Source organism: Podarcis filfolensis, assembly GCF_964270895.1.
Source record: "Podarcis filfolensis genome assembly, chromosome: 6".
Taxonomy (NCBI): Eukaryota; Metazoa; Chordata; class Lepidosauria; order Squamata; family Lacertidae; genus Podarcis; species Podarcis filfolensis.
Genome location: NC_139609.1, coordinates 77,073,039 through 77,343,824, shown reverse-complemented (window position 1 = coordinate 77,343,824; position 270,786 = coordinate 77,073,039). Strand labels below are relative to the sequence as shown.

The 270,786-nt window shown below is 43.8% G+C and overlaps 5 protein-coding genes and 1 long non-coding RNA gene across 12 annotated transcripts; 3 read left to right on the top strand and 3 right to left on the bottom strand.

Annotated features, from left to right (window-relative positions):
- Positions 1–34,079: 34,079 nt before the first annotated feature.
- Positions 34,080–47,687, top strand: YWHAB (tyrosine 3-monooxygenase/tryptophan 5-monooxygenase activation protein beta). The gene is made up of 6 exons (XM_083619172.1): positions 34,080–34,612; positions 42,027–42,328; positions 42,868–42,991; positions 44,804–44,967; positions 45,342–45,437; positions 45,859–47,687. The coding sequence occupies exons 2-6, from the start codon at positions 42,035–42,037 to the stop codon at positions 45,913–45,915; spliced, it is 735 nt and encodes a 244-aa protein (XP_083475298.1). The 5' UTR covers positions 34,080–34,612; positions 42,027–42,034; the 3' UTR covers positions 45,916–47,687.
- Positions 47,688–52,388: 4,701 nt separating this feature from the next.
- Positions 52,389–83,587, top strand: PABPC1L (poly(A) binding protein cytoplasmic 1 like). The gene is made up of 17 exons (XM_083618683.1): positions 52,389–52,870; positions 54,580–54,690; positions 58,746–58,957; positions 60,408–60,601; positions 61,182–61,297; positions 62,349–62,488; positions 63,148–63,242; positions 64,395–64,532; positions 66,301–66,396; positions 68,261–68,524; positions 69,740–69,830; positions 70,926–71,054; positions 72,027–72,163; positions 73,200–73,293; positions 77,350–77,480; positions 80,478–80,566; positions 80,821–83,587. The coding sequence occupies exons 3-16, from the start codon at positions 58,765–58,767 to the stop codon at positions 80,559–80,561; spliced, it is 1,902 nt and encodes a 633-aa protein (XP_083474809.1). The 5' UTR covers positions 52,389–52,870; positions 54,580–54,690; positions 58,746–58,764; the 3' UTR covers positions 80,562–80,566; positions 80,821–83,587.
- On the bottom strand, positions 82,039–96,552 carry TOMM34 (translocase of outer mitochondrial membrane 34). 2 transcript variants are annotated; one of them, XM_083619111.1, is made up of 7 exons: positions 94,381–96,552; positions 90,174–90,273; positions 87,862–88,014; positions 87,376–87,539; positions 86,438–86,585; positions 84,737–84,863; positions 82,039–83,758 (listed from the first exon to the last, which is right to left on the bottom strand). In XM_083619111.1, exons 1-7 carry the CDS (start codon positions 94,499–94,501, stop codon positions 83,666–83,668), a joined length of 906 nt encoding a protein of 301 aa, XP_083475237.1. In that variant the 5' UTR covers positions 94,502–96,552; the 3' UTR covers positions 82,039–83,665. The 2 variants fall into 2 exon arrangements, with proteins under 2 accessions (XP_083475237.1, XP_083475238.1); XM_083619112.1 differs by having other exon boundaries at positions 95,627–95,743.
- On the top strand, positions 93,144–160,103 carry STK4 (serine/threonine kinase 4). Of its 2 annotated transcripts, none has more exons than XM_083618854.1 (11): positions 93,144–93,442; positions 102,692–102,772; positions 103,225–103,353; positions 104,353–104,467; positions 105,428–105,592; positions 106,230–106,397; positions 107,710–107,847; positions 108,653–108,781; positions 110,712–110,898; positions 129,830–129,981; positions 159,885–160,103. In XM_083618854.1, the coding sequence occupies exons 1-11, from the start codon at positions 93,417–93,419 to the stop codon at positions 160,041–160,043; spliced, it is 1,449 nt and encodes a 482-aa protein (XP_083474980.1). In that variant the 5' UTR covers positions 93,144–93,416; the 3' UTR covers positions 160,044–160,103. The 2 variants fall into 2 exon arrangements, with proteins under 2 accessions (XP_083474980.1, XP_083474979.1); XM_083618853.1 differs by lacking the exon at positions 93,144–93,442 and adding an exon at positions 96,590–96,811.
- Positions 147,833–219,373, bottom strand: KCNS1 (potassium voltage-gated channel modifier subfamily S member 1). Of its 5 annotated transcripts, none has more exons than XR_014549187.1 (5): positions 211,153–211,253; positions 205,898–205,979; positions 192,299–193,291; positions 181,896–182,649; positions 147,833–149,199 (listed from the first exon to the last, which is right to left on the bottom strand). XR_014549187.1 is itself a non-coding variant. In XM_083618871.1 (4 exons), exons 3-4 carry the CDS (start codon positions 193,262–193,264, stop codon positions 182,215–182,217), a joined length of 1,401 nt encoding a protein of 466 aa, XP_083474997.1. In that variant the 5' UTR covers positions 193,265–193,291; positions 205,898–205,979; positions 219,023–219,373; the 3' UTR covers positions 181,070–182,214. The 5 variants fall into 5 exon arrangements, 3 of the variants coding, with proteins under 3 accessions (XP_083474997.1, XP_083474995.1, XP_083474996.1); XR_014549188.1 differs by lacking the exon at positions 147,833–149,199 and adding an exon at positions 170,176–173,247; XM_083618871.1 differs by lacking the exons at positions 147,833–149,199; positions 211,153–211,253 and adding an exon at positions 219,023–219,373 and having other exon boundaries at positions 181,070–182,649.
- Positions 219,374–257,036: 37,663 nt separating this feature from the next.
- On the bottom strand, positions 257,037–261,283 carry LOC310764969. Its single transcript, XR_014549391.1, has 3 exons — positions 261,146–261,283; positions 259,167–259,304; positions 257,037–257,195 (listed from the first exon to the last, which is right to left on the bottom strand). It is a non-coding gene; the product is annotated as an uncharacterized lncRNA (long non-coding RNA).
- Between the last annotated feature and the right edge of the window lie 9,503 nt (positions 261,284–270,786).

Genomic DNA, 270,786 nt, shown 5'->3' with positions numbered 1-270,786 from the left:
TTGTTAGTTAAAAGTATATTTGTAAATTGGCTTGAAATGCCTCCTAAAATCTCCTGCTAGCCAACTGGATGAATCCAGGGGCAGGGGATGCTCATATCTTCTCCCTTCCTAGCCACCTGGTCTCTGACATCTGGTCTTGATATCCTTGGAGTCAGACTTTGCTTCATTCTTCAGTAATCAGTTACTAATTCCTAGCTCTTTGTCTGAGCACTGCAAGAAACAAAGTGTGGATTCATCTATTTAAAACCTTTTAGAAATTTGTATGTGTGGTTTGCTGCCCCTACCTCCCCACCCTCCCACAATAAAGAGTGCAAACTGGAAATTCCCGGTTCATTTCACCAAACACACTAATATTATGCATAGGTAAAGGTAAAGGTACCCCTGACCATTAGATCCAGTAGTGACCGACTCTGGGGTTGCACGCTCATCTCGCTCTATGGGCCAAGGGAGCCAGAGTTTGTCCTCAGACTAAGCCACTTCTGAAACCAGAGCAGCACACAGAAATGCCGTTTAGCTTCCCGCCAGACCGGTATCTATTTATCTACTTGCACTTTGATGTGCTTTCGAACTGCTAGGTTGGCAGGAGCAGGGACTGAACAATGGGAGCTCACCCCGTCACGGGGATTTGAACCGCCGACCTTCTGATCGGCAAGTCCAAGAGACTCAGTGGTTTAGACCACAGCGCCACCCGCATCCCCTAATATTATGCATAGTTGTATAGTAATGCACTGTGAAAGGCTAGAGATCACCATGGTGGCTAGGAAAGCCACTTATCATCTTTTTGCTAAAAGAAGAGGAAATCCATCACCAAAAAGAGAAGAATGGAGGCCACAAATCTGCATGGCATTTGCATATGTTAATTTATAGGGTATATATGCAAATCTAGAAAAAAATACTATATTTTTAAATAGAAATATAATACATCTCAGCATAATGAGGAAGACTGACCAGGTGACTTGAGTCCCTGCTCAGTCTTTGGTCTGGGTGCTAAGCACCAACTTCAAGGTCACTGCCAGTGGAACCAATATTTGCTAGTACTAGTCATGCAAATTATGAAGCCAGAAACATTCCACAGATGAAGACCCCCACTATGACCTCGTTTTATGTGATGTCTCTCTTCTTCTCCCAAGGAGGGGAGAATGTAGATTTTCTTCTTCAGCCTTTCATTTTGAAGATGCCAAATTAGACAGCGAGTGCTTTAGAAAACAGGAATACAAACTGTACAATTATCCTTGGGATGATACACTCCAATCACATATCACTACAGTTGTACCTTGTTTTGCGGCCGGGTTCTGTTGCGGAGCCCGGGCCACTTGCCGAAAAGGATGCAGGGCAAAGCACTGTGTCTGCACACACACGCGGAGCGGTTTGCGCTTCTGCGCATGCACGGAGCATGATTTAGTGCTTCTGCGCATGTGCGAGCAGCAAACGCAGAAGTAACCCATTCCAATACTTCTGGGTTTGCCACGGATGTTCGCTGGAATGGATGCTAGACAAGGCGGACATTCGCGGAGGTATTACTGTAGTTCTAATAACATCCTTCTAGTCTCTGAAATTTTGAAATGCAGATGAATATGCTGCTTAGTCTAGTCTTGCTTCTACCACTCTAAGAACATGTGCAGTTGCCTTATTATACATTTCCCGAATTGTTCTGTAACTTTTCCATTTTCCATATCTTTCTTCAATGAATTCAAAAAAAATTATTTTTTTTTTAAAAAAGGAATGTGATGGGAGCTGTAGTTCTGGAGGGCTGCAGACTCTAGAAGAATTAGGTTGTACATCTACTTATACACGCATTTTGTAGTGAAATGATTTTACTCCAATTCATTGGAAGAAGGGGAAGATTTATATGATTCCATAAAGAGAGAAGATGGTGGAATCAAAACAAAAGATGTCTGCCATGTTCTGGGGGGTGGGGTGAGGAATCTCACTTTCTATTTTTCTGGCCGGCAGGACACTGATCTCATCAAGATGCCACACCAAACAACCATCAGGTGCAAACTGATATGGCATTCATAGAGTAACCTAGAACCTCCCCATCTCCCACCCTAAGGCTTCAAGGCACAGCCTCAAGGAGCCAAGAGACAAAGTTGAACTACATGTTGGCCTTAAACAGCTGGTGACCCTTACGGGGTTTTAGCATCTTCAGCAAAATGTTTCACAACCCAGCTATATTTAATCCTTCCTCACCTCCAGCACTATTCTAACTTCCAGTGCTATCTGCCTGCGCCGAGTAATAATGAATGGTGCCCTTGCTCAGCGCACAAATGGAACATGTGATAGCTCAGCCAGTTATAAATTTCAGCAAAGTTTCCATCTGGACCAAAGTCTATTTATATCACAGCAGCCCCAATTAACTTTGAAAAGCAGGGATTGGTGGTAAGTCTGATTCTCCACTGACCTTAAGAGTGTGTGTCCAGTTTAAAAGAGATAAAGACATATTCCATCCCAAAAGCACGGAAGCAGGCACAAGCTTGGTGTTTTTCAGCAAAGAGGAAAGCAGGAAACTTTGAAGCGCAGGAGCTTGTTACGACAAGTGCCACCCCGCAGCCACACCCCTAAGGAGAGTATTCTACCCACATATATGGAAAAGAGCAATGGTACAGAGCATAATACCCAATTGATTATGATCAGCATGACTGCAGCCCTATGGAGTTAAGGTCCACTGAACTCTGTGGTGCTTACACCTGACTCCAGAAGTTTGACTTGTATAACCCACTGAGTTTTAATAAAAGACCTTTAGGCAGCTGAAACACAACCTTGTTTTTTGCTCTTGATTAGAAATGCAATCAATCTGGCAAAGAAGTTTGTTCATTTAAACTGCTAGCCTGAAGTACGGAAGCCATCAAATCAAAGGAAAGAAGAATCTGGCCCATTTTTGGTTATAGTAATTTGTCCGAAACAAACATGGAAATGGCATCATTACCTCCTTCGCTTGCCAGATCACAGAGGCTCCATCAATTACCCTGGCACTCCACAAGCGGATGTCATCACTGCCCCTCTGGGGAAAAAGGTCCCATTACAACAAGAGGTGTGTTAGGGCTGCTATTGTCAATCTGGTGCCCTCTAGACGTTTTGGGATTACAATTTCCAGCAGCCCTAGCCACTACAGAAACTGGGTGTGACCCAGGGGATCCTGAGTCTTTGGGGCTGAGCCCTGATCTCCTGCCTTTTCCCTAATATTGTTTTAAACTTTCAATATATAAAGCCTTAAACGACTCAGGACCGCAATACCTCAAGGACTGCCTCTTTCCGTATGAACCTGCCTGGACTATGAAATAAACTTCTGAGGCCCTTCTTCGTGTGCCTCCTCCTCGAGAGGTCAGGAGGGTGGCAACGCAAGAATGGGCCTTCTCTGTGGTGGCTCCCCATCTGTGGAATGCTGTCCCCAGGAAAGTTCGCTTGGTGCTTTTATTATATACCTTTAGACACCAGGCAAAAATTGATTTGATTGAAATCCGTTTAAAATGTGTTGGGGGGGATTATTGAGTTGTTGTTGTTTTTATTTTGATTATGTATTTTGTGGATTTATATTCTGATTTTATTCTGTGAACCGCCCTGAGACCTGTGGGTATAGGGCCATATATAAATTCAATATAATAATAATAATAATAATAATAATAATAATAATAATAATAATAATATTTCCTGAAAGTTTGCATGAGTCACACAGCTAGGAATTATTTCCTTTTCCTACAACATCCAAGCACAAAAGATACGTTCACACTTTAAATAACAGAGCGGAATTCAACTTTAAGATTCAAAATTAAGATTCAAAAACTTTAAGATTAAGCAAAATTACTTAAGCCGGAGTTCTTGGATATAAACCAGTACTCTTTCATTTAAGTAGTCATCCGACATTTAAAAGGAAATTCTTCCTCTTATGATAGATTGGGTCTAATGAATCAAAAAGTTCTAAAATACTTTAGCACTCTGTTTGTACTGTCTTGTTCCCTCTCTCAATCACAGGCATGAACCTCACAAGGCACGGCTTAATATAGAAATGGTTCGGTCTGGCAATAGGTGGATTATTTTTAAATTGGATTCTGAACTATTTAAGAGTCTGGCAAGGCAAAATTAATTCAGCATGTAAAATTAATTCCCAAGATGTAATTGAATGTACATATATATTTAAAATCCTTATTCTTATTCTTATTCTTATTCTATTTATTTTTAAGTGTCAGATTTAATAAAGAAAAAAACAAAAACAAATATATCTTTTTAAAAAGATAGAAAAATGCACAATAGCAATGGACACTGTCAGCTGACATTCAGAATGAGATAGACACCAGTGCTTCTCTGAAAATTAAACAAATAAGTTGATAAGAGCCCTCCAGATACCCAAATAGGTGTCTACACAAAACTGGAGTTTATAAATGTATGTTCAAATGTCACCTCTGCCCTATAGCAGAGAATAAATCATTCAATTCATATTTTGTACATTTCAGATATATAGATCCGGGGAGGGAGATGCTGCAGTTTGATGTAGTAGAGGCTTCACCGTTTCCTTCAGTTTCTCTTCCTGCAATGTTTGAATCCGTTTCTTGTGGGAGACATAACACTTTGATCCTACCTTGAATACAGGCATCACATGCTTCCCATTCAATGTCACATGAAGAAGTTGTACCCTCGTGATTTTCAAAATATTCCCAAAGTTCAGCCACCATCTGCCTTTTAAAATTTTCATAATTCACAAGCAAAATATTTAACCCCCATACCCGAGATACTGGAGCATGATCTGAAAGAGCAATTATAAATACGTAAGGGTGGAGAAACAAATAATAATCATCTTGCCAAAAGCAATTTTGGGGTACTGATGAGAAAAATGCATTCTCACACTCTTTGGGATGTTGTACGTCTCAAACATTGTTCAATCCAAATGGAACCATATATGCCTTTAGCACTGACCTCACTGAAAACTAATTTTTTGGGCTGCAGTGTACCTATCTAAATTCAGGGTCTCATTAGAATCTCCTCAAGTTACCAGATGATCACAAGCCGTATCAGCCAAATGACTCAGACATAAACATCGTGTTGTAGGAGAGTCCAAATTAGGACCATATACTGTACTGGCCTAAATATAAGCCGCACTCCCCCACCACCCCCAAAAAATTTGACTGTGAAAAGTTAAAGTGCAGCTTAAATTCGCGACCTTTCAAAAATTGCTGCAGTCAAACCACAGCAGCATATGAGGTAGAGGGTGGCAGGGAAGTAGCTAAGGGATGAGTGGGGCTTTGCTTCACCTAAATCAATTGTTGGTGACTTGTGGAAGTCTGTAGTTAGATCACCACACCTCAACCAATGTGTTGTATCAGCAGAGTATGTGGAGCCCCAGCAGAGTCTTCAGAGATTTCCTGCTCCCGGCAGAACAGTTTCTTCCGGAGTCCTTGGTTAAGGGATAAATTCCTCTCCCACAAAGTTCAAAAAGCGTCCATTGTCTCCAGACACAAGACAAAGTTAAATAGTACTATCTACTATATACAGTTCTTCTGATCTTTGGAGTAAAGATACATATATACAGAGGTCCACCAGCACTATCACCACGCTAGCTAATGCTGCTATGTAAAACCCTTCCCTCTGACTCTCACAGATTCAGAGTCAGACCCTGATACACCAAGCAGGACAGGACACAACATGCAGCAGGATTTGATGAAAGCAATGCCCTGGAGTCTACTGTACCCATCTCTACATTCCTGAATCAATGGGAGATTGAATGACTCAGCAAATCATACTCACTGGTGTTGCTATGGTAACCCAGTGCACCTGGTACTCTTATCTCAGAACATCCAGCAGCAGGGTGGGACATGCTAACTCAAGCTAACTCAACTCCCTCATTCAAGTCTCTCCCACAATCATTTTGAGACCTGAGGTGCAACAATAGCAACAATAAAATTAAATCCAAGTCAAACCCCAGACCAGAGGATGCAATGCAAAAAACATCACAGTGATTCTAATCCTTGAGCAAATACTTGAGAGAAGGAATCAGAAATTTAAGAATATTCTGCCTCAGAGCCCCACTGATGCTCCAGAAAGGAGTGGAACAGCAGAGCCAGCTATATCCCTTTCCACTTGTCTAGTGTTGCTGGTGCAACACCTTCTCCTTCTACCCAGTTTCTGTTCCCCTACAATTAGTTCTTAGGTTGGACAGCTCCCTTGCCTCTTCAGAAATTTTGCTATGCATCTGCTGGACAGCTCCCCAACTTTCACAGGAAGATAGGAAATTCCAAACCAAAGAGTTCCATATTGCTGGGAATAGGGCAATAACTGACCAGGTAAACCTGCCCTAGGTATTTATTGATTGCAGATTTCTAGGTTGCCTTTAGGGCAACCATCTCTCAGGGCAATTTACCTTAAAAGAAGAAAACCTAATTCCAGTGGAACACAATGAAAGCTGAAACAGCTGTCTGTTAAAATGTTTCAAAAACCAGCAACGTACTCATAGTAACTTATACAGCTAAACAAGAGCAACTTAAAAACAGCAGCAATATAATATACTGATAGGTTCAGCTTCTTCTTTTTTTAAATGATATTTATTAGAAGTTTAAAAATTACAGAGAAAAAAAGAAAACAACAAAAAAATTAACAAAACATACATTACAATACATAAAAGAAAAAAAGAAGAAAAACATAAGAACCAATACAACAATAACAATAAAAAACATACGTCCAGTATTCCATATCTTTATCTTTCATTTACTTGTTTCATCGACCTCCTCACACCTCCCTTTTTGTATTCTAGTTTAGTTATTTGCTTCAGCAAATTCTTTTCATCTTTCTCAATTTTTATTGGGTAATTTATCTTAACAGTCTAACCTATTAATTAACTCAGCAAATCCTTTCCATCTTTCACTATATTCTGTTGTTCAATTTACCTTAATTTATTTTAACCTTATCTTACCATAAAATACCTTAAAGCTTAAAACTTAATACTTATTTATACATAACTCCTTATATCATTTCTACTAAAGCCAAATAGTTTCATTCCAACATTTTTCGTAATACTCGTTAATTTTACACTAATTCCCAAAATAAATTTTTAAAAACTTTCTTCCAATCTTCATCCAACGTCTCTTCTTCCTGGTCTCGAGTTATGTCAGTCCTTACTGTCCATTCCATCTAGTCCATCAACCTGGTAATCTTATGTCCGAGGCTCTTAAGTCTTTTCCATGTCCCTTCTGCAGATCTTCTTCTTGTTTATACCTGCACTTTACCTTGTCTTTTGTTGATCTCTTTCTTAATTTCTTTCCTTTCTCATTGAGGAGTAGGTCTCGGGGAGACTCCAACCCAAAAATATCTCCATCTCCCCTCAGCAGATCAGCCCATTCCCCACAGTCCCATTCCCCACAGTCAGCAGTGTAGTCCAGAAAGTATTTAAAAGCATGTTTCAAAGTCCCTCCAAAATTAAGAGCCCCCACAACTCCAGACCTCCCCTGGCCCACTCCAGATTCAATCTTCAAGAACAGCGGCTTATGCTCCTGCAGGGCCTCGGGTCTCTCCATTTCTGTTACTTGAGGTTCAGCAGCAACCTCCTCCATTGTCTTCTGCATTTGCACTTGCCCTGTCAAAACAGGTTCCTGGGTTGGTTCCTGAATGGTTTCTATATGAGTATTCACTGTTTGTCCAAAGTTTTTGACTGCAACAGTCATCAAATCCATCTTCTCATGCATCTGCTCCAACAAAGCGCTTGTCTTGCAAAAAGCAAGCACCAAAACTTCTTCTAAACACATTTTTATTCAAGGTCAGAGTCTGGTCCCACAATCCTAATCTCCACAGCTGTGAAATCCCCAGATCGACTCCAGCAACAATTTAACAAGCTCCCTCTAGAGGAGACAATTTCTATTTGTATCCATCTTTTGAAAGCAGGTCCAACAAAAGAAAATTACTTTCATTTTTCATTTTTTTTGTTTCTTTTAAATGCAAAAGGCAACATTGGAATCAATTTGTTTCTCTTCTTTAACTATCTGTCAAAAAACGTTCCATTCACAGTCAATGAACTTCCCCAAAAATTTCTGTCTCTGACACCCCGTTCCCAGGTTTGAGACGGTGGAAATTTATCTTTCTTTACTCTCTCTCCTGCAGGCTTGAACAATCAAAATTCCCCCTCTTTTCTCCTGCTTCCAAAAGGGGTTTTGGTGGTTAAAACTGAAGGAAATTTAGACCTTTATATACGACTTTCCAGACTTTAGCTTCAGTCTATTTACAAAAGCGGAAGGTGGACTTCCTGTTTAGAACCTTCCCGCTTCAGTGCCAAATTAAAATGTTTCTTAATCCAATTTTCCGTTCTACTCACGGGTACTTGTTTAGAGTCCAATTGTCCACAGGAAAAAGTCAGCGCTCTCTGGCACCGGCTGTGCGGCTTCACTCCGTAAAAATAGCGGTCGATTCAAAACACCGCGCCACTCACCCCACGTCGCTTCGGATCCCCGAAAAAGGGTTTCCCTGCGAGTAGGGGAGGCGCTCCTGGTGTCAGCCGAATCCCACGTTCCCAGGCTTCCTGCGCCTGGGATTTTTGAAGGGTCTCCGCCTTCGCCGCAGCGGCAAGACCCGATTTTCGCGGAGCGGGTTCCTCTCAGTCAGAGGAACTCCGCCATTGCTGATGGCGCTAACCCGGAAGTTCCTGATAGGTTCAGCTTCTTAATCAAATGGGGTTTGGGGGACTGTTTAAAAGCCAGCGCCGAAGGGGCAATGGGCATCTCAGATATGGAACCAGCACTGACAAGGCCCTGTCTCTACCTCCAGCAATCCTATGACTTGAAAAGTTGGTTCTGCAAGTGACTGAACATATAACAAGAGAACAAGAAGAACATCCGTCTAAAGAAGATTGGAAAACGTTTATTGAATATATGGAAAATAATTGTGTGCAGCTGAAAACGCTGGCAGCATTAAAATAAATTCAACAGGATAAACAAGTTTTGATGAATACAATAATGGAAAAGCAATTGGTATAGTTTTTGTAAAATTTGCAGGGATTTAAGATATAGTGGTACCTCGGGTTACATACGCTTCAGGTTACATACGCTTCAGGTTACAGACTCTGCTAACCCAGAAATAATGCTTCAGGTTAAGAACTTTGCTTCAGGACGAGAACAGAAATTGTGCTCCGGGGGTGTGGCGGCAGCAGGAGGCCCCATTAGCTAATGTGGTGCTTCAGGTTAAGAACAGTTTCAGGTTAAGTACGGACCTCCGGAACAAATTAAGTACTTAACCCGAGGTACCACTGTATTTAAAATGAACCATGGAAAAAGAAGAAGAGAAGTCACTGATACCTTAAGGATGTAAAATGAATATTTGAAATTGTAAAACAGAAAATTTAATAAAAATTATATTAAAAACAAGTTGGTTTTGCAAGTGGGTCCTCAAGGCTGTGGGATTTGCTGGCACCACCAGCACCCCCGTTAATAATCAGAAAATGTAGAGTACATGAATCACATAGTTTCAGAAGGCTATTTCACACGTTTCCCACCCTAATATAGGGAGATCACCTCCACTTAAGGAACATAGGAAGCTGCCTTATTTCAAGTCAAACTAGTGTCAACACTGACCAGCAGCTGTTCTGCAAGGTTTCAGACTGAGAGACATTCCCCCACCACCATCACAACCACATGGAGATGCCTGGGATTGAACCTAGGACCTTCTCTATGCAAAGCAGATGTTCTGCCACTGAGCTATGGCTCTTCCCACACCATTACTTGCCAAGTGCGGCATGAAAGTATTGATGTTCCTTGACTGCATGGATAAGAGAGCAGTTCCTATGATGAATTCAGCTTAGAACGCTTGATATTAGAAGCAGCCCCAGAGGACAAGGCAAATGATAAGGTCAAGCAGGTATGGGCTTAAGTTAAATGATCCTGGTGCTCTCTCCAGGGTGCTTATATTTATAAGATTTATATTAACATCTTTATAGAACAGCAGCTGTTCTGCTTCTGTGACCCCCACCCAATGGGTTTGATTTTTCCATTACTTTGCACTGTGTTCCTCTCTCTCAGCAAATGTAAAAATGTTACTGGATCAGCAGACTCTTATTTTATTCTGCAGGAAAATGTTAGGACCTTGGAATATATGGTATGAGGTAGCAAATGGAGGCTCTGGTGTATATTATTATATTATTATATTATATTATATTATATTATATTATATTATATTATATTATATTATTATGGGACTCGGGTGGCGCTGTGGGTTAAACCACAGAGCCTAGGACTTGCCGATCAGAAGGTCGGCGGTTTGAATCCCTGCGATGGGGTGAGCTCCCGTTGCTCACTCCCTGCTCCTGCCAACCTAGCAGTTCGAAAGCACATCAAAGTGCAAGTAGATAAATAGGAACCGCTCTGGCGGGAAGGTAAACGGCGTTTCCATGCGCTGCTCTGGTTTGCCAGAAGCAGCTTAGTCATGCTGGCCACCTGACCCAGAAGCTGTACGCCGGCTCCCTCGGCCAATAAAGCAAGATGAGCGTCGCAACCCCAGAGTCGGTCACGACTGGGCCTAATGGGCCCTTTACCTTTATATTATATTATTGAAAGTTGGTGTACTTTTAAGTATGGCATCTTAGAAGAACTATTCCCTGATGTGATGTGTATTCCTGTATGTTAATAAATACAAATCCCAGGGATGTAGCTATGTTTGTCGGTTGCAGCAAAAACAACAAAGCATCCTGCTATACCTTAGAGATGAAGCAGGGTTATTGCAATGTTATTTTGCTTCATAAGCTAGAGAATCCACTTTATCAGACGCATGAATTGTGTGTGTGTTTAATGCAGCACTCACTCAGATAAAACTCTCTCTAGACATTCTGTGATAATTTTGCACATGTGGTTGGAAAGACGCCCTGTGCCTCCAATTAAATCCAAACTGACCACAATTTAATTTGCTGGTGAATTTTAGTTCAGCGATTTCAGCGTCCCCAATTAAGTCCAAGCTGAGCACAATTGAATTTGCTGATGAATCAAGGTTCAGCGATTTCCACATCCTCCATCTTCTCTTTGAAGTTTTGGAGAACTGCAGTGTGTCCTGGGAGACTGCAGTGTTCTCTCATTGGCTTCTGAATGTTGTTATTTTTATACCAGATTCGTGTTCCCTTGCATCGAGATAGGTCTGTTCTTATGTAGATAGCAGGAGGGCATTGTTAGCAGGTAATACATATGTATCACATTAGAGGATGAACAGGTAAATGAGTCCCTGGTGGTATTGCTGACATAATTAGATCCTATAATAGTGCTTCCTGAACAGATCAGGAAACAAGAGTTGCCATCTGGGTTTATTGCAGGGTTTAATCCTGTGGCTCTTGCACTGTTTTCTCTAGGCCACACTTTCAGAATAAACATTTGCTCTCACCACACCAAAACATTTTGTTGATAAGGAAACCTTTGGAAAACAAAAAGAAACAACTCCTAGCAGTGTTTGATTTATAATATAGAACACAGCTACTTTATAATATGTTCATGGGACATCCAGAAAAAAACCAATGCAGCTACATAAGAGCAGGAATCATTCTCAGAATATAATCCTGATTGTCCTTGAATCTCCCTGCCACACTTGTCACCCTCCCCTGCCACACCAGTGTTGCACACCACACACTTGGAGAAACACTGGCTTAAATCCATGGATTTATATCTCTGTGTTAGATGGCCAGCTTTAGTTTTAGTTTTAGGTGGTCAATCTTAGATTAGGGAACTGTCTGTAAGTGAAAGCAGATATATCACCCAAGATCTGTGAAAGGGACTAACTGTTGCCCAAGATGAGCAGTACAGATGAAATGATGATACAGTTTCAGCTGGAAGCTCTCAGTGAAGACAACTGATGTTGTTTTTCTTTGGAGCTTGTCCTGTAGCAGGCAACTAGTCTGGCCTTGTCAGTGTCAGGCTTTCTCTCTTCTTTGGCTGGGTTGTGTTCTTAAATGCCTGATAAATTCTTCATGTGTGTGTCCCTATCTGTCAGGGACCGTGCTAAGGAGGGCTATAATGAGGAGGCATGGTGGGAGACCCCTCCTCCCCCTGATCTTGAATCTCCCCAGGAGCAGGAGGACAGTATAGATTTAGAACAGTTGTATGCAGAGGGGCATAGTTCAGAAGGGAAAAGCTGGGAAATACTGGATGAAGAGCAGCTAGGAGAAGGAACACTGGAAGAGAGAGGGTTAACAGATTCACAGTCATTGGAAGGATCCTCCTTCCCTCCCCCCCCCCCCACATTCTAGGAGAGCTGAAAAAGTTGCAGAACAGAAGGCACAGTGAGTACAAGCTCAGGTTACCAGAGGTAGGGGTGATGTGGATTGAGAGGGATGTGGGGGTGTAGCCTTAATTGGAAGCATCGTCATTATCCCTCGCTGTGATTATTAAAGACTTTGAACTGGTAAGAAGGCTCCTTTCACTTTGTTCTGCTTATCTACTGCCAAGTGGGGAGGAAGCCAATTCCTTGAAGCCTGGCACTATCAAATGAAATGGAATGAATGTGATTGTATTGCAGGTCCTGGCTGTAGATGATGGAGTCTGTTGCATGCTGTAGCTGGAAACAGGTAGATATAGGCCATTGCCCATGAAGCTGTTAGGCTAAGGTGGACTTTATATGGCCATCCTATAGGCACACTGTCGTGTCCAGAAACTTAACCTGTTGCATGGACTGGTCCAAGTCTCCGACTGACAGTGAGATAGAAATAATACCTAGTGGAATTTCTCAGTGGTCCTTTCCTACTCCTTGAGTCCAAATGATGAAGATGTCATTAATGTATTTCAGGGAAAGGAGAGGACTCAGGGAAAGGAGGCAGGAGCTAAGGGGTCTCTAAGTCAGCCTGAAGTTTGCCCATCCCTGCTATACTCCTTTATCTGGGAGTATGTTGCACTGAAATAATAGGACTTTCTATTGCATAGACATGTTTTGAGTAGTGCAGTAAATAATGTAAGCAAAAGGCCCCTGTCTTCATCCACCCGCCCACCCACCACATGTGTTTGAGTTAGCAGGCGCTTCTTCCAATAAAACTCTGTGAATTAAGAATTATGGATGTGTTTGAATGCTTTTAGCTGTGGTATGATTTGTTATTGGAGTAAATAAAACCTGTGCTTCTCCAAACAGGAAAAGCTGAAAGCTGATGCTGGTTTTGGCTGTGTGTTGATTTTTGTGTGTCGCTAAACAGTCCTGGCTTCTTCAGTGTCAATGTACGTCTGGCTCCCAGGCTTAGAATGGCAGGGATCTGGTGGACAACATTTATAGACGTAACCGCATGACATTGAGCATGGCAAAGTTGCTAATTATTTACCAGCCTAGCATGTGCTCTCTAACAAAGGGCAAGTTGAAGTGCAGAGCCCCCTGTGGCTGTTTAAAAAGCAATAAAATGCAGCCCATGGGAAGTTTGAATGGTTCACACACACACACACACACACACACACACCACAAAAAGCTGGATCCTGTTTGGGAAATGCACAGCAGGAGAAAGGTGAGAAAGTTGTATGTCTCCACAAACGTAGCATGGGGTGAAAGATATGGCTCAGTAGGGAGACCCCATTTTCCATTCCTTAGTATGCTGTAACTTTCAAGGTCCTTCCAAGACTTGTTGGATTTGGACTGGTGTACAGTGGTACCTCGGGTTACAGACGCTTCAGGTTACAGACGCTCCAGGTTACAGACTCCGCTAACCCAGAAATAGTACCTCAGGTTAAGAACTTTGCTTCAGGATGAGAACAAAAATCGTGGTCCGGCGGTGCAGCGGCAGCAGGAGGCCCCATTAGCTAAAGTGGTGCTTCAGGTTAAGAACAGTTTCAGGTTAAGAATGGACCTCCGGAATGAGTTAATTTCTTAACCCGAGATACCACTGTATATGCAATAGGATTGGGGCGGGCGGGTCTGAGACCCTTTAATTAGCCCTCCACATTTCTGAAGCCTTGTGTTTGGACACCTGCTGATAAGGTGCCTACTTTCTTATCTATTGTGTGGCCATGGGCAGCTCTTGGCAGAGCTTCAAGCTCAGCCACCCATAAGAGGAGCACCATGTCACATAGTCTCCAAGATGGGTTTATATTTGTAAGAGATAAAAGGGGCTTGGAATCTCTCCTCCACAAACCTCAGCATAAACCAAGACCAGAGAAGAGCAACATACTGTATTGACCACTATAGGTTTCTGTACTGAGGGGTTCCCAGAAGGGGCATAAGAATTGCTTATTCTGCCTGTTCTCAAGCCATAGAAAACATGATGGCTGTGCGCTGACTCTGTGGTTGGAGACAGTGATGCTTCTGAAGACCAGTAGTTGTAAACTACAAGAGCAGAGAGCGTTCTTGTGCTCGGGTTCTGCTTGCAAGTTTCCTGCAGGCATCTGGGTGGCCACTGTGAGAGCAGGATTCTGGACTTGATGGGCCATTAACCTGAGCCAGCAGGCTATTATTGTGATCTTAATTGTTATTCTTCACTCATTGATTTGGTCATTGCATGTGGATCCAGTGAAAGAACTGTTGCTGTTGGCAACACACTCCCCAGTGCTCCCATTCTGCCCCCCTTGCATGAATAATGTGTTATGGGAGCTTTAAAGTCACATGTCCTTTGGCCATCCATTTCACTTCCTGCTTCAGACCTCACCAATGATTTTTTTAAAAAATTTAAAAATCCCATAGTAGGGCACTCCTATTTCTGTCTATCTCCATTCTCCTATTCTGCAGCAACTGTGGCTATCATGCTGTGAAGGACTTGCGCACAAAGGAAACAGATGCCGTTCGGATGTGCAGTGCGCATGACAGCATTGGGCAGGCTTCTGCTCATCTCACTGCATGCTCATGAAATGGAGCAAGTAGACAACAGTTTAACATTTGACATACTGATCTGAAGGCCTGATGTTTCACTCGGATGTAAATTACCTCCTGAAAATGTAGAATTCAGTAATGAAATGGAAATTGCTGTGATAATGGGGAACATTTCTCACATTGCAACACACTCATTCAGCAGTGGCAAAGTGCTCTTCACTCTAAAAAGCCCATAATTTTCTCCATAACACTTGAAGGGATCTCGCCAAATGAGAGCAAGCAATCTTGGAACATGCTATCGGTTCTGATTGTTTTAGGCCCTTTTGTTTTTTGAAGTAGTTTTTTACTTCTGAATATCGAAAGAGGTGCCCACCAGTTCAGTCATTAGCTCAGGAATTCAAACAGACAGAAACAATGGATACATTCACCTGGGCAAAAAATAGACCTCCGGATGGTTCTGTATGGTGCACACTTTGTAATAATGTAGGGTAATCAAAGTATGACGGGGTGGAAGGTGAGCTGTCACAGTGAGGGGCCAAATCTACGAGGAGCATTGCCACCTACCGTTACATAATAGACAAAAGAGGTAATGTATGAGACAGAAACAGCCAAGTACCACTCGTTTAGGTCTAGGTACTGTAATTTGGAAGAGTAAAACCTCTCTACTGTTACAGTGACTAGAATGCTACCTTTCAAACCTATGGGTGGCACCTAAAAGTGGAAATGCAGCCTATAGAACATCTCAAGGAATGGATGGGTATTTTAGAGGAACATATTGCTGCCACCTTCCTGGAGCTATGCAGGTCTAGGGCTGGTCAGTGCATCAATAGGAGACCACGTGTAAAATGCTTTGGGTTCCATTCCACGAACCCATGTGGGATGTAAGTGTTGTTGTTTTGAAAGAGTTAAGCAGAGGACCAATCTGGAGACTGTCAAGTTGAGATCTGTGAGTCAACCCAAAGAACAACATTTCAGAAAAAGACCAATGATAGAAGTGGGAGGGACACAACTCATACAACCATTTGTGGTTTCAGCACCATCTGGTTTGTCTTACCCCAGTGGATTTCAGCTTTTTGTTTGTGTATTACATTTATAGACCATATTTTCCTCTAAGGAGCTAAGGCAGTGCACATGATTCTCCCCTCAACAACCTTCAGCAAGTATCCAAGTTACGATTTTAATGCCCTAGTTCAGAGTCCAGCTTGGCAACGTTCTACACATGAAATGGCAAACGGGTTGCCTACTTGGAAGGCCAAGTGAAAAGACCACATTTCTGACATCCTGTCACAGCTTCCGTATATCTTTAAATGTGGCTGTCTGGACAATTTTAAATGATAAACTTCCCTTTCAAGCAGAAAAGAATGTCAGTACAGTGGTACCTCAGATTACATACGCTTCAGGTTACATACGCTTCAGGTTACAGACTCCACTAACCCAGAAATAGTACCTCGGGTTAAGAACTTTGCCTCAGGATGAGAACAGAAATCGCGCGGCGGCAGCGGGAGGCCCCAATAGCTAAAGTGGTGCTTCAGGTAAAGAACAGTTTCAGGTTGAGAACGGACCTCCGGAACAAATTAAGTACGTAACCAGAGGTACCACTGTATACTGAACATTAAAATGTCCTTGAAAGAACTTGAATCTCCACTTGAATCTCAAAGTTGTGCTTTCAAGTTTTTCTTGAGTGATACTGATATTCAAGAAAGCCAGCCCAAGCTGCTAGGTGAAACCAATGTGTTGCCCTCCAGATGTTTTGGATGTAAACTCCATGCTGGACCATTGGACATGCTGACTGAGGCTGATGGGAGTTGTAGTCCTGGGAGACATCCTATTGGTTATCCCTGGCTTTGAGTGTATACAGAAGCTGTACATGTTGGAAGGAGCAAGTCCATGGGGAAAACACTCACTCTGCCGCTTTGAACAGATGCACAAGCTCCCCCCCCCCCCCCAGGATCTAGCTTGGTAGAAATCCATTCTTCCTCTTGCCATCAGCAGTCACCTCTGAAGTGTGTTCACTGGTTGGTCCATTTGCTGTTTTGAGGTCACTTCACTCTAATTCCCAGTGAAGTGTTTCAATGCTTTAAAAGTCTCTCTCTGTGTGTGTGTTAAATAAGGTTATGTGAATGAATGTTCATGCTGCACTTAAAACCAAAACCAAAAATACATTATTTACAACCTGTGTGAACACCAGTTGAATTGCAAGTGGTGAGAGCGCTGTTGCACTCAAGTCCTGATTGCAAGCTTATTTGTTTTATTTACTCAACAAAATTTATATACCACTTAATTGTAATAAAACCTCTAAGTGGTTTACAAGAAACGCAATTCTTACAAGCTTCTCATAGGCATCTGGCTGGGCACTGGGAGAACAGAATGCTACACTAGATGGGCTTTTGGCTTAATCCTGCAGGGCTCTTCTTGGGCACATTCACAATATACCATATTTTTCGCACCATATGACGCACCTAGTTTTTAGAGGAGGAAAACAAGAAAAAAAAATTCTGAACGAAACAGTGGATGTATGATTTTTGTGGTTCATGCTGTGGCCACAGACATGATATGTGATTTGACAGTGAGTTTGGGGTAGCCCAATGCAAAAATCCTGAGAATCCATGTGGATCCGTGCTTTGTAACCACGTTTGTGCACCATTGCGGCCCCACGAAACAATGGATGTGTGATTTTTTGGTGCAGGCTATAGCCATGGACATGTTATGTGATCTGATGGAGAATTTGGGGTGACCCAATGCAAAAATCCTAAGGATCCATGTGCTTTTACCTCCCCCCTCCCAGGCAGCCTCCTTTATCTCTAGAGTTCCTTATCTCCCTCCCAATCCCTTGCGGATCAGCTGCTCTTTCTAAAAAAAGAAAAAAGGCACGGTCTGCTTTTTGCCCCTGGGCAATTTGGCTCCAGGGACCACACATGCACTCCATAAGACGCATAGACATTTCCCCTTACTTTTTAGGAGGAAAAAAGTGTGTCTTGTGGAGCAAAAAACAAGGCACTTTTAAAGTGCTATGGTACCACATTATACAGCCATGGCTTCCTCTGAAAGACTTCTGGGATGTGTGGTTTGTGAAGGCTGCTGAGAGTTGTTAAGAGGTCCCGAAGTCCCGCACAGGGCTACAATTCTCAGAGTTCCCTGGGAAGAGGAGCTGATTGATAAACCACTCTGGGAATTGTAGCTCTGTGAGGGGAATATGGGTCTCCTAACAACTCCCATCACCTTTAAAAAACTACAGCTCTCAGCATGGGTGTAACCAGGATTTTTGTTAGGGGGAACAGGATTTCTGTTGAAGGGGGCAGGGTTTTAGTTAGAGGAGGGCAGACCCAATGTGATTGGGCAGTTTGCTAAGTATTTCTATTGTTTTACTTGATGGGGGGGGCAGCTTTCCCCCTGCCCCCCTTGGCTATGCCCATGGCTCTCAGAATTATTTGGGGGGAAAGCAAACAACTGTTATGGAAGTGTGATCTTTTGCTACCTTATACAGATCTAGCCTCAAAACTCCATTGTAACAACTGAAATTGCTGGGAGAGAGAGAGAGAGAGAGAGAGAGAGAGAGAGAGAGAGAGAGAGAGAGAAATTGACATTTCCATTAGGAAGGCAGGGATAGGAGATGGGAGGGCGGACTCCCTTTTTGAGAGGAGGGGTTTACTATGACTCCTAATTTCAACTATGTCTGCAAAACTCTCTTCCTTTCAAAAGATGCTCTGGCAGCCAGCTTTGGGGTTTGTCACGTTGTTGCATAAAGGTCACGTTTTGCATTGATCTGCGTGTGACATTGGTCAACAACTTGCTGCCCACTGCGAAAAGCAGTACGCCTTGAACTGATGCAGTGTGGCATATGGACTCTAATTAAGTCTCAGCCAAGCCCCTTTCTCCAAATGAATTCGACACCCTTGTCTTCTGGGATCAGAGAAATTAGAAATGGAATCGTCTCCAAATGTGTGAGATCCGCGTCCGTCTGCTTGGGCTGGATGTATTAGCTCCCGCCAGTAGGCATACAGTTCTGTCTATTCCTATTAAAGGGCCGTGCAATTAATATTTAATTAGCCCTGAAGCTGTTATTAATGTTGCTTTGCTCACCCGCATCCTGGGGGCGCGGATTTATTTCTCGGGCCTAGCAAAAAAAATGAAAAGAAAAGATTAAGCTAGAAAATTGTTGCTAAGTGTGATTGAACGGTAGATAAGGTGGAAACAACGCAGATTTGAAGGAGTGATCTATGTTCCTGCCAAGGAAAGCAGTAATAAATGGTTCCTCACTGATGGGCTTACTGCTGTTCTAATCGCTCATATTCAGGTCATGCTCTGCTTAAAGGATGCTTAAAGTGTTCCTCTTCTGCAACAGCATGCATGGTTTTGAATGCTACAGTGTTCTCCACATTACCCCCTCACATATTCCCAATGATTGGAACCACTCTCCTTTGAATGAAACTAATTATTAAAAGTGCATCACACCACTCATGCGCAGTCCCTAATTTTCACCATTTATTCTTCTGAAGTTGCCTGATCTATTTCTGCCATGGGATCTGCATTTTCCAGATTCAGATTTTGGGCTGCCATTCTTGCAGATTTCTATCTCCCTTGGCTAGGAGAAGATATAAAAGCCCCAGAAATCTGTGAAGATAACAATGGATCAGGTTTTGTAATCATGGGAAAACGTTTTCCAGAGTCTAGAATGGAATTATGGCATGAAGAAACAAGTGGCCTTGGAGTCTGGACCAGGCGTGGGGAACATTGTTGGACTCTCAGTTTCCATCAGCCCCAACCAGCATGGTCAAAGTCAGGAAGAATGAGAGTTGTAGTCCAGCAACCTCTGGAGAGCAGCATGTTCCCCATCCATGTTGTAAAGGCAGCAGTGACATGACTTGGCCATAGATTGTACCCAGTCCGAGTTAAGGCCCAAACTCTGTGCTTGGTCAACAGATCAGAGGCAGAAGATGTGATGGCCTCCAGAAGTTGTTGGACTACAGCTCCCATCAGCCCCAGCCAGTCATGGACAATGGTAAGAGATGATTGGAATTGCAGTTTAACTATCTTCAAAGGGCACCGAGTATCTCTAGGGTAGATGGTGACATTGTCGATAGGGGTGGAAGACATTCAAGAAGAGGAAAAGCTGATAATGTCAGACTTGGACAGAGTTTGTGAATCAATGGAACATCCATGCAAAAAGGGATGAAGTAGGAATGGTCTGGATGCAGAGGTCTAGCTGGCATCATAAGCATATACCATATTTTTCGCTCTATAAAATGCTCCAGACCACAAGACGCACCTAGTTTTTGGAGGAGGAAAACAAGAAAAAAATATTCTGCATCTCAGAAGCCAGAACAGCAAGAGGGATCACTGCACAGTGAAAGCAGCCCCTCTTGCTGTTCTGGCTTGTGGGATAGCTGCGCAGCCTGCATTCGCTCCATAAGGCGCACACACATTTCCCCTTACTTTTTAGGAGGGAAAAAGTGAGTCTTATAGAGCAAAGAATATGGTAGTTGGTACTGAAAGTCATGGGATTGGACAAGGTCAGCCAAGAGCAGTATAAAAGGGAGAATATTAGAAAAGCAGGAATAGATCCCATCAGAGGATAACAGGCAGGTTGTTTTAACTCATTCTACGTGCCTAGCTTATAGTTTTGTTTCCGTCTCTTAATTTTTGTCTGTTGTTATAATTGTTCTCTCTGCTTCATATGCATTATGAAATGAAATAAAGAAAAAACTTTGCAAAAAGAAAAAGAAAGGAAGGAGAGGAAGAGCCTCCTCCTTTGAAAATGTTGAATGGGTGATTTGACAGGTAGAAAGAAAAAGACTCAGATGAAAACAGAGTCAAACGGTGCTCAGGTTATCCGTATGAGTTTATTAGCAACATTCATATTTTCCATAGCATATATTACCTTCCAAAAGATTTTACATGCGTTGATTCATTTCTGCTGCAAATCTCTTTCTAGTATTGCTGATAGTTTTGAAGTTTAAATACAGTTTTGGGACATCTGGTGGAGGTTGCAAGCACTGCATGCACTTACGTTTTAATTATTATTTATGTTCCCTGTCCACTTTATCACCAAGGTTTAGTGCAGATTAAACACAGTGTTATCTCATTTTGGCTTGGCGATAGCCCTGTGAGGAAGGTTAGGCTAAAAGATAGCCTTCTGTGTGCTGGGTCCTCACATGTGGTACTCAGTCCCAGGGGAAGATAGGCAGGTACTATCTCTTGTCTATTTTAAATGAGCTTTGGATGCCCTTCTTCATCTTTTAAAAAGACTTTTGGAGTTTAAAGTGTGCTGCTGGACATCGAAGCTATTTTCCAGTGCTGGTTTTTGTCATATTTCATTGTTTAAATGTAATGCCTCTTGATGTATTTCATTAATTGTGCATTGCTTTGTGATTGCCCTAAAAGGTGATATTTAAAAAAACAACAACTTAAATAAATTAAATAGAACTATCCCTTGCACAATCACATTCTACCCGGCAAGCAGGACAGAAATTAATGTGCTAGCTACATGAAAAAGTATATCTACCTTTGGGGCAAAACATCACGCTTTGGAGTACTAGGAAAATATAGTGCCCCATGACAAAAGAAAGGATATGCCGAGTGTGCAAAACAAAAAGAAACCGAAGCCAATTTACTGCACAAGTAAAAATAGCATTAAAGGGTCCTGGGTCTGTGCTGCCAAAGATAGCCAGCATTTTCCTGCAATTATTTTTATTTCTGGTCTTCTGCCTGAAACTGTTTCTAGTGCAGAGCTTTACTGACCCAGTTAGAATACAGAGGCTCAGCCTGGCCTTTTCTTTTAAGTGATCAGCATTTAAATACTCCACATTCTAGCTGAATAAAATTAAGTGTGTATTTGTATCACCAATTCATTTTTGCATGATGTCTGTCATGGGATGTACCATGGGCAGCTGACACAGCCTGCACTTCATGATTTAGTTCTGAGATGAATTTATACCAGAGTTAAGACAGTGTGAGAATTCAGCACTTGGGATAGCTCCTGGAGCAGTACAGACATAGGGTTATATTCAATGCCAGTCCTGCTCAGAGTAGCCAAAGTTAGTCATGTCCATTAACTTCAATGGGTCTACTCTGAGTAGGACTAGCGTTATGTACAAGGGCAAACATGTGAACTATTGTGTGCTTCTTGTTTGTGGATGCATGCAAATCACAGGCAAATCACAACTGCGCAGGCTGATTCATACTGAAAGGATTAAAATACAGTGGTACCTTGGGTTAAGTACTTAATTCGTTCCAAAGGTCCGTTCTTAATCTGAAATTGTTCTTAACCTGAAGCACCATTTTAGCTAATGGGGCCTACTGCTGCTGCCGTGCCGCCGGAGCACGATTTCTGTTCTCATCCTGAAGCAAAGTTCTTAACCTGAGGTAATATTTCTGGGTTAGCAGAGTCTGTAACCTGAAGCGTATGTAACCTGAAGCATATGTAACCCGAGGTACCACTGTATTCCAAGAATGCTGGTGGCTTCACCCAAGGAAAAGACGAAGGATGGGATGCAACTAAGTTATTGTGCAATGAGGTCCATTTGCAATGTTGAGGAATGAGGTCCACTTGCAAAATGGGACTTTCCCCTTAACTCCTCCCCCTGCACTTACCCCCTAAATATACTCTGAAGGGTTGGGGAACCCCCAGAACATATTATGGAGCTGCACAGGAGCAGGAGAGGCGGAACAGTCCTGTTGGCACGTGGGCTTCATTCTGCTTGTGTGTATACCCCACTTAATGCTAAATTGAATTTTACTATTCCAAGAATGCAGTGATCATAGGAATACAGTGGTACCTCAGGTTACATACGCTTCAGGTTACAGACTCCACTAACCCAGAAATAGTGCTTCAGGTTAAGAACTTTGCTTCAGGATGAGAACAGAAATCGTGCTTCAGCGGCGTGGCAGCAGCAGGAGGCCCCATTAGCTAAAGTGGTGCTTCAGGTTAAGAACAGTTTCAGGTTAAGAACAGACCTCCGGAATGAATTAAGTACTTAACCCGAGGTACCACTGTACATCGTTCTGATTCATTTTGCCTTATGTAAGCAGAATTGTTCAAAGCATGGCAGATGGGAGAATGCTAGCATGCTCATGTTTTGCCTGTGGATTTACAACAGGTATCTTGGTCACCTACTGTGGAAACAGGATACTGGGCTAAAAGGATGGGTTTTGGTCTGATCCATCTGGGTTCTTGTACAGTCATACCTTGGTCATCGAACGCCCAGGAACTCAGACATTTTGGCTCCCAAACGTCGCAAACCCGGAAGTGATTGTTCCAGTTTGTGAAAGTTCTTTTGGAACCTGAATGTCCAACAGGGCTTCCAGGGCTTCTGATTGGCTACAGGAGCTTCCTGCAGCCAATGAGAAGCTGCGATTTGGTTTTGGAAGTTGAACGGACTTCCTGAACAGATTCCGTTCGACTTCCAAGGTACGCCTGTATTCTTATACCTGGCAAGACAATTCCTGCATGTTTCTGTAAACCAGTGCCAGCACAACCTTCCTAAATGTTAGCCTAACTTCTGCCTGCAGCCTGGATAAATGAGTTTGCCCTGTGCAATAACCGGCAAGATGGGATCAGCTGCTGCTGACTGTTCCTGTCTAGCCAAAGTTCAAACACACCCATTCACCCATCCTTTTTGGACAGACCCATTCTCCTATTATGTTCTGAGCTATCCTTTTTATGTGGCTCCTGGCACCTTGAAACTAATTTCCAATCGGAGATCATTAGCTGCTTTCTTTCTCTTCTTTTTATCTCATTTCCATCTGTACCAATAGGACCTTCTGGCGACCACAATAGACTTGTTTTGCCTGGCTTTTGGCGAGCACCTGATAATAGGCTGGTATTTGTGCAAGGGGGAAAGTGAAGACTTTCATGTGTAATTATATCAGTGTCAGGCTGCAAGCTGTTTCCGGGTGGTTTGGGGCCGCATTAATAACTGTGGCAAGCATAATTGATCATGTTCCTTTTTTTCTTTTTGGGTCTTGCAGCATCTGTTGGACCAGAGGAAGCCCCCCCCCCCCCAGCAGCTTGTGAAGACTTATTTGGAAATGAATTAACTCTTTCCCCCTCTCCATCTTCACTTGGCAGTCCTCCTTGCCGAGGAGCCCAGGCTGTCAGAGGAGCCAAGATAAAGCTCTTCTCTCCTGGCTTCTATGCAATTCACTATACTTGACTCTGAAAGGCTGAGTGGCTCTTATTTGGGACCAAATTGAGCACCTGTCCTCCAAATCTCATTACGTCTTAATAGCTTTAAGATGCAACTTGGGTCTACAGGCTCTGCTCTGAATAATTTAGTTTGACAGATCATATAATATTGAGCAGATAGCAGAGCTGAGTCTTCAGGGCCCTTGTCAGTAGGAAATGCTCACACATTCCCTTCCTTCAATAAGTTATCCATGCAGGCTGTTGGTTAACATGATAAGGTATCATGGTGGGGAGGGTATCAGACCACAAGCAAAATTTGCAAAGCACATAGTTTTCTTTCCTAATCATTTGCATGCAGCATATCACCCAGCCCTAGAATAAAAGAGACAATATGGTCTCAGTTTGGAATCCCAGACTGGTTCATTGTGAATGATGAATGAGTACATCCTTTCAAAGGCTGGCAAAAGGGGTAAAGGGTAAAGGTAAAGGGACCCCTGACCATTAGGTCCACTCGTGACTAACTCTAGGGATGCGGCACTCATTTCGCTTTATTGGCCAAGGGAGTTGGCATACAGTCATGTGGCCAACATGACTAAGCCGCTTCTGGCGAACCAGAGCAGCGCACGGAAATGCTGTTTACCTTCCCACTGGAGCGGTACCTATTTATCTACTTGCACTTTGACATGCTTTCGAACTGCTAAATTGGCAGGAGCAGGGACCAAGCAATGGGAGCTCACCCCGTTGCGGGGATTCAAACTGCCGACTTTCTGATCGGCAAGTCCTTGGCTCTGTGGTTTAACCCACAGCGCCATGGCAAAAGGGGAGGAGACTGCAAAATTGCTTTTTGTCACTAGGGACCCAGCTCACAGGTCACCTGTACTTTAAGAATATAAGAACAGGCAGCATGATGCAGTGGTTAGAATGTCAGAGTAGGACTGAGGAGTCCAAAGCTCAAATCCCCATGCAGTATCCACAGTCAGATCCACATACCAGAGCCTGAACCATGTGAGACCGAGGCAAGGGTATAACAGATACAACTATGGCCTCTTGCCTTGTGAAATCAACCTCACAACTGAAGTAGGTCCAGTCAGGATCAAGACCGGTCAATGGATTTATGGCTTTAGAAACAGAGCTGCCCAAGAAACTATTTTAACAGCAAAGGTCAGGCATCAGGGGTGCCAACTTGAATAAAATATTGGGGGCCCCAGGTAAGCCCCGTGTTGCATAATTGATCACCTGACATGGCTCTCACACACCATTTTAATTACAATGCCCATCAACTTTGGGAGGAGCAGCCCCCTCAAATATTTTAGAGGGGGCAAAGGGACCTCAGCCCCTAGGAATTGGCTCCTATGTCAGGCATTGACTGAGAGGTTTTATGCTAGTACACCCAGACATAATCCTTCCTTTCCTTCCTTAGCATATGGATTATAAAAAAACAACAACACTGGTGCCTCCTCCTGTTGAGTAGGTTCCTGTAGATTTCAGCTGAGCCCTGCATCTCTTGGAAGAGACCAAATAAGTCTGTCTCTGCTTGCCTAGCTTTCAACGATAGCATCTGTGAAAAAAGTGGCATTGGACTTGATCACTATGGGATACATCTCAGGAACACTGCTGGTTTGCTGTTCTTGGCCCCCGATTTCCACACATGCACAAATTTGCGTGGTGGCTTCCTATGTGCAGAATCCAGTGGGATTAATAGCAGCAGTAAATTCAAATATGTAGAGAAGCTTTTGCAAGGATTGGGCAGCTTCAGAATGCAAATACCCTTGTTAAGTTGTTGACGAAAGGGTGCACAGAATTATCTAGCCAACTAGGCTTCTGTGCCATCTGCTGGAAGAAACCTAGAGCTGCAGTGATTCTACCATGAGCAAACACCGTATATACTTCCCATTTTTTTTTCAGTAGAAGAAGAAGAGAAGAAGAGTTTGGATTTGATATCCCGCTTTATCACTACCCGAAGGAGTCTCAAAGCGGCTAACATTCTCCTTTCCCTTCCTCCCCCACAACAAACACTCTGTGAGGTGAGTGGGGCTGAGAGACTTCAAAGAAGTATGACTAGCCCAAGGTCACCCAGCAGCTGCATGTGGAGGAACAGGAACAGGAACCCGGTTCACCAGAGTACGAGTCTACCGCTCTTAACCACTTAGATACGTAGTCCTTTTTCACAAGCAAAAAAAATTAAAAATGTACATTTGCTCCATTCCAGTCTTTTGCAACTAATTGCATAGTAATTTCACACTAATCAGATGTTGATGTTATGGTGCAGACATTAAATATGAGTCACCTTTGAAACTCCATGGACCGCAAGGCACTGCTTTCTAACCATTTTATATGAGTGGACCTGAAATATCTGACATAGCTGAAGATATTAGCCCTGAAAATACGTTGATCCATGTTTCCTTCTGCTCAATTTAAGGCACCAGCTGTCTCTGCAGAAGGCATTTTCTGTGGGCCACTGATTGTCTGAGAGCATATTATACCTGGAGAAGTAGCATTAAAATGTGACTGTGGTCTGCATAGCCCTTGCAACATTCACACTGTTTTGGGATGTGATCCTTGATCAAGGAAGAACAAATTTCCCTAGAAGCAAAGACGGGCCATCTCTCGGTTCGCTGTAGCATATGCCGTACTTATGCAATGAGAACTCACAATCAGAAAGTTGCCACCTAGTTATAGAACCATTGTTTTATTGTAACAAACTGTTCAATAAGATGCCACAAAACTAAATGAGAAGTGCACACAAATGGAGGCCTGATGCCAGTTGCTGGACAAGTATATCAATCCATTATAATCTTCAGCTTCTGAACCTGGACTGCGGGGGCAGAGAGAGAAATCTTTCCCTGTGCTGTAAAACTGCTCAATGTAATACAGTATAAGTTTCTGAATCGAGTTATCCTGTTCCTCTTCTGTTGTGAAGACTTTGGGGTCATAAAGATGCAAATTCCACAGCCAATTGCAGTCTCCTGTCCTTAGATCTGGGAGAAAAAACAACTGCATGCAGGGAAGTTTTGTATGCATATTATTTGCAGTTAATGATCACCACAATATTACTACTGTAATGGAGTCTGGGGACTCTGAACTGTGGATTACCTCCATCAAATCATTATTGCCCAGGCACAGGTACACGGTTGTCATTTTGGACCCCTTTACTACAGTTCTGTGTGGATACAAAGGCCCAGCAGTCAACTGTCAGGTGGGCACACCTACTCATTGGTTTGTATAAAATTTAGACTGGAGTGAGGAGCCTGTGGCTTTCCAGATGCTGTTGGACTCCAATTCCAAGCAGTCTCAGCAGGCATGACCAATAAGCAGGGGTGATGGAAATTGCATTATAACAACATCTCAAGGCCCTACAGCTCTGATTTACACTAATGGCAGAAGTGAATCCTGTTTACTAATGTATGGGCCTTGCCCTTTGCTACTGATTGACAAGAGCAGCCCTGGGCCACTTCCAGTTTTTGAGACCCCTAGCCAGCGGCAGCTGGTGACCACTGTGCTTGGTACAGCTGCTAGGAGATCACAAGGTGTGGCCACATTGGTCTGTTTTTTCCCCCAACCTCCTCCCTTGTAAACAGACTGCGGACTTTTAAGCACTGCAGGTTTACAAAATCATTTGCACACAAATAAACTGAAGTCTGTCTAACTTACGTTCAAAATGGATCCCTGTGGGTCACATTTTCTAGTGTGCATTCATGCCAAAGAAGCTGTACATTACTCAGAAGTAAACCCCACTGAAATGGACTATGCTGAATCAGCAAACAGCTAAAATAAGAGGACTTAATGATGACTGTTTTATGGAAGAATGGGAGTCTTTTTCAGACTATTTAAAGAAATATTATAATAGGATGAATTCACGATAAGGATTTGAACAATGAGCAAGAGAAATTATTAGAGATTATTGTTTTATGGTTATGATATAAAAGAGTGAAAATAGAGTGCCACAATTATATACGGGGGGGGGGGGGGACAAAACACCACGGAAAACAGGATGGGGAGTCGATAAAACTCTTTTGTCCAAGGATAGCCCTTCTGAGTATGCTTGTTATATAAGTTAAGTCAAGGAGACACAGACGTGTTTATAGCTGGATAAAGATCATGCCTGAAAGAACGCACTGAAAATGTCATGCCTCCACATCTACATTTCCTGCTACTGCAGGGGGAAGAGATGTCAAAAGTGTTGTTCACAAAGTGAGCAACAATACTATGAGAGAAGAACAGAAAAACTAACAGTGATCATTTCCAATATCATTGCACTAACAATACATACATGGACACATACAACAAAAACTTCACCAGGAGTGCCTATCCTATACTTCAAAGAATTTGCTGTGGTTGTGGTTCTGCACCTCCAACCCTGCAGACCTTTGGATTTGACAGATCCATTGTTTGAATCAGCCCCTCAACAGATTTCTGCAGCCTCCAGCTAAAAAAAAAAAAAAAAAAGGCCCCTCTCCCACTCCATATAAACTCACTTGCTTCAATGGGATTATACTAGAATAAAGTATTTTTCAGGTTTAAATTTCACATCTTGACCCACAATCCAGTTATGTCAAAGCTACTGCTGACAGCTAAATCTCTAAAGGTGACTTGAAATCACAGAAAAATCAACTGTGTTAAAAGAGACTTCAACAAAATCTTATCAGCTGTCAGACAAGTATTTCGTGTTAACTAGCCTGAAGCTAAAGTGCCTGTCATCTTTGTAGAATACCATTTTGAGAGAGTTCCTTTTTTATGAGAAGAGTAAAGGGCAGTATATTTTATTTTATTTAGCTTTTATTTCCTGCTTCTTAGACACCAAAGCAGCATTCAAAGTTGTATACACTGAACAAAACAAAATGTACAATTATTAACAATTTATATATTAAAAAGTCATTTAAAATATCATCATAACATCAAATCAAGAAGCTTTCCATATATATCTTAAAAGGATATGAAGAAAAATCTTTCCGGTGGAGATTAAATGAAACTCTCTTCGACGATCAAAAAGTTACAGAAGAGGCACAAAAGTGTCTGAAAGACTATTTTCTAAATAATATGAATCAAGGAACAAAAATAAGTACAGTGTGGGACGCTGGTAAAGCGGTAATGAGAGGCTTTTTCATCCAACAGAACTCAATTAAAAATAAACTTAGAGAAAAAGGGAAAAAAGAAATCCTAAAGCAAATAATGGCGAATGAGAAGAGATTGGTTACTAGACCTGAAGATAAAATACTCAAATTGAACATCAAAGCGTTACAAGCACAATTTGCAATGATAATAAACAGAGAAGTAGAATGGAACATTAAAAGAATGAGACAAAGGAATTTTGAATTTGCAAACAAATCTGGAAAACTGCTTGCTTGGCAGATAAAAAAAAAAGGAAAGAGCAAAGTACTATACATAAAATAATTGTGGAAGATAGAGAGATTGAAGATCCGAAAGAGATAAGAAAAGGATTTGTGGACTTTTATAGACAATTATATAAGAGAAAAGAAAAGGGAATATTTAAAAAATAGAAGAATCCTTAAAAGAGAAAGGGGTGCAGAAGATTCCGACAAAAGAGCTAATACACAAAGATCAGGCGGGTTTTCTTCCAGGCAGACAAATGAAAGATAATATCAGAAATATAATTAATGTTATGGAATATCTGACTGCCAGGAATGATAAACAAGCTATGTTAATTTTTGTGGATGCGGAGAAGGCCTTTGATAATATTTCTTGGGACTTTATGTTAAAAAACTTTGAAATGATGGAGGTGGGACAAATGTTTTTAAATGGTATTAAGGCAATATATATGGATCAAAGAGCTAAATTAATAGTTAATAATGTGACAACGGAAAACATAAAAATAACTAAGGGTACAAGACAAGGATGTCCTTTATCACCATGGTCCTTCATCGTGGTCCTTGAAGTGTTTCTAAGGGCAATTAGAAGTAATGATCAGATAAAAGGGGTAACGGTGGGTGGGAAAGAATACAAGGTTAATGCTTTTGCGGATGATATAGTACTAACTTTGGAAGATCCTACGAATGCGGCAACAGAAATGTTGAAAGAAATTGATCAGTTTGGTCAGTTGGCAGGATTTATTTTGAACAAGAAAAAAACTAAAGCAATTACCAAAAATATAGATCAGGAGACAGTTAATAGATTACAGCAACAAATAGAGATAGAAGTGGTTAAGAAAGTCAAATATTTAGGAGTATGGTTAACCCCCAGGAGTATTGATTTGTTTCAGAATAATTACATTCCAATATGGAATGAGATTAAAAAGGATTTAGAGGTGTGGGGAAGAATGAAGTTGTCATTTTGGGGAAGAATTGCAACGATCAAAATGAATGTGCTACCGAAGATGTTATTTTTATTTCAAACAGTTCCAGTAATCAAAGGGGCAGCAATTTTTAAAAATTGGCAAAGAGAAATTTCAAGGTATATCTGGCAGGGTAAGAAGCCAAGGATAAAATTTAAGATATTGACAGATGCGAAAGCAAGAGGAGGCTTCGCCCTGCCAGACTTGAAATTGTATTATGAAGCATCTTGCCTCTGTTGGTTGAAGGAATGGATGAAATTAGAAGACCCTGATGAGTTAGACTTGGAAGGTTTTGATAACAGATTCGGGTGGCATGCGTATTTGTGGTATGACAAGAAACGTGTACATAAAGGTTTTGAAAATCACATCATAAGAAGGTCTCTGATTGAAGTGTGGGAAAGATAAAAATTTGTTGGAACAAAAAACTCCATATTGGTTATCGCCGTTGGAGGCGATGAGCGTGAAGAAAGTCAATATGACAGGGGGATGGGTGACATATGAGAAGTTAATAAGTTAATTTCAGACAGAAATATTGAATAATGATTTTAAGATCCTAGCAAAAATGTATAAGATATTATTAGAATGGTGCACGAAGGATGAAGAGGTAAAATCAGTTATGATTGATTGGGCCAAAGATATAGGACACAATATACAAATGGAGGAGTGGGAAAGATTATGGAAAGAAGGTTTAAGATTCACTGCATGTACAACTATAAAAGAAAATGTTATGAAAATGATGTATCGATGGTATGTAACACCGGTGAAATTAGCAAAAATGTATAAGACAAGTAATAAATGTTGGAAATGTAAAGAAAAAGAAGGTACATTTTTTCATATGTGGTGGGAATGTAAGAAGGTAAAGTGCTTTTGGGAAATGATATATAATGAATTGAAGAAAATGTTGAAATATACATTTGCTAAGAAACCAGAAGCATTCTTACTAGGCATTACAGGTTATGAGATAAATAAGAAAGAAAAGAAGTTATTTTTATATGCAGTGACAGCAGCAAGAATATTGATGGCCCACAAATGGAAACAGGAGGAATTACCTACGATAGAAGAATGGAGAACTAAAATGATGGACTATGCAGAACTGAACAGAATGACAGGAAGGATCCGGAATCGACGAGATCAAAGATTTACAGAAGATTGGGAAAAGTTTATTCAATATTTGCAAAAACTGAGCGATAACCAGATTACGTTTGTAAGTTTTAATGAAGCTCTGTGATGGGAAAATGTCAAAATAAGTATGAAAAATGCAATGAAGTTTACAGTAATAACATAAACAACGGGTAGAAATGTGTAAAAAGTAAAAATATGAAGGATTTGCAGACAAATTAGGGGAAGTCAAAAAAGAGAAGTAAGATGTAATTAAGATGTATGGAGTGTATAATTTTGTCTTGTATTTGAAAGCTTATGTGTGTGTGTGTGTGTGTGTGTATATATATATATATATATATATATATATATATATATATATATATATGCTTTCCATATAAACTAAAAGTCTGTCTCTAAAGAAAACACCAGTGAGCCTCCCACCCCCAGCAGAAGCTCTCATTGAGATGGAAATAACCTAGTTGCTTTTCTCTCCATCCTCTAGTCCAGGGATGCAGAACTTGTGGCCATCCGGATGTTGTTGACTACCTCCCATTACCCCTGAGCACTGGCTAATGGCATGAATCCCATAGAGACTTTCTGGCAGGACTGGTCAGACGCTAGGTAGAATGGGATGGGGCTATGATGTTCGATGCTGAGGAAGGGCCAAGTGGTCTGGGAAGTGCATACCTTGATTATTATTATTAATTAAATTTGTATACGGCCCAATACCAGTAGATCTCATTATACATAAAGGTGTATAATGAACAGGCAGCCAAACCTACCTGGGGAGAGCATTCCACAAATGAGAAACTGCAGCAGAAAAGGTCCATTGTTGTGATACCACCCTCCAGACCTCTTGCGGGTCATGTGGTTTACTTACTCAGGCCTGTCCTGCCTAACCCAGGGAGGCCTGACCTGAGCTTGGGTGAGACAGTTTGCTCCCTGTTTCCAAGAACATGTAGTCAAGAGCACCAGCTGAGCAGTTATCAGCTACTTACAAGAGTGCTCAATTGCTTTCTCACTCCAGCTTGGGACAGGACCTGTGTGATTGTGTCCTCCTCGCTCTTCAAAAGGAGAGCCAAGGAGGCGTATCAAGTGTTGAGGCAATGTCTTAGCTCCTGCCAGGTACCTTAGAGCTCCACTTTGAACTTCTGAACTGTGTAACCAGTAACCCTGATTGATGTTTAAGCTGTGCAATGGTTTTTGGAAGAAAACCTTTGGCAATAATCGAGTGCAGAGTCTGAACAGTGTGTTTACAAGTGGAGGTTAGGACATCCATGCTGACTGGGGCTGATGGGAGCTTAAGTCCAACAACATCAGGCGAGCCAGAAGGTCCTCACGCCTGCTCAAATTATATAAAAAAAACAACCTATTATTCTAGCTAGCATGTCTAGGGAAGGGAGTTAGGTCACCTACTAAAGCCTCTGCTAGGTGACCCGAACCAGGCTTATCTCTCATCCTCTAGCCACAGAGGCATGGTAGTTAAAATGCTGTCCTACTGGAGGAAGTGAAAGAGGCATTCCTGCTACAGTGAAGATACGTTTGGAGGATGTTACGTCCTAACTGGTACAAATCCACTCCATTGACTGAGGTACACACACTGAAGAAATGAATACAGCTGGAGGCAGCATTGCCATCTCCCCCTGCCCCCGCTCCTGTCCTAGCAGCAGCTCTGTATTTTTAACAAAAATACAAAAAATACAATGCTGCCACTATTTCTAGTACAGCATACCCCATACCAAAAAAAAGGCTTCATCATTTGAATTTCTATTTGTCATGCACTTGGTGACAGGGGTCCTGCTACCATCTAAGAGCAGTGACTGGTGTAGCTGATGCATTATTCCCAGAAGGCTAAGCCATGTTTGCCTGTTGCAGCAGAAACAATAAAAAAAAGACTCACATTGCGGCATAAGCTTCCGTGTATCCGATGAAAGTGCACTCTAGTCAACAAAAGCTGATGCCATAATAAAATACATTGGTCTTCAAGGTGCCGCAAGACTTTTTTATTGTTTTAGATTTATAAGCTGTTCAGGTACATGGGAAGAGGAAGCAAGTCACCTGCCACTTACTCCCTGAGTAGTAAGTAAAACAAATGGGAACATAGGAAGCTGCCATAGCAGATCAAGCTTCGTCCAGGCTGGCAGAGACTCTTCAAGGGGTCAGGCAAGCAGGGCGCTCTTGGCCACCGCTGCCCCAAATGCATTTACAGTGGTACCTCGGGTTAAGTACTTAATTCGTTCCGGAGGTCCGTTCTTAACCTGAAACTGTTCTTAACCTGAAGCACCACTTTAGCTAATGGGGCCTCCTGCTGCTGCCGTGCCGCCAGAGCACGATTTCAGTTCTCATCCTGAAGCAAAGTTCTTAACCTGAGGTACTATTTCTGGGTTAGTAGAGTCTGTAACCTGAAGTGTATGTAACCCGAGGTACCACTGTAGTTGGAGATGCCAGGGATTGAAGCAGAAGCCTTCTGCATGCAAGACACACACTCTGCTTTGGAAATGAGTCGGTCCATCGAGCTCTCTGTTGTCTCCTCTGGTTGTCAGCAGCTCTCCAGGGCATCACGCAAGGGAGGCTCCCAGCCCTACCTCCCAGCGGTGCCAAGATTGAACCTGCAACACTTCTGCTCCCTACCACCGAGCTGCAGCCCTTCCCCTGAGGGCGATCGCTGAAGGGACGCGCACACGACCTTCTGTCCGCCCCACGGAAGCCGCTGCGAGGTTCAGAACAGAACACGCCAAAGCGGAAGCTACCATTAGGAGAGGAGGCGGGGGGTGGGTTGGATGAGCGCCATGTGCGGAGAAGAGGGAGAGAATACATTCCCTATGCAATGACCCCTTTCCTTGCCCACCTCCTGCCTCTGAGCGGACCCCGCACCTGGCTGACACGGCACCAGGAAGACAGGGCAGAACGGGGGGGGGGGGCGGACTCTGGAGGGGAGGGGAAGCATCGCCGTAGGAGGAAGCAGAGTGTGTCCGTGCGCGTGCGTGTACGGGTGGCGGGGAGCGTCGCTTCCCTCTCTGCCTCCCCAAACTGGGCCTGGAAGCCGTTGGCCTGTTGCCATGGCTACGGAACGGCATCCTCCCAACCCACTCCCCTCCGCGGCCCTGGCAGTCCAATAGGGGAAGCGGGAGACGCCGCGGGGAGTTGGGCGGGGGAGAGAGAGAAGACGGGGGGGGGGAGGGAAGGAGGAAGGCGTGTCCGTGGCGGAAAGGGCGTGGCCCCGGCGCCGGAAGTGCCTGCAGGAGCCGCAGGGTGTGTATCTCTGTGGTGAAAAGAGCGGAGCGGGCTGCCGCGCGCCGAGAGACGCCTCATTCCTCCCGGGGGACGACGACTCTTTTCGGAGGCCTGTGAGCCGCCTTCTACTCCGCCTTAGCCGTCAGGTGAGCGGGTTTTCCCGCCGGAATCCCCTCCCCCACCCGGGCCCGAGTCGCGCGTGCAGCTGCCCTTCCCCGCCCCCACGCGCAGCGGAGCGGGGGGGGGGAGAAAGAGGGCAGAGCCGAGGTCTCCCCCGCCCCTCCCTCCGTCCCCTCTTCCTTCCCTTCCCCGGCTGCTTTCGGAAGCGAGGACGGGGCTGCCTCCGGCTCGGCTCTTCCGGAGAGAGGCCTGAGGAAGGCCGCGGAACCGCCGCCGCCGCCGCCTTTCGGTCCTGAGGCGACACCCCACCTACGCGGCGGACTGAGGGCACGGGCAGCAGCCCCTCCTTGGCAGCGGGGCTCTCGCCTCTCCCCCCCCCCACTCGCCCCCTTTTCTGCTCCAGGGTCTCCGCCCGGTGGCGTCACCTCGCCTGCCAGCGGCCCCGCCCTGGCTGAGTCACCACCTTCTGCCCGGGGCTGGGCGGGCTCACCTGTCCGGAACGAGCCAGAGGTGGGGCTGCTCGCTTTTTTAGCCGCGCTTCTGGCGAAAGGGCCTCCACCACCACCTCGGCTCCCGCAGGGTTCAGGTCGCCCTTGCGGCCAGGGGAGTGGGCGGGATGCACCCTCCCCTTTTTAAAAAAAAAAACCAAACCACACACTTGCACAATCCAGCCTCTGGGGCTTTTCCCACCTGAAAAGACAGGATTTTTAGTGCCAAAGCAGCTTTAAGTAAGCTCACCTGGAAGCAAACCTCATGGGCTTCCATGGCTTATGACTACAGGCTTGGTCCCTTTTCTACATGAATGTTCGTCCACCCCTTCCAACTACACACGATTTCTCCTTGCTAAAATAGTCTTGATTTCTTCCTTTCATTCCTTGTATTTTATTTTTAAAAGGCTTGAGATCAATAGCATTTGCATTTTCAGAATACCTGTTCAAGTGGTGAGGTGCCAAATGGCCGGCTGGCTAACACTAGTAGTTTGATGGCGCTTTTAGGGAATAGTAGTTCTTACTGGTTAGCTATACCAGAACTTCAGTGGCAGCTCTGTTGGGGAAATGGTAACTGACCATTGTTTGGTTGCAGCATCTTTACCCTGCCACTTACCGTATTGAAGAAAGCTTTTAAGAGTGGCTTACAAAAATCCCTGTTACTCCCTCTTTTGCTGCTGCCCAACTTACCTGATGCACCAAATTTGAATCTCAGCTCTAAAACCCTTTATGTCAAAAAAATAGTTATGTTTGTAATTTAGATAATATGTGTGTGACCAACATAAAAATCTTAATAAAAAAAATTGTGTATCATACTTTGAATATAATGAATGTGTGGGTGGGTCTTGCACATACAGTGGTACCTCCGGTTGTGAACAGGATCCGTTCCGAAGGTCTGGCCAGATCCCAAGGTTTTTGCAACCCGAGAAGCGGTAGACCACTTCTGCACATACGCGCGCAGCGGTAGACCTCTTTTGCACATGCGTGTGTGGCAAAACACTTCCGGGGTTCCCGCTTTCACATCCTGAAGTTTACGTTACGGGAGGCTAACGTATCCCAAGGTGCTACTATAATTCTTTATATCACTTTAATTGCATTCTAGTTTGAACTTAACTGCCTAGAGACACATCACTAATCCATTAAAAACAAAAAACAAAAACCCTGCTCCCTGCTAGCTTTCACCAACCCATCAATTCCATAGTAGAGATCCTTGAATGCAGTTGCTTACATGCAGCTTGGTCTCTGTGTGAACAGGGTTATTAATCCAAGACTTCCTTTTAGGAAGATGTAGAGAACACAACAGAATCTGAGAACATGGACGAAAGGCAGGATATAAATGTACTTGAATCTATTGACTCCTAGAACTGGACACACATATTATCAGCAGCTCTTTCCAACACAATCCATGATGATAGAGCATGAGGAAGAGCGGTCACCATCACAAATCCAATGGGGAACCACCCTTAGAGGGTGTTCAATTCTCTCTCCTCAGTGTCTTGACTAGTGAGAGGAAGTAGGCTTTTAACTTCTTCAGAATTCAGTTCCTCCCTTGAACTTCACACACCTTTCCAGGGTTTCTGTGTGCCCCTACTCCCTGCACAAGGAGCCTAGAATTTGATAATAACTTATTTAACCTAAATGGAAAGACAGTGTTACCTAGGGTGCCTCTGCTGTGAGAGTCCCTTGGAGTTACTAGGGTGAATATAGTGAAGATTATAAAGTCCATTACAAAATAGTCATTCTGCACAATTAATAGTATGAGAGCTGGACCATAAAGAAGGCTGATCGCTGAAGACTTGATGCTTTTGAATTATGGTGCTGGAGGAGACTCTTGAGAGTCTCATGGAATGCAAGAAGATCCAACCTATCAATTCTGAAGGAAATCAGCCCTGAGTGCTCACTGGAAGGACGGATCGTTAAGCTGAGGTTCCAATACTTTGGCCACCTCATGAGAAGAGAAGACTTCCTGTAAAAGACCCTGATGCTGGGAAAGATTGAGGGCACAAGGAGAAGGGGACGACAAGATGGTTGGACAGTGTTCTCGAAGCTACCAACATGAGTCTGACCAAACTGCGGGAGGCAGTGGAAGACAGGAGTGCCTGGCATGCTCTGGTCCATGGGGTCATGAAGAGCTGGAAATTATTAAACAACAACAACAAGCACGTTCTAAAATTAGTTAAGGCAGCTCATTTTTAAAAACATTCTAAACGACAAATAAAATGATTGATGCTTAAAACAATATAAAAGATGCAATATTTAATTAAAAGTATGCTGGTAGAAAACAGTGTTCCATGCCTCCTAAAGGACAGGCATTGATTGACCCAGGTGTGCCTCTCTGGAAAGGCTTTTTCACAATCTTGGTGCCACTAGTGAAAAGGCTCTCTCTTATGCACATACATCACACATCAGTACAGCAAGGTGACACAGAGGAGGCCACCAAAGTTAAACAGATTTCTCAGAAATTTGAATGGGAGCAGGTGATTCTGTAGATACCATAGTCCTAGGCCACTTCAGATTGCATTGATAGAAGTATACTGACATTTTTTAGTATGCTTAATAAAGCCTATAAGTCAGCTTACTGTTGTGAGTGACCTTGCTGTAGCTGCTTGTGGTAAAGATGAATTAATATCAGCATGGTTGGGAGCTCTTTAAAAAATGAACAGGAAATGAAATATTGGGAAGTTAAAAATTACATAGTAAAATCTCCCAATATGAAGATTATTACATTATATTTTTTTATTATTATAAAAATATGACATTTCATTTGTGGTCTTAGGGTAGTAATCCAACTAAGTCATACTCAGAGTAGTAGATCCATTGAAATAAATGTATTTAAATTACTCATGCCTAACTTAAGATAATTGATTTCATTGGGTGGTAACTTTCAGCTTTAATGGACATGTATCCAAATAATGGTCACAATGACCTGAACATTCTTTTCATTAAGATGGTTTTGCATGCATGGAAAGAAGGTGATCAATTGTTCCTAATGTCCAGTACAACATAGTCTTCTTACAGTCCATATTGGCAAATGTCATTGAGTAATCGGTATAATAGTGGCCAGTGTTCTTCACCAGGCTGTAGTCAACATAAAAGACCACACATCAGCTATGTGCAAGAAACCTATTGCAAATCGATAAGCTGAGTTTTTGCTTTGATATTGGAAGGGGCTTCAGGGACATAGTGTTCTGTACCCTCTGAAAAGTAACCACCAGCTGTGCTGCCTGCTGGGAGAGCATTCACATAATCCACAATATCTGTCAATACTGTAGTTGCTGTTGCGTCAGCATGTCTGTGACTGAATTATAAAGGAAGTTCCCCCCACCCAAACTGCCTTCAGAAAGCTACTGGTTTCCTGAATTTTAAGATGAAAGTTTTAGAACTGGAGTGTTGCTGTGGAAGCTTTCTCTCTCTTTTTCCTTCTTTGGTTGTAGCAGATAACAATTTTCTCAAAACAAATCTATTCCAATGTTAGTTTAACACCCATTTTGGTCATCTGCAGCTCTTGTTTAAAGTGTAAATATGGTGGAGAGAGATTGCCACCCTTATTATTTAAGATGGATTGAAGATGGCTTTTTTAAGACAAGAGAATTCGAAGCATCCCCCCCTCCTTTGGTGGTGTGGAAAGCTAGTAATGAGAACTTCATTTTATGAATGTCTCTTAAGTGGTTTAATTAGAGCTAGTTAAAAATTAACCAAAAAATCTCTGTCATTTTTTTGCATTAAAAACAATACCCAGGTCATTTGAAACACTTCATGTTAGTGTGTTTCCATTTTACTATATATTAAGCTAGTCAGATACTTCTCTGCCAATTTCCCTTTTCTACAGTATTTAACTGTCATTATTTTGCATCTGTTTTGATGTCTTGTGTAGCTCATAGAAATTAGAAGCAACAGACAACAAGCAGCCGTGAGTGGTGTCTTTATAATTGCAATTCCAAACTGTGACTTACCTCAAAGATCCTTCAGTACCAATTGAGTAACCTTGGAACATCTTCTGTTGTTACTTGCACTTTCCAGTGGTTTTCACTGATTTTTCTCAGATGGAAACATCTGAGAATCAGAAGTCTCCTTCAAAGTGCTAAAATCTTACATGTATTCTGTGTTCTCCATACATAATCAGTACCCAGGATTGTCTGGAGAATCATGCCAAATTTGGTAGATTTTCCTATGAGATACTGCTTCTGTCATGGCATTGAATCTTTTGTTCAGAGATCCCTCTATAACTTCCCCCTTTTCCAAGCTCCCTCATAGTGACCACAGAGCATTCATCTCTTGTCTGAACAAGGTAAGCAATGAAGAAAATTCAAACTGTTCCTTTGTTCATGTAGACCCAGACAGATTGCTCACATACTTGAGAGAACATGTCTCCTGAAAAAGGAATGAATTCAAACATAAAGAACTTTAACATGCCCTATTAGACAGTTCTAAATACTTTGAGCAAGATAACTTCTTCATGCAATGGGACTTCATTTTCCTTTGCATACCCCCAAAACCTGCTCCGGAAGATCCCCCACCCCCTGGAGCTTGGAAGGTGTGTAGGTGCTGCATGAGGTGGTGGATGAAAGTTAAGTATTGTTGCATTTCTGTTTGTGCACAGAAATGCTTGATGCAACCGTATGGTAGCAAATTTTCCATCAAGGCAAGTTAGCAAGTGTGAGTAAAAGTTTTAAAGCTTTATGTTGAATTTTTAAAAAGTTGGAATGTTTTTATAGTCTTAAGAATGAAATCTGCTTGAGCTGACACATCAGAGTCCAGGTATTTATTGCACTTGTGAAGATAGTGTATAAGAGCAGTAGTCATCTTATTGCATATTTTGTTAAACTGGTGGCTATCCGTAATTGAGAGTTTGACTCTCAGGAGTCTTAAACAGGTGTAAGTTCTTTGTGCCCCAGTCACCAGCTTTGAAAATGAGTATCCAGGTATTCAGTTCCCTCCAGATAAAAAGACATGCTGTACCTGTCAGGCAAGAATGAGGGTTTTTACCACATGACAAAGTTCAAAAACTAGAAATAACGTTAATTGCTTGTAAGCAATTAACATGCAGATAAAAAAAAAAATAGCTGCAGCAGGGCCTTCTGAGTAAGGATCAGGACTGTGTGTGTTTAATCCTTCCTCACTGTTGTGATCCCACTATAAATCTATCCTCATCCAAGCTGCTATTAGCCCTGCTATTGACACCATTGGTGTCAATGAGAGCTTTCCTCTGGGAGCTAACAACAATGTATGTTTTGTGTTTGGGGGGAAGTGTTGGGGTTGTGTCCAAAAAGGGTTAATCCCTATTCATTTTTGTTTCAATCCTGCTCATCAAACGCTCCAGTAACTGTTTAAATCAGTCTTTCCTAACCTTGGGTCCATGGATGTTGTTGGACTACAACTCCCCTCTTCCTTGACCACTGGTCCTGCTAGCTAGGGATCATTGGAGCTGTAGCCCATCAACATTCAGGGACCCAAGGTTGAGAAAGGCTGGTTTAAATGTTTAAAACATTGCATTAATTGCTTACATGAAATTGATGCTGCATGTAGTCCAGCGTTAGTTCATTCAGCCCATCACTCTTGTCTTGCACATCTGACATCCATCAGATGTCAAAGTGATAAATAACTACCTGACATTCAGAAGACATCTTAAGGCAGCCCTGTTCAGGGAAGTTTTTAATCTGTGATATTTTTAGTGATTTTTTTGTTTCTATGGAAGCCGCCCAGAGTGGCTGGGGAAACCCAGCCAGATGGGCGGGGTACAAATAATAAATTATTATTATTATTGCACTACAGTGATATTTCCATTCCCCATAATCCTGTACTTTTCTCCTAGGGCATGTTATTTCTCTTTAATTCTGAAGTGCCATTATACTTGCACATATTCCCTTCAATAAATTGATTTACCTTCTGAAGGGCTTTTTTTTCTTTGGGGGGAAGAGGTAATGCATACTCCTAAGGAAACAGTTCTTGTTTCTAATGAAAAGAAACCTAATAACAATGCTGGTGTTGCAAATTCAGCAGGGAATCCTGTAAGCGGGAAATTGCTGAGAAGGGCAGAGACTTGCAAAGTGTTAGATAATGATTTATAAGAAGTGTAGTATTGTACTTTGTAATGGTCTTGGATAAAATTCTGCAGTGGTGGTGTGTGAAATGGTCTTCAACTATGACAACTTCTAAGCCTTCCAAATTTGGTCCAGCGCAGAGCTCCTGAGAACCAGTTGATCGTCATTCCATTTCATTGCTCTAGTGCTGGAAAATGACCTTGTTGCTTGCTGCAAAGGAGCAAGGAGCACTGTCTTTAGAACTGAGAGACAGGTGTTCTCTGCAGAGGTTGCCTTTAGGTTGAAGGGGGAAGTGAGCCTGCTCACAGTTACTTGTATCCCATTTGAAGGGCTGCCTTGTTAGTTTATTCTCATACAAATGTAGCCATTGGTTAGCAAGGAGATTAATCTGTTCTGTTTAGTGGCAGTTGGGTAAAGCTATCCGAGCTCAGTATCATTTGCCTCAAGAAGGATACATCTAATTATATTGTGGCACAATCTTCTGTAGAGATTAAAATAGAAATAGTTGTGTACTTTGCGCTATTAGATGTAATCAGAGATGGCTATCCCAGAATAATATGGTATATATACAATCATTCCCAAAGTTGCTGTTGAACAGGTCAAATTTCACAGAGGATCAGTGACAGGCAGGAGAACAGTTCATAACAAACCACTCATAGATGCTACATCCCAGCACAAGACTCTTCCTTTTGTTACTTTGAAAGGGCCACACTCTACTACCCTGTTATATTGGTGGATTTTTAAACTCACTCCTATGTCAAGAATACTGGAGTCTTCCCTTGTTGTCACTTTGGAATAACCCATATCCTGATAGTTGACTTTCAGATTTACTGTATTTTATGCCTATCGAATCATAGTCTGCTGCAGGAAATAAACACTCCTTTTTTACTCTTGCCCCCCCCCCTTTTTAGGAACAAACATGGATAAAAGTGAGTTGGTACAGAAGGCCAAACTTGCTGAGCAGGCAGAGCGCTATGATGATATGGCTGCTGCCATGAAGGCTGTCACTGAGCAGGGACATGAGCTGTCCAATGAAGAAAGGAATCTACTCTCTGTTGCCTACAAGAACGTGGTTGGTGCCCGTCGCTCTTCGTGGCGTGTCATCTCCAGCATTGAACAGAAGACGGAAAGAAATGAGAAGAAACAGCAGATGGGAAGAGAATATCGTGAGAAGATTGAGGCTGAACTGAAGGACATCTGCAATGATGTTCTGGTAATAGTCTAGTAGGAATGGATATAGCAGCATATGTTAAGGGGCTCCATCTGCTGGGAAGCTTGTGAGCTCAAGGCAGGAGCACAGTTTCATCGCTTAAGGATCTACTTTGGTCCAACAGCCAAAGATCCTTGCTTTGTAATTAGTTGTTTATATGCTAGCTGTAGAAAATTATTTTTATTTGATACTTGATAGACGATGTGTACACTTGTATGGACCAAACCTATAAACAACACAAAACATATATAAACCTATAATCTAGCCAATGAATTAAAGAAATGTGACCTTGTATAAAGCCACCATAGTCTCATCTCCAAAGTTTTTTTAAAAAGAGCTTGGTGCCTCCTGGTCTTCTAAATGTTGCTCAACCACAACTTTCATCATTCCTGGTCATTGGCCATGCTGGGTGGGGCTATGCTAGAGCATGTAATTCAGCAACAACTGGAAGGCTTTAGGTTAGGCCTACATATTGTAGATGTACACATAAAGTGGATCAGTTGAGGAAAATGTGTGTAACCTTGTCATTATATGTCTTTCAGGAACTGCTGGATAAGTACCTTATTGCTAATGCCACACAGCCAGAAAGCAAAGTCTTCTATTTGAAAATGAAAGGAGATTACTATAGATACCTTTCAGAAGTGGCATCTGGAGAAAGCAAGCAAAGTAGGTGGTTACCTTAAAATCAGAAGCCTGCCTTAATGATTCTCTACAAGAACTGTGTGTGGTATTATTAAACTGCTCCTTGATCTCACAATAAATTTGTCTCAGTATTCTGAGAAAATCAGATGTTCTGAATGCAAAGGAATAGGGAAAAGAACCATTGGCTTCCTGTTGTATTCAACCATAAGGTGGCTGACTACCGTGGAAGGGTCAGGTTGAAAGGATTGCTGCTGCAGGATACTTGTTTTTAGTATCGCCAACTTGACTAGAGGTTACTGAAAGGAGGTAACAGCAAATCACAAGGAATGGGTGTTCTGCATTCTTCCATTAAGACAGCAGTTCCCTCTAGTGAGGACACATATATTGGATTTAGGAGTTGAATATGTCTACAATATACACAGAAATTAAAATTTTCTAGTGTTGTAAATTATTTCATGAAAATCTTCCTACTACACATTTTGAGTAAGTAAAGCTTTTAAAAAAGCATTTCACTCATTCCAAGAAAGAAAACATTCCATAGGAGTCCCCCCCCCAATGTTCCCTAAATTTCCCATTGAAAAGAAATCTTTGAGGGGGTGTACTCTTTCTTCCATTTACTTTTTTCCAGGCCTTTACATCTCTGCTGCAACTGAATGCAAAGGCTCCTAATGGAACCTCTGACCACAAGGAAAGATGTGGGAAGTTCCTTTTCAGAACTTAGAAGTGTGGGAAGCAGAAAGTATAAGTTGCTTGTACTTATCTTGACTATAAAGTCACAGTTTGTACCTGCATCTTATTTAATTAATCTGTAGTCACAGATGCTGGATCTGTGTGCCTTAAAACCTTAGATGGTCTATGAATTGGTTGTTAAACAAATATGTCTGTACCTGATACAAGGCTAGTGGCATTTCACCGTTTAGCCTACTCTTGCTATAGATTTTTTGGTTTTTGCTTCCCCCCAATAATCTTTGTAGTGTTCTTGGAAGATCACCAAATATAGAACCTTGTAAAGTTTTTAGATATAGGGATCGTGTTCAAATGTTACTATACAGTATTAACTAATATGTGACACAACTTATAGCCACGATAGAATTTCTAGATCCAATAGAATTTGGTTCTGGATCAAATAGCTAAGATAGAATAGGAAATGTTTTACAGCTAGGTTCATGTGATATTCACATATAAGCGGTTAGGCCATACTCTTTGTAGAATGTCATATTTGTAATTACCCCCCCCACACACACAAATATTAAATGTGTGTGTGTTTAATCTAAGGTTTTATTGTTTAGGATGCACTGAAATGGAGCGATACTTGCAAAATGTATTCCTCTACTACAAAGAAGACTCTGGTAGTTCTATGCCCCTGCCCTCATGGCCTTGACAGGCTGCTATTTTGACAACATTTTTTCTTCATGTATTTTCCCATCATATCAACACTGACAAACTAGTCAATGTAATGACCCTGAGGACAAACTAGCTAATTCTAAGGAAAGACAATATTTCCTGAGTTGGAGTTGCTCTCACTCTGAGCTTTGGTTGTTGTCAGTGACTATGCATAGCCAAATCTTGCCACACAGTGTCCCTGCTGCTAGGTAGAAGATGGCCAGTCTTAAAGCAAACTGGTGCTGAAGCTATGAACAAGTACAAAAAAGGTAACATTTCAGCAGTCTTTTGGGAAACATTTCAGGCTCCTAAAAAAACTGTTTTTGCGTGTAACAAAATGTTCACTACAGATCACTGTTCAGCCCTATTCTATGCAGGCACCTGTGTAAATGTTTCTGACTTGGAGTTGGCCATGTCAGGAAATATTAAAATTATCACCATCTTTTCTTACAGCAACAGTAGCAAATTCTCAGCAAGCATATCAGGAAGCATTTGAAATCAGCAAGAAAGAGATGCAACCAACACATCCTATTCGACTTGGTCTGGCACTTAATTTCTCTGTGTTCTACTATGAGATACTAAACTCACCAGAGAAAGCCTGCAGTCTGGCAAAGACGGTAAATAGACTTAATATTGTCAAGAATGGTTATGGGGAAACAAATTTGAGATACACGTTGAACAGTTGTGAATGCAACTAGAAACGTATGGCTTAATAAATCATGTCAGAGAGCTCTAGGAGCTCTTTTATATTATTCAGAAGAAAGATTAATTATTAAGTTAAAATAACACACTTGAAATTAGAGGTGGCACTTTTATATTCTAAGGAAGTCTGTCTTGGGTCTTAACCTGGATGAACACAAGTGTAATGTTATGCGTTTTTCGTCACTTAGCTAGCCCTATCTGTGCTTGGAAATTGAATGGGTTAAACATTCTTAAGGCAGGAAGGATCAGAAGCAGAATAAAGCGAATTAATTATTTGAATTTGGTTTAGGCATTTGATGAAGCAATAGCTGAACTGGACACACTGAATGAAGAATCTTACAAAGATAGTACTCTGATTATGCAGCTACTTAGAGATAACCTTACTGTAAGTATTCCTTCAAAAAACTGGCTACACTTTAAATGATGCAGTGTTTTATAATTTTAAGTCTTGCCATCCCACAAATGGTTGATAATTGCACCCTTACAAACTATTTTGGATGTAGCACAAAGTTAGTTCCATATGAAAGAATGACTGCTGTCAGCATTGTGTGTGTGGAGCAGTCATACCTGTAATGGAAAACTAGCCAAATGCCCTTATCAGGCAGCTAACAAATTTGTGTGTTACCTGCAGGCTTCATGTACTCATTGTTTAACTTCATCTAATCTCCAGTCTTTAGTTCATCATTCATTAACTCTTCTACTCAAATAATACTGCTCTACTGAAACAAATTACCCCACTACCTTTTTCCAGACCAATGTAATTAACTGCATGCTTTCAGCATAAACATGTTTGTATTTTCTTACAGCTATGGACATCGGAAAACCAGGGAGATGAAGGGGAAGCTGGGGAGGGCGAGAACTAATGGCTGTCACGCTTCACTATATGTTCAATGTCACTCTGTATCCTACACGTTATATCCCTTTGTGCGACAAGCAAAAAGAATAGTACATCGACTTCACAACCTCAACGTAGCAAACTGTCTGTGGGGTAAAAACAATTGGTTGGTGTTCTGTGTACATAAAATGGAGATCAATTGAGCAATGGCATTTTGAACCTTTCCTATTATGAACACTTACAATTATGATTACTGTGTTTATATTTTTTTTTAACTGAACACTGTGATTATGGGTTTTGCGATTGCAGTTGACTTTACAAAACTCGAAATGATGGAAGAGTAGATATGAATCATGTAATTCATTGGAAAGATTATAATCTGGGATCAAAGTAGTCGAAGTACAATTCTGTTGTAAAGTTGTACAGAAAATTATAGAGATTATATTGTGACACTGCAACATGGAAGGGAAACAATCTATTGTGCGGCATTCCAGTTCAGTAGTTCACTTCTGTGAATTTAATAGGCACATTCATTCAGACATTTTTGTTTTTGAAATAATAATGCTGGACACGCTGCTTTTTAGCCAAATGCTCATGTCAAATGTAAACATTTTCTGAGGCCTCAATTTAAAGCAGAGAAAAACGGCAGCCTAAGTTCCAGACTCCTTAACGGTGGCAGAATACTGGGGCTTTGTCTATGGAGAAACAGCCCAGTCCTCTTTCTGTGGACATCGTCAAGCCCCTTCCCACAGCAATAAGTTAACATATTTACAATATGGACTATTCTTGGTAGTGAATTTTTAGAGCACTACCATGGAATTTCAACAGGATGTTTCTGTTTTTATGGCCTTATTAGTTGCTGGGTAGGCATGCTAAATAGAACTGTTTTCCCATTTTAAAATGCTAAACTCTTAATCTCCCTCCTCACTTCAGGGAGGAGGCCTGCCCCTTTGAAAAATCCGAAAGAGCTCTTCTTTGCATGGATTGTGTGCTCCCACCCAGTCCCATTCCGGCTTCAGTTTAAAGCCTGAGGTCCTTTGTGTATGCTGTTAAGTCCTTGATGATGGGAGCGGCTTAAATATGTTGGAATACAGGTCTCACTTAGATGCTGAAGGCTTGCCAGTGCTGCTGTAGTTCTCAGCTCTTGGCATCTACCCACTCCTGGGTCACAATCAAGATCCTGTTAAACATTTTCCCATAGCTGCCTTAGGAATACAGACCATAAACATGCATATTAATTGTTAGCTTGAGATACTGAAATTCCAAATGTTCAATTGTTTATAAACCTGTCCAGTCAAATACCAGAATTCAATAGGAGTTGCATGAATAATGCAGAGGAAAGATTTGAATACTCACCCTTTTCAATCTTTTTAGTATCGTTCCTCTGCCTATAGCATTCCGCTTAGATCATAGAATCCATCTGTTCGTCTTTTCATCTGTCGCTGAAGAGAGAAATTCATGCACTGACTTCAAAATTCCCCTCTTACTAGCTGAACAAATTGTGCAGTTATACTTGGCGCTTGATAAATGCGGTAGTGAATGTGGAACCGAGCCTGTCTGTATATCTGGTAGCTCTTTTTGCGTTGTTTCTACTGACCAGTATTTTGCCTAAAGTTTGCTTCTGTGACGGTTGTATTGCCTAGCACACACACACGTGGTTGTGAGAATAGTATAGCAAAAAGAAATACCTGGTTATTGATGTACTAGATTTGTGTATGTCTTTTAAAACAGTTCTAGTTTCACCTTACACAATCGGGAAAGTGTAAAAGAATTCAAAGACAATAAAAAGTTTTATCAGTTGTGGTCTGTTGTTTTTTTTACACTTTTGTTTGTTACTGCCATGGCTGAATACTGTGGCGGTAGAATGACTGTGCTGTTTTATGTCTCGTAGCTTGCTTAACTGCTAGAGCAGCCTGTAAGGTCTGCACCCCCACACACACCAAAAAAACCCCACCACCTCGTCACAACTGTATAGAGTTGGTCATTTCTGTTTCACAGGAAGAGTGAAAGAAGACACCTTGTGCAAGGCTTTACAGCATCCAAGCCTATCTACTGGACATCTGCCTTCTTATAGACAATAGTGAATGATTTTGAATATCATAAAACATGCTGCATTATTCCTTATTAAAGTAGCATTGGGTTATAGAAATAGTTTAGCTTCTAGAAAGGTTTTGACGTAACATTGAACAGAAATGGCTTCAAGTGGCCCTTGATTTCTCAGCTTTCTGACATGAAGCATGAATTCATATTATTCAAAAGCTACCTTCGTTATGAAATCCTTTAGGAATAAGGTTTGTCCTATAAGTACAAGTAGCTATGACCGGCGGCTGGTGCAAATAAAGCTTCATTCAGCTTGTAGGTGCAAGTGATTGAAGTGTCTAAATGGCACTATGTGAGTTGTAATTGTATTTAGAATAGTTCTGCTGCAGAAGTCTAAATTGTACTTCCTTTAGACTTTTGATTCTTTTCCATTATTAGAATAATATCTTATTCTGCCAGGTATTATTAGTACCACCAGCTCCAAGGTTCCTATTAGAAATACAGTGTGAGGTTCTAGTTTTCTGATGCACTTCGTAATATCTTTAAAGGGATCTTTCCGATCTCTTTTATGAAAAGATGCTTGAACTCCCCCTGCAGAAAAAGTGCACAGGTTCTTTCAAATGGTAAGAAATGTAGCCAAAAGCAAGGACCCCTGTTCCTACAAAGACTAAGAAGGGCTCATCTAGGCTTCATTTTGTGTCGTGTTTCTAGGCACAGATTCAGGCTTTAAAGCTCTCTGTCCAAGCAGAGTTTTTTTTTTGTCCCCACCCTTTCCCTGGGAAAACCTGTGTTTTACCGCTGAATTGGAGCAAACAGGTTTTCTGCAGATTGCTGTTCACTTTATTCAGTGGAAAAACACAGGTGTTCCTGGGCAAAATGCCAAAATCAAAACTCTCAGATACGGCGCTTTAAAGCATGAACCTGTGCCTGGAAAGCACAGCACAAAATGAAGTCTGGATGGGCCCTTAATGTTGAATCTACACTTATTGATGATTTCAGAAGGGGTAGGTTACTTTTGTACTCTCCCAATGTGTTGAGTGCATGAAATTGGCACCAAACAGTAACACACTTCCTGCGCTACCATTTCAGAGTGCAGATAATGAGCTGTGTGTTTCAGTACTTCCTCATGAAGGAGACTCCATCTGTTTGGTTTAAAAGGCCAGGCTGAATCCTTCACTCTAATGTACTTGTTTTGCATGCATAAAGGGTTGTTTTTAATTGAGCATTCAAAGATGCAGCCCTCCCAACTTGCAGCCTGAAATTGCACTGCTTACAAAAAGTGTGCTTTCAATTTCTGCAGAATGTAAGCTAGCCTTCCAGATACGTTCCACAATTCGTTTGCTTGTCTCTGTATGTTGGCTCATGCCCAAGTGTAGAGTACTTGTCTTAGAGCAGAAAGGGAAGAACGTGATAACTGCCTAAAACAGCTTTTCGTCTAGACAATGTGGAAAAGCAACTTGCTGCGATACCTAACAGCTGCCAGTCAGCTGTGTTTTTTCCGTTTGAGGACTTTACCCTTCATAGGAAAATGAGAGCGATGTTATGGCCAGACTTTGAAAGACTTGTTCTAGTTCCTGAGCTGATTTTGCTGTTACAGAAAAGCCACAACTTAAACCGCCTTTGATAGCCTATGGCTATCTGAACAGCCCATGTGCAGAGAGGAAAATGGAAAGGTATCTTGAGTAGCTATGAAGTAGTATGACTTGATGTAGCGGTGGAAATATGCTGAAAGAAGAGATGCATGGAGGCAATGCTTTAAAGTGTGCTTGGTGTTTCAGCTCCAGCAACAAGATTTGTGGCGTAACAAAATTATTGTGGCATGAGCCTTTTTCATCAGATGCAGGAGCTATGGAGATGATGGATGCAAGCAGGGACCAAAGGACTGGTCCTTTTTATTTCCCGTGCAATGGTTGCTCAAGTTCTTTCTCACCCATCCACAATGACATGGCGAGCCCTCTTTGCTGTTGACACTTGTTTTTGTCCCACACAGCATCTTTTGCCATTGTGTTCAGGATTGAAATGTGCGGGGATATAAACATTTGGGCCATTGGGGTGGGGTGAGAGGAGCATCCGTCCTGGGTGAAACAGATATGCATTCCAGAAGGGTGTAAAAGATCATGGGTTGTATCCAAGTAAGTCGTAAGTACGTTTATTGAAATTAACGAGCTTAAGGGCATTGGTTTCAATGGATCCTACTCCCGAGTGTGACTTGATTAGATAAAACCCTACGTAATATTTTAATAAATGTTAATAAAAGTTATTTAGATGCTAGATTTAAAAAATGTCAGGTTCAGAGGCTTAGTGAGAGCAGCATGGCAGGCAAATTGATAGCAATTTTTCATTGGCTCTGTGTCTAGTGGCATCCAGGCACTGAATCTGGTTAACTGAGCCTGAGACTTAACCCCAGCCAGTTGATGCAGATTGGACAACAGTTATGGGAAGAGAAGTTCCCCAACAGCTTCTTAGAAGCACAGTCTCATCTGAGTAGTGGGAATGACATGTTATCAGTAATGCATTAAATTTAGAAAGCGCTGCATCTGTAAGAAATCACTATTTTAGTGTGCCAGCTCCTACACTTTGAAACTCCCTGCCTATTGACTTCAGCCAGGTGCCTTCACTGTACTGTTTTTTTTTTAACTACTATATTTTTCAGATAATCTTTGAAAACCTCCCATTTTGAAACAAATTCCTGTTTTGATTTATTCTTTATTTTTTCTGATAAACCATCTAATTCGGCATATTCTGTCAGCTTTTGGATCCAATCTTGTATAGAGGGGATTTCATTACTCTTCCATTTTGCTGCGATCAAAACTCTTGCTGCCGCCGTCGCATATAAAAAGATACCCTTCCTCTTTTGTGGAATATCCAAATCTGTTATTCCCAGGAGATAGGCCTCTGGTTTTTTATTGAAAGATATCTTTAGCATTTTTTGCAGTTCTACATGGATACTCTCCCAGAATACCTGTATTTTCCTACATATCCACCACATATGGTAGAATGTTCCTGATTCACCGCATCTCCAACAATTACTTGACACATTTTTATACATTTTTGAAAGTTTCCATGGTGTTAGATACCATTTTTTGAAAGTTTAATCGTGTAACAATTTGTGAATTTCCAATTGATCTTCCATAAATTTTCCCATTGGGCCATGGTTATTGAATGGCCAAAATCCTGGGACCACCTCACCATTGCCACTGTTACCTCCTCCTCCTTGACTGTCCAGTCAAGAAGGAGTCGATAAGTTTTGGAAAGAGTTTTTCTTTTAGAATTTACAAGATCAGATTCGAATCGGGAAATTTCTGTTGAGAACCCCTTTTGTTTGTCAGATTTAAATTTTTCAAATAACTGATGGTATTGGAACCAGTCTGAGATGTGTTCTCTTATTTGCTCAAAGTTTTTAAATTTTATTTGGTTATCTTCATTTCTGTTTTACTGCTACAGCTTCTATTGGAGAAGTCCACCACGGGACTTTAGGTTCCATCAGGTCTTTATATTTTTCCCATACAGCAAAGAGTGATTTTCTTATTATATGGTTGGTAAATTTTTTATGAATTTTCGCTTTTCCATATATCAGGTAGGCGTGCCATCCCCAACGGTTGTCAAAACCTTCCAGGTCCAAGAGGTCCGGATCCTGCAATGTGCACCAATCTTTTAGCTAGGTGAAACAGGCTGCCTCGTAGTACAGTTTTAAGTCGGGTAGGGAAAAGCCTCCTCTCTCTTTTATGTCTATTAAGATCAGGTGTTTAATCCTAGGTTTCTTCCCTTCCCACAGGAATTTGGAAATTTCTCTTTGCCATATCCTAAGACAACCTGCTTCGCCCAGTATTGGAATCATTTGAAATAAAAAGATTAATTTTGGAAGCACATTAATCTTTATAATGGAAATCCTACCCAGAAATGTTAATTTTAGTTTACTCCAGGTTACAAAGTTTTTTCTAATCTCTAACCAAGTTTTGGTGTAATTATCCTGAAATAAGTTTATGTTCTTGGGGGTGATCCAAATACCTAAGTATTTCGCTTTTGAGGAGATTTTCAGGCCCAATATTTTTTCTAAGTCATCCTTTTCTTCTGTGGTTACATTTTTAACAAGCATTTTTGTTTTTGTTATATTCAGCTTAAAGCCTGCCACTTCTCCAAATTCTTTAATCAATTCCAGCACTCTTTTCAGACTTTCTTTAGGGTTTTCAGTCATAACAAGTAAATCGTCCACAAACAGTATGATTCACTGTACTTTTTTCAGTGCCTGCTTCAAAACATTTTTGTTTAGGCAAGGTATGTAGAACACCGACATGTGTTTTAATCTGGTTTTTAGTTTATTGCTTTATTTTTGTAAACCGCTTTGCTGTTTGGTTTGGTTTTACAATCAAATAGTATGTAAATTTTGTGAAATAAATAAACATACAAACATTTTTGGTGTCTGATTTACCTCTTCACTCTTCCTAGGGAAGTCCCAAGGGTTACGCTTACTTTAACTTTCCTTGCACGTGTATGCGTATGTAAATTGCTTAAAGGTTCTACTTACAATCAAGTTGAATTTAAATTTTGTTCAAATGAAAAAAAGAGAGACTGAAATCTGTGTCTTCCCATCTTTTAATACTTGTTTTGTGCACGTCCTGGAGAACAATATATTTGTTTGCTATTGTGGCAACTAAAGAACGTATTGTAAATGTTTTAAAATGTCAATGCAGCAACGTACAGAACACACAGTTCATTGTTATGCATGTTACTCAGAAGTAAGTCCCAAGGCTTTCAATGGAGCTCTTACTCCCATCCAGGTGCCTTCCAGTTGTTTTGGACTACAACTCCTATCATCTGGCTGGCCAGCCACACCCCTTTCAAGAAACTCCATTTCTTTCCTTCTGTTTTGTCTCTACCCCACCCTTCCTGCACCCCACTATTTTAGCAAGCTCAGTCTTATTTGAGTTGTCTTTGACTTGGGGGTGAGTGTGTTACTTTTCCTGAATCATTTTTTGCATTCCTGCACATATTGTGGTTCCTCTAAGCTTGTTGCTACCTCCCTCTTGTTCATAGATGGTGTTATTCCGGCTACATAAGAACAGGCATTTTAAAAAAAACCACTTTCAATACATAGGATTCAACATAGTTTAATTGTTTGTTAGGAAGCAGGTCAAGTGACTGTTTCCAATGGGCTGTAATGAACAGTCATACTCCAGAGTAGACCTTTTGAAAAAAGCAGGATTATATTATTTAGTTTCTTTTCATTTTTAATATTTTACTTCCTTATGCTTAGAGGACAATTTTGCCATGAACTTTCCTTCTATTTATGCAGCTGGTTTTTATGCAGAAAGTTTATTTTGATTCTTAAGAGGATGCTCTCTTTAGTTGTTAACTGTGCTTTACAGAATGTATTGATTCTCTCATATTTGTTGCTTATTAAGGATGTTTTAACCTATGGATGGAGCCAATGCTAGTCCTACTCATACTTGACCCATTGAAGCGAATGGGCATGGATCACTTCATTTCAATGGGTGTACTCTTGAGTAGAACTTGACCGGCTACAACTTTCTCTTGTAACCTATGTACTACATCTAACGCTGGAGGCAATGTGCCCCCAGTCACCATTCCTGGAAATCACAGGTGGGAATGTCCCAGATCCTACCAGTGGTGTAGTATCTGGGGGGCACAGGGGTGGTTGCCCCGGGTGCTAAATTGTTAGGGGCACAAAATTTCAACACCCTGTTGTGCCCGAATACAGCTGTGCACTTCTATTGTTGGGCTGTGCTCACTTCTCCATGTGAACCAGGAAGTGGCCTATCCCAAAAACAGAATGACTTGAATGTACATATGTACATGAAGGACCAGGTGCGCAGCCTGGGAGTCATTTTGGACTCACAGCTGTCTATGGAGGCACAGGTCAAATCTGTGTCCAGGGCAGCTGTTTACCAGCTTCATCTGGTACACAGGCTGAGACCCTATCTGCGGACTGCCTCGCCAGAGTGGTGCATGCTCTGGTTATCTCCCGCTTGGACTACTGCAATGCGCTCTACGTGGGGCTACCTTTGAAGGTGACCCGGAAACTACAACTAATCCAGAATGCGGCAGCTAAACTGGTGACTGGGAGCGGCCGCCGAGACCATATAACACCGGTCTTGAAAGACCTACATTGGCTCCCAGTACGTTTCCGGGCACAATTCAAAGTGTTGGTGCTGACCTTTAAAGCCCTAAACGGCCTTGGTCCAGTATATATGAAGGAGCGTCTCCATCCACATCCTTCTACCCAGACACTGAGGTCCAGCACCGAGGGCCTTCTGGCGGTTCTCTCACTGCGAGAAGCCAAGTTACAGGGAACCAGGCAGAGGGCCTTCTCGGTAGTTGCGCCCTCCCTGTGGAATGCCCTCCCACCAGATGTCAAAGAGGACAACAACTACCAGACTTTTAGAAGACATCTGAAGGCAGCCCTGTTTAGGGAAGCTTTTAATGTTTGATGTATTACAGTATTTTAATATTTTTTTGGAAGCCGCCCAGAGTGGCTGGGGAAGCCCAGCCAGATGGGCGGGGTATAAATAATAAATTATTATTATAATAAATTATTATTACTCTGCCTGTTTCCCTCCTGTTCTCTTTGTGTGGCGCCGAGCATTGGCAACCCATGATATGCCACTGTATCCTGCTTTTGGTCTTCCCATAGGCACCTGCTTGGCCACTGTGAGATGGGCCTGATCCCGCAAGCTCTTCTTAGGTCCTTAAACCACACAGAGGGAGGAATTCAGCATAGGGCCAAGAAGATTGCTCTGTCAGTGTAAGCATTTCTCCTTGCCTGATTCAACCATCTGCTCTCTCCTCCCCCTGCATACTGTTCTGGGGTGGGAGAGCTCTGTTGTACTAGTGATGGTCTTTGTACAAGTTTCTACTAGTGGGGCTTGTTATAGATGAATCCCACCCCCTCCATTTTGTTTAAATGGTACATAAATGGTCCAAATAACTAAACAAAACTAACTTGGGTCCATTAATTTCATTGGCTCTGCTCGTGAGTAGAACTAGGTAAGCACAGATTAGTATTAAACAAAAGTCTATACAGACTAGGTTTATATTTTTTAAAAAAACCCAAAAAATCTACAGCCGACCCCTCTCCTCACCCACCCCTAGTTTTTAGAAGGGAAGTGCATAGCTTTCATCCCAGAGTTGAATTCCAGTACCACTTTCTTTGAAAACAAACCTGCAGAGTAGGCAAGAGGGTGGAGTCTCTTTTGTAGTATTTTGAATCCACAAAGTGTCTTATAAATGAGTGGGTGACAACCTTCACTGCTGATGTTGGCATCGAAACTCACAGGAGCACAAGACCCAGCTCCCCACCCTGAACGCTTTCCAAAAGAGCTGGTTTTATTGCCTTGCCCTGTACTTCTAACTCTGGAGGGACTGGCAGCCTGGTGTGGGGTCTCAGGAAAAGCCACAGAGGCCTGTTCTTCTCCTGTTTCTTGGTTAGCCTAACTGATGCCATTTTGCATCTGTAAAAAACTACCTGCTTTAGAATTTAAGAGGGTGAGCCACAAATACGTGAAGACCAGATAACGTTGCTAGGTGATTTTCAGAAAATCCTCCCTCTGCCAGGCTACTCTCCCCTTCAAGGTCTCCAGGCAGGGTGTCCTGTTTCAATCAGCGGGAGCAGCTGAATAAACGAGTGATTATGGGAATCTCCTCTGTCTATGGCATTTATTGGCTTTTCAGTGACCAAGGCAGCTTGGACCCGATTAGCGGACCCCCAACAATGGCTGGAATGGTTGGAGCAGGTGGTGGTGCTACAGGAAGAGGCTGGCCACACCTATGAGTGAAGGGGGCGGGGCAATGTATTTCTGAGAGCTGCTCCCACATTAGGGAGGACCAGCACTGAAGGTGAATGTTTGCTGGCGGCCTTGCGTAGCGTCGCATGTGAGTGCTTTATGGGTTGGAGGGGAAAGCTGGCTGGTGGGAGGGGTTGGGAAATCAGGAAAAGGCAGTATATTGTTACATGTATAGCCAGGTTCTATGCATGTTTACTCTTAGTCAAGATTTCAGGTGAACATGTTCCCAAATGTGCAAAGAACTGCAGCTTGAAGTTGAGCCGGTTAAATGCTCCACTAGTGCTTTAACTAAGAGACATACTGAATTTGGAGTTGGCTTTCTGGATTTGTTTCCTACCTCATCTCCCCCACCTTTCAGCCGAGACAAAAGTGAAGTTGTGGATTTAAGCAGACACACTAAAAGCACAGCAAATACCTGCCTTGGCAGTTTGTGAGAAGGATCTCAAGCATGAGTCAGCAGTGTGATGGGGCTGCAGAAAAGGCAAATGTGGTTATTAGGCTTCATGAGTAGAACCAGAGTTTCCAAGTCACACAGTGTAACCCTGCAGTTTTCTGGTTGTAACCTAGGCTGTGACTCAGGCCTAATTTCTGGTTTTCCCAATGTGTGCCGTTCAGTGTGAGACCATTTCTGGACAGAAAAATCAACTAAGCAACCAGTTAAAAACAAGTCTAGTTACTTTCCACAATTAGTTTCCAATTGCTTAGTTAGTTCTTTATACAGCAACCAGTTAAAAGGTTTCCCCTTAATTGTCCAGCAGGAAGGAAAATCTAAAGGTCAGAAACAAGACTAGGAGGAGGGACCCTCAAGGGGGAGTTAACAAACACACCCTAAACTTTTCTCTCTGCCCCTAAATTTGTTTTGCAATGCATATTTTTCTCAGCAGCACTCTCCCCAAGTGCTTGACTATGGTTGCAATCTAAGTGGGTCTTCGTTTGTAAACTTGTTTTATGGTATTGTGATACAAGATTAAAACTGGGTTGTTGTTTTTTTGAGAGGGAAAACAAGCTCCACACCAGTTTTCAACTTTTTAGTTATAACTTAAACTGCTTCCTTTCTTTTACACTTGTTGGTATCCCCCTGTTCACTGTATCCTTGTCATCCTTTCCCCCCTATGAAACAAAAAATATGCCAGTCATTTAATTCCTGGTGTAAATTTTCTCTTAACTTACCTAATGGGCTATGTGAACATCAAATTAACACACACTTCCTGCGTGGAGGAACGAGGGGGAAGGTTGCTGCCTTTCCCTGGCCCTCAAATCCTCTACCAATGAGTTGGCAGTGAATTGACTGACACCTCTCTCCACCCAAAAAATGCCCCCACCTAGAAATGTGGCTGCCCCACCTAACAAGGAAGGCTGGCTATAGGAATATGACACAGCACATCTTTTGGGAATCATCCTTAAATTTATGCAATGCCATGCCCAGATCCTCTGTTGAGTCTTACCCCACTTGGCTCCTGTAATCTGCTGGTGAGCATTGGACCCTATATGGCACCATTGGGTCCCAAAGTGGGAGATACCCCCTATTGTGGGTGGGGGTGGGTGGGTTACCTAGAGGGGCCCCTCTGAGAGTTAAGGGAGCGACAGGGGAACTTTGAAAATCTGGCATCACTGGATCAAGTTCATCAGTTTGGTTGAATTGGTTAATTAAAACCAAATCGTTCTAATTGGTGTGTGAATAAATGTTCAGTTGTTACCGTTTTGAATTGTATTGTGCCCTTATCTTCCTTAAGTAGATTGTGCCAACCACTGTTCTGAATAATAATTTTTATAGAGTAGGGGGAACTGGAGATGAGTTTATGGAACCGAGGCAGCATGAAAAAGTTTGGGAACCTCTGTATTACACCCTTCCACTCAACCTGTTGTGTTCCAGAATTTGTTGGCTTGCAGTTCCCATCATCTCGGACTAGTGGCCCTACTGGGTGGGGCTGATGGGAGTTGCAGGTCAAAACAACTTGAGGATGTTGGGACCATAAAATCATAGAGTTAGAAGGGACCCTGAGGGTCATCTAGCTCAACCCCCTGCAATGCTGAAGTCTCAGCACGTGGGTTATGGATCTCTAATGCACCATAATTTCTCATGTTCTCTCTCTCTCTCTCTATATATATATATACACACACACCCTCTTCTGTTTATTATTACCTATGGCGTATTATGGTGTGGAGGTGCTATTCAAGGGGGCAAAGAGGTTGTAATAGTGCCTGCATAGTGGAGTATGGGTTGAATTGTTGCATGAGCGGACTTCCCCCTTCCTTCTCCAGAGAGTCTCCAGAGTCCCAACCCTCCAGACAATATTATAGAAGCAAGGGGTGCAAGTGCCTCTGCATGAGCGGAATTCTGTTCTGCTAAGCATGAAACTTGTCGGGTACAGCTTTGCATGTCAGATACCTTGTACAGGGGACGCGGGTGGCGCTGTGGGTTAAACCACAGAGCCTAGGACTTGACAATCAGAAGGTCGGCGGTTCGAATCCCCACAACGGGGTGAGCTCCCGTTGCTCGGTCCCTGCTCCTGCCAACCTCGCAGTTCGAAAGCACGTCAAAGTGCAAATAGATAAATAAGTACCGCTTCGGTGGGAAGCTAAACAGCGTTTCCGTGCGCTGCTCTTGTTCACCAGAAACGGCTTAGTCATGCTGGCCACATGACCCAGAAGCTGTACACCGGCTCCCTCGGCCAATAAAGCGAGATGAGCGCCGCAACCCCAGAGTTGGCCACGACTGGACCTAATGGTCAGGGGTTCCTTTACCTTTACCTTTATACCTTGTATAAAATCTATGCAGACGTACTAATATACATTAGTAAATACATGTGTTACTCCTATTTACATTGCACGGGCAGGGAGGGGAGGAACTTGGTGAAAATGACTCTGGATATAGTGGGTTTCATTTGCAGGCAACTTCAAGAGCTCAGTCAGAGGTTTACATGGAATCTACCCTATAGAGTCCTGCTATTTTTGCATCTCTAAAGATCCCTGTTATGCTGCCTGGGAGTAACTAGGTTTTGCTTCACTTCCCAAGTTAAACTGCATGATTGACCATGAATGCTAGTGGCCCAGGATATCCGCTAGCCTCCCTCTATGTGGGCGACTTGCACCCGGATGTAACCGAAGCCATGTTGTACGAGAAATTCTCGCCTGCTGGACCAATTCTGTCCATCAGAGTTTGCCGAGATGTCTCCACACGCCGATCACTAGGTTATGCCTACATAAATTTTCAACAGCCTGCTGATGGTAAGTGAGTGAGAACTTCTTCTAAACTCTCAAATGTTGTATTTTGTTTGCATCAAATATCTTTGCTCCATTCTTCAGCTGAAAAGACTCCCAGGGTAGATTACAGATCAATAAAAAGTAATACTGTGTTGCCTGAGGTCAGAGGCTATCTCAAAGGCAGGACACGAAAGGAAAAGGAGCAGAGAAAGAAAAGGGAGGAAACTCTGGTGCTAGTTAATAAAGTTCTTATAATAGTGGAGAGGGAAAGGGTTTGGTGCACAGCTGGGGAGACTGCTATCCTCTGGGTGTTGTTGGACTCCAACTCCCATCAGCCCTGGCCAGCATGGCCAGGGGTTGCTGGGAACTGTAGTTCACCGTCATCTGGAGGTCCTCAGGTGCCCCATTGCTGGTCTGGAGAGAGAGGGGGATCTAAATGTTTTTGGTTTCAGCTGAGCCCATGAAGTGGCCCTGCTTCTCATCTCTCCCTCAGCTGCAGCCTGATAAATCCATGTTGTATGGAGGGCCTTCTCGGTAGTGGCGCCCGCCCTGTGGGAACGCCCTCCCATCAGATGTCAAAGAGATAAACAACTACCTGACATTCAGAAGATATCTTAAGGCAGCCCTGTTCAGGGAAATTTTTAATGTGTGACATTTTAGTGTATTTTTGGTCTCTGTGGAAGCCATCCAGAGTGGCTGGGGAAACCCAGCCAGATGGATGGGGTACAAATAATAAATTATTATTATTATTGTATGATGTGCCCATATCTACTAAGTCTTCCTCTGGAAAACAAAGCAAGTTTTGCCAAGCAAAAAGGCAACTCAAGCTCTGCTTTCAAGCAGAGTTTGGGGCTCTACAGTACTCATTTTGATCCCCATTTAGGGGATCTGAACATTTAGAAATTAGCTGGCAAGTAACCTTTTGTGTTCCAAATAATTTCTGGTAGCTGTAAGATAAGTGTTGAGCTAAACCAAAGTGAAAGGAAGCTTTAGCCTTGCCCTGTTCACTCGGCCACAGTGATTAAGATTAGCCGTTGCAAATGTCCCACAGGAGGAATAAAATATCTGTGGATTTATTTCCCATCAACCCCAGCAAGTGGGGCTGGTGGTCAGTGGGAGTTGCAGCACAACAATATCTGAAGAGTCGTATCTTCCCCAGTCCTGCATCTAATGGCCTTTACCACTTGACCCATGATGCAGCTATGGTCTTGTTTACAGATGGTTGACTTAGAAACCATGGCAAGTTATTTGTACCTACAGCTTCCAGTCATGTTTTCCAGAAGCCAGAGCTTCTCTTCTTAACACCAATTTCTTAAGCCCCACTCCTGTCGAAAGACTTTGCGATCTTCCCTGTTGGTAGTAAAATGAATGTGCTCACACACAGCTGTTTGCAAGGTGAGAGACTGGGCTTCTTTGCTTCCAGCTTTTGGTTTTTGTTTCTGTGTAAACAAATGAGCTTTCCCTCCCCTGCTAGCTGAGCGGGCCTTGGATACCATGAATTTTGAAGTGATAAAAGGCCGACCCATTCGCATCATGTGGTCCCAACGGGACCCAGGACTCAGGAAATCAGGCGTTGGGAACATCTTCATCAAGAACCTGGACGATTCCATTGATAACAAAGCTTTGTATGATACATTCTCAGCCTTTGGAAATATCCTTTCTTGCAAGGTAGCTATGTCACCGGCAGAAATAACATCACCTGATCTGCTTTGAGCATTCTAGTATATGTGTTGTCTATCATTCCTTTTATCCTGATCTATTCAATTTTTGACCAGTGGTTTCTAAGCAGTCTGGCTTCACTTTTGTGTAATAACATTTGGTGGGTGGTAATTTAAAATTCAAAACAATCTTGAGGTAGCCTCTAGGCAAAACACTTTGGGCAATTTCCCACCCCCTCTAGCATCACAATGGTTCCTTGAATCTCAGAACTTCTCTGCTGATCCAAAGAAACAGCACTTCAGTACTGAGAGAGACCTCATTGAATTAGACACCTACCCCATTCCGATTTTCTTCAAGTTCTTTTCTCTCTCTATTTGAAACCAAGGTTTTTACTCATTGCTGATGGGCCCCATTGATTAGGGTTACACCAAAATGTGTCTGTGACTCAGGGTCACTGTTTAGGGGGGCTTTGTAACCACTGAGCAGATATACATGTAAACGGGGGGGAAATCAAGGGCCCATCTTTTTCGTTTTCAGTTGTATGACTTCCTTTTTTTCTCTTCCCTCATACCCACCCATGTCTTAACAGGTTGTTTGTGATGAGAATGGATCCCGAGGTTACGGCTTTGTCCATTTTGAGACCCACGAGGCAGCAAACAGAGCAATTGACACGATGAATGGAATGCTCCTCAATGACCGGAAGGTGTAAGTGGAAGCTGGGGTTGGGAGCTAGGGTGCAGGTATGGGTGAAGTGGGTGACTGCGAGATCAAATGCTGTTGACTCTCTTAATATGTTAGATGCATTGCACACATAAATAAATAACAGAGCCCCTCCTATGCAGAACACAATTTAGAATAAGGGTTTAAGCACAAAGGAAAACCAAGGTTAGTAAAAGGTGCAACCAACTTCCTTGGAAACATGTATCAAATGATAGAATAACAAGAATATTTGTAAGTAAATGCAAGTATCCAATATTTTAGGGCAGGTTTAGCATGCAAAACAGTCCATAAGGTCACTAATTTGTTTCCCCTGTGAGTATAGAAAATGTGCATTTCCAGCAGCAACACAGTTGGCCGGAAGAGCAACAGCTCATCCAGACTTCTACTTGTTCCACCGCTTCTCCTCCCAGGAAAACCCACTCTTTCACATTGAATTGGAGCATGCGTCAACTGGGTTTTCCTTGGATTGATGTTTGCTCCAATTCAGCACTAAAGAGCTGGTTTTCCTGGGGCAAGTCATGGGGCAGAGAGAAAACCACTCAGACCTGTATTTGGAAAGGACAAGTAGGAAACCACTTGGAACCATGCTTTCTAGGCATGGGACGAGCGAAGGGGGGACGAGCCCTCACTGTTTCATGTGCTCTATAAATCCTTTGTCTAGAAGATGCCTTGCCAATTCAGTTTTCTCTACACTGCCTTAAGAAGAGCAGTGGTTACAGCTGAAATCCACCCTGCGAGGTTGATGCAAAATACAGGCATGAGCAATGTTATCACTGCTCAAGCATCAGGCTCTCCTAGCTTAAAGGTCTCTAGAGCTACACCAAACAGAGATAATCCTGCCTCTCTCCTCATGACGGCATCTCCTGAGCACTGACAAGGCAAAACTTGGCACTTGTGGCTTTTTTAGAGCATGGTGATCGATAAAGCTGTCTCAGTTCTTGGCTACTTAATATAGCTTGGGAGGTTTCCCTGACCTTGTTGCATGGCACACACAATGCATTTTTAAAAGTGGCTTCACTGTTTGCCCTGTTTACAGGTTCGTTGGCCATTTTAAATCTCGACGAGAGCGGGAAGCAGAATATGGTGCCAAGGCAATGGAATTCACCAATGTCTACATCAAGAACTTTGGGGATGACATGCATGATGAGCGACTACAGGAAATATTCTCAAAATTTGGTAAATGCGACACTTTGAAGTATAGTGATTGGCAGGGAAGTTTCAGCCTGTGGGCCTAATTAGGCCTACCAGACCTCAGAGACTGGGCTGCCACACTATTTTGGGTGAACAACACCCCTGTTTCCTGAGCCTGGTGTCATATACGATGCAAAGTGCACCTTTTGCAAATCTGCTCCAGAAGATCGGGGGAATGCTTTGAACGGGGTTGTGCAAGCAGGGGAGAGGAGAGGAGAGGGAGAGGGAGAGGGAGAGGGAGAGAATGTTCTGTTGCACAAGGAAAAATCCTTGCCCTGATGGAACATTCGCCTTTATGTCGGATTCTACCCATACATAATAAGAGATTGCGGGTAAGATCCATTTTTTTGTGAGTGGACGTCTCCTTCATCTTCCCACTACATTTCCTGCATCCTCCCAAATCTGCTCCCGAGAATCCCTCAACCCTCCAGGCCAGATTTTGGAGGCATGGATGAGGGGGAATCCATTCTGTCAACTGGATCTGTTCTGCTGGCAGACAGGCAAAACTGTTCTGTTGCGCTGGTGGACAGGCACCACTGGATTTCACCCAATAGCCCCAACTGCATGGCACCAACGTAAGTCTATTGTAACTTGTGGCTCCAGCAATGTGACACTGTCTTAAACTTTCTTGTTCTACTTTCCAGGAAAGACGTTGAGTGTCAAGGTGATGATGGATAATGCAGGCCATTCGAAAGGGTTTGGGTTTGTCAACTTTGAGAAGCATGAAGATGCTCAGAAGGCAAGATAGACTTTGATCTGTTTGTCTGTGCCCAATGCTTGCTTGTTCCTGTTCCAGGGAATGTAGCTGTCAAGATGGAGCTGAAGACTTGTTGGTGGGAGAAAGACCTGACTTGGATGTGTGTGCACCTAAAGGAGTAAATGGGCTTTCTCCACCAGGGACCTCCCTGTTTTGTGATCATAAAGTTGGAGGAGGCCGTCTAGTGTGGGAAGTCCCAGAGCTAGAGCAGCCCCAACAGATGGCTGCATATAGCTTCTGCTTAAAGACCTCTCACAAGGGAGAGTCTATCCAGTTGCTTTGATCATTGGTTCCATTGCCAAACTGATTTTACCAGCAAGAACTGTCTCCTAACATTCAAGTGAGATGCAGCCGCTGGTGCAGCAGAGGAAATGAAATCTTGTCACATTCATATCATACATTTAAAGGCTTTCCTGCAAAGAATATTGGGAACTGTAATTTGTTAAGGGTGCTGGGAATTGTAGCTCTGTGATAGATAAACTACAGTTTCCAAGATTTTTAGGGAAACCATGCCTGTTAAAGTGGTGTAATTGTGCTTTAAATATATGGTGGGGGCTGCTGAATCTGTCCTCTTTTGGGTGACAGCTCTTCAGGCATTTGATGAGTGTTGCTGTTGTGTGTTCTTTCAGTCTTCTCTGGACCAAACACACCCCAGTTGATTCAACCTCTCATTATAAGACGTGATTAATAACAACAACATCAACAACAACAACAACAACAATTTATTATTTATACCCCACCCATCTGGCTAGGTTTCCCCAGCCACTCTGGGCGGCTCCCAACAAAATATTAAAAACAGAATAAAACATCATTTCTACACTCCTGACCATCTTGGTTTCCATCCTCCGAGCAGTTCTACTTTGTCTATGTCCTTTTTGCATATGAATCTCTCTCGTGTTTGCTATGAATGCATGATGGCTACAGTACCAACTAAATTGCTCTTGTTGGGGGTAGGGGGATTTCATTGCTTTGGATAGCTCAGAAGCGAAGGCTTTGCAAAGTTCATTACAAAATTAAAACAGAGCAAAGGGCATCTTTCTGCAAGACGGATGTGTGGTCCATTGAGGGGTGGAGTTAGTCGTGGGACTTCTTCCTATGCACAACCCTCTATGTTAACACCTGGTCTCCTGGCAGGCTGTTGAAGACATGAATGGGACGGAGATCAATGGGCGAATGGTGTATGTTGGCCGAGCTCAGAAGAGGATGGAACGTCAGAGTGAGCTGAAGCGCAAATTTGAGCAGATCAAGCAGGAGAGAGTAAACAGATACCAGGTAACGCTAAGTGACAACGAGGTCATCAGGTGTGGCAAGGTACACTTTTTTTAAAAAAGCAACACGCTTGCAGACTTTCGAAATCTCAAATGCTGCGGTTGCTCTCCAATATAAATATTTATTTATTTGTTTGCAGGCATCGTTTCTATTACTGCTACTAATAACTTTATTACCCACCGTTCACCAGCAGAAGGATTACAGCAATTTAAATTCCAGTACCCAAAACAGTGGTAACAAATTTCAACCTGTAATTGTATGTCCCCCTTGGTCTACAATAAAATAATGTAAGGGTAAAATAGGAAAGATCCCAAACTCAGTAAACTAAAAGCAGTAAAACAATTTCCAGGATTGAGCCATTATTATTCTGTAAAGTAACTGGCCATGTAGAGGAAATCCACATTTCTCAGTCCTGCTTCACTGAGAGCTAGTGAAGGATAAGCAGCTTACCAGGTCAGGTCATTTGTTAGGCCATTTCATATCTATTCTTGACTGGCAATGGTTCTCTACGGTTTCAAGGGTCTCAGGCTTTTGCCGTCGCCTGCTACTCCCTGATTCCTCTAATGACAGATGCCAGGAATTGAACCTGAAGGCCCCTTCACGGGAAGTATGTGCTGTGTTGATGAGCTGTGGTCCCTTCTTGAGGCACAGGTCACCTGCAATGACAGTGCATGGTAATGGTTCCTGTTTGTGGCAAGGGATGAAATTCGTTGGGTTTTATCTTGATGCCTCCAGACAATCTCTATATTGTTTGTGGGATTCAAGCACATACAGTGATACCTCGGGTTACTTACGCTTCAGGTTACATACGCTTCAGGTTACAGACTCCACTAACCCAGAAATAGTACCTCGGGTTAAGAACTTTGCTTCAGGATGAGAACAGAAATTGTGCTCAGGCAGCACGGCAGCAGCAGGAGGCCCCATTAGCTAAAGTGGTGCTTCAGGTTAAGAACAGTTTCAGGTTAAGAATGGACCTTTGGAACGAATTAAGTACTTAACCCAAGGTACCACTGTAATGGGAATTTAGGATTGTGCAATTAAAGCAGATTAAAGGGCTCTGTCGCCTGAGCACAGCAAATTCGGATGACGTTCCTTGAGAGAAAGCGCACTAACATTATAAAACACTACACAGGTGATGGGTAGTAACAATTTAGCACTATTCCCTCTTACAGGAATCTAATCTTTACATAAACTGGAGTGTATGTTATATTGAGGTGTTGGCAGTGTTAGAAATTGAGATATGAAAGCTAGGAGCTAAAGGGCACTTTAAACCTAGGTTATGGGTGCAACAACGGAATGTCTGGGCACGCTTTTTAATAACAAGAATACAAAGCTGAAAATGAATGAACTGCAGCTAAAATATTATGTCCATTTTTCACATGGTATAGTCCTACCCCTGCCCACCCCCCTAATATTCTTAAGGGGGTCTCTTCTCCAGTCTTCAGAGTAGCTGGAAGTGGGGAGGCAGAAAAAGCTCCTCCTTTCCTCCCACTCTGCAGTTTTAATCTGAAATCTTAGGTGCAGTGCAGCACCCAGAGCTCAGAAACTGCTCGCGCTAATGAAATTCCATGTCGCAAAATGCACCCAGAACAATGGGAGTTTTGAATGCTGGGTGTTGGTTTGGATGGCATTTGGTTCCCTTCCAGCCTTATGATTGAGTATTGGAAACATTATTTTTTGTGCATATTTTAAAATGGAAAGCTGCGGCATAAATGTTGCTTAAAAAAAATTAATGAACACATGGGAAAGTGTCTGTGCTCTTTGCTCCTAGGGTGTGAACTTGTATGTAAAGAATCTGGATGATGGGATTGATGATGAACGGCTGAGGAATGAATTTTCTCCTTATGGAACTATCACTAGTGCCAAGGTAAGATCTATGGTGGGTATTCAATGTTGATCTATGTTGAACGTTCCATCCGCTCAAGCATGTCAGCTTCTCAGATGGAACAACACCCCCCCCGCAATGTTTTAGGGCGTTCTCCCTGCCCCAAGCCAATTTCAGGGGGCACAGGGGAAAGGGAAAAGCCCCACTGCACAAGTGGAAGACCTTGTGCAAGTCTGTCACTGATGGGACTCATTAGGTGAATCCTGCCCCTTATGTTTGTAACCAAATATCTTTTGTCTGTGAAACTTTCATTCAGACCATTGGCAAAGACTCATGTGATTGATTGCTCCTTCCATATGCCTCCTTAAAAAATCAAAACACAAAAACACTAGGCTGTTGTTGATTTTTAACATGCAGGGATTTGGGGGTGGGGATATGGAAGGAGAAATTGCATGAGCCTCCCACCTATAGTCTGAAAACAAGGCAGTCCAGAAAGCAGTCCAGTTTTGCTGCCTGTCTGCTGTTTTGAGGCTGAAATTGCCACTGGGATAATCCAGTGATCTGCCCCATCCACTCCTTGCCTTCTCTGCAATGATTCCATCTGGAATTCTGGCTACTGGACTACTTTCGTCTAGTCCTTCAAAAAACTATAGCTCTCACAGAAGGAAGGCAACCAAGGCAGTGAGGCATGGTTGTGGGCATAGCTATCAACCTTCCCTTTTTTTGCGGGAAATTCCCTTATTCCAGCGCCATTTCCCACTGCTATCCAGGATTGTTAGATATCCTGTAGACTGTCCCCGGGACAGGTGAGGCTGCTGATCCCTTATTTTCAAATCTGAAAGTTGACAGCTATGGCTGTGGGACTGCTGACAGAGTTATTAGGAACTCTGCAAGCCCCCAGTCTGGGAGGTGCGGAGGCCACTGTGTGCGAAATCCAACTACCATATTTTGCGCCCCATAGGACGCACTGGCCCATAGGACGCACCTAGTTTTTTGGGGGGGAAATAAAGAAAAAAAATTTATTCCCCCCCCCAGGTGCGGGGCTGGAAGAACCAAGTCGGGGAACAGCAGGAAGGCGCGCTCCGCCTCCCCACTGTCCCCCGAGTTTGTGGGGCTGGCGATGGGGAGAAGTGCGCTGAGCCTGGGACTGGAGGCAGCTCTGCGCAGCCATCGGGAGCCGGGCGGGACTTCGCGCCCCGCTTCCGATGGCCGCGCAGAGCTGCGCTGAGCCCGGGACTGCAGGCGGCTCTGCGCAACCCTCGGAGCCGGTCTCCCGAGGGTTGCGCAGAGCTTCCTGAAGCCTGGAGAGCGAAAGCCTGCATTTGCCCCATAGGACGCACACACATTTCCCCTTCATTTTTGGAGGGGGAAAAGTGCGTCCTATAGGGCGAAAAATACAGTAAATAGATCCACCAGCACATTGATGTTTGGCTGCCCAGAGGTACTTCTCCACCCTTTCTTCTCCCTAAGTCTATTTCTGGGCGTGGGGATCCCCAAACTCTCTACAGCAGATTTGGTACAGATGCATCTACAAGCCTATTTAGTTGGGGACCATCCATGAAGTTTTGAAATTATCAGTCAACAGTGCATTTAGTTATGATGGTTTGCTTGAAGGTGTGTGCCACCATGTCTCCCCTGCTGCTATGTCAGGGTACAATGAATGTTTATTGTAATAATGGCTCAGTGCCTCCCCATTTAGTGAAAACAAGGACTTTGAGTTGACCTTTGTTCCTATTGAGTTTGGTGGGACTCAAGAGCAGTTCACCCCAATGAGTATATTTGTGTGTGTTAGGAAAAGTTGTCAATTATTCCGCTCATCTCGATGTCCGTGTCTCTCTGCCTGTGCTCTTCAGACTGCCGTTTGCCATCCACTCAGTGGACTCAGTGTTTTAATTTTCAATTTTAGGTGATGACAGAGGGTGGACACAGCAAAGGTTTTGGGTTTGTATGTTTTTCATCCCCAGAAGAGGCCACAAAGGCTGTGACTGAAATGAACGGGAGGATTGTCAGTGCCAAGCCTTTGTATGTGGCCCTTGCTCAAAGGAAAGAGGAGAGGAAAGCTATTCTCACCAACCAATACATGCAGAGACTAGCTACCATGAGGGCCTTGCCTGGTCCAATCCTCTGCTCCTTCCCTCCGACAGGTTATTTCCTGCCCTCCCTTCCACAGGTAAGGTTTGTAAAGAGGCTGCTATTACAGCTTACTTCTATGAAACCCATTGACTAGCACCAATGGCAGACAAGATGCTATTGCACTGCAACTTAATGCACTTTGCAAATCCATTGCATTCCAATCTAACCGCCATATTGGGAGATGACAGGATGCATGTATAAAAATGTCTTCACAGATCAAACACCATAAGAACTTTTTATATCTCTGCCTACATCACCACAAAATAAATAAATAAATCTTGCAATAGAGTCCACCCGTTCAGCTGTGAGTTGTTCAAGCCAAAGCGGTCCTGGCTTTCCCCATAGAATCCTGGGAGCTGCAGTTTGTTAAGGATGCGTAGAATTGTTAAAAGAGCCTTATTCCTCTCCCAGAGCTACAATTCCCAGAGTGGCTTAGCAACCAATCCCTCTTCACGGGGAACTCTGCAGGTCCCAGAATCCTTAGGGGAAAGGATGTGCAAAGGAGAAACAGGGTCTGTAGCTCAAGTTTCCCTTGGGTGGCCTGGAGGAAAGGTCAACCTGGAAGACCTTGTAGGTTTCAGCCCAGCAAAGTCTGGGCCTTCTTTCTTCTCAGACGCACGTTCAAGAGGTGTTTTCCTTGTCATTTCCTCCCTCAGGCATTGACGGAGAACATGAGCCGGAGACTTCCTGTGAGTTTATTACATATAGTGCCAAACTATGGTTTAGTGTGGCGCTGTGGGTTAAACCACAGAGCCTAGGACTTGCCGATCAGAAGGTCGGCGGTTCGAATCCCCACGACGGGGTGAGCTCCCATTGCTCGGTCCCTGCTCCTGCCAACCTAGCAGTTTGAAAGCACGTCAAAGTGCAAGTAGATAAATAGGTAGCACTCCAGAGGGAAGGTAAACGGCATTTCCGTGCGCTGCTCTAGTTCACCAGAAGCAGCTTAGTCATGCTGGCCACATGACCCGCAAGCTGTACGCCGGCTCCCTTGGCCAATAAAGTGAGATGAGCGCTGCAACCCCAGTCAGTCATGACTGGACCTAATGGTCAGGTCTCTTTACCTTTACCTAGCTGTTCTCCTAATCTGCCTCAAGTCATTCTCAGGTGATGGTTCCTTCAAAGCTACACAAAAAGAACGGCCACATACCTTTTCAAATTCCAGGCTTGGTGCTTTCAGTAGTCCAAGCTGCCCCAGGGCTGATGTGAGGACAGTAATGTATCTTCTTCCTTTGTTTCGTGGCCTTTTTTCTAGCCTCAAACCAGAACTACTTTCTACAGTCCTAGCCCTGTTGCCCAAGTCCGCCCTGTCTCCCGTTGGAATATGCAGCCCTCCAGGCCTTCCTGTAAGTTTGCTTGCTTGTTTTTTCAAAAAGGACTTGGTCATCTGCAGAGCATGTGGGTGTAGGTTGCACTTGGTATGGAACTCCTACCATGCTATTGGTTGGTGCTGGGACCCCAGTATTTTCGTGAAGTCAGCATGCAAATTCAGTAGAGCACGGGGCTGGGGACCTGATGATGCTGGACTCCAGCTCATGGTCAGGGATCATGAGAGTTGGAGTCCAACAATAGGTCGCAGGTCCCCATCTCTATGTTAGAGGAATGTGTGGTGGTCTTAGTTCTCCTTACTGAAAGTAGACCCACAGACTAAGCAGAACTCTCTGCTAAGACACTAGGGGTGGTGTTCAATTAAGTTCTGCTCAGAATAGACCCATTGGAATTAATGGACCTAACTTAGCCATGTTCACTAATTTATTTATTTATTTATATTATTTATTTTTAAAAAATATTTCAGGTTTATACATTTCACTAATTTTACAATCATTTTAACATTTCAAAACTTGTCTTCCTTCCCCTTCTTTCTGCGGTTCTTTAAATTTATTTTTAATATCTTCTGCATATCCAAATTACCGTATTTTTCGCCCTATAGGACACACCGTCCCATAAGGCGCACCTAGTTTTTGGGGGGGAAATAAAGGGGAAAAAATTATTTCCCCCCCAGGCGCGGGGCTGGGGCGGGGGAGGCCCGAGCTTCCCCTGACCCCAGCCCCCAAACAGGCAGCTCTCTGCAAGCCGTGGGAGCCCAGTGCTGGCTCCCGCTGCTTGCGGAGAGGTCCGCGAAGCCTGGAGAGCGAGAGGGGTCAGTGCCCACCGACCCCTCTCGCTCTCCAGGCTTCAGCGAAAGCCTGCATTCGCCCCATAGGACGCACACACATTTCCCCTTCATTTTTGGAGGGGAAAAAGTGCGTCCTATAGGGCGAAAAATACGGTAACTTAAATTTGCTCATTTATTCAATAAACCATTTCCATTCTTTAATAAAAAGTTGGTTATCTTGATTTCTTATTCTTCCATGTTCACTAATTTATGTGGATAAAACGTCTCTGAATGCCCCCCGCTTCTTATGCCTCCAAATTCTGATGAAAGTATTCAATGTTTTTAGCATCCTATCACCCAGCCAGCCCGGTCCTGAGGACTAGTGCACCTCCCAGGCGCCCGCTGTCCAACATCAGCACCATGAGACAAGCGTCCACTCAGGCTCCCAGGGTATCTCCCAATGCCCAGAGAGTGGGTAAGTTAGGAAATGCGGATGGTTCATCATCAAACGGAACGGTGCGTGCCTGTGTGCTTAGATGCAGGTGGCAATTATTTTATGCATAATCTGGTTTGGGGGAACCTGTCACAGTGTAGCATTACCAGGAAATGGAACCTGTGGCAGGGTGATGGCAATAAGGGTAGGCTGTGTGGGAGCCATTCAGTTCTATGGGCTCCCATAGCAATTGAGAGATTAGGTACACAAGTTGCTCTTACCATGCCTCCTCCAGACCTTGGTCCTGAGGTCCAGCACCGATGGCCTTCTGGCGGTTCCCTCACTGCGAGAAGCCAAGTTACAGGGAACCAGGCAGAGAGCCTTCTCGGTAGTGGCACCCTCCTTGTGGAACGCCCTCCCACCAGATGTGAAAGAGAACAACAACTACCAGACTTTTAGAAGACATCTGAAGGCAGCCCTGTTTAGGGAAGCTTTTAATGTTTGATGTATTACAGTATTTTAATGTTTTTTTGGAAGCCGCCCAGAGTGGCTGGGGAAGCCCAGCCAGATGGGCAGGGTATAAATAATAAATAATAAATTATTATTATTATTATTATTATTATTATTATTATTATTATTATTATTACTTTTATCATTATTAAATAAAAGGATTATCAGGAGCTGGTGTGGGGTTTAGCCTTTGCTTCAATGGCATCTGTGGGTTTATCCTTTTGCTTGCTTTGTATACATGAATGGAGTGTTTTATTATCGTAAGATTTGGACCACCCATTTGTGCTGACGTTGCAGTGGAGATTTTGAGAGGACTTCTCAGATTTATTTGTTGCGGGCTGTAGATGCAGCTCAGAACTGCCATCTTCCTCTCCCTGCCTTCTGCACCATTTTGGGAAGCCTGCTTCTAAAAAGGCTTCTGCAAAGGGTGCATGGCATTAACGATGGGATACGTCATCTCTCCTCTCTCTGTACCCTTCCAAATTGTTCCTGTTCTCATTTCAGCCAACATAGGAACCCAGACTATCAGCACTCGGGCATCCTCAACAGCCCTACCACGTGGCGTTTCCCAGTACAAGTACTCTTCAGCCGTGAGGAATGCCCAGCCACTGGGCACCATGGCACCTCTGCCAATGCACCAGGTAACTCACCTTCAGTTGTGGGACAAAGGATATTGTATAGACCATGTTTTCCTCCCTCCACTTCTTAATATGGAAGATTTTTCTGATCATGCCATTAACATAGCCTGCGTACACACCATACATTTAAAGCTCTCCCCCACCCCACAGAAATCCTGGGAACTGTAGAATAAGGGTGCTGGGAATTGTAGCTCTGTAAAGGGATAAACTGCAGTTCCCTGGATTCTCTGTGTGTGCGTCATGTGTTTTTTTAAGTGTGCTTTCAATGTATGTTGTGCATGCAGCCTTTAGAGTTTGGGCTTGTAGCGTATTCTAGTTTTGGCGTTTGATTGGTCTGGATTAGTGGTTCCAAAAGTGGAACAGACCAACCAAAGGTCACACAGGTCCCCATCTTTGATTTAGAGGAATGTGTGGTGGCCTAAGTCTGTGGGTCTACTCTCAGTAAAAAGAACTAAGCAGAACTCCCTGCTAAGACACTTGGGGGGGGGGGTTCAATTAAGTTTTGCTCACAGTAGACCCATTGGAATTAATGGACCTAACTTAGTCACGTGTGTTAATTTCAGAGGGTAAAATTTAGCTGAACGCCACCCTCTTCTCATTTCTCCAGCTTCTTCTGATGAAAGTGTTCCTTGTGGGGTGAGGTCCAATCACTGGAGGGTTGCAGCGCCTGCTGTGGCTATAGAGACTGATGTGGGAGAGACATGTTTTGTTGCAGCTGGGGCAGATGAAGGCATCCGGCTGTGCTGCAGCTGATGCACTGTGGTGTTCCTTCTCTCTGAGCTCCTCCCAGTGGTCATTCTTCCTCTGGTCACAGCTGTGGATATGTGACCTGTCTCCAGACACTGTTGACCAGCAGTTAGGGAAGATGGGAGTTGCAGCCCCAAGAGCAGCTGGTTCCTTTTCCCTACTTTAGGGAGCTTCAGATGGTGCAGGAAGAGGAGTTGCTGCCATCAGAATCCGCCTCCCCCTCCAGAGTTTCATTCAGGAACTCACACGAGGACCATGCTATTATTGTTGTCTTCTGTTTATTGGCCTGCAGGTTGTAGAACCGGCTGTCCGTGTCCACGGACAGGAGCCCCTGACAGCATCCATGTTGGCTGCAGCCCCTCCTCAGGAGCAGAAGCAAATGCTTGGTGAGTTGTGGTGCGTCGTCCTCCTCCATCGGCAGCTTGCCCTTCTGAGGTGCCCTATTCAGCTAGCTAGCTAGCTATGTCTCTGGGCAAGAGTTTTAACCTTAAACTTAAAGGTGCCGCTCTGTAGCTTGGAAACTGTTTTTGGCTTCCCCCGAATATGCAGGATCCGGCCGTAGTTATTCAGTGCTGCTGGCAATGCATTCTGCTCAGCTGGTAGAGCATGAGACTCTTAATTTCAGGGTTGTGGGTAGGAGTCCCACATTAGGAAAACACTACCCAAAACTGTGATGAACAAAATGGGAGACGGTTTTCTTTTCACTGCCTTTTGTGGTTCTATTGGCTATTTCATTGTGGGCCTTGTTTAGTTTCATAGGCTTTTAGCACAGATCAACACCATATATTTAAAGCACATTAAATGCACATTTAAAGCAGATGATTTCCCTCCCCCAAAGATTCCTGGGAGTGGTAGTTTAAGGGTGCTGTGAATTGTAGCTCTGGGAACAGTAGTTCTATTAGTTTGTATAGTTTGATTTGATTTTGTTTCTGTATTTCTGCCCTGAGACCTTTGCTTTAAATAAAGAAACATGCAGAACCTTCAAATGGGAGACTAGAACGAATACAGTGGTACCTCGGGTTAAGTACTTAATTCGTTCTGGAGGTCCGTACTTAACCTGAAACTGTTCTTAACCTGAAGCACCACTTTAGCTAATGGGGCCTCCCACTGCTGCTGTGCCGCTGGAGCACGATTTCTTTTCTCATTCTGAAGCAAAGTTCTTAACCTGAAGCACTATTTCTGGGTTAGCGGAGTCTGTAACCTGAAGCATATGTAACCTGAAGCATATGTAACCCGAGGTACCACTGTACTGGAAATGACGTTTGCTGATTGGTATAATTTCAACCTAACATTGCAGAAGGGTCTTGGCTAGGGGAGGGGATGCTGCAGGATAGTACAGTGGTACCTCAGGTTACATATGCTTCAGGTTACATACGCTTCAGGTTACAGACTCCGCTTACCCAGAAATAGTACCTCAGGTTAAGAACTTTGCTTCAGGATGAGAACAGAAATCATGCTCTGGCGGCGTGGCGGCAGCAGGAGGCCCCATTAGCTAAAGTGGTGCTTCAGGTTAAGAACAGTTTCAGGTTAAGAATGGACCTACGGAACGAATTAAGTACTTAACCCGAGGTGCCACTGTATATTCAGTATCCTTTCCATTCTGCTTCTGAAAAGCAATTACCTCAGCAGTGCTAGCAGACTATAGTATGAAAGCAACCTTGGCTGGTTGTATGGTTCTAGCAACCATGATGACACTTCAGCTGGAGCCCTGCTTTAAGGGACTGGCTACCCAGCCCGAGCCCTGTCAATCACAGCTTTTCTCCCTAGCAACTGTTGTGGGTCTGGCAGTAGGGATCTCCGGACATGATCAGGTATCATGAGTAGCAGCTCTTTTCCTGCTGACTGAGCAGCTGCTGCTCTCCTCCACATGATCTGATGAGGCTGAGCTGCGTGCCAACTGCATTTGAACCGAGAGTTTCTTAGATTACTAACAGCCGGACTGCACAGGCTCTTCCTGTGCTGCCACCTGCTTTGGGTATTTGGGTATGCTTTGGGCATACTCTTCCTTTCCTGACCCCATAAGTGTACTTAAGGAAAATGACACTACTTTTCCTGGAGGGATTTTCCTTTTCAAGCACACAGCACCTCACTGTGCAAGCAGAAAATATATACTTTCCTCACAAAGAATGGTTACAGTGGTGATGGATTGAAGGAGTTTATTTCCGTGTTCCCTCCCTCCCTCCCTCTCCCTCTCCCTCCCTCCCTCCCTCTCTCTCTCTCTCTCTCTCTCTCTCTCTCTCTCTCTCTCTCTCTCGTTCCTGAAAGGTAAATCTTCCTCCTTGCTCACTTGCAACAAAAAAGTCCAAACTAACCAGTGTGAAGCATGGCGTGAGTAAAGAGTGCTGGAATTAGGGATGGGTCATTCTGTTTTGGGTCTCTCTCACTTTCTTCCGTGTTCACAAAATCCATCATTTCCCATTTCAATCTGCAGTTTTAAAAAACAATGCTGTGGACTGGGAATTTAACTGTACGCAGTTCCCTGTTTAGGGAAGTTTTTAATATTTAATGCTGCATTGTTTTTAACACTCGATTGGAAGCCGCCCAGAATGGCTGGGGAAACTCAGACAGATGGGCGGGGTATAAATAATAAATTATTATATTATTATTATTAAATGCATCACTGCCAATCTTATTCGGCATATGTTCTGTTTCGTTTAAATAATAAGCAGCAGAAATCCTGGTTCTCAACAGGTCCACATTACGTGGGCAAATAATTTATCCAGCTCTGCAAAAATCATACCCTTTGCAATACAATTAAGAGATTTTTTGGGGGGGTGGGGTGTGACAACTCCCATTGGTGCCAAGCTGCTATTTCTCCACAATGACACATTGCTGTTTCTCCAAGCGGCGGTTTGTGCAGTGACCTTACACAAGCTGAGCATTCCCTGTTGCATGAAGATGCCCTCCTCTCTGCATTTTGTTTGCACAGCCAAATTACTGACGTGTGTATAGGGCTGTGGAGTTGCCTATGCAAATGTGTAGCGCTTAAAAGAAAAATAATGCATGAGGTCTGACTTCAACGGGCAGTCAAAACTCAGCGTCAACAATGGCTGCATCGTCCACCGCACCTGAGGGCAGCAGATTAGCTTAAGGGGGGAACAGCAGGCTATGTGCCTGAAATATACTCAGAGTCGCAAAGTGATTTCATGCTCTTTATTCAGCTCATAGTGGTGAGGAGGAATGAATGAATGAAAGTCCCCTCAAAGTATCTGCTTTATATACATTATTTATACAATGGGCTGCACATGATTGGCTAATTCCGGAATTCTACTGTAAGCCAATCAAGTTGTGGATTCACTTCTATCTGGAGCATGATTGGGTGGTTCCTGCCAACCAATCATACTGCTGCATTGTTCTAGGACCAATCAGACTGCTGCATTCTGAATCCTGTTGTTCTAGGACCAATCAGACTGCTGCCTTTTGGATCCTATTGTTCTAGGACCAATCAGACTGCTGCAGTTTGGATCCTATTCAACTCAGTATATAACAGTGCCCCACAGAGCTCTGTCTTTCACTACCTTGTTGCTACTCCATGCCCCTCCAGTGTTTGCTGCCTGAGGCAGAAGCCGCACACTGCTTAATGGTAGGGCCAGGCCTGCATGCAGTCATTTAAGGAGAAAGTCTTTTACAATGCCTGCAGCAGCAGCTTGAAAACAGGGAGGATAATAAAGAGGTGTATCTGAATTTGCTTTCCCTTAAGACAGTCCTTCCTGGTAAACATTTCCTTTTGGGCTGGGGGGGAGGTACCTGCCAGATGGCAATGGATGTTAGTATCCTTATACATGCAGTTAAATTGCTGTGATCTTTTCAAGTGCTTTATTCTTTGTATAAGGTAAAGGTAAAGGGACCCCTGACCATTTAGGTCCAGTCGTGGCCGACTCTGGGGTTGCAGTGCTCATCTCACTTTATTGACCGAGGGAACCGGTGTACAGCTTCCGGGTCATGTGGCCAGCTTGACTAAGCTGCTTCTGGTGAAACTGAGCAGCGCACAGAAATGCCGTTTATCTTCCTGCCAGAGTGGTACCTATTGATCTACTTGCACTTTGATGTGCTTTCGAACTGCTAGGTTGGCAGGAGCAGGGACCGAGCAACAGGAGCTCACCCCGTTGCAGGGATTCGAACCGCTGACCTTCTGATCAGCAAGTGCTAGGCTCTGTGGTTTAACCCACAGTGCCACCCGTGTCCCTATTCTTTGGATATCCATGTACAATTTGTTTACCTCTTCTGCCTGCTCTCTCTTGCAACTCTGGGCCTCACCAGAACTTTTAAAAAATGGTTTTTCATGTGAGAACTGAAGCATTCCCACTCCCCAGTGTTCTTCCTGGGTCACTATTACCCCTAAGCTTAAAAAATGGAATAGGGCCAGCTCCATGGGGTTTTCTCTCCATGGGGTTTTCCCACTCTGAATGATGCATGCTTCTGTCCCTTTTGCCTGTGCACAGGTGAACGCCTCTACCCTCTGATTCACTCATTACACCCCTCCATGGCTGGGAAGATCACAGGTATGCTGCTGGAGATAGATAACTCTGAGTTGCTGCTGATGCTGGAGTCTCCTGAATCCCTCCACTCTAAGGTACTGGAATTTCATGCTATAAAATAAAAACCACTAACTCTGCCATTGCAAATCCCCAAATTTTGCAATTAAAATATATTGTGCTGATTTGAGTTTTGTTTATCTGTAATGTTTATGATATGCATACCTTCGGAATATGAAGGGTTTCTCTTTTACAGAGAATTTTTCATCTCAGCCTTCACCCCCCCCCCCCGTTCTGTTTTTAATGCCAACATTATCCAAGCATACTCTCCAAGTCTTTTTACAGAGTGGGGCTGTTTTCCCCCCCAGAAGTAGGTGATGGAGCAGGAGACTATTGGGGAACTGAAATGGTCCCTAAGGGCCGGGAGATTTTGAAACCCTGGTGGGATAATTGATAGTAAAAAGACTCCATCTCTGACTACAAGTCTTTCCACTGTTGCTTTTTCCCGTTCTGCCATCCCCAGCTAAGTCCATTTCTCACCTGCTTTGTACATGTGTGTGTGTTCTAATTATTCCTGGTGCATTTGCGCCTTGGGCACATGTGGTGTATGTTTGTGTATGTATCCCACATGGAAGCACATTTCCTCGCTGAGATTAAAAACTATTTTTTTACATATAAAGTGGCAATTCACTGTAATGGTATGTCCTGACTAGTTAGAGAAAACAGAAAAGATCATATGACACATCCTTAATGTCTCTTTTGACACAATGTGCTCTGTGTGTGTGTGCGCACGCGTGTGCGTGCGTGTATGCAGCGGTTTCTCCTAGTTTTGGCTGGTTTGCAAAGACTGCATGTGCAGCCCTTTGAATGACCACCATGTTATGAGACATTCCATTCTCAATGCTAGAGGAGCTATTTTTAAGCAGTTAGTGTTTCAGCTGCATAGGCTTTCGATGCATGAATAATAACTTTAATAACTTAAGGAGATCCTTCCTGGATCAGGCAAATGGTCCATCTGGTCCAAAATACTCTTTTCCCATAGTGATGGCCACCCAGAAGGGCCCCAGCCGCGGGCAGGCTGTTCCTCAACAGCTGATACTTATACTGCCTCTGAAATGTGGAGGCTAAAATGAATGTAGCCTTCCTACTAGTAAATCCAGTGGCAGATGGGACTTGTCAGCCTGGGAAGGTAGTCCATCTAGGAGAAGCAAAACTCTTTATCCTTAACCTTCATTGCTATGTGGGGTATCTTCAGGAGAAGAAAAGTCTAAGGAATAAACTACACAAATCTGGAGTGGGGTCCCTAAGCCTGTTGGATGGTGCCTTGTAAGCCTGTTGGATGGTGCCTTCTCTGCATTACTTTGGACCACATCAGCGAGGACGAGAGGGGGGTCTTGTCGTCTGGGCAGCCCAGGACCTCCATTCGCCCTACCCAGGTTTAGCGACCCTGGAAAATCACTTCTGTGCTGCTAACGCAGCAGTGTGACTTCACCCCAAAGGCACACTCCATTGGCTCTTGAGACAGACCTGATGCCAACAACTGCTAGTAAGTCCTCCATGCATGTGTCTAATGCTCTTTTGATAAGAACATTATGCGTTACAACAAACTGAAGACTTGGAGAGTATGCTTGGATAATGTTGGCATTAAAAACAGAACGGGGGGCGGGGGTGAAGGCTGAGATGAAAAATTAAATCACCCTTTGAGAGTGTGTATAACTGGAGGGTTGGGAGGGTGTTATTAACTGCTTTCAGAATCAGTAGGAAGTTTTCAAGAAACCATTTAATGCACATTAAGGCAGTTGAGAAAACTGTTTTTTTAAAAAGCGTAACTGCATTAATGTATCTGTGTCAGAGAGTGGGTCTGGCAAGCCATTTGCTTGAGGGGGAGGGTGGGTTATTGGTTTGTTTTTGCTCGTTTTTATTATGTATTTTGGTTTTTTCTCTCTTGTATTTTTATTTTGTGAACTGCCCTGAGATCTACAGCTGAAGGGTGGCAAAAAAGTTTAAGAATAAGAATAAGAACTACTGTAGCTCACAGGTTGGCCTTAGCCTTATTGTTTGCAAGAACACTTTTCCTTCTGTGCAATTTTTCACACTCGGGAAAAGAAACTGAGCTTCATAGTCCTCAGATGGCTACCTTAGACTGGTTTTGGGGATGTCATGAAAAGACAGCAAATTGCTAATTGCCAAATTTGTTATTTTTTATTTTTTACTATCAGGAGGTGCTTCTGATGCTGAAAATCCCGTGACAGGCCATGGTATTATGCATCTGAAGTTGGGGTGGGTGGGACGCCACTTGCTTTTCTGTCTCAGGCTGCAAAACATCTTTGGTCAGCCCTGGCTCAGAGTTAACTATTTCTCTTCTCTCCCCTACCTTCCACATTGGTGTGAGGAAGAGCTCTCTGTATTTCCAAAGCCTGCATACTGCAATTTTGGGTGCCAACTAGTTCCAATGAAAGAGGGCATTTTCAGTGGCTCTGCATGAAATTTGTTACTATTCCTTGACTCAAGGAACTTCTACAGTAAGATTGTTGAGAAAAATGAGCTTGCAAAGTCAGCCTTGGAACCACACGAAGATGGAGCCAATGGGCAATGAAGAATCAGAAATGTAAAGAATCCAAGTCTTGCTGCACGAATCTCCCTCGATCTGTTAAGACAAAGCCCAGAAAGACTTTGGCACTCCAAAATGGCAATCTTAATTATCTGAATGTACCTACAGAGAAAAAAATGAGTGAAGTTTCCTTCAGAGGCTTGGACCTCTGTGTGTGCGATTCTTTAGATCCTAAAGCAGCCAAGTCGCTTTAACACACCATCCACATCAGTCTCTAAATTGCTTTGGATGGAGAGCCTATGGCTGTCCAAATTTTGCTGAGCTCCAGTTCTCCAGCTGACTCAGCCAGCATGGCCAGGGGCCAAGGATGATGGGAGTTGTAGTCCTGCAACATCTGGCAGGCCACAGGCATTCCACTTCTGCTTTTCAGGGAAGAGTAATGCACCTAGTATTGTTAAAGGGGCTCCATGTTGATTTGCCGAGTCCATCTCAGTACAACTGGCTGTAATAAATGACTGTCTGATCCTGGGCTTTGCTTTTGTAGATTGAGGAGGCTGTTGCCGTACTGCAAGTGCACCAAATCTCTGAAGCATCCCACAAGAGCAACTCGGCAGCATTTCTTCAGTGACCAAGGTGGGTTGGTAAGGAGTGCACAGCGATCAAGTGAGAAACTTGGTTTTGGCCAAAATATGTAAGAGGGAGGGAAGGAGAGCAGGCCCAAGCATTGCATTGGGGACCTGATGCAAAGACATGGTTCCATGTTGAGAACTGCTAACACAGAAGGACCTATTCATACAAGGTCATCTGCTTGGCAAGGTGAGGGACAAGTAGGAAAGTGTTGCAGCTGCATGTGTGAAGCTGACACTTTCTGCTTCACTCCTTTTTAGGATCCAATTGGTACTGATCAAATGACTACTTCGACTTTGCCTGTTTCTGCAACCGTCATGTCTACACTGCTTCTGCAGCAGCTTCATTGTTACCATAAATTTGCTGCACGTGGTCTGGATCTCACTCAGACTCAGTGCCCAGCCGTGGTCCCAAACTACTCTAGGCACAACTAGTGGATTATCAATGGGCAAATTGAGCTCCTCTTCCCATTACAGTCAGGATGGCTACAAGAAACTTCTCGGTGCATTCTAATTTAGAGTTTCTCCATTTAACATATGCGTTTGCAGTCCCAAGGCACAGGTGGTTAATATATATTCTGTCCAACTATTTACTGGTATTTGGGGGGGGTATATGTATATAAATATTCGTGCAAAAATCTAGCCTTTTTTGAATCACTTTCTTTTGTGCACTTAAGAGTCGTTGCAGCTTCTTTTCCCACTAACAATTGTATTCACACTTTAAAGAGTATTTTCACAGGTGCTTTTCTAGTAACTGCTTGTATGGGAAGGATATGTTGTGAGAATGATGTGGAACAAATTGGTCCCCACATTGTGTTAATTTATCGAAGCTGGTCATTTTTAAGTAGCCTTAAGCTTCAACCACCACTGGGGCCTGTGGCACTATTTTATTTGTTCGTGCTGCTGTTGACATGATAAAGGAAATGAAGCGTCACTTCCTTTATCACCAAGTCTTGTGTCAGTGTTCACTGTCCAACATGGCACGAACAACTACTCTGCTCAGTTGCATAGATCCATGGGCTGCCAAAATTACTGGGACAAACCATTGTGAGCTCGTTTGTTTTAAAGAAAACCAACTGGTTCTCATACTTGACACATGTAGGAGGGGTTTTTGAATTGCATTTTTAAATAACTCTTATAGAGATGCGAGAAATGAATTCCTGCTCTCCTTAAAAACACTTTTCTTCTGCACTGTGTCATGCGCATATCCTTTTTTCAACAGCCACGTGTGCATTCTGTAGAAATTGAAATATTTATATGTACTGTTACCTTTGAGCTGGGAAAGAAACTTTGACTTGTTCAACACATGCCTTATAAACTTCATATCCTGGTAGCACATTAATATATGACTGTTCTCCTTTATAACTTGGATGTAGTTAAATTGTCCCAGGAGCCCAGAGAGGGGGTCACAAGCAGGCACCTGCAGTTGGCCCTGCGCTGCAAAGTGGACACAATTAATTTCCGTTTGACAACTACAAGTTGCGCAACCAAACATTTATTTAAAAGTTCAAAACACCAGAAGCATAGGCTGATTTTAGTTTTCTTCCCTCAATATTTCCAGATGGATGCGAGAGGCGGCTGTTACTAGACTCTGCTGAACAGTGCAACATTAACAGTAATGGGTTAATGGGTATTTGGTGCCTAGCCTGCTCTGTGCATGGCTATGTTAAAGAGACTATATGCAAAACTCTCCCCCTCCAACTTTAAAAAGGCATGAGCTCTAAGGCAAAAGAAAATGGGGATTGTCTATCTTCTCACTAATACAAGGTTGAGGGACTGACTGCAAAGCTTGCTCTGGAGGGCAGGCTCAAAAGAGGCTACAGACATTTCTTGGCTATGGAATTTTGAGCCTAGTTTTCACAAAGAGCAGAAGAACAAGTAAACCGCTGCCTGGACACTATCAGAATGCAGGTGAAGCCTCTTGCAATAAATGCCCTTCTATTTAAAAAAAAAGTAGAAAAGCAGGTGATGGAGAAGGCACCTGCCATTTCATTATCAGCTACAGAGCTGGGGAAGTGGTGGTACTCAAATGTTGCACTCTCAACTCCCGTCTGCCCTGGTCAGGGATAACAGGGGGGCACAGGTCACTCTGCAGAGGGATTCTTCGTAGTAAGAAACATTCTACCAGATGGGTACCTTACCTGTAGTCTGGAGTGCTAGAAGCAACATCAATTTTATCAGCCGCTATTCATAAGAAGGTCTATGAGCAGGAAGGTAGGCAAAAAGTTTTTGTACATGCAGATCGCTCTACTCTTGAGGGCATGTTCTTTCTATATGAAGCAGGAAAATTGGCTATGCTGGTCTACTTTCTGGGCTTTCTGCCCTCACCCTCAGCTGAAAGTTTAGCCTATAACTACTTTCAAACATATATCAGAGGAGGGAGTGTCATCCTAAAGTAATAGACGTGTAAAAAACATAACAGGCAATCAAGCTAAGCATAAACGAAACAGCCTAATCTAAAAAAGAACGCAAGTCTGCAAAAGGTACACACAGCATAAGAGCAGCACAACGTACCAGACTCTTTGGTAAAGGATAAAAGCAGCATTAGAACATTTTGAAGACCAGAACGCTCAACTGGAGCCTAGTGCACAAAAGTTAAGGCAAAGCAGAGACTACTTTTGAAAAACATACATCCGTCAGCCATTGTGTCAGTCCAAGCCTTTAGCTTGCAATTGTGCTGCTATCTACATGGATAAGCAGCTACAACCAGAGGCTTGCAGTTCTTCGCTCTGCAAAACACACCCACCTACCAAAAAATATCAGTTAAGTGCCGCCCTGTCTGCTATAATCTCTTTCTCAGTGAGTTAAGGTAAATTTTGCTAGACTAAGGGGCTTGCAGTACAGCTACCACTCTGGAAATTCTATTAGGAAGTTGTGACTCTCAGAAGGTCACAATGAACTTTTGGAAGCCTTTGTAGGAAGAACAAATAACTCTGATTTAGCAAGGAACCAGAAAGATGCCAACAGGTCTGAAAGGTGAATTTTGCATCTGGCTCTGCATTCAGGCTGGTCCCTGTGATCATTTTTTTTTTTAAAAACAAAACAAAACAGGAAACGTATCTTCAGAAGAGTATGGTGTTGCCTTTAGCCTCTCTTATTTTAAGAGTTATTTTAATTCTTGCAGTAGTTTCTGAGCAGCACTGTTCTTTGGTTCAATTTTCAAGAGGCTGTTGATATCCGCTTTACTAGATCTGTAGTCCTGGAAGTAAAGAAAACATGCAGATATTTGGCAGGAGACAAATAAAGGTGCTCCCGAGAAAGCAAAAAGTGGCACCTCTACATTTAATAAAAATATTTGGAATTTAGTGCATTCGGGAGCACTGCCACTTCTACAGCCCCATCCTCTATCTCATGGTCCATAGCACTACTTGGTATCCTTTGCAGCATATGGGCACCAACAACTCCTTGAATTTAGTGTTGACTTTAGTAAACAAATGCTTCTGATTACTTTTTGGGATGCTCTCAATTCCCCCACCCCCTTGATGATCTCAATTTCCTGAGGAGCCTGCCTTCAGCTGTTGCCCCAAAGCAGCCACCTTCCAGATGTCAACTCCCTTACAAACCTCTGGAATGGGAAGACAGAAACTTCTAACCTGCCAGCAAATTTGGCCCACCTGGGGGTCCACTTTAGCCCACAAGGCCATTTTCATTGGTGACGTCAGCTGATGGGAAAAGTTTAATCCTGCATTGGCTGCAAACCCTGTTCTTGGCAGTGAACAGGATCACAAAGCCAAGGCAGCAGGATTTAATCCCTGTTCATCAAGAGAAGAATTTGCAAAACATTATCTGAAGCAGCTCTGTGCTGCTTCTCTAAGCAAGTGGGAAAAAGGAGCCTGTCCCACCACCCATTTGCTTAAAGGAAAGTTTGCAAAGGGCTTTAAACCAATGTGGGTTCCCAAGCAGCCAACATCCAGGTGGCTGTAAAGCACTTGGAAACCAGATGCAAGGGATTTTGAAAGGTAGATGGAGCTGCCCGCCTATCATGTGATGTCACAATGACATGGTGTGATTGAGAGGTGTATGATTGATAAAGATCTAGCCACTGGAGCCAGAAAGATTTCCCAGTCTTGCTCCGGAACAAATGGGGTGGAACTGGAGTAAAAGCCACATATCTACTTGAAAATAAGCACTTCCCATACTGTAACTCAGTGACCCAAAATTATAGGAAGTTCCTTACCTTGAGCTCTTTATATGCTTGTGCTCGTCTGTAAAATGCTTTGACATTCTTTGGGTCCATCTTAAGTGCTTCTGAGCAATCCTGAATTGCTTCCTTGTACTGCTTCATATTCAGGTAGCAAAGAGCCCTACAATGTATGCAAGGAAATATAACAGTCTTTGGAAACAACTGCTATAGAAATCCTGCATTTGGAATGATCTCATACACCTAATAAAGGGTGCTAGGGGTAGGTGTTCAAATGCTCAATTTTTATTCTGAGACCCATTGGCTTCTCTCATAGAATGATTGCTCTTGGCAACTGATATGTAGAATGAATGAATATTGCCAATACAATTGTCAAGTCCAACATCATTAACTCAACCATGATTAAGTTGTAACAATGCACTTCTAAAAAGCTTGTGTTTCACACCCCACCCAAAAACTGTCATGACTGCAGTTTTCCTGAATGAGCTAGACTGCCAACATCATCAGCATCAACATCATCATCATCTTCTTCTCCTGCTTCTAAATGCAGCTGCTTTCTGCTCATCTGTAATAAACCAATGTGACTGCAGCCATTTGCACCTTGATCAATTAGGATCATCATCTTGCATATCCACATTTTTAGCTTCTGTCAACAGGTCCCCCCCCCCCAAAAAAAACCCCTTTCAAGTAGACCTTTAAAGAGGCTGGAGCTAAAAAGATGTGGAAGCTGGTATTTTCAGGAAGCTGAATGCTGCACATAATAAAACAATATGTAGCAGTATATACAGAGCATAATTTGCATATACTATCATTACAGAACATAACTAAACCATTTGGGAGGAAAGGACTCTACCCAGGTACCCTTAACTCCTTTAATGAAAACAGAGCCCACAGGAACATATCAGCCAAAAGAACTAGGCTTCATGAGGATGACCTGTACTTGTGCATCCAGGCTGTTAGCAAACACTGGGTCCTGGAGTGTCCAGTACCTTTCCATCTATCTATTGTCTCCCCCAATGGCCCCTTTGCAAACTCTCTCATGGCCCCTACAAGTATGACTCCCAACCTACTGTTGGCTTATTGAAACCTAGTCTTCATGAGCTGCATGAATCAGGTATCGGCCTCTTTAGGAGCACAGAGAGACTGATAATTCCAGAATTAGTAGTAAGGGAGAGCTCTTCCTGTTTCTGTTCTCAGAGACTCTGACTGGCCCCATCAAAGCAGGTTATGTTGTGAACTGCCCTGAGATCTACGGGTATAGGGCAGTATGGGAGTATAGGAGGGAAGCAGGGCATGCAAGTGTATGTTACACTTGAGTAAAAATGTCACAACCCCAAAGCATCCCTATTGACCATATTTGCATACAACCGTAAACCAAAATCCTGGCTTAATAACCTAAGATATATGAGAGTGATGAGCACCTGCAGGCAGTCCCTTTTCTGCCACTTTTTTCCCTTCCCTTTGCATGAAACGCAGCAGAAGTCAGGATTCAGCACTAAGCTTTAGCTCCGTGTTTCTTGCAACCCAGAAACTATTGTTAACGGCTCCAAAACAAGCCAGAATATGAAGCCAACTTTAAATTGTGCATTTTTGGCATTTTATGTGCAAATGCAGCCATTATCTTCCACCCACATTACAGTTTTAGGATTGGCAGTCAAAATAGTTTCTGATACAATGTGCTACAGTGTAATTTGAGGGTGTATACCTGGACCTGTCAGACGGTTACATTAGCTTTACCTGTTAGTGTACGTTGCACCTTCCAGCTTATGGAGTTTTAAGCTTTCTGTGTACTTCTCAACAGCTTTTTTATAGTTTCCCTTCTTTACAAGCTCATTTCCTTCCAGCTTCAACACATTTGCTCGATCCATTGTGGCAGCAGTAGGCACTGAAATTCATTTCAAGAAAAAACACAGTGTAACCCTGAAAGCGGCTACGACAGAGGGCCATACCACAAATAAAAATTCAGTCCTTGATGTTTCAGAGGGTGGAACTATAACAACTGAAAGTCAAATTATTATGTTAGGATATACTTGTTAAAAGCTCCTTTTGAAGACGGCTCATCAAGGACACAAATTTAATAGCTACTCAATGCCAACACAAACAGCTAGCCTTTTGTGTTAGGTAGTAGTTCCAGCAAATCTCAGTGGGTCCGTGAAAAAAAGTGCTGGAGAAAAAGACTGTGCTGCAGTACCAGCTCTACGGAGCTAACAATGGGAACAGGAAACATATAATAGAAGCATATTCTTCTCTAATACATGGAAATTGAGGTATATACACAAATGAAACTGTACTTTGATCAGGTCTGGGCTGCTTGTGATGCAGCAAGCTAAATGTAGCACAGCAGCGAAGTTATGGAGAGCATCTGATAAGTTTTGAAAAGTCTGTTTTTTATTGCTGAGACAAGAGAACTAGAAAGGGTGGCTGGGTGGGTATGAAGCACATGGCAAGCCACAATGCTTGACTGATGGGCTGTGTTCAGTTTGGTGGTCACAAGTTCTGCAGATGAAGTTGTTAAAGTGTCCCTAAGCCCCTATTCCCACCTCAGATTCCAGGTGGTTTCTCTAAACTGCCTAGAGTTATCAGAAAGATAATGCCAGTTGGAATTTGGATGAGTTAGTTGAGGCTCTGTGTGCTCTGTCCCTCATTCTCATCCCTAAAGCAAAAGAACTACTCACCTTGCTTTGTTCCTGCGGTAGCGTTTTCATTGCTTCTTGTAGTAGCTTCTTGGCTTCCAGGTGGGGGCTCCCACCGTCTCTGAGCAGAAACTGGAACAGATGGGATGGGTGGGAGCTTCTGCCGCCACTGAAGACCATCTTTTTCCAGTAAGGCTTTGGTCATTCTGGAAGAGGACAGTTATTAGTTTAGCCATTGTTTGACACAGTCACCTTCCCATAAACAGATAGCTAGCTATTATGATTTATACACCTCTAAAGCACAGAAGTTCCATTCCTAGATCTGGTTGCCTGGAATATAGACAAGATCTATGCTTATTTTAACAAAGGTGGGCTGCATCTTAAACGATATCAAACTGTTCTGGAACAACATAGAACCCACTATCCAGAGGTAAATAAACAAACCCAGTTTGAAAGGAGCAAGAATGATCTAAAATATACATTAGAAATTTTTTGTACATTCGTTTTGAACACAGAGCATGGGATTACCGATTGACTCCATCATGTGCAGCTTGTACAGTGATATCAACCTGTAACACAGTTTTGTAGTCCACGTAGGCTAAATGATATCTCTCAAGAGCTTCATAGGCTGCTGCGCGCCTCAACAGGGGCTTGATTCCAAAAGGGACCAGATCCAGGGCCCTAAAATCAGCAGAAAAGGCAACAAAAGATTACTGGATAAATAAAAGTTAAACAGCAGAATTTACAATGTTCAAACTCAGTTGGCGGAAGAGGGTTCACATGCACAGCACATATTTATCAAAATTTCAAGTATCTGAAGAGTTTGGGTATCTCTTGGGCTCTGCAGATAAAATGTACAATACTATAGAAGCAGGGATGTGAAACTTGGCTCACTAGCTGTTGCTGGATTTCAGCTCTAATCTGTCCCAGGAAACCTGGCCAATGGGAGTTGTAGAGAAGCAACACTTGTAGGCCACAGGTTCTCCATCATATAAAAGTTATTTGAGCAAGCCACACCATTTCGCAATGAAATTTTCCATATGCAAGAATTGTTCAATCAATCCATCAACCTTTGATGGATGGTTTAGAACGACTGGGTCCAGCCATCACATTCACTGTGTGTGTGTGTGTGTGTGTGTGTGTGTGTGTGTGTGTGTGTGTGCCAGTATCTATACTCAGCAGAGTTACATCTCAACGCAGCTCCTTCCTTAGAAACCTCTTTGGGGTTGAAGGTACACACAGTAGGCAATAAACATTCATAAAGATTCATTCAAGTGTAGAAATTTACTTGACAGGCATAAATGCATATTGGTAGCAAATATATACAGACATTTCACCACTGCCGTAGTCAAGGCATGCTTAGAGTCCAAGACTAACTCTCCGCTTCTCTCACCACAAGGCGCAAGCAAGAGACTCACAACAAGTTACACAGAACCAAAGAACAGTTCCCACAGAAAACTTCCTTGCATAGACAAAACAATTTTAGCCTTCTGCTTCTTCTCTGTTTCTGGAACAAATAATTCTCACACACAGAGAATACTCAACAAGATTAATGTTATCTTGGACAGACTCCCCCCTTCTTTATCTATGTCTAGCTGTCTATAGCAGCGGCATCACACATGGGGGTTCTATTCCCAGAAGTAGCTTGTATAGTAAGTGCAAAATTGTGTCCCACCAAAAATTCGTGGCTGCTGTCTGGCAAGCTTGGGAGTGGAGGAGCCCCATGCAGAAGCCTTCCCCATGTCTCTGTGGTCTTGCCTCAATCTTGCACATATGGTGGCAGCATTGAGAGGATGCATGTAGTCTTTCTGTGTCTCCACTGCCTTCCCTCACATCTGCAGCTGCAGAGGAGCATTGAGATGGTGGTAGCAGCAACCCGGTTCCCTCGGCTGTGCTTACCAGAGGGGAAGGTGGAAGGAAGGCAGACAGAGACATGCAGGCAGAAGCTGCAGCTCCATTCCAGCCTTTTTCTTCTGCCCAAGCGTCTGTCTGTCTGTCTGCCTTCCTCCTTCATCTCTCCCCTCCACTTGCAGCCATCCCTGGAAGGCTCCTGCCGTCGCTTGAGGCAATGCCCTTGCCACCACTTCCTTTCTAGTGGTCACAGCTGTGTGTCATTGAATTTGTGCAAGTTAAATGTGCATGTGATGCTACTACATTGTTTTAAAATATATATTGAAAAGTATCCATATGCTGCTGCTTTGCTTGACAATGGTTTGCAAAGAGGAGATGAAAGAAAATGAAAACACAGCAAGATAAATACCACAAGAAATGGCTTATAGGCCAGCTACTGCATCCAAAGATTGCAGAATGTGATATTTCCCCCACAGCAGCAACTTTTTGCTGAAAGCAGTAGAAAGGGCTTTTGTTTATTTGAATCATTTATCTTAACAATTTATTTATCCAAAAATAAGTTTGAAATTCAAAACCTACAACATGGGGAACACAACTAAATTGAAATGAGTAAAATTATTTAACCAGCTTAAAATACAATGATTTGAAATGCCTGGTTACTGCTGCTGGTTTGGAAGAGTCACATTAACAGTCTTCTGTCCTCCACCTATATTTTGGGCAGTTTAGGAATGAACACTGGAAGATAATCCTACTTCCAGCCAGCAGGGACAACAGAACAAGTCCCCCTCCCCAGCAACTTTGTGGGCAAAGTGTGTTGTGTTTCAACCCTGTCTAATATTCCCTACCTGTAGAGAGTGGGTTCTGACTAGGCAGAGTTGGCCCTGTCTGTAGCCAGGGTCTGAAAGGCATCTAGCGGTAAGAGGAAGCAATCTATAGGAATATGTAAACTAGACTTCCATTCTCTTGTCCTCAGGACAGAAACTACTTACTCAGAACAATCCTTAATGCAGAGACTACAGTTCCCATCTTTCAAATAGCAGGCAGCACGATTGGACAAAAGAACACTCCTCTCTTCTGCATTTGCATCCCCTAGATATAAAAGGGAACATTAAGTCAGATTTCTAAGCATAAGTACCTCTGGTGCAAAGCAAGGTATAGTGGGATTTGGAGATGCCTCATCTTCTGCAACAGAGATGAGGAACATGTGGTCCTCCAGAACGTATTGGAATGCAACTTGTATCAACTTAGCCAATGGTCACAGGTGATGGAAGTTGTAGTACAACATCCGGAGGACCCCCACCTCTGCAAGATGCTTCTTGTTACCTTGTGTAAAGCTTCAAGACCAGTAACTAGGATGGAGGTGGGGGCAGAGGTCACAACTGGAAAAAAATGTTAATGAATGGGGCGGCTTCTTAGTAACATCACTAAACCATCATTAACCAGCACTCTTACCATTTTTTACTGCACTATAAAGAGAATATTGATTCCTGATTGTCTGCAGTGTCCCTTATTTGAACATGATCTTTGTGCTGTCCCCTCCCTATCCTCATTTACTACATTTCTAAGCTCACCTTCAAAGAGCTCAAAGCAGTATATATTGTCTCCCATTCCCTATGCATATGGTCTCACACTCCAATTGCATATTTTATCCTCACAGGAGACCTATGAGGCATGTTTGGCTGACAATGTGTGACCGATGCAAATTTACCCAATGCTCTTGGTGGGTTTGAAGTTGGGGATGAGCGTAACTCAGTGACACACATGCTTTGGCTCCAGAAGGTCCTGGCATCTCAAGGTAGGGCTGGGAAGACTCTTGTCTAAAACCCTGGAGCCAGTCAGCACAAAGAATACTAAGCTAGATGAACCAATGGCACTGCCAAAGAAAGCAGTTGCATTGCCAAAAGAGAGGGTAGGAGGTGGCATAAGATTAATTCACAGCTACAGGCGCAAATTTAGAAAAATAATTACTGTAATTTAAATCCAAATATAATACATCTAACTTATTGTTGAAAAACTGACAGGCAACCTGTGTGCCTTATTCAGTCTGCTGTCTAGATGCTGATGGACAACTTCAAGGCTCCTGCTCTCCAATCATTATTTAGCAAGATTTTTACTTATTTGTTAAGCAGCGTATCAAATTGGTTTACACAAAATGGTATAAAACAGTCATTAGGTAGTCATAAAACACTTCAAAAACAGTAAATATATTATCAGTATATACACACTTTTAAGAACAAGGAGACATAAATGAAAATAATGTCTTGCCTAAACAAAAAAAGTTTAGGTGTTATGAGCAGTACAACTAAAGCACCTGCCTAATATTCATAGGATTCTTTAAACTGGACTTAGATTGCATAGCCCTTTAAACAGAAGACACCATACAGAGGACTGTACTTTTTAAAGTATCACTATCATAAGGTCGGTGGTTCGAATCCCCGCGACGGGGTGAGCTCCCGTTGTTCGGTCCCTGCTCCTGCCAATCTAGCAGTTCGAAAGCACATCAAAGTGCAAGTAGATAAATAGGTACCGCTCCGGTGGGAAGGTAAACGGCGTTTCCGTGCACTGCTCTGGTTCGCCAGAAGCAGCTTAGTCATGCTGGCCACATGACCCGGAAGCTGTACGCCGGCTCCCTCGGCCAATAAAGCGAGATGAGCGCTGCAACCTCAGAGTCGGTCACGACCGGACCTAATGGTGAGGGGTCCCTTTACCTTTACCTTTATCATTATACAAGTTTATAAACCACTTCACAGCATCAATGTGGCTTACATAGTGAAACCAGAACACAGACACACAAACTCTAACAATAAATCAATTCAACAAACTCTAAAACAATAAAACCACCCTAAAAACTCTGAACACAAACTGTTTATCAGATATAAAATTGATCTTTCATAAATCGCTGGGTTACACCCCAGGGAAAGCCTATTAAACAGGAATGTCTTCAGCAGATGATGTCTAAACACCATCATGCTAGGCACCCATCTGATTTCAACTGGAAACTGACTCCTGAGAGCTGGAGCTGCAGCACTAAAAGTAGGACAGTTAGCCATTTTAACCAAGGTTAGCTCCCTATAATCTTACACTGCTTACTAGTGTCAAACTATGGCCCACAAACCTCTTTCTGGGTGTTCCTGTAGGCATTTCCAATGCAGATTTCTTTGTAATTGGGTATGGAAGTGGAATAATACAATGTATGCTGTCTATAACTAGAATAAGGATAGATGCGTATGCAACTTTAAAGTTACTTTAAAATACAAGAGAGTAGGGATCCAGTTGCTGCCCATATATATATCATGTAGATTTTTTGAAGTGGAAAGCTGCCAAAAAAATAAAAAAGCACACATGTGCTTTGTATTCTTGATAGACATCACATGTATGTTTGTAACTATAATTGGTACCTCAATAGCGGGGGAAAGCCTGTAAGATACAGCTCTCAGAGGCCATGTGATGTCCACACTAATGGAGAAAACACTATAGAAGGTACAGTGAGTTTAAAAACAAAAACATTCCTATTCCATTCTCTGTGGCACCCACCAATCCAGAGAGCCCCACTTCCTTTCATTTCTTCAGCAAGTGTATGGCTCTTCAGGGTGTCCCCATTTCAGAATGTTTTTTGCCCCCCATCTAGAAGTCCTTCCCTTTCTCATGTTCAAGAAAGCCCTGACAGAGATTGTTAAAAACTACAGTATATATGCAGGAGGGGGGGGGCAGACAAGGCCAAAGCCAGAACTCAGTTAAATCAACTTCTGTCCCTCACCTTAACTCCATTAGGAATGCAAGGGAAAGAAAGGAAACAGAAAGCAAAGTCTACAGCTCAGAGGCTCAGAAAGAGAGAGCCTAGAGAGAAGAAAGGAAACAGAAAGTGTATCCCACGAGCTGTCCAACTGCTGGCTCTGTTTTTCTGTTAGTAACCAAACTTACTCATTGTGACACAATTACTGCAGCAGACAGCCTGCTGACCTAATAAGTCTAAGGCTGTGGAGGAGCTTCAGAGGCTACCAGTAACAAAAAGACCGGGCAATTATGAAGACTTAAACATCTTCCACTCATCTGCCCGCTGCAACCTACAACGTTGGGTGCCTTGTACTCCATGGGCTGCCAATTCCAGGAATATGTAGAGTGACAAAGAATGCTGTTCCATATTAATCCAGAGGACCATAAAGCACCGCTACTCTACCTAAAGAGCTGGTTTAAGAAAAAGAAGCCCAGAGCTCCCAAAGCCAGCTAATGGGATGGAGTTTTTATATTCTGCCATCAGGTATGGTTTGAAAACTATTCCCGGTCTCCAAACGTACATAGTGGTATCCTTACTTTTGCATCAAACGCTTCAGGGTTCTCAATCTGGGACCTGGCGACACAACACAAAATGTTCCTCAGCACGGGATGGTTTTATGGGAAAAATCCAAACCACCATTACTATTAATTTCTGTATATACAAGACTTCACCTGGGTTAGAATATACAATGTTACCTATTAGTCAGGCCACCCCACCATCTAGAACTAGATACTACAATTGAGTAAAATCTCTCAGGGTTGTATCCATCCCTAGTAAAATCCCTTGAGCTTCAGACACTGAGAAATAAACCTAAGACTTATCTCTCACACACAACCATACAGAGCTATTTAGGTCCCATCTCTCCTAGTGGCGGCTTCCTCCGGGCCTCCATTTAACCCACTGTAAAATGGGTGCAGTCCTATTTCGCAGGGATGTTTTAAGGGCAAGCCCCATAAAGGCCCTTAATGACTCTGCAAATCAGGAAGTGATTCACACATGAGCAGGAGAAAAGCACAGGGTTGTTGTCATCAGTGCATGGGGGGGGGGGGAGGAACATTTTTTTGCAAGTTAAACATTCGCCGATGGAATATGGCTTTGAATCCTAATACTCGGCATATACGATTCTGGATCTAGTCTCACCCCATAGAAGTAATTTGGGGCAGCCGATATTTGAGACTTAAAAGACTGCACAGAACTAAGGGATGGGTTGGGCTGGCGAGGGTGGTTGGGTGGGAAGACACATAACTTGCCTAAAGACAAACCGGGGGGGGGGTACACCCCTTTATGGGGCAAGGCAGGAGGGCACTATAGCCCTGTAGATCCCCAGCCCAGGATCCCCAGCCCAGGATCCCCAGCCTTCTCTGACTGCCTTCCCTGGAAACTGAGGCCTTGCCAGGGCTTTCGCCGCCCGCCGCCAGTACCTGCTGCTTCCAGTAACTCCAGCGCCCGGCCGTAGAGGGCGGCCGCCTGGCTGTATTGCCCGTTGCGGAACTGCTCGTTGCCCGCCTGCCGCAGGTCAGCGATCCGCGACGCAGGAGCCATGAAGCCGGCCGCGGGGTGCGAGGAAGCCGGCGCCGGCTCTCGTAAAGGAAAGCAGCCGGGGCTGCAGCCTCCTCCTCCTCCCTCTGCGCTCGATTAAGCAAGGGGGCGGGCGCCGTCCGCCAGAGGCTCCTCCTTTTCCCTCCAGGGGCGCCTGGGCAGGGCGAGAAGCCTCTCCGTGCGCGAAACTTAGGCGAGGGGGCGGGACGCAGCCCCCTTTAGCACATGTTCGCTTCCTCGGGAGGAAGCCCCGACTGAGTTCGCTGCGAATTGCTTCTAAGTTGGCGTGGGAGGAAGCTGCGTCAAACTCAGTGGGACTTACTTCAGAGTAAGTGCGCCTCGGAGGCTCCGGCTGCAAGCGCCTTCCTTCGCCCGGTAATGGCATAGGACCGGTCTGCTTTCGTTCCCTGCGCCCCCCCCCCCAACCTTCCAAGATGAAGATCGGTCAAATTACTTTTCAGTTTGGAAGCGGCAAAGGGCTTGATCCAACAAGCCCAGTTGCGCTATGGGGCTACAATCTTGCGCACGTTCACTAGTTGGGAGCAAGTCCCTAAAAGTCCTTGGGCAGCAGATTCCTACGAGGCAAAGCCTTGCAGTCCCGTCCGCGTTTGGGAGCAAATTCTATTTAACGCAGGGGACCTTTTTATGGCTGCTAGTTAATAGAAGTTTATGCCGCGATCAATTTTGTTCTCTTGAGTAAAGGCAGCCCCAGTCCTTCGCATGTTCACTGAGGTATCAATCCCCAAGTCAACGGGCCTTCCTAGAAAGTGGCTTTAGGATGGCAGTCGTGCTGTACAATCTTAAAGTTAAGTCCTACTGTGTAGTGATTTGAGAGCAGGACCCGGGAGACTCCAAATCCCTCCAGCCCTTAAGTTCATTTTATTACATTTCTGTACTGCCCTTCATCTGAGGATCACTGGGCAGTTTACAATATAAAAACACAAAAATGTGTAACAGTAACAAACAAAAACAAAAGCACAAACACCAGTTTAAAAGGCCATAGGTTGCTCAAATAGTCTGGGAGAAGAGGAATGTTTTTTGCCTGACATATGAGCGATGCTGTGCCTGTCCCCATTTCTCTAGTTCAACCTATGCTGTTGCAAAAATACAATGGAACCAGATACTGACCTGGTGGCTCCTTTGAGTAAATGCAAGGAGCAAGTGTAACGATCATAAATATGACCTGCATCCAGGTGAAGATAGGATAAGTGTATTAAGACACAATCCTTTAAAAAAAAGTATACAAGCATCTACTCAGAACTGAGCAGATTGGATTGCTGTGGATTGCAGTGTGGAAAGGATAAAGCATAGAATGTCTTTAATATAAAGCACATTTAGAAATTACAGGGGAAATCATGGAGGCAAAGTCAAATGTGAAATTAATGTGTATCTGGAAAATAAGTATTAATTTGTAAACTTTTGAAACTCAGAAAAAATACATAAAAAATGAGTGAGTGGAGCTCCAGAAGCCCTACCCCCAGGTAAGGGTGCAAAAGAATTGTATCCTGTCTTTACAGCATTACAGGACTATTTTAGGCAGGTGCTGAAGATGTACCCTTTAGCACCTGAGATATAGTATGACAAGCCCTATTCCCCTGCATGTAATGTTTTAACTGTTTTTAATGGCTGTATATTTAAATTGGCTTTTGACCTTCCCCACACAGTGGCAGGTAAGGAAACAAATTACAACAACATGATGATTATGTTGGGCCTGAAACGCTGCTAATTTTCTCTCATTTTGGGCAGCCATTTTGCAGCATCAGCTTATTTACAGAAGCCCCGCTTTGTTCAGCGGGGCTTGCGTACTCCTTAGCTAGATTTAACTTCTGAAAGCACCTCAACGTTTTATTTATTGTGGCCTAACCCTTCGTTCAGAGGCATAAAGAAAAACGCATCATGATTCTTTTGCGGCTTGTGAGGAAACGCGGGATGGGGGGGCGAGGAGCGACATAGCCACGCCCACCGTGAATTTTTTTTTAAAAAAACAAACCCCCTGGGGGCAACTGCCGCCAAGACCACCGAAACCACGTGGCCTGGTGTCGCGCGGCCCCCTTTCTCCCTGCCCCGCCCCCTGCTGGTTTCCGGCTGGTGCTTGCCTGCGGGGAGGGCGGGGTTCTGAGAGGAGGCGGCGGCGGCAGCTGCGAGGCGGAAGTGCCTTTGGCGCTGGGGAGGCGGGGCTGAGGGACTCAGCGCGAGCAGGCAGAGCAGGAGGAAGGCGGCGGAGATGGAACGGCCGTGAGGAGGGGGAAAGCGCGCGCTCGCCCACCCCGGTCAGGCGGCCATGGAGACTGTGCAGATGCGCCACCCGCGCCGGTGAGAAGCCAGAGGGGAGGAGATGCGCGGTGATGGTCAGGGTGGTGAAAGAGCTCTTGCGCTGTCCGAGGGGGTGGGAGGAGGCGACCTGGGTGCATGTAGGTTACGGAGGCGGGTCGGTGCACTTCTCTTCCTCTTAGGCCCTTTCCCACCCACCCTTCTCCTCCTCCGCTTCCTCCCGGGAAATGCGCTCCTTCTTCGTCTTAAACTGCCCTCCTCGCATCTTCCGTCGGAGTTCGCGCGCATGACCCGGAGTTGGTTAAATGCAACGGGAGTTGTGCAAAAAGCAATGAAATAAATAGCCGCCCAAAGCCTTTTTGGGGAACTACCTGTGTCGTAAAGTTCTCTGCTTAAACTGGGATTCCATAGTGATGTAGGTGGTTGGGACTCACTCCGCTTCCTTTTTTAAGGATGCTTTTACATTTCTTTTGCAATTGCTCGCCTGCTGTAGCAACTGGAAACGTGGCCCCTGAAGAAATGAAGAGTTTGGAAATGAATGTTTTGGTTTGAGGTCTTCAGCTGTTGACTTAAGACCAGGACTCGCCTTTAACCCCAACCTTCAAAATGCAACCGCTTTATAATCTCATTTATTTATGCTGCTATATGGGTGACTGCACCCCTTTTCTTCTGTTATTGTGCTCTGTTTCTTTCTCTTAAAGCCCAAACATAAAACAAAGTGGTTTATATTAACAGTGTGACAAACCTCAGATCTGGGCAGGTAAACATGTGAAGATGTCATCCTGAGTCAGATGCTGATATGTCTTTTCCAAGTATTTTCTACTCTGGTAGCAGCTTTCAAAGCTCTTGGGGGGGGTGTTCCCAGCTGTCTGAGATGCCAGGGATTCATCCTGGGACCTTGTGCATGCATGCAGAGTCTGCAGTCTTCCATGAACCTAAAGACCATCCTTGAGTAGTGGAGCTTTGCATTATTTTTACTGAATTATTTCATGTTACATACAACCTGCATGAAAATAAGGTGTAAGCCAACTCAAACATGCAAACATCTGACCGCACGTAGGAAGTGTGTGTTCAACAGCCCCAAATAGGAAGTGCTGGCCTCTTTTTGCAAATGCTTATTTCTCATTTGATGAGCATGGCGAACAAAAGTGAACAAGGAAGTCTGGTGCATAATGAGAAGTTCTAGATGACAAAACTCTTAAGATCCTTGATTAACCATGACCATAGAGCAGAATTGAAACAAGGATGAATATGGTTAGAGACTAATACTTCGAGAATAACCTCCTGTCATTTATTAGTCAAAGATGGCTGAGCTGTTAACATAATGCTCCCAAACTGTTGTTAGGCTTTGGTCGCAGTACTGACTGAAAATACAGCTCACTATCTTTTATGTTCTATCAGCTGGCAGAAAGCTGTCACCACAGAAAGCAGAATAGCATGTTGATCTGTGGAAATGTAATTACCGTATTTTTCGCACGATTGGACGCACCGGACCATAGGACGCACCTAGTTTTCAGGGGGGGAAATCAAGGAAAAAATATGACCCCCCCCCGCAGCTCTGGGAGCAGTGGACAGGCTGCACGCAGCCTGTGTGCTACTCCAAGACCTTCTCCCTGCTTTTGCGGGAGGTGGAGGAATTCCCCCACCTCCCGCAAAAGCCCACAGGAGCCCCGCGTGACTCCTGCGGGCTTTTCGACCAGGAGGGAGAAGGGACTGAAACGGCCAGTCAGTCCCTTCTCCCTCCTTGGGGAAAAGCCCCCAAGAGCCTCTCGCTCTTTAAAGGCTGCGAGGCTCCTGCGGGCTTTTCTGCGAGGTGGGGGAATTCCCCCACCTCCTAGAAAAGCCAGCAAAGCCGCGCAGCCCATTTAAAGAGCGCACGGCTTTTGCCTGCTTTTGCGGGAGGTGGGGGAATTCCCCCATCTCCCGCAAAAGCCCGCAGGAGGGAGAAGGGACTGACTCGGCCAGTCAGTCCCTTCTCCCTCCTTGGGGAAAAGCCCCCAAGAGCTGCGCGCTCTTTAAAGGCTGCGCGGCTCTTGCAGGCTTTTCTGGAGGTGGGGGAATCCTCTGGGGCTGGCGATGGGGGAAGGGCTGCTTTCCCCACCGCCAGCCTCGAAGCCGGGTTGGAGAGTAGCGGGAAGGCGTTGCGCGCCTTCCTGCTGCCCCCCATCCTCTGGGGCTGGCGATGGGGGAAGGGCTGCTTTCCCCACCGCCAGCCTCGAAGCCGGGTTGGAGAGTAGCGGGAAGGCGTTGCGCGCCTTCCTGCTGCCCCCCATCCTCTGGGGCTGGCGATGGGGGAAGCGCTGCTTTCCCCACCGCCAGCCTCGAAGCCGGGTTGGAGAGTAGCGGGAAGGCGTTGCGCGCCTTCCTGCTGCCCCCCATCCTCTGGGGCTGGCGATGGGGGAAGCGCTGCTTTCCCCACCGCCAGCCTCGAAGCCGGGTTGGAGAGTAGCGGGAAGGCGTTGCGCGCCTTCCTGCTGCCCCCCATCCTCTGGGGCTGGCGATGGGGGAAGCGCTGCTTTCCCCACCGCCAGCCTCGAAGCCGGGTTGGAGAGTAGCAGGAAGGCGTTGCGCGCCTTCCTGCTGCCCCCCATCCTCTGGGGCGGGCGATGGGGGAAGCGCTGCTTTCCCCACCGCCAGCCTCAAAGAGCAGACTCTCCTGGCTTCAGCGGAAGCAACGCGAAGCCTCCGGAGCGCAGGCTTCGGAGGCTTTGCCTTGCTATTGCTGAAGCCAGGGAGCCTGCATTCGCTCCATAGGACGCACACACATTTCCCCTTCATTTTTGGAGGGGAAAAAGTGCGTCCTATAGAGCGAAAAATACGGTAAAGAAAGACAGACAAATATTCTCTCACTTCCTTAGGCTGTTTTGGATTAAACATAGTTCTGTGAATTTCATCACAGGGTTCATAAGCAGTACGTTCCGGAATGATGTCTTAATACACTATTTGGTTTTTAAATGTCTTTCTGGGTTAAGGAATTTGAGGAAGTTAGACCAGATCATTTAGAGAACAAATGACTCGACTCCTCACACCCCACAGGCCTAGAAAGGCATGCGTGTTGCCTGTCAGTTTTTAAAAGTAAAACTCCTGTTATTTATAACATAATGTCTGCAATTTTATCTGTTTCTCACAGTTATGATGTTGCTGGTAGAAATGGATTGTTGTTAAAGAAGTACATTTTACTTCATTTAATTGTGATGTTTCCTAGGGTGAGTCCACATGTGTATTCAATGTGATAATGTCAGTGGCCTTATCATAACTTCCCCCACTCTCCCCAGGCTCATGCTTATTCAAACAGTAATGCCTGATAACATGCTTTGTGGTTGCTTTTCGGTTGTATGTGTTGGGCTGTAATCATTTAGCATTAGGAAAAGAGTCTCTCTCTCTCCCCTCACCCTCCTGGACTCAAATGTTGCCTTCTTCCCTCTCCAACATAGTCCCAAGGAGATTAGAAACTCCTGTTTCCATTTTTTGTTAACTGCCATTCAGTGTTATGTCTGAACCCTAAACTTTGGCTAATTTTAACTATGGTTCGTGAAAACAAGCCATATTCTTGAACTGTGGATTGAAGTTTACTTGTTCCCACTAATCATTACAGTGGTACCTCGGTTTATGAACAGTCCTGTTTACGAACTATTCCGGTTTGCGAACTTTACCTTGGTCTACAAACGGAAGCCGAACTGTGGAAGGGCACTGGCGGTGGGAGGTCTCATTAGGGAAAGCACGCCTTGGTTTAAATACGGACTTCAGGAATGGATTAAGTTCGTAAACCGAGGTACCACTGTATTACACATGGGTTTAGCCAGAAGTTTGAGAAGCAGTCCTCAGAATGTAGCTAAAAGATGGCACAAGACAAAACAGCAAGCTGTGATTAATCTAAAACAAGAGGGAAAGCCTCTGAAGTTGTCCTCGTAGCTCCACTAGAAAGGGGACCATGCAGATCTGGGGAAAACAAGGCACATTGTCATAAACTATCATTTATGGTTGCATCTGGACCAGCTCTGTGTTTCTCCTTTGACACAAGTATGTTAATAAAGGAGATACTAACATTTTGGCTAAGAGGCTAGTTACAATTTGGGATTTTGGTTTCAGCACAGGCTGTAAGTGAACTGTCTCAGGTTAAGAAAACCCCACAGAGCAGCTTACAGAAGTATCTGGTTCACGCAGGCATGCAGCTGCCTTTTTCTTTTTTGGATGGCCCATTTACATGATGAGCAAAAGAGGCTGTTTCCTTTGTTTTGTGGTGTAGAGAGCACTTTTTTCCCTTTCTAACTTCTCTCCACTTCCCACACATTATTCTTCTGCTGATGGTAATATGTAGGTTTCCTTTATTCTTAACTAGAACTTTTTTGTAGTGACCAAATTAAAGAAATCCACACCAAAAAATTTTTCTTGTACCAATATAGGTTGCTAATAACATAACTGAAATAGTGAGTATCGGTACAGTTAATCAACTTGCTGCTTCTGGCTTCATTTTTATATATGCTTTTCAAAGTTCAGATGTTGCTAACAGGTTATAATGATTAAATGGAAGTGCAACCACTTTAAGTAAGGGTCAGTTTTTTACAGCAAGGTTGGTTGTTCCATGAAGGTGGTGCGTATGAATGGGAGAGAGTGGCTTACTCGTGTCCAGTATTAAAAAACTTAAAAACGGTGTCTGTCTATTAAAGTTGCTAATATGGATTTTTGCTTAAATAGTTGGATTTCGAAGTTAGTATGTCACTTCCCTCTCTCTTCTTACTTATGTCTCAGTATTCCACCAGTATTTTAACCATGTAAATAACCAACCCTACTTCTAAGATTGTGCCTTAACATGAAACTGGCTTCTAAACTTGGATTAGTACTTGCCCAGAATATTAGTACACAATATACTAATACATTTTTCATCAGTATTAACTAGAAATCATGACCTAGGCATATTTGTTGACATCTGTTTCAAACGAGCAGGTTCTGTGGTCTTAATGCTTATCGCTGAAGCTAGTTCTGGTATTTCACCATTTCCTGGGTTGAAATCTTAGTCATGTTTCTTCATTTTAGAAAGTTGTTGTGTATTTCACATATGTGCTTTTCTATTTATGTGTTCAGAACATAATACAGAAAGCCATATGTTTTGGGTTTTCAGAAACATGTGGACTTCTCAGGACTCGCTACTACTAATTTTGCATTTTTGGTAAAAGGCCGTCTGTGAAATGTGAAAAGTATAACTCACATTTTCTTTCTGTTTCTTTCTGTTAAAAAATGTATCTGTTGTAGGTCCCCATGTGTGTTTAGCACTTCTAATATATAGCTCCATTCTTTACTTATAAGTAACTTTTATTAATAAATGTAGAAAATCTTCTGAAAGTGAACAATAAACATTTCAGCATGTTCCCATTTTTCAAAATTAAGAAAAACTTTTTTTAAAAAGCATTGTTCTCTGAAAGGTGCAGTGCAACAGAAAATATGGGCGATTATGAGAGAAAATGGATTGTGTGTGCATTGCCCATTGTGCTTCTGTAGGCTCCTTAAAAAGCCACTGCAACAACACTGATTCAGTGTTGCTATAGGGCTGGTATCACTTCCAAAGCCTTTGTGGCTCAAAGCTTTGAATGCCTCTCTTCTCCTTGCTCTTAAACTTTGCATTGTTTTTTGTACCATGTAGACCAATGTAGTGCCTTCCAGATGTTGCTGGACTCCCAGCTTGATCCTGTCCATTGGCTATGCTGGCTGGGTTGATGGCATTTGGAGTCTAATAACATCTGGAGGGCATTGCATTGGTTACCCTTAATATAGGGGCTTTCCCTCAGAATGGGTAGAAGAGTGCTATTTGCGCTGTTAAAGAATTATGATGACTGATTGGGCTGATTGAACACTGTCTCCTACATGTATGAAAGCCTCCTCTGATATTTGCATAGCATAACTGAAATTTTCTTTCCTCTGCCACAGGCAGCTAAGGAAGTTAGATGAAGATAGTCTGACAAAACAACCCGAAGAAGTATTCGATGTGCTAGAAAAACTCGGAGAAGGGTAAGTGCAGGTAACAAAAAGTGCAAGTAATTCGCTGAGACATGCAGGTGCTGGTTCTTAGGTGTGCCATAAGCTTCAAAACAGCTTGTTGTTCATTGTATTGCTTATACAAATCAAGAAGTGACAGTGTTCTATAGATAGCTTATTCAGCAGTTACTATGTGTAATGTTTATTAATTTTAAAATTGGGATTAAAAATCCCACCTGTCTCTTGCCAGAACGCTTTATACATTGTATATTCACCTGCATCCTGTAAACCCTGTAAGTGATTGCCAGTGGTTATGTACCCATCACAACCCTTGATTGTTGAACAACTTAGCAAGGCTGGTACCATATTAATCTTTATGCAAGTTCTTGCAGTGTTGAGTGGGGGGGCACTTTAGCCTACGATTCAGTGTCTTTCCTTTCTGTATCACCTCTTACGGTGTTCAAAGCCTGTATTTCTTGTTACAGGTCCTATGGCAGCGTTTTCAAAGCTATCCATAAAGAAACGGGCCAGGTTGTTGCAATTAAGCAAGTTCCTGTTGAATCTGACTTGCAGGAGATCATTAAAGAGATATCCATAATGCAACAATGTGATAGGTAAGTGCAACTGGTCCGTATTTTCACTCACCGGTGGTGAGAGCCCCTCCCATCTATCATGAGTACCCCCAAACTTCTAGCAAAAGCAGCATGCAGGAAATACATTTTACATGGTAGAGTGAGAAAAGAGGAGTGCAGTGCAGCCTTAATGTGGTTTAAATAAATCTATCAAAAGCTTCACTTGGAAAGTGTTTCTATTGAAATACTCTTATGTCTCTTGCATTAAATTTAAAACTAATGGCCCTGAAAACTATTAGCATACTGATTCTTTGCTATTGAAAAGTTCCACCCTCACGTCAGTGCCTCTAGGGTCATTTTTAAGGATTACTGAGAATATATGGAGCGTGCTCTTGAAATGCGCCATATGACTATAGATAAAATGTGCTGCATATTAAGTAAAATGTCACTCCACTATAAGAGACATATGGTTCTAAAAACCAGTTGCTGGGAATCACAAGTGGGAAGATTGCAATTTCACTCAGTTTCTGCTTGTGAGCTTCTCATATGTATCTGGTTGGTTGCTGTGAGAATAGGATGCTGGACTAGATGGGCCAGTGGCTTGATGCCATAGGGATTTCCTTACATTTCATGCTGGTACAGTAGAACATTGCAGAGTTTGGCTGTTACCCCTAACTAATGGCTGTTACCATTATTATGGTAACGTCTCTCATAATTGTTAGCTCTGGCAATGTTGGGTACTGCTTCAAACAAAGGATATAGCTCTTCTTGCATTATTTTATTTACTTCTTAGTAGAGTATTGCCCGTTAAGCTATTGGGCAGCCACTGCAGACCAAATAAATCAAGCTCTTTCACTCTATCCAGTTAAATATCACTATGCACACTTCCGGCAGATGAATGAAATAGCAGAGCTATGTAAGGAGATTTCCTTTTTCCAAGTTTGTGCTTTTAATAGGACCCCACAATATTGTACTAAGCCTGATTTTCATTTTTGTAAGTGCCAAATGTGGACTTCAGTGACACATCTTAATTTTTATTAGTCCTCATGTAGTCAAATACTATGGCAGCTATTTTAAGAACACGGACCTCTGGATTGTCATGGAATATTGCGGTGCCGGATCTGTGTCTGATATTATTCGACTGCGAAATAAAACGGTAGGTGTTCCTTCAGCATCTTCATAAATGTGTGGTGTCCTGCAGACAAAAGCATCAAGTGCTAATAGGACATTTTAATGTCTAGTGTTGAACTTGGCATTTTTTCTGTTATACTTTTGGTGCCTATTCAGGATGTTCCTCTTTTGAAGCAAGCTTTCTAAGTAGAGGTTTTTATCTCAGCTGGTATCTGTTGGATTTGAATTGATTTTATATATGGTGTGTGTGTGTGTGTACACAAATGATTTAGCTGTTTTAATATACACATTTGTCTCGTGTATAGTTTTTGCTGTGTTGTAAATCGCTTTGGGATGAGGTGCATCAGGAATGCTCTCGATATAAGAAATGAAATTAAGTAAATAGCATTGTATTTAAATCCTTTTGGTAATTAGCTTGATGTTTTCTTTGAGTGACATAAGATGTTAAAGTACATAGTGTATTCCTTCTCATTGTTGCTATTGAGATGGTAACAGCATCCTGAGTCCATAGCCTCTCTACTGCCTCTTTCATGCCCCCAGGGTGTATACACCTTCTCAAGAAAGCATTGCATTTGCAGTTTTATTTGGCTGTGTGTATGCATGGTGGGTCTTGATTGTATTAGGAGGCAGCAGGATATGTCAGTTCTTAGTTACTTTAGAGCAGGAAAGAGGAACCTGTTACCTTCCAGATGATGTCAGACTCCCAACTCCCACTTTCTCGCTGTCCATTTTGTATAGCAAACAATAATTTAGGCTGGTGGAGTTTTGATGGGATCATCATAGTGTATAGGGAAACTGGGAGCCAGTTTGACAAGGAAAGGGACAAGTTTTAGATACCAGTTCTCATATTGAGTCCCAATTATTCTGCATAAATAATAGTAGTAAGATGGGTGGAACATTTTTATATTTATAATGGACACTGGCAGTCTCTCTTAGCAACAGTTAGTTGCTGGTATCGGTTAATGTAGTTAATTTCTTCCTTCAGTTGATGGAAGATGAAATCGCTACAATAATACAATCAACACTCAAAGGGCTGGAATACCTCCATTTCATGAGGAAAATACACCGTGACATCAAAGCTGGCAATATACTACTCAATACAGAAGGGCATGCTAAACTTGCGGATTTCGGGGTAGCAGGCCAACTCACAGTGAGTAAATATTGTCTATACACATTTTTCCGCCTGTGTTTCATTCAGTATTTAGTTTCCTGGAGCTGGTGCACGTTAGCTGGCAGCCCCCCCCCCCACGCCTTGGGAGGAATAGGCAGAGCTACTACTTGAATGGTCTGTTTTGAAGCTGCTGCTACTATTGTTTACACAGATGCTGTGACTTATTCAGCCCTCACATGATGCTGGTCCTTCTTCAGTCTGCATGATTTGCTCTGTGATCCTGAGGGACTTGCATGGGGGCCATCAGCTAATATGGTGTAGCCATGGTGAAACTTACATTCTGTAATGTAGAAATAACGTCTATTTCATGAAACATAATCGGTTTCTGTTGGCTTAACTATGTTGGGGATTAGATTTCATTTGATTGTTACTGTTCTAACACATTTTAGATACGGAGAGCATGTGCTCTGGATAACCTCTCGGACAGTTGTTTCCAATCTGATGCCTGCCAGATATTGTGGACCTAAACTCCCCTCAGCCTTCGCCAACACAGACTGATGGGAGTTGTAATACAAAAGGTCCGAAGGGCATCAGATTAGTAAAGGCTGCTTCATTAAGTTTGGTTTTTTTAATTGCTGCACTTCATTTTATGACTGGGTTCCATTTCCTTTGTTAGGACACCATGGCAAAAAGGAACACTGTGATAGGAACTCCTTTTTGGATGGCACCTGAAGTGATTCAAGAAATCGGATACAACTGTCTAGCAGACATCTGGTCTCTGGGCATTACTGCCATTGAAATGGCGGAAGGAAAACCACCATATGCCGATATTCACCCGATGAGGGTAAGTGTTGGGTAACCGGACTTAACTGTGCAATCTCAACCATGTCTACCCACAAGTCCCGTTTTAATTCAATGGACATGTGAGAATCCAGATTCTTAAATACGCCATTGCATGATCTTATGGGTGCCCTGTCATGTGTTGAGGGGGTGGGGCAGCAGGGTTGCACATTGCTGCTTTTGCGTTCAACAGGTGTTGTGAGGGGCCCTACATGGAGAATGTGAACATCAGTGGGGGAGGGCCTAGCCCATGTGGCTCTGTAACCATGTCACACATTATTTTAATCTGTAGAGAAGGTTGTCTCAACACACCAATTGTTTGACCGTATAGCACCAAACTAGCCTGTTCTCTTAACATCAGTTTCACAATGGGTGAAGGGAAACACTCGAAAGGAAAGGATAGTATAGTGATCTTGTATCAACAGATTGCCTAAGCAGATGCCAGCTTGCACAAACCTGTCTTTCCTTCAAATCCCCCCCTCCCTGAAAAAGCCTCTCCTTGGAGTCTGGGAGGAACTTCTGAACATTGCAGGTTTTGTCATACAGGAGCCTGCAGTTGGGGGGTGAGGAGGTTGCCTGAAATTGGATGGAAGAACCTTGCAAGAGTGGAGCTCCACCAATGCAAGATCTTCTGCTTGATTTCAGCTGATCCCTCCTTCCCACTGCAGCTCTGTACAACAGTGTTCAGTAAGCTTCACATAGAGACACTCACACACACTTCATGCCTTCTGAGACAGCATGGGTACATTGATCTTTTATACACTGGGATTGCCGGAGAATGGAGGCTTTTAACTGCCCCCATCCTAATACAACCAAAGTCACTAAGCTGATAAGTCTTTTCCTTGCCACCCAACTGACGGCGAATCGACTGAGCAGTTGAGGAAAGTGGGCAGGGCTTCCTGGGGTTTAGGGTACTGCAAGGAAAGCTGCCAAAGGCTGTATGTAGTCTGGTTGTTCCACGAGAACAGCAGCATTTTGATTCTGAACCCAGCTTATGCAGACTACAGTTTGAATACAATTGCAGTTAGTAGGCTTGAAAGATATGCTCTTATCCTCTGAATATAAAAAGCAGCACATAAGAAACACTGGTGGACCCTCTGAGGTAGAGAATTATGATGGAGGTGGGCACTTCTCAGGGTTCCAGTTTCTGCCTTGGGGTCATCATTAGCCATCCCCTGCGCAACACTGTCAAGAGCTTTGGTCCTTCAGACCCTTGCAAGATCTTTCTCAGTGTGGTCATTGTTTACCTTATTTTTATTTTTATTTTAAAGTATAAATCAAACAGCAGGTAGAAAAAATATATACTTTATTTGCAGGCAATTTTCATGATTCCAACAAATCCACCTCCAACATTCCGGAAGCCGGAACTCTGGTCAGACGAATTCACAGACTTTGTAAAGCAGTGTCTTGTGAAGTGTCCAGAAAAAAGAGCCACTGCCACGCAGCTGCTTCAGGTCAGTATCTGTTGGAATGTAAAGCAATAAATAAAATTAAAAGTTTTCCCCTCTTTGTCTGTTGGAGAAATAGACAGGCAGTTTTCCTGTCTGTCCCCCGTCCCCCCTCCATTGTAGCAGTTTTGTTACTGATCACCTTATGCTTCTAAGTTTTAGATAGCAGAGTTGGATTGTAGTGCTTAAAGAATAAAGTACGTTGCTGCCTGGTGGTGGTTATCAGTAGGCAAAGTGAACACTGATCAGGAATGCTTTGGGTATAGGATACTGTTTCTTGGGCAGGGGAGTGGATTATATTTGATTCTTTATACCTCTGTGCTTGGTGATTGTGCAGCTGCTTTGTAAATATCAGGTCCTATGCATATTTACTCAGAAGCAACTCAGTTCATTGAGGCTTGCTCCCAAATGAACATTCAGAAAATTCCTATTTCCATAGTCAGGGGAGACTTTGTGGAATCTTCTATTAGTTGTCTGAACAATAGGTGCTGTCACTGATAAAAAAAGTGTATAGATCAGAACTAACATGCATACTTTCATATTAATTACTACTTTCCACCCATTTGCAAAATTAGGCAGATCATTTGGCATTAGTAGTCCTTTTTGTGTCCTAAGCTATTGAAGTATTTACACATAACATAGTAGAAATGCATTTGCCTTGTAGATTGCATTGTTTGGGCAGGGCTGCCATGCTTGAATAAACTTGCATTACAAAATCAACAGAATTAAAGGGATTAACATAGCTCAGGGTTAAGATCTTTTGCTGCTACATGTTGTTCAAAGTTCATCGTTCTTAATGTGTCTTCTTTAGCATCCGTTTGTAAAAAATGCCAAAGGAGTTTTCATCCTACGAGACCTGATTAATGAAGCAATGGATATTAAACTGAAAATTCAGGAAGCTCAACAGCGTGAGATGTATCATGATGATGAAGAAAATTCAGTGAGTGCTAAAACTACTTAACCATTGTCCTTCCTGTAGTAGCATTGCTCTGTACCCCTCTATTAGCTGTGTTGGCAGTTCATAATTTCTGTGTCAGTTTTTTAAAGTCTGCTTTCTGAAAAAATTACGCCCAAGTCCCTCAGTAGGTCAGTGGCCTTGGAGCCAACCGCAGCTGGTGAAATACAGTGAGCAAGCAAGTCGACTTGCAATCTTCTTGTTTAAATGGAAAGGAAAGGCTCTACATCAATAGCAGAGTACATGTCGTGCATGCAGAAGGGTCACAGGTTCAATACCTGTTATGTTCAAGTGTAGCAGAGTTGGGGCTCAACTTTGGCAGGTGGGCAGGGTCAGGTCTGTCATCTGATGTCAGAGAGGTCAGGTGATTGACAGGCTGGTTGCCTCTCCTGCCTGTCAGAGTTCAGCTGCACGATCAGCTGATCCAGTCACAACTTTACCAACCCTATGCCTGACATCACACATGACAGTTGGAGTGGGGCAGGTGGGTGTGGTTTGGGGGAAATTGCCTCATGGGGGAAACCTTCTGGGTCACATTTGGTATGTGGGACATTTTCTATCCTTGAAATATATGGATCCTGGATGGCAGGGCTGGGAAAGCCCTTCTGCCTAAGATTCTGGAGAGCTACAGAAATGACCTTAAATTGCCCAAGTGGGTCAGAGTTGGGACCAGATGTGACCAGAGGAATAAACAGCTTTTTCAAACGGATATCAGTATGCATCAGCAGAAAACCAGTAAACACATTTTCCAAATAAGCCACCCTTTATCTGGTGGTTTCCAGATACTTTGGGATATAGCTCTATAAAAATGCATAAACTGGAAATGCATGTTCTGCAAAAGCAGAGGAGAGACCTTCTGAATTTCTCTCTTGGCTATGGAGGAGGAAGAGAGGAAAGTGAGGAACAAGCAGCTTGCTGTAGCTTATTCGGGCTTGTTCACTTCACATTAGACTATTTTTTTATTACGGAAGTAGTTTATGCATCCCCTTTTGGCGTCCCTAAGGTGGTTCGCAACAATAAAATGCAATATAGAAAAAACAGCAAGACTCTAAAAACAAAGGAAGTAGAAAACAGCCAACAAGGTAGTTATATACAGCCAAAAGTGTAGTGAAGTACAGTTAGACCTCAAATTATGTGGGGGCTACATTCTGGGGATTGCGCCTAAAGCCAAAATCACTTGTAGTCAAAACACATTGGGTTCAATGCTGGGTTGGATTGCCAAAGGCTTTTTTCCTGGATGTTTGGGAGCCACTGTTCTAGATGAAACGTGTTGGCAAATTAAAAACATGCATCTGTTTAGAATCCCCGACTTCAAAGTTAAGAGACAGTTTTGAACAAAAATAAGTGTAATATTATGCATTATTATTAACACTTTGACCCTGTCCTTCCTCCAAGGAGCCTGACACAACATACAAGCCCACTTTGTGGAAGGATTGCATAAGTTCAGGACTTCATCAAGTAATTTCACAGTTTTGTGTGGTGCTTCCTCTGCCAAAATGCTATCCTCTATCATAACCAGTATTTTGAAGGGAAACGTAAAATATTTGTTACAGGAAAGTGGAATCTCAGTATTATGATCTGTTGCTAAACTATGTAACATTTGTTTGCACTAATAATTTTACTTCAACTTCTAAAATTTCTGCAGTTAACTTTTTTTTTGCAAAGCTTTTTAACATTCCTCTGTTGTTGCTGGTAATGTATAACTTGACTAAATAGCAGATTTCGATCTTCAAAGCTGTCTGTCCAATATTTGCTGTCCATTGAAATGAAACAGTTACTAACTGATAACGAACTAGAATCAGATATGTAAACTAACATTACACACTCCATTCAATTCTAATTGCATTGCCTTGGGAGAAATACTGATACCTTGCTTAGTCTGATTCAAAATTATATCTCTTGCATCTCTGTTCAGGAAGAAGATGAAACTGACGCTAGGACCATGGTGCGGGCACAGGGACAAGAGACTGGTACAATCAGAGCTGCTTGTGGAATGAGTGATGGCATCAACACCATGATAGAATACAATGACACGTTAGAGTCACAACTGGGAACAATGGTCATAAATGCTGAAGATGAAGAAGATGAGGGTACAATGAAGAGTAAGTCCATTTTTCATTATAATAAAGTGCAGTCTTTTAAGCTTTAAAGCAGGGACAGCCAATGTGATACCCTCCTCATGCCGGCAGTGACAGGGAACAAATTTTTGAATGGGTGTTTTGGAGAATTTTTCTCAGTTTGGAAACCTTTAGCTGAGTTCAGGCTCTTTCACATTTAGATTTTACTCATATTGGGGGTTGTTGTTGATGGCACACACACACTTCCTCCAGAATTTACAAGGCAGTGGCAAAGTGTGGGGCGGTCTCTGGAACATGGCACCGTTCAAGGTTTCAAGAAGTTCCTTCAGATACACTTGGGGAAGGGAGTTTGTAAGAGGAGTGTTCAGACCCTATTGTGCTCCTGACGACACTCTTTGGGAGCATCATAGGGTTTCTGAGCTGATGTTAATGAGAAATGGAATGTAAATAGTGTTGATATCAAGCCATATATCAGTGGAATTTGGCCACCCTCCAGGTGCCCGGCTTTAATCCTTGTGACCTCCTGTCTGCGACTCCCGGCAGGATCAAGGGAGGTCTCCAATCGGCGATTCTTCCCAACGTGAAAGAAGAACACACCATTCCTCCCCCTCCTCTCCCAGGGAGGGGAAAGAGACAGACAGAAATATATCTACATGTCTTTATTTCTGTCGTTCCAGCAGTACAGAGAAAACATGTCTGTACCCTCTGATACCCAGCTGCAGAGTGAGAATAACTCCACCCATGTACTTCCAGTACAGGGTCATGTGACACTCTGAGCTAACAACCGGTGCTCAGTGCACATAATAGACTGTCCCTTCTTCCCACGGTACAGTCCCAAAACATCAACATCCTGTTTGGCTTTCCAGCCACCTGGAGCACTCAGCAGCATTGCTCCTTTTTCGTAACAACCTCCCCCAAAAGAATCAATGCGTGTTGCGGCAAGCAAAGCGTGATCCAGAGAAGAAAACAAACAGTTGTTATACACATAACACTCCCCTGTTGTTTCAGTTCCACCCTTGGAACTCCCCGCCACTGGTTTCCCCAGTGTACCTCTCTGGTTGTCTGGTCTCCAAGGAATGAGTGCATCTGCATTACCTTGGCTAGCAACTCTCTGTTGTGTCTTTGTCTCTGACTTAGACACAGCTCCAACCTGTCCTCGGTTGTGTACAACAGCAACACATGCAACAGCTAAGTTAGCAAACTCTTCTGAGTACCTTTTGGGTGGTTCACCCTTTGTGACTCTCTCAGACCTGCGCAAGAGGTGCTGATCCTCTCTGCTCACTGGTTCTGTCTCAGGACTCTTAGGAGAACCAGTTCCAACAGTAAACAGTGGTTCATCCTTCACCTGTGAAGGTCTATCCATTGTGTGAGATTTCCTCTCAATGACTGTGACAACTGAGCTCTCTGAGCTATCACTGTCACTCTCAGTACCACTGTACTCTGTGAAATCATCATCATCATCTGACTCGTCCTCTGTGGGAAATGTGTGTGCTATCACTCTCTCCTGTTCAGGAGCACTCTCTAGAAATTTTGTGAGAATCACCTGACCAGATTCAGACAAAATTACTCTGTAGAGACCCTTTTCATAACCCACAAAAATGCCTCTGGCATTCTTTACTCCACCTGGAGCTTCTGTCCTCACATGAGACCCAAAAACCTTGAAATGGGCAACAGAAGGTTTTCTCTGGAACAGTTTCTCAAAAGGAGAACTTCCCAACTCTTTTGAAACCTTTCTCACCCACGCATGACAAAACGACATGAGTGACTCCGCACAGAACTCATGTGGCAGATGTGAACTAAGCAATTGCGCATTCATCCCCTTTTGCAATTCTCTGTTCACCCGTACACAGACACCCCTGTTCCACGCTTCCGCTGAAACAGCAATCTTGTGTCTGATCCCCTTCTTCTGCAGGAACCTCTGGAAATCCTGTAAAAGAAAAATCTGCTTCTCATCTGTCAAAAGACAATCAATGTTAGCATCATGCATACTCTTAACTTTGTCACAAAACTCCTGAAACCTTTCCAAGGCTTCCTGTGGCTTCTTTAACACATAAACCCAGACAAAGTTAGAGAAATGATCCACACACACAAGATAATATCTTGCATTGCCTCTAGATGGTTCTAGAGGACCAATCACATCAGCATACACCCGCTGAAATGCTCTGTCGACCCTGGCCACCTTCTTGGCGCTCGTCTTGGTCACACCTGCAAGAGAAATCATGTTAGACTCAGAATTACATTCCATGTAATCACTTTGCGCAAAGTCCAACAAATACAGTCCACCTTTCTCTCTGGCAGAAAGATATAACTCTCCATCTTTGAAGATCTCGCAGCTCTTATCATCATAGGACAGTTTCAGTCCTTTCTTTGCAATCTGCGAAACACTCAGCAGATTGAACTTCAGTTCAGGAACCAAGTAAACATTGTTTATTGTCAAGTTCAGACTCTTAAGATAGACAGTCCCTTTTCCGGTCGCTTCCAGCTCCTGACCGTTGGCCTGTGTCACAGCGAAGCTTTGCTTCTTAAACAATGAAAAGAGTCCTCTGTGTGGGGACATATGAACCGTCGCTGCAGTGTCGATAATAAACGCGTTCCCAACAACTGGCGTGGTTCCTTTCGCCATCAAAGCCCTTGCAGGTTCCACCATAGGCTTGGTACGACCTTTGCCTGCTGCCTCAGGCTTTGCTGAGCGGCCCTTCGCTCCTTTCGGCTGGCGTGGCTTCTTGCAGCTCCGCTGAAGATGCCCAGCCTGTCCGCAATTGTAGCATCGGACAGCGTTCAAAGCTACAGCATCCTCTCCAGTAGCTACATCAGTGGGGGAATTAGAACTCCGTTCTTCCCTCCCCCTGTCCTTGGCATCCATTTTGAATCCAAGCCTCAGCTCTCCACTCTCGAGCTAGTATAATCCAAAAGCTCCTTTTTGAGCTGTCTTTCTGCCTCTCTCTCAGGCAGGCAATCTCCAAGCTGTCTCAACGTCAAAACAAACTTTCGCTTTCCCGGCTCTGACTGAGCCAGCCCCAGGTGTCAGTAGTTTTCCACTTTCCTGACTGTCGTTGCTTAGCAACTGTGCATACCTCTTCGTTATCTCACCACAAAAATCTGTGGTATGCAAGCCTTTACTCTCAGAGCTGTTTTTCCAAACGCAGCTCTCTCGTGAACCAGAGAATAAATCAATCTGCATTCACACTTTTAGCCCGATATTCAGCATACCTTTTTGGGGCTCCGTTGCTTGGAAAACACCCCCTTCTTGGTGTCCAGCCGTTCAGCTTCTGGCTGCAATGCAGACGTTATCTTCTTTCCTTGGTGCAGAGGATGGCACACGATCCATCAACCTCTCACCTCTCATGCTGATTCCCATGGATCAGATAACCAGCAGCGTCTGCTACCATATGTTGATATCAAGCCATATATCAGTGGAATTTGGCCACCCTCCAGGTGCCCGGCTTTAATCCTTGTGACCTCCTGTCTGCGACTCCCGGCAGGATCAAGGGAGGTCTCCAATCGGCGATTCTTCCCAACGTGAAAGAAGAACACACCATTCCTCCCCCTCCTCTCCCAGGGAGGGGAAAGAGACAGACAGAAATATATCTACATGTCTTTATTTCTGTCGTTCCAGCAGTACAGAGAAAACATGTCTGTACCCTCTGATACCCAGCTGCAGAGTGAGAATAACTCCACCCATGTACTTCCAGTACAGGGTCATGTGACACTCTGAGCTAACAACCGGTGCTCAGTGCACATAATAGACTGTCCCTTCTTCCCACGGTACAGTCCCAAAACATCAACATCCTGTTTGGCTTTCCAGCCACCTGGAGCACTCAGCAGCATTGCTCCTTTTTCGTATTCACTCATATACCTGAATTACTAGTAATTGTTACTTTGGCATGACATCCTTATAATCAAGCATTGTTCTTTCAATCAAAAACAAGTTTGACTTGTTTGTAACATAAAGCAAGCTAGCTGTGATACCTGCTTACTATGATGTGACCAGTGAAAACTGACCTCTATGAATCTAAGAAAATAATGTTTAAAAAATGTATTTTTCATTTGTGTTCTTTGAATTTGGGCTGAGTCTGCTTCATTGTTAGGCTGGGATATTACAGCATGGTCTACAACCAGGTGTAGGTTATAGAAAATGAAAGTTCAGCTGTCTATTTTTGTCTCATTGTGGTTCTTCATTCTCCTGAAAAATGCTCCTTTCCACCACTGGAGGGAGCATAACATGAGAAATGAAACTTTCATAGAATTGTACAGTTGGAAGGGACCAAGAGGTTATTCAACTGAACAGTGTTTTGCAAAAACCATTTTATTGTGTACATGCAGTATACATTGCAGTGTCTCTCTACCTTCTGTGGTAGTCAGGTCCTGGAAGTAGAAAGCAGATGTTTCCATTTAGCTGTAGTCTCTAAAACCTATGTTAAAGCACACAAATAAGTGCAGTTATGCCGGGGCTGTGGAGCAAAGCGGAGCAGTTGATACCACCAACTTGTGTTTCTTAAATAGCTTTATACTAGCAATATTAATAAACTAAGCATGCTGTTTTATAGCCTGTACTTAAGCTTAGACCACACATGAGGTGCTAGAATGCTCTTCGCTACTTCAAGCTTCAAATGGTGGGTACTGTGTTTTTAATGTTCCTCCTTCACAAATGCCCAGCAAAATTAAGCAAGCAAGCAACCCCCCACCCCCACCCCAAAAAGCAGATAAGAAAGGTTCTAGCCTACCTACTTGCAGGATTTATTTTTAAGCATAAGGGTACATTTAAAATGTATTTCCCTTTCCCCACTTGCCATTAGTCCATTCTACTATTTTGTGATCCAATCATTTCTTTCCCACAGTCTTATTTTATATAATGTTTACCAAAAGCAAACATTCTCAGAAAACCCCACTCCACCTTCCTGCTATATATAAGGGTCTGGTGACTTCTGTTTCAGTGTACAAGCGGCGCAACAGCAGCAGGAGGCCCCATTAGCTAAAGTGGTGCTTCAGGTTAAGAACAGTTTCAGGTTAAGAACAGACCTCCAGAATGAATTAAGTTCTTAACCCGAGGTACCACTGTATCTGAAGAAGTGTGCATGCACACGAAACCTTATACCTAGAACAAACTTAGTTGGTATCTAAGGTGCTACTGGACTATTTTTAATTTTTTTATTTTGACTGTGTCAGACCAACACGGGTACCTACCTGAATCTGAACATTTAAAGTACATACTACAGAGTAAAGGGGGCAGTTAAGTGTTGCGGGGAGGCTCAGAGGATTCAAGGGTGCCAGGGGAAGCCTCAGGGACACCCATTACATCCATGAATGCTGTTTTGGTGACCCTAGGCATATAGGATGTCTATCCTATCTCACTTCTAAATGCTGCAGGTAGGTTGGTGTGGGGTTTAGTATGGCGATTAAAATGCTGCCTCTTAGTCTGATTTGCTGTTTTAAGCTGCATGTGAGCCAATTGTACTGGGTTGTGAATTTTACTGCAGCAGTTTTAAGTTTGTGTTTAATACCTGAGATTGAAAACTTTGCAAAAAGAAAAGCAACCTATGAAAAAATGTTCTTGATGGAACATATTGCTAAAGTGCACGACATTGACAACATTTAACCAAAAGAGGGTGCTCTTTCACAGCTTTTAATGGAAAACTTGAGTTGCGAAAAGGTAGGGTGTTCTTCTTTCACCTGAACACTTGTTTTCTCCCTTAGCAATGTTGATAAGGAATATTAAAGACACTGAGGTCCAGCGCCGAGGGCCTTCTGGCAGTTCCCTCATTGTGAGAAGCAAAGTTACAGGGAACCAGGCAGAGGGCTTTCTCAGCAGTGGCGCCTGCCCTGTGGAACGCCTTCCCATCAGATGTCAAAGAAATAAACAACTATCTGACTTTTAGAAGACATCTGTTTAGGGAAGTTTTTAATATTTGATGAATTATTGTTTTTTAATGTTTTGTTGGAAGCCAGCCAGTGGCTGGGAAAACCCAGCCAGATGGGCAGGGTATAAATATAATATATTATTATTATTATTATTATTATTATTATTATTATTATTATTATTATTACTACAGTACAGTATCTTCTCATGAGGGCCACTTCACACATCTGAGAGTGCCCATAAAAAATGTGTGAATTGGACTCCTCTGGAAATGGGTGTATCCTACAGCCACCCATCAGGTAACTTCTGTGGGTTCCTGTTGAGCACCCACTTGTTGGCTAACCTGGATTAGCTGCCATGTAGTGTGTGGATTGGCTCTAAGAAATTCAACAGGCAGGTAAATGTTCACCATACAGTCACTGTACATGGGTTCACCTAGCTAGCCTATATGAAATGATGTTGTCGCTTGATATTTTGTAGTCTGCCTCCTGTCGCTTTAAAACAACACCAAGTGGAGATGTTACAAGTCATTGCCCAGCTTTACCAAACATGCAGGAAGGAATGGAACCTGCAGAAACAAAAACATTGCCATGCAGGTAGATCTTGTTCAGGGTTCTGGCTGGTGCACCAGAGGTGCTATCTTCTAGGATAGGCAAAATCCGCCCTTGAGTCAGGCAGTCAGTCTTCCATGCCTCTTTAGGGTTTCTTTCTTAAGTTTTCTTGTATAGGCAACCCCTGTTTTAGGCATGACAGATATGTGCACAATCACTTGTAGGCGCACAGTGCCGAACCCAGAAGTGATGTCAGCTCTGTTTTTTCAGGACTCATGCAAGGTCCATCAAAGCCAATCAGAAGTGGTAAGAATACCTGTGTCACTATGTCTGCTGTAATGCAGACATTACATTCTTCCTGGATTCAGAGGCGCAGAGTGGAGCTGGCTCCATTTACACAGGCTGTTAGAACTACAATTATTGTAATTATTGTACAATTATTATTGTAATTATTATTACAATGCATGCCTGTGCACACCTGAGTCTCCCTCAGTATGTGAAATGCTGGGAGAATAAAAGCCTTGTGAGCTGTTACTACCCCAGCAAGGAGTAGTAGTAAGAATGGGAGACAAAGAGCCCATTCATCGACCCACACAGAGTGCAGAGGACCGGTAGGCTAGGGAAATATGGAACTGAGGGAGTAACAGATGGGAGTTGTAGGGGCACCTGTGATTATGTGCAGAGAAGCAGAGATGTTACTGCTCTGGTGTGCAAAGGGAATGGTTTAACAAAGCGAGTTAAAGAGGGCACCGTCTTCTTTGAGAAACATTGCTGTGAATTCTTTAAGCTGGAAATGCTTTGAGTGGAAACCTGAAGCTCTTGTGTGTAAAGTGAGTTGGTTGTAGCCCTTTCCATCACAACTGCTCCAACAAAACAGTCTGGTGAACGTTCCTTATTAATATTGCTTTAAAACAGCTTTGGGCTCGTACTCAAGCCTCGCACAGCTTGTTACCTTTGCTGTATTAATTTTTCTTGGTATAATTGTTTCTTGGCAAGGTGACCTGTGCCATATTCAGTCTGTGGAGTCTGTATGTGCTATGCCCCACTAAATTGCTTCAAGTGCTCTGTTTTTCACCTTATCACTCCTACAGTAATGTTCCTTTCACATTCAGTTAAATTGATTTAGCTGTAAAAATTCATCAGCCTTGTGTAACAGTCTTTTGGGGAAATAGTTTTTAATAATCAGTATAACTAAATGGTATTTTAAATGCAATGGAATTGAGGTCATTAATATCATCAAAGTGGTTCGTATTTCATGACTGGCGTTAACAACTGGTAGGAAGGAATTGGCTGGATCTTAACAATATTTTAAAAAAAAAAATCAAGTACCATAGAGCAGAATTTTCTGCAACATTTTTTCCCTTGGAATGCTGTGTGAAACACTGGAGTGTAAGTTTTTGCATTCTGCATTCAAAAATGATTCCCCTGTGTCCTATTGCTCCACTTCATACTTCAGTGTACTGTGGCAAGGATTTTCCTGCAGCAACATTGCATCATTTGTTGGCATACTGTGGCATCTGCTCACAGTAGGGAATTCGGCATGTCTGATCTGTTGGGTAGTCAAGAGATTGGACTGGCCTTTTATGTTCTGATAAAATGATGCAGAAGCGCTCTTGGAAACCTTTTTATTTCTGCCTGCCTGAATAGGAGTATCCTAGAGCTACAATTCAGAAAGCCAATAGCACCCCATATCTGAAGGAATGCCTCCTCCCAAATCAGCCTGCCCATGTTGTGAAATCATCTGCTGAGGCTTATCTCTTATGTACTTTTTCCATCAAAGTACGAACAGCCTCTTTAAGGGAGAGGTAATTCTAGGCAGTTATGAATTGCCCTCCACAGAAGCACCAACACTGCAATCTGTTGGGTACCAAGCAAAAACATAATTGTTATCAATCAGTGGATTTTAGTGTGCTATAGGGAGCAGAGTTAAGATCTGGGTTATATTGGATTTTTGGGCCTTTATCAGTAAGCCTTCTAGATTACATCAAATGTCTACTTTATCTTGTTCAGCATCCTGTTCCCTACGGCGGCCAGCTGGATCCAATTGGGGCATGAAGCCAGAAACCCCTGCACCCCAATCATTGTTCCCCAGCATCTGATACCCACTGGCACATTACCTCTGAACATGGAGGATCCCTGTAGCTATTATGTCTATTGCTCATAGAAAGACCCCTTTTTTGTAATTGTGTTTAATCCCTTTCTAATCTGACAGCCATCACCAAGACGTGGGGCACCTAATGATCTGCAGGGAAGTAATTTTGTCTGTCTTGAATCTGCTGCTAACCAATTTCATTGGGATAACCCTAGGCTATTGTATTTGAGAGAGAGAGAGAGAGAGAGAGAGAGAGAGAGAGACTGCTGCCAGTCAGTTCAGACAGTGTTGACCTAGAATGGACCAGTGATCTGACTTGGTGTAGAGCAGGTTCCTATGCTATATTTAGAAAATATTTTGGCATATTTTAGATAGATGTCTTTGTAAGCTCCCCTGAGCCTTCAAAAGAATCTTGGATACAAATCTAGCTGTCTAAATATAATACATGTGCCACGTTCACCCGCTTTTTTGAAAGTCTATCTTCAGAAGAGTAGAATGTAATTCAGAACAAATCTGTGTTAATGTTTCTGTTTCATTGTGAGGGTGTAAAATATGCTACAGATTAATTGTGCCTCATTTTTAAAAGATGAGAGCTGGCAATCCAGTCTGGTTGCATACCATATTATTAAGAATAAACCAAAGAGAGAGCATAAAGAACTACTACAGCGTGTTGAAAGCAGCATAGGGGTAGACATTATCATTGAATTTGTTCCAAAACATTACCCAGAATACATATTTTTCCATAAACTAGCCAGGCTGGTTTGTGTTTATTCTTTTGTAAGAAGTTAGCTTAATCATAGCTACTATGGCCCAAATTTTCTCAATCTATTCAGATATAGTAGGAGATATGCTCCACACACACACAGCCCTTGTTATGTGAATATACTGATACTGGATTCTTCATCTTGTCCGCTGAACCTTGAAGAAACATTTCTGCCATCCAGCATCAAGGATGTGTGTGATTGTGGATCATACCCTTTCGCCTAGAAACCATATCTCTTAATTATGTTTAAGCTGGGGCTGGTTTTGTTTACTCAGTGTTGAAAGAAAGACACATCCTAAGACAAGTGAAGAACCTGTGAAGCTGCAGACTTTGTTGGACCTCAGCTGCAGCCAACATGACCAATAACCATGGATGACTGGAGTTGTAGTCCAGCAACATTTGAAAGGTCATAGGTTCCCCACACCTGCCTGTCATTATCCTAAGAGGAACTCCCCCACCCGGTTGGTCCAGGGGCTAAAAATAATTTCCATGCTAAATTCTGGACCTGAGGCTCTTGGCAGCATTTCCTCCTGAACTATTGACATAGAAATAAATACTTCTGCATTAGCAGTAGCCTTGAGCACCATGAACTTTGATTTCTAGATAAGATGGGTTTTGTTTGACAGACCAGTGGATCTTTCACTTCCGATTTCATTATTTCAGCTGTAGATAAATTTACTATATCTCTGTAATGTGCCCTGTATTCTCTCTGAAGATAAATCTAGGTGGGTGGCTTTTTAATCTTTTGCTGCTGTAATTTCTGAAACAACTTCATCTGGATTCAGCAGAACTTGTACACCCAATGGCTCTCAGATATATTTTGAAGTCTCTCTCTGGGACCCAACCCTTTGCTTCTTTCCATCCTTTTCCCTATCTGTACTTTCGCTCTACATTTCATTACAGAAGCTACTCATGGGAGCCTGACTTATTGAATGACCACAAATTTTATTTGGAAACAGATTGCTTTAACTATCACTGGACTGCATCTTTAGTAGTGGTAACAGATTGCTAGTGAATGTAAAACTATGTATGTGTTGTGAACTTGATATGATCTTGGAAGCCTTATGTTGGGTGTTTTGCTGCTATTTTACCCAAAGTTTCAGTAGAAAACTTAAGCTAAAATGCTTCAGTTCGGTAAACCTTTCACTGGTCATTTTTCATTTAGAGCAATGGCTCTATTTTCCCTGTAAAATCAGAGATCTGAAACGGAGCGTAATTAAATATAGGAGCCTCAGAAGACATCCGTTAAATGTGTAGTTGGGTTACAGTCACAGGCAAAGTATTATCGACCTGGTATTTTATATAAGGGAGAGCTGAAGGTTGTTTGATAGCAGAAGTCTTTGTTTGTCATTGCATTGGCTCTTAGTACTGTACATCATTAAACAAGGTAAGCCATTTTAGAAAATAGCCTTATTTGATGTTGGAGCTAAGACGATTCACTTGGAAGAAGATTCTTACCTAGAAAAAAGTTGCACCGTTTGAGAATAATTAGAGTATAAAGCACTATTGATGTTAGGCATTTGACTCAAGAAGATGAGCATTAATCTGTCCAACCATTCAGCACTTCATTGCTGCTTCACTTCCATTGATGGAGAACATAAATAATTGGGTATAAATGAGACTTTGCTGCCTTGTAGGGGCATGCCTCCTTGTACTGATTATGTAATGATTTTGCTCTGTGCAAGGGATAGCTTATCTATCATCTTCTGTAAGCATTGCACTGCAAGCATCCTCCTTTATTAGCACAGCCACATCTACCCATAGCTGTCAACTTACAGGTTTGAAAATAAGAGACCAGCAGCCTCGAAAACAAGGGATCAGCAGCCAAAATAAGGGATTTTTCAGGCACAGGTATGTTCAGCTTCTGAGCCCCTCCGAGCCAAAGGCAGAAAGCCCAGCCAGCAGCCAAACGAAGCCTCAAGCAGTGGTTCCACAGTGCAGCAACCCGGCAAAGGGGATGCAGCAAGGAAAACCTCCGTCACCTCTCTGCTGGGAAGTGCTGAGCAAAGGCGAGTCACCAGGCAACGTGGTCGATTTGATCGGCACAAGGCATGCAAGTTCCACCCCCCAGTCGTTCTTAGACTCCTTATTGGGTGAGCAACGCAGCCAAGCAACACAGTTGGAGCCTCCCTCCTCCCTGGCCAGCAGGGAGGGAGGGAGAGGAGCTGCTTCCTTTGAAACCTGGGAAATTTAAGGGACATCATCAGTAAGGGACAGCAGTGGGACACGGCACTGGGATAAGGGAGTTTCCCGCCAAATAAGGGACAGTTGACTGCTATGTATCTACCAGCCAGGAGCATAGGAATCTTCCTCATACCAAAACAGACCATTGGTTCACCTAGATCAATAGTGTCTTCACTTGACTATTCAGACAGGGGACATTCCCAGCCCTATCTGGAGGTACTGAGGATTGAACCTGGGACATTCTGCTTGCAAAGCAGGTGCTCTACCTCTGAATTATGGCCCTTGGGAACTAGTTGTTAACTGCTTTTCATGCTGTTCTAGTAAAGCATCCCTTTAAAGCTTTTCGTTTGTCATATGCTTACAGTCTGGCTTAATGATAACTAACGCATTATGTTTCTTTTTTCTTTTTTAATAATTTTTATTAACTGGCCAATCACATCAAATTAAATCACATCACATAAATTCCAAATTACAAAGCCAAATTTTTAAATTTTGTTGGGGGAACCCATACTTCAAGATCCAAAGGGAGATTCAGATCATCATCTTATTACTGCGTTAATGTCCAAATCAGTCCCAATCAATCCAAACAAAATTCATAATTCTATCCAATCTTATCTTGGTGTTTCCACATCATATCTTGTTCATATAATTTCTATTTTTCCTTTACGATCTCTTCTGTTAGTCTCCTTAAGCCAATAAGCAAAATAATAATCCTGTGTGGATTTCCCGTTCCTCCACTAAGTCCAGATGGTTTCCATATATCTCCTTCGTAGATAGCATCACTCTTTCCATCATAAATTTGGCATTTGTCGCTCTTAAGTCCCAACGAGAAGTTGATCCACGATATGTAAACAACTCTATTTCTCTCTTTCTCCTCCCAGACCCAAGAGCTCCAACAATGCCTCCCAAAATGGCGACGGCATTTTTAACTGCGTCATTCCAAAACTCTTAGCTTTCCAGCTTCATCTTGCAACATTGCTTTGGTTCGAAAATTTATCTCCACACAGCCTTAAATCCACAGCTTAAGTCCTTAGTTTCTGACTCATTAGGGGAGGGGATTCTTGTTAAATCACATAAGAAAAAGGAAGGCAGGTTTTTTCCCCCTCCCCCCTCAGTCATACCGTATCTTGACGTATCTTCTCATATTTTATTCTTGTCTTGTTATCAGAGATCTCTTCTGTCAGCAGTCTTTACTCCCCTTTTTCCTTGAAGCATGTGCAATTTATCTCGTCCAAATTGTTTCTTTTGAAGATGCTTGCAACTAGCGGCGCGAATCAGGGACGGCGTCCAGGAGTGCCGGAATCCCACAGGAGGGCTTTGTGCCTAGTGCCCCCACCCCCACAAATTCGGGGGTGGTATAGGACACAGCAGGCAAGGGCCGTCCCCCCCACAATCCTGGGGGGGTTAAGGAGGCTAATTACCCCCATCATAGCCTCCAAATTACCTCGTGTGGGTCGGAGAGATGTTATTGTCAGCCATCTTCCGATGCGCCACCTAGTGGCCCCCCTCCTAACACATTATGTTTCCAAAGGATTTCTCCTCTTCCATCTACTCCCCCAAAACAGAAGACAAATGTGCCAATTTTCCCCATTAATCTATATATGTAATTGGTGGCTGCCAGTCATTTGAATATTTTATAAAGGGGTGCCATATGTCAACAGAAACATCCATATCGGATACATCGCTTAGTTTCTCAAAGAAAGCAATTGTCCATATATTCTGTTTCCATTGTATGATGTTGATTTTAGGAAGGTTTTTTTGTCTATAGCTTGTTCCAAACTGCTTCTTCAATTTCTGTTCTTAGCTCCTTTCCCCAATTTTGTTTAATAGTCAAGCATTGTATTTCAGCTGGCTTTTATGTAAGCTTTGTAGTGCTTTATAGGCCATAACCAGCACTTTAAATTGTGCCCAGAAGCAAACCAGTACAGTGGTACCTCGGTTTACGAACTTAATCCTCTCCGGAAGTCCGTTCTTAAACCAAAACCATTCTTAAAGTGAGGCGCACTTTCCCTAATGAGGCCTCCCGCTGTCGGTGCCCTTCCACCGTTTGGATTCTGTTCTTAGACCGAGGTAAAGTTCTCAAACCAAGACACTATTTCCGGTTTTTCGGAGTTTATAAACCAAATCGTTCTTAAACAGGACTGTTCTTCAACCAAGGTACCGCTGTATTTGACATTGCATCATTGCTCTATTTATTGGAGCTTCAATGGTTGGTTGAATTTATTTTTTTGGTTGAATTTATTTGTGGTTGAATTTATTTGTGGGCCACCATCACAAACCTTTTCGGTAGGGTAGAAATATAGTAAATGAACATATTAAAATGGTTGTCATTCTAACTCATTGAATACGGAATGTATAACATTTAAAAATGGGTTTTGCATTCTTCGGATAATTTTAAAACTTCTAAAGCTTAATTGATTACCAGCAATAAAATAAAAAGTTTTCCAAATTTATTATTCATTAGTGCTGTGGGTTAAACCATAGAGCCTAGGGCTTGTCGATCAGAAGGTCGGCGGTTCGAATCCCCGCGACAGGGTGAGCTCCCATTGCTTGGTCCCTACTCCTGCCAGCCTAGCAGTTTGAAAGCACGCAGTGCAAGTAGATAAATAGGTACCGCTCCGGCAGGAAGGTAAACAGCGTTTCCATGCGCTGCTCTGGTTCACCAGAAGCGGCTTAGTCATGCTGGCCACATGACCCAGATGCTGTACACCGGCTCCCTCGGCCAGTAAAGCGAGATGAGCGCCGCAACCCCAGAGTCATCCGTGACTGGGCCTAATGTTCCCTTTACCTTTACCTTTTAGCTACAGAATACTAGATTCTTAGCAGCTTCAGCAAACAAGAGGAAGAAAAGCTGAATTATTTGATATTAATAATTCACACATGGCACACTTGGTTCCAAAATATTGAATGTAAGGGAAACCATGCAATCAGCAGCTCTTAACAGCAGTCACACGTTAGTAATCTGGTGTAGGTGGCAGTTTCTAGAACCAAGACAGGATTTTGTTGGAGCTACATATGTTAAGATAAGTGTAGTCAGGCACTGGAATTATGCATAATTCTCAATTAGGTAGAGTATGTGGGTGTCTAGTGTTTTGATAGCTTAATAACTCTCAAGTTCCAATTTGGGTTGCCTTGAATAAGTGACTTCATGTTTTGGCCATTTAAATTAACTTCTGTTAAGTGTATTAAAACTGAAAGCACAGTTCAGATGTGAAGCTTATAGAAGCAAGAATGGCTTGCAGTTCTGAGTTGAGCATCAAGGGTCTTGCATGTAGCAATATAAGATTAGCAGAGACACTGTGATGCTACGTCAGACTAGCAGTTTGAAGTGCCCGATACTCATACCACGTTACAATCTTCCTCTCCCTGTTTGCTCCCACAATGCAACTTGGAAGAGTTGGGTCTAAGGGAAAGTGGCTTTCTTGAAATACAGAAAAATAGAAATAAGAACTCACTGTCATGAAGAATATAAGCTGCACCTTAAATCTTGTGCAATGTACAGTCACTATTCTGTCTTCCCTTGAATTAATTTCTTCTCTCCACCTTCCCACCCTGCAACCCACAAGACTCAGTTGTTAACATTAAGCTTTTTAAAAATATTGGCCCCTATAATATCAAATACATCTGCAGTGTTTAGTCTTTTATTTCTGGAGTACCATAAATTCCAGCACCGCATCAGGATTTTGTTTGTTCACTTTAATATCATTGCAGCTAATACATGGAATTGTTTCTGGGGTGTTACTTGCTGTAAACTGTTGACTTATAATAATGTAATAATCAGCCAGTGATGGTATTGTGTTTGGACAGCAAGGTATTCAGAAAAAATGTCAAATTGGGATAGATTGGGCCAATTGCTGATGGACGACTTCTGCCATCAGTCAACTCTTTGGCACATGTGAACAAACATTACTAGCTAAGATGTAACCATTAAATTACTAAGGTGCTGCTTATGAACAGTAGGACATCTAATCAAAGTTTCTACTCTAACTACCTCATAAGTGTCTGGCCCATGGGGCCAAAAAGATTTCACCACCCCTTTTTTATGAGAAGATCTCCAAGGGGTATAGTATAACACATGTATTTCCATTTGCTAACACCCACCCACCCCTGTGGTAAAAGTTCTGATGTACCAAATAATCATCCAGTGGTATGTTAGTATTTTTGCACTCTTCTGTGTTCTGACTTCCTGCATAGCTTTTCTTGATCTGATTGTGTACAATGAGGTCTGTTGAAGGGGAAAACTACAGTCGCCAGTAGAATTGCTTATCTTCAATAGCTCAGAAATTTCCACATTTATTTTTATACTTGAACTTTCTTTTAACCCAGAATGACCATTGGTTTTCTATTATTATATTTAAAGCTTTCTCTTGATATCTTAGACTGGAATGTTTTATGAAGTGATAATTTCTTATTGTTAAGGGGATTTGCTTTTATGTTTGCTTCTGTTATGCACAGAATATCCTCCTTTTAAAGCCTAATATATGCATTTTCTGTACCAGTAATAGGCAGGGTCAGAAGCAAACGTGGCCGAAACAATGAATGTGTATTTTAGTTTTGTACATTAGGCTACTTTCTGCATCCATTCCACACTCCTTTCTGTCTTCCATCCAGAAAAGCAATAGGCATTATTCAGGCAAAGGCCATTCAAGGACTGCAAGCAGAGAGGCATTATCAGAGTTCAGGGCTGGAGTGGGGCGGCATGGGGCCAGGCTTGTAGAACCATATTTGGTCCATGGCCTAATGCGTCCTTGTATGGTTGTTACTCTAAAATGAAGTGAGGATATACTGCATCCTGCCATAAGGCATCAAAGTAGGGGCAGGAGACAAACATGCAGTTGCCTTACGTAAGGGTCATAGAATCATAGAGTTGGAAGGAACCCTGAGGATCATCTAGTCCAACCTCCTGCAATGCAGGAATATGCAGTTGTCCCCTAGGGGGATCGAATGTGCACCACGCTCTACCAACTGAGCTATCCACCACTGATCCATGTAACCAAGTACCATATCAACTGGCAGTGTCTCTCTTGGGTAAATGTATTTCCCATTCCAGCCACCTAAGATCCCCGAAGTCTGCTTAATGTACAGAATAGATGTCAGGATTTGAGCTCCTGCCACCTGCATACAAAACTAGTATTTAGCCCTTGAATTTTGGCTCTTCTCCATGCAGTGGCTAGTGCTGGTGGCTGTCAGTCAGGAATCTTTGCCATAATATAATTGCAGCATTTGTTTCTTCATTTATAATGAAGATGCTTGGAACAAGTTAACTCTACATAAGTCATGACAGATCATTGTTTTTGCCTTTTTAGGCATTTTAATATGTTCAAAGATTTACTGCAGTATGTAAAGAGCTATAACTTCAAAAAGAAGTAGGTCTCTCTCTTTTTGTCTTAACAATTTTGAGTACATTGTTTGATCTTGCAGAGTGAACTCATAATGTACGTGTAGGGGGATAATGCAAACAGCAATTCATCACACTGGGGGAAAATATCCATGAGTCATTTTGGTAAATATGCTTGGAGCGCATATGGACCTAGGACTCCTCTCAAGTCCTCTCCTCATTAATTGTTTTGCGGACACACTGATGGTCACTTAAGTGAATTCCATACGTATGGAGATGTCTCATGAGGAAAATGAGTGCATCGATTTGCTTCTGCACAGAACTGAGAACTTGCCAGCATGCCTCTAAAATTCCAGGGTTCAGTACAGTGTTTCCCAAACTTGGGTCTCCAGCTGTTTTTAGACTACAGTCCTCTCTGACCACTGGTCCTGCTAGTTTGGGATGATGGGAGTTGAAGTCCAAAAATAGCTGGAGACTCAAGTTTGGGAAACCCTGGTCCAGTCTCTTATTTGGAGACTTGGGTAGATAAGGGTACAACAGAAAAATATGGCAGTATTGAGAAGGTGCATTTTCTGAGAATGTAAAACTTTGGCACCTTCAAACTACATTTATCATTCTATGTACATTCTATGTGCTTGTTCATTAACACATTTGTATTTGTGATTAGCATACCTGCAGTATTCCTGAGGTGAGTGCTGCAGATGTTTTGGTTATTTTCTTATAGATGAGTTAAGTGGTGCCCAGGTAGAGAGTTTCCCAGTGGTTGTGCTAAATTCCCACTTAGAGAGAGCCACCTGGCCATCACTCTTACCTTTTGGCAGATAGTAAAAAATCTGGCTGCTTTTTCCAGCAGACGTTTGTATCGGTCATGGTCTGAGATGGAGGTTTCATGTAAGCTGTCATTCCTGTGTGTTTTACAACTGAGGGTTTTTTTTATGACTACTTTTGAGAGCCATGCTGTAGGAAAGCATTTTATACATTTTTAATATACCCCAAACTTAAAATATATTGGGTGGATGGCAGCTCTCCCTTGCCTTTCCCTCCTCCCATTCGACTGCCAGATTGCAAATAGTCTGGCATAACATACACAATCAGTGTTGCAGAAATTTTATTTCTAGCCTACCCCTTATGAACGATGTCAGTGAAATATTAAAACATAATAAACCAGTGTGAGAGAATAGTCACTTAGATACAAAATACTGTGCTCTACAGTTCCTCATACCTGCTTAGCAGCGTAATCCTATATGTGTAAGTCCAGCTGCATTCAGAAGGGCTGGTTCCCAAAGTATGTATGCATAGGATTGCTGTTATGCTTTTTAATGGCTGAAGTTGTATGTTTGCAGAAAATCATCAGGTTTAGACTTTTCCAGGGATGGAAGTTCAGGACAGTTATTGAGTACTTCTGAATGTGACGTGAACTACTCAGTACATGGACAGTATCATTAACATAATTATGTTATTGTTATAAGTTATATGTTTATATGCAACAAATTGTTAAGCCTATGCAAGTGGGTGGGTGGGTGTATTCTTGATGCCTTCTGTTTTTGTACCACTTTAAAGTCAATGCTGTGCTTGTATTTCAATCTCCTGATGGCCCATTCCTATCAGGAAGAAAGATGAACCATATTGCATGATTGTAGTCTAGTCTCAAGAGGTACAAAGGCATGAATGACTGCCCTGCTGCCATGTGAAATAAAAGCCCAGTCTTCTCCTCAAGTGGAATTGGGGTGGAGGGCGGAAAAAGTTGAATGCTATTACCTGGGTTTTGAGGTACAGACATTTATGTAAGAACACTCTAAGGCAGGCTTTCACAACCAGGTGTCTTCCATATGTTTTTGACTGCATCTCCCATCAGCCCCAGCCATCATAGCCACAGGTTGAGGAAGACTAGGCCTCAGTTTTGGACCTCTGGCTAAAGGAAATGTAATATTCCCTAGAATCTACCTGATCTTCCTGTTTCTAGATTTCAAGAGATGTGCTGATAATTTATCTATTACTTGCTCTACTGAGAAGCTCTGAACATTTTCTTCTCTTCTGAAGCTTTTTAAAATTAGCAACTCTATCATGTGTAGGTATTGTTGTAAGCAATGTGCTAAATAGTTATTTTAGTGGAATGCTAAACATTTTCCTTTTGAGTTAATACTATTTTGTATATTAAATATATTTGTAGGAAGGGATGAAACAATGGAGTCTGTCAGACCATCTTTCCTTGATTATTTTGAGCAAAAAGAAAAAGAGAATCGGAGAAACAACTATGGAAGGAATGTACCAGAAAGATATTCCTCCGATTGGAGAGTTCCTCAGGATGGTGATTATGAATTCGTAAGTAAAATACTTTTGGCATGTTCTAGAATCATAGTTTGCTTTTCTATTTTTATTTTTATTATAGAAAAGGAGAAATAATCCTTAATCCTAGTAAATATTTGAAACAACATAAAGGTGAAAGAAAAAAATGCATAATACTTTATTATTACAAAGAAATGCTTACTTAAAACAGACAATACTGAATTGCTTAAGATGTAGACAAGTAAGAACAACAAATGATTTAACTTGGTATCCTGAATGTATTGTGAGCAATACATAATAATAGTTCAAATTGCCTGTGAAATGAAAATGGTGTTCTGATTTCTAATCATATTTCAATCATATGGTTTTGTTCAGTGACGTGGGTTTAAAGCTGCATCACAGTTTAGTTAAATCCTTTTTTTATTGTACATTTTGTCTTGGTAAGTATATGAGAACCTAAATGCTAGTTGATTTGGGCTGTTGAGAAGTGTAATTTATCTCCTTTGTGACAATTACCCATACCTTTTTCACACCCCGCCAATCTCAAATAGCATAATGGTAAAGGGAACTCTTTTCCTTTTTTCTTATGCTGTGCTTCTGGCTAAGGAGCTTGAGAAGCTACAGTAATTTTCCTGTTACTAACGGTTGTCAGCTAGGAAATGTGTTCATGGTGATGGGGATTTCTAATGTAGAAGGCACTTGGCAAAAGAAAAACGCTGAAAAACTTTATGTACATGGCCGTCTCTTAGTTACTGCATGGCTCTGCTTGCTGATCACTACTGTTACCTAACCACTTTCAATATGAGAACCCTTCCTATACTTGATTTTGTGGAGGGAGAAAGCAGAGTTGGAAGATGGGAGATAATACGTGCCCAGGCTACTCATTCCTCCTAACAGCCTGGCACCATGTGTGTATGCTGGGAGCAGTTGGTGGAGTAGGCAGGAAAATGGCAGTATTCTTTATGTCAGCCCTCCCCCAACCTGGTGCACCCCAGATGTTTTGGACTGGGAGACCCATTATTCCTTATCTTGCTGGTTGGGGCTGATGAAAGCCAGCTTAATGAGGATACCACCATACATGGGCAAGGATCGTGCCCTGTTGGTATCTAACCAGCAGTTATGTACTTGAGATTTAGTACTGCCATATTAGGCTGTAATACTGCTGAAGGAGCAATGTAATTCCCAGCCAAAGTATGTGTGCATGCGTAGTGTGTCATATTGGCAAAATGTTTCTTCCAGTGTTAAGACACCATCTCCAACCCCTGTCACTAACTGCTTACAGTGGTGCCTCGCTAGACGAATGCCTCGCAACACAAAAAACGCGCAAGACGAAAGGGTTTTTCGGTTTTTGCGTCGCTTCGCAAGACGATTTTCCCTATGGGCTTGCTTCGCAAGACGAAAACGTCTTGCGAGTTTGTTCGCTTTTTTCCTAAAGCCGCTTGAAGAGGCGCAGTTGTGACGGACCGTGCTTCACAAGACGAAAAACATCGCAAGACGAAAAGACTCGCGGAACGAATTAATTTCGTCTTGCGAGGCACCACTGTATCACATTTCTTATTACTTTTTTTTTTTAAAAAAAGTCACCTTGCCTCCATAAGCCATTTGCCACGTTGCAGAGGCATATAGGTAGCTGCCCAGTCCATTGAGCTGAGAATTGCCTTCATTGACTGGGATCTCAGACCGAGATCTTCGCCATAACTTGGTGCCTGATCTCATTAACTGGAAATGCCAAGGATTGGTCTTCAGATACTCCTCTCCATGTATTCTACCATTGAACTGTGGTTCCTTCTCATAGTTTTCACCTGGCACTGCCCCCCCCCCCGCCCCATTCCTGCACCATACACATAGCTGTCAACTTTCAGATTTGAAAATAAGGGATCAGCAGCCTCGAAAATAAGGGATCAGCAGCCTCACCAGTCCCGGGGACAGTCTACGGGATATCTAACAATCTGGGATAGCAGCGGGAAACGGTGCTGGAATAAGGGGATTTCCTACAAAAAAAGGGAAGGTTGACAGCTATGACCATACAGTGGAAACCTTTAAAGACTGAAGTCAACTCAGCTTACTGTGAACAATTGTTGCAAGCACCACATTGCTTACTTTAGATGCAGCCTTGTCATGCAGTATGGCGTAGTATCTGAAAGGATAAAGCAAAATATTTGCATGGATCTCTGCAGGTGATGGCTGTTCCTGTGTGAGAGTTGTGCTTAGAATTTTCAATTACAGTAATCAAAAGCAGTTGCAGTAATTCAATAGCAGAGGCTTAAATACCATTGCACCAGTGCATGTAATTAGTCACGTACTGTAGCAGATTTAAATAAATTATGCTGCCCTTTTTATCCTGAAGGGTTTGCTCATATGGTGTTCCCTCCCCATCTTCGAGCTTACATATACTATAGTTTAGATTTTATTACTTGAAGCATTGTTCCTTACATTTTTAATCTTCTTAAAACATCCTTAAGCTTAATTGGGTCTCTTTTTTTTAAGTTTTGTTTATTTGTCAGTTGGGAGATGTCTGAAAAAATGCAGGAGGTTAAAATGTCACTCAGTGCATATTTACCCAAGATTGTCATGGAAATTGAGTGTTCACTGTGAAGAGTTGTATTGCAGTTCTCCGAGAGCCTGCTTGTGTAGAGAGAAACATAAATGATGCCTCTTTATGTTTACCGACTTTGAGGCAGTTAGGCTTAATTGAATGGCTTTTTCAAAATGTAGCTAAATTTGCCCCTTAACTTCCCTTCAGGATGACAAACTCTGTCTTGGCTGGGAGAAAGAAGGTAATAAGGGCTGACTTCATTCCTAATTATTTGCAAACCTTAAACCATAATACAAGATGTGCTTGTTGTTCTTTTATTGCATCTTCATCTCCGTCGAAGTGGAGGCACCATTCCAGTATTGCTGGTCTGGGATGTGGATCTAAGGCGGCTGTTTTCTCTGCCACAGATTGAGTGACCTTTCAGTATGTCATCCTGTAACTGAATTCCCTGTCTATATAAATGAGATTGCTGAGGATAAATCTATTCTAAAGTATAATATACTTGGAGGCTGAAGTGGAGAGCCCTTCCCATCACCACAGTTTCATTAATATTTTGCATTGTCAACCGTGTTGGAAAGAGTCGAGAGAGTTTACTAGGGGCTTCCCCCAAAGTGTATTTCTTCCTTGATATGTGTATTTCAAGTATTTCCCCATTTAGGGTGTATCTGTCCTGATCAATGTTGTGCTTCTGCCTAAATTTCAATAAATCATAGTGGCAGAAGAGGGCATTATCTTTCAAGCACGGGGAGAAACCTCATACTGGCATTGCTCCTATCACTGTGGAAATGACAGCCTACCACAGTGATTCACTCTGCCATTCAAAGGAGCTCAGATTTGGTGTGTATTATGCACACTGGGTGCAATCTGGTGCAGATTTGGCTGCTGTCACTCATTTGGAGGTGTATTGACAAGGCTGCATATATACTGTGCACCTCCAGTTCATAGCATAAGTGTAGAATGTAATGTTTTGAGAGAACACACATTACTCATTTAGCCCATATGGTTGTGCACATCGGCTGTGAAGAGACTTAAAATTGCTTAATGCAGTCTTTGAAGCTGTTTCGGGCTCAACTTCAGTGCGTGTACCCCTCACTCTCCCCACCCACTGAGGGCTAATCACCAAACTATATGTGGCATATTTTACATAGTTGGCAATTGCACAAGTTTTAGAAAAGTAAAGAGTAGGTGGGGATGGGGCTGTTGATATTGGGCTTCCCATTCCTGCCATTTGCATTGGTAGGAAATCTTCCATTGGTACCAGTGGAAGCATTTCTACTAATGCAAATAGTAGGCATGGGGTGGTAGTGTGTGAGCTGGATTTTGGACCACAGTGGAAGTAAAGTGTTAAAAACCCCTTTCACCAGGATCCAGGTCCTACCTGCACAGATGCTATTTAAACTTCTTTTTTAAAAAATATGAGTCACGTCACATCCAGTTTGCCCTAAATAATCCTATCCATTCTCCACACATCTGGAACTGGGGGGTGGAGAATGTTTCCAAGCTAGAGAGCTATGGACTTTTGAGTCCTGTAATCTGAGGTTTTCACATTGTTTCATGCTTAGCTCCATCTGTGACCTAGTGGTGTTCAGTAGGTTTTCGGAAAAAAACCTTAGGCTTGCAGCATTTTGTTTGCTCTCTAAACCTTTTGTATGCAAAACTGTGCTTTCTCTGACATTCTTTCCCACTTAAAAGTTTTCCTTTTTTCGGTTAACCTCCTGTATAACTGGAACCCTTTCATCACAAACATTTGATATTTGCTTCTGGTATGCAAGCAGTGCCATGGCAAAGGTCAAATGGTAAGGACTTTCTGCACATTCTAAGATACCGTGGCTGCTTCATAACATGCTCTGAAGAATGTTAATGGTTTTGCCAGTTGTACAGAGGAAACATCTATTATCCTTTCTGGAAATGATTTATAGTGAGCAACTGCAAGAGGCCGAGTGATTTATTGCTTATTGATCAGTGAAAACATGCTCTGGTTTACAATGACCGGTATGTCTGCTGTGTTACAGGCCTTTGTGCTGGCGTCATTTGTCTTCTGAACAAGTCAGTATCGTCTCTCCCTTTCCTCAAATAGTTGTATTTTTTCTCTTCCGAACTCTAATGTTGGACGGCATGTTGGTAGCTTAGAGTTGATAACATATTCCTTCTCTGACTTTTGTCAATCCTTGTTTGGTGATTAGCTCCATCTAAAGGCAACATAGAAACAAGACTTTTCCACAGGCACAGGGTCTTCACGGCCAAATCAGTAGCATTTATTTCACTCCACGTTTAATTTATATACCACCTTTTTATATTACTACACACAAGGTGGTTTACAAGCTGAAAAAACGAGAAAGGTCAATATGATCCAAACCAAAAATGTCATAATGGTGACATAACTTTAAAAGAAACAACTTATGGTACATAAAATAAAGTAATATTCAGTAATCCATTAGAATATAATAGTACACAATAAAATTAAAAATAAGCAAATGATAACTAAACAGAAATTCACTCTTAACAACTGCAATAAATAATTTCTAAACTATAATCAATAAAAATAGCAAGTCACATGGCAGAAAAATAACACAATACAACTTGAGAAGCAAAGACATACCGGTACAACTTGTAAAATTAGTATTTTTAAAAATGTCCCTGAACTCCTCTCTTCCCAGCTGCTTCTGATGTTCCTAAAATCATAGTTTGGGAAAGGCTCCTAAGGCTGCAGGATGGGTGGAGGCAGGTGGAAAAAGCCATTGCCTGATGGGCAGCTGTATTCACATAGTGGCTCAGTTTGTGCTTTACAAACGATGAGTTTTATATTAGCACAGAGTTTGGCCAAACTCGCCATGGCGCTTCTCATGTTGTTACTCTGGAACTAAATTTCCTTCTGTTTGTAGCTTGCTCTTCATTAACCATGACAGTTTGCAATTTAAAACACACAATAGATGGGGTTCATAAAACCATTACGGTATGAAACCTTTCAATATATCAGATAGAAGTGCATTGGCCACAGTTCTAATAATACAGCAAGCAAGACCCCATTAGTGACTGGCCTCATAACATCACCCCACCCTAGAAGCCTGTTTGAAGAGGCATTCAACTCTTGCCATAAACTAAACAGTAGCTCACACTGGAGGGTTTACTATTGAGAGATTCACATGTAAAGAATTCTGCTAGCAGATAGATGCATACACAAAAGTGAAGCATTCCTTTTAGTATACTAGGTGTTTTCTAACTAAAAAAAAGCGCTTTCACTGTACGATATCTAAAGGAATTTCTGTCCCAACATTTCTCACTGGCAGATTATAGGGAGAAAAAACATAGTTTAGACACCTGCTATATTTGCATTTGGCTATCTATATTTAGACACTATATAAAAGTTTCACTATCGTGTGCATTTTTATTAATAACTTTGCATGGTAGCTTCGTTTTTTAAACTAGAGGTGAACAGATAGATGTGTCTGGAGTATAGTTTGTGTTAGATTATCCTGTTTATCAGTGGGACAGCTTTTAAAAATGAGTGCGCTATGATGCATCCATAACTGAGGAGTTTTATGTTCCTGCATAATACTGAAATTTGAGAAACAGGAAAATTGAGATAGGATGGATTCTTTAACTAATATTAGACTTCCTTGTCAAGGTTGTTGTTGTTGTTGTTTAGTCATTTAGTCGTGTCCGACTCTTTGTGACCCCATGGACCAGAGCATGCCAGGCACATCTGTCTTCCACTGCCTCCCGCAGTTTGGTCAAACTCATGCTGGTAGCTTCAAGAACACTATCCAACCATCTCATCCTCTGTTATTTCCTTCTCCTTGTGCCCTCCATCTTTCCCAACATCAGGGTCTTTTCCAGGGAGTCTTCTCTTCTCATGAGGTGGCCAAAGTACTGGAGCCTCAGCTTCATGATCTGTCCTTCCAGTGAGCACTCAGGGCTGATTTCCTTAAGAATGGATAGGTTTGATCTTCTTGCAGTCCATGGGACTCTCAAGAGTCTCCTCCAGCACCATAATTCAAAAGCATCAATTCTTCGGCGATCAGCCTTCTTTATGGTCCAGCTTTCACTTCCATACATCACTACTGGGATGTACTACTTTTACTATACGGACCTTTGTTGGCAAGGTGATGTCTCTACTTTTTACTCTAAATTAAAACTTAGATGAAAATGCATTGTGCTGAAATAGAATTGTATCCAGTGTAGTGCTATTTTAAAGTCACTTAGTAGTGTACTTGTTCTGTTGGTGAACAGTTTGCTGCTTCCTTTGCATGAGCAGAAGCAACAAACTAGGACTCCTGGCTTAGCATTAAATCCAAACAGGAGACCATGGTGGTTTTTCACCAATGGAATGAGCCATGATTGATAAACCAAGAACAACCTTTTGCTACAAATGGGGGTTTGGAGCAAAAGAAATCCATCGTCTTCAATTTGAACACAATTCTAAGCCAGGATTGTGGTTTGGTGCTCATACGGATGTTACATCATTGGTTTACTGTGACATGTGAACACAGCTATTGACAGCTCTTCACTTCAGCTAGATTGTTACAGTCCCATCTATGCGGAATCAAGGCTGTGCTAACAGGAATAAAAAGATCAAAATTCCGCACCAAGGCAGTTCTAACTGTATGCCAAGAAAAGCAGATTTCTGCTATCCCTTTAAATTATGCAATTTGTATATCTTTGCTTTGACCTTTGCATTTTTCTGCATCTGCTGATCATAACAGGGGATAAGGAATTTTTGGCACTGAAATACAACTTTCAGTTTTTGAGATTACACCAGAGCTAAAAAAATATAGGGCTTGGAAACGTGGTTTATCCAAGCTGTCAATCCTGTATGCACTTCCATTAAACTCAAGCGGCTTGTATAGGATTGGAAAGTAATGAATTAAGATTACAAACGCTGCTTTGGCATGATTAGTTCTTCATAAGGTAATATTGTCCTCCACGCCAACTCCAGTTCTTCTTTTGAGAGAAGATTTTATTTTGCTCATTGTTGAATCCCAGCTGCAGACACACAACTGCTTCAAACTGCATCTCTGATATACACCAGGTTCCTCATATATGTATGTACCACAGAAACGCCGGGCTCCATTGCAACCCACAATGGGGGCACATCACTTTTAGATTTAGAAAATGCTTTCTGCCAGTGTTTGAAATTGGAAAAAGTCAGGTAGCTTAGGGCTTGAATTGTTTTCAGTACCTGCTGCCAAGGATGATTATTTCCCCCTTCCACCCCCTCCCTTAACTGGGCATAAAAATCCCAGTTCATAAGACAGGCTCATCAGTCAAAAGTTTTTCTCTTCATAAAAGCGACACTGATCAGATTTGTAAAAGTTCTGTGCCTTTATTGTTGCTACTGATGGTATATTTTTGTAGTGTTCAGCAGTTTTAGGATTATGAAGACTCTTTAAAACAAAGTTGCGTGCAGGATTCTAAAAGAATAAACTGAGAGACGGTTATATTATGAACATTCTGTTCTCTCTGTGTAGACTGATAAGCTGAATTCGGTAACCCCAAGCTTACACAGCACATCCTTTAGCTCAGTGGGATCATCAGTCCAATATATTCTCCTGCAGGTTTGATGGAAATGAGAGTGAATTGGATGGAGGGGTCAAAGAATCACTTGCTGCTTGTGAGATAGAGAAATAGGCCTGGGTAGTGTGTGGGAGATATGGTAGCAAGGCCTGACAGCGGTTCAGGGCTCCGACTTGACCTTGGTGAGCCTGGCTTCCAATTAAATGCTGTTATTGAGTAACAGTGCCATTGAAGCAAGATGTAACTTTGGGATTTTGTTCTGAGGGGATACAACAGCGAACATTCCAAGCACAAAGCAATGAACCACTGAGTTTGCTTTTTGTTTTCCTTCCCAATCAATCATTGGTTTTGCTAAACAAAAATTAAATGTAAAAACTCATTTTGGGGGGATTCAAACTCACCATATTTGAATGCCGCTTTTTCTTCTAAGGAACCTCGGTAGTGTGCATTATAGTATATTGTTCGTCACAACAACTTGCAAGGCCAGTTGGAGTGAGAGACAACACTTGACCGTTCCTGCATTGGCTCTCCATTAAAAATAAGTTGATCTCATAAGAGGCCTAGAAGAGCATCACTTCATCTTGTGTTCTGGACCATGATTGTGAGTTAGACCTATTTCTGGAACCACTGTCAGGATAAAAGCTAGCTGGGCATTCCCAGAATGCAATAATATGCAATACCAGTAAGCCATAACTTTAAATGTTCGGGCGAGTAGACCTATGTACTTTCCTTAGGTACCCAGGAAGCTGCCTGATACCACTTCAGACTATTTGTCCACCTATCCCAGAATTCTCTACTCTTACATGTAGAAGCTTTCCAAGGGCTCAGGCAGGGATCTTTCCCATCATCTTCTACCTGATTCCATGTTGACTGGAGACATTGGGTTGAACCTGAGACATTGTGCAGTCAAAGCATGTGCTTTGTCTCATGCAGAGCCTGTCAGCACTATGAGAAGCTGTAGCCGTCATGATGCGGGTGCAAAAGATTATGCTTGTCTGTGCTTGTAGAGCTGGTGGCATGTTGTAGGAAAATGCTCAAACTGAAATTTCATAGAAGAGAAACCATAAGTTAACAGACAAAACACTGTAATGAGGGCTGAATGTTAGAGCGAAAAGTGCCAAGACAAGGAGCAAATGAAGACATTATCATTTTGGACAATACTCCGAACAAATGTGTTCAGTCTAATCTAAGGCTTCATTAATCCTTTCTTAGTTCTTATTTGTTCAAAAGGGTCTGGCTTCTCTTTTGTTGTCTGCCTTGCACACAATTGTTAATGAGTGCCAAATCTTTGAACAAATTAATGTAGTCAAATTCAGTAAAGTCATCCCATGAGTCTGGTGCTTTTCTTTTCTTTTTTTTCCCTCCTGAAGAGGATTGATTCATAGGCTCTCAAAAGCTCAACATAGTTGATGAGTCAGTAAATCAGTATTACATGGTTTCTCATCAGTTGTGAGTCCTGTAGAACAGGGATGGACAAGCCATTGCCCTCCAGTTCTTTGCTCAGCTACAAATTCCATTGTCCCTGACGCCATTGGCCATGTTAACAGGATAATGGGAGTTGTAGTTCAAAAACACCTCGGGGGCAATAGGTTCCCCATCTCTGCTTTAGAAGAAATACAATGTTTTCAGCATTATGTCAGTTAATTGGTTTGTGAATAGCACTCTGTCGTCTTCTCTGTTAAAAATGTACCGTATTTTTTGCTCTATAAGACTCACTTTTTCCCTCCTAAAAAGTAAGGGGAAATGTGTGTGCGTCTTATGGAGCGAATGCAGGCTACGCAGCTATCCCAGAAGCCAGAACAGCAAGAGGGATTGCTGCTTTCACTGCGCAGTGATCCCTCTTGCTGTTCTGGCTTCTGAAATTCAGAATATTTTTTTTCTTGTTTTCCTCCTCCAAAAACTAGGTGCATCTTGTGGTCTGGTGCGTCTTATAGAGCGAAAAATACGGTATATTTCAACATCACTTGATGATGATGATTATTACTCGCCTTTCACCCCGAGGTCGGTCACAACAATCTAAAATAAAACATTAAAAAAACAGTTTAAAACAAATTGGAATCACAAGAGGTCTGGTCCTAAAAATACGTATCTCAAATGTCAGAGGGTAAAGAGCTGCATCTTCAGCTTACAATAAAAATTGTGTAATGAAAGTGCTACAGAAACCTCTCTGGCTGGTCCTGAGTTTCTGAAGGCACTGGAACTACTAAGAGGACCCTGCTGTATTTTGGACCAGCCCTATAAATTTTTATTTGTATTTTTGCATTATTTTACATGCTGGTCTCCTTTCTCTGAGGAGCTTACCACCACATAATATACTATTAATGCAAATATGCTGCATGGACTGCTTTTGATGCTTTTTCTTTTGAAATAAAGAAGCAGAGTGCTATGCTCAAATGCTGTGCTTTGAAAGAAAAATATGCCTAAAACTCTTGCTTTGTGCGTTTTATACATGTGTGACCTTCAAGCATAGAAAGTTGATTTATTGCTCTGTCGGGCTTTTAAGTGTCCTGCTTGCTAAAATAGGGGAAAGAGTAATAATTTTTAAGGAGAAAATATATTGTCATAAAACTGCAGAGGTCTGCCATGGTGTAAGCACTTTTAAGCATCATCTCCAGCAAATAAATATCTGCCTGCAGAAAGGTGTGTGTGTGTTTCTGTTTCTTTGTGTTGGTTCAGAGAAATTGACCTTCACTTGTCTTGTAATTCAGTTATAGGGAAGTGGGGGGGGGGGGAGATGCCTTGTCCTTTGTGTATTATTGGATTAAGACATCAGAGCCTTTTGATGTCCTTTAAAGATTTAGGAGATGAAATGTTTGTAACTGACGGCTGTGTGGAGGAAGACAGTTGAGACACCTTGACATTTCCTTCCTTTCAATCAAGTCTGCATAGAATTTAAGTTGTCAGAGGTGCCTGGCACATTAGCCCTTTATTTGACTGGTTTGGATGTATATCCCCTGCTTCATAAACCATGAGTTATGAAGCCAGGAGTGAGTGTTGTGGCTGCATTCTTTTCCCTTCCCATGCATGCCAGCTTTGTTGTGATGACCCTGATTTGTTTTTAAGTCGGAGTTCCCAGTTACATCCAAAAATGGGTCAGTGGTGTAATGACTAACCAGGATAAACTTAATATGAATTGCATTAAAATGTGGATAGCCCAGAATTAAGTGGCTTGGTTCAGACACACAATCCCATTTATTTCAGTGGTAGGCAATATGGTACCTTCCCGATCAGGGTTTCCCAAACTTGGATCTCCAGCTGCTGTTGGGACTACAAATCCCATCATCCCTAGCTACCAGGACCAGTGGTCGGCTCAGGGATAATGGGAGTTGTAGTCTAAAAACAGCTAGAAGCCCTGCTCCAGATCTTGTTGCAGTCCAACTCCCATCAGCCCTAGCCACTGTGGTCAGCTGTCAGGAATGAGGGGAGCTGGAGCCCAGAAATGTTTGAAGAGCACTGTGTTAATTTTATTAAATGTTGTTTGTACAATTCAGTGTACAAACAACACCATTTTACAATTCTCCCAACAAATTGGCCATTATCTCGATTAGAATATGCTAAAAATAGAGCTGAATAAAAATCAGCACGGGACTGAGGGAAGTCGTAGACTAAAATGTCTGGAGAGCACCAGGCTGCCTATAGTTGTCAGGTAAAAACATTGTTGTTAAAATGCCCGTATGACTGTGGTGGGTATTAAGGCCATGCTTGGACCAAATCCTTGGACCAAAGGCTTATTAAGCCAGGATTTGCGTGAGTTGGCTATATTCATCGGCAGTGCTGTGAGCTGATGTTTTGAATGCAGGGAAAGTGTTTTAAGCTCTCTTTCTCTCAGTGTAGTTTTATCTGCCAATTACTGCTGATGTGTTTACTAATTATTTTTTAATTAAATTTGTTTTAATAGTATTTGTTTTTAATGGCAGGGTGCAGAATCCCCCTTTCCTTGGTGCAGAATTTGATTGCCTGGATTGCAGGCTTAACATTTTTCATGCAGAAGTTATAAAGTCCTGGACAACTGTGTTCTGATCTGAAGCTATTTCAAAATGTACTGCAATTTTTAATCATTCACTCTGGGTTGAATTTAACTCACATTTTACGTGTAAATGTCTATTCATTGCTGCCAACTCTTATATGGGAATGCATTGAAGAACTCCTAAGGGATTTAAGCGCTATTGAAGTAGAATTCTTCAGAAGTAGTCAGGGATGCTGCTGTCGCTGATGGAGAACAGCAAGCCTTTCTCCCATTATATAGCTCCTACCTACGCTCTCAGTGTGGGTGTCCTATTTGCATAATCATCTAGACAGTGTTCTCTAAACCACACGGATAAATATACAAATCTCTTTAATCCAGGTACCACAATTCCTGTGGTGTTACCCTCTTTCAGGAGTCTGTCACAAGCCTAATAATGCCCACCGTGTTTCTCTGCAAAAAGCAAAGAGGATGAAAGCATAAAACTATGATGAGGCATCAAAATATTTTTCATTTCCATTGTATTTAATTTTGCTCTCCTTCTGAATGTCTCCTCCTGAAAATGCAGTGGGTGCCAAGCAAATCCCAGCTCTGCTAACAGGTTGAATGCAAACACTCCCCACTTCCATTTAACCTCATTTCCGTGGCTCATTGCTGCTGCTGGATCAGCCTGTGAAGAGTTAACTTCCTTGGCCCAGAGGTTGAGGGATAGTGCTGGTAGCTTAAGTGCGGATGTGGGAAATGGCTGTTCTTGCCAGAGGTGTGTAGTTGAGGGCATTTCCATTCAGGCTTACATTCAAGGTGAAAATGCAGCAGCAGCCTGTGTGAATTTATTATGCACACACAGGACTAGAAATGGAGGAAGGATTTGTTCATTCCCGTCTTTTTTTCAGCTGATTGACCTAATTTGATGGTCCTGAAAATGCTTGCAGATTGGTACACAGTTCTCAATTGGATTGTGCTCTTTTCTAGGTTTTGCGATTTAGTTTTAGTGTGCAAAAAGTATGTACAAAAATATAAATGCACATTGAAAAATATGTATTGGGGGATGCATATAATCTATACAATTTACATAAGAAATTCTCATGTGTTCTTAAAAAAAAATCCCCATAGAACAGGAGGAACAAACCTATAACTGAGTGCCAACGAAAACGATACAGGATGGTATTAGACTGTTTGGACATCCTTACTTAATACATTGGTGGCCGATCCTTTTGGCAAATAGTGCAAAGTACAGTACGTGGGCAGTTCTTCCCCAGCTCCCCAAATGATCTTGGTAGATTTTCTTCTAACTTACTAAGCTGTGGCACAGGCAGCACTGGAGGAGGCAGGGATGTAGATCTGGTTTTATCCCATAGCTCAAGCCTCTGGCCCTTCCTGCTCCTGTTCAGATGTGTCATAGGTTGGCCACCTGAGAACCCAACATACCTCAAAAAGCCCTTAGATAAGAGTGTAACTTCTTAGTGATGGAGCAGGGCCTACTTAACGTGTTAATGGCCTACATTTTCTACTGTTATCATGGGTAGCCAAATCTTTTCCAGCTTTTCAGGGGAGCCGGAAAACAAATAACCTGAGAAACTTCAGCTCAGAATGCTGATTGGAGCCCATACTGTTAGTAAAAAGAGACACAAGGGTGGCGCTGTGGTCTAAACCACTGAGCCCCTTGGGCTTGCCGATCAGAAGGTCAGCGATTCGAATCCCTGTGACGGAGTGAGCTCCCGTTGCTCTGTCCCAGCTCCTGCCAACCTAACAGTTTGAAAGCACACCAGTGCAAGTAGTTGAATAGGTACCGCTGTAGCGGGAAGGTAAACGGCGTTTCCATGCATTCTGGCTTATGTCACGATGTTCCATTGCGCCAGAAGTGGTTTAGTCATGCTGGCCACATGATCCAGAAAGCTGTGGACAAACACTGGGTCCCTCAGCCTGAAAGCGAGGTGAGCGCCGCACCCCATAGTTGCCTTCGACTGAACTTAATTGTTCCAGGAGTCCTTTACTTTTACCTTTATACTGTTAGTTCATGCTGAATGAATGAAGCAGTGGGCTTAAGAGTAGGACTGGAAGGAATAGCAGCCAAGCTCATTGATTCCTTTAACAGTGCTTAAAACTAGATCCACAGTTGTGTTGAAAATGATCCAGTCTATTCATTGGTGAAGAAATTTGGGATGACGGAAAGGATTCTTCAAATTTTCTCTAGGGAGCCTGAAACTCTCCCAACAATTGGAGCAAGTGCATTGCGGGGGGCACTCTATTTTCTGCCAGATAAACTATTGTCAGCTTGAAGTAAGCTTTTTAAAATATTTTTGGACCACTTTGTCTGATGGATGTGCAATGGGTTACATCACTTTCATTGACTTATCCATAGGAATCATAAGCTCAATTCTGTTAAAATAGGTTGTTTGTTGTTGTTTAGTCATTTAGTCGTGTCCGACTCTTTGTGACCCCATGGACTAGAGCAAGCCAGGCACTCCTGTCTTTCACTGCCTCCCGCAGTTTGGTCAAACTCATGCTGGTAACTTTGAGAACACTGTCCAGCCATCTCATCCTCTGTCATCCCCTTCTCCATCTGCCCTCAATCTTTCCCAACACCAGGGTCTTTTCCAGGGAGTCTTCTCTTCTCATGAGGTGGCCAAAGTATTGGAGCCTCAGCTTCAGGATCTTCCTCAGCTTCAGGAACCCTCCAGTGAGGTTAAAATAGGTGGGGAGGGTTAAATAACAGGCACGAGGCAATTCTGCCTCCCCATCCTTGCATAAATTAGACTTGCATATAGTTGTTTGTTTTGCATTCTGAATTGCTTGGCATATGGCAGTGTAACTTGCTAGACATAACCTGGGATTCCACTAGGAATCACACAGATTCAAATGAACTACTGCAACTGCAAGGGCTAGAAACATGCAATATGGGGGTTCTCAGGCTGTTGAATTGTTTCAATTCACATGCTGAATTATGTCACATTTATACAGAATTGCCAGATATGCTCGGCATGGTTGATTATGTTTATAGCTTTTAAGTTAGTTTTCTAATTGAGGAATCTTTATTGGCTTCCAAAGCGTACCTTTAAAATGGCCAGCATAAAAAGATAAAGGTTGATTGCTCCTCCGCATGAAACATTTAAAGTGCTTATAAGTACCTAATGAATACTGTCAACCATGGTTGCCAGAAAACCTGTATCACTTTAGTTAGTTGCTCCAAACATACACTAGTGTTTATTTACAACGCTTCTCAGGAAGTATTGAGAAAAACTCTAAAATTAAAACAAAGTAAAGAGACCAAAACAAGCATTTGTATTGTTAAAAGCTACTTCATGGTAACTACATAATAGCTGGCATTATAGTTATTTTATATACTGTTTATAAAATGTTGGTTTTGCTTACTAGAGTTGCCATATTTGAAACAGTGAAAATCCGGGACATTTTGCCAATTTCTGCCCTGACACTGCTACCGGCAGTATACCAGATATGTCTGGGAAATGCCAGGCGTGTGCCAACCCTATTTGAACCCATCTGAGACTTGCAACTGAAGCTAGGGTTCAGGAGTGTGTTGTGGGACTATGCAAGTCCTTTCCTTATGTGTGAATTCTTTCTATCCCGTTCTACCCACTTCTGTTGGCTGATTGTTTTACATAAACCATCAGCAATCTGGATTAAAAACTGGGTTCTAAAAGAGAGTTTAGGCACATTGCTGATTTCAGTTTAATGTTGGGGCCCCATCTGGTTGCCATCTGTCTGTCTCGGAAGGCAATGGAGGAGTGCGCCCTTGGGGGTGAGGCCAGACTATTGGCAGGTTGCAGCAACTACTGTGGCTGTAGAGACCAATGCGGGAGAGACATGCTTTGTTGTTGCTGGGGCAGATGAAGACATCCAGCTGCTCTGCTACAGATGCACCGGGGCGTTTCTTCTCCCTGTGCTCCTTCCTAATGGTCATTTCTCTTTTGGTCACTGCTGTGGTACATGGTTTGACTGTCTGTCTCCAGGCACTGTGGTTATCTGCAAGAGATTCCCACCAGGTGGGGTTGATGTTGCCAACTTTCATGTCCCATTTGCATCTTCATAACACAGAGTCGGTCTGCCAATTGACCTGGTGCCAGAAGCCAGCTCCCCTTTTAAGGCAGTATCACATCACTTCAAACAGTCATGGCTTCCCCTAAAGATTCCTGGGGACTGTGGCTTGTTAACGGGTGCTGAGGTGTTAGGAGACCCCTATAGACCCCTATTCCCCTCACAGAGCTACAATTCCCAGAATTCCCTGGGAAGAGGGATTGATTGTTCAACCCCTCTGAGAATTGTAGCTCTGTGAGGGGGACTAGGGGTCTCCGAACAACTCTCAGCTTTTCTGAGCACAGCCTTAATATCTGTGCTAAATAACCTTCTCTGTTGGAGAGAGGGAGAGAAATTGATCAGTAAGAGAAAATGCATTTGCAATAGCAAATTGCATACTTGTGCTGTGTGTATCTGTCCCCCTCCCCTGACACCCAGTAAGAAATATGCTGTGCGCAAGGAGGGCTCTCCCTTGTTGCCCACCAGGAAAAGCCCTTTGTAGGGAGTAGTCAGAGTCTCCCCTCTGCCCCAGTATATACGTCACATTCTTGAGATCCCTCCCTTTATTTAAGTAGCAGGAAGACATCAGAACAGTTGAGTTGCCTCTAGGGTACCACGTGTACATTCCTGGTTTGGTAGATTTTTTGTTTTCTGTGAGAACTGCCACCCACTCTCAACCATATTAGGTAATGCATATTATGAGTTCAGCTGAACAGATCCTAAAACTGTTCCCATCCTGTTTTGCTAATGTGTAAAAGTCCTCTGGGTCTTCTTAAGTGTGTCTCTTATTCCTTGTTAAGGGAGCTGTGGTTTAGAGCAAAATGGTTCCCCTCCACCACTTTTGAACATCCTGAACCAAAATCCAACATGCAAGCCGTTAAGAACTGTGTTGCATGCTGTAGCCCACAGTGAACCTAAATAATTAAGTTACATTAAAAGCAGAAGCTTGTTCTAAGGTTTTTATTTTTCGCTTCCTCTGAAAGATTAATAAAATCCTGTGTTGTAAATTTACAGGAATTTCCTCACAGCCATTGGCATAGCTTTATGCTTCTCTCCCCACAACCCATGAAAAATTATACACAAAAGTATATATCAAACTTCTGAGACCTGGTGTTTGCTGTTCCAGTATCTTTTAATAGCTTTGCTTATCTTGAAAAAGTGTTGACTTCTTTGTCTGCCTCTGAAAGTTAGAAAGTGAGAACATTTCTATGTTGCCCCTCGGGGGGGAGGGGCTCAAGGCAGTGTAAACAATAAGATTATATAAATGATAAATATATAAAATAACAATTAAACAATAAAGTTCAACAAAACGGATAAAGCACATGACATATACCACTTGTTGTGCAAATGATCCCAGGTGAGCATTCCATAGATGGGAGCCAAAATTGAGAACGGGATGAAGAAGCTGTGACTCTTACCTGGTCATGCAGGAAAGATGGCAGAGGACCATCATTATAGCAGGCAAAGCTGCTTCTTAGTGATCTTTCATTCTGTTACCGAACTTAGCTTAACACCAGATGAACTTTTGTTCCATGGAAAGTTATTTGAAAGCCATTGTTCTAGAATGATTGCTACGTCCTACAGAATAAGTGTCAACATGGTGATATAGGCCTATAGAAACAACTTGCATGCTAAGAAAATCAATTCCATCATATATATATATACACACACACACACACACACACACACACATAAACACACACTCTCTCACACTCTTTTACACTTATAGGTGATGCTGACTGTGGGAAGAGGGATTGGGATGAGAACAGGATAGCTCAGCTGGTAGAATAGGAGACAATCTCAGAGTCACGGGTTCAAGCCACACATTGGGCGAAAGATTCCTGTGTTATAGGAGGTTGGGCTGGATAATCCTTGTGGGCCCTTCCAGCTCTGCAGTGCTTTGATTCCAAAATCCGATTGCTATGAAACGTCAAGGGCTAGAAGAAGACTGGGGTTGCTATGAAGGGGGACAAGAGGAAGAAGGTGAACTGTAGTGAGGAGCCTGGGAGAGGCATGCCTGTTCTCGGCCACCATAGCTAGTGGAAAGTGGAAGTTCATGCATCTTTTATTTGAAAGAGAACTTAAATGTATTGATTACAGAGCTCTCTCTTAGCTAAGGTTATTGAAGCAGAGGTGTTTGTAATCTTGTAACCAGAATACCTTCTACCCCATGGGGATGCCCAAGCACTTAGCATACTATTTATACTGCCAGAAACTGAAATACAACCACTTCCAGGGTCAATACTGCCAGAAACTGAAATATAACCACTTCCAGGGTCAAATCTGGCGTCTTATTGCTACTTGCTCTGTATTGATTGTTGTGGAGAGGAGGCTTGGACATAATCGGGTGTTGATTTTTATATAATGCTGCATACTTTCAAAACTGCTTGCTGAAGGTGTGGACCCTGAAGGCCAGTCCCTGTTGTGGAGTCCCAGGTCACTGCCTTATCCAACCAAGTAGTGTGCATTCTGATGTGGGCAAGCTTCCTTCTCACTGTAACTTAACTGTGTGCACCTGGCCTGATGCATCAGTCACCATGCACAGTGCCAGATCTCTGGTGAAGTCATGGCTCGCCTACTTCCCATCACCTCTTGTTCAGAGGGAGCAGTAAAAGTGAGAGTACATGTATTCTGTATTTACCCTTCAAATTCAAAGCATCAGAGAAGACTGGTGCCTGGAGAACTCTGCTGTACGTTCTTCGGTAGAAGCAATGGGACAGACACACAGGTCTGGAGAAAGAAGTGTTATCCTTGTCCAAAATTGCTTTGCTGTGAGCTTGCTTTGAGTCGGAAATGTTAAGCTGGGGGCATTCTTAAGGCTTCAAAGGGAAAATGAGAACAAGACATCTCTGATTCTGCTTGACAAAATTGGTGATACTTTAAACACTCCTTTTTTCTTTAATGTTTTTGTGATTCTCATACTTGGACTTCTGTTTTATGCCTGATTCCTTCCTTCTATATTTCCTTTGGCTGCCACTTATACTTCATTTTGTCTTAACAGCGCCACCTGCTCCAACCTCATAGCCCATCCCCTAGGGAACCTCACAAAGTACCGTTGTAAACAATGCTGCTTTAGATGCTTATGCCTGGATTCTCAACAGAGCCATTTTGATTTAAGCTTCTTTTATTTCTGGGTGACACAGCTTCAATAAATGAGTTGTCTGAGCGTTCTCAAAGTGGTGCTGGTTTTCCTCAGTATACCACTCTAAAAAAGGCAGACAAAAAAGAACTGGTTAGTTCCGCAACTCCTAGTTGTGGTACATAATGTGTAAACTGTATTATCAGATACGTCAAGAGGCTATGCTGCTAGCATTTGATGAAAGAAGAGAGTTAGGTAATTCGAAAGATTCCTTCCTGATCCATATCTCTGCTGCTTCCGTGACGCAAGCAAATAATCAGTTTTCCCACTGATACACAAATCAAAGCTGACTTGAGGTTCCCTACAGAATTTAGATGGGTACATAAGCATTAAAAAGCTCTTGCCAATGATTGCAGCAAATTAAGCATAAAAAAAAGAAATACAGTGTTTTATAATACGTACAACATATTTCCTGTTAACAGTTGCATTTCCTACCATTGCCAACTTTGATGTCAGGTAAAGTGGATTGGCTACTGCTTTTTCCTCCTACCTGCACAGATTTTGTAATCTGTCTATATCATTCTGTTAGGTGGAATGTAAATTGAGTGGTTAATATGCATAACAGCACATTGTGCACCTTCACCAGACCTCATGGAGAATGTGCTCATAATCCAACTGTTAAGAGGGAATAGTGTGTGTTTCCCAGCCAATATGCATATTCCCCAGTAGGCTTTTGGGAATGTGCATATTATGACTGCAGTTTGTGCAGATTCTGTCCCACTGCTTAATCTTATGTGGCCCAGTGATCAACTGAGTGAGGCTCCATAAAAATAACTTTTGTCTGCAGTCCAACCTCCATTTCTCCACTCTAAGCTGTTCCCCTGTCAACTGAGCAGTTAAAGGGAAGCAGGGAGAGTTATGTATGCTGCCTTGAACTCCCTGCAGGAAAGGTGGGATATGTGTATTCATTTTTTGCAGCAAGCCTTTAAAAAATGTATTCCACAAGTAAGAGCCCTGTGGAATTGGCAACCTTGCAAGTCACTTTGGTGATTTTCTGCTCTCATATATTTGACTATAGAAAGTAAAACATTTGTGTTTATGCACTCTTACTCTGTCGCACGTACATCTGTTTTGTTGCCCTTGAATCATGTAACCTACATGTAAAATATGAATAATGTCGTGAATCTGAAAATCTCATTTCTTACTCAACAGACATCATGCACAAAGGTTTTGAATTAGATGAGAAGACTTCTATTAAATTTTGAAGAGAATCAAAGTACCCTCTTTCTGTTTGAGATAAAGCACTTCAGTATTAATCATTCTGGACTGGATGACGGACAATTAGTCATCCCAGATTCCAAATGAGGCGAAGTGTACCATTCACTTAATAGAAGTCTGGGACTGTATGATTAAAAATAGTTCTGCATTTTCTGAGCATATGACACTGCTTTGCACTGTTCCACGCTACTGGTCCGCCTTTGCCCAAAGTTGGCAACTGACTTGCAGTGGCTCCGAAGACTTTCAGTCTGAGATGAGTCTTTTTCTGCTTTCCCACATCATGTAGTCCTGCAAGGCCCATCCAGTGCTTGCTGCACTATGTGCTGCCTGCTTCATGGAAAAGGAGGATTCACTGCTATAATTTGCTCCATTTTAAAAGGGCATGTGTGCTGTGAAGTGATTGAAGTATTACTGGTGAAAAGTAGGGAATGAATGAGTCCCTTCATCTTGAAAAAGGGGCACAGCAGCATTTCCACACTGCAACAAGCAGAAAAATGCCCATCCAGCAAAAAGCAAAACAAATGCACTGTGCTGAATAATGGGGATCGTTGTGGAGTTTCATCTCTGTGCAATCACTTCCCACATGGCAATATAATTAAAAGTAATAGTGGAAGACAAAACTGCCACAAACATTATCTTCAGAAGAGCACAGAGCAAGTGCTTCACTTTTAAATGGCACCACCAGGCAAAGTGTGGTTTGTTTACACAGTCAAGAGTCATAGAGGGTTGTCTGTGTTGAATGGTTTCTTTAAATTGTAAGTTGTAAGGTACAAGGCTAGATTAGTTGCTAGGGGTTTTCAACAAATTCCAGGCGAAGATTATGATTTGTGTTATTCACCAAGTGTAAAATATGAAACAGTTAAGCTTTTGTTAAAAGATGCATCACAACGTGGACATTCTCTTTATCACCTAGATATAAAAACTGCATATTTGCAGATCTAAAAGAACAAATTTTTATGCGTGTTCCTGAAGGCATAGACGCCGCTGAAGGTTTGGTATGCAAATTAAATAAATCCCTTTATGGTCTGCACCAAAGTGGAAGGAATTGGCACCAAACTTTAGCAAAAGAATTGCTGGATATTGGTTTTTCACAAGGAAAGGCAGACAATTGTGTGTTTATAAAGGAAAGGGCAAAATCTGTAACAAAAATATGTGTGTATGTAGATGACGTGTTAATTTCTACAAACACTAAACAGGAATATGAACAGGTAGTATCACAGTTACAGAAGAAATTTGATGTGGTGGAATTAGGCATAGCTAAAAATTACTTATCCATGCAAATTGAGAAAGGCAAAAATGGATCTTTTCTGGTTCATCAAACTGCAAAAATTGATGATCTTGTTGAAATGCTATGTTTAGAGAATGCAAATAGGAAGGAAACGCCTATGGTGTGTGGTTTCACCTTTACAGGTGAAGATAAGCCATTTCCTAATAAAACTTTGTATCCTTCTGCTATAGGCAAGCTAAATTTCATTCAAAGAATCTCAAGACCAGATATAACTTATGCTTTTCACTTTCTGGCAAAATTTGTGGAAAAGCCCACTAAGCAATGTTTCTCTGCTCTTAAGAGAGTGGTAATGTACCTTAAACATACCAAACATTATAGGTTGCAGTTTACAACAAGTATTGACAAAGGTTTTGAAATTTTCTGTGATGCATCTCATGCAATGGAACAAAATAATTGCAGGGGTGTGTCTGGTATGGTGTTTTGTTATAACGGTTGTCCATTTGAATGGAAGTCCCAGACACAAACCATTATTTGTCTCTCCACAACAGAGAGTGAATTATGTGCATGCGTTCAGGCCACTCGTGATATAGAATGGTATATGCAAGTATTTGCAGACCTACAGATGCAAGTAACACTACCAGTAAGAGTTTACCTTGATTCCCAGAGTGGACTCGCTATCCTATGTTCAGAAACCAATACGCAGCGCACTAGAGTCTTAAGATTACGTTTACAGTTTGTAAAGAAACTAATTGCTGATGAAATGATTGTATTTCAATATGTTCCAGGTGACAATCAAATTGCAGACATTTTTACTAAAGCTCTTCCAAAGGTTACACATGAAAGACATGTACAATATATGCTTTATGTTTCTGTTCCACAATGATGAACCGCAGGGGAAATGTTGAATGGTTTCTTTAAATGTAAAGGTTCATCATTGTTCCACCCAATGTGTATGTCTTTAAGGGGCCAGAGCAAAATAACGAGACCCAGCTTTACAGCTGTGAAACATAGCAGGTGCTGCTGAGTTGTATTGATTAAGCTGTGTCAGCAATTGGGTGTAGTATATAAGGAGCAACACCTAGCTCTCCCATTACCCTGGGGGATGGGTTGGTGGTTGGTTCTGGTTTGTTGATGTATTTAGTGTAAATGGAGTTTTTGTTTTTGTTATTAAAACCTTGTTTAAGTTATTTTTGAGTCCCTTTTTAATGCATGGTCTCCCCAGCAAGCTCTCTGCAGCGCTACCATACTGCAAATAGCCAACAGTCTAGTCTAACCTCCTTTTGACTAAAAAGCATCCATGACAAGCAGCCATGCAACATCTGCTTAGAAAGTGAAGGGAAGCCAACCTTCCGAGGGAGCCTGTTCCACTTCGGATGCTACTGTCCCAGACCTGTTATCCTGAGACAACAGCCACTTTGCACACCCAGCTGAAATAACTTAACCTGCTAGGTTAATCTCTCTCTGCCCATAAGGCACTTGACAGGACTGTACCAGACAGACACATAAAAATAAGAAGCTTTTCTAGCTTCTGATAGACCAATGCACATGGGGGTTGGGGTGTGCAGTCTTTATTTACATACACCAGGAATTCCAGAGTTTTTCATTCTGGACTTATTGGGTCACTCCATGGACTTATCTATGAAGTTGTAAACAAATGACTTTGCCAATGTTTAGTCTAGGATTTAGAACTTTATTTTAAACGGTATGTTTGGAAATGTCAGAGCCATTCAGCCTGGTTCTGGAGAGGCCTGCAAATGTTCTCTTTCCAGCTATAGTTGTCTTGGCCACAGGTCATTGCTCTGCTACTTTACCAAAGCCCCATAAATGCATAGGCATTGGATTACTTTGTGCATGTGTTAACCTTTTCCGAGCAGTTAAGGGCCCTGGAATGGGAAATTATTTCCTATCTTTGGCTTATATTATAGCAAGTCTCTTCCTGGAAATTGAAATCTGCCCATTCCATCTTGCGGCAACAACCATGTAGCTGTTATAAAATGGTCTCCAGAGGTCAAAAGAGGGGCGCAGTGCTATAAAGTTGTTGAGCAATGTGCCCTTGAGAGTATGAACTGTGACTAATGTGTCTGCTTTGCTGTGTTATGTATTCCCCTTCACTGTTCCAGTTTCATTTAGATTCAGTAAAGCTCAGTGTTCTACTGGCACGTTATTGTGACAGATGAAAGACTATCTTAAATCAAGAAAGAAAATTGACATAGACTACCTGGGTCAAAATTTCAAGGTTTCAAGGATGTTTCTTATGTGTTTGGTTCAAATAAAAAATAAAAATACATGCTGTAGAACTCCCCTTCTGGGCCAAGGGGATTCAAGATGGCACTTCACCTTGTTCTCTAAGGCTGTGTTCTTCAGCCTTTGGTCCAAAGATGATGATATACTACAACCCGAATCATCCCTGACCATTAGCGAAGCTGGCTGGGGACTATGAGTGTTGTAGTCTATCAGCATCTGTGGACCCACACTCAAGCACTGCTCTGCAGGCATGCTTGCACAATTGTGTCCTCTTGTCCCCTTCTTTTCAAACTTATGGAAGAGTGTAGTGATGTCCATAAGCATGCAAAGTTTGTATTGCCCTACCCTGTAATTCTATAGCATTCTGTACATAGGCTGCAGAATAAGCAGAAATGGATTGTTTTGAGACTGATGTGTGTAAGTGGAGGCTTGTTAATGGCCCACATTACTGCTTAAAATGCAGCAGAATCCAATTTCTCAGACTCCCTGCTTGACTTGACCAACTGGGCTCTTAAACCTTTTATTTAATGACACTTGCCCCCCGCCTTCCAGGCTTCACCTCAGTTGTTGTTTTCATTTGAGCACATATGGTAATAGCAAAGAAATTATAAAAATTAAAGTAACAATATGGTGTTGGGTTGATCAAATATTGATGATCGCAAGAGTGTTGAGGAGAGCTAGCTCAAGAGGAAATGAACCAGTTCAGTGTTGAGCGCAGTACTAAGAAGTATCTGCAAACAGAATGCACACAACGCCTGAAAGATAATCTCCTAATCTACTAATTTAGTGACTGTGCTCTGCAGGCAAGGGCCTCCTGCAGTTACCATCTTATCAGAAGGTCCATTCTGTGAAATACACAGCAATCAGACCTTTAGTGTTGCGGCTCCTACCTTTTGGAATTCCCTCCCCTTGAATATTAGACAAGCACCATTTCTGTCAACTTTTTGACACCTAACTTGAGCACCTTCCTCCTTCAACAAGCCTTTTAACTTGAGATCTTCCCTAGTCTGCATCTGTACTGGAATGGTTTTAAAGATGTTTTTATTGCTGCTTCCTTGTCGCCTTGGCCTCCTTTGGGAGGAAGGGCAAGATGCAAATAAATAGCACAAATAACACAAAGAGAGCGCACACAGAGAAATGCAAAGGATTTTCATGGGTTCATTTATTTCGCGCTGTGAAATAGTGGGGATATAAGCCAGTCACAGAATGCAGTGGAGATGAATTGTGGGATGGGGCTGCCTTTTGTATTAGGATAACCGCCCTTATCAGGAAACTGTGCTATTTCCAAGATTGCGAAGTGCTACCCTTCACACAGGTGAGAGGGGTATCTCTGTAGCATGTAAAAGCCCTATTCACCTCCCCTCTAGCATGCACTTTCCTGGGCTGTTAAGGGACTCGTTGGTGTATATCAGGCATGTGTCCAAAGTCCATTTCCTAATCCTGCCCGGCTGGCCGATTTAATCCTGCCCCTCCGTGGCAGTAGTATACGTCATGGGATAAAATCCTAAAAAAAACTTCAACAACTTTGGGGTAAATTTCAAATTTCAATCCTAAAAAAAGCTCAACAATATTGGTCGGCCCTCACGCATGTTTACTTCATCAAATCTGGCCCTCTTTGAAAAAAGTTTGGGCACCCCTGGTCTTTATGCACCTCCCAAATGACTGTCCACCAGCAGCCATCTGACAGTCATGGAGCCTAAGGTTGGAGCATGCAGGTATGATGGGCATAAAGATGCCAAGGTTGGGAGGGGGAGAAAAACAATTATCATCACTTATGATGATAGATTGTAATTCTTTAGATCCTAAAGGCATAAGATTCCCTCTTCTCATGCAGGCACTATAGCTAACATAAGGAAGGGTTGTGCCCTCCCAACCTATTTTTATTTTGCCTTTCCATATCTATTAAAAAGTACTAATTGGCAGACGTGCCTTAATACACACAGGGAGAGGATATTGGACCTCCTGCCCTTTAGCTTGCGGTGTATTTTTGGATACTTTTGACACACAATCACTGCCAAAAGCTTCAAGGGCGTACTCAATTGATCTAAACTTTATTCATGAACGGTGCTAACTGCAGTAGCCACACTCTCGGTTCTGAGCATGTAGACAGTCTGTCTCCACTTAAGCAGCAGTGTGAGCATTTATATAAAGTATTAATTTTGAGGATTTGTATACTGAATTATTTCACTTTTTGTGTTTAATGTCAGTTGGAGTGCTGTAAGAGTCTGTCTTGTCTTCTGAAATGATATAACCAAGTATCAAATCCATATTTTATCATTCTTTAATATGGGATTTAAAATCTCGCTCCAAAGTGCAATGTAGTTTTTTACCTGGAATAAGAAAATTGCATCCTTTAAAAATGTTTATGTATACTATAAAATTGCTGACTTGGCAATAAAACATGCATAGTTTTTTCCCCTCAGGCAATTGTAATATCACTAGTTCTCATTATCATTGTATTATAGACTAAACAAGAATAATTTTTCTTACACTAAATGGGTTGGTTGTTATTTTATTAAATTTCTGTGTGTGCATAAATGCTGGGTGGGGAATCCATGGCCTTCCAGATGTTGCTAAACTACAACTCCCATGAGCCCCAGTTAGCATGACCATTGACCCGAGGTGATGGGAGTTGTAGTTCAGCAACATCTGGAGGATGGTGTGTTCAGTATCCCCTGCTGCAGAACCAACATTAGTAGAAGCCATGTAACTGTTGGAAGAAAAATCACACTTGTTGTCCGTGTAGAGCTGGCTTCTTGGTTGGCAGTGGGAAAGTTACTGCATAGTATGGATTATGTATTGGTGCAGAAATAACATGGGTAGTGACAAAGCTACCTGATAACTTCACAGCTATCCAGAATTGTTTGGGGAAGGACATTGATTTTATCAGGTATTCAAGGTATATACACCATTGAGAACCTAAATAATATGACTCTTGGTGTATGGAGTGGTACAAAAGGTATACTTGAAACAGAGAAAGGCTGGTTGTGCAATGAAAATGTGTAGAGTGAGATCTTGCCCCCCCCCCCGTACTTGGAACCTTTGACACACGTCCGTGTTCAGTGCAATCAGTTAAATAGTCTCCCTTCTCCTCTTACCTGTCACTGAGAGTGCTGCACTGGCTAGAGTGTTGAACTTGGAACAGGAGGACATGGGATCAAATTCTACTCAACTGCAAAGCACACTAGGTCTCCACGCCCTGCCCCTTCCTCCCCTGACCTGTCACATGTTGAGTGCAAAGCTCTGCATGTTCAGCTCAACATGACTGGAATCCTCCAAACCTGTACGCTGAATGTGCAAAGGCCAGGAAGGAGGGTGGGACTGGCAGAAATGGGAGACCTGGGGGTGGAACCAGAATGTGCACCTTCTACAAAATGTGAGCCCTTACACATTCAAAAAGGCTTCTTCCCATACATATACCACCAGTAAAAACTCTCAAGGCAGGATTCCTTTAAAATAGTCCCCTGGCAAAATAAAAAAAACTGGAAATCTTTGTCCTATGTCCTGAAACACTCAGGACATCCTCTTAGAGATTCAGAAGAACTCTAAGGCTTGAAGAAAATTCTGTTAAACATCTGGTAGTCATTTAATGGTTAGGGCTGACTGATCTCTTTATATACACCCTCAGCACTGAATTAAATTTTTCTGTCTTTACTGTTATACTTTATTATATTCTTTCAGCTCCTGAGGGGTGAACATTGAACAATCACCTTCTTTAAAACAGATGTTATACAATTAGCATAGAATTGTAGCAGGTCCCATACATCAACTTAAAGGGCTGTCAGCTAAAGCTGTGTTAATGTGCATGCATAATGCATCTGAAGGGGGAAGTGCTTTTTTTTCTTCTAATGAACAACTTCCTTACAAGATAGGCAAAAATCTGTGCCCTCTTGCTAAAGTACTTATTTCCCTTGTGCAGTAATACTCTATGCATTATTGAAAAGTTTTAAAGCAGTTGCTAGTGGTAGAGGGGGGGAGAAGACCTTACGTTGCAAATAATGACGATAATGAAATTCCACAAAGTCATGCTTCATTACTGTTTACAACTTTGGGGTGTCTTCTGTATGAGAGCATCCTGTAGAACCAGGAGGATTTAGAGCATGATCCACAATGCTACTTTGCAATGCTGATGTGACGAAACTCATTGCATCTCTGTGTTAACTAAGGCAAGCTTCAGACAAGGCTGCTAGATATTATACAGCCCAGAAGCCATGCACTGGTACTGTCTTGTTTCTGGTCTGAACTAATTGGAACAAGGCCAGGCACTGCTTAAAAGGAAACACCACCTCTCTCATTGGAGTCTAATAGTTTCAGCCACCAGCTTGTTTGGTGATGAAAGATTGTATTCATTCCCTGCCATCTAATCCAGTAATCCCTGGGGTTTTGATCAAAGCAGAAGATTGGGAACACCGAATTGGGCAAACAAATTATGTGGATGTCCACTTTGTTGTCGTTTAGTCGTGTCCGACTCTTCGTGACCCCATGGACGCACGCCAGGCACTCCTGTCTTCCACTACCTCCCGCAGTTTGGTCAGACTCATGTTTGTAGCTTCGAGAAAACCGTCCAACCATCTCGTCCTCTGTTGTCCCCTTCTCCTTGTGCCCTCCATCTTTCCCAACATCAGGGTCTTTTCCAGGGAGTCTTCTCTTCTCATGAGGTGGCCAAAGTATTGGAGCCTCAGCTTCACGATCTGTCCTTCCAGTGAGCACTCAGGGCTGATTTCCTTCAGAATGGATAGGATGGATCTTCTTGCAGTCCATGGGACTCTCAAGAGTCTCCTCCAGCACCATAATTCAAAAGCATCAATTCTTTGGCGATCAGCCTTCTTTATGGTCCAGCTCTCACTTCCATACATGTCCACTACTTGGTAGCAAAAGGCACAGCTGATTATTACTTGTGGTGGGAAGTGGGTGGAGCATGAGACTCAACCCACATTGGGCAAAAGATTCCTGCATTGCAGGGGGTTGGACTAGATGACCCATGTGATCTTTTCCAACTCTACAATTCTGTGAATCTCCATATATACAAAGACAGTGCTCAACATAGAGTTATTGTTGACGAAATGCTAATGAAAAATTGCTGCTGGTGATTCAGACTAGAGTGAGGGAGGGTGGATTTAAATCCCCATTCCAGCGTGGAGCTCACTTGGGGCCATTTGCTCTCACTTCCATGTGCCTCGCAGGATTGTGGGGATAAATGGGTGAGTGGGAACCATGTGCGCTGCCTTGAACTCTTTGGGGGAAAAGGTGGGGTATAAAACTCTTTAAAATATACTCCTCACGTGTCAAAACCCAAGGTAAAGAGGTGTGTCTTCAGCATTTGCCGAAAACTGTATAGTAAAGCTGTCAGATGCACCTCTGGGGAGGGAGTCCCACAGTTTATGGGGCTGCCACAAAGAATGCTGTTTCACAGGCTACACACACCAAACATCTGAGAGCGGTGGAGCCACATTCAAGGAACAGACTTACAGTGGCTGAATTGAGAATGTTCACCCTTCTACAGCAAATGTGTAACTGTACATAATATTGCAAATGGTTTCCTTCCTACTTCAAATACTTTATTCATTAATTTTTAAAAAAGGTTTAAACTCCCTTTTCTCACTCCATTGAAGTCAGGTAGAAGCACCGTGTTATCTGTATTTTGTGTATTTAAAGGTTTGTGAATCTGTTTTGTTACATAAAAAGCTTTGAGTTTCTGGAGCCCGAGGCTTGGGACATCCCTTAAGAGGAATCCTTCTCAAGATATGCTGTTTCTAGTTCTGGAGGGTTGGGGCAGCCCTCCAGAACAGCATGGAAGTTGGTGCAGGGAACAACTGCAAGGAGAAAGGATTAATTATAATTACCTTTCACCAGAAATGGAAAGGCAACTCAGGATCTAAGCCAAAGTTTGTTTGTAGCCTTTGTCAGTAAATTTAATGGGATTCAGAATTGTTAGTCTTAAAGTAAAGCCCTTTAACTTTTATTGCTCAGAAGAAGCAGAGTAAATTTCCCAGCACAGGCCCTTTGTTAAGCTCCAGGTTTTCTGCTGTTGCAAGCTCATTGCTTTTGTGTTTTTCTTCAGCTGAGAAACTGGACTGTTGAAGAACTTCAAAGAAGACTCGGGGCGCTTGATCCCATGATGGAGCAGGAGATAGAAGAAGTTCGCCAAAGGTATCAGTCGAAACGGCAGCCAATTCTTGATGCCATTGAAGCAAAGAAGAGACGCCAGCAGAACTTCTGAGGAAAGCCTGCCAGTAGAATAGATATCCATCATCCCTAACAATAAACTGCGTTTCTATGACTACTGTGTAGGTGGATTTCTGTTTTAAATGGTCCGGTTTTCACGTGACACTAAGCCAAACCATAGCTTAGCATGAACAAATTCCCAGAGAGGAGATGGTGGCTTTGTTCCTACTTTGGTCAATCTGCTGGGCTGCACCGAGCAAAGCCATGATTAGGCTTAGTGTGTCCTCTGAACCCAGTCTTGTAATTTAGCTCTCACAGACAAACCACATGCTGTAACCAAGGTTTGTCCTATGGTTTATGATTTGGAGAGAGCTAAGCCATGAGCCCAGGTTCAGAAGACACACTAAATCAAATCGCAGCTTAACTCAGTGCAGTGCAACAGCAACAGAACCAGGGAGGAGCAAAATCCCTGCTTTGTGTTAAGCCGTGGCCTGGCCTAGCGTTGTGTGCAAACAATGGCAATGTGTTAGCAAAGCAAAGCAAGCCAGTGGCTGCTTCCTCCATTTACTGTAGCACCTTTTCAAACTCAGGAATGCCATTATGTGGAGTCCTCATGAACAGATTATGCTTGTGTTTCAGTGTTAGATGTGTTCTGAATAGATCGCATGTTGCTTCAGAGAAGTCCTGTTACTTTTGGAGCCTGTCTATATATTTTGGAGGAACAGTTGGAAACAGACTAAAAGAATGTTGGTGCTCAGGTGGCCAGTCAGTCTCACAGGCCTGTTTTCTGCCTTGTGGGTTTATCCCATCCGGTGGTGTAAGGCTGCCTCATGAAGAAAACAAAGTAGGTAAAATGCTGTCTTTTGTTGGATGCACTTAGGTTGGACTGCAAGGATGCAAACGTATGCTTCTTTTTGTGAAACTCTTAAGTGCTTGTGAAACCAGAAACCTTGCACACTTGTCTGTGCGCCTAATTTGGCCCAATAAAAGATGCATAGCTTAACTTCCGTATCTCCTTTATGCAGCAACCACTTTGTATTAAACTGCTCCCTCTTTAAACTTCCCCCTGTTACTGTTTAATGGTACTCTGGAAATAGGTTTTTAAAAGAAAAGTGATTCAGTGGCAAAAATATGCAACCTGCTCCAGCGTTTGAAAAGGAATATAAACTCTTTTTGTCCATTCCAAAAGCCTCTAAAAGTCCCATGCCTTACATTCCCCCTTTTAAAGCATTGAATTTCAGGCTTATATTTATATCCTTTCCACTGTGTACTTTATGAGTGAATGCTGATAACGTTTGAGTGATTTCTTGGTATTTTTAAAATATATTAATGTGAAACCAACCCATCACTCAAGAAAACGTGAATCCTACTTTGTATTTCTTCAGAATTCCTTGCAGCAGAGGAATGTCAAAGTATTTGCAACTCAGGAAATTAGGAACTCTCTTGAGATAATGAGAGGTTTGAAATATTTAAGGAATTGTGAATGTTTATGGGCTTTGCTATTTTGAGCTTAATTTGCTTGAGGCTTGCAATATTAGTTTTAAATTTTAAACTAGAATGTGTTTTTCTGTTTATTTGGAAAGGTTAAGGACGTCAGTTAAGATTAAAATAACAATCTGTTGGCTCAAAAGAATAATTTCAAAATGCCCTTTTAGGAAAAGCTTGATGTGTCAAGCTTAATAAAGCAATTTCATTCATTTCTAAGCAGCAGGACTCCTGCTAAAATAAAGTGTGCGAGAGTGTGTCTGATGCTCTGTGCAATTCTCACTCATTGCTATTGGATTTGCACAAGAGAAATTTATGATGGAATGTGCCTGTGGTTATTGGCCTCTCCAGGTTTCACAAGTATCAGAACACAATGACCAAGCTCTGTAAAAAGACCTGTTGTTTCAGCATGTGAATGAAAGGAGCACAACAGTCTTCCAGTCCAGCAGCAGCCCCCCTGTACCTCATAAATTGCTCCTCAGAGGGTCCCATGACCTTCAGAGGGTGCATAGGAAGCGGGTAGCTAAAATGTCACATTTGTGGCCGGAAGGCGGCATGCCTGTTGCATCCTAGCCAGTCTCTACAGTTCTTGATGTTGCAGCGTAATAAACTGGAATAAAGGCAGAAATGTGCAGATACACTTCCATTCTTGCTGCTCAGGGCCTGAAAATTTGTGACAGCCCGTGTGTAACTTCTGTTTTACTCTGGTTGCAGCAGAGGATTAAACACTCTGGTACTAACCTTTTAGGGTGCGTGTGGGGGAGAGATCATGACCTAGCCTCCAATCTCTCCTCTTCACTTATCCCAGCTCCACTGTGGCCGTGAATGCTGTACTCTCATCCCAGTTGCACCATAGGCCATGCATTCTTTTGCATGTGGTGAGTGTGACCTGAACCAAGTTTACGTTTCATGAGCTAGTGGGGAATGGTGAAGTCATCCAAACCCTTCCTGCTGCTGAAGGAAGAATGTCATCATTGTAAGCAGAGCCCAAGCTCTTTTCAAAAATATAGGGAAGCATTGCTGTTAAGACCACCTGCTGAAGAGCAGTGGTTTAATTGCCAGTGTTTCTCTTTCTAACGACCTGGCCAAGGATATATTTGGCTTAGCCCAGATCAGGGGTGGGGAACCTCTGGCCCTCCACATGTTGTTGTTGTGACTCCCAACACGCAAGGACGCTGGGAGCCAATGCCCAGGGATGATGGGAGTTGTAGTCCAGTAGCAGCTGGAGGGCCACAGTTTCCCCATCACTGCCCTGGATGGAGATGCCATAAAAAAGCTGAGCAGAAATTAGCAAACCAGTTGTACAAGTTCAGTGACAGAAAGAGAAGTATTAAAATAAACCAAAGTAATTATGTTCCCTGTAAAGCCATGCTGATCAGCTGCTGTTCAAGTATGTACAGTTTGCAACGCAAGCTAACCTTTTGAAATACTCGTTTTTTGTTAATGGTTCTAGCAAATAGAAATCTGCCATGAAAGGCTAGAAAGCCAGTCATTTGCAATTTAACTATGGAGGTGCAAGCAAAGGTGTAAAGTGAGGGGATGCTACCTGCAGCAGAAATGTACTTTATTTACTGCGCAAGTACATTTATTTTGCACCCCCTCCATCTACTGTTTCCTTGCTTTAAATGCAATTTTCGACGATGTGAATCAGGTGGGAGGACCTTTCTCAGTAACCCGTGAAGCCAAATGGCTGCTAAAGTGGGTGCCTTTTGCCTCTGGCTATGATGCCTACCCCACAGTATTTCACATTCAGGTATTTAGGTGAATAACTTGCTCTCACATAAAGGAGATGGTCCTTTAGCTGGGAATCTTTGCCTTTACAATATGTGCCATGGTAGCAGGGAAATACATGTGTTTGGGATGTCTTGTCTGCAACCAGCCAGACTCTTAATGAGTCTCCTAATGAAATATAACTATTTTTGTTGTGGAAGCAAGTGAATGAAAAAGCACAGCGGTCTCAGTAACGTCCCATCCCCCCCCCACTCCCAATCTAAAAGATATGAGAATGAATTGCTGGATTCCTGCTATTGTAGTTCAGCATCAGGAAGCCATCTTCAGTAAATTCAGCCTAATCAAAGACTCCGGCTCTCATTTTTAATTCTTCTGCAAGAATATACCACTTCATCTATCACCCAGATTGTAATTTTAGGGACTTCTTCTGAAAGAATGCTGTCCAGAGCAAACAGTGTTTAAAGCAAGGTATTCATATACTTATGAAATCTCATTCTCGTGGTTGATGGGTCCATAAACACAGCTTGAAGCATTCCGGATAAGCTGCCATCTTTTCTTCCCACCACCCTAAATCAAGTGTTTGGTTGTCAGTTCTGTGAAAGACTTAAATGTGAAGTTAGTCGCTTTAATGTTTTGTAATGAAGTTAGCACATCATACCCAATGTAACTTGAAATTTCTCTTTTGTAGAGATTTGTCTGATTTGTACATATTAGAATGGATTGGAATCCTTAGTTTGTATATGTATGAAAGCAACTTTTTATTACATGTTCCTTTTGAGTTTGATACAGTTCTTTGTTTTGAGTTTTAAACACCTTGGCTTATTTGTTTAATAGGACAAAATAAACTGTTCCAATAAAAAAGTGGGTTTTTTGTGGTTTAAAAGATACTGATGTGACCTAAGTATATGATAACTGATGTTTCTGTGGAACAGGATCTACTGGAAGATATTGGGATGATTTGCAGTACATTTGCAGAGTTTGTTGATTCTCAGTTGTTTAATGATAGGAGCAAGAGCAACAAAATTGATCTACTGAAATGAGGAAAGCTTGGAATGACCAGGGGTGAATGTTTTTGTGAAAGGACTGTAAGTTCCAATTAGTTCTAGTACTGAAAACAAAATTCCTCAGTTCAAGATAGTTTAAGGCTAAAGGTGTGTTTTTTGCACTAGTTTCTAGTTGGTAGATTCCAGAGTTCTAATTTTTTTAACAAAGGAGATCTTGCAAGCCTTAAGTCTAATACAGTACCACCTAGTGACTAAAATGTGACACTAGCCATACAATATGTATGTCTACTCAGAAGTAAGTCTCACTCAGTTCAGTGATGCATACTTGCAGGTAAGTGTGTATCGAAATCTAGACAGTCGTACCTTGGATCCTGAATGCCGTAAACCCGGAAGTGAGTGTTATGGTTTGCAAACGTTCTTTGGAACCCGAACGTCTGGTGCAGCTTCTTAGGCTTCCGATTGGCTGCAGGAAGCTCCTGTAGCCAATCAGAAGCCGTGCCTTGGTTTCCCAGTGTTCTGGAAGTCAAATGGACTTCCAGAACGGATTCCGTTCGACTTCCGAGGTGCTGCTGTATCTTGGTCAATGTGCATTACCTTAACTTCTCTTTGGAAGGCTCATTTTTGTTCTGGAAGAATGGATTCAAAGACTTCAAGAAGGCATTCCATCTCTTCCCCATTTGACTTTATTGCAGCTGGTTTGCAAGGAGGAATTCAAGGACACTGTCAGTCAGCATCTGAGCAGCCAGCCAGCAACTAAATACCTCCAAAGAAAAACGGGGAAAAGAGAGAGGCAAGCTTGCATGCTCTGGTGTGTCAGGATGTGAATTGAGAGCAAAGCATTTCTAGACCAAACATATCTCCGAAACAGCCTCCAGCTTCAACTGTGCTTTGCTGAACAAAAAGACCTGCAGGCATTTGAAGATTGCTCTGTGCAAACTATGAACTGAATTGGATTGGGTTGTAGCAATCCGCAAAATTGGCAGGCATTAGCCATATGAATAGGGAGACCATGCATACAGAGGGCAGTCTTCTATGTGAAGGGCCTTCAGAGGAAAGACATCTCCTTGAAGACATCTTCTGGTTGAAGTGTTGCCCATTTCAAGGCTGGTTCAAAGATAACTTTAAGAAGAAAAAACAAAAAAAAAATTTTTTTCCTTCCAGTAGCACCTTAAAGACCAACTAAGTTAGTTCTTGGTATGAGCTTTCATACCAAGAACTAACTTAGTTGGTCTTTAAGGTGCTACTGGAAGGAAAAAAATTTTTTTTTTTTTGTTTTGACTATGGCAGACCAACACGGCTACCTATCTGTAACTTTAAGAAGAAAAAGCAGGCTAGGCAGGATTGAGGTGTTTGGGAGTTTGGTGCAATTCCCCAAATAGGGTCCCCTTCTCCCAGAAATGGAGCACATGGAATAAGGTATCACAAAATAAGTAATGTGGTGTTTCAAAAAAAAAGTTAAGGCATAAGTTTTTGTGGACCAACAAAAAAATTATTGAGCCTCTACAGCAGGCATGGCCAAACTTGTCCCTCCAGCTGTTTTGGGACTACAGCTCCCATCGTCCCTAGCTAACAACCTGTGGTCACGGATGATGGGAATTGTAGTCCCAAAACAGCTGGAAGGCCAAGTTTGGCCATGCCTGCTGTAGAGGCTCAAAAAACATTTTGCCAAACTTGATTTAAAAAACCTCTTGAGCATGTGTAGTTTCACATTTTTAAATCACTTTCACTTAAGTCATTGTTTTTCCTCACTTCATCCCTTGGGCCAGGCACCAACTCTCAGCCTGGCCTACTGCTGTTGTGGAGATATATAAGAAAGTATAAAATTTCTGCAAAGGGAGCAATTTGTGCTTGTAGGCATCAATTTTTTGTTCCTTGAACCAGAGTGTTGCATTTTTGTACTATTAGCGCCATGTTTTTCTGTTCCCTACTGCCCAAATTAGCACAGCTAATTGGCTTCAACCAATCTTAATCTGTAAAATTATTGCAGATTCTAGATGCATAAATCCTGCTTGTGTTTGATGGTGCTTGCTGCCAAAGTGGTGTGTACAGAGGATTGATTCCTAAGGAGCTGTTTTAGACCAGTAATCAGTGGGATGGAAGGCTAAGGAAAGCAGGGTGCTTTGTTTTCATTTCCCCAAGTCACACCTCTCACCAGTCCTGTGCCCTCCTTGAATGCTTTTGCCTGGCTGGAGGAGACATACACACTCCTCTGTCTTTTGTGTGGCAGTATTGTAGCTTATTTGCCAACAAAGGTCCGTATAGTTAAAGCTATGATTTTCCCAGTTGTGATGTATGGAAGTGAGAGCTGGACCATAAAGAAGGCTGATCGCCAAAGAACTGATGCTTTTGAATTATGGTGCTGGAGGAGACTCTTGAGAGTCCCATGGACTGCAAGATCAAACCTCTCCATTCTTAAGGAAATCAGCCCTGAGTGCTCACTGGAAGGACAGATCCTGAAGCTGAGGCTCCAATACTTTGGCCACCTCATGAGAAGAGAAGACTCCCTGGAAAAGACCCTGATGTTGGGAAAGATGGAGGGCACAAGGGGAAGGAAATAACAGAGGATGAGATGGTTGGATAGTGTTCTCGAAGCTACAAACATGAGTCTGACCAAACTGCAGGAGGCAGTGGAAGACAGGAGTGCCTGGCATGCTCTGGTCCATGGGGTCACGAAGAGCCAGACATGACTAAACAACTAAACAACTACAACATTGTAGCTTACTATACAAAGTTAAGAGTCACATCTGTTGCTGCAAACCCTTTTTGCCTCTGACCCCACCTACCACTGGCATGCATGGAAGGTTTCCCCATGAGGGAATGAGAATTGAAAAATACCCTCCCTCCCTGGGCTAGATTGGCTTTTTTAAAGCCCACAGCAATTGTGCAGATCAATGCTTAATACGTTATTGAAAATGGAGCCAGCCAACTACCATTTGGCTTGACCAGACTGCAATTCATTCTCCTATACATCTCTGGCTTCTGTACAAGTGCATGGTAGGGGGAAGGGACAGCAAAAGAAATGACTGTGGGGGACAAGAAGCCCGGTGTCTATCAACCCAGTGGTTCTTACTGGAGCAGAGGAGTCTTTTAAGGGTCTCTGAAAAGAGCTCTGCCTTTCTTGAACTCCGCTTGGTTTCACAGTGCAAAGCCTTAACACAGCACCGTGGTTCTGTATTAAAAGTGCAGGGTCCAGAATTGCAGCTTCTGTGACTGGAAGACGGCGTGCTAATGGATCTTTAGAAAGACAATAATGTAAAATGTATGAAACACCTGCCCGCTCAGTGGCATCAAGGCTTTGGAGTGAAGCATATATTCTCCTTGTGGCAAGAGGGACCCAGGGCACTTAAAAGAGCGTGGAATTAAAGTTGACAAGGTTCTAAATAAAAACACAAGATTGCAGGCAGGGAATCCTTAAAGTAGGGATGCAGAATGGATGCAGATGCAGCTGGACTGTAGTTCCCATCATTCCTGATCGATGGCCATGCTACATGGGTGTGATGGGAGCAGGCTTAACAGCTTCTGGAGGAACCATCCCTGGCTTTAAAGCGTGTTTCCCTTAAGTGTTGAGTGAGTGTTGCCAGGAGTGAGTAGAGGCTGATCAAGAGTTTCTAGACAGAAAACATTTCAGAATCAGTCTAGGCTCATCCAGCTGTTCTCTCCAGGATTCAGTTTGCATCTTTCAGCACAAGGTTTCCCAAACTTGGGTCTCCAGCTGTTTTAGGACTACAACTCCCATCATCCCTAGCTATCAGGACCAGTGATCAGGAATGATGGGAACTGTAGTCTGAAAAACAGCTGGAGACCTAAGTTTGGGAAGCCCTGTGATCTTTGGATGAAGGGCGGTCTGCAAATTTAATTAATTATATGCCATTTCTATGCTTGTTTCTCTCCTACACACATACACATACTGATTGCTTGGAGAACTTAATTGCAAAATTCCAATTTTGAAGGATGGTTGTGTTTCTATTCTTCTATTGTTCCAGAAAGTACACATTTGATAGATTTTCCTTTAAATGCAAACTGAATCAAATCTCCTCCACCCCTGGTCCTCCCTCTCTCATGGATATATGAAGATGCCTTATTGACAAAAAGTGTGAGTTTTAATGGAGAACAGTCAGTATTGCAGGAGATATGCCAGCTTCCACATTTAATAAGCACAGGGGGTGGGGTGGGGGGAATTTCACTTTCAAGAAATCAGTTCCTCTAACCAGAGGCATTTTCTGTTCCTTTGACAGTTTCTTGGTAGGAAGTTACTTGTATCGTGCTTTGCAGAGCCCCTGTAGGGGATAAAGGATAGACTGGCATTGATGATTGAATCTCCTCTGTCAAGTTAGAATCTCCTGGACCTATGGATTTTAATTCCCACAATGCCTAAAAGGCATCCATTTTTAATAACGGCAAAGAAACCGGTGCCAGAAGGGATATATTTCTTATTTGTGTTTATTAGTATTGAGACTTTCATGACAGATGCTGAAATTGCATTCCATTTAATATCAAGAGGAGGAATGTTCTGTAACTTAAAAGAGAGCACCTTCCTTTGAGGTGATCAGCAGAAAGTGAGCTCATTCATCTACCAAATACTATGAGTTTCACTGAGGGTAGACAGCTTCTGTTCTCTTCCTCATGCCTACAAAAGTCATACCAACACTGGGTTGCCAACTTTTCAAACTGCCCCTGCAGCTACGCTTTTGGAGCTGGTTTGATCTGTGGCGAGTATTAGAAATCACCCCAGAATTGGCCCTACTAAACATCTTCCAAGACAACAATGCCCACTTACACCACAAAGAACTCATAAACCACCTACTCTCAGCAGCCAGAAACATCATAACCAGACACTGGAGAGACCTGTCAGGAGTAAACATGGACCAATGGTACCAAATAGTATGGGAAACAGCCCTACTAGAAAAATTAACCAGCAAACTGAAACTGACACAAATAGAAGAAGACGCCTTCACCCCGGTATGGCTCCCCTTTATCACATACACAACCCAACAAGACAACAACAAAAATCCACCAACAAAATACAAATCAATAAGGCTAACCTGATCCAAAACACACACACACACACCACTCACACATGAAAACAAAGACCATCACAGCCAACCACAAATGAACAGCCACACCCTAGGCAAACCCCAACCTCTCCCACCACCGAAGGAACACAAGTGAGCAGCAGAGAACCTGCACAAGCAACGCTGGCACGAAACCCCACATATATTAAGTAAAATAGAAACATCGCCACCCAACCCCGACCCCACTCACATTCCCCCCCTCCACCTCCTTCCCCTTTTCTTCCTAATGTCTCAACAAATGAAACCGATTTGTTTAAAAAAAAGTTACATAAAAAATATATTGCGCATACCTTTGTAAATCAAGAAAATCTTTAATAAAAATACATTTTAAAAAAACTAGAAGAGGGTTAAATCTTATCTTGATGCTGCTTAAAAAAAACCCTTCATTTGTTAATTTCTACAGACCAAAGAACTGCTAGAGGCTGTGAGGGGGGTCTGGCCCCACCAACCTGTCGAAGTAGCCTTTGTGGGCAGGGGGAGGTCAGGATCTAAACCACTGGCTGGATCCAGTTCCCCAGCCCTGGTTAAAAGAAGAAGCAGCCTCCTCCAGTTAAATGGTAAAGCCAAGTTCAGCAAGTTCAAGGGTAACCCTTGGAACTGTTGGCCAATGGCCATCTAGACCTGGCATTGCAGCTTTAAAATTGTACCACATTGCGAACTGACTTAATTTGCAGTTCCTAAAACAATACATGGACTCAAATGTAGCTACCCTTTGGAATTTACCCTTCTCCACTAATTCTATTATTAGGATTTAAAATAAAGTGAACTGGTTATTTAACTGGCTAGAATTACGCCACATCCAGCTGTTTCAGCATTTTGTATTTAAATATAGTGCTTCTAATTTTAGGTTGAGATAGCTGGTTCCCACAGGCTGGAACTAAATGCAGTCGGATGAGTTATTTCTTTAAAAGAATGGAAGTGAGGGTCACAAACGACTGGGTATTTCCTTCCACTCCTTGTTCTGACAGTTCAAATCACTATTTTATTCTATTTTTAAGGGTGTCCAAGTGCAGTGGAGGACAGAACTCCCATCGACAGATGAGAGCTGTAGTTCTGCAACATGTGGAGGACCACTTTTGACCTAAGTAGACTTGGAGATGAATAATGCTTCCTTAGGGCAAGAGGCACTGTTGTCCATATTATAATGGCAGGCTCACTTACATAAACCTTGACCTAAAAAGGAAATAAGACCAGAGTGCTTACAGCAGGGATGGGGCCCTCCAGATGTTTAATTACAGCTCTCATTATACCTGACATCTTGCTGGCTGGGTCTGAGGCCAGCAGATCCCCATAATAGACCACCATCCAAATACGGCTGCAATCCTAATCACACTTTTTTGGGACTATGCCTTCCTAAACTCAACAGGACTTCTTCTGCCTAAATATGCATATGATTGCTCTGTAAGTCTGTTCTCTCCTCCACTGTGGACATCAGCCCAGGTTTTTCTCCCTTCCCTTCCCTCGTCCACACTCTTTCGCCCTCAACATTCGGCTTGATGGAGGGTTTTGGAGAACTCAAAATCTTGCACATAGTTTTGTGACATTTTGGGTGGTCTGAACGAAAGAACTGCACAATGGGGTTTTGAAATGCTTCCAACATGCCAACCAACAGAACTTCCTAAGCTTTCCCAGTGTAAAAGTGGAGACGAACAAGAAAATGATATCCGATGATGGGTCACTAAGATCTTTAATAAAATATACCATATGCATCCCATGCATAAATATAAAATTACTATTGTACATGCTTTTTGATGATCTTGTTGCATAACAGTTTTCCTTAGCATATTTAACTGGCATCTAATATCAAGTACATTTTGCTACCGGACGATATTGAGGAGCAAATGGTTACTCCTGTATTCAAGTATCTGTAGCATCCTTCTTCAGCAATTTCATCTCACAACAATGAGCAAAGTCTGGACCATGAATGACCCCATTTGCTTCTTAAGAATGGAAGACGATGGCTCTGATGTTCATGGCTAATGTATTCATGTCCATCATTGTGTTTCTCTTGGAGCCAGCATGAGGTGTGATCTGATGTATTGCGCTGTAGTCTCTTGGCTTGAAAGGAATGGGGCAAAACAACTGGTTTCAAGTCTTTCTTCAAAACCGAGCTACACGAAAGGTGGTTAAACACTTTACACATACAGACATTTTTTAAGTGCCCAGTTCCCTATTTAGGTCAGTAGGGTTGGTGTTTCTACAGGTAGGAATAGGCATTTGCACGTACATTAAGCAAAACATGAATTCAGAAACTTTACACACCATCTTACGAACATGTATGATGACCAGGGGCCTATGCTATTGGCTCATCTCTATGCTCTGAAATCTTTTGTGGCTGCTTTGAACAATCTGGGCCTTCAGGATCAAAGTAGACACAGTATCAAATGTGTATTTACATTTGAACAGCACGTTCTAGAAAATGCAAAAAGTTGCTGTGAGGTTGGGAGACAGGAGTTTAACACTTTCTTTGGAAAGTTCAAAATGGCTCCTTTCAAAGCTGCAAATTCCTTTAGAATGAAAGTTATTATTATTATTATTAATTCTGTTTTCTATACTGCCTTCCATCTGAGGATCACAGGGTGACTGACAATATAAAAACACCAAATTGGTGCCCATGGGAGCTTTCTTCCCAATACAAACAGCAGCTTCAGGGGAGCAATTTTAACATGCATGCTGCAAAGAAACGTTTGATACTGAATCTAGTTTGGACCTAAGGCATCCTTTGAGGAGATTTCACTCACTCACTCACACCTACACACACACACACACACACGGCCACACAGGACTTGATCAGCCATCACTGATCAAATGCTACACAGGGAGCATTGTTCAGCGCTGCACCACCACTGGAAGAAACTGAAGAAAAGTTAAAAAGCAGAAGACATGTCTGCTTATTTACTATCCATTTCATTTCCTCCCAGATGCTCAGATCACAATGCTTTTCTAAGGGGACAGTTCACGTGTCTAGTTGATGCACACTCATGAGTGATTCGATTTCACTTTCTTGGTTACACACAGAGAGAAAAACAAAAAATAAACTGAGGCTGCAGTCTTAAACCTACTTACCAAATGAGCAAGCCCCAGTGAATTCAATTCAGACTTACTTCTAGTAGCCCAATGGTTAGGATTGTGCTGTTGGCATGCTGTCATTTTTATTAAAGTGAAAATGGGGTGTGGGGACAGAAACAAGCAGCAAAAAACATCAGAGGCAACAACACAATTACACAACCCTGGTTCTTTAGTTATTGCAAAAGATAGCACTCATTTCTGTTATGGAAGAGGGGCACCCGACAAAAATTATTAGCAGAAACCTCCGTATAAAGAATGACGAAAAGCCACACAGGAAACATCAACTTGTTTTTTACTTACATTTAAATCTTGCCTTGCTTTCTTACTCAGAGCTGAATTAGCTTCACAAACTCTCCCTTAAGTTGCAGCGAGAGCTGGTGACTTACCAAAAACACCCGCCAAGTTTAATATCTGAAAGGAATTTAAGTCTGGATCCAACTTCCCCTGCCATTCTAGCTACTATAGTGCCATGTACACAGCTAAAATGGATTCAATGTGGTTGCAATACTATGTATTTGCTAGGGTACGTCCCTTTGAATTCACTGAGGCTTGCTTCCACACAAACATGCATCATGGCTGGGTTGTAAATAATTTCTGTTTTGGAAAAGGATGGTGTTGAACCTAAATTCTGATTTTAAATAAAAGGACTGGGAGGAGAGTACAGAAAGGACCTTCTTGCATATGCTATCCTGCCTTCTCCAGAGAAGCTCACCTGTTGCTGATATTAACAAATTTTCTGCACCAGGCGAAAACCTTTCTAGTTCCCCTTCTAACATCTGCAAGTTTTAATCTTATTATCGTTTCTGTTTTATAACTTGCCTTTTGTGGTTTTACAATGTAATGCTTTCTCCCTCATAAACCACCTCAGAAAGATTTATTGAAGGCCGTCATATAAATTCTGAAAATAAGCAAAATAAAGTCAGAGCAGGGGACAGATTTGTCTGACTGTCAGATGAGATATAATGGCCAGTTTGCTAGCTAGCTGCAAATTGGACCAGACAAATGCCGAATTAAGTAAGATTCTTTCAGGTCTCTAATGATTGTGCTCATACCAATGGATGTTTGGCTCTGAATCACTCCAATTCAGTCCATTCTCCCCATGTGGTCCTTTCAGGTTGAATTTTTCATCTCAGCAGTAAGAATATTTGTAAACATTTCATAGCATCACATAAGCTAAGTTAAGGGGCAGTGTTTTGGTCTCTAATGTTTTAAAAACCTGTGCCATCGTCGCAACCCAGTCACTGATAAGGGACAGCTCACTAACTCAATTGGCTTAAGCACGCCTAACCGTGTTTAAGCCACAGATAGGTAGCCGTGTTGGTCTGCCATAGTCAAAACAAAATTTTTTTTCCTTCCAGTAGCACCTTAAAGACCAACTAAGTTAGTTCTTGGTATGAGCTTTCGTGTGCAGAAGTGTGCATGCACACGAAAGCTCATACCAAGAACTAACTTAGTTGGTCTTTAAGGTGCTACTGGAAGGAAAAATTTTTTCGTGTTTAAGCCTTAATCATAATCATGTGCACAGAACTGAATATTTGCTATTCCGCAAATATTATCAGTTCTCTCTCTCCCACTTCTGATTACCCAGCAAACCCAGATAAAGGACGTATGTGGTCCTCTTTGTTCAATTACGCCAAAGGTGAACTGCTTGCATTTGTTCATGAAAACGCAGCCTTGGCGCTCAAAGCTCTTATGCTGATGGAAGGAGAGGAACTAAAGCAATTTTCATCATTATAAAGAAGAATGGCAATGGCATTCTGAACTCCAGCTTGCCCTGATCGGTTCTAATCTTGGAAGAGGAAGGCTCCGAGATCATTAGATCAGCCCTCAGTTATCAATATTGCAGCTTAATGCAGTTTTTGGCAACTCAGGCAACACAGAACTCAGGCAACACAGAAGCTTGAATTCCTCTTGACTTTTCTCACCTCTTCCCTCTTCTTAGCACTCACAGCTCTGGGAGGCAGATACATTAGCTTGCCTGCTCATGACGCCTGCTGATCTGGGGAGGCCACTCATTGGAAACCACTGAGATTTCCTCCCCACCTTTGTTTTGTTAAAGGGTAGACCAGCCTTTCCCAACCTGGTGCACTCCAGATGTCTTGGACTATGACTCCCATCAGCTCTCGCCAGCGCAGCTGTGCAGTATGTTGTCTGTGGCTGATGGGAATTCTAGAGACAAACATCTGGAATGCATCAACTTAGGGAAGGAAGGGGTAGACAGAAAGTCACATCTTTGAATGTGTGCATTTGACTGCATCACAGCCCCGTCACAGGAATTGCCAATCACACACTATTGTCACTTGATGGAACCCTGAGCATAAGAAGAGATCTGCCGGATTAGACCAAGAGGTCCAACTAAAACAGGGTCCTATTTCCCACTGTAACTAGTCAGGAGCCTCTGAGAAGCCCACAAACAGCAGATTTTCTAGTTGGTGGCAGGCAATAATCAAGCTTTAATAGAGCATCAAGTCCATTGACCTCAGTATTGTCTACACTGACTGGCAGCAGCTCTTCTAGAAGGCAGTGGAAGACAGAAGTGCCTGGCGTGCTCTGGTCAATGGGGTCACGAAGAGTCGAACACGACTAAACAACAATAACAATTTTGAGGAACAAGGGCCTAAGGGTTTAAGGCATTCATTTGTTATGGGCAGGGGTGAGAGACCTGTGGCCGCCTCAGATGTTGCAGGACTACAACTCCCATCAGCCGCAGCCAGCATGGCCAGTGGTCAGTCAGGGATGGTGGGAGTTGTAGTCCATCAACATGTGGAGGGCCAAAAATTCCTCATCACTGGTTTAGGGAAGGAAAGCTTCCAGGATTGCCTACAGGTGCAAACTAATGACAAAGAGCATGCCATCTTTGCTGTCCAGAGGCAACTTACTTTACCCCAATGCATATATAAGCATTTGCTTCGGGAGCTAAAAGGAAAAGCAAGAAGTGGTGTACCTTTCGCTTGGAGGGGACAGGCTTCCTCCTCTACAATGATCAATATTGTCACAGTCCCCTGCATTGTCTTTCCACATCCAACCTTTTCTTTCTTTGTTCAGCCTTGCAAGTGATTTCACAACAGTTACTACCCCATAAAAAAGTGTTGCTGCCTAGTTTCATTTGTAGCACTTCAGCAGAAGTAGAGAAAAAGACAATAAACCAACCCTTTCCCATTTACCAAAGCATCTCTTGGCTGGTTGCCTGGAGACCATTTTTAATTGCTATAGGCAACGAGGCAAGTGCCTGTTTCAAAGGACTGCTTTTGTGCTGTTGGAGGAGGAGACGGATAAGCAGAATCACTTCTACTACTACAGAGCTCTGCTGCTGAATCGGGACAACAGAAACTTCCTTAGTTATCGTAAGTTGAGTTCATGGCTGTTTACTTTTTGATGCTGAAAGGCAAGTGATTGTGGCAGAAGAAGTTTGATTACAAAGCAATCGGCACTGGAGAGAGTTCTAGTTATATTGAGGTCAAGCAGCATAGCTCTCCAAGCCAGGGCACTGAGCACACAACTAGACATGAAGTGGGAAATCAGTGATGATGGATCTTCCATTTTTAAAGTTAATAGTGGCTCCAGGGCCTCTTAAACGTGAAGTCAAACCAGCCATTTCCCAAAGTTATTATGGGTTCTTGGAGGGAAGATATACAAGTACGAAGTGGTACCCAAGTTAATAGTGAACCGAGAGTGGACAAGCTTTGTTATTAGATGCATTACGACTATGTTAATTGGGCAATTACAAAAGGCGTCCACTAAATTGCCTGCTTCGGAATCACTGAGCAGGGACTACGCAAGCCTTCTACTATTGGTGCCTGCTTTCTCTCAAGATGCTGTACACCAGAAATGCACTGGGGAGGGGGGGATACATAGCACGCTCACATCAATTGCTTCTCTGAAGCCATTTGGAGGATGTCTGAATTGGCCCCGATAGAGGAAGGGATTTCTAAGAAGAATGTACCAAATGAGCCAGCATTACAAACGGGCACTGAAAACCATTCCCGAGCCATTCCAGACAAAAACAGCCCAAGGCTCTGGCGAGTTGTGTTAATATGGATATAATTCAGCCAGGCTCGTGGAGGTGCTCAAGCCAGATGTAATAAACGGGGGTGGGGGTGGGGCTTTTATCTCTCAGCCGAAGGTGCTTTAAGAAGTTGGCTGTCTTCCTTACTGAGGCTGAGCAAATGAAAGGCAGAAGCCTGAGGCAAACAAAGCACTATGGACTTCTCCAGAGAGAGAAAATGAAGAGGTGTTTCCCCACTCTTTCCTCACACCCACCATGATTGGACTACACTACAGAACCCTGATCAAACTCCTGCTTTGTTTAATAACAGGAGGACATGTCTACAGTTTAGGCATGAAAGATCTACCAATGCCATTATATATAAAGCATACAGTAACTTCAAAAAACCTCATATGCTGACATAAGTAATGACCTTCGGCCTCAGGTTCCCAGATGTTGATGGACTACAACACCCATCATCCTTGACTATTGACTAAACTGGCTGAGGATGATGGGGGTTGTAGTCCAGCAACAGCCAGGGACCCAAGGTTGAAGAACACTGTGCTAGTTTGGGATAGTTCAAGCGATCTTGCTGTAGTCCACAGCATCTGAAGAGCAGCATGTTGCCTACCTCTGGTGTAAGAGACAGGGTCTTTCTGGTGGTGGTGCCCATAATCTGGAACAGGCACCTGGGAAAATTGGCTTTCAATAGACACCAAATGCTGTTTTAATGAAACACACCTTCCCTGGGTTCACATTTTTATGCTTTTAAGTTAAGATATGTCCAATGCTGATTTTGGTATCGATATTTGTGTTGCAGTTTTTGTGTTACGATGATGTTGTTGCTGTTGCTATTGTATATGTATTGTTCTTGCGAGCTGTCCTGAAGGAATTTTTAGGGAAATGCAATAAAAACACTATTTTTATCTCTCTCCCGCGCCTGCCCCCTTGCAATGCCTATGACAGCAGCCTCTCACATTGAATGCAATCGTCCTGTAGAAAGGACTCTATGAATTGAAAACAGAGATATTGTATGTACCTTTGTTATCCATGAAAATATTTCAATAAAAAAACAAATTAAAAAATATATATATTAAGCGTTGGCACTTTTGAGAACTAGTTTCTCCATTTTCCATTCTTTTTACAATTTGCATAAGGTAAGGTTACTAGATGTCCCTGTTTCTCGGGGACAGTCCCCGGATTTACACATCAGTCCCCATACAAAATCCACTGAAGTTGGAAAGTGTTCCCAGATTCATTGAAAAAAATCTGGTAACCTTAGCATAAGAGCCATTTCACATACGTGGCAGGGAACCTAGCTTCCTCAGCAAGTCTACAGTCGACAGGAATCAGACCCAATTCCAGCTGTATTGTATTGCATATTTCCAAATACTTATATTTTAAGGACTAGACCTATGTAACATGTGAGACTACCAGTAAGAGAAATGCTCAATAAGGGTGTGTTGGGTCGGTAGGTTTTTTCCTCTCGCCACATCTTGTGGTGATGTAACAACCAGAGGTTGTGTGGGGTAGAGAGAGAGTATAAATAATGGAAGGCAACACAGCAGGCATTCTTTGTCTTACGCTTCACAAAGTGGCATCTTAAACAGCCCGAGAGACTGTGTCAGGAAAGTAAATAGGAATTTGGCTTGTAATCTTCTAGAGGGTGCTAAAATGATATTAGCAAATAACTGGGGTGGGGGGGAGAACCCAATGTAATGCACACCCCTCTGTGTCAGAAAACAAACAAACTGCTTTAATTAAAATGAGATCCGGTAGTGTTAAGCTGATTTTTTTTTGGAAGACAGGGAAAAATAGCTTTATTCAAATGAGAAGCATCTAAGAATGAATGTACTTATACATGTTTTATGAAGTGCTGCCAGCTTAATGAGTAGGTTTTATATGCTTAGGTTTTATATGCATAGGAGGGGTTAAAGGTCTATGTCATGTGTGATATGTCTCTGAATGTGCATGTTATACACGGCATGCTTTACTTAATGTTACTTTTAAACATATTCCTCATCAGATCATTGTTCCACCTAGCTCAGTATGCTCTCACTGACTGGCAGCAGCTACGCGAGGTTTCAGAAAGGACTCTGTCCCAGTCTGAACAGGAGGTGGCAAGGCAATTTGCCCACAAAAAACACGGCCTGTTCCACTGAGCCAGGGAATTCTGGCATGTTCATTAAGCATTCTTTATTTATCAAAAAGAGCCGTAATTCTGGCGTTTCGAAAAAAAAGTGTGCAAAGACTCGCTTACATATTTATAAACGCACTGCATGTGTATTCCCCTCGGGAGTCATTCAGAAAAACCCAGAAGGGAGTTTGGGGTTTATTGTTAATAATAATTCAATTTATATCCCCCCCATGTTCCCCAAATAGCCCCGGGGGGTATAATAAGACTGACAAGGAATAACGGTGCCCCTTCATTTTTCAGGGGGGGATACATTTTGGCAGATGCAGTTTCTTCTTCTTCTGGGGGCATCAGCATATTTATTTCCTGGCTGCAACCCTTTAGGGAAGCACTGTCGCTCTTGGGCAGAACACCTGCTTGGCATGCAGAAGGTCCAGGTTCTATCCCCAGCCATCTCCACAGAGGGCTGGGAGAAAGCCTGAAATCCTGGGGCTCTGCTTGCTAGTCAATGTGAACAATGGCTAGATGGAACAATGGCTCGACTCTGTTGTCAGCAAGCTTCCTGTTCCCTTTGCCTACTTTAGAAAGAGACCTCAGGGATTAAGAGAGCAGCTGGCAGGCAGGCAGGAACACTGGAAGAAAGTTCCTCCAGCTGCCTAGCACACAGGGAGCCGCGCTATTTGCCATTCACAGGCTTTCTGGTTGCGTTGCATCAGCATCCCCTGGGGTGTTCGTGGAAGGCTGTGGTTTTTGCCGCCTGGAGTAGGCCCTGAGCTCCGCAGCCTGCTCATCCCATAATAGTGACATTTCATTATCATCACATGCCCACGCCAGCAGAAGAATTCCCACATGCTCGGTGCAAAGCTCGCTGCTGAAGGGAAACTCCGCTAAATTAATTTGAATCCACTAGGAAAAACACTTGTGGGCCCCTAATAATTCTCCATTTTTCTTTGAACAGAGACCAATGGTAGCGCATTGAGCAGTAGAACACAGAGAACAAGAGACACCACAGCAAGCTTGAGACATACAAGGTACAAAGCAATTGGACCAAAATGGAACTTGCGTGCCAAAAGACTGGCTTGCAAAACTGAACTGGCTTGCTAATTTGCCCAAGCATTGGTACCTGTGTAATCTATCATTGGCCCTGTAGCGTCCAGAGGAAAAACGTGTTAGCTGCTGCCGTGCATTCTGGGTGCAGCAAGTGTAAAGGATCAGGTTATTGGACCACAATCCTCACACCGCCCACTGTGAATTAACCCCAATTGAAACCAACAGGAATTCTCTAGTGGTTCAAGGTTTGCAGTGCTAATCAGAACCCCCCAGTTTTCCTCAGGTTCCCCTGCTGGATTCCATCCTGGAAAAGGGTCCTCCTCCCTTAAGATCTTGTTTAACTTTTCTCAGACACACAACTACGAAAGACAAAAACAAAACAAATGTCCGTGTCCACAAGTGGATCCTAAAACAACTTGGGGGCTTGCCATGCCAGAGTTATCTTTGGCAGAGCTCTTGTAAGTGTTAAGTCTACCTTGTAAGAGATGCTTCTGTTCTGATTAGCTTTAGAAACAGACCAGAGTAACTGCTGCCATTGATATTTTCAAAAGCGAAAGCTAGTCATTGCTTCTTCCTTCTCGTAGCCTTTGGTGAACCCAGAGATTCATTTGTTGTTTGCAACTAGCTCAGGCCAGGCTAATTGAACCTACCCAATGCCTCCTCTAGTCCATAGTCCATTTTCAGATTGTTACAAATGGTAAAGTGTGGCATTTTCCCACCCTGTGCTTTCTTGCTTAACCTTCGCCTCAAAGGAGAGTTCTGCGTTCTTGGAAGCTTGCTCATTATCTTGTGACATTTTCGTTGGCCCCAATGACAGTATTATGTTACTGCTGCTGTCTGAGCCTTATAATCATGTGTCAGGTGAAGTTATATAACACCTTGTGACCAATGAGAAGAAAACCCACTGCTATCCCCTTGCTATGGGCCATATTTTTTGCAGCTATATTTGCATGGGTGCTATGGCTGTCCTGTCATGAGTGTATGGAGCCTAGCTGAAAGCTTTCTTCCACCTCCTCCTCCACTGAGGCGAGGGATTCCCAATATGAGCAAAGTACTGGGAGAGAAACCATCATCAGAAATGAGGTAAACACATCTGCAGCTAAAACAAAAACCCCTTTAAGATAACCTGTGCCTATTCCAGCCATGTCTACACAGCAGTATCAGCAGCCACATTTACACCACACATTCAGAGGGCTGTGATACCCCTGCAAACTGTCATGGCTTCCCCTCAAGGAATTCTGGGAGCTGTAGTTTGTTAAGCGTGCTGAGAGTTGTAAGAAGGCCCCTATTCCTTTCACTAAGCTACAATTCTCAAGAGTTCCATGTGAAGAGGGATTGATTGTTAAAGCACTATGGGAATTGCAGCTCTCTAAGGGAAACATGAGCCTCCTAATAGTTCTCAGCACCCTTAACTACAGCTCCCAGAATTCCTTGGGGGAAGCCAGGGCTGCTTTAAGTGTACAGTGCAGATGAGGCCTAATTTAAAGCCATCTACTACTCCAACGGCTGACACTATTATTTTGTGACAGTTGAATTGTATCAGACATTTGCTTTAGTATCTTTTTTTTTTAATCTAATCTTTCAATTTCATTGGGCTTTGGGCACCAGTGCTGAGAAGGCAAGGGGAGTGGGTAGTTCCCTCTCCAATTTCTCAACAGTATACCATGCATAGTTGTAGAAAAAGCATCCATTTCATTTGAAAACATTAAGGGTTGGGGTGGAGAATTGGCCATGCAGCACTAAGTAGCAGCCCCACCCACCCTGTGATGTACTCCAACCCTTATTCAGCACATCAAGGTATCACAATTCTCTCACACCACCCTGTCCTGTTTTCCTTCATCAGCTTCAAATCTATTTAATTCTTCTGCATCCACTGATAAGTCTCCACTGTCTCTGTTCGACAGATATTTATCAAGGGAGCCATGAGGTTCTTTCTTCTATAAATCTCATAAGCCACAAACAACACTTTGTCACAGAAACTCAGGATAGACTTTGCAACTGTTATCTGGTCTCTTTGGCAACAGCTGAAGCAGAATCATAATCCGGTCTCCAGAGCACAGAAATTGGGGGGGGGGGGGAAATAATGTTGTGTATTGACAACTTGACGGACAGTGGAGAGCATTTGGTTGTATCTGAACTAAGGACATGGTGGTTGTTACTTGGATGGCTGCTGAATGCCTAAAATGAGAAAAAGAGCCTTTAAAAATGGTTGCGCCATTTGCCTATTATCTGCTAGGATTCTAGTCTTGCATTTCCAATCCAGCCAGGATGCCTTGCTCCCCTGCCTGTCGGTTATACCTGAGGGTTGCTAATAGCATTTTCCCTACTCACACACCCCTGCAAGGGCCTTAAATAGTGCTGATAATGGTAAAGCTACCCTCTTTTGCTGCTCTGGAGGGATGAGATATGGACTGCATCAAGAAGCATAGCAGTTTGGCCATTTGGCTCCAACGGTTCCTTGGTGGGTAGAGGATCGAGTCAGTCACAGTGTATAGCGTCTTGGGCAAAATACTGGAAATCCAGATGCATAAGGTGAGTTGGTACCTGCACTGGCTCAGCAGGCAAGTGATTCTGCAACAGGTCACTGATAACTAATAGGCCCAAGATGGCAGAGATATTTGCTCCTGCGACCATCGCACGAGCTCCTTGCCTGGAAGCCTGATGGCAGAATTGAAGTCCCTGATTCCCTGTCCGTCTCAATGGACTGGAAGTATGTTTCTGGTAAAGTCATCGTCTCTCTGGTAGGCCTCGCTGCAAAACTCTGACTCTTGGCTCGGGTAATTCTCAGAGTCCTCCGGTTCCTTCTTATCACTGTTCCGCACAGCGGCCTCGAGGGCCTTCTGCTGGCGGTAGAAGTGGGAGAACTTGTTGAAGATGATGGTGATGGGCAACGCCACGACCAAAATCCCGCCCAGAATGCAGCCGGAAGCCGCCAGCTTGCCGGCCACCGTCACTGGCACAACATCTCCGTAGCCGACGGTGGTCATGCTCACTGTCCCCCACCACCAGCAGGCGGGGATGGTATCAAAGCCAACATCTTCTTCCTTTTCAGCTGTGTAGGCCACTCCGGAGAACACGGACACCCCAACGGCCAAGTACAGGAGTAGGATTCCCACTTCTCTGTAGCTGTGCTGAAAAGGAGAATAGAAAAGATTGTGGGAATGGGCAGCAACAGCGTACAACTGAGAATAAAGAGATTCTTAGAGGGAAGGAAGGTCATGGGGACCTTCTTGGCTTTTCTGCTCCCTGAGGAGCTGGTTGGCTCCTTCCCCCCTCTTAAGACAGGGATATCCCTCTTTGTATCATGTGGGAACTCAGATAGCAAGTGTCACGAACCTACTTAGGGTGGAACTACAAGTTGCCTCAATCAATAGTCTTCTAATTCTGCACTTGCTAAGGGAGGGGTGGGGGAACTGTGGACTCCACCCACCATTAGCCCCAGGCAGCACACCCAGTGCTCAGTGATAATGGGAGACAGCTGCAGTCCAGCATCTGCCTGGGAGGGCATTGGAGCAGAAGAATCAGTGGACGGGAAGGGTTGTCATGGAATTCTACTCAATATTGATCCAGAGTAGATTCCAACGTATAGTTAGCTGAATTAAAACCTAAACACGTTGCAGGATTCTCAAAAAATAGACCAGAGGCAATTGTATTTCATCCAGCAGAGCTTTACTGCTACTGAAGGCAAATGAGCATAATGGTCACAAATCTAATACATTCAGGATTGGCACTGTCCGTAAGAAATCCAGTTGCAGCAGACTTCACTTAATATTACAATAACTTATAATAAAACTAAACCTTAACACTATATACAGAAGGAAAAGAGATAGAAAGAGAAAGTAATGTGTAAAAGATTATCTGGGAAAAGAGAATGTGTAAAAGATCATCTAGGAAAACATTGTTCTCAAATAAAACCCTTGATATGTTTCAACTAAATTTTGCAAAGTAAAGATCAAATAGATAAGATATATTATGTATTAGAAAGACAATAAGGAAAAACAACACAGTTGAAAAGAGAAAGAAAACAGAAGAAGCCGCACTGAGGTGGTGGGAAATCACTTGTGTAGAAATGTTGTTATTGTTTGGTTTTTATATGTGTACGATATATGTTAAAGAGTGAATGGAATGTGTATATGAATAACCAATTTAAAATTCAATACAAAATCAAGGAAGGAAGGAAGGAAGGAAGGAAGGAAGGAAGGAAGGAAGGAAGGAAGAAAGAAAGAAAGAAAGAAAGAAAGAAAGAAAGAAAGAAAGAAAGGAAGAAAAAGAAAGAAAGAAAGAAAGAAAGAAAGAAAGAAAGAAAGAAAAGGAAAACCCAGGCTCCTTCTGGCCTATTATTATAGTCAGCATGACCTTGACAGAAGAGATAAGAGAACCAGTTTAAACCAGCTGTACTCATCTTCTCTGAAGGAATAACCCAAACACCATGAACCTTCTGCTTGTTTCTTTCACACAGAGAAGCTTCCAGAACCCTCTTGAATTAATTAGAATAGGAAAGATCTCTACACATCAGATCAATACTTTCTGTACCAAGAAATGCAAACTAAGAAGGGTTTAGTACCCCTCCCACTGTTTTGTCCCTACGCACCTGCCCTGCATTAATGTTGAGTGAAACACAGACCCTGGGAATGCAGAGCTTGGGCTATCTCTAGTACCATTAAACCAACCAACCAACATCTTTCTTGGATGATTTTCAGAGCAGTGTGCAACACAGCGACATTATATTGATGCCTATGCCACAGCCTTGAAGCTGAGGCTCCAATACTTTGGCCACCTCATGAGAAGAGAAGACTCCCTGGAAAAGACCCTGATGTTGGGAAAGATGGTGGGCACAAGGAGAAGGGGACGACAGAGGACGAGATGGTTGGACAGTGTTCTCAAAGATACAAACATGAGTCTGACCAAACTGTGGGAGGCAGTGGAAGACAGGAATGCCTGGCATGCTCTGGTCCATGGGGTCACGAAGAGTCGGACATGACTAAACGACTAAACAACAACAACATGCCACAGCCAATACTTCTGCGATCATCATCTGAGGCCCTCCTTTGTGTGCCCCTTCCATGAGAACTGGCCTTTGCAGTTGTGACTTCCTGCTTGTAGAATACTCACCCCAGAGAAGCTCACCTGGTGCCATCATTATATATCTTTGTGTGCCAAAAAACAACTTTTTTTCCATCAGGCCTTTGGCTTTTAATGATCTATGGTCTTTTTCCATGGGTGAGATGTTTTAATTTTGCTTTTAAAAAACCCAGAATTGTCTTTAAGATTGCTTTTTAAAGCTGGCTTTAACATACATATGTGGTTGTTGCCTTAAAACATTGCAAGGTGCTTTAAGCTGCTATGGCAAAAAAAGCAACCAATAACTTTAATAAATACTCGTTAAAATACTAATAATATGACACTTAAAGAGCTTGCAATGCAGACACAGTTAGGTGTGCTCGCACTGTATCCAATTTGCAACCTCTTAATATTTCACAGCTGCAACATTTGAAATAGCTTGTTACAGGTTTGTTTTTTCTTGTACACTTGTGCAGCTCAGAATCATTATATTAAAATAATATGTTCTCATTTTCCCCACCCTCTCAATTCATAATGGGGTAGGGTGGGAGAGCCATTTGTACTGCAGAGAGACCAACTAAATTGCAAGCAGGTGACTTTTGCTGCCATTCGAACTGTTTGTAGAACGCCTCATTTTGCAGAATAATCCTACACCCATTTACCTGGGTGTAAACACCAGTGGCACTACGGTCTAAACCACAGAGCCTAGGGCTTGCCGATCAGAAGGTCAGTGGTTCGAATCCCTGCAACGGGGTGAGCTCCCATTGCTCGGTCCCAGCTCCTGCCAACCTAGCAGTTTGAAAGCACGTCAAAGTAGATAAATAGGTACCACTCTGGCGGGAAAGTAAACAGCACTTCCGTGCGCTGCTCTGGTCTGCCAGAAGCAGCTTAGTCATGCTGGCCACATGACCCGGACGCTGGCTCCCTCGGCCAATAAAGCGAGATGAGTGCCGCAACCCCAGAGTCGGCCACGACTGGACCTAACAGTCAGGGGTCCCTTTACCCTTTACCTTAAACCCTACTGAACTCAGTATGCCTTACTTCTGAGAGTCACTCCCAGGAGTGTGCTGAAGCTATTATTGACTGGTGAAATTCATGGCTCTCTTACTTTATGAAGGATTGAAGCCTTGGAAGGAGGTGCTAAAAACACATAAACACCCTTGCTCCCCAGTGTCACCAGCTTAATATCTGTTTATCTAGGGTCCAGGCGCCTTCCTGGATCAATATGCTTCTTAACAGCTCTCAGAATAAGAATCAAGATGCTCTGCTGACCACCACCCCTCCTGTGACTAATGCAAATTGAGCCTCAAGGGTCAGGCAGCCTTCGCTGCCCTTGGTGTTTCTCCAACTCCCAGCGCAGCTTCTCTGAAGGGCAAAACATGGAGCCATCAAGAATCTGCCTGGTGCTGCCGGCCTGCCTCTCAAGATGTAGACGGTGCTGGACTCCAGATTGGCACCACTGCCAGCCATATGTTGGGCAAGTCCCTGGTTTGCATTCACCCGAGACAAACACCCATCTGGTGTCTGCAATGTTTGGCAGGGAGGAGATTGATTTCCTGATGGCAAATAAATATCTGTCACTCTCCTCCCTTTCGCAGAGTGCAGAGCAGGGACTTGAAAAGGGGAGGGGGAGGCTCACGCAATGCCAGAAGACGTGTCTGCGTGTGGTGCCAACTCAGCCACAGGGAAGATCAAGGAGGTTGCTGGTGTGAGGGGCTTCAAGCAGGATTGGGTCTATGCAATTTTATAGAAGGGTAGATGGGCAAATAATAATAAAAAATCCCCAGTTGCTGAAACGCTTGTGACAGTAGAAGCTGCATTTTACCAAAGCTCCTCCTTTTTCCAAATTGGTTTTGGCAATCCTAGTGGATGACTATGTTGGCATAACAGAGAGGGGCAATATCCAGTGCCAAATCTCAGAGAAGGGGTCAAAATGGAGCATTTCCAGTTTCTGAGTCAAACTGGGACTGCCATACTTCTCTCTCTCTCTCTCTCTCTCTCTCTCTCTCTCTCTCTCTCTCTCTCACACACACACACACACACACACACACACACCTTTCAATTATGTGTGTTAATATTTTTATAATGGGTTTTTTATACTTGTAAACTGCTTAGAAGCCACCTTGGCAATTAAGCGGTACATGAATTAATAAATAATAATTATATCCAGCTAATGAATCCTAACAGTGCAAGGATTGACACTTGCGCAACAGAACTTACCCCACTCCTCCCACCACAATTGGTTTGGCAAACTTGAAGAGGGCATGGAAGCTCCATTGTGCAAGTGTAAATCATTGTGCTGCCAGGATGTATCTGATTGATCCCGCCTAATAATAATAAAACACCAAAACATCAATGTCAACAGTCTTTAACTTGCAGAAATGTATCAGATGAAGTTCTCCTTTTTAGAGACATGATTATAGGCATGACTGAAGCCTTGTCAGTTAGCAAACCTACCCTCTTGGATAGCAAAAGATATTTCAGGGATGGACAGGGGGGGGCTGCTCATTCAACTAAGCAGTTCCACTGGTTCCCTCTAGCATAGCAGGGCTTACCCCCTGCTCTCCCCCCCCCATCAGCTCTGGGGAGTTGGGGGGGGGAAGGCAGCTCCCTTAAACTACAGCTCCCAGAATTCTTTAGGGAGAGCCATGACTGTTTAAAGTGGCATCATAGTGCTTTAAAAATATGGTACAAATGTGGTCAAGGTTGAAGGGTGGCCACAGGGTGGGCAGCCTTAAAATGTTTCCTGTGGGCATCTCTTGTGAAGGGCAAGAGTCCTCCCCTCTCAATCCTCAGGCAGGATCTTTGAGAACTCAAATCCGCTCGTCAAAGGCCTTTATATGTTGGCAATTCTCCTCCAGCACACCCTTCTTATGTCTTCAAAATGGAGCCGAAGAAATGGATTATGCTGCTTAGTATTTGCTCTACGGCACAGGGAAGGATCACAACCGACCGGCTGACTACAGCTGGAACTGCTGCTTACACTGAATGACCCATGTGTCGCTGTCAAAAGATGACGAGTCCATCCGTCAACGTCAGGGACGCGTGTTTTTCGCTCAGGCGTGTCAGGTGGGGGAATGGAAGTCCCTCTTGCCATCGCCAAGCAGAAGAAGCAGCGAGGAGGACTAACCCAGAGTCATGTGACATGAGCAGAACAAGATCTGTCAGAGCCGGTTATTTATAGGCAGGGACACAATTGACAGACAGGCTGGGACAACAGCATAGTGACAGTCAGACTCAAAATGAAACTGTCAAAATAGAGAGAGAGGGGGGGCAGCTGATCCAAGTGCAACCCAGCTAGAAATGTGGAGCAACCAAAGATGCTGTGTGTGTGTGAATGAGTGGGGGAGCAGAGAGCGTGAAAATGTTGGGGGAGAAAACTAAGTTAGGGAATAAGAACTTCATCCTACCAGCAAGGAAGGTGGTAGCTCATAAAAAGGAAAAACTAGACAAAGATATCTGGGTGAAATTTACACTTGGAGATAATGGGTCCCAGGTTTCTGGATCAATAACACATTTTCATCTTCTTATAGCAGCCATTACTTTTACTTCTGGCCTCTCACTTTGCTGGCTGCGTGAGCAGGGGAGGCAGCGGGGAGAAGCAATAAAACAAACTATGCTTACAGCACAAAGCAGTGATGAGAAATATACTTCCAAACAGGAGCTCCACTTACACTGTGTCTCCTCCTTGTTGCACCATCACTACCCTCCTGTTCCTTGGTCCCAATGTCCCAAAATAGGCGGTTTCCTGCTTCCAGCGCTCATGCTTGATTTGCATCAAGGCCTTCCTTAAGAACTAGGGTCGAACTTGGTCAGGTACAGTATGTTACATTTGACCACTAAATATAAAATACCCCCAGGGTGGATGACCCGGATATACAACAATGAAGTAAACTTCAAGATAAAACACTGAATAAAACTGGAAGCAGGTAAACCTTTCAGAAACAGCAGTGCTCCCTCTGGGTGTGTTCATTTCATGCCTAAATGACAGCAATATAAGCATTCTCCTCCATGGGGAGAGAACTTCATAACCAGGTTACTGCAACCAAGAAGGGATGATCAAGGGTCTGGAAACCAAGCCTTATGAGAAACCGTTGAGGGAGGTGGATATGTTAAGCCTGGATTAGAGGTCCCTACCTGAGAAGAATGGAAAACCAAGCTGATGGACTATGCGGAGATGGCAAAGCTGACTGGAAAACTCAGAAACCAAGAGGATAAAAACTTTATAAAAGAATGGGGAAATTTATAAGTTACCTAGGAGACCATTGTAAGTAGATGGAAACAAGAACAGGATTTTGACTAACTTGTGGTGTAAAAAAATACTATGGACAATATGGTTTGATATAAAAATTGGAGTACGCACAAATATGCAGTTGAAGATCCTTAAAATGAGACCCCATGGAGGGAATGAGGGGAAGTCTTGCGATTCGGAGAATCTCTCTATACAGATATGTTTTTACTGTATAGAGTGTTTATTTGTACTTTGTATTTGTAAAACCAATAAAAATTATTAAAGAAAAAAAGCCTGGGTTAGAGGAGACTGAGAGGAGATTTGATAGCCATCTTCAAATATCTCAAGGGCATCACATGGAAGATGGAGCAAGACTGTTTCCTTCTGCTCCTGAAGGTAAGACTAGAACCAATGGCTTCAAGTTACAACAAAGGAGATTCTGATTGAACATCAGGAAGAACTTTCTGACAGTAAGAACTGTTTGACAGTGGAACCGATTCTCTAGGGAGGTTGTGGGCTCTCCTTCCTTGGAGGTTTTTAAGCAGAGGTTGGATGGCCACGTGTCATGGATGCTTTAGCTGAGAGTTCTGTATTGCATGGGGTCAGACTAGATAAGTTTGACATCAATACCAGGAAAGGTCCTGGAACAGATAATTCAACCGTCGGGTCTGCAAGCACTTAAAAAAGAATGCTGTGATTACTAAGACCCAGCCTGGATTTCTCAAAAACAAGTTATGCCAGACAAATCTCATTTCTTTTTTTGACAGTGTTATAAGCTTGGTGGATCAGGGGAACTCTGTGAACATAGTGTCTCTTGATTTCAGTAAGGCTTTTGACAAAGTCCCCCATGATATTCTTGCAAGGAAGCTGGTAAAATGTGGGCTTCTAAGCGCACCCCGGGCTTCGGGCAGATATCGGGCAGCCCCACAAGCTCAGGGGACAGCGGGGAGGCGGAGCGCCGCCATCCCGCTATTCCCCGACCTGGTTTGGAGGCTGGCGGCGGGGAGAAGCTTGCTTCTCCCCATCGCCAGCCCCACAAGCTCGGGGGACAGCGGGGAGGTGGAGCGCCGTCATCCCGCTATTCCCCGACCTGGTTTGGAGGCTGGCGGTGGGGAGAAGCAAGCTTCTCCCCACCACCAGCCCCACAAGCTCGGGGGACAGCGGGGCAAGCCGCTGCCCCACGGAGGCTAGGGAGGCTGTCCCTGAAGGCAGAAGAGGGAGACGGAGTGCTCCGTCTCCCTCTTCTAGCTTGGGGATGGCTGCGGGGGGGGGGGGGAAATAAAATTTTTTTCCTCGATTTCTCCCCCAAAAAACTAGGTGCGCCCTATGGGCCGGTGCGCCCTATGGGGCGAAAAATATGATACTTCAGTCTGCGAATTGGCACTTTTACAAGTGCCACATAATGTTCCTTCCTGATCCTTCAGTGTGGCAGCACTTAAGCTATGGAACTCCCTTCCCATTTATATTAACAGGGCACCTTCACTGTACTGCTTTCAGCACCTGCTAAAAACTTTTTGGTGTAAGCAAGCATACCCAGATACCCATTTGACACATATTTTTATATGTAATCCTATTTTACAATGCATGTTTCTAAAAGAGCTTACTTCATACATTTTGCGGGGGAGGAATAAGTAAACTTGTTTTTAGCATGATTGTATTGGTCATTTTAATGGATATTTTATGCAAACAGTTTAGAGGTTTCGATGATTAAGTGGTATAGATAAAGCCTGCTGAATAAATACATACATATCCCTTGGCCCTATGCTTGGTGAGGTCACTTTTGGGCCACTTCCTGCAAGGCTGAAACTGAACGATTCATCTTCTTACAGATGGAGAGTCTTGCCTGTTCTCATTATAATATGAGAGGCCCTTTGAGAACCAGAGTAGAAAACCCCAGCAGAACCCACAGATAAACACCCGCTACACTACAGGAGATCCCATCTCTGCTCAGACAGCCAGCCAGTCATGCAGATGCAGCCAGCCAGCCTGAAAACTCCTTCTGGTGTCAGACAAATGCCAGCTCTTGCAGGTCACCCTAAGGCTGGCTGGCAGGAGGATCACAAATTATAAAGAGCTATGCTCCACTGAGCAAGGAAAACATCCTAGGGTATCGCCTGGAAATTTCAAGGAGTTTGCAATTAGGCCAGATGGTTTAGGACAGCAGACACAGTATTTTTCCTCCTTTCCAAAATCCAAATTTTGCACCAGAGAAGTAAATGTCTGAACGTAAGGAATAGGATCAAGAAAAAATAATAATACTTGGATATGTGTTACTTAGTTCAAAGGCTTTGAAACCACCTCTGTGAAACATCAGGAGGCTTTGCAGGACACAGAAGCCCAGCCTTGTCTATTTACACTTATTTATCTAACAGACTTACTAGCCACATTTTGAAATGCAGTATTTTGCTAAGGCAGCATATGGTGTCTGATAAAAACAGTTATTAAACACATGTAGAGCATTAAAACAGTAAAAGCGACAGATCAGCAGCACACAGGAAGCACACAATCTATTCCCAACTGAAAGATGTGGGGATTTCTTATGGGGTGGAGTTCCATAAGTGTGGGGCTGCCACCGAAAAGTTTCTGAGTCCTAGCCTAGCCTTCCTTCTTGACTGACATACAAGCAAGGTCTCGCCAGCTGCTTTTAGTGCTCTGGCAGGTTCATATAGGTACTGGAAGCCTTTTAAGCAACTGGGCCTCCAATTGTTCAAAGTGGGACATGGGTCTAAACCACTGAGCCTCTTGGGCTTGCTGATCGGAAGGTCTGTGGTTCGAATCCACGCAACAGGGTGAGCTCCCGTTTCTCTGTCCCAGCTCCTGCCAACCTAGCAGTTTTAAAGCATACCAGTGCAAGTAGATAAATAGGTACCACTGTAACAGGAAGGTAAATGGCATTTCCGTGCGCTCTGGCTTCCATCACGGTGTTCCGTTGCACCAGAAACGGCTTAGTCATGCTCGCCACTTGACCCGGAAAGCTGTCTGTAGACAAACGCCAGCACCCTCAGCCTGAAGCGAGATGAGTGCTGCACCCCATAGCTGGCTTTGACTGGACTTAACCATCCAGGGCTCCTTTACCTTATCTTTACTTTTTACCTGTTTAGAGTTTTAAAGGTCAGGACCAACACTTGGGATGGGATTTGACTAACCAGGCCCGTCAACAGAAGCCTTGAAAAAGGACTTCCACATGTTCATTGCAGCTTTCCCCTCGCTCCTTCTCCATCTGCCGTGCTGGGGGTGGGGTCCAAAGAATTTCAGAACAGCGCATGGGCAGAGAAAGGGGTGGTTTATCCATAATGACCATGGAGAGAAAGATAACCCTCCCCCCCCCCACTTTCTCAGTAAGAATCCCATTGTGCCCATTAATTCTTCAAGGAAAACACAGAACAAGATATGCAGCTGCATACTATGAATTAAAACCAATGTCCAGTTTGGGCCCCAAGAACCTTCAACATCCCAGGAAGCCAAAGCCACTCCCATGGCAGGCTTACCTTCAAGGTGGCTCCTAAGGACCTCAGGCCCGTTGAATGCCTGGCCAGCTTCAGCACCCGGAATATCCTCATGAGGCGAAACACCTGCACCACCTTGCTCACGTTGCCCAGCTCTGAGTCGCTCCCTGCGGTCACTTCCACCAGAAGGCTGAAGTAGAAAGGCAGCACTGAGACTATGTCAATCAGGTTCAAGGGGTGCTTGAAGAACTTCCTCAAGTTTGGCGCCAGCAGCAAACGGGCCGTCACTTCAAAGGTGAACCAGGAGATGCAAAAGTACTCCAGGTTCTCCAGCACCGTGTCGTCCTTCAGGATGCCTTCCTCGTCGGGCTCCTGGTACTCCGGCATGCTGTGGATGCACATGCTCGCGATGGAGGCCAACACAACGCTGATGGACACAAAGCTGAAGAGCTTGCTTGGGATGGAGTAGCCCGGGTTCTCCATGGTGAGCCAGAGGCGCTTGCGCACATTACCGCAGCGCAGGGTGCTGTAGCGAAGCAGGTCGTGGTTGAAATCTGAGATCTCGTCCGGAGACATGTCCACACTGCTGACCTCGCTTTCTTCATCCCAGTTGTGGTGGCGGCTCTCCAGCTTCCGCTCATGGTAGCGGTAGCTGCAGCAGGAGTCCAGGAAGAATTCGTTGATGCCCCAGTACTCAATCTCTTGGCAAAAGGAGAAGACGCACAGCTCGTCCATCACATGCAGCTTGCCCGTCTGGTAGAAGTGGAGCACATAAAGGAAGAAGCCAGGGTTGCGGTCAAAGTAGAATTCCCGGGCACTCACGTCATAGTCGTCGCACAGCTGCAAGATGGACTCTTCTGAGTCGCAGGAGAGCAAGCGCCCAAGGCGAGTGTCGGGGAACTTGGAGAGGGCGCTCGAGCTCAGCCTTCTTCTCAGCCCCCCAACGTTGATGTTGATGACCTCATCCTCAAAATTGGGATCCCAATAGTTTAAGGTCTTGTTGACCATGATCAGCAGAGCTGGGGCTAATTTGGCCTATATACAAGACAGTCAGAGAGAGAGAGAGAGAGAGATATTTTATACAAGACACTGAGTTTCTGCTCGAGTACAGCAGCAATCTAAAGCATATTTTGTAGTGAGTTAGAATACCCCATGCCTTGTTTGTTTTAGCAATTTGCCCTAGGTCAAGGGAGGAGAACCTGTTGCACTCTGATGGCCACTGACTTTAGGCAAGTCAGTTTGTGAAATTCATTAAAAACCTGTTTCGCCTTTGTCTTCCCTCCTTGATTCTCATTCTTATTAGTTAGCTTAAACGTAACTTCAGACTTTACTGTCCCATTTCTTGGGGATAGGAATGATTGATGTTCTCCACTTGGTTCACATAAAACATGAGCCCTCTCAATGTCTTCATGGATATGCCGTGCGTATTGGGGGTGCTGACACATGCCCACTGCCCCTGCCCCCAGAGTGGTCATGCATGCTAGGCACCCACTCCACCCCTATCTTTCCATATTGAACTAGATGTGCTTAGAAGCCTCCTTCACACCTTCCTGGTCAATTCCAGAAGGTTGAGGGTGCAGCGGACAGAGACAGGAAAGTTGACAGCAGGGTCTCCTCACCTTAAACACCTTGGATGGAAGTCAATGGTCCACTCTTCCAATTATTCCATCTGCCCATGCCTAGCAGCTTGCCAGACGGAACGATCCCACCCACATCCCCTGCACACTGTTCTGTGAGTTCTCCTGACTTCCCCAAACCAATCTTGAGGGGGGGCAGTGGGAGGAAAGGAGAGGAGAGAGGAGAGGAGAGGGAGCCCTGTTGTGCAACCAGAAGTTCTTGAGCAGGGCTTCCATTGACAGAGCTTCAGGTCCACATACATTCTTCTGAATACATGAATAAGACAATAGTCTAGCTATTACAAACATATAAATAATGCCTTCCAATTCATTGGCAGACACCTTGCAAACCGTAAGAAGAAGAGTATCAAGTCCAACTCCAGCTTATTGTGTCCTATTTGCTTTATCTTACCCCTTATCTTTAACCAATAGTCTCTTGCTTTGGACAATTTCTCCACACACAGATATAGTTTCTGCCATCCTTTCGATATTTCCAGCGTACCCTGGTAAATGTACCGCATTATTTGGCAACGTGTCATCATTTCAATACCATTCTCTTGCTAATTCATTTACGGAGAGAAATAAATTGCTCTCAGGCACCAGGTACTCACAGCAGGTATCGAACAGTAAGGAAATGCCTAAGTCATGTTCCCATTCCATCATCTATTGCTTAACTTGTTCTTCCTCACACACACAAAAACACCTAAGATGATTTTATAAATCTTTGACAGAATGTGTGTTGCATTTTCAATCTGATGGCATTTTCCCCTCTCCTGAAAATCAGTACATTCCTGCAACTGGGATCCATTTCAATATAGTTTCTAAGGCAAACTACTTCACTCAGTGCATACCGTTTTTAACAAACTGCTTTGAGATAACAAAATGTCACAGTCAAGTGGTTGTTATCCTGCATTTTCCACTGTGGTTTTCTGTTCACCGGGGGAAAGGGCTGCAGGTCAGTGGTAGAGCATCTACTTTTCATGGAGAAGGTCCCAGGATCAGTCTCTGGTATCTCTGGGAATGCCCTATATGAAATTCTGGAGAGCCTCTTCCAATCAGTGTAGATAATGCAAACCAAGATGGACCAATGGTCTGACAGCTCCCTCCCATGTCACTCTTCTTACTGTGAAAAGTCGGGGTTGTTGTTGTTGGGGAGAGCAGACTTCTGGCCCCAGAGTGCTATTTAGTCATTGCTATTTATTGCGATGTGGGACGCGGATGGCGCTGTGGGTTAAACCACAGAACCTAGGACTTGCCGATCAGAAGGTCGGCAGTTCAAATCCCCGTGATGGGGTGAGGTCCCGTTGCTTGGTCCCTGCTCCTGCCAACCTAGCAGTTCGAAAGCACGTCAAAGTGCAAGTAGATAAATAGGTACCACTCCAGCGGGAAGGTAAACGGCGTTTCCGTGCGCTGCTCTGGTTCACCAGAAGCAGCTTAGTCATGCTGGCCACATGACCCGGAAGCTGTCTGTGGACAAACGCCAGCTCCCTCAGCCTATAGAGCAAGATGAGCGTGCAACCCCAGAGTCGGTCACGACTGGACCTAATGGTCAGGGGTCCCTTTACCTTTACCTTATTTATTGCGATGCACCCTCATGCACTATGATAAGTTCTAAGATGCCCTCTTGTTGCATTAAGACCAATGAGAGAAATGTGCAAAAGTGTGGCAGTCTGGAAGCATCTCAACTATTCAAACCAAGATGAAAAATCCGTTTCTATGGTACATGCGCCATTCATCTGTATGCCCAAACCAGATGACCTCGCCCAAGAGAGGGGAGGCTGTGTAACGTGCCAACAACTATAGCTTTGAACATGTACTGAATTTCTCGTGGATGGAAACAGTCTGTAGCTCACATCATCCAACACATTGTCTTTGTCATCAGGCAGCACTAACTCAAACAGGTTCCGATAAGCAAAGTCAAAACTGAGCCTTCTCATCCGTCAAACTCCAGCTCTGTATTCAAAATAGCAGCTCCTAAACTGAGCAAAGTACAAGCAATTTTGTCTGCAAAGGAGGTGGCAAAACTCGACGCAGCAGGCAAAGGATGACTCACCCGCAAAGTAAGCGGCAACCCAGAATCACCTCACCGTAAGCTGTGCTGAGCCACCCCTCCAGATGGTATTTTGCACAGTCAAGGGGAGCAGAGAAGAAAACATTCCTTCTGTGATGCCACCCATCCTTTGGAGAACATCTATGGAATCAAACAGGCTCAGCACAAGATGAGCGTTGACTGGGACAGCCATTTCTCCCCCTCTCCACCACCAGTTACTCAGCTTTTATGTGAAGAAAACAGGCGTCTGCCTACATAGCAAGAAGGAGAATCATTTACACCATTGCTCACCTTCATCCTAATGACAACCTGACTCATCCAGAGACCAGACAATGCAAGGAAACCTGGTCCCTCAAATTCCACAATATGCACATTCTAGCTTGCTTCTCACAGCATGTAGAATTCTCAAAGCACGTCGCATTAGCAAGTAACAATATTGTGACAGATACAGGACAGAATGGTCCGTAAGTTGTTTTAAACTGTTTTTAATACTGTGTTTTAATGTGATAGCCTGCCTTGGGACCCTAGGTCAAAAAGCAGGTAATAAATTAGAAATAACAGCAACAGCAACAACAGTGGTGAGCAGAGTCAAAGTAAATGTACACATATCCCGTTCAATTCCATCCATGCACAAAACCCATTCAAACACAAACACACAAACTTTCCCTGCAGCCCGTACAGAAATAGATTGAGCAGGCAAAGTCTATTTATTTTTTTTAAGGAATATTTATTAAGATTTTACAAAGACAAATATACAAAAACACATAATAAAAAAAATAAAAAATAAGTAAACATACAAAAAAAAGAAAAATTAAAAACAATTATTTTTCATACCTTAAAACTCATTTGCTTGTTTCTTTGACTTCCTCACACCTCCCCTTCTTGTATTCCCATTTAAATAATCAAATCAGCAAATCCTTACCCTCTTTCATTCATCTTATCTATAACTTAACATTTTATAACTCAGTATTTTCATCCATTATCAATTCATTTTTGCATATTCTTATTAACTTTGTTGCTAAACCCTTCTTCCATATTCTTAAAGCATTACAGCTGGAAACCACTTAATTTCTATCCAACATCATTCTATCATTCATTAATTTTACAATATTTCTGTAGATAGTCTTTAAATTTCTTCCAATCTTCTTCCACCGTCTCTTCTCCCTGGTCTCGGATTCTGCCAGTCATTTCTGCCAATCCCATATAGTCCATCACCTGAGCAGGCAAAGTCTAAGTTACTAGCGCAGATCACAACAATATCAAAATTCAATATCAAAATCAGTTAAACCAGTTCACAAACAGAAGCACAGGGCAGGATACATATATACACACTTATACAAATACCCATACATACATATATGAGATATGTGAAAAGGCTATTGTAAAGAGGTGCAATTTTGGCATACAACAAAGGCTACACAATTAGGGTGTCAGATACACCTTTGTGGAGATGGAATTCCATAGGCTTTTCTGCCTCCCCATACTTCCAAGGGTGGTAGAATTACCTAGAGAGCCCCCCCTCTGTTAAAGACCCAAGAGGGTTTCTGGGAAGAAAGTGGTCTTTCAAATATTCTTAAATTCTGGGCTGTCACCTGCAATAAAGTTACTGTATTAGAAGCTGTTCCAAACTCTTCTTTCAACTCCTTGGACAGAAGAGTACCCCTGAAAGAACTAAAGGTAAAAACCAAAATACAACAGAGAAAACCAGTATCTACTGTTAATGTCCTGAATTCATTACAGAAAAGAACTTGCACTAGATTTGTTGGGGTTGTTCCCAGTTCTACAAAAAACCCACAACCCTCTGCTTCTTCCAGGTTTCTCTGCTTGCTTCAAGATTAAGCTCAGAGGATGGAAGTTCCAACTCCTACAGCAGACCTGCCCAAACTCATGAAAATGCTGCCTTTTCAACAACTGTTATGTTGTTGGAAAGGGGTCATAGTTCAGTAGCAGAATACGTACTTTCCATAGAGAAGGTTTCTGGAGCAAACCCGGGAACTTCCAGCTAAAAGTAGAAGGGAGAAGGTAACAAGAAAGACATTGGCCTGAGACCCAGTGTAGGAAACTACATTATACACAGTCAGATCACTGGTTCATCTAGCTCAGTACTGTCTACACGGACTGGCAGCAGCTCCCCAAGGTTTCAGGCACAGCACGCTTCCAGCCCTAACTGGAGATGCTGAAGATTGAACCTGAGACTCTCTACATGCCAAGCAAATTATCTTCCACTGAGCTACAGCCCTTCATCTAAGGAGAGACAGTGTCACTGAGAGTAAACTGCGCTGAACTAGATGAAGAGAAAGTCTTGAGTTGGTGTAAGGTCGTTTCTTCAGTTGTGTTGCTGTTATCTCAGAGAAGCTGTTTGCATGTGACCAAAAAGAAAAAAGAAAAAGAAAAGATTCCAACCACAGCGATTTAAGTAGGGAAAGGCAGCTAGGATAACTCCACAGTCCTTCTAGTCTGGACATGGTTGGCACTGAGGTCAAAACAACCAAGCCTCTTGGGCTTGCTGATTGGAAGGTTGGCGGTTTGAATCCCCACGACGGAGTGAGCTCCCGTTGCTCTGTCCCAGCTCCTGCCAACCTAGCAGTTCGAAAGCACACCAGTGCAAGTAGATAAATAGGTACCACTGTGGCAGGAAGGTAAACAGTGTTTCTGTGCGCTCTGGTTTCCGTCACGGTGTTCCGTTGCGCCAGAAGCGGCTTAGTCATGCTGGCCACATGACCTGGAAAGCTGTCTGCGGACAAACGCCTGTTCCCTCAGCCTGAAAAGTGAGATGAGCACCACAACCCCATAGTCGCTTTTGACTGGACTTAACCGTCCAGGAATCCTTTACCTTTACCTTTCTAGTCTGGTGAAAGGCACTGAATGTTCCCTAGGCAGGATAATGCACTGCAGGCTCACTTCAAGGATGGGCTAAGAAATCCAGCTGGGACAACGCTGCAACATTATTCTGGGCCAAGAATCTGTCTGATCTCTCATTCACTCTCACATTCAACGTGCAATAAAAGGTTGCAGTGCATCCTAGCCCTTAAATGGTCTGTCCAGAGCAACAGCCAGCTATGGATGCAAGCTGAAATGAGCTCAAGCAGCTCCTGTCTCCCTCCTTACCATTTTTCTTTTTTTTCCAATTTGCCCCAATTAACTAAGCATGCTCAGTTCTCATTGGGCTGTGTTTTTTGGGGGGGGGAGTTGGTGTTTTTTTTACTGCATTAGACTTGCTTTCTGTTCTTTAAGATTGCACTCCAAGCATGCCAATTCCACCCTCTCACCTCACAGAGGGTCTATTTTGATCCTATCTCTGTCGGCACTCAGCACCTGCACTCCCTGTTACAGGGATTGATTTTTGTTTGTGCCACTAAAAATGTAACAAATCTGTGGCAAACTGGTATCTGAACACCCGTTAGTAACACACATTGGGTAGAGAACTGGCCCTGGCTGTGGCTCCTGGTGAGAGTACACTAATGAAGATTTTGTTGTTTAGTCATTTAGTCGTGTCCGGCTCTTCGTGACCCCATGGACCAGAGCACGCCAGGCACTCCTGTCCTCCATTGCCTCCCACAGTTTGGTCAAACTCATGTTGGTAGCTTCGAGAACACTGTCCAACCATCTCATCCTCTGTCATCCTCTTCTCCTTGTGCCCTCAATCTTTTCCAACATCAGGGTCTTTTCCAGGGAGTCTTCTCTTCTCATGAGGTGGCCAAAGTATTGGAGCCTCAGCTTCACGATCTGTACTTCCAGTGAGCACTCAGGGCTGATTTCCTTCAGAATGGATAGGTTTGATCTTCTTGCAGTCCATGGGACTCTCAAGAGTCTCCTCCAGCCCCATAATTCAAAAGCATCAATTCTTCAGCGATCAGCCTTCTTTATGGTCCAGCTCTCACTTCCATACATCACTACTGGGAAAACCATAACTCTAACTATACAGATTTTTGTCGGCAAGGTGATGTCTCTGCTGTTTAAGATGCTGTCTAGGTTTGTCATCACTTTTCTCCCAAGAAGCAGGCGTCTTTTAATTTCATGGCTGCTGTCACCATCTGCAGTGATTATGAAGCCCAAGAAGGTAAAATTTCTCACTGCCTCCATTTCTTCCCTGCCTATTTGCCAGGAGGTGATGGGACCAGTGGCCATGATCTTCGTTTTTTTGATGTTGAGCTTCAGACCATATTTTGCGCTCTCCTCTTTCACCCTCAGTAAAAGGTTCTTTAATTCCTCCTCACTTTCTGCTGTCAAAGTTCTGTCATCTGCATATCTGAGATTGTTGATATTTCTTCCAGCAATCTTAATTCTGGCTTGGGATTCATCCAGTCCAGCCTTTCGCATGATGTATTCTGCATATAAGTTAAATAAGCAGGGAGACAATATACAGCCTTGTCGTACTCCATTCCAGTGCAAACGGGTTAAAAAAATAAAGCAATACTGTCATTGCAGTAGGGGAGCAAGGGGGCTCACCTCCAAATATATATATATTTGCAAGGCTGCTCCGGTATGTGCTCATTTTTGCAAGCACCCACAGCCAAAGCACCTGCATTTGTTTTACTCTTTATTCAATGGGCCTTACTCCCAAGAAAGCATCCACAGGACTGAAGCCCAGTTTAGATCATGAAGTGTGTGTATACACAAGGAAATCTTCCTTCTTCCTAACAAATGTCTTCTTGTGTGGCCAAAAACGGGAGGTTTCCACTGTTGATTTCCTCAAAAACCAATGGTACCCTTTTAAAAAAATGCAGCAGTGGTAGGAGCCTAGGAAGGGTCAAAGTTCAGTGGTAGAGACCATCTAGTTTTCACTAGGTCTGAAACCCTGGATTATCCTGAGCTAGATGGATCAGATGTCTGACAAAGGCGGTTTCCTATGAGGAGATCCACGAGTTTGTTTAGTATGGGAAGACTCTCCCTGCTCAAAAATTCCTTCAGACATCCAGTTTAATATTGCTCAGCTCAGTGGCTTCAAAGCAACGCTGCTGATACTTTTGCGATGCAGCGCTTCTGCCACAGCAACCCACCAACTCTGTGTGAAGGGCATCGGCTGGGATCAAGCAATATCTGTTAATTATTAAGCATCTGAGAAGGGAGCCCCTCTCCTTCAACTGGGAAGAGAGCGGTGGCATTATCATGGCTGCGCAACTGAATTTTCCAAAAGATACATTCTTGCTGTGACTTATGCACCTTCGCTGGTACTGCTCCCCACCAAGTTAGACAACAGTGTCACCAAGGGCTTCTGAATTAGAAAAAAAAGTGGCCAGCACCTTTCTTACTAAAGAGAAGAGACACGGGTGGCGCTGTGGTTTAAACCACAGAGCCTAGGGCTTGCCGATCAGAAGGTCGGTGGTTCGAATCCCCACGACGGGGTGAGCTCCCATTGCTCGGTCCCTGCTCCTGCCCACCTAGCAGTTCGAAAGCATGCCAAAGTGCAAGTAGATAAATAGGTACCTCTCTGGCAGGAAGGTAAACGGCATTTCTGTGCGCTGCTCTGGTTCGCCAGAAGTGGCTTAGTCATGCTGGCCACATGACCCGGAAGCTGTCTGCGGACAAACACCGGCTCCCTCAGCCTATAGAGCGAGATGAGCACCGCAACCCCAGAGTTGTCTGTGACTGGACCTAATGGTCAGGGGTACCTTTACCTTTACTAAAGAGAATGAGGACCAAAAGCTCCAAAGACCCCACTATGATCTTGCTAAGGAAGGGAGTTGACCAATAAAATGGCATAGCGGTAAAGGATTAAAGCACCCTCTCCCCAAAAGACATTGAACTAAGTGGAAATTGCCCCCCCCTCCACTGCTGCTTTTAAGTTTTAAAAAGACACTGAGAAATTACCACATTCCCATTCATGTGGCTTGGCCAAGTTCTGGTGAAAGAAGCCTTCGTTCATACAAAGCTTTTGCAAGGATGCTCGAAAGCATTCAAAGAGGCAGCTGGGTTACACTCTCAAAACAACATCCTCCCAAATTCAAAATAAAATAAAATAAATAAAAATACTCTTTATGTTGGGGGCAGGTAGCCTTGCTTAAAAAAAAAAATCTAAAGGAACATTTGCTGCTGGAACTATCCTGCTAAGGGAGAGCAGAATCTGTGACGTATTAAAACAATTAGATTAAATCATCACAGGCTGTCACATAGGCAGCAGAGAAACTTGTTGATGGATGTGAGGAACATTGCAGGGACTGTCCATAAGAGGTCTTGCAGCAGCACAACAGCAACAAGGGCTCGAGAAAGAGCTGCCGTTTCCCAAAAAACACAATGTCTTAACAGTTTCAAGAGTGCCGGGAAATCATGCTCTCCATCCGGAAGATTTCTGCTTTAGAAAAAGGATGCCTGGCTCCCGAACAAATAAGCAACATCCATCACCAGGCAGAGCCCAATTGAAGGCTTCTTTAGTTGTAGCTAAAGAGGTTTCCTTCCATCGCTTCTTGAAGCTATAGAACGCCATGGTGCTTATTCCGGCTGGTGAAAAGGTCCTTCACTGTTCTCCTTGGAAGTGGCAGTCTTGAAGCCCACTTCTATACTCAGGAGCACAATGCCCTGGGTGTCTACTTAAAAGTAAGTCCAATTGAGTTCAATGGGGGCTTACTCCCAGGTAAGGTGCTAGGGTCTACACTGCTAGATTGAGCAAAGTGCATTCTGGATTAACAGATTAGCAGATGTATTTCCATCATGGCTACCTCTGATTAGAATTCCCAGAAGAAATCCCAGCTGGTTCTGATGGGATTACGCTCAAATAACCCAATAGAGGGGATTCATTCCTAGTATGGCAGACCCAACACAGCTACTGTTCTGGGAAGCAAATAAAAACAATCCCTTTATGATGCTAGCTTGCCACACATATACAGAGCAGAAGCCTACTATTTTGTCTTCAGATGGGAGGGGGGAGAGGCCATACAACCTGCAGAAAAAGAAAGAAAAGAAAACCACCCACTTACATTTATCAAATAAAATATTGCCCCTTCTAATTATTCAGAAAATAGAGAGGGGTAGAACCAGTTTTGAAAAACCAGGAACTGTAAGGAGATGATTAATAAGGAGGAAGAAATACTGATTAGACAGATTGATGGGGCAGCTTCAGGAGACACCAAAAGCCACAAGAAACAAGGCTGCACGTGGGCCAGAGTTTCCCACATGTGAAATTTAGGATTGAATTATCGGCATGTAGTCCATAAACATGGCTTGATATGGACAGCAAAACCGTTAAAACAAACAAAAAACATATCAAAAACTGAGTCTTAAGCCCATGATGTTGCATGTGCCTTCTTGTCATTTTTGTCTTGGGTCCCATCTGCATTGTACATTTAAAGCAGTATCATACCAATTTAAACATTCGGGCTTCCCTCAAAGAATCTGAAACTCCCACCTCATGGTTACAATTCCCAAAGTTCCTTGGGAAGAGGGATTGATTGAATGTTCTGCCACTTTGGGAACTGCAGCCCTGTGAGGAATATACTCCTAGCACCCTTAATGAACTACATTTCCTAGGATTCTTGGGGTCGGGGGCCATGCCTATTTGACGTGGCATAATAGTTTTCAATGTGTGGCACAAAAGGGTCTTAGATCACTTTCCATTTTGGTTTCATTAGGTGTGAACAAAGTGCTTGGAAGAGGTCCTTAATCTGATTCTGAATCTGCTCTCCATTCTGGCCAGTAAAATCCAGAAAGAATTTGGGCTAGTAACTTCAGGAAGACACTCCTATATTTGGGTTCTCCTTCAGCAGTTAATTACCTACCACATGGTCCTTGAAGAAAGAAAAGAACGTTGATGACTCAGAAAATTACTTGTCTGTGTCTAATTTCCATTTGTGGAAAAGGTAACCAAGCATCTAGGCACCTGTAGTGTGGGTCTTTATCTTCTCCTGTATTCAGGATGGGGCAGACATCTGCCATGTAACGTGGTAGTCACTAGCTTAGATCACAGAATTGTAAAGTTGGAAGGGACCCCAAAGGCTTAAACATTTTTCATGAAGCCACTTGTAATTACCTGGATGTTGTCTCAAACAGTTTTGTGGATTGTGAGTGGGGAGTTTGCAAACCATTCAAGATTGAAATTAGGAGGAATGGGGAAGATTGAGGATACAGTACATTTGCAGAGGCAATCCTTTCTTTGTTCAAACAGATCAGTTACAGTGACAGAACTGCAGACCTTGCTTGAAGCAGAGGTCCTGGAATCACAATTCCAATGGACAAATCACCGGCAATTACATCCTTGAACTTCACTTGTTTATATGTTTTTAAATGGTTATCAACATATAAAGGGCAGACTTCCAAATTCTGTGCTGGTCTAGCAACACGGCTGATGTATGCGATCAGCCTCTGAGCTTAATTGCACTATTCATTTTTCTACACAGACTCCTTCTGTAGGAGCAAAGCAAGACGATCGTTTCTGCAAGAACAAACAAAGCAGCAATATTGCTATTTGATTAACTTTTGCATGGACCATGTTCTCATTGAAGCAAACATTAATAATTGGATTTCTTTCCCCTCCCCTTAAAAAATGGTAATTTCAACCTTACAGGCACAGGAATTTGCTAGTGGGACAATGAAGAACCAAACCTGTATGCCAAAGCCATGATTGTCAAATTGACAATTTCTCCTGATTTTCAATGCATCAGACGATATTTAAATAGTATCATCCTGGAACTAACTTTACAAAGAAGCATATCCAAGCATATCCATATCCAACTCTTCCCCCAAGAGAGATGGGAGTCTTAATTTAGTCACGGGAAGGGAAAGGAAGAGAGCAGAGAAGACAGACAAGGAATGAAAGTGATTAAACGTAGCTGTATCCACTTAGCTAACCTTCAGATGTTGCTTGACTACTACAACAACAACCATCATTCCTGAATAGTGACCAACAGGCTAGGACTTAGGCTATGTTTCTGTTGTGAAGTTGTAGTTGAGCCAAAGCTTTGCAGAGGAAGTGATGCAATGTAAGAGGGAGACCTAAGCATAAAAGGGAGCAAGGGCAAAAAGACAGAGTATTTTAAAAGGGCCAAAGTTCAAGTGGGTTGAAGGAATTTCAGCATAGGTCTCTTGCATGTGGTTCTCACTGGTGATCTGTCTATTAGATGGATGGAGAACCTGCTGGACTCCCAACAGCCCCAGCCAGTATGGCTAATGGTCAGGAATTATGGGAGTTGTGGTCCATCAACATCTGGAAAACTGCTTGTTCTCCATCCCAGGTCTAGAGCATCAAGTGTATCATGAACCATTTTCAAATTCATGTTTGGCTGGAGTCCAGAAGCTGGAGGGCAGATTGTTTTGGCCTAGCTCTAGGGTTTTAAAACTGACCAGCCGGAGAGATCTAAAGAAGCTCATTGAGATAAAAAAAATAGTCTTTGATTCACATGTAAAAGTAGGCACCAAGGAGACTATGTGTACTGACCTCTTTTAGGAAGCTGTTCTAGATATTGGGTACCACCACTACAAAGTTATCATCCATGTCTCCACCTGCTGTACCTTTGACACCAGGGAGTTTAACTGAGGGCCTCTTGATGCAGAATAAGGTAGATTCAAACAGAGGGAGGCAATTGAGATTCTAGTGCCAGGCCATTTAGAGCTGCAAAGGTCAAAACCAGCCCCTTGAACTGAGTCTGGAAGCAGAATGGTATCCAGCACAGCTGGCGAAAGATTGATAAAATATGATCCAGTAGAGCAGCTCCAGTCAGGATCCTGCCAGCTGCATTGAGTCAATGGAAGTTTCCAGAGTCTTCAAGGACAGTTCCACATACAGCACACTGCAGGAAGCTAGCCTGGAGGTATCATGAACACACAGAACTAAGGCCAGATGTGCTTTTGCCAGTATAGCTGGCATAAAATATCAAGTTGGTAAAACACGCTCCTGGCCACAATTCTGCTTAAGCAGCAGATCCTAATCCAGGGATACTCCCCAAACTGCAAACCTGCTGCATTTTGTGTAGGAAAGGGCAGAGAGAGGAGAGTGTGATCCTGTCTGAAACATATTGACCACTAGAACCCCCAAACCAACAGTACCTCCGTCTTGCGTGGTTAAGCTTCAGTTTGACCTCATCCAATCCAAAGATGACACCAGTTCAGGGCTTCTAATCTTGCCTCCCTAGGATCAGAAGATGTAAACAAGAGATGTTGCTCAGCGCCATCTGCAAGCAGATGATGTCCTAGCCTGGTCCAAATCCCTGAATGGCCTCTCCCAGCAGATCCACATATGTTAAGGGAACAGGAAACAAGATGGAACCTTGTAGTACCACATTTCCTAAATGCAGTCTCCCACCACCACTTTCTGGGACTGACACATCAGGAGAGGATGGAGCCACTACACCCCACCAAGGTGATTCAGAAGGGTACAATAGTTGATGGTATCATAAGCCACAGAGAGGTGGACCTTTGTTGATGGGTTCCCACCAGCACTTTCAGTTCCAAAAGAAGGCTTGGAACTTGATTGGAAAAGAATATTCTGATTCAAGAAACCTTGAAACTGCTTCACACACTCAAGCACTTTGCCCGATGAAGCACAATAGATCTCATACAGGGTGAAAGCTGTTCAAACTGGCACGATAAAGTTGTGAGGTTGTTGTTTCCCCCCTAATACACTCAATACCCTTCCACCAGCTGTCGCCAACCTGGTGCCCTCCAGATGTTTTTCCAAAGCTTCCAGAAGACACCAGGTTACCAAAGCCTGACTTGAAGTGTTGCCATGATCTCACCTTCCGTCAGTGAGACATGTACCCGTTTTATAACACAGCTGCGCAGCCTCAGCCTGGCTAACTAATGAAGGATGGGAATAAGCTGTCCACATCCTCCTGGGAAGAACCTACGGAAGAAATATGATAAATGACTTGCTATGGAAATACATTTTTGAAGTGTACTTCTGAAGCGCACGCATACTTCCTCATGTTTTGCAGGAGGAGGAGGCAAAGACTCAGGGTGCTCCATGGAAGCCAGAAACGCCACAGCTCAGCTAGTTATGGGAAGCTCACCTCTGCTGAAATGAATCAGCAATTGTGATTTGCAGTGCATTCATTCATTACAAGAAGGGCAACCTGTTTTCTAAGCCAGGTAATTATGAGTTTCAGCAACATCTCTCTAGCCATGAGATCAAGGGAATGCGGTCAAAGGAGGACCATGACTGATGTTTTCCCTTAGTGAACCAGTAGGGAAATCCTGTGCTTGGGAGGTCACCTTCATCCTTATATTCCTGGCCAATTTTGTGGGTTTCCACTTCTTCATGTTCATAAAATATTCTTTTGATGGGGAGGGGAACAGCAGTAAGTTCTGTGGTCTGCTTAATCTTTTTTTAAATCCCTTTAACACACCACATGCATGCCGAAGTTCTTCACTAGCACTGCCACCAACAATACCAGTTCCTCCTACCTCTGAGAACATCAGGTCCCCATCATCTAAGCCACATGCTGCTGCTTTGCCTCCAAAAACCTTTTAAATGCTAGAAAGTGTGGCTCCCAGTCCTGCCAGACTAAACATTTCTGCTGCACATCTCTCCTTTCCCACTGATCAAAGGACACCACATATTCATAAGAAGAACCCTAAAAGCCCATCCAGTTAAGCATTTTGTTCCACAGAGACCAGGCATATGCCTCCTGGAAACCCTAAGAGGAGCGTGTTGTTGTTCTCTGGCAAATGGTATTCCACATCCCTTTGTGGCTTGCAAACAATGGTAAATTGCCAACTACATCCTCTTCTCAATCCTGAGCACTTGAATTGCTGTTTCAAGTGAGGTGCAGGAGAGGATTAATAGAACACCCTTTCTGCTTTAGTAAAAGCCTCATTTCCTAGTTCTGAGGCTGGTGCAATTCAGAGATCTTCAAATATGTTCATCAGTAGCAATCGCAAGCTTGATTCTAGAGACCAACAGGCAAAGATCTAGTGTTATTCCGCTAAAGAATGAACTGGTTTTCAAAAAGTCACTAACAGCAAAGGGAAGATATCGTATTTTTCGCTCTATAAGACGCACTTTTCCCCTCCTAAAAAGTTAGGGAAAATGTGTGTGCGTCTTATGGAGCGAATGCAGGCTGCGCAGCTTTCGCTGAAGCCAGCAGAGCAAGAGGGATTGGTGCACACCAATCCCTCTTGCTCTCCTGGCTTCGCTTCGCTGGAGAGGCGCTGCGCAGCTTTCTCTCTCTGTTCAGCGCCCCTTCAGCGAAGCGGGAGGAGAAATGGAAGGGGCTCCACTTCTCCTGCCGCTTCGCTGAAGGGGTGCTGCGCAGAGAGGGAAAGCTGTGCAGCGCCCCTTCAGCGAAGTGGCATGAGAAATGGAGCCCCTTCCGTTTCTCCTCTTGCTTTGCTGGAGAGACGCTGAGCAGAGAGGGCAAGAATAATTTTTTTCTTGTTCTCCTCTAAAACTAGGTGCGTCTTATGGTCGGGTGCGTTTTATAGAACGAAAAACACGGTGAGTGTGAGAGTGTATCGGTCTCAAGGGCTGACTAGAATGGGGTACACATGCCAGTCACCCACCAGTTCCCCTTTAAGCCCCCCACTTTTCACTTTACATGAGGGATGCAGTGTAACATGCCTCTAGGGGTCAGGAGGCCATCACTAGAAACAGTGACTGGCCACCAAGCCCAGCCCAAATGTTTGCACTCCTGTCTCAATAACTGGTTTGCACAGATTGCCTTGAGCCACATTGGAGATCTCACCCCAAGGGCCTCATGAAGACCCCAAGCCCAGCAGCCAACAGCCCCGAGCTAGAGCAATCAGACCACTTTATGAAGCAGATTAGAGGAGACCAGGAGGAACGAGAGACCAGGAAACACGTTTCTTGCATTTTAATGTCACTCCCAAGGACAGGTAAAGCTGCTACCAGACAGCATCTGATGAACCAGAGTTCTTTACGTCAAACACCACTCCAGACACAGCTGGCTCCCAGGTGTTTCGGGCGGACACGCAGTTACGCAGTTCTTTTGGGGGAGGGAAAAAAGAACATTAAAGGTACACACACAAAAACACACAGCTGCTGGAAGATCAGCGCAGGGACTGGGCCAAGATGGGTCTTCTTAATCCTTGCATACTATTTTCCTGCTGCAATCCCCTTTTACCACACACCACCCTTCCCTCACAGCAGGGTGCAGATGAGACAGAAGCAACAAGGTGTTCCTTCTGCACGCTTCGCCGCAACAACAAGCAACTGAGTCATGCATATAGATTAAAATGCACTCAGTATACCTACAGCTTCGTCCTTCTCTGCACCACAGATGAGCCATCTGAATCTTTCCCCCTTCTCACCACTCGGGCAACCGTGTGATACTTGGACACAGGTACGAAGGGAACGCAGGGAAGACTTATAGAAAACCCCTTTTTGTAGTGGGAGGCTGCCTGCGCAGGACGTTCTTTCAGTACATCTATTTCAGTCCATTGGCACAAAAGAGAACCCAGGAAATAGGACCTGGAAACACATGCATGAGGTTTTTCCCTCATGGTCTCATGTGCCAATGCTGCAAACGCCACAGTGCATCTACGCAGGCCATCTTTTGCCAGTCTGGCGCTTGCTGGGACTGATGGGAGCTGTCGCCGCAAACATCTGGAGGGCTCTAGGTTGCAGAAAGGTGGCCCAGGCCATGGGGAATCTATTTGGGTTGTTCAAGGGCACCAGTGACGTTGGAGATGAGGATGCACTGAAAATCAATACGGAAGATACCGCAAAAGCCACACGTGCTCCAATATCACTACTTGTCCCAAACCCTCATCAGTGAAGGTCATGGCTTGAGGAAGGATTTCAGCATTCACTCCCCACAGCCAAGCCCAATGTCCCATCGCTTGGATTGCTTCTCAGCAGCAGCCTCACGCAGAATGCTGTTGCAGAGAGCATCTTCTAACCAGCCACTGCCAAAGCCTCCTGGACTTCCACTTTGATAGATACCAACAAGGGGATGAGAGAATTATGTGTACAAAACATGAGGATGCTTTCTGGACCATGTGAATGGGACCACCTGAAGCCACAGGCAACAAACAGACCTTATTAGATGCTCATCCCACTTTTCATCTTAAAGAGCTCAAGGTTCTCTACATTTAACCCTCACAACAGTCCTGAGAGGTATGTTAAGGGGCAAGGATGGCAATTGGCCCAGGGTTGCCCAATGAGCTTCATGGACAGACATGGAGCTGAACGCAGACCTCCCAGATTCCTGTACCAGCAATCACATCATATTTGTCGTCCACTGGGAATCTAGTTTTTCCCAGCTGGCCCTGCACCAATGCCTTCTAATAGCCAATAAAGGCCCTGAGTTGGCCACTACATTTAGGAGAGGAAGGGGCAGTGCCAAGTTGATTGCCAAGGAAGGGCACAGGAGGCTTGACCTTTGCCTGCTTGCGGATTCCCTACAGGGATTAAACTTCTGCCAACTAGTTGCATGGAGCCTCTCACTTTGTGGCAGGCCATTCCCTCCCTCCACAACCTTAAAAGTTTGCCGAAGGCCCCCCCCCCCCAGGAGAAAAAGCAGGTGATCCTGGGATCAGATGGGAGAGAGAGATTAAGCAAATCATCTCCAGTGGTCAGTCCCAAAATGAGATCTCCAGGGGTGCAGACCTGCTTGGACGCAAAGCTGTCTGACTTGGGAGCTTCACCTCCCTAATACCAGGTGGTGAGTAGTCTAGCTGCAGTAAAAAAATCACTTTGTGTGTGCTCAGGGACACTCACTTTTGTCAGTTTCATCTCACCTTACTACAGCACTATTTGCCACTAGGAAAGCTCCGGCAAGATCAGACCCTAATGAAAGCACACACTAGCCTGCAAATCCCATCTCGGGACTCTAAATCCACCTAGATGTGAGAGATGCTTCTCCCCGCCCTCGCTAAGGAGGAACACTCTGCACATGCTCAACAACACTCTTTTCATAAAGACCCTTCAACTTGTACCAGACGGATTGAGCCCTGGCGTTAAAATTGGGTTATTGAGGTGGGGGCGTGCTACTGAGCCTTGGCTCAAATCAATCTCGGGAAGGGGGCGAAAAAAGGCGCTGAGCTAGATAGACCACCTTCGCGTCCCCTCTGGACGAACGAGCTTCACTTGGGCGTGGGGCAGAGACTCAGCCTCGGGGGCACCACGCCCAGCACGAGAAAGACCCAGCCTTCAACCTCAGACCCAATTACATGGGAGTAAACATCACTGACCAATAGCACTTTCTTCCGAGCAACCATGCCCAGGATCGCGCCATTGCAAGACCGATCCTTCCACCCTCCGCCCTTAACGGCAGCTATTATTATTAATTAAATTTCTACACCGCCCTCCCCCCGAAGATCCCAGCTAGCGTCCCACCTACCTCTCCGCACAGGTGCCCGCAGGGAGCCGCGGGTGCGTGCCTCTCCCGGGCACAGCCGTTCAGCCGCTGCGCCCTGGCCAGGGGCTCCGGGCAGAGTTGGGCGCGCACATGCCTGGAGGGGGAGGCGCCGCCCGCGATCTGGCCCCGCGCTCCAGCTGAGCCATGTGCGGCTGGGCTGGAGGCGCCCGATCTCCTCTCCTTCCCTCCTCCCGGATCCGGAGCGGAGAGAGCCAGCCCTTTAGCGCCGCCGCCGCTGCTGCCCCGCGCCCTCCTCTTCTCGGCGCCCGGGGCGCCTCCAGCCGCTGCGCGCTGCGCCGCGCCAGGCGATCCAAAAGGGACACCTCCCAAGCGCCGGCGGCTGTACGCCGAAAGTTGCCATTCTGCGCCTTTTTGAAGCTCAGTTCGCCACGCCGCCGACGGCCGCCAGGCGAGACAGCCCGCCTGCTAGGCACCGTCCACAAATTCGCGCTCTGTTTCTCAGAGGGAGAAAGAGGCAAACAAGCGCAGGGATAAGGGATCGCGCCGAGCCTGGTCTTGGAGGCTCCTCCTAGCCCTCTCCCGAGTGGAGAGGCCTGCAACCGAAAGAGGCAGGCAGGCAGACTCAGGAGGGAGAAGCCTTCTCCGTGCTCCTTGGAGCCCTGCCTCCGCCGTCTAGCGCCGGGACCATTGGGAAGGCCGTTAATTAGGAGAGATGCGTGGCTGGGGAAGCCTCTGGGCAAACCGGGATGGGATTTGTGCGCCTAAGCGTAAATCAGAGGAAGCGGAGAAGAGAGCGGTTAGGGGAATTGGGAAGGCAGCCGGCGCACATAATTGCAAGGGAGGGGGAGGCCGGCTGCAGGAACGAGAGAGGAGAACGAGGGGAAGCTACGGGTGGGGGTGAGAAAGCCCCCCCCTTCCCTTTGTTCTCCCTGGGAAGACAAAAGGGATCTGGCAAAAGCTGGAAGAAGGGAAGGGAACCTCTAGGGGAGGAGAGGCAAGGGAGACCTGGGAGATGAAATCGGACCACAGGCCCCGCGACCCTGGCCTTGGCTTCGCGGGGGTTTGGTGAAGAAAAAGAGGCATCATAGAATTGTTCAGGCCCACGATGGTCCTATAGTCCAGCCCCCTACAGTGCAGGACTCTTTTGCCCCTTGTGGGTCTCAAACCCATTAGGAGTGTCATGCTCTAAGCCTCTACCAACTGAACTACTTGTTCTTTTAAATCCTGAAATCACAGGCATTTTTGTGGCTGGGGTGGTTTCCCAAACATCCGCATCTTTGTGGAACCCAGCACTTTGTGGAACGGTTTTTAAAAAATAATGCAACACAGGGTGGCCGGCTTTTCGTGCCACATTTAAGGGTGGCCAGTCCTGTGAGGGCCAAATGCCACTGAACACACACACACACACACACACACACACACACTTTCTTGCACACAGGATTGCATGCACAACAGCCCTGCACATAACACACTCCTCACACATGCAGACTCCTCCACCGCACACACAAACCGGCGGGCGTGCCCTCTATCTCGTCCTAACCCAGTTCCACCAAAAGAGTAGGTGACAGTGCTGTGCCTGCTGCCCTCACCAAGCCTCTGTGCAAATGGTGATTTGGGAGTTTCAGGAGCTATCTTGAAAACGTGTCTGCTTACTCCAGATCCAACAGAAAAGATTACATAAACCAGTGTCATTTTAAGATTGTAAAAGGTGGTCTTCATTATAAGCAAATGTGAAATGATGTACATTGGGAGCTGAAAAAATCTAAGGCGGGGGCTGAATGGGTGGTAACTAAATAGGAAAGTGATTGTAAGGTCATGGTGAATAGCTGAATGAAAATATCAACATAAGTTGCAAAGGTGGTAGTTCTGGTTGCCCCACCATAGGGCTGGAAAATGTGCAGAAAAGGGTAATGCAAATGACTAGTGAATCATTTCCTGCTCCACTACAGATGTTCAGCCTATCATCTCAGCAATGCTGAATATATGCTTGGCAAACCTGCTGCTGTAAAGGGCGTGACTACATAACAGACATTTAAACTGTAATTATCACTGGCGGTAATTTTTGCATCTCACTGCCATTCAACTCCCACCTTACTATTTTCTCCTTTATATCCAGCTAGAATTTCATTTCATGCACCTGACAAAGTGGGCTTGAGATCACTAAACCTCATGCCACCATAAATTTGTTTCTCTTTAAAGCACTGCAAGTTGTCCTATGCTGTTTTGCTGAATGCACGTGGGGCGTGTGGGCTGGATCAGCTTTACTTTGGGAAAAGGGGTGTTTGGGACTTCTTAGTTTAGGGAGGGGAGATACAGCTGCGCTGGGACATGGTATACACGGTAGAGAAAGTGGATAGAAGCTTTTCCTGCGCCTCCCGTAACAGTAGTGCTCTGAATCATCTTGTGAAACGGGTTGGCAGTAGATTCAGAAGAGACAAGCGGAAGCACTTCTTCATAGAGCACATCATTAATTCATGCGCTTGCTGCCACAAGAAGCTACTAGCTTAGGCAGCTAGCTGTAAAAGGGCATCTGGAAGATTCATGGGGAATAAGCTTCATTGATGGCTATTAGCCAAGGCAGTCCTGCAGCCATGTTTGGAAGCAGAATGCCACCAAATACGAGTTGCTACAAGCCAACAGCAGGAGAGGCCTATTGCTTCCATGACTCCTTGTTGGTGACCCAGAAGCATCTGTCAGAAGACTGAGAGACAGGATGCTGGATTAGACAGACCTTTGATCTTGTTATAAAAGTTTACACACACACACAGCAGACACACACGCCACAGAAAACCAACCCTTCACCCTTCAAAATTTAGTAAATATCCCTTGAGAAGATTACACATTATTTTAGCACACACAACAATCCTTCAAAAGCCACCTTTGCTCTCCTAAGTATTCTAAATATTTTCTCTGCAGAAAGAAGTACTTGGACACCTTTCCCAATACAAATCCTATCTTAAGGGCATATTCTTTTCTGACTGATCATGGACATAGAGGACTCTGAGTCCCTTGAGCAGCTGGGCAGCAAAAACCAACCCCCAATTTTCCTACAACAACCTGATCCAGCAAAGCTTTTCTTGGGGCACATTGTTCAGATGCAGGGAATCATAGAATCATAGAACCATAGACTTGGAAGGGACCCTCAAGGGTCATCTAGTCCAACCCCCTGCAAGACAGGAATATCAACTAAAGCATCAATGACAGATGGCCATCCAACCTCTGCTTAAAAATCTCCAAAGGAGGAGAGTCTACAACCTCCCAAAGGAGTCTGTTCCACATTTTCCACTTTTTTTAAAAAAAAGAGAGAGAGAGCATGTGATTTAATAATGCATTTTCCTTAACTTATATCACTTAATGCCAAACCCCCATATTATTTCACTGCCCCAAAATCTATTTGGAAACCAGCTGAGATGGGTTTTGCATATTGGGTCTGTCAAGCACAGCGAAGAGCTTTTTAGACCTCAGAAGTGGAAGGAAGAGATTCCTTTCTGCTGTGACACGAAGCAAAAAGCTGTTTATTTTTTATTGGTAATCAGGAATGGATGGATCAGCAGCCTGGAAGCCAAGAAGTAAATGCAAGCGAATTCACCTGAGTGGTTGTGTTATGTGGAACTAATTATGGGCACAGATTTCAAGATTTCTCTGCCCTAGGAGACATGAGAAGAACGGGCTGCATTTTAAGTGCATTTAAGTCAGCGTCCTTTTCTAAAAGGTTTGTGTGGGATTGGTTTCATTTCCTGATCTATCTTTTCCAGGCAGTCTTGTTACAGGAGAGAAGATTTGTCCTAATGGGAACTGCTGAATGGTGTTTAAAGGAAGCATCCCAGATTAGGTGTTACTTTAATTCACAGGAGACTCCACTTTGATGAGTTAAGTGTGTGCCCGTAGAGAGAGACAGAGAGAGAATAGAAATTGCCCTTCTGTCAAATTGGGTTTCGCTATTACATCAAGGTGAGATCAATGGAAGATATGTGTGACTATAATGTGGTGCTGAAATCAGTGCTTCCCCCTCCCATCAGTCTGGAGAATATCTGTTTTCTCAACCTTTTGGCCAAGTGAAAACATTCACTATGTTAATTACAATGTCAGGGATGAGGCACCTCAGCCCCAGGGGGCACATGTGGCCCTTGAGACATTTTTAACTGGCCCTCACACACCTTGGGCAACACCGCACAGCAGCCCTGCTTTATATTTTCCCTCAATATTTTATTTGATCACTGATAATGTGTCTTGCTTGCCTGGATGAAGAATAGAGAGGGATGTACCAATGAAGAAACTAGCCTGCTGTAAAAATGTGAAATATAAACGAAGGAAAGGAAGAGAGTTCATATTTATTGTTCTATTAGTTTTGCCTCTGGCATGTGGCCCTCAGAAGCTTGCCTGGAAGAAAATGTGGCCCTCGGCTTGAAAAAAGTTCTCCGCCTCATACTAGACTTGTAATAATAATATAATAATAATTTATTATTTATACCCCGCCCATCTGGCTGGGTTTCCCCAGCCACTCTGGGCGGCTTCCAACAGAATATTAAAATACAAGAATCTATTAAACATTAAAAGCTTCCCTAAACAGGGCTGCCTTCAGATGTCTTCTAAAAGTCTGGTAGTTGTTTCTCTCTTTGACATCTGGTGGGAGGGCATTCCACAGGGCGGGCGCCACTACTGAGAAGGCCCTCTGCCTGGTTCCCTGTAACTTGGCCTCTCGCAGGGAGGGATCTGCCAGAAGGCCCTCAGAGCTGGACCTCAGTGTCCGGGCAGAATGATGGGGGTGGAGATGATGGGGGTGTAAGGCACAGTGAGAAGTTTACCTGTGCAAGCCCTAGAGAAATGAAGGGATACACCGGTGTAAGTCCTTCATCCTGGTTCACTGCAGCCAAGGCCAGTGTAAATCCTAAGAAAATACATTTCAGGGGTGTGGGGAGACCAGGCAAGGGGGACTTATGCTGGATCCTAGCTCTGCTCAGCTCAGGCACATGACCTGTCAACCTGGGGAAGCTTAAACCAGTGAAGAAGCCTGGAAAAGAGAAGGCTGAGAGGAGATACGACAGCCATCTTCAAATACTTCAAGGGCTGTCACATGGAAGATGGAGCCAGTTTGTTTTCTCCTGCTCTGGAAGGTAGGACTCAAACCAATAGCTTCAAGTTACAAGAAAGTAGATTCCAACTAAACATCAGGAAAAACTTTCTGAGGGTAAAAGCTGTTCGACAATGGGAGGTGGCGGACTCTCCTTCCTTGGAGGCTTTTAAGCAGAGGTTGGGTGGTCATTTGTCATGGATGCTTTAGCGGAGATTCCTGCATTGCACGGGGTCAGACTAGATGCCCCTAGAAGCCCCTTCCAACTCTACAATTTATGATTCTATGAAAAGAGTGGTGTAAGTCAACACTAAGGGCTCATTTTCCTTCTGTCAGACTTCAGTCACCTTAGCTGGAAGTAGCCCTGCTCCTGAACAGGGTTTGGATCTGGCATACTTGACGCTGTCTTAAACTGATATAAATTACCTTTGCCTCCCCACCCCCATTTTATGTTATGCTGTTATTTCTATGTATGTTGTGCTATGGCCACACGGCTAATGCAATAAAAATCTATATAAAAAAAAAAATTACTCTGGCTTCCCATAGTCAGTATCGCTCCCTTACTTTACTGTTGTTGTATTTATATTCCCCGAAAAGGGACTTTCTGCCTCATAACTCAACCAGCTTCCCGTATTATGCACCATGGTTTGAGGGAAGGAGGGTACCATTTGCTGTACTACCTTAGTATGAAGGCCAGAAGACAATTGGATCTACATCTTTTGGCCCTTAAGGTTGATGAGTCTAGCACTTGTGGTATTGACAATCAGCGTGATCTGACACCTCCCTCTCCCACAGAGCCCTCTGGGTCCATACCACTGTCCATATTTATGCTCCTGGTGGGAGCAGCCAACACACCAGAGTCCTGGAGAGAATTGAACATAAGTAAATGAGCACAGTGTGTGTGTCAGGAATGCCTGAGAAAATTCGGCAAAACCCAGTGCAGATCCTCTCTGGGTGCACAGAGTCACATATGCAGTGAGTTCTATCCATAGGGCAGGCGAAAGATGTGCATCGTTTATGATTAGTTTTAATGTCAATTCTATAATTAGGAAAGCATTAATAATGCTGTTAATGTCACTTCTATGTTGTGACCATAGTCCTGCACAGCTAAAGTGCACAGTATGGTTACCATATTTAGGCATGAGTTTAGAGCACATCCTTTGCAGAGTTAAAGCACAGGATTTCTCCCAAAGAAGCATGGGGACTAAAGTTTGTTGTTCTGTGAGTGGGAAACTGCATATCACAGATTTCTATGGGGGAAATCAGGTGCTTTAAATGTGCAATGGATGTTCTGTAAATGCAAAAGTTTATCTTCTATGTGCATTTCCACAGGACTATTTTCTTGAGTGTTTGCGTACTGTATTTAACTATTTTCTTGTGTGCTTGCTTACCAGATTTAACACAACTGCTCTGGAATTCGACAGCCTGGACATAATCATTACCTGCTATTGATTGCACATTAAGTGCACAGCTACCTGGGCTGGTTAATGAGCAGATAAACAGTAAACAGCTTCTTGCTAGTTTTCATTAAGTTTTAGAAAATGGTCCCAAATGCCATTAAACTTCTTTCTCGAGTGTGGTAAAAAATTGCTACATGTTTAGAAATTATTATTAATTACCCTCCCTCACCTTGTGGTCCCAGGGGAGGGTTACAGCCATTAAAACACAGTGTTAAAAACAGTTTAAACAACTCAAACACATAAATAAAGTCAAAACAAAATAAAAAAATAAATTCCTTCCATTAGCACCTTAGAGACCAACTAAGTTAGTCATTGGTGCTGGATGGAATTTTTTTTCCCCCCGACTACGGCATACCAACACTGCTACCTACCTGTAACAAATAAATTGGGTGTTATTATTATTGTCAAGGGCTGATTTAGATCTAGGGAATATTTAACAGGGGCACCACTGTAATAAAATGCAATTTTAGACACACTCACCCCCCTTTTTATACATATCAGCTTAATGTAGCAATTTAGCAAAAGAAACTAGTTTTGGCACATGTGTGCAATTGCTGTGAAAGAAGGAGCCAAGATAGTGAATAAGGAGACTAAAGATATTAGGGATGAGAAGCAACACTTATGGGCCCAAAAATCAAACAGGAAAAAACCCTAAACCAGAGGTGATGCTAGACATGTAACAGACCCAGGCCGCAAAATTGCATATCATTTGACTATGCTGATATGTACATATAGATACAAACTTGAGTCTGAGCAAATTAAGATGATGGGCTTGCAGCATGCCCAGTGTGCAAATTTTTAAAAATAATATTTACATTCCCGCCCCCTGCAAAAGGAGGGGAGACAGGTGGTCTGGTGCCCAGTACGAAAGGCTTGGACCACCCCTTAACAAAAATTATTGAGGCTACAGTAAAAAAAAAAAGGGGGGGGAATATACATGCAAATGCATCAGGTTTTCTGTTACTTCAAGACTCTTTGCCTTCTTCTCCTTCGATTACCTCTGATGCCACTTTGCATACCAGAAAGGAGCAGTGGCTATGTGTATTGAACATGACTTCTGAACTTACTCACAATGTCGTAGAACTATAAACAAGTACAAAAGCAGGTCAGCTGAAAAAGTCTTGACATTTCTCCTTTCTCAGTCTCCCTCCCCTCCAGTCTTGCACTCTTTCCCCCCTCTCCCCACCTCCCTCCCCCTTGCACTGCTCAGGGGGAATTCTTTGGGCGATCCACATTCAGTGCAAATTCCCTGCATCTGGAGGAAAGACGAAAACTCCTGCAGTTTTCTCTCTGCTCCAGCTGTGGAGGCAAAGGCCAGCAGCCATTGCAAAGAAGGGAATGAGTCATCCCCATGGCGCACCTTCGCTTTTTGCCCGCTCCATTGCCCCTTCACAGGCAGCAGTGAGATGGCATTCGGTGACCTGGTAGATGGAGGCAGCCTCAGTCAATTTGTTGTGCCTGCAAAACATTTTGCATTACAAAACACTCCGGTTGGAAACGTTAAACCGAAACCTATCTTTATACGTCCGTACATACAGAACAGTCCCGGGAGGAAGAGCAGCAGGAATATAAAGATAAACACAGGAACAGTCACCTTTGTCTGGAGAAGCGATGGTTATTTTAACAGCACACGGCTATCAATGAACTTGCAGCTCTGGGGAGAGAAACGAATAAATGGCTTTTATTTACAAGAGGCAGGAGACGTTGTAAAAGTGGGTTTATAACTAGGCTACTAGGTTTAATGCCTAGGTCCTGAAGTATCTCCTTCCAATAAAAGAGCAATTGCTTAAATCACTGTTCATTGCCAAGGTCTGAATCCTACAGGAATACGTAGAAGGAAGGCCTTTCATATCCTGGAGGCAAAGACCTTATACCCTGTTCACTGAGCTGGAAAACATGGTGAGAAGTGCCTGGCATTTCACTACCTTTGGTCAAACATCCCAGAACATGATTGGCTATGAAATGAGTCTCTTCATGTTATGTCAAGCCTCTGTCCTCCACATTATCTTGGTAACTGGCCAGCCAATTGCTCAGATCCTGCCCTTGTTAGCATCCTGACTTTTGCTGCTTTTGCTGTCCTACATATTGCCTCTTTGGATTTTGATCTTGCACCTAGTCAGAGCATTTGTCCCTCTCGCTCAGTACAGTTGACACTAATTGGCAGCTGCTATCCAGGGAGGAGGAGGAGGAGGACGATGCTCAGTGGGCAGAGCATGAGACTCTTGATCTCATGGTCGTGAGTCTGAAGGAGCGTCTCCACCCCCATCATTCTGCCCGGACACTGAGGTTCAGCGCCAAGGGCCTTCTGGCAGTTCCCTTGCTGCGAGAAGCCAAGTTACAGGGAACCAGGCAGAGGGCCTTCTCGGTAGTGGCACCCGCCCTGTGGAACGCCCTCCCACCAGATGTCAAAGAGATAAACAACTACCTGACATTTAGAAGACATCTGAAGGCGGCCCTGTTTAGGGAAGCTTTTAATGTTTAAAAGATTATTGTATTTTAATATTCTGTTGGAAGCCGCCCAGAGTGGCTGGGGCAACCCAGCCAGATGGACGGGGTTTAAATAAAATTATTATTATTATTATTATTATTATTATTATTATTATTATTATTATTACCCTTGTGGTCCCTTCCAGCTCTACAACGCTATGATTCTATGATGATTTAATGCAAATATAACCCATTCCCACCCCCCAATGATCTCAAGCTGATGTATATCTTTCTTCCCCTCCTCTTTTAATATCCACAACACCCCGGTGAGGTAGGTTAAGCTGAGAGGTGGCCACTGACCCAAGGTCACCCAGTGAGCTTCATGGCTGAGTGGGGAATTAAACCCTCTTCTCCCAGGTCCTAGTCTCAGCTGTGAACACACATCAGCCGGAGAATTTAATTACCCTGCACAAAGAGAGATCTAGATGGAAGTGTGCAGCTCAGAATAAAACTCTGAGTCAGGGCTTGATCGGTCTTACTATCCCTCCTATTTCCCTCCTAGTAATTACAGCTACTTGTTTTACTCTCCTTTTAAAAACCTTACTTCTGTTTTTGGTCTCATGCTGTAATTATTCCAGTTAGCAACTATTAGCAACTACTTGCATCAGTGGCGATATATAGAATGCTCCAAATAGTCCTGATACCCTATTTTTGGGATGCGGAACCTCAGACTGAGGAGCCAGATGTGGTCTCTCTTATTTGGCCTCAGCATTTCCCCCTCTCACTTTAGGCCACATCCATCACCGGCCCTGGTTTGTCCCCTGTTCCCCTTGAGAATTTCTGCCTAGCTGTAATGTGGCAAGATGGAAGATGGATGTGTGAGTGTAGAAACTAGCCTACTGAATGTGATAAAAAACACAGCTGCTGCGAAGGAGGAAAAGGGGCGAGCCAAGGGCTGCCCTGACCTTAAGTGCCCCTAGGTCGGCCCGCCCCTGCTGCCAGCCGATTGGCTGAGGCTGCAGGAGATGAATAATAAAAGGGAATCCCTGGTGTGGGCGGGGTCATGAGCCCGCAACACCCCCCCCTCCTAAATTCGGGAGTGGCTTTGTGCACTAATTCTAAAAAGGCCTATTATTGCCCAAGCTTTATGAATCAATAATGTATTGAAGGCGGGTCTTTTAGATTATAATTGCTATTAGTATTCCCTTTTCCATTAGTAGATTAAAAAAAAAAACAACCCTCAGCTTGTGCTCATTCTTCCTTGCAGTGGCTTCCACCAGAGCTCAACAGTAAGACTAATGGATTCATGAGCACAATTATTTTTGCCGTCCCTGAAATTACATCAGGGATAGGGAACCTCCCATCAACTCCAGCCAGAGTTGGCCAGAGAGGATGGCAGTAGTAGTTCAGTAGAAGACCACAGGTTCCCCACAAAGAACCACCTGTTGAGAGAGACAGACAGAAACAGAAAGACAGAGAGAGTCACCATATGCTTCTGCTGTCAGCTCCAGAAAATCAACATTTGATATCTAAATTATCATGGATAATTCTTTACTAAATTTATGCTGGGCAAGATTCTAATGCCTTTTCTCCAGTAATATGTCCATCAGCAGAAACTTCCATACCAAATGATCTGCCTCAAGTTTTGCTCTAGGTGATTTATAAGCTTTTAACGTGCATTGACATATTCTGGGAGCCTGGCTATTTACATAGAACCCAAAGCAGGAAGACAAAAAGGAAACTCAGATTTTAATACCATCTGCATTTGTATAAACAGATATTTTGGAAGTAATTACTGTAGATCAAGAACAAACACAACACACTTAGCTCAGTTGGTTAGAGTAAGGTCGTCAGATATTTTTCAGTGAATCCGGGGACACTTTTCAACTTCCTACTAAATAGATGGATTTTGTCAGGGGACTGATTTGCAAATCAGGGGACTGTCCCCGGGAAACAGGGACGTCTGGTAACCTTAGGTTAGAGCATGGTGCTGATAATGCCAGGGTTGCGGGTTCAATCCCCAGACGGGACTGCTGCATTTTCCTGCATTGTAGGAGGTTGGACTAGATGATGCTCAGAGTCCCTTCCAAGTATGATTTTAGGAAACACCTTACCATAGTGGGGAAGGCTGTGATCAGGCAACCAGTGTGAATTACATGCTTTGCCTTTTGGGCAAAGTTGTTCAGATTTTCTGGGGAAAACGTATGGCAGCCCTAATGCTGTGTAAAGTGCAGTCCTTGTGCTAATGGAAGGGTTGTATTCAGTTAAGTTCTGCTGAGAGCAAACCCACTGAAATTAATATGCATGCCCAAGTTAGTTTCGTTAACTTCAGTGGGTTTACTCTGAGTAAATCTTAGCTGACTACCTGCCCATGTCCCCACTGTGTTGCTTAATTGCCTTCTTTGAATTCTGCTGCTGCTCTCAGGGTGCATAATCTTAAGCCTACTTTAGAGGAAGTACCGTAATTAAATTTCTAGACTTCTCTGAGGAAGGAAGTACAGTAGGGCCTTGTGTGTGCCTGCTTTTCCTTGCTTATTTCTTTGCTTACTACATTTGTATCCCTTTTTCTTCAACAGAGCAGAGGCGGATTTAGGGGAGCAACGCAACTACGGACTAGAATGGAAGGTGGGGGCGACGACCAAATTTTGGCACTGCTCAGGACACCACTGAAATTTGAGACCCCAAGGTCTGCCATTGCACAGAGCCCAAGGCAGCATACGTTGTTCTCCTGCCACCCCATATTCTCCTCACAACCCTGTGAGGAAGATTAGCCTGAGAAAGTATGAGTGGCTCAAGGTCACCCAATGAACCTTCAAAACATTTCTGTTCTGCTCAACCTTTTATAGATTTCTTGTGTGCGCTGGTCCTTCATTGATGCTGCTTCTAGATTGTTTTAACTGTATTAAATTGTTCTTGTTTTAAAATTTCGGGAGAGTTTTCTCCAGATAAATGAACAAATGATGTTCTTCAGCCTATCAAGGCGTTCTGATGTTTTATTGCAATTTTTGGAGTGAATTATGAGCAACATAAGGCTTGAAAGTATTATGATAAAAAGTAAAATATCTCCCTTTTCTGTGTGAAACATCCTTTAACTATAAGACTCTTAATCACTCTTTAAATTCTATGGGCACTCTGTTACAAATTTTATCAGGCCTTTCTTTTAGATCTGCCTATTAAAGGATGCTATTAAACTCTGCTCCTGTAAATTATATTAACTAATTGAAATTTTTGTTGGCAATAACCTGACCGTTATTTGCAGAATATACACAATTCCAAGGGCATACATTTTTCCACAAATGCTCCCGCTCAGAAGTAAAACCCAACCATCATTATCTTTTTATCACAGAATAAAATTATTTTTAACCCCTCAGTAAAAATCATCACTCTGCGTGACTTTACATCTGCTGAGAGGGGGTGGGGAGTCTTTCCCTGATTTTGTATTTATTAGGTACTTCTCATATTTTTAAGTCACTGTGCATCTTGTGTAAATGATATGCCCAACATTTTCTCTTGTCAATTTTTAAATTGCTCTGACATGATTACACGGGTCCTTTAATATTCAGAGTATTACAGATATCTCCAAAATCCCCAATCTTTATTCATCAGAGGTGGAAGGGTGTAGAAAGCTATGGCTTTTGCATACCCAGGATAGAGCCTACAAAGATAAGGGTCATATCCACTATTCCCCTCTGCCTCTGACCCCTCCCCAACATCCAGCTGCAGGTGTGCTACAGGGCTGAAGTGCAAGCCAGCTTCTGTTTCTAAATAAATGCTTTTTTTCTAAATACACCTATCTATCATGTTCATTCTTTTTCTTCAGAGACAGATAGTGGAAGGTAAAATATCTTGTTTTATGGTTCCTCTCTCTCACTAACATACGCTTCCCGTACACATGAAGGATGGGCTGTAAATATTTTCAATAATGAACACATCACTGCTGAGGTGCCCCCACAGGCCTGGGGGGGTTTGTGCTGATGCCTCCCCAGCTGTTGCCATTAGCTACGGACCGCCTCTGATGTCACAAAAGGACAGGGCCGGCCCCCACATGAGGCAAGGTGAGGCAGTTGCCTCAGGCGGCAGATCTGACCTCTTCTGCTGCTGGGTCTTCTTCCTTGAAAATGTTCACCACTTGATCTCTTACTGACGTGCTATAAAACTTTATCTTACTACCTCGAAGTAATTAAGGTTCTTTTGCGTATTTTAAAGCAATACTAAATACACTTCAATACAACTATTAAAATCTGTGCCAGCCGTTCCTATTAACGACTTATGCAAATATAGCAATCAATTGTCTCCTTCCATCCTTTCCATCATACAAAATATTTTTATATGATTTAACCTAGCTTTCATTGTCCAACGTTCATCAAGAAACCAATTCTCGTTTCCAGAGTCTTAATTAATTCTTCTATAGTCACTATAGATTTTTCTTGCTTTCTTCATTTCCTACTGAATAGCTTCTTATGCTGCTTAATATCCTCTTTCGGATTTTTAATTTCAGTCTCATTCTGAGTTGCTCTTCTATCAGTCATTAGAATCTTTCCGCCAAACCTTTTCCCCCACAAGTCTGTTCCAATTGCTTTGTTTCTAACGCAGAAGCTGTATTGAAAATTATTAAATCTATTACATTTAGGGCAACAATTTTAAGCTCCCAGAGAAGGTGACTGAAGGGTCACTGGAAGTTGCAGACTGTCCTCTCCACCAGTGGAGAGGTCAAAAGGCAGAGATAGAGGATTGCAGACAGAGGTCTCAGCAGAGGAGTCCATGCTTTTGCAGAATACAAAACCCTCCCATTTCCATGTTACTGTATACTCCACATGAGGGAGAAAAATTATGCCAACCATAGAGACAGAGATGGAAGGGAGCGTGCAGAGAGGGGGAAATACCGGTTTGTTTTGCTTTGGCTTTCGTTTAATTATGTATTTCATGTTTTCATTTTGTATTTTTATGTTGTGAACTGCCCTGCGATCTTCAGACGAAGGGCCGTACAGTGGTACCTTGGCTCTCGAACGTAATCCCTTCCAGATGTCCGTTTGACTTCCAAAGCGTTCGAAAACCAAGGCATGGCTTCCGATTGGCACAAGCGCCCAGGAAACAATAGCCAACAGCTGCATTGGACATTTGGCTTCTGAAAAACGTTCAAAAACCGGAGCACTTACTTTCGGGTTTTTGGCGCTTGGGAGCCAAAATGTTCGAGTACCAAGGCGTTCAAGAACCAAGGTTCCACTGTATATAAATTTAAATGATAATCATAATTATAGAGTTAGAGGTGGGATGATACACACAGAGGGATGGGGTGAGACAGAAAGCAAGAGAGCATTCTGCAATCCTGCAATGTTGCAAACTACCATCTTCTTTTGGCTCCAAATCAGGCTATTTATTGGCTCCCGCTCAACCCCCACCATTGAATCTGGCTCTGTTCCACCTATTATGAGATGCAGCCCTTGACTTTATTCATGGCTCAATGGTCCTTCATTGGGGGAGGGGGAGAAAACTCCTCACCCTCACCTTGAAGGCATGCATGTAATGGGCCTCGGCAACAAGTAAACAGGAATAAAAGCATTAAAGGAAATTAGGCACTTTTGCAAATCACCTGGGAAAGTGCAAGGACTCCAAAGTGACTTTGAGACTTGGAACTGGCAGCAAGCAATTATTGTAAAAATGATTTATTTTTATTTTTTATAGCCCCACAAGTATAAGGAGACAGGAAACAAATGATGGACCATTGGAAGGTATTAATAGTAAGGACCAGGACCCTGGTCCAATTGCTTTGTTTCTAACGCAGAAGCTGTATTGAAAATTATTAAATCTATCACATTTAGGGCAACAATTTTAAGCTCCCAGAGAAGGTGACTGAAGGGTCACTGGAAGTTGCAGACTGTCCTCTCCACCAGTGGAGAGGACTTTCCTGGCTCTTTTCTGGGCTGATAAAACCCTTGGGCTGCAGGAAAAGCTGTCAGGAACCACCAAGGTGATGATGATGACAGTGATGATGATGATAAGGATAATTATGATAGAGAAAGGCTCTCATTTTGTCTCGCAGTCATCCATCCATTTCCAAAAAGGAAACTATTATTTTATCACTCTCTTTTTAAATACTTGATATAAATCTGTATTATCAATATAAATTAATATTGATTTTATACTGTTGAAAGGAAACTGTTCATTTAACACCAGAACCTGAGGGCGACCAATGAAGCAGAACGCTAGAAGATTTATTTCAATTTTCTTTCTTTCTTTATAAAAAACATTTATATACTGCTGCATCATAAACATATATCAAATAGGTTCACAACAATAAAGTATTGAAAAAGTGAAAAAGAAGTTAAAAGCACGGAGAAATTAAAAGCAAGATTCAGGGTGGACAAAACGAAGTACTTTTTCACACAAGGCATGGAATTTTTGTTCCCACAAGATGCAGTTATGGCCACCAATTTGGATGGCTTTGAAAGAGAATTGGATAAATTCATGAAGGGGGAAGGCTCTCAGTGGCTACTTGCCTCCATGGCTATGTTCTACCTCCAAAGTTGGAGGCAGTATCCTTCTAAATACCAGGTGCTGGGAATCACAAGTGATGAGAGCACTGTTGTGCTTAGGTTCTTGTGGGCTTCTGGTTTTACTCTGCCATTGGCACACCATACATTCTATGACCTGTAAGGTAAAGGTAAAGGGACCCCTGACCATTAGGTCCAGTCGTGACCGACTCTGGGGTTGCGGCGCTCATCTCGCTTTACTGGCCGAGGGAGCCGGCGTACAGCTTCCGGGTCATGTGGCCAGCATGACTAAGCCGCTTCTGGAGAACCAGAGCAGCGCATGGAAACGCCGTTTACCTTCCCGCCGGAGCGGTACCTATTTATTTACTTGCACTTTGACATGCTTTCGAACTGCTAGGTTGGCAGGAGCAGGGACTGAGCAATGGGAGCTCACCCCGTCGCGGGGATTCGAATCGGCGACCTTCCAATCGGCAAGTCCTAGGCTCTGTGGTTTAACCCACAGCGCCACCCGCGTCCCCCTATGACCTGTAGGGACCATATAAACGGACAGACTATATAAGTAGACAGGTGCAAGGTGCAGTTGTAAGTCCTCTGCTCTAATCAATTTGATGTCCACCAAGCAATGTAAAGACCAGTAGACACCAGACTCTGGAATAGGATGGTAGGTAAAGATAATGGTCAGGACCTTGGACAAGGACCATGGTTAGCAGTTCTGCAGATGAGGCAGAGAGAGCATGTTGTCACAGCACTGTCCTGGAGCAATTGACAGAGCTTTATATTCCAGGCTTGGTAGCCAAGATTAACGGCCCTGATCCAAGGAGCATGTGGTCCAATCCTTGGAGAAGTCTTTCCACAAGGTTCAGGGTACAAGATACAGTCTTCAGTGCATATCCACAGAGGCAACACAAGGGAGTGGATCTGTCTTCTCCCCATGGCACCTGTTGTTGGAAGACTCTATATCTGAGTACAGTGGTACCTCGGGTTACATATGCTTCAGGTTACATATGCTTCAGGTTAGAGACTCCGCTGACCCAGAAATAGTGCTTCAGGTTAAGAACTTTGCTTCAGGATGAGAACAGAAATTGGGCTCCGGCGGCGTGGCAGCAGCAGGAGGCCCCATTAGCTAAAGTGGTGCTTCAGGTTAAGAACAGTTTCAGGTTAAGAATGGACCTCCGGAATGTATTAAGTACTTAACCCGAGGTATCACTGTATTCCTGTTCTAGGACCATGAGATCCCAGGTTGGAATATGAACAAAGCAATTGTTTCCCCATCATTAGAGCCCACCAGAGTATAGTAGCGAAAGCACAGGGCTTGGCGAAACCCAAGTTCAGATTCCTGCTCCTCCATGGAGCTTCCCAGGCTACCTTGAACCAGTCACCAGCTTTCAACCTAACCTACCTCACAGGGTTGTTAGGAAGACAAAATGGGTTGGGGAGAGAACCATATATATTGCCCTGGATTTCTTGAACATGTCTTAGGAATTAATAAATAAAAATAAAGTATAGACACCGAGGACATACCTGCAGGGGATCTTTATGAGGGACCGTGCTGATATTTGCAAGTCACAAGTACCCCAGGTTGAGCCTACACTAATCTATTGCTTCTTTACATGTCAGTGGGCTTGAAACTGGAGCCAGTAGGCCTGTCTTCTTGCAATTTTGGTGGGGTTTCCCCTCACAATGTATTCATGTTTTGGCGACTTAGATTCCTAGTTCAGCACAGCAGAAGGAAGTCTGCTCTTACCCAGACACCAAAAAAATGGTTCTCGTTTTTCCGCCGCCCCCTCTGGGATATTACTAAAGGAAATATTAACAAGGGGTTGACTCCTCTGAGAAGCCCAAGGGTATAAAGCTATAAAGATCAGCCCAAAGGAATAACTGCTAATTAACTCTCTCTGATCTTGATATTTGGAGAGTGTAAAACGCCTCAGTGGTTTTTACATTTTTCAATAAGCTCTAGCCTCGACTTCCGAGTTTGCCTTCAATTAACTTAGTGCTTGCCTATATGTTTCGAATACTGAATCAATTATGGTCTTAGTGTTTATGCCTCCACAAAGTAGGTCTGCAGAGGAGAAAAGAAGTCCCAAGAGGAGACCTATTTTGTTATGGCTCTGCTGCTCAGTGTCTTGCTTTCACTTTGCCAGTGGCAACTAATAATGAATGCTAATTAATGACCAGTGAAGGACAGGCAGGGATGCAACATGCACTTATTTATTTACAACATTTGCTAGGCAAAAGCACTTGAAGTGGGCATGGAGCAGGACCCTTGAAAGGTGTTGCCTGAGGAGCATCCCAAGGGCTGGGTAGAGAGGCCTGAGGGGAATGCATTTAAGCACAGGGCCTGAAGTTCTCTCCTTTCTGCTTTAAAGGTAAAGGTAAAGGGGACCCCTGACCATTAGGTCCAGTCATGACCGACTCTGGGGTTGCGGCGCTCATCTCGCTTTATTGACCAAGGGAGCCGGTGTACAGCTTCCAGGTCATGTGGCCAGCATGACTAAGCCACTTCGGGCGAACCAGAGCAGCACACGGAAATGCTGTTTACCTTCCCGCCAGAGCGGTACCTATTTATCTACTTGCACTTTGACGTGCTTTCGAACTGCTAGGTTGGCAGGAGCTGGGGCCGAGCAATGGGAGTTCACCCCGTCGCGGGGATTCGAACCACCGACCTTCTGATTGGCAAGTCCTAGGCTCTGTGGTTTAACCCACAGCGCCACCCGCATCCCCCTCTCTGCTTTAGGGCCTTCTTAAAGGATTGACATCAATGGGCCTTGCATATTTCAGCTGGAAAAGAGTATCACCAGCATGAAGCCACTGCCAAATTGGCCCCTTTCCTTGTGCCCACCTCACAGGCACACAAGTAGAGCCCAGAGGCTGAACTCTGAGCACAGGCCTGCTGATATTGGTGAAGGCATAGTTGGGTCCTTTACTGCTTAGCGCTTTAAAGGTCTTTAACAGCACCCAGAAACTCACAGCCAGCAATCACAGTGCAAGCAGTAGACCTAGTGCAACTGGTTCCTGGGCAGAAACTGAAACATAATTTTTAAATGTAATTGGGGGAAAATAAACAATTTGAATTTTTAGAGCTGGCTGGAAAGAAGCATGGACAGTGTGTGTGTGTGTGTGTGTGTGTGTGTGTGTGTGTACAAGGCAGAAGAATCAGCAAGGATGAGCTGTTGCTTTGGGGGCTGATGCTGCAATAGGAATTTCACTGCCTGTTCATGTGTCTGCTTCCCCTTTCCTCCCATCCCACTCGGTGAACCTGGTGAATAAGCAGTACTGTGTACAGTGGTACCTCGGGTTAAGTACTTAATTCGTTTCGGAGGTCTGTACTTAACCTGAAACTGTTCTTAACCTGAAGCACCACTTTAGCTAATGGGGCTTCCTACTGCTGCTGCGCTGCCGGAGCACAATTTCTGTTCTCATCCCGAAGCAAAGTTCTTAACCTGAAGCACTATTTCTGGGTTAGCAGAGTCTGTAACCTGAAGCGTATGTAACCTGAAGCGTATGTAACCCGAGGTACCACTGTAGTCTTCTTATGGACAAAAAGTCTAATTCTGTAAAGTTGACGCTAAGACTTCTTCCTTCATCGTGCCGACACCTGAAATTTAAAAACTTCACATTTCTGCTCTTTCTGATCTTGCTGATAAGATTTAGAGATGTAGCTGTTATCCCACTCTTACTGAAATGAGCTCGGGGATGTGCTTGAGGAAGAGTGTCCTGATGCTCTCAATTGGGTAGGAGACCTTCAGACTGCTTTAAATGTATAATGCAGATGAGGTCTAAGTAGGGTTGCCAGACAGCCAGGGCTGACCTGAAGTCTCTGTTCTCCGTCTCCAGGGCTCAGTGGTGGGAGGGAGCACATAGGAAGAACCCACAAGACATTACCAGGGCATAGTTATAGGTCTCAAGCTTGGCTCCTGAAACCTAAGGATCAGGGTTGCTTATGACCTGGGAACCCAAGGCCTAAGAGAGAAGGGTCTAATGTAGACGAGCAAGAAGGGGGAAAGCCTAAGAAGGGAATGGGAACATTTGCTCCTGAGTGTAGCTCCAAATCTGAGCACTATATTTGCATTGATTGTGTCAGCTATGCAGTCCAAACAGCATTTATTTGTGAGGGGGAAAGCTAACCTGAAAACACCACTAATTGCATTTTGTTTTTTCATGCATTCAGCTCTGTGTGCTTCAAGCCATGTCCTTTTTCCCCCTGGGTGAGCTAACGAGTTGCTTTGAATGTATATACCTTCAATTTGTGCAAGTTATCTAGTTGTTTTTGAATGTTGCATGCCTTACGCCATGTTCATTAGTGCATATTGATAATATTTAACAGGCTGAGCTTCCCAACTGTCAGACAATTTTGTTTTTAGCCTGATCTTGTGCTCCACTAGGTGCTACGTTGCTGAAGGCGTGCAGGAAGATGCCATTCTTGCTTTAGGCAGTCCTGGTGGCTGCTCCGTAGTTGAAGATAAGGCCATAGTTCAGGGGCAGAAGAACAAATGTTTGAAGGTAGATGTTTCCAGGTTCAATTCCTGACATCTCAAGATAGGAAAACACTCCTATTTGAAATGCATCAGAAAGAACTTTCTTTTTTAAAAAATAAAAAATTAGCAATTCAACAACATATCAAAACATATCATATTCATTATTTCCCCCCTTTTTTCCTGGCCCCCCCATAAACCCTCCCTTCCCTCCCCCAGGGACGTCCCTCAGCTCCTCTTTCAACACATATTATTCTCTGCATGTTATAAAATTATACAAATCCTTACATTATCTGTTTGCCATGTTATCAATCAGTAAATTTGTGTATGTTTATTCAAAACCTGCCAAGGAGTCCAATTCATTTTGTTGTCTTTTTAAGTAATTTGTGAAAAGTTCCCATTCTTGTTTAAAGTCACAGTTGTCCTTATCTTTGCTGTTTATATGTCAATTTAGCCAGTTCTGCATAGTACATCAGTTTTTCTTGCCCCTGTTCTTTTGTCGGGATTTCCTCATTCTTCCATCCTTGTGCTATCAAGACTCTTGCCTCTGTTGCTGCATAGATAAATAAATTCTTTTTTTTCCTTGGCAGGTCTTGTCCTACGCATCAGAAAGAACTTTCTGATAGTAAGAGCAGTTAGTGGAAAAGACTCTCTCGGGAGATTGTGGACTCTCCTTCCTTGGTGTTTTTAAGCAGAGGTTGGAATGCCATCTTATCTTGGATGCTTTAGTTGAGATTCCTGCATTGCAGGGGTTGGACTAGATGACTCTTGGGGTCCCAACTCTGATTCTGTGAAATCCTGGAGAGCTGCTGCAGTCAGTGCAGGCCAGTAGTCTTAATCCTTTTCAGTTATGCACAGACATGCATTTGAAAACCCACTTCAGAAGAAAGACACATGCCCTCTTTCAGAACAGGTTACAGGTCACTGTTAAGGACATCCACCAGCTAATCTCCATTACAAGAGGGAATCTAAGAGGCTAAACTTGTTCAATACTTTTAATTATCTTTGCGGTCTCTTTTTACAATCACAGAAACACAGGGTTGGGGGTGGGAGAAAACCCAAGGGATCACTTGGCCCAATCCCAGTTTCATAACAATATAAAGTTTGACAGCTGAAAGAAAAGGGCATGGAGGTAACGTTTGGTTGGGAGTCAGACCCTGGTAGCTGTGGGGAGGTCAGACCCACAATGCATTGCTCATATCCAAGACCTGACATCACAGCATCCTCCCAGCGACTGACAGTAGATCTGCATCAAGAGTTCTGATTGCGGCAAAATGGAAGAGTAATGAAATCCCCTCTATACAAGATTGGCTCCAGAAGCTGACAAAATATGCCAAACTAGCTGGTCTATCAGAAAAAATAAAGAATAAATCAAAACAGGAATTTGTCTCAAAATGGGAAGTTTTCTAAGAATATTTGAAAAATAAATATAGTAGTTTAAATTCTGGTGCAGCATTCGAGGAACTTCAGTAATAGTTTCAAGGTAGATATAAGAAATTAGATATATTAAGAAAATTATGATAAAAGTGTGTATTAGCAATAAGTACCGTAATATGAAATCGAAATATGGAATAGATGGGAGGTTGGGTCTTTAGTGTCAAGACCAATTTATGTTTTATTGTTTGTTAAGAAAATTATGTGTCTATGGTTCCTGTGTTTAATTTGGTATTTGTGTTTTTTCTTTTTTCTTGCTGTATCAATATTTATTTATTTTTTAAAAAAAGACCTGCATGACCATCTACTCCAGTGGAAGGGTGAAGCTGTGTGGCACAATGGTGGGCAGCTTGTTAATACACACACACACACACACACACACACACACACACACACACACACCAGTGACTTTCCCTCCCTTGAAGGTATAATGAACTTTCCTGGGCTCATCCCCAGAGACACAGATGCCCTTTCCTTTTTTGTGCGCCTAGAGATTTTCAGCTGTATCTTACACGGAAGTTCGCAAAACAGATGGTTTAGCCCCACTGCATTAATCTGAACAGCTTCCTGGCTACAGGGATAGTGCAATAAGCAATAATATATCTCCGAGTTGATTCATTAGGATGACACAAGCTGCCCATTCTTTATTAATGGTAATGGCTTTGAGTCACTGGTGCTATCAAATTGAAAAGACATTTGGATGATGGAGCATGCCCCATGCAGGGCTGAATCAGTCTGGTTCCGACTGCTGCTTTTCTGTATCTGTATGCGTTCCTACAGATTTAATCTTAATGCCTCTCACCTGGGAATAAACCCCCTGAAATTCAACAGGATTTACATCTGAGTAGACATGGTGAGGATTGCACTGATAGTGTCCTTTTAAGTTCCTCATAAGAATGTGAGATGTAAATTTTTTTTTATGATGATGATGACTAAAAACCTCCTTCTAATTACGCCTCCAATTAACCTCTCCCCTTAATAGTTAACACTCAGCAGGTCGGAGCTTTCAAATGATTAAGCACCACTCAGGCGTCCTTTTGTTCTGAACCCCCCCTTCCTTTTTCATAGGGGTCTGAAGAAAAAGAGTAATTGCCATGTCAAGTCTAGAGATGCAGATGGAGGTAGCCAAAGCCAGACTTGGAAGCTGGGGGTTGTATCCAGTGAAACCATTTCTTTAGTGTAAGGACTTTTTCCCATGCACAGTTTGCAACACAGCATCAAAAAGTGATCACCAATACCATCTATTTTTGTTACCTGTTTAGATTATCCTGATGGAGAGCATGGCTGAGTGATTGGATAATGTTCGATTTTACCCAATTTGCATAATTTATACAGGTTTTTCCTGTATAACCTACAGGTATTGGGTTGGTGCTGAAATTGGATTGCCTGACTGAAGATTTATTTAAAAACAAAAAAACCATTTGCTGATGCTCATTCACACATAAAATGCTTATAATCTACATTGGTTGCCTTTGACTGCAGCTTCGCCAACTGATGTTAAATTCAGCCTAATGTATCATTCCCCAGGTTCCTGTTTAAGATAACCATCTCAGACAACGAGTATCTGGGAGCAGCAGCTTGAGATGCTCTCCTCCTGACTGATATGAACTCCAAACGTAAGTTGTTAAGGTTTATTCTCTGTGCGCGGGGGGTGGGGTGGGCATAAAGGTGAAGGTAAAGGGACCCCTGACCATTAGGTCCAGTCGTGACCAACTCGGGGTTGCGGCGCTCATCTCGCTTAATTGGCCGAGGGAGCCGGCGTACAGGTACTGGGTCATGTGGCCAGCATGACTAAGCCGCTTCTGGCGAACCAGAGCAGTGCACGGAAACGCCGTTTACCTTCCTGCTGGAGCGGTACCTATTTATCTACTTGCACTTTGACGTGCTTTCGAACTGCTAGGTGGGCAGGAGCTGGGACCGAGCAACGGGAGCTCACCCCGTCGTGGGGATTCGAACCTCTGACCTTCTGATCGACAAGTCCTAGGGTTTGTGGTTTAACCCACAGCGCCACCCATGTCCTGGGGTGGGCATAGAGAGCAGCAGAAAAACAGGCAGCATTCGGCAGTTTCAATGGAGGTGGCTAGCAGCTCTTTTCTAAGGTAACTTTAAAACGGCAATAGCAACCCACTCCTATCCGTATGGAAAGCGCCTTCCAGTTTCCTGGGGAGTTATGCCGAAAGTTGTTAACCTACATCACTGCCAAGAAAAGGAGCATCTATTTCATACCTTTGGCATGCAAGCAAACCAAACCAGTTATTGCTGGCATTTTAGGAAGGCATGATGCTGTGCTGGGAAGACAACTAAGGGCAGAGAGAATAGTCCAAAGGGCACAGGACTAGAGAACTTTGAGGAATTATGGATGCCTTAGCTGAGATTCCTGCATTGCAGAGGGTTGTACTATGGTTACCAGATTTTTTTCAATGAATCCAGGGACACTTTTTTTTTTTTTTGAAGCTGAGTAGCAACAGGGAGTCAGTAGTGAGGATGGTGAGGCAAAAGACCCTGGGCCCAAGCACACATGCATATTGTATAAAGGTGCAAAGCCCTTCTTTCACACCCTGTGAAACATAAATGCGCAGAGTTTTTTATTAACTGGGCAACGCCCACCCGCCCACAACTCCCGAGCCTCCTCTGATCAGTCTAAACAAAGGCGGAAGGGAGCAGGAGATCTGTACCGCCGGATGTCCCTGGTTCCCCTTCAGCAGTGGCAGCAGCAGCGGCAGTCAGCAGCCCGGAGGCAGCCTGGTAGTGCAGTTGGCTCTGGCTGGCTTCAGGAGCTGCTTGCTGCTTGCTGCCGTGGTGCCCACCAGTTTGCCTCCCGGAAGTCCCCATATGATGTGTCTTGTGCGCAACACATCATATGGGGACTTCCGGTAAGGAAAAATGGCGGGTGCCATGGCAGCAAGCAGCAAGCAGCTCCTGAAGCCAGCCAGAACCAACTGCGCTACCAGGCTGGCTCCAGGCTGCTGAAGCTGCCACTGCCACGTTTTCCAGGGACAGATTTGCAAATCTGGGGACATTCCGGGGATGGAATTTGTCCGGGAACAGAGTTGCAAATCCAGGGACTGTCCCCAGGAACCAGGGACGTTTGGCAACCCTAGGTTGGATTAGATGACCCTTGGGTTCCTTCCAGCTCTGTGATTCTATGAATTGCATCATTGTGAATTCCATTATCATCTGACCAGATCCTTGCCTCTCTGGGGGAAGGTTGCAGCTCAGTGATAGAGCAACCACTTTCCATATAGAAGATCCCCGGTTCAAATCCAGGCGTCTTCAGGTAGGACTGGGAAGGTTCCCTCCGCCCCACCTGAAACCCTGGAGAGCCAATCAGTGCACACAATGCTAAGCTAGATGGACCAATTATCTAACTTGGTATAAGACAGTTTCCAGGGTTCCTATGTTTTCTGACTAACATGTGGATCAGAACTTAACATTCTGCCTGATTTCACATTTTTTTCTGAGTGCCGCCTTCCTCAATGGTTTAACTGCATTGAAATGGATGTTCAAATGCGTATTTTGGGATAAAACACATTTAAAGATTAAATATAAAGTTTTATGCAGGCTGACTGAGAAATGGGGTTGGGTGGACACTAGTGGACCAGAAACAGGCTCCTGGTAACACTAGTCCATGGGTAGGCAAACTAAAGCCCAGGGGCCAGATCCACCCCAATTGCCTTCTAAATCCGGCCCGCGGACAGTCCGGGAATCAGCGTGTTTTTACATGAGTACAATGTGTGCTTTTATTTAAAATGCATCTCTGGGTTATTTGCGGGGCATAGGAATTTGTTCATTCCCCCCCCCCAATATAGTCCGGTCCCCCACAAGGTCTGAGAGACAGTGGACCAGCCCCCTGCTGAAAAAGTTTGCTGACCCCTGGACTAGTCAGTTAAGGGTGCTGGGAAGTTTATCTCTGTGAGGGGAAAACTACAGCTCCCAGGATTCCTTGAGGGAAGTCATGTGCTTGAAACATGTGTGGCATGTGCTGTAAATGTATGGTTTGTTGAGGCTCAGCCTCAGCTCTTCTTTCCACCAGTGACCACTTGGTCGAACATTTCACAGTCCCAGGAACTTCCATCCTCTTCTCTTTCCTTCCCCTTTTACCCATTTTTTATTTTTCCATCAATCTGACCATGTGTACAGATGCTCATTTGCTAGTCCTTGCTAACAGGGAGAAGAACATTTCCTTTTTGTCCCTTCCGTCTGATTTGGCGCACGTCCATCTGTTTCATAATGTCCTCGGCTGAAATCGAAAGTGATGGAGGGTGCATGAGCTGTGAAATTTAGTTAGCGTAGATGGGCTCAGGCACATTCCCATCCCATGCGAGCAGCAGCCAATGTAGGGGCAGCAGAGACCCACTGCGCGCAGCAAACCGAGGCAGATTTCTGTATGGTATCAAAGCCACTCTTCTAAAGGGTTCTGCAACTTTGCATTAAAATAATGAAACGTGAAGGCGGATTTGTGGGCGCCGCTGAAGTAATGAGCTTCAAGATCCAGCTTGGAATCTGCTCGGGATTTCCATTCTCAATGACTGTGCTTCTTTCTGTCTCACTGTGCCAGCCGATTGCACGACTACCTTTGCAATGCCCCAGGAATGCATAGCAATGAGTGAGAGTGAATCACGCAGAGGCAGAGCAGAGGAAACAGGGATGAGCTCAATGGCAGGCTTTGCATGGCTCAGTGTGGGGCAAGCCCTTGGGGAAACCCTCTGCAATTGCACAGGCAATGTAGGCAGCAACACACCTGAAGAGGCTTGGAGCAAAGGAAGGCAGAATGGTGTGCAGTGCTCGAATGTGACAGATCACCTGTGGCCTGGATAGCTCACTTGGTTAGAACGTGGTGCAAATAGCGCCAAGGTTGCAGGTTCGATCCAGACTGCATATTTGTGCATTGCAGAGCGTTGCAGTGATCCTCAGAGCCCCTTCCAACTCTACAATTCTAGGGTGTTGTCAGGCACCGTGCTGAGGAGGGCTGCACTGAGGAGGAATGGTGGGAGCCTCCCCCTCCCTCTCCTCCTGACCCGGATCCTGAATCTTCCCAGGAGCAGGAGGACAGTATAGATTTGGAACAGTGGTTTGCAGAGGGACATAGTTCAGAAGTGCAGGAGCTGGGAAATACTGGATGGGGAACATCTAGGAGAAGAAACACTGGGAGAGAGAGGGTTAACAGATTCACCGTCTCTGGAAAGCATCTCCCCAAGGTCAAGAAGAGCTGAGAAAGTGGCAGAAGAGAAAGCACACAAAGCACAGACAGGACAGGCTCAGGTTACAAGACGCGGAAGTGCCCTAGATTAATAGGGACGTAAGGGGGTGGTTTCCTTAACTGAGAGCACCACCATTTCTAGGAGATGTGTTCTTTGTTCTCTCACTGTAATTATTAAAGTTTCTAACTGGTAAGAAGACTCCCTTTCCTTTATTCTGCTTATCTACTGCAACCGGGGGGCGGGGGCGGGGAGGAAGCTGATTCCCTGAAGCTTGACAGGTGTTACTCCACCCAATTTATTTATTTATTGCATTTATATGGCACCTTTTCTTCCAAGGAGCTCAAGGTAGAATCCATGGTTCTCCCCCTCCTCATTTGATCCACCACTACACTACAGTTCTTCAACATATGCGTTTAGGGCCTAGGGTTACCAGATGTCCCCATTTTCCGGGGACAGTCCCCGGATTTGTGAATAAGTCCCCGGACAAATTCCATCTCCGGAATGTCCCTGGATTTCATCTAATGGGCCTGGGAAATGCAGCAGCGGCAGTCTCTCAGCAGCCTGGAGCAGTTGGCTCTGGCTGGCTTCAGGAGCTGCTCAGAAGTCCCCATACGATGGTGGTGCAGGAGCTCTAAGATGCAGCTTCCGGGCTGCCTCCACCTTCCCTGACCCCAGCAACTAAGCGGTGAAGGGAGGCTTCATGCTGCCTATCAGAGCTTGCGTGCAAGCAGGAGGGGGCAGGGATCTCTCAGTTGCTCGGATGGGAAGGGAGGCATTGCGCTGCCTGAGCCTCACTGCCATGACCGCTCTTGGCCCTCCTTCTCTGCCCTCCATGCCTGACCCACCATGCACTGCTTCCTCACCACCACCACTGAAGAACCAACAACTCAGGGTTTGCCCAGGCTCATGGAGAAAGGAGATATAAGCCTCGGAGGAAAGGGAAACATGGTGGTTGAGGTCAAGGCAGCGGCTACCCCTCTGCCACCGCCATCGCTGCAGCAACAATGTCCTGAATGTGTAGTATGTATGTATGTATTTAAAGCTTCTCCAGATTCATTGAAAAAAATCTGGTAACCTTAAATTAGGGTGCAGTTCTACATGACTGGCATTTACAGTCGTACCTTGGAAGTTGAACGGAATACGTTCCAGAAGTCCGTTCGACTTCCAAAACGTTCAGAAACAAAAGTGCGGCTTCTGAGAGCCAGTGTGGTGTAGTGGTTAAGAGCGGTAGACTCGTAATCTGGTGAACCGGGTTCGCATCTCTGCTCCTCCATGTGCAGCTGCTGGGTGACTTTGGGCTAGTCACACTTCTTTGAAGTCTCTCAACCTCACTCACCTCACAGAGTGTTGTGGGGGAGGAAGGGAAAGGAGAATGTTAGCCACTTTGAGACTCCTTCGGGTAATGATAAAGCGGGATACAAATCCAAACTCCTCCTTCTCCTCCTCCTCTTCTTCTTCTTCTGATTCGCTGCAAGAAGCATCTGGAATAAAGGGAAAGGAAGACGACTGGCGCTGAATGCGGGGAGATGGGATTTTTGGACCATGGTGCTGTGCCCCAGGATATCTCTAAGGAAATGCTCACTAGACAGGCTGACACCCAGACAAGCTTCTCCTCCAGGAACATTTTTAGTCCCTGCCAAGCTTTGTTGGTGAAGAGATGCCTCGCTCAGCTCAGAGATTTGCACTTAATCAAACCAATTAGCAATTTAATCTTGTTAAAAGCCACAATAATTGCATCATTATCAAATCAAGTGGCAATATGAAGATGTCAGTTTAATTGCTGATAATAACCCTTCTTGATAAGGAAGTGAACTATCCAGACCCTGAATGACTGCATTCACCTTCCACTCACCCATCCAATCCGTTTCTAATTGAAATTTCACACACGTCGCACAGGGAAATGAAATGATTATTATTTTATTTTTGTGAGAATGGAGAAGAAAGGTAGAAATCTATAGACCGGAGGAGAGTCACTGCTGCGCTCAAATCTAGCAGGGTCAGGGAGAGCTACATGGGCTGTGTAAAGGTAAAGGGACCCCTGACCATTAGGTCCAGTCGTGACTGACTCTGGGGTTGCGCGCTCATCTCGCTCTATAGGCCGAGGGAGCCGGCATTTGTCCGCAGACAGCTTCCGGGTCATGTGGCCAGCATGACTAAGTCGCTTCTGGTGAACCAGAGCAGCACACGGAAACGCCATGTATCTTCCCGCCGGAGTGGTACCTATTTATCTACTTGCACTTGAAGTGCTTTTGAACTGCTAGGTTGGCAGGAGCAGGGACCGAGCAACGGGAGCTCACCCCGTTGCGGGGATTCGAACCGCCGACCTTCCGATTGGCAAGTCCTAGGCTCTGTGATTTAACCCACATCGCCACCTGCGTCCCTGGGCTGTGTACACATCATAAATTTAAAGCATTTTACTTTCCCTGAAGAAGCCTGGGAACTGTGGTTTGTTAAGGGTGCCATGAACTGTAGCTCTATGAGGGGTAAGCTGCAGTTCCCAGAATGATTGGCAAAAGTAAAGTGGGGAGGGGGCTGTAAGTTTAATGCCAGGTATCCTAAAATCTTTAATTGGATACCAGGTCTTACAAACACCTGAAGTTTAAAAGGGGAACTGGAACTAGATGTCCATCTTAACAGCATACAGTACTGCCCTCTGGCGGCAACCTGGAAGCGCAGCATCAATCAAACACCAGGCTTTGCCAACTTTGTGTCTTCCATGCTGGCTGGGACTGGTGGGATTTGTCACCCAAAGTATCTGAAAGTCCCCTGGTTGGGGAAGGCCAAGGCATGAAGCAGATCTGTACAGAGCCAAAACACTGCCCCACTTTTGCAGATCCCTTCCCAGGTCTGCAGCACTTGTAGTAATATTCTGAGGGAGAAATTCTAAGCAAAAATCAGTCTTGGAGGGTACTTATCATTCAAGAAGTTGCTTTCTGTTTTGGCCATTTCTTTAAGTAGGGGAATGAAGAAAGACCACTGTTCTTTTCATAAATCTTTGAAAAACAGGAGGCTTTTTTGTGTCACTGTCTTTCTAAGACTATTTGACCCTTCATAGCAATCAAGGTGAGAATCAGCTTGGATCTGGATGAGAAATATCTAGCAAAATGGCAAAATACGATAGTGTTTGTTTGTGCTCCATTATCTTGCAGCCTTTTGCTCCCCATTGCAACTGGCAGAAAAATGGCATGCAAAGTTCTAGGTTAGTAATAAGACTGTGACCGTGGTCCAGAAATTTGATTGGCAGCCATTGCCGTTTCCTCCGCACAGGTGAATGGTGCAGGCCTAGGTGCAGGGAAGCCTCACACTGAGAACATTACAGTAGTCCCAAATCCCTTGCTTTTCATAGAATTATCAGGGAACACTGTCTGTTCTATTTTTAACTTGGAGTCACATAAGATAGAATTTAGATTATAAATACTATAACTGTGTCACTTAACTGGAGTAAGGTCTCCTCTTGCAGCCTGCAGGAGATGGATTTGAAGAACACCCAGAGCATCTGTACTGCCAAATGAGACCAGATTTACTGTATTTACTTGAATCTAATGCTTACCTTTTTTTGGCCAAATTAATGTTGTGAGAATTAACAGCGCACATTAGATTTGATGGCATATTTACATTTGCCAGCAAATCCCTTTTTTTGGTTTCAAGGTTCTGACAATCGAGGGGTGTGTTAGATTCAATGGCTTCCCCTGAGGAATCTTGGGAATCTTTTGATTTATTTCTTTACTTGGCTTTCATCTGTGTTTGTGGAGGGGGAGAGTTGGGTATTTAAGTGTTCGTTCCTACCTAGTTTGATTGTTGGCTAAAACAAACGAACATACAAACATACCAAAAGCAATTCCTTATGCAATTGTTTCCAAGTTCAGCTTTATTTTTAAGGGACTAAAACTATTTGAAATCGCAAAAAGGAGACCAGGCAGAACTGGAAGCTGCATAACTTAGCAATATGTCCAATATTGAGAAATAAAAACAGAGAAGCCTAATAGCTAACTGAATATCACATTTCCTGCACAAGGCAGTTCAGATGCAGAGCTCAAGAGAAATGCCTATCGGAAAGAGATATGAATGCTCAATGGAAGAAATTGACCCATTGTTCTATCAGGAAATTAGAATTCACTGGATTTGACATTTATACACATGCAACTATATTAACGTATCATAGGCAGGTTATTGAGGCCTGTAAGTTTAATGCCATAAGGGACGTGGCTGGTGCTGTGGTCTAAACCACTGAGCCTAGGGCTTGCTGATCAGAAGGTTGGCGGTTCGAATCCCCGCAACAGGGTGAGCGCCCGTTGCTCGGTCCCAGCTCCTGCCAACCAGCTCCTGCTCTGGTTTGCCAGAAGTGGCTTAGTCATGCTGGCCACATGACCCAGAAGCTGTATGCTGGCTCCATCGGCCAGTAAAACAAGATGAGCGCCGCAACCCCAGAGTCGTCCGCAACTGAACCTAACGGTCGGGGTCCCTTTACCTTTACCTTTACCTTTAAGTTTAATGCCAGGCATCCTAAAATCTACAATTGGATACCAGCTCTTACAAACACTATGAAGTTTGAAAGGGGAAGTGTGTCCATCATAACAGTACACTGCCCTCTGGTGGCAACCTGGAAGCACAGCATCAGTCAAACGCCAGGTTTTGGCAACTTTGTGCCTTCCATGCTGGCTGGGACTGGTGGGAAAAGAATCTGGAGGGCACCAGGTTGGGGAAGCCAGAGGCATACAGCCATTTCCTTCAAATGATGTGTGCAGAGCCAAAACACTGCCTTACTTTTGCAGTTCCCTTCTCAGGAAATGGAATTTGGGCAGCGTTTGTGGCAATATTCTGCGTGAGGAATTCTTAGCGAAAAATCAGTTTTGGAGGGTAATTATCACAGGAAAAGTAGCTTTTTATTTGGGCCATTACTTTAAGTAGGGGAATGAAGAAAGACCACTGTCCTTTTCTGAAATCTTGGGCGGGTGTGGAGAGAGTTTTCCGTGTAGTTTTCTGTGGGTTAGTTGTGATGCAGCACTCATTCAGAAACGATGTTTGCTATTCTCTTATGGATCTAAGAGCATTAAACGCGACATTTGCATTATTTTACAAGGGGCATGGAACTGGTTAAGCTAGCTGGGGTGGTGGGGGAGGGGGAGAGAAGATCCTGGATTGCGTTACAAATTCGTAGGATTTTTTCTTCACACACAATTATGAGACCCAAGTTCAGTTAATGATTCGTAACTTTGGATAATCAGATGATCAAATGATTATACCTCCAACCTCCATTGTGAAGAGATGAGAAACCAATTAAATATTCTTTAAGGGATCCTCAGCGAATCAATTTTAACTTAACCGCTACTCCTCTAATGTATGGACAACCTGTAATGACTCCAGATTTGGGGTTGGGATACTCTTAGCAAAGCCAGCCTCTGAGCAATCCTAGTTCACCTTTGCCTCCATCATGACTGGCCTTCTCCTTACCCTCTGACTGCACTGATTAGAAGAGCAGCACTAGCCAACTTGGTTTTATCCAGGTGTTGTTGGACCACAGCTGAATAAAATATCATGTATATATACAGCCTAACATACCTGCCAACATTTCTCTGATGGAAATAGGGACGTCCTATTCCATAATAAGGGACACGGGTGGCGCTGTGGGTTAAGCCACAGAGCCTAGGACTTGCTGATCAGAAGGTCGGCAGTTCGAATCCCTGCGATGGGGTGAGCTCCCGTTGCTCGGTCCCTGCCCCTGCCAACCTAGCAGTTCGAAAGCACGTCAAAGTGCAAGTAGATAAATAGGTACCACTCCAGCGGGAAGGTAAACGGTGTTTCCGTGTACTGCTCTGGTTCACCAGAAGCGGCTTAGTCATGCTGGCCACGTGACCCAAAGCTGTATGCCGGCTCCCTCAGCCAGAAAAGCGAGATGAGTGCCGCAACCCCATAGTCGGCCACAACTGGACCTAATGGTCAGGGGTCCCTTTACCTTTACCTTTATTCCATAATAATGATAACAACAACAATAATTTTTATTGTTTTATTATTTTAATAATATTATTTAATAAATTTTATACCCCTCCCATCTGACTGGGTTGCCACTCTGGGTGGCTTCCAACATATATAAAACATAATAATACATTGATCTTTTTTAAAACTAAAAATAAAAAACCTTCCCCATACAGGGCTGCCTTCAGTCATCTTCGAAAGGTTGTATCTCCCTGTCTTGGGGTTGCATAATTCCATACCCTCCAACATTTCTCTGAAAAAAACAGGGACTTCAGACCTCCAACATTTCTCTGATGAAAATAGGGACATCCTAAGGAAAAGCAGGACATTCCGGGATCAAACCAGAAACCGGGGTGGCTTCTGTAAATCCGAGACTGTCCCTGAAAAATAGGGACACTTGGAGGGTCTGGAAGGCAAACTATGGCTCCGTCTGCTCAGTATTATCTCACAATGGTTCTTGATATTTGTCTACAAATATGTTTGTTCTTTGTTGGCCCAAATTGCAAGCACAAGGCTCTTTCAAGATGCTGAGGAAGCATTGCTTTCTTCCTCCACAAATCAGGATTTTTTGCTCAGAAAATCACCAGAATTACACAAGAGAACATATAGCCAAAATGCAGCAGCATGAAGAAATACCTCTGTCCTTTTCAGAAATCGGGGGGTGGGGGTTCATGGGGGGGGCAGCGGGCGGGAATGAGTAGTTTTGAGTGGGTCAGGAAACTATGTTTGCTGTTCTTTTATGGAGCATTAAACGTGACATTTGCATTGTTTTACAAGGGAGATGGAATCTGTTAAGCTGGGAACGGGGGAAAAGATCCCAGATTGCGTTACAGATTTATAGGATTCTTCTTTTCACACACAATCATCAGACCCTAGTTCAATTAACGATTCGTAACTTTGGATAATCAGATGATCAAATGTTTATACCCCAAACCTCCATTGTGAAGAGATGAGACACCAATTAAACATCCTTTAAGGGATCCTCAATGAGTCAGTTCACTCTAACTCTAACTTGCCAATGTGTGGACAACCTGTAATAGCACCAGACTTGAGGCTGGGATAATCTTGGTGAAGTCAATCTCCGTAGGCCCAATATTTCAGCAAGCCTACCTCCCCCTTGCCTCCAGCACCACTGCCCAGGGCTGGATTTAGGTTTGATGAGGCCCTAAGCTACTGAAGGTAATGGGGCCCTTTATATGTCCAGCTGTCCTTTGTCAACAACAAATTGTTGCTGTTTTTCGTGTTGAATATATGCTATGTGGTAATTTATGAACCTCATAGGTATCTAAAGCCATTTGCACATAACAAAATATGTATATTTTGGAAATGTACATCCAGGTTTTTTTCCTTTAATTTTTTTGGGGGCCCCCAAGAGTGTGGGGCCCTAAGCTATAGCTTGTTAATTTAGACATAAATCTGGCACTGCCACTGCCCTTTCCTTCACCCTCTGAGTCCAATCGGTATGTCTGTTAGAGGGAGAGCATTAGCCAAAGTGGTTTTATCCCAGTGTCACTGGACCACAGCTGTCATCAGTGGCAGCCAACAAGGGATGATGGAAGTCATAATATGACATTTGGAAATCACCACATTGGCTACCCAATTGTTTGGTACCGGTTGTAAGAGCCTCCTCCATGGATCCTTGATTTTCAGAGGCAGCGTTTTTAGAATCTTTCTCACTGTCTGAAAAGATTTCAAGCCTTCCTGGCAATCAAGGTGATGATCAGCTTGAATCTGGATGAGTATTGTCTAGCATAATGGCAAAATAGGGTAGTGTTTGTTTGTGGCGGCTTCATTATCTTGCAGCTTTTTTCTTCCCTTCACAGCTTGCAGAAAATTGGCATCCAAAGTTCTTTTGGACAGACAACCAGGCAGTGGTGTCTGTCCTAAACAAACAAACTTCTCACTCCCCCAGAGTAGCATCGCTGTTGCGGTATTTTGTTCTTTCCTGCCTTCGGCTAAACCTATATGCCTCTGCCAGATTTGTCCCAGGTATAGATAACAACATCGCGGACGCTCTATCTCGTTTCCAGATGGATCGCTTTCGCTCATTGGCGCCGGATGCACTGCAGCTGCCGCAGCCGTTTCCGGAACATCTCTGGAGTATTGGCAACGAGAAGCAATAAAGGGAGTATTGTCATCTGTAGCACCCTCAACCCTAAGATCCTATAATAAGGCGTGGTTAGATTTCACATCATTTCGCCAGAAAAAAGGGCTATTCAAACTAGGCAGGCCCCCGTCCGAGTCAGAGGTCATTGAATATCTTGTCCGCCTCCGTGACTTAGGTAGGGCCCCCAAAACCCTCAACATTCACTCCGCAGCAATATCATTCTTCTCCAAAGCTTTGTTCTCAACTGACCCCTGTGCGCACTTCGTGGTGCGGAAGATGCTGGAGGGCTGGCGTAGGTCGCGGCCTACTGGCCCCGACAGCAGAAGACCCATAACTTATGACATGCTCAGTGAGATACGTAAGAAGCTTAGGGGCATCTGCTGGTCCAGGTATGAGGCCAGGTTATTTTCCACGGCATTTTCCTTTGCTTTCTTTGGGGCCTTACGCATTGGCGAGGTGGTCTGTGAAGAAGTTCCGGTTAGTAGCAACAGGGGGCTCTTGTTAGAGGACGTGTCTTTATCTAGCTCAGAGGTAATCTTGAAGATCCGTAGCTCAAAGACCGATCAGCTTGGTAGAGGGGCTCTAATCCGCCTGCAGGCAACTCAGAAAGCTGGCCCCTGCCCGGTAAAGGACGCCAGGAAGTTTTTGTGCATAAGACCAAAAGTAGGTGGCCCTTTCTTCATACACGCAGATGGCTCCCGCCTGTCAAAACATCAGTTCACTAGGGTTATGCGCAAGGCGATCGCGGCTGTCAGGGAAGTTCTGCGGAGACTAAAGGAGCACAGGCTGTACGCCAAGCTGGAGAAGTGCCAGTTCGACGTGACGGAGGTGGATTTCCTGGGCTATAAACTGTCGGACAAGGGGCTCGCCATGGACAGCGCCAAGGTTCGCTCAGTATTGGACTGGAAAAGCCCGCGCAATAGGAAGGAAGTCCAGCGGTTTGTCGGCTTTGCCAACTTTTATCGCAAGTTCATCAAGGGGTTCGCTATGCAAACGGCGGCCATCACTGACACGCTCAGCTCCAAGAAGAAGAAGTTTATCTGGACGGAGGAAGCGGAGCAGTCCTTTCAGAAACTCAAGCGTCTCTTCGCTTCCGAGGAGCAGCTGCTGCATGTGAATCCCAGCAGACCGATGAGGGTGGAGACGGACGCCTCAGACAGAGCCGTGGGAGCTGTACTGTTGCAACAAGACCAGCAGGGGGACTGGAGGCCGTGCGCCTTCTACTCAAGGAAGCTCAGCAAGTCGGAGCAGAATTACACCATCTGGGACAGGGAGTTGCTAGCCATCCATGCAGCGTTCAAAGCGTGGCGGCACTTCCTTATCGGAGCCAGACACACAGTGCAGGTCCGCACGGACCACAAGAATCTAGAGTACTGGCGCACGGCGAGGTTCCTGAATCAGAGGCACATTAGATGGGCAGAGTTCTTCGCGGACTTCGACTTCAAGATAGAGTACATCCCGGGTGACAACAACATCATGGCGGATGCCTTGTCCAGAAAGCCGCAATACCTCGAGGAGGAGGCACCGTCGGCAGCCAAGCACATTTTCGCACCGGAAGCGTGGGCTTGCGCCTCGGCGACCGTGGATCTGGACGCCGTACGTCGAGCGTTGCAGGAGGACCCCTTCGCGCTAGCCAAGATGGAGGAGGTGCACAAGGGCACGGTGAAGGACGACGAGTTCCAGATCAGAGACGGTTTGCTCATCCGCAAGGGAGCACTCTACGTGCCGGGGAATGACCTCCGCGCAAGGGTGCTGCAGCAGCTACACGACGCCCCCACTGCCGGGCACTTTGGCAGAGAAAAGACTGTAGAACTAGTGACCAGAGACTTTTGGTGGCCCAAGATGCGGGGGGAAGTAGCGGATTATGTCTCGAGATGCGACACCTGCCAAAGGGCCAAGTCAGTGCACAAACCGCCGGCGGGATTGCTGGAACCGTTGCAGACGCCGTCTGAGCCGTGGGAACGGGTGGCCCTGGACTTTGTCACGGATCTGCCCAGTTCGAGGGGAAAGACGGCAGTGCTTGTGGTGGTGGACATGTTTACCAAGATGGCACACTTCATTCCGTGTGCGAAGGTGGCCACGGCAGAACAGACCGCCAAACTGTTCATAGACCACGTGTTTAAGGTCCACGGTCTGCCACGATCTATTCTATCCGACCGGGGGCGGCAGTTCATCTCGAACTTCTGGCAAAAGTTGATGGGCATCCTGAACGTCAAGATCAATCTAGCGTCGGCGAGACACCCGCAGACCAACGGACAAGCGGAGAGGGTCAACGCCATCATGCAGCAGTACCTGAGATGCTACGCCAATCAGCAGCCTAACACGTGGGTGGACTACCTGCCCCTCGCAGAGTTCGCTTACAACAATACGAAGCACGTGTCGACGGGGGTGACGCCGTTCTTCGCCAACAACGGGAGGCATCCCAGAACCTTCCCAGGTTTAGAGAGAGTGGGGGAGGGGGAGCCGCAGGCAGCGGAAGAATTAGCGTCAGAGTTGCAGGAAGTCCACGAACAGCTTAGGAGGCAGTTGGAACTGGCAAAGCACGCATACAAACTGCAGGCTGACAGACACAGGAGAGTAGGGGAAGACATACAGGTGGGAGATTGGGTCTGGTTAGCAGCGCAAGCAGTGCCGACCAAATCGTTGGCCAAGAAGAAGCTAGGGCATAAGCAGCTAGGGCCTTACCAAGTCCAGGCACAGGTCAATCCAGTGGCCTTCCGGTTAGCGCTTCCGGAGGGTTCCAGAATGCATCCGGTGTTCCATAGATCGGTGCTCACGCCCTACAAAGCACCGCATAGATTTCAGGAGCCAGGCACAGCACCAGATCCGCCCAGAGAAGGACCCAGGGAAGGGGGGTCGCCAAGAGGGGAGCGCATCAACGAAGCCACAGAGATTTTAGACTCGAGATGGGGGGAAGAGGGAGTAGAATACCTTCTTGCCAGAGAGGATACCCCGGCCAGCGCCAACAGTTGGGTGCCGGGCTATGCCTTGGACGAGCCCCTTCTCAAGGAAGAGTTCCATGCCATTTTCCCACACAGGCCCATGCCAGCCGAGTATTTCGACGACTGGCTCTTCACACCCACACTTTCAGGCAGCACGTTCCAGGGGTTCGACTCGGACGAGGAGACGGCACCACACATACGCTCTCCGGAGGGTTCAACCTCGGGTTCTGCCTCAGACCGCTCCTATTGGTGGGATACTCAACCAGAGGAGCAGTGGCGCAGGAAGTGGCTGGGGGGTCCCTGGCAGGCATCACCCTCAGAGGGGAACGGGGGAGAGATGGACATGGACGTGTTGGGGGAGGACGTGGGATTTGAACACGAAGGCAGGGAGATGGAAGCAGAGGAGATCGACGTCGACGAGCGCACGGAGGACGAGCCAGACCTGCCCGATGTAATGTACGACACGAGGGAAGAACTGTATCCGGCACTCACCCCTGCCACGACGGAGCACCCAGAACCCACACCGGAAGGAGGGGAGGGGGGAAGGGGGGGCTTCGAGGGGGGGATGGATGTCAGGGGTTCAGGAGCAGAGGGAACGGATGGCGAGGAATCGGAAGGAGAGGTTAGCGATGATAGCCGTCCGAGATCTCTAAGTCTGTCCAGCGAATCGGAGGATTCACAGAAAGGGGCTCCCGTGGGCAGAGCTGGGGGGTTACCAAGAGGGGCACCCCAGGAAGAAGGGACCAGAGGGGATTCAGAGAGCAGCAGCTGGAAATCCGGACCAGCTACTCCACCAGAGAGCAGCAGGGGGGAGGAGTTCCAGGCACCAGCGACAGGCAGCTCTCCGGCAGCAGCCACGCCTGCGTCAGAGAGCGAGGAAACGGTAGAGAGGAGGGTCGGAGACAGCGCGCGCGCGCCAAGTTCAAATGTACCAGAGGGAGGCGCAATGAGCAGCCCGGAAAGGGAGCCAGGTCCTAAAGCCCGCCGAAGGGAGGGGGAGGAATCCGAAGGGTCCGCATCCGAGGCATCCAGGAAGGAAGGAACCCCGGGGGGTGGTAGGACCCAGAGGCGAAAGGAGAGACGCAAAAGGTGGAGCAAGGCTAGGGTCTTGAACTGGTGTACAGGAGGCGGAGATTCAGATGGGACTTCGCCGATCTAGGGAATAGACGTAGAGACGCACGCTAAGATGTGGAAATGGAAACTATACTTCAATAAAGACTTTATTCCGTTCTACCGGCTAGCGTTGGTCCTTTGTGAGCCGGGACCTAGAGGCAGTCTCTGACAGCGGCCATTGGGCTTCCACCTGAGGAGTATGCTGCACACTCTTTCCGCATTGGGGCTGCGACCACCGCTGTCCACATGGGTTTACCAGCAGAGAGGATAATGGACATGGGACGGTGGAAGTCGGGAGCGTACAAGGGATACATCCGCAAACCACGCTAACTTCCCCTCTCACAGTGTTTCCCCTGACCCTGCTCTCCTATTCTCTTCTTTCAGGTGTCGGGGCAGTGCGCCTCTGGATCATTGGCCACAGTATTGTTCACTGGGCTAGACTTCGGGCGGCCACCAGGGGCTGGCGCGGTGACCTGCAACTCCCCAACAATGTCAAATTGTCTTGGATTACACGGCGGGGAATGCGTTGGGAAGAGTTTTTCCCGGCGGTATCAAAAAGAATTGCAGTTGAAGGCCCACCCAACGCGCTGGTCATCCAACTGGGCGAGAATGACCTGGCTTATAGAAAAGGGGTGGACTTGATGTGGAATATTGTCAATGACCTGGAGGAGTTGCGGGCTTCCTATTCAAACATAACAATAATCTGGTCATCTTTGCTGGAGAGGCGATACTGGCGGGACGCCACAAATCCGGTGGCTGTGAATAGAGCCAGGAGGTTCCTCGAGCGCTCGGTGGCGCGTAGAGTGACTGCGATGGGTGGACGGGTCATTGAACACCCATGCATCCGGTTTAGCAAGGAAGCACTCTATCGCGGGGATGGCGTGCATCTCTCTGATGCGGGAAATGACATTTGGCTGGCCGATATTTGTCAGGGTATCAGGGATTGGTTACAGTTATGAGGGTATTGGCGGCGAGCCTGGCTCGGGTGGCGGTAGGCATTGGCCGGGGTATTGTTATGCAAATGAGATCGGGGGGGAGGAATGCCATCACCTCCCCCAATTCTTGAAGGGTAGTTCGTTAAAGGACTCCGAGGGGCGTCGCCTCGTCCGAAACCTACGGAGGCTAGGGCCTAAAGCGCGCTCCCGAGCGGTAACCCCTCGGGGAGCGCCTAGGGATGTGCATCTCGGGGGCTCCCCCTGCTGGTGTTTAACCCTTCCCGGTTAGACCGGATAGTCTGTTAGGGCCAATGCCTAAGCCAATACCGCTCTTACCTGTAATCAATAAAGTTGTGGCCATTTTTCGCCCATTAACCTAAATTAATGTGTCTGGTGTCTTTATTTACTCCAACTGTGGGAGGGGGCGGGAATAGCCACGCAACTACATATATAAACCACATGTCTGAAACCCCACAGAAAAAGTCCTGAACATTTTGTCCCTCCCAAATTGACCTCAAATATTTCTCTGCAAGGTTGAAGGAAAATGGAAAAGCCTCCCCATTGTCTTTTTGTTCACAAATCCTGTCCTAAGGGTATGTCTGTGTATGAATAGGGTGAGCCTGTGACCTGGCTCAGGAACTAAGCATTTGTCATTACAAAAGACTGGCCAGGCTCCCCAGGGTATCCAATCAAGTGACCATTAACAGGTAACCTGCCAGACAGGAGATAAGCAACGCACTCAGATTTCTGTTGTAGACCGCCTTTTCTGTAGCTATGTAGCTATGATGTTTGTGGGGGGTGGTCTTGGGTTACACCCCTTCTGTGATGTATGTATGATGTATGGAGGGGTGGTCTTGAGCTCCAGGGAAGGCAATTTAAAATGTCTATATAAGGGCAGGCACATTTTTGTTCTGGGTCCTCCTCCTTTCCTGCGTGTGAGGGGAGCACCCTGTTGCAACAGTTTCAATAAAGATCAGGCTTACTAGCTGTTTTGCTTCTCCATATTCTCTGGTTGGCCTCTGTTATTTTCTCCTACCGATGGAGAACCTACAAAGGACTCTATAAGGGCTCTTGTGTCCCCCATAAGGGAATAAGGCCATCACAGTGTCTGTTATGCCTCATCGTTCCAAAAGGGAGCACAGACCCTGGTCAACATGCCTGCAACCCCTGAAACTTTGCACCACTTGGGAAGATTGGGGTGGTGTGTTACAATATGTTACCTCTGCCTGAGCCAGTTGTTTCGAAGGCTAAGTCAAATAGATACAGCAAGAGGATGTTCTAAGACTCACTGACAAACAACTGTACAATGTTTCAGGTAGGAGGGTTTGGACAGCTCACCAAGTTGCCACCAGAGGGAAGTATGGTGCTAAAATCTATTAACATCTTGCACAAACTTTAATTCTCCTGAGTTTTATAGTTTGGGAAACGCCACTTTAGAGGTCCCATTTTCTGAGTAGTGTAGGTGTGACTCATTTTATTAAGAGCAGGCACAGTTCAAGGCCAGTGATTGTGCCCTTGGTGCCCACATGCCATTATTTTTAGATCGAGGAACAGTATTCTAATCACGTCTGGGTTGAGCTAGAAACTGTAGCTTTGAGCACTTACCTTTCAGCAGAGATATTACTGCATGAAACAAAAAGAAGACAGTTCTACACCCCCCCCCCCCAGGGAGCCTTTGACGTTCATTTCTGGGCCTGAACCCAACAATGTTTGTCAGCAGCAAAGGTCTTCTGGTTACATCTGGATTGGGCCACAAAAACTCTGTTGCTCTCAGCACCTCAATGTTGCCAGTTCTAAGGTGTGACAGGACAACGGTAGCTCTGCACAGAAAGAAGAAAATGGCAGCCAACATCATGGGGTGGTCAGCACTTGTGTCTCAACTGGCACACTTTGCATAGGGTGCAAGGCAGAAATTTATGTTTTTGTGTGCATAGCTTTGGAAAAAGGGGACACACAGCACATTAGCTGCCATTTCATATAGCTGGAAAATTGAGAAAACTTTGTTGGGGGTCTACAAGACTTACTGCAAATTCTTAGCAATCTTACCAAACATTTCCCAAGAGAGGGGTTGATAGTGACAACTGAAGGTGTGTGATGAAAAGGCCAATACATATTGAAAGAATAGATATGTACCAATACTGCCATATTCTCTGCCCAAACTGCTAAGAGTCTAAATGGCTCCCTCAGAATGTGGCTTTTCAGTTTGATGGGAAGCTAGCGTTTTCATAGCTTTGGTCTGGAGAAAGGACTAGTTGTATTTGTACAGGTCCCTAGTCCTAGTTGCAACTGTGAATTTGCTTCATTTCTCGGGTTGATTTGGCAAGGAAAAAGCAACTGTCAAGCTTGGGAAAGAGGTTTCCCCACAAGGCAGAAACAGGGAAGTTGATTACTGAAAGCCAGCCTCTGCCAACAGCCAATTACTCTCTTTCACCACCTCTTTAATGAACATGCTAATAAGTTTCAGACTGTTCTCTAAGAACTGGGAATGATTCCAGAGCAAGAAATTTCATGCAGTACTATTCCCTCTGGGATGCGGGTGGCGCTGTGGGTTAAACCACAGAGCCTAGGACTTGCCGATCAGAAGGTCGGCGGTTCGAATCCCCGCAATGGGGTGAGCTCCCGTTGCTCGGTCCCTGCTCCTGCCAACCTAGCAGTTCGAAAGCACGTCAAAGTGCAAGTAGATAAATAGGTACCGCTCCGGTGAGAAGGTAAACGGCATTTACGTGCGTTGCTCTGGTTTGCCAGAAGTGGCTTAGTCATGCTGGCCACATGACCCGGAAGCTGTACACCGGCTCCCTCGGCCAGTAAAGTGAGATGAGCGCCACAACCCCAGAGACGGTCACAACTGGACCTAATTTTCAGGGGTCCCTTTACCTTTACCATTCCCTCTGTATTAGTCTTCATCAGCATGTGTTATTCGGGGCTCATTCACATGAGCCAGTGGTAACCAGAGGGCATTGTCCTAATTCAGGTAGCACACAGGCAACGCAGCCAGGAGTTAACAGGGGCAGTGCCAGAGCCACAGCCAAAGTCCAAAATGAGGCGCAACACATTAGCTTTACCTGGAGTTGCTGAGATTTGAACCCGATACCTTTTTCTGAAATGCATGTGCTCTGCCACTGAGCTACATTCCTTTCCTATTTAGGTGTGGGTCTTATTACTTGAACATACTTTTTGCAGTTGTGCATTTCATACGCATTACTCTGCAGTCAGAGTCAGACCACACTCCGCACAGAAGTAGCTCCTAGACTGATGCCTCTGCAACAAGAAAGGTGGTCAACGTCTTCATGACATTGTCCCTGAAGATGACTAAGGCTGAAGCCTGGGTTTAAACTTTCCCAAATATGTTGTCAGCTCTCCAAAGTGGGAGGTATGTTGTTTTCTCCTTGAAGACCATTCTGGCTTCTTCCAGTGCAGAAACGTCATTTCCCCCCTAGGCTTATATATTTGTCTGTTGAACCCCTTGACCTCTGGCTGCTATAAAACAGCAGAAGGTGTGGTTATTTCTGTCTTAATCAGCATTGCAAAAGATCTCTCTGGACACTCTCCTGCAACACTGGAAAGCCTTACAAAACTTCCCAGTGACAAAAAGAGCAGGAAACATGGAGAGCTTATCTGGCGTATTCCATCGAGCAATTCAAGCATCATGGAATGTAAAAAAAAAACTGACACTGACAATGAGATACAGTATCTGGGAGAAGCGTGGAAGTTGCAGTGGTCCAACACCTGAGATTTCACAGGAAATGTGCTGATATCAGCTTTTCCTTTCATTCCAAACCTCAAGAGGAAACTTCAACTCTGCTTCCAGGTGTCTGTGATCCAAAAAACAATCTGTAGGTGGGCAGGCAGTCTCCGATTCCCCAGCCCCGAATGTTATATTTGTGGGGTGCTTTGCATTTGGACTTCAGTGTGTGGAGAATGGCTTGAATAGTCCTGTCTCACTGCACCCCTGATCATGATTTCCCCCCACCTGCCACTGACATTTGGGGTGTGTGAATAAATTAAGGGTGGGATTCACATCATGAGTCCTGTCAGGGAAAGCCCAGTGAGAGGAGTTCCGCTTGCACAACAGGGCTTTCCCCCTTCCTTGACCTAGCCATCCCCACAAAAAAGGTTTTGGGGACTGTCGGGGAGAGCCCTCGGAAAAGTGTCCAAACGGTGCTCAAATGTTTCAATAGATGGAATGACTGGAAGAGCATGGTGCTGAATTCCACCTATAACACAGGAGCCAACCCCTAGGGACCATGGGGGCTTCGGCCCGCACCATACATGAGTGATGGGCTCTTTTGTAGGCAAACACTTTTTCATGCAATAAATGCTCAGTTACTCACATTCTCAGAGGCGTAGGTGGCACTGTGGTCTAAACCACTGAGCCTCTTGGGCTTGCTGACTGGAAGGTCGGCAGTTCGAATCGCTGCAACAGCGTGAGCTCCTGTTGCTCTGTCCCAGCTCCTGCCAACCTAGCAGTTCGAAAGTATGCCAGTGCAAGTAGATAAATAGGCACAGCTGCGACGGGAAGGTAAGCTCCGTTTCTGTGTGCTCTGGTTTCCGTCACGGTGTTCTGTTGCACCAGAAGCGGTTTAGTCGTGCTGGCCACATGACCCAGAAAGCTGTCTGTGGACAAACGATGGCTCCCTCAGCCTGAGAGTGAGATGAGCTCTGCAACCCCATAGTTGCCTTTGATTGGACTTAACCATCCATGGGTCCTTTAGTAAAGGTAAAGGGACCCCTGACCGTTAGGTCCAGTCATGACCGACTCTGGGGTTGTTGGCGCTCATCTCGCTTTATTGGCCGAGGGAGCTGGCGTACAGTTTCCAGGTCATGTGGCCAGCATGACTAAGCCGCTTCTGGCGAACCAGAGCAGAGCATGGAAACGCCGTTTACCTTCCCGCTGGAGCAGTACCTATTTATCTACTTGCACTTTGACGTGCTTTCGAACTGCTAGGTTGGCAGGAGCAGGGACCGAGCAATGGGAGCTCACCCCGTCGCGGGGATTCGAACCACCGACCTTCTGATCAGCAAGTCCTAGGCTCTGTAGTTTAACCCACAGCGCCACCTGCATCCCTTATGGGTCCTTTACCTTTACCCTTTTTTCTTTTTTTTTTTTACATTACTCACATTTTGCAGGGAACTATGTTTCCCCCCCTCAAAACACTTTTGTGGGCTTGGGAAGGGTACTCACTGTGTGAGGAAACCAGCAGGCTTTCCCAAATGCTAGGAAGCAGCAGGAAAGTGTCAGTAGTATTGATTTCTGATAACAGCTCCATATAGCAGCTACCACTTTCTGCACAGACAAAGCTAAGACTCCAACAAGTTCTCACTTAGCTATGGCAGGAACTGCTCCCTAGGCAGGGAGTTTCAATTACTGACCGGGCATGTCTGGACAGACCACAAACACTACAGCTACAATATTTTTGGAATGGCAATTAGAATTACCACCCATTCCATAGTTTCTCTGAGCTCAAAGAGACAATTGAATAATGGATGGATGATGCAGAATTTGCTCCCTGCAAGCAGCCTTCACCCCAAGATGACAGGACAATGACAGCTGCTGGCAATTTATATCTGGAAGGATATACAGTAGGCCAAGAATTACAATGTAAATATAACAAACATTGGGATATGGGGGGGGCAGATATTGGGAATGGAGAAGAAATTTGGTTCAGTTTATTTATGAACCTTCCTCAGTCAAACTTCCTGAAACTCTTGTTTTGAGATTTATTTATTTTGCGTTCAGGTACCAACCCATGTGCTGTGTTTTAAATGTGAAGGCGTTTAAGTGCTTTCTGCTTGTGGCAAATAATACAATTTTCCAATACCCAGAAAATGCTCTTCTGAAGGAAATACTATCTTTGGGGTTTTCCAATTTTGTGCTAATAGGAAATACTATCAATTTATCCTTCCTAGCAAAGCGAAATTAAGTCACTGTTGTCACATTAACTCCACAGAGCAAGAGATACCAAACAGTTAAATGATTTTAAAAATATTTTTATATTTTATATTTTTTTGCAAAGGAATGATATTTGTTGCAGAACATCCTTCATTAGGAAATTATTCATATATTCCATCAGACTGTGTTCCATCAGAAAAACTTTGAAAAACTTTTGTGTTTTCTTTGTTCAAATCAGGAGTTGCTGACAAAAGTTCCCTTGTCAGGAGAATTTTCATATCAAATGAATAAAAGGATTCCTTAGTTGTGATTTCTACATTGCAGGGAGTTCAATAAGAAAACCCTATGATTTTAACTGAGATACTAGGGAAGGACGAGAAGAGAGACACAAGCAATACCTTTATTTTCTCATGGGTCTACACAACTTTTTCCACAATTTAAATAACAGCACTTTTTCTTTTCTGGACAATCGTAATCACTGCTGCAAAGATCTCCTTCTGGGACGGAGCAGAAATATGGAAGGATAGGGCAGCTGCCAGCTTTTTCTGTAACAGAGAAAACCCACCACATGACTGTTCGTTTTGTGTTTCCAGAGCCAGACAAATGCTTCAGATAACTAGCTCACCTATGCATGTCCAAAGCCCCACATTTCATCCAGATCCAGTGTGGCCTTGTGGCCAGTCACTGCCTCTTAGCCTAACCTACTATTCAGGGTTATTGTAGGGATTTTTTTTAAAAGGAGGGATAGAAATGCAAAAAATGAATGAATGAATGAATGAATGAATCCTATGTAGTGCAGCCCCACAGATGGGCATAATAATATTAATAATAATTTATTATTTATACCCCGCCCATCTGGCTGGGTTTCCCCAGCCACTTTGGGCAGCTTCCAACAGAATATTAAAATACAATAATCTATTAAACATTAAAAGCTTCCCTAAACATAGAGAGGGGCAGCCCCTCAAGCCAAGTTCATGAATGATACCTTAGGTTGCAATGTCCAGGAGGAGTCCCCATTTAACAGAGTTCCAGGGTACAAACACTTTGGCGAAATTTCACGGATTTTTGCCTGAAACTAATTGCATGGGTCAGAGACTCCTTGCTTGATTATTCATCACCTATGTTGTTAGGTAACAATTTGTGTTACTAAATGGCAAATCTTTCTTCCTTGTGGCCACTGTTTAGTAACATCATGTTACATGTGAATCTTGAGAAAGGTAACATCAATGACCTTGAGATTCACATGTAACCTGATGTAACGACAGTCATACTTCGGGTTACAGATGCTTCAGGTTGCGTTTTTTTGGGTTAAAGGTAAAGGGTAAAAGGACCCCTGACCATTAGGTCCAGTTGCAGACGACTCTGGGGTTGCGTGTTCATCTCACTCTATAGGCCAAGGGAGCCGGTGTTTGTCCGCAGACAGCTTCCAGGTCATGTGGCCAGCATGACTAAGCCGCTTCTGGTGCAACGGAACACCGAAATCAGAGCAGCGCACGGAAACGCTGTTTACCTTCCCGCCAGAGCAGTACCTATTTATCTACTTGCCCTTTGACATGCTTTCAAACTGCTAGGTTGGCAGGAGCAGGGACCGAGCAACAGGAGCTCACCCCGTCGCCAGGATTCAAACCGCCGACCTTCTAATCGGCAAGTCCTAGGCTCTGTGGTTTAACCCACAGTGCCACCCACTGCCAAAACCCGGAAGTACCGGAATGGGTTACTTCCGGGTTTCGGCAGTCGTGCATGCACAGAAGCACCAAATTGTGCTTTGGGCATGCGCAGAGGAGACGAATCGCAACCCGCCTGTGTGTAGATGCGCCGCTGCGGGTTGTGAACGCTGCGGGTTGTGAATGTGCATCCCACATGGATCACGTTCGCAACCCGAGCGTCCACTGTAATTGCTGAAGGTAGAAGCTCTTCTCAAATGAGGACGGGTGTTGTGTGCTTAAGAGAGAGAGAACCTGGGAATTTGGGTGACGCCCAAATTGAATTCCAAAGAACCAGCTGTTGATAGAAAGAGGCTGCCTTTGCTCTTCCATTGAGAGTAGCACTTTGTTTCTATGTTCCAGTTATGGAAGATAATACTTTGTAGCAAAGTTATGCTTTGTACAAAGTGACATTTTGTGTCCATCTTCCCATTTTTGGGGATGTAGCAATGATTAAAAAGGTAGCCCATTGTCTATTTCATCTTATATATCTGCCAGAGTGGGTCAGTTATTTTGAATTCTGGCAGCTATCTAATTACAATCAGCATCCACAATGGTTCTTTATATACTTTAGAGCCTCACAGATCCTTACATAGCTTTTTCCTACCTGCAGTTTCTACTCATGGGGAATGGATAGAGTATTGGTTTTGGTCTGGGGAATCCTAACTACAGATCCTTATTTAAAGTTCATTTGATTGCCTTCAGCAGATTACTGTGTCTCAGGCTAACCTAAAGCACTAAATGACAACGTATCGTAGGAAATTAGCCACAAAAAGCCAACACAGGAGAACCAGGTTTAGCCATACACCATACCTTGTGGGTTTCTGCAAATTTTGCCACAATTGAAGTAACAGCACTTTTGAATCCCCTCGCAGTCATAGTCATGGTTGCAAGCATCCTGTCCCTTTACACTGCATTTGAATGGATTTGGGGGGCAAGTTCCAAATTTTTCTGGAAGTAGAAAATAGCAGGGTTAACAAATACCCAAATATACTATGCCTAAAAGCGTTGTTGTGAACTTAAATGAAACAAGGATAGCAAAACATTATGTGCACAGGAAAGTCTTATACAACCAGCCATTGAGTTAATGGTTACTGGACTTTGGGTGATTGCGGGTCGCATCACAAAATCAGCCTGTGGGAATCGAAAGCTGAATGAGCAGAAGTTGAATGAAGATGGGAATGTATGGGAAGAATACAATTCTTCAGTAAATGGTTTGGTGCAAGTATAAGAAGACCTGCTTGAGAAGTGGTACATGTGTACCACTTCACACAGCCGGAAGGGCGATAGGGGATTATTATTATTATTTATATAATTTCTATACCACCCTATACCCAAAGGTCTCAGGGCGGTTCACATAAAGCATTGATGGCCAAACCTGGCTCTCCAGCTGTTTTTGGACTACAACTCCCATCATCCCTAGCTAACAGGACCAGTGGTCAGGGATGATGGGAACTGTAGTCCCCAAACATCTGGAGGACCAAGTTTGGCCATCACTGACATAAAGGATCACATACATAGAATCAAAATACAAACAGCAACCCAATAAAAAACCCCTAAAAAGAGCCAGCATTTTTAAAAGGGCATAGGATGTAGATCAGGTCAGGCAAAGGGCAGGTTAAAAAGGAACATTTTTGCCTGGCACCTAAAGGTGTATATAGTGCACTGCTTCTTGATTAAAAACAGAGACAGAAGCTGCTACACACTGAAAATTCAATGCCACAGAGAAAGGTTCTAAGTTCGCCACCTGCAGGACATGCAAATATATTTTTATGTTTTAGTTTATAGAAACATTTATTTTAAAAAAGCATATTGACATTCTTTCTCACAAGGGAGAATACTGTTAACCTGTTTGCGATTCCCTTTGAGTGCAGCCCTTGTAAGTGGACTTGGAACTACAGGATTTGGTTTCATCTGAAGCACGAGAGGAAGCAAATTTTGCATGACAGTTTCTGATATTGAGGAGAATTTTTTATTACAATTGGTCACCATTTGCAGTCAAGATTGTAGATCGAACCTTTCAAAACTGCACTGGTTTTAACCAGTTTTGGCAGGATGGCATTCTATTGTTTACTCAACAGCATTAGAATGAATCTGCATTTTTTTGCATAAGAAACTAAAAAAGAATCCATTTAATTCTCAGTATTTTGGGTGGGGGCGGTTGTTAGAAATCCTGAGCAGAGCTAAGTACTATTTGCCAGTAAATGATCCAAAAGGTCCAGCAGGTCCTTTGCCAGAAAATTGTTCATGTTCTCCTGTCTTTCGCACTGAGAGCAGTGAAACTTGAAGCAAGGGCCTCAGAAACTGGTAAACGGTACCATTTCATTTCATTTTTTTAAAAAATAAATTTATACACCTCCCTTCACCCAAAGATCACAGAGCAGAGTGCAACATAAAAATACAAAATAAGAAAACAAGAAGAGATTGGATTTGATATCCCACTTTATCACTACCCTAAGGAGTCTCAAAGCGGCTTTCTCCTTTCCCTTCCTCCCCCACAACAAACACTCTGTGAGGTGAGTGGGGCTGAGAGACTTCAGAGAAGTGTGACTGGCCCAAGGTCACCCAGCAGCTGTATGTGGAGGAGCGGAGATGTGAACCCGGTTCCCCAGATTATGAGTCTACCGCTCTTAACCACTACACCACACTGGCTCACATAAATACATAACAAAGACAAACCAACCAATAACCCACCTCCCATAAAAGGCCAGAGATGGCTTGGTCAGCCAAACATATTTTATATACAACTCTGGTATCAGACCGAAGGAGAAGCAGCTTCATTCAAAACCTACCTAGTGGTGGCATGCAAGATGCAGGTGAGAGCTGTGTCCAGAGGGCCAGCAGTCCCACAAAAGCAAAGACGCTTCTGGCCTTCATGGTGCATTCAGAATCTGGTTCCGAATGTTCATCACTGGGTCAGGCTGGTGAGATTTAAGCTTGCTAAAAGGGTGGCACTGGATCACAAGAGGGAGGAGCCTTGCCCCATGTTTGTTACCCAAACATGCCTTGCAGATGTCAATCCATTACCCAATCCTTATTTCACCTATAGTCTATATATTCTCTTGCATTTGGTAAGTATGAGCCTCTGACCTACAGTAGTTCAATCTGGAACTGGGCAGTTATTACTGAGTGCAATGAGTACAGGCTCAGGGAAGGGGAAATCCTACGTGCTTCTTGGAGCAGGAATTGGCTGCTTTCTGGGTGTGCTACCTTCCAAATCTTCCTGGTCATGGTCAGAGTGATTCACCCAGGTAATGGAGGCCAATGTCAGCACAGCCTTCCTTCCTGTAAACAGCTTTCATAGCGGGGTAATATGGATTGAGAAGTCATTTGAAACGAAACCTCATTCAACCTTCTGCGTGGTTTGCATAATGTGCAAATTAGGCTACCTAAATTTGGGGGACAGAAACCAGGCAACCCTAAGCCAGAGACTATAAGCTTTTAATTGAGAAATATTTTTGGATGTATAGTCATCACTTAAAATGGGTGTGTATGTGTGTGCCAGCCTGCTGCCTATGAAGACCTTCATTGGCACTCACAGGCTCTGAGCTCCCATTTTTTAATGGGGAGTAAAGTTATTGGGACGCGTGTGGCGCTGTGGGTTAAACCACAGAGCCTAGGATCAGAAGGTTGGCGGTTCGAATCCCTGCGACGGGGTGAGCTCCCATTGCTCGGTCCCTGCTCCTGCCAACCTAGCAGTTCGAAAGCATGTCAAAATGCAAGTAGATAAATAGGTACCGCTCCAGCGGGAAGGTAAACGGCGTTTCTGTGTGCTGCTCTGGTTCGCCAGAAGTGGCTTAGTCATGCTGGCCACATGACCTGGAAGCTGTACGCCGGCTCCCTTGGCCAATAAAGTGAGATTAGTGCCGCAACCCCAGAGTCAGGCACGACTGGACCTAATGGTCAGGGGTCCTTTACCTTTAAAGTTATGAACCAAAATGTGCTGGCACCCTTCTAAGCTTTCTGTGGAGTGACCTAGCCTAGATGTTTCCTCCTGCCCGTGTTTTTAGCCAATGAGTGAATGCAGAGCTATGACAAGTGGGTGTCCTAAAGAGCATCTCTTCTCCCTTCCCCTTTAGTTCACTTTCCCTGCTTCCACCTCATTTTATAGTAGTACCTGCAATCTGTGTAGTTTGCCACTCCATTTTCCCTAGCAACCAGGATGGATCTTTCATGTGGTGGATGGGCCTGAGATCAGGTACCCTCAAGAAGTTATTTTCTGCAATGAACGCTACACAACAGGTGGGTACAGGATAGTAGCTTAGTCTTTGGTTTTGAGATTGGGACCGGGGAAATCAGGATTCCTGTGTCTTTAACAACTGTACCTCCACAATCAGAATTAGCAGGACATAGTTGACTTTCCATGGAAAGCATGAGATACTCTGGGGGTTGGGGAGCAGCAAGGACTGTGCTCTCTTTAATTTTATGTTATGTCATGCCTCACATGGTAGTCATTTTGTGACTGGCGTCCGCCCTACTGCCTCAAAATTTGATATGGTCTACTCTTGAGTGACATAACCTTTGTATTCTCTTGCAAAGAAGAGCTACTTCCCAACACCTGCTGTTATCAAAACTCAAAAAACTGCTTCTCAGAGCACTTGCAGAAAGGTGGTGACACCTCCCTTCTTTGGATTTTCATCCAGGAACATAAGAAGCGGCCTTATAATTAGTCTTCTCATTACTCCACCTGACCTAGTATTACTGACCTCACTGACAATGACTTTCCAGAGTATCAGGAAGAAGACTTTTACCACCAAGACCATATAACACCGGTCCTGAAAGATCTTCATTGGCTCCCAGTACGTTTCTGAGCACAATTCAAAGTGTTGGTGCTGACCTTTAAAGCCCTAAATGGCCTCGGTCCTGTATACCTGAAGGAGCGTCTCCACGCCCATCAACAAGCCCGGACACTGAAGTCCAGCGCCGAGGGCCTTCTGGCGGTTCCCTCGCTGTGAGAAATGAGGTTACAGGGAACCAGGCAGAGGGCCTTCTCAGTAGTGGCGCCTGCCCTGTGGAACGCCCTCCCAGCAATAAACAACTATTTTACTTTTACAAGACAACTGAAGGCGGCCCTGTTTAGGGAAGTTTTTTATGTCTGACGCTGTCTTGTTTTTAATATTCAGTTGGAAGCCGCCCAGAGTGGCTGGGGAAACCCAGCCAGATGGGCGGGGTATAAATAATAATAAATTATTATTATTATTATTATTATTATTATTATTATTATTATTGTTATTATTATTATTATTATTATTATTATTATTATTATCCAGCCTGCATCCAGACAGGAGCACCTGGTGTTCTCAGGCACCTGCCACGGTCCAAACTTTGGCCTTCCCACTTGCCTGATCCCTAGCTGTGGGCTAATTTGGTGTCTGCAGCTAGGTCTGGGAAGCTGCCCACCATTTCAAATTTCCCACAATGCCTCGGGATGTCTGATGTAACATCCCTTCAGGTGGCTTTTCAGAACCTGAAGAACCAACCTCGACTGAGGTTGAATGGACTTTATTTAAAATTATCTTTGGATTGGACCAGGAGTGTGAGGGAGCAATGCAGAGCAAGAAGAATGAACGGCTGCTGAATAGATCTGGCAAGAGGCCGAATTTGACAAAAAGATTTTGTCTTTAACGGTGTGCTGATCAAGAACTCCAGAGTGGAATTTTAATGTCAGAGATTGCACATGTGCTCTGTGAGTTCTTTATGGACACAGCCTGTATGCTAGTTGGTGAACAGCAGAAGGAATGGAATGTGACCTTGTGGCAGCCAGATAAACACTACAAAGAACTGAACAATGGAAGATAGTAATTAATTCTCCCAGCACACCAGGTCTGAAACAACAATGTATATGGATTTTATATTTATAAGATGTAACAGAGGCGCTGTTTGTAAGGACTGGGGGGGGGGGTGTCAGCTGCAAGAATGGACTAACAACAAGTGAAGGATCAACTGGACATTAAATAAGATATGATGTGGCTACAGGAGGAAATGATTGACATATGTTTGCAACAGGGGTGGGAAACCTGTTTTTTATCGAAATTGTATTAAATTTAAGTTTGATTTGGGGGAAAAGGAAAGGAAAGAATGCTGCACCTGCCCTTTGAAGGTGCTCACCTCATTCAGATCCCATGATACCAAAAGTAGTTGTTGTGGTACCTTCCATCTGTTGCTGGACTCCAGCTCTCAATGGCCCAACTAATAGTATAGCTAATGGACAGGGATGATGGGAGTTGTGGTTCAGCAATATCTAGAACAGGGGGCAGCAACCTTTTTCAGCTGTGGGCCGGTCCACCGTTCCTCAGACCATGTGGTGGGCTGGACTATATTTTGAAAAAAATAATGAACAAATTCCTATGCCCCACAAATAACCCAGAGATGTATTTTAAATAAAAGGACACATTCTACTCATGTAAAAACACACTGATTCCCAGACCGTCTGTGGGCCAGACTGAGAAGGCGATTGGGCCACATCCGGCCCGCAGGCCTTAGGTTGCCTACCCCTGATCTAGAAGGTACCACATTTGCTTCCCTTACGTTACTCAATTAAATATTTTGCCATTTCAAAACTGCTGGATTTCAATCCAAAACCAAAATGGTAAAGCATTTCAAAGGCATCCCTAGCAAGAGGCAGTAGCTTTCACTCAGCCCTATCCAGGGTATTTGACTTGTGTTGCTTATCCAAATCAGCCTCCCCCAACCTGGTTCACCTCAAATGTTTGAGATTGGTGAAGCTTTAGTCCCATCATTGGTAATGAGTTGGCAAGTGCTGTTCTATATGGGACATCAGCAGCAGTTTATCTGAAGCGTTAGCTTGACAGGGGATGTGAAGCTGAAGACATGAATGGAGAATTTATTATTTTCCTTTCCAAATCACAACCATCACATACTTAAGAGACCACGTCTTCAAACACTGAGCACTTCTCCCTGATTTACTACTTCCAAAGAGAAAATTGATGAATCGTTCAGCTGGATTTTTCTTCTATACTTGACTGCTGACTTTTAACCTCAGGAATGACTATGGGTGAAACAGCTTAATTCACGCTGGTGCTGGGTTCTGAGAAAGAGAAAGAAAGATCTACTGAATTAAATACACCCATCACAAACTATAGCTATAGCATAAATGTTATTCACATTCTGAATGGTTCAATGTTGATTAACAATTCTGATGCCACATCTGAAGGCTATAGAAGAATAATTGTTGGCCTTGGCTGCCCTAGTGCACATGATAACTCTAATTCTTCTGACATGTTATAGCTCTGATGGAAGACTCAGGACCTAAGGGACACTGAAAGCACAGCAATAATTCAATAGGTTCTAGATATAGAACTAGGTTGTGGTTATTCATGATTGGATTTACAGTAATATACAACTGCAATACAACTTGTTATGTACCATGAATAATAATGGATTGCCTGTAAGAAGAAGGTGACCCTATCATGTCTGGTATTATTTACAGTAAGACTTGATTCTTCTCCTAAACATCAGCATTTACTTTGCATATCTAGCATATCCAGTGTGTTTACTTGCTTTCATTTGCCTCTTCTGCTTAGCCAACCCCATTTTCTCTCACATGTAGATTTTGGCCCAGTCCCTACATGGATTGTCCTGGTTCTTTCTTTAATATGGGATTGCTTTTACCAGCACTGAAATGTCGAAATAAGATCAGGTTCCAAATCTAAGTATAGCTGCATATGCATAAAGTAAGGAGACCTAGCAATATGCTAAAGTACTAAAACGCTTGGATTGCCATTGTTAATTGCCTGGGCACCTCATATTAGTGTTGTTTACAGTACCAAAAATTGCCAGGTAGCAGTCTCTGCCACATATCCCCTCACAACACTTCTTATTTTTAGGGCAGTCATAGTCAACATCACATTTATAAGGGGGGTCCAGCATGAAGCAATTATGACTGGACAGCTTCCAGGCTTCTCTCCTACAGAGAAATAAAGTGTACAGTGGTACCTCGGGTTAAGTACTTAATTCGTTCCGGAGGTCCGTACTTAACCTGAAACTGTTCTTAACCTGAAGCATCACTTTAGCTAATGGGGCCTCCTCCTGCTGCCGCGCCGCCCAATTTCTGTTCTTATCCTGAAGCAAAGTTCTTAACCTGAAGCACTATTTCTGGGTTAGCGGAGTGTGTAACCTGAAGCGTATGTAACCTGAAGCGTATGTAACCTGAAGCGTATGTAACCCGAGGTACCAATGTAATATGAAAGATAAACTCAGAACAGCAATGTTTCCATCTCTGATTGCAGCTCTTCTAGCCTGAAAACATCCCTAAAGAATATTCCCAGATATTGCAGCATTGTGTGAAATGTAGTCAAATTATTGAGTACCAATCATACAATGTGGAAGAGGCAGGGGACCCTGAATCCAATGCTGAGATCTTGAGGAGCTCTCTGGGATGACACCTGCTGACAAACTCCTGGAGCTGTCAGAAGAGAAGGTTGGGCAATCCCCCAGTCCTCCAGATCACCAGCAACCAAAAATTTGGGCCCAAGTTCATAGAGTTGGAAGGGACCAACACCCCCTGTAATGCAGGAATCTTTTGCCCATTATCAAATCCATTACCCTGAGAGTGAGGATCTCATGTTCTACCAACTCAGCTGTATTAAAGCAATGGCAGTTGGGTGCTTCTACTCTGGACCTTGGATTGCTTCCTGACCTTGTTTCTAGATCATGCTTTGTATTTAGCTTGATTCTTGAGAGCATGGTGCACCTTGAACTTTGCACTCATGGGTAGGTGCTTTAGTAAAAGGCTTTGCCCTCTGTGGTCTGAGCTTAACTGGGCCACCCTGGCCAGTCCCTGTCTCTCAACGTGACCTACCCCACAGGGTTGTCATGAGGATCAAATGGGAGAACAATGTGCACAACCTTTACCTCCTTGGAGGAAATATAATAAATAGAATAAATGAATAAAACATAATACAACAACTTGCTATTTATTGTACCGAAAAGTGGTTGGAAGCAGTCTCTCCCGCAAGGCCCTGCACAGCACTTCAAATTGCTAGGGCAGTCACTGTCAAAAATGCATTTGTTAGGGGGATTCACCATTAAGCATCTCCAGATAAACAGTGGACAGAAACCAGGTTTTCCTGAAACAGAAACAGTAACATAATGAGTGGTTCTGAGTCAAATTCAAGTTATTAGTGAGAATTTTAAAAGCCCTGCAAGAACTAAGAGAAAGCACAACTGAGCTGGCCAATGTGGAAAGGTATCTTACATGGCAACTAGAGTTGGGGTTACACTCCATTTCTAGAGCACCCTTCCTTCAGGTGTGTGATAGGTGCCAACACTTGACTCTTTTTGGCACTGACTGAGCCCTTTCAAATTCTTTAATTCTATTCACTTAGTGGAAGACAGGCGTGCCTGGCGTGCTCTGGTCCATGGGGTCAAGAAGAGTCGGACACGACTAAACGACTAAACAACAACAACAAATTGTTGCTTGTTCCGCTGATGCAGAGATTGTCCTCTTAAATACGTTTTAGTGATCTCACTGCATCCTTAAAAGTTTTATTATTGCATTTTTATGTTTTGTGGTTTTTATAGATGTAACACCCTGGCAATCGTTTTTATGAACAGCAGGCTAAAAATGTTTCACATAAAAACAAATGCATAAAGAAAATATTGTGTGGCAAACAGCTCAGAAGTGGGAGCAGGTCCAGAACAGGGTTGCAAAATGATTAGCTGGGACTGGGTATTCTGTCCATATGCATTTGCTTGTCACATACTCTCCACTTTTGGGCCCAATTTTAAAGCCCCCTCTGTCTTGGAACCAGGTTACCTGCAAGAGTGCCTTCCTTATGTCTATCCCAACCTTAATCATCATTTCAGACGGGGCACCCTGACCAAATGGAAGGAGGCAGATAACCCCTAGGAAATGGGCCTTTTCAATAGTAGCACCCCAGTTATGCAAAAGCCTTCAGAAAGGGGTTCATCTGGCACAGTCTTTATGGTTCATGGTCAGGGAAGATGGAGCTCATTGGGTGACCCAATGCAAAAATCCTGATGATCCATGTGGATCCGTGCTTTGTAACCACGTTTTTGCGCCATTGCGGCCCCACAAAACAGTGGGTGCGTGATTTTTTTGGTGCAGGCTGTAGCCATGGACATGCTATGTGATCTGATGGTGAATTTGGGGTGACCCAGTGCAAAAATCCTGAAGATCCATGGGCTTTTACCTCCCCCCTCCCAGGCAGCCTCCGCTAGCCTCCCTTATTTCTCTTCCGATCCCACCGATCAGCTGTTTCCTTTCAACACTCCTTTCCCTCTTGTTTGCCTTAGAGCCTTTTCCTTAGCTGGAGCAGTTTTTTGCTCCTCCTTTTCTTCTAATTTCTCTCCTTGTTGCTTTAGTCTTCCTGTTTCCCCCCTTTGCAAGTTTGCTGTCTTTACCTCCCCCCTCCCAGGCAGCCTCCTTTATCTCTAGCATCCTTTATCTCTCTCCCCGATCAGCAAACGATCAGCGGCTTTGTTTCAACACCCACTTCCCTCTTAAAAAAAAAAAAAGCACGATCTGCTTTTTGCCCCTGGGCAATTCGGCTCCAGGGACCATGCATTCGCTCCATTAGACGCACAGACATTTCCCCTTACTTCTTAGGAAGAAAAAAGTGTGTCTTATGGAGTGAAAAATACAGTATATGGAGGGCCACAGGTCCCCCACCTATGACAATACCCATCCTTAGCAGAAGCAAAAGGATCTTTCTCACCTGTATCTTTGTATCTCTGGATACCATTTGCTCCAGAAGGTGCCTTTGGAACTTACCTATGTAGAATATTGTACCCGATACAGACATCCCTGACCAAAGGACTAGGAGACCCACAAGCAAGAAATGACTCAGTGTCTTCATGGTGCTGGCAGGAACCAAATATGGATGCCTAGGACCAAGATAGGCAGATATTTATACTGGCAGAACTGGGCTAAGAGATGATAGTATCTTTTCACATCCTCATACTTAGCATAATTTCTCTTTACTGAGAATATTTTACCAGCATTTTCAGCCCACTATAAAAAAACTGATGTTAATTTACAGTACGTGCTTAACCTTCTCTCTTCTGTTATGCTTGTGAAATCAGTTGATGCTGGGATATGGCCATTTACCCCACAGATTACTCTGTCCCACTGCCAGCCACTAAGGGAAGGGTGTAAGCCTTTGGTACCCCAGATGATGTTGGAGTTCATCCCCAGCTGGCATGGCCAATACTCTGAGATGGTGGGTGTTGTGGTCCGGCCACATTTGAAGGACCACACATTCCCCATCCTTGGTTTACACAGGGCTGTTCCAGATGTTCTTATGATTATAGAATCATGGTTACACAATCCCATTTTCAATACTGTTTGTGACTGCTATGATGCCAGATCAGACATACTGGGTGATACCCAATTATTGGTTTTCAACAGTAGCACCATAATTGTAACAGAAAAACAAAAACAGAAAAACACACAGAGTACACATTATTGGGTTGTCAGGTACATACTGCCCAATCCTCTTTTAAAACCATCTGTGTAGATGACCATCACTGCCTCCTCATTATAGTCTAGCATTGCCAGGAATGAACACAGATGAAGCTACACACAACAAAGTTTAAAATATACAATATATGAACCAACCAATCAACATTAACAAGAATTGATCGCTGAACATCAACAGCACACCTTTAGATGGATAGCCTCAAGCACACTCATCCTTTGCACCCTGATATTCAATCTGTTGAAGAACACTGATCTAGAACACTATAATGAATGATAATCTCTTGTCTGTTGTTTTGTTAATGATGCTCAGGGACAATGGCTCTTTAATTCTTTCATATATGGCAGCCCTCACCATGTGGTGCCCTCCAGGAATTTTGGACCACAACTCTCAACTAACATGCCCAGTGGTCAAGGCATTGGGGAAGGGTTGGCCTAAAAGATGTCAAATGGGGGACCAAGGAAATGAAGGAGAAGGAAAGAGAGAAAGGCATTTGTTTAAATAGTAAAATCCTAGCAGAGAGCTACAGAGGTCATTTAACAATTGACTTCACAGTATTTACAAGGAAGGAAGTAAATTTCCCCAATACCACCAGCTGACCTGTGGGTCAATGCCGACAGGAGAAATCTGAGAAATGCATACTATTCTAGTCTTGTGATGTATGTACTGTGGTACCTCGGGTTACAGACGCATCAGGTTACAGACTCCGCTAACCCAGAAATAGTGCTTCAGGTTAAGAACTTTGCTTCAGGATAAGAACAGAAATCGTGCTCTGGCAGCGTGGCAGCAGCAGGAGGCCCCATTAGGTAAAGTGATGCTTCAGGTTAAGAACAGTTTCAGGTTAAGAACGGACCTCCAGAACGAATTAAGTACTTAACCCGTGGTACCACTGTACATTTCTGTTCTCATCCTGAAGCAAAGTTCTTAACCCGAGGTACTGTTTCTGGGTTAGTGGAGTCTGTAACCTGAAG

Coding starts and splice junctions, on each gene's coding strand:
- TOMM34 (XM_083619111.1), bottom strand. CDS start 94,501: ATGGCTCCTGCGTCGCGGATCGCTGACCTGCGGCAGGCGGGCAACGAG. Junction 87,540..87,861: donor GCACATGATGGAGTCAATCG/GTAATCCCATGC, acceptor GTCCTCTTCCAG/AATGACCAAAGCCTTACTGG. Junction 86,586..87,375: donor TACCGCAGGAACAAAGCAAG/GTGAGTAGTTCT, acceptor AATGAATTTCAG/TGCCTACTGCTGCCACAATG.
- STK4 (XM_083618853.1), top strand. CDS start 96,780: ATGGAGACTGTGCAGATGCGCCACCCGCGCCG. Junction 96,812..102,691: donor CAGATGCGCCACCCGCGCCG/GTGAGAAGCCAG, acceptor CCTCTGCCACAG/GCAGCTAAGGAAGTTAGATG. Junction 103,354..104,352: donor ATAATGCAACAATGTGATAG/GTAAGTGCAACT, acceptor AATTTTTATTAG/TCCTCATGTAGTCAAATACT.
- KCNS1 (XM_083618871.1), bottom strand. CDS start 193,264: ATGGTCAACAAGACCTTAAACTATTGGGATCCCAATTTTGAGGATGAG. Junction 182,650..192,298: donor CCTTAGGAGCCACCTTGAAG/GTAAGCCTGCCA, acceptor TCTCCTTTTCAG/CACAGCTACAGAGAAGTGGG.
- YWHAB (XM_083619172.1), top strand. CDS start 42,035: ATGGATAAAAGTGAGTTGGTACAGAAGGCCAAACTTGCTGAGCAGGCA. Junction 42,329..42,867: donor ACATCTGCAATGATGTTCTG/GTAATAGTCTAG, acceptor TATGTCTTTCAG/GAACTGCTGGATAAGTACCT. Junction 42,992..44,803: donor ATCTGGAGAAAGCAAGCAAA/GTAGGTGGTTAC, acceptor CTTTTCTTACAG/CAACAGTAGCAAATTCTCAG.
- PABPC1L (XM_083618683.1), top strand. CDS start 58,765: ATGAATGCTAGTGGCCCAGGATATCCGCTAGCCTCCCTCTATGTGGGC. Junction 69,831..70,925: donor GCAGCCCTCCAGGCCTTCCT/GTAAGTTTGCTT, acceptor CAATGTTTTTAG/CATCCTATCACCCAGCCAGC. Junction 77,481..80,477: donor CTGAATCCCTCCACTCTAAG/GTACTGGAATTT, acceptor TTGCTTTTGTAG/ATTGAGGAGGCTGTTGCCGT.